The sequence below is a fragment of the Gymnogyps californianus genome, chromosome 4 (genome assembly GCF_018139145.2).
Source record: "Gymnogyps californianus isolate 813 chromosome 4, ASM1813914v2, whole genome shotgun sequence".
NCBI lineage: Eukaryota > Metazoa > Chordata > Aves > Accipitriformes > Cathartidae > Gymnogyps > Gymnogyps californianus.
Window position 1 is genome coordinate 81028828 of NC_059474.1, and position 248596 is coordinate 81277423.

At 39.3% G+C, this 248596-nt stretch overlaps 1 protein-coding gene and 1 long non-coding RNA gene across 3 annotated transcripts; one reads left to right on the forward strand and one right to left on the reverse strand.

Moving 5' to 3' along the window:
• Nucleotides 1–29886: 29886 nt before the first annotated feature.
• On the reverse strand, nucleotides 29887–80614 carry UGT8 (UDP glycosyltransferase 8). Of its 2 annotated transcripts, none has more exons than XM_050895740.1 (6): nucleotides 80486–80614; nucleotides 58214–59037; nucleotides 38190–38332; nucleotides 35571–35647; nucleotides 33850–34069; nucleotides 29887–32194 (listed from the first exon to the last, which is right to left on the reverse strand). In XM_050895740.1, exons 2-6 carry the CDS (start codon nucleotides 59033–59035, stop codon nucleotides 31831–31833), a joined length of 1626 nt encoding a protein of 541 aa, XP_050751697.1. In that variant the 5' UTR covers nucleotides 59036–59037; nucleotides 80486–80614; the 3' UTR covers nucleotides 29887–31830. The 2 variants fall into 2 exon arrangements, with proteins under 2 accessions (XP_050751697.1, XP_050751698.1); XM_050895741.1 differs by lacking the exon at nucleotides 80486–80614 and adding an exon at nucleotides 79443–79468.
• A 4436-nt stretch (nucleotides 80615–85050) lies between these two features.
• On the forward strand, nucleotides 85051–237687 carry LOC127015592 (uncharacterized). The gene is made up of 4 exons (XR_007766355.1): nucleotides 85051–85073; nucleotides 166883–166993; nucleotides 226188–226238; nucleotides 237548–237687. It is a non-coding gene; the product is annotated as an uncharacterized LOC127015592 (long non-coding RNA).
• Nucleotides 237688–248596: the final 10909 nt, after the last annotated feature.

Here is a 248596-nt window from a genome sequence, read left to right on the forward strand (position 1 = left end):
ATAGCAACAATCTGTTCTTGCTTTGAGACTGTGTGGATGTGCTCAGCAAAATCAACTTGAAGGACAGGAAAACTGTGCCCAAACATTTCCTACTGAAAGATTGCTCTCTTAGTAGGAAGGTCAATTCTCTGGGGCGATGCTAGAGAAGATAGCTATCTTTTTTTATGCCCTTTAAAAAAATTCCACAAGTAGGAAGGCCGTAAAATCTTGAAACTTATTTAACGAAAGGCTATTCCTGGATGATACGGCATTAAACTGGTGAACTTCAAGATAGTTAATGAATCTTAATATATATCTTGAGGACTACAAATGTATCTGTGTACTCATTATCTACCCACAAATAAAGCAGCAAAATCTTGCCTTGTTTCACTGGTGGTTTGTGATTAATAAATAAATACGTAACTCGGAGCGCTTACGAGGGTAAAAGCTAGCTCTTATCTCAAAACATTTGCACAGGGAATCACATATCATGAGTTCAATGTGCTCATTTCCTAAAGTGTTGCATCTGAAAATTCCTGATCATTTCAAGCAATCCCAATTAGTAGAATAGAGCATCTCCTCAAGTTTAATACGAACTTACCACAAGCTTGGGCTTGGTTTAATTTGGAGGATCACATCCAGTCGTAACAAACCCCAGCTATTAACACACTCTTTGCATTGGGCTCATCTGTTTAGGTGTTGCCCTTTCCCTTGCAAATACAGAGGAAATGGGCAGCAGACCCTGGGGTCTTCTTTCTTACGTCCACCGCTGAGTGATGCTTCCTGGGCTGCAGCTTTCTTGTCTATAAAATGGATATATGGCTTCAAAGTGCTTGGAAAAAAATTTCTGGAAGAAATTCAGAGAATTATTGTGGATATGAGCTGCAATCCAAAGAAGAGTCTTGGATAATACGCAGCATGGACTCTCCTCTCCCCACACACCTTACAGTGCCAAAGATGGCGACCGTTTCAGGAAAAACTGGGAAAATAGCCACTCTTCACCAGTACTTCCAGCTGCACATGGGCTGGCTGATGCGCACCCGTGGCACTGGGTGGCTGTGCAGCAGGACTGCAGGACTTTGCCCCTCTGCCTGGTGCCATCTATCAGCTGGATTAATTTATCCGCGCCACAATCGCTACCAGTAGTTGTGAATGTGGGCGCTTGGTAGCATTGAACAATACATTCTGTGTTCAAGGAGCCCCATTTCTCAGAGGCACCGAGTTGCCACGGCACCTAATGAAGTTGCCAAAACCTGCAAAATCTTTTCTGTGCTTCGGTTGTAAACAATTTATATCTCTACCTACCGAGCCTGAAAATGCTGGCCTGGGGGGCATGCCAAAGTCACCGACCTGTCAGGAGGATCTGTAGCAAGGGGGATCCGCTTCATCCAGCAAGGAGCCAACCATGGCCTCTCTCTCCCCTCTGCGTGTGCAAGAGACTTTTAGGTGCATGTATCCTAAACGATCAGCACAAAAACACGCCACCAAAAGCTAGGGTTCGCAGGGGCGAGAGGCCGGCTGCCTAGTACAGAGCCAAGGGCAGGGAAGAGATGGGACTCTCCATGCCCACTCCGTACCCCCTGCCAAATTGCTGCTCTGAGAACGTAAGGAGAAAAAAAAAAAAATGGTCATTCAATGTTTAAGGCATAAACAAAAGTTAAATTTAAGCCGTTCTTATCTGCTGACTCACAACAGGCTCCCGTGTGTGCGAGCCTTGATCCCTGGCCTGTCACCGATGCGCTGTAAGAACAGGTGACTGACAGACCGTTTTCCCTGGCAAAAAGAGATTGCACAAGGTCACGCCGGGGCTTCTCCTGGGAGCTTTCCAGCAGCGGTTCAGGAAGTCACTGAACTAGGAAATCTGCTGGTGTTTAGATCATTGCCAGGAGCAGAATACTGATGAGCCGCTCCCGGAGCCTGATGACAGGCTCTTCCCGCTGGCGGCATCCCATCATGTCGCATAAAGCCGCAGAAGTGAGTCCTTCTGGTCTTCCCCTGACCCCTTTCTATCAATTTTGTAGAAGCTACTTTGCACTTACACCGATTAATTTGCAATCGGAATCAGGCCCCGTTTTTGTGGTCGACATTTCCCTCCGCAGGTAGCAAACACTGTTGCGCCGGACAGCCAGAGATTGAGACCTGCTTTCCACAGACACCGCACAAGGTGCAAGGCAGCAGAAAATCTCACCCTTGGAGTTTATCATCTATAAATGCTTAGAATTAAATTCTTGAATATAGATTTTTTTTTTTATTATACCTTAAGCTCAAAGCTGTCATAAAGTATATGACATCGCAATGCCTGGAATACTTATAAGCTGCTAAAGAGAGAACGTGACTTTATTTTTTATGTATTAATTACATGGTGCCAGGTAGGAGGCTTTGCTCTTGTAGGACCACCTGCTAGTCTCATCATAAAATGTCTTGTACGGAGTCAAAAAATGTGATAAACTATCCAGTGACTCCATATAGGTATATAAAGACTGTTTATATAGACAGTGTCAGGATGTGGTGATCCTCATTCTGCTCTCTTTACTCACCTCCGTGACAGACAGTGATTAGCAGTTTATCGGTATGATGATATTGTGATTTTAAATGTACACCATCCTCAGCAATCCCAAAATTATCAGATGCCATTTCCAATATCTGCAATATCTGTGCCACGCTGCCTGCTTTGGTTTGCTGTATTCCTGTCCCTGCAAGCTTCTGTGTTCCAGTGGTGGGGAAAGACAAGGGCACACCAGCAGCACCTCTCCCCAGCCTCTTCCTGAGCAGAGCTGAGCTATTGCTCATGTGGCATCAATGCCAGGATGGCAGGTTGGGGAGAAATCCCTGCTGGGTCCTACCCGTGGTTTTCCTTCGCCCCAGGCTGCTGCAGCGGGGTGAGCCCCCCAGGCTTTGGGGGGCTCAATTCCCCCCCATTGCCCCTTCCTTCCGCAGGGAGAGCAGGTCGACTGAGATCAGTGGAGTGAGGTGGGAAGAAAAGAGGACCCCCATACACAGCCCCCTGAAATCCTGCTAACACTTACCCAAAAATATCCATGAAGATTGCATTTTTTAGTGATATTGTAATGCCTTTTGTCATCAGCGCTGGGGAAGAGGTCGGACAGTGCCATTTCTCTTTACTGCGAGTTGGTTGCTCCTGCATCTCCCGCTGCGAGCCTCGGACAGGCCTTACACACCCGGAGCAGAGGAGTCAGCGGGGCAGACCCCCACCGCAGCCCTGTGTCTTGCCCTGGTAAGAAGTTTGTCCAAAGAAGCATAAATAACAGGGGTTTTCAGCAGTGCTGCTTAAACAGACTGAGTCTCTGAGTCATCTGTACGAAGCTGTCATCAGTACATCACCCTCTCCGCCTCAACTTTTGGCTTTTGCAGGCTTAGCATATATGCATAATCTGCTATTAAAGCACCTCTTTTGTCTTCCAGTAGAGTTAGCCAAAACTAAAATGAGCATTTACAACACTCCTCCTCTTCCTAAAATTGTCCAGTGAGAACTTCATTGGGTTTATTTGCTCTCTGATCAAGCAGAAATTTAAGAGGGGCTCTGAAAACAAAGTCACCTTTGTGGCACTTGTCAACAGAGTTTTATTACTGTTTTGATCCCGATGGCTGTCGAGATAAAAGGAGAAGTTCTTTCAAATCAGACAATGGATGTAATTTAATAAGTGGTCAACAAAATTGCCATGAGCAAAGAACTCTTACTGTTCTTTTTTTTCTTCTTTCCTCTGTGGTCAAATTATTAGTCTCGCATCCCTCGCAACTCCCCGTATCAATTCTCATCAGCAGCAATGGTGCCTGCAGAGCAAACACAAGGGTGCTGGGGAGATGCCACATCTCCCTCGTCCCCTGCTGCGGCCACAGCTGCTGCAAGCTGATTGTCTTCTGTCCACGGGACTCCATCGGCGCTTCCTCTCCTCAACACTTCGTGGGGAGAAAAGTTTTTAACAGGCACGTTTTCTCTTGAGGGTCGCTGGGTCTTCAACCTGAGCAGGTTGACTTCAGTCACACATTTTCAAACTGACCCTTTTTTTCTACGCAGTCAGCCATATAAGTTTTATCCCCATTTTCCAAACCAGGGCACTTGGGTTTTTAAGGACATGCTTAGCTTAAAGCAAGAGAATATGTGACAGTGGAATATTCCTGACCTTAAATTTTGGGCAGATGGTTAAATGTCTACCTGAATCACTAACTCTTATGGAAAATAAAGATTATTTTATGAAATAGAATTGGGTTTTGCCCATTTATTTTCCTTGTAATTCTCTCTCTTCCTCTATATATCTTTGTAATACAAAATTACAATGTCTGGTGTCCTCTGACAAAAATGTCATGACCTGTTTTTTTAGCATCATCTGAAATCTTCCACTCTCAGAAATGAAAAATAAAACCCATTTTAGACTTCTTATTAACAGGAAGAAATGTGCTGACAGTTTAGCAGTACATGTGAATTATAAGAGCGATAGCATGAAGACAAGAACCAAGAGATTTATAGCTGAAACAGAACCGTCCACACAGCCCTGGGGCTCCCTTTTTCGATCCTGATCCAAACACCATCTGCCTTCGCCACTGCTTGGGAGAATGGCTTAGCATCAGCTATATTCATCAATATTCTGCCACCTCATAAAACACTTCCTTAAAAAAGAGGTTTCTGAATTAACTGGGTTTCCTTAGTTTGGGAGATTTCATAACCCTGATTTAAATTATTCAGAGCTTCTTTTTTCCCAGTCTCCACCAACAGATCCAACCACAGGAAAGTACCGTATATATTTAATAGTAATACTTTAGCAGGGGAAAAGTTACGAAGGTCTGAACATAACTAAACTATGTTCCAGCAAATCAATGACTAAAACAAAAACCTAAACTCTTGAGGAGGAGCAAAGGTATCTTCTGACAGACAACAGCCAGCCATTGCTATTTAAAGGTAATAGTAGAAGACCCTCACATCTGTGCAGCATAGCTGCTGGATGTGTAAATATTACAAGAGATGGGTAAACTGTTCCCTGAATAAAACTAGTTACTTTGGCTTGTGGCAAACAGACCTATTATTGTCACTTCCACTGACAAATGCTCTGTTTCTTACCTATTTTGTCATGTCCAGCTTGTCAAACAACCCTTTCCTGAGTCGCAAATCTACCCACTATCCCACGTCATCGGACTGGGGTACTCAGTAACCCAAGTTAAACCAGTACTCCAGCACACACGGGAGAAAAGAAACATTACCCTTTGATCACATTGGCTTTAAAGCCACTTGAAAATCACCGATCAGTAAGTGTCACTGGGGGAGAGGCTGAGCAGTGCCCATTCCCACGTGTTTTGGTTGATGACCAGGATCTACTGCAGCAATTAGTGGTCATTAGCAGGCACACCAGCAACAGGCTTGCAAGGGGCTCAGGGGAGCTCCCCCCAAGCCCAACAGCTGCTGGGAGAGATGAAGGGGGCTTTCAGATGGAAGCTGATGCCAAATCTCCTCTTCCCCCTTCTGCGGGGCCAGGCACCCTCCCCAGCCCCCTCGCACCGTCACCTGCAGCTCTGTTGACTTTGGCATATGCTAATTGCATCCTATTGGGCCCACAGATTCAATGTAATTTGCAGCTAGGCCAATTTTTAAATTATTTTGGGAACTATTATACTTTGTTCTGTAAATGTTTACCCGCTAAATATCAGATCTGTTAGTTTCCCAGCGTATTGCAAGAGAAATCTGCATATGAATAAAAAGGAAATAGATACGGTCTCTGGTATACAGATGCACACAAAATTGCAAAAGCTTTGGATCCAGACATTTGGAAGGCATTATGTCGTTTCTCTGATTTATCTTGTGTTGTTCTAGCTGCAGAAAATAAAACCTTAAATAATTTCATAATTTTTGATGTCCAGCTTTTATGAATTCCAAGGAACATTTGTGGGAACATTTCCCACTCAGCTTCTAATTTGATGGAGGTTATTTGAAACATGTTGAATATTTTTCCCTTTACAGATAAAACAGCCCCTCCAGGAGGACGTGGAAATAAATAGCAAGTGAGGGAGCCAAACTTGAAAACTTCAGTCACCAGGTAAAGATGAAGATATGATTTTTGCATGCTACAATTTCTTCTGTAGAATGAAGACTTCTGCAACAGATATAAGTGCATGAGAAATAGGAAAGCAGTTATTTTATGTAAGGGGTTTTAGTGACTACACTGACAAAATTATTCTTCCAACAGAAAGTGGTCTTATACGGAGGCACATAATTGGTATCAGTGCAGGCTGGGTGATCAGATGAGACGCCCAATCCTTGTTTGAACTCCTCCATTAATTTAAGATACATCTTGAACTTCTTTTCGGGGAGAAGCACGCCATCCTTTGCATCCTTTGCTCCCGTAGCTTTTGTTTTTCATCTTCGTTAGGATGATTCATAGCAAGGGATGAACTGGAACTAAACTGAGGCTATCGGCAGGATAACTGAAGGCTTTACAGAGCCATGAAATCCCAAGGGGAGCAGCACCAGGCGCTCAGACTTACAGGCCAGGAGATTTAACACGCTTTGCGCTTTCGCTACGTTTATAGAGAAAATCCCTGAAGGTACAAAACCCGTGGCCTTGCCAGGTCCCAGTCATCCTGAGGATTGTATGAGCTTCAGCCGGAACAAAGCAGGAGAGTCCCCCGAGCAGACAAAGCACTGCTCTGTTTTAGTCATTAGTAGGGAGGCAATTTCAATCCTATTATCTCAAAAAGATAGGACTTCTCTTGTGTCCATGGGAAAAGAAGTCCCGCTCTAAAGGAGCAAGCCAGACTTGGGACCGTGGTGGGAGGGGAATACAAGTCCATATTCTGAAGGGACATACCAGCCATGCTGTTTTGAAACAAGGGAAATAACAGCTGGAAAATATTATTGCTGCCAGGCTGATGCACCAGGGCTGTCCCCCTCTGCCACGGCAGTATGAGACCCCACGTGCGGGGTCTCAGGGCTGATGGGTTAGACAGGGGAAGGAGCTCCAGCAGTGGGGTGACAGCCGCCTCATGCAGGACACTAATTTTGAGACTCACCAGACAGGACTTGACTGCTTTTTCTTAAGGGCCTGTCAAGGTCAAGAAATACCAAGGAAACGCCTATTCTTTTCTTGAAAGTAGATCCTTGCAAACTGGTGACTAGCCTGGGACCTACCTGCTCCCCCAGCACCATGGAGCAGTGCCTGAGTAACAGCCACGGGGAGGACCTAGGTTGTCTCCTGCAAGAGACGACAGGATTTACTGCTGCCCACGATCCTCTTTTACCCAGTGCTTTCGGACAAGTCAGCGGGGCCACGGCTCTGCCCCGCTGGGGGTTAGGGTCCTTATGGAGGGTTCTCCCCGGGGGGGCTCTGGGCTATGTAGCAAGGCAGAGTGTGGGGTTTATTCCCACGTATTGCCTTTTGCAGCCATCTAGGAGAAATACCGGTTGTTGTTTTGAAGGGGATTATTTGAAATGAGTTAATGCTACAGCAGGTGACCTGCTGTAGCATTGTAAAGGACCACAGGAAATCATCCTAGGTTTAGGCAATGCTTGTGCTTTCTTTCTTTTCACTCTTCTTCTAACTGTTAGGGTACTAAATCTATACGGATGATCATTCCCCCAAAACCTGAAGAAATTATAGCAATGCATTTTCCACAGAATGATGAAATAAACTCCCATGAAATAAACTCACTGCGATTTCAATAGCTCACAACGGTATCAGTTAACCCTGTCAAGGGGCCGCAAAGCTTCTGCAGCATCTGATCGGCTATGGTTCATCCACCATGGGACATCTTCAGACCAAGGGTCCAACAACACTAGAAAACAAGCAGATAGTTTCAAAAGCGGTGGCTCCTCTGGGCCGTGGCAGCCAGAACAACTCTGGGTGAGATACCTAAAGGTACACAGAGACCGCAGGGGTCTTGCAACTCCCAGAGAATTAAAAACATCAAGGGTTTTTAATGCTCACGGCCACCCACCTCGCCCCTGCCACCAGGGCAGGAGCAGCAGGGAGCACGGGGATCTTCCTTCACCATTGCTCGGCCGATTTCCCTCTGTAAAACCACAGGTTTTCCATCGATTACCAGGCGAGGCCGAACTCTCCATAACCCAAATTCAGGCCTCCGGTGGCAAGCGCCTCTCTAGGCCAGAACTGGGTGAATCGGGCTTTTGGCAAATGATTTCTTTATCTTATTTAGGGTTGCAGGGGGTTTTTTTTGTGTGTGATTAATTTGCAAAAGGGTTTTATTCCCTAATTCCCACAAATTACTCGATGACAAGGGGATTTGTTTCCCTAAGCACGTCTGTTGTCTATTGATGGCGAGGTTTCTGCAGACACCCCCGAGCGCTGCTGGCCATCTCAGCTCGCACCGCACGATCGCTCCTCCCTGGCTCTGTCATTTTCTAGACAGTGATTCAAAGATTGACAAGACAAACTAATGTAACTTTGTACTTACAGGGAGATTTTAAATACTGTATAGCTACCGGTGTGATTTATTATAAAGGCCTCTGTCATGAGAACGTGCTTTGGACAATGAATAAACAAGGTTATTCATTCTTTTCACCAGCAAAGTTAAACAATTTGGTCAAAACGTGCGATTTCAAGCATATTTTCTGTAGTGCAAACCTAAGCCTACTCAGTATTACACTTCTTTGGGATTGCATTCAAATGTAAAGATTGATTCTGATTTAATCTTCATGGCACACAGGCAAAGTAAAGGGAAAAAAAGAGTAACCTATGTTAAGCCCTTATTATCACCAGATTTGAATATGTTCTTTATATATTTAGTGAGCAATGAAGGAACATTTTAACAGAAATTTTTGCATCTTGTACACTGGGAACCAACAGCAATTAATTCTGCAACTATTTATACATTTTATTTCGCAATTACTATGTGTTTTGTAATTATTTGTAAACTAATAATTTCTGTAAATATTTATTTGTAGAGATAGTGATTTGACTATCCATTAGGAAAAAAAAATATTACTTTTCTCCATTTGCACAGCCACTCTTAAAAAAGATAATGGTGTCTCTCTTCAGAGCTGGAATTATGGAGGCAGCTGCTTCCCCTTTTTTGTCAGAAGTCTCAGCCCTGGCTCTGGTCAGGCCATGTCCCATATGTTCAATTCAAATGAAACAGCACCCTCCAGTTGGTAAATTCATAGGTTTACCACACTCTTCCCACTTCTCTCAGAAACATGGAAAAAGTGAAAAGCTAACATTTGCTTTTCGGAGTCATTTGTTCTCTTCTGGTAGCTCCAAGACAGACGTCAAGAATTTAGACCATGAGCTGGTGGCGAGCGTCCTTAGCTAGGTTCAGATGGAAGACCCCTGGGTAATGAGCATAACACATTTGTAAGTAAAGGAATATTTGTTTACTCTAAGCTATCGTCAAGGATTCACTCCAGGAGATGCAGTAGCCCTGTGGGTGCTTGGTGTTCACCAAGCTGCTCTGAGCACTTCTGCAGGTATTAGGCAGGCTTTTGCCGTGTGAAGTGATTGTTGCAATTAGGGCAGTCTTGCTTCCATGTCCCCAGTTTATTGCAGAAGAATAATTTGACAGGGTTTCATTATACCACCTGTGGGGCTCTTGACAAGTAAACATACTATAAAGTGAAAACAGTAGGAAGCGTCCTGCAGACTGCATCTCTTGTTCATTTTGCATTTTTCATTTTCCTGGCACGCTGCGTAGTGGTAGCCCTTTGCAATAACTACGACTGTCGTCTTTCTATCACTATTCTGTCAGCTGCCTCTGGGGAATCGAGACGACAAGTACAGCTTTCACTAGCCCGTATTGGCATTGCAAAATCTCCTTCACACAAAGGAATTGGCATCTCCTTCTATCTGACAGCAAATCCCCAGATCTTCCATATGGGTTTATTACCCATATCAGAAGTGTCTCCATTTTGCAGGCAATGATTCAGGGGAGCAGGACATATGCGGTGACACTCCAGAAGATGGTGGCAGGCTGGGGAATGAACTGTGAAGCGCAGGTCAGTGCACTTAGCATGTTTGTCCTTGTTTAAATGTAAATTTTGACTCATGTTTTTGTACCCTTAATTTCTCTGCGAGTAAAGCCACTGACTGAACTCACCAGATGTTGATCCCTGCTGTCAATCAGCTACTCCACAGTATAAATCCCAGCAGTGACCAATGCTACAGGCTTTTGAGAAAAAGAAATTAAGAACTCACATAAATCTTAGTCTTAAGGAAGCTTTCCTCTGCCCTGCCGTGCTTAAGTTTACTCTTCACCACTACATTCAACTCCCTATTTCCATCCTATCTTCCCTCACCATTTGATTCCCAGGTGCCTAACAGGCTCACTGGCACATACACCTTTTATGCTTTCCTCATATTTTCTTCCAAAACATAACTGAAGATGGGATTATTAAGGAAGTACCACTGGAAGAGTTAAAAAAAGTTTGTTAATTTTATGACTGAAAGCAAAAACATGCAGTAAATGCCGTCCAACCGATCCTTTTCCAGCGTCTATCACCAAGAACTGGATTAACACCAACACAACTCTGGTGACCCTCACAAAGGAAAACATGCTGGGCATTTTCTCTTTGCTGAACAGTTTAAATACACTAGGCTAGCTGCAGTGGCAGAGCCTCCTTAAATCAGGGCTTGATCCCACAAGAACAAGCATTTAGACCCTATTCTAGGAAGAAGAAATGCAAATGTGAATTCAGGCATGTAAATATTCCCCATAAAGGCTGTGGGGCTGCTAGTGTGCTGGAGGGCAAGCATGCAGTGGATCAATACTCCCTGCTTGAGGAGGCTGAATAACTTCTGCTTTTAAGTGCACAGAAACCTGCGGTAGAGTTGGGAACACATTTTCTAGACTCTTTTCTAACTGGTCTTGAGCTCCGTCATCCTTAACTGGTGGTGCCAGGAGTAGGAAGGAGGAGATAGCAGAGGAGACGAATGTGCACCTCCCCATGTTTTTATCTATCCTCACCGAAAACATTAGGCAAACTGCCCCAAACAGACTGAGGCCACCAGACACGTGGAGCACACTCGTGTTGCACTGATACTCATGCAGTGGCTGTGGGATGTGCTAAAGCACTGAAAAAAATAGCTGCAATATGTGAAATTCTGGTCATCTTGGGAGACCTGCCAAATTGCACAGGCTCCGGGCTCCAGATTCATCCATTGTGAAGACCTTGTCTACAAGGTAGCTTCTCTGTCAGATAAAAATTTATCTGATGACATTTTATTTTAGAAAGTGCCATCCATCCAGAGTAAATGAACCTTTTCTTTATAATCTATTTGGTCCGCCTCCAAAATGTGGCAGAACGCTTTGTAAATGGGGATGTTACCGAAAACATCTTCCACGTCGAAACTTTTGTATTCCCTCGTGTGCCTCAGCCGCGAACGCCACAGGCTCCCATTTCACGAGCAGCATGAAATCTCTGGTTTACATTTGGATTTAGTTATATGTCAGCTGTCTTTCTAAGTACTTCTTTTGTAGGAGAAGAGTGATTGAAATTACTTCCCTAATTGAGGAGTGCAGTCTATTCTACTTCTTTGTTATAATCAGGAATTTGACAAAATATTTTTCTCAAAGCCTTTGGCCAGTAAAATTATTTAAGCCGTCAAGATTTCAGTCAAGCAGTGTAAGAAAGGCTATTTTCCTAGCTTAGAGTAATGACCAAAAAAGCCTCTATACATCACTGTTTATTATACACCTCATTTACTTCGATATAATGCTAATACTAAACCAAAGTTCAAAGCCTGTGAAAGTCACGTTTTCCTGCACGGGGAAAGCAAGTTTTGCTCATCTGAAGCATCTGAGAAGGTACAATATAACTCTGGCAGGAATAGATAGTGCCTGGGCCGGTTTCTGTCCTCCCACATCTGCTCAGGTGCCCCCCCAGCCATGCCTGTGTCTCCTTCTGAGCACCACCCAAACAGGCGGGGAGCTCTTGCAGAAAGTCTCAAAAAAAAGGGCGCAGAGAAGAAGAAAACAGAGACAAAAGGATAACAAGTGCCACGAGCAGCATTGAACGGTTTCCATTCGAAGAGAAACAAAGCAAGGCAGGAGCCTTTGGCTTAGAGAAAAGCCCCGAGGTAACCTTTCAGCAGCCAAACAAGACTTCCATAGTCTGGAGAAGGTGGCAAGGGAGCAAACACCTGCTAACAACACAGGGACTAGGGGGGAACATGTTTAAAGAGCCATTTCTTCACAAACAATGCAATGGGATCAGTGGAAGTTATATTACTCCAGAAAAAAATACCAATAGGTGCAAGCAGGAACTACACAACTGTTGGGGGGGGGGCATCAGCGGGGGGTAAACGCACTGGGGCACATGTGGCTTGATGCCTAGGAAGATGTTAACGCACAGATTGATGGACACGGCATGAGCAGGACTGTCTGCAATAACTTTGTTTCCTATTCTGTTTCCCAAAGCTTTGGCTACAGACTACTACTGTTAATCAGAAATTTTGCCAGGCCTAGGTTTAGCTTTCTACATATACCAAGAGCACAGAAAACACCACAATTACATTATTTTAATATATGTGACTGACTTCTCCAAACTGTGATCTATCTTTTTCGTCTCTATCCAGCATCATTCTGCCCAGGCCATCCCCTTGCCTTCCCTCGCTTAAAATTGTGGGTCTTGATTTATCTGTTATCCAACCAATAGATCACAAGCGCTGCAGAGCAGGATTATTTTTCTCTTGGTTTTTTTGCAAAAAAATCAGAAAAATGCAATAGGTTGTTTTAACATTAACATAATAAGATAATAATGAAAAGACTTGAAACTTACCTGTGCAGAAGAAAGCTACAGACATGCAGCCCCTTGCAGACAAAAGATGTGCTGACATTATTTGATACTGGGATGAGCAATAGCCTCTAGGAGAGAGGCCAGGAAAGTCCTTCCCTCATCATCAAGGAACTGGAGAAAGAAATGGACCATGAGAGGTCACGTAATCCATCCCTTAGCCCCAAACCAAGTTCATAGGCACCTGTGGCATTGCAGAAAGGTACCAGACCCATCTGTCTTGAATAATCAAAGACAGTTCCCAACACCAGAGCCCTCCCTGCAAGCTCTCGCAATGCCTCACTGGCCTTACATTACATGGCTTTCCTCACTACTAGCCAGAACATTTCTTGCTGCAAATTAAGCCCCCTATTTCTTGTCTGACCCCCAGAGTTCGCCCTGGAGGGTACCCCTGAGACCACCTCCATGGGGAGGGGGTGCCACCAGTGTGCCTGGGCAAGGCAGGGAGGGCACGCGTTGAGGAATGTTTTCTGCCTTGTATTGAAGAGCAGGGTATTTCATATATTTATCCTTCCTGAAGATGAAAAAGATGCAGTATCTTATGTGTCATTTGGATAACATCTGGATTTCTCAAGGGCTTTTCTAAAGCCATACCAGCCATACCGTTTGTTTGTTTGCTTTTTGTCTTTGTCACAGGGGATTTCTTATCTCTTTGGGTGTCTTCATAAATTGAATATGTCCGCAGCAATGGAACTCCAAGAAATGAAAGGCAAAATAACAAGGTTGCAAAACCATGTGCTTAATTTCACAGTCCAGTTCCTCAATATGGAAGACAGAAATGTCTCTCTCCTGCATCCTCCAGCCTCCCAGGCCTATATTGTTAAGCAATTTATACTCATCAGCCGCTTGACACATGTTTTTACGGATTAAACTTTCAGCGCAGAGCCTCTTAAAATGCCAACTGACAATGCCAAATTTATTAAAAGTTTTGAAAAAAACCTGTATCACCAATTATGTGGCCCCATGCAGTTTCACTGCAGGTAACAAACATTTAGTAACCATGGTTTAATAGGCGCAAATAGTACCTGCACCTAAGAAATTTTGAAGTTTGAATTCACTTCACAAGGGCGAGGATTTCACTTGTGTCATTCAGGAATACCTCCACCGAGGTCAGCAGAACAACACTGTGGCAGGAGAATCAGGCCCTGTGTTTTTTCAAACTCTTCTATCCTCTCCCAAATGCAGTGATGGACCTGCACATTCGCAGCTTTTGTCTTTGCACTGCAGCTTTTCTAATAGGCTAAATGTTTTTTTGAGTAGAAGCTAGCCCCTGGAGCTTCAGGCTGTACCTAGGATGTGTTTTCATCTTCTTTGCAATAATTTTTCCTATATATAAGCAGTCAAATAGCATGGTCTGGTAAGGGTAAATATCCCACTGTATTAATGAAGCTTGAAGCAAAAAGCATTGCATTGCTAGAACAAAACCACATATTTACACACAAAATCAGGAGGAAATGCGTCCTGGGGGGAATCATATCTGCCACATGAATCATCTCACAATAAAATGCACTGGTATGGCACAATGGTTTGTATACAGGTTAAATCAAAATAGAAAGTTGGAATTAAAACCCTTCACTTCTGTGATGGTCTGATTCATCTCTACCAATAAAAGACCTGAGGTGCCGCTTAAGCTATAAAACCTGGAGTACCTTCCCCCCCGCTTTGTGGATTTAAATGCATCCGAAATCTCAGAAGAATGGTTAATCATGGAAGATTTTCCCCGTTCTGTCTCAAAAAGAGGATCTCACAGAATCCTGGCTGTTGAGATCCAGGCCTGGAGCGCAGGCTGCTGTCCTGAACCGCCCGAGGAGCACCCCAACTCTACAGCCCTGGCTCCGGTTCTGCCAAGCTTTGCTGCAGCAGCAGCATTCAGGATACAACCTTTAGAGAAGGAGCAAACTCTGACTGTATATTACCAGCTTGATTTGGGTTTACACTAGATGGACTAAACTATCACAGCTGCTTTGTCTCACTGTAAAATAACAGTTCTTTAAGAGGGCATCTCTAAGAAACAAAACATTCCCAGGTACTTTGTAATGGACGAGATCCAGCCAAGCAGATTTCCTCTTGAGCCTTTAAAGTATTAACTCACTTTTTTTTTTCCTTTTTAAACTATTGCAGAATCCTTTTGGGTTGAAGATAAATGTCATAGAAAAGCAATTCAACAATGCCACCGATGCTGTGAACAACCTTCAAAGCCGCCTTGAGGAGGTTAGTGTGTTAATTTATCAGGAACAAAATATTAGTTGCAATATTCAGTGACTTCCACTCTGAATCATTTGCATCTTTCCTCAGTAAGGACAGAGGAAAGGAATACACTAAAGTCTTGAAATGGCAACTGTCCATCAGTACTTAGTACCTGATGATACAATCTACGCTACTTTTGCATTCGACAGCAAGGGAAAATACATTGAGAAAAATGTGCTCATTTCTCACCCAGGAAGGTGAGGAATTCCTCAAGAAAAAAAGGAGGGTGGCAATACAGTTTAAAAACATGCACACCTCCTTTGAGAGTGAGGATGCAGCATAATTAAGGGATAAGACACAATCTTGCCGACCTTAAAATCAACCCTGCCAAAGGAGACTGCACCGCACCTTGCCCTTATTTCTTAAGGCTGACTTCCCCGGTAGATTAGAGAAACTGGTAACCTGGGTTCGTGGTTGCATGCATGGATGTGATTCCCCCACCCAAAATAAATCACTGCCTGCACATCCTGGCTATATTTTTATATCACATTTCTTTGCCATCAGTAACTCCTTTCACAGCTGCATTACATCCAGATCTTCTTTTCTTCAGATTTAAAATTGAAAAAGTTGCATAGCTGCAGTAGATTAGCAAAACCAGGCCCCATCCTCAGCACAATACACAGCCTGCAATTTCATCCTCAAGATTCGGCTGCTCCACTTGAATTGTCCTTTTGTGTTTTATGGCATCAACAGAAACATCTCACTGAATTGCTGCCTTGTATTCAGTTACAGACAGCACTCAGTATTATCCGGCTTTTTGCAAAACGGCATCTCTGAACATATCCCCAGTGCACTCGGAAGAAAAGCCTGGACAGGGCTGGAAGAGGGAGTGATGCTTTCTTTTTATTTTTGCAGAGCCAGAGTCAGTGTTATTTAGTTCCCAAACTTCCACTTCAGCAGCGGTAGCACTCATTCAAAACCACAATCGGGTGCATCGCAGTTCAGTGGTGGCTGTCACAAGGTGCCATGGGCTGATGCAGGCTGATGATTTAGGATGAAGCAGACTGGAAACAGGAGTGATCCTGTTAGTTTATGCTTCAGAAAGATGGTTGTGATTCATCTCTCTGTCCTGGAAGTTCACCCTGAGTATTGATTACTCGGGAGCAAGGCTCTGCCAGGATTTCATAGGAGGGTAAAGGCTTGTTCACTCTTTGGAGACATGGCACCATCCCAGAAACCAGCAAGACCCAAAACCAGCAGCTAGCATTTGCCAGGCAGATTTCTTATAAAAGAGAGTCATTTCATGTCCTGCTAAGGAAAAAATAAATATTATCCTTATGTTTCACCAGCCTTCAACTCCAAAGTCAGGCATAGTAACAGCTATGATTTTTGCTTCTGACAGCAAAGCCCTAATTCTGCCCTCAGAGACTTGCACAACCCAGTTGACATAAATATGTGAAATTAGTGAAAAAGCAAATCTCCTGTACCACAGTGATCCTTCGGTAGAAAGGTAACACGTGGACATAGAGGGGTCCACTTTATTAATTATAGATATCATTCACATTATCCATATTTAATTTTATGTACATTTCACAAGCATATCAACTTTGTAGAAAACATTACTGGCCCAAAGTCTTAGGACAAAGCACTGGTCCTTACACGGACCGCAGGGGCATTTCATCTGCCAGCAGCAGAACTGAAGCAGACACCACAGAGACCCCAAGTTTGGACACACACACCCCCCTAAAACCTGCAGTGCCTTGGTCTGCAGCTGGGGTGGCACCAGCTGGGGGATGCAGGGAAGCAGCCGGGATGGTCGCAAAGAGTCTAGGACATTAGGCAAACAGTAAGGATAGGGATAGGGATAGGGATAGGGATAGGGATAGGGATAGGGATAGGGATAGGGATAGGGATAGGGATAGGGATAGGGATAGGGATAAGGGATAGGGATAGGGATAGGGATAGGGATAGGGATAAGGATAGGGATAAGGATAGGGATAAGGATAGGGATAAGGATAGGGATAAGGATAGGGATAACATACTGCAGAAGGGCTCAAATTCCAACTGAACTATCTAATAATAATAATATATAGTAAAGAATACATAATAACATCTCCTCCAAATGAGGCAGGTCCAGCTCTCTGGGAGATGCTAACAATGTCGTTCTGCTTCAATTTTTTTTTTGTTCTGTTTTCGGGGGATTATTTCTTTGTTGGTGGGGGTTTTATTGGGGTTGGGGTTTTTTTTTTTTGAAGGTAATATCGCCCCGAGAGGCAGAAGAGAAAGCCCTTTTCCTAGGGAGAGCCCCTGCCCGGCTCCCTCCCGCGGCCGCGACGCCAGGTGGCAGCGCAGCCCCGGCCAAGGCCAGCGGCATGGGCGGGGGGGGGGGGGTTAGAAGAAAAGGAGGGGGGGGAAGCAAGATGGAGGGAAAAAAAGCAGCGGGTTTCTAACAGGCTGCCTGCGGGGAAAGCAGCCCTGCTGCGGGAAAAGCCCCCGTGGGATACTGGTGTTTCCAGTCCCTGGCAAAGAGCAGCTCCGGCCGCCGTGCGGAGGGGCTGGCAGGGAAGACACGGATGCGCACACGGACGGAGGCACGGGGACAGGGGTGCATAGGTTTGTTGTTCCTCCTCACCCCCAAAAAACCCAAAACAAAAGCTTATTTCTCACGAGGAACACAAATTTCAAAAAATGCCATAAACTGGAGGTTCAAAGGAAAATACTGGCTTAGGCTGATCAGCATGTTTTGTTTAGGTTTGGGCCTTTTAAAATGTCTTTTTAAAGCAAAATAGCATGCATTTCTGAGGAAAGCTATCCTTTGAAACAGGTAGCAGAGAGGAGCAAAGGTTATACAGGAAATACAGGAGCAGACTGTTTCAGCATTGCAAACTTCTTGCCAACTTATTTCCAAACCCAAAAATGCCTAGAAGTCAAGAAGTGGAAAGGGTTTTTCAATCCACGTATGTGGCAGGAGGTGCAGGCTGCAAGTTTATCAAGCTCCAGGGTGAAATCAAGAAGCATTTTCCTCCTGTAACTCCACTTAAAAGACTGTTCGGGTCCCACACAACAAAATCAGAAAATTACCAACCTAAATAGTCTCCTGGCCAACTTCTACCTGTCTGTTTTTGTCTCAACATCATTCTTTGGCTAAAACAGTCTTCCCAAGTCCTTTTTTTCTGTTATGCTGCTGTATAATCTTAACTCCTCCTAGCCTTTGTCTTTTGGCTAGACTGAAGAAGCTGGGAATTGGCCTCTCCTTTCCTGAAACTGACACCTTCAGTGTCAACAAATTCTCTTTTTCCCTTTCACAAAATGCTCGGTTGCAATTTCCCAATCAGCTCCTGCCTCGGGTTCTCCCATGGCCAGGGATAGCCCAACTTCTCCTGTGGCTTGTCCCGGCCCTGCCCGAGCTGCACAGAGGGACAGGATGGACCCGTGGTCATCACCACCCCCCAGATCAAGGGTTTTGGCGATGCCTAGAGCAAAGAGCAGCATTCAAATGCCATGCGGGCGACATGCAGCAGTTGTGCTAAACAAGGCAACCTCGACCCCAAGTGGCCAGTCAGACATGACTTATTCAGCTTTAAAAGCGACTGTCTTGCAGCCCATCTGGTCTCTGCACAAGACCTTTCTTGAGACCTCAGCAACCTCAACTCCCATAAATACCTTAGATATCGTAACTCCCCAGCCATTGCCCCTGGCCCACACAGCCCCCTCCACCTCTGTTTGCTGAGGATTTCAGGGCTCGTTTCCCAACAGCTCCTTCCGCCTGTAATTCCAGCAAATCCAAAGATTTTATCTTGTGTATCTCTTAACAGCCCTTCTTGGGGAGCTGGATATTCCCCAAGTACTTCCTCGGCTACTGATCTGGTCTTGAGTTTGTTAAGCAGAGAGCCAAGCATACCCTGTAGCAATCTAACCACAAAACCCAAGCAGCACAAAAGGCATACTCAGTATTCAACACCTCATTTCACAACTGAACAGATGAAGGCAGCACCCTTTTACCCCTTTCCCACACATGTAACCTCTCTGTATGTTTTTTTCCGCATTGGCATTTCACAGCATTGGTGCTGGGGAGGTGGAGGTGAACCCCCATTGAGCAGGGACTTTCCTGGGAGGTCGTTTTGTCTCCAGATTTCTTACGGAGCAAGGCCAAGCATGAGGAAGAAAACACAAAGAAAGGCAGCGAGGAGAGGGAGAGGGCAGCAATGCTTCAGTATTTGTAGGAATATTGGTTTTCAGCTCAACTGAATCGAATAGGGTTGACACACACACAAAAAAATTGTAAATAAGTATACTGGTTCGCTTTGTATGATTGGTATCTTGAAATGGATAATAATCTCTCTAACACAACACAAGACATACCTGTTTGTGGTCCTGTATTTGGCAGGGACTGGACACAGTGTTCTTGCAGATCTCCCAGCCTGAGAACTGATCATTCTGTACTGAGAAATTTCTGAACCACGCAGATATGGGAGGCTTGAAGACCTCTCTTGACACCCAGATCTCCAATGGACACTGAAGGTGGACCTAAAACTTTGCCTTCATTTTACGAAGATCATGGCGATTCAGGTAACTCAGCCTAGAATATAGCTGAAACTGATGGTTTACAGAGAGGTAAAGGCTTGGGAAATGAATCTTAAGAGAGTGGCAGAAATAGTATGTTGCTTAAATAAATAAGTACTCTCCTGCAGCCCTTCAGCCTGAACAATGACATTTTCCTTTTAACTTGACCTGAACAGCTGGGCAGTCTCCTGTCATGCTCACACACCACCCACACTCACAGCTTCTTTATTCCCCAACTCCTGTATTGGGATTTAGCCAACATTCCCAACCATCACTACGAGAAAAGGGGTGTCTCCTCCCAGCAGGCATCTGCAGCGTTGCCGTTCCAGCACCCCATCCTCGAGGGCTCTTGCATGGCACAGGGCACCTGCCTTCTCCTGCATCACCCTCGACAAGAGACCTGGCTGCTAACAACACTGGGGGAAAGACAAAGCAATGTGGCAGTATCATTAGCCTATTTCTTTGTAACATAAGGAAATGAATAAGCTGATAATTCCCAGAAATTTCCACTGCACAAAAAGATGACATTTTAATAGAGGTGGGACAGCAAGCTGCTAAGTTGCACGTACATACATAAAAAAAGATGGTACAGCTCTAAAACTCAGTAAATAGCTCAAAAATGGCAGTCAGGAGCATCTGTGGCAATATGTGATCACAGCCGAGAGCAAAAGGGAGTGATGAGGGTGAGAGAGGGGAATACATGAGGGGGATCCATGAGGACCTCCTACACAGAATACCATCACCCAAGATCAACCAGTGTGTGGTGGAAATAGTCCCTTCTGTCCTGGAGCAGAATGGGAAAAATTCTGCACACTGCTGAAGATTGCATCCTGAAATAGCTTGGCCGGAGGAGGGCCACAGGGTGCACTTTTTTGGGAGGACAAAGTTCTGAAAAAGGGTTCAAGGATATAGGGGGAGCGCGAGGCAGACAGAGTAGAAAGACACCCAGTGCCATGGTGGGACAGCCCTAGGCTTGAAGTCCTGTGAGCTTTCACAAACATGCTCCACACCTCATAGCTTGCTCTTCCTCCTTCACCCCTCAAGAATTCTCTCTGGTTTTCTCTCTTACAGCAGCATTGCAAATATATCAAGGTGTGCCCTCAACATGGGAAGCCACGCAGCTGGACATGTGTTGGCTTATGTTACACAACTAGAAGCGTCAAACTTCCCCAATAGTGTAGCCCTTTCCTCCCACACCCAGGCAAGCAGGACTGCCCAGAAGCTGTCCATAAGAACAGATGCGGTGAAATTGTTTGGGTCTGTAGCCAAAGGAGAGAGACCACAAGATCCCTCCACAAGATCCAGCAGTAAGTCTCTGCCTTACTCTTATTCCTGAGAAGACATGCTTGCTAGGGAGCCTCAGCTGCCTCTTGCCACCACCACTCCCCTGTCCCAGCTGCCCCAGCTCTGAAGCCCTTTCAAAATAGCTTCCAAAACAGCAAGTTATACAGGCTACATCCACCCAAATAAGTTTCCTGATGGGCAAAGGTGGAGAGAGTGAACTATGATCGGGATCCAGGTGGATCATTCTCCCCCCAGATTACAACCCTTGGGTCCATTTCCAACATGAGGGGCCTTTGGTCTCCAGGCTGACGAAAGAGCAGTGTTTCTGAGGAGGGGCTGCTGGCCAAGCCCACTGTGGTGGGATGAGACCGTCTCCCTGGAGCTACCTTCCAACAGTGGTCACTGATGCTGCCAGCACAGCAACAGCCCTGGGTTGTCCGTTCTTCCCCTTTTCCCCATAAAACAACAGATGGAAGAAGCCAAAGAGAAGGCTGATCAACAGTTGAGAAAAACAAGCACTCACTTGACCTACTCACTCGCAAAACATTGACATATGGCCATCCTGGCCTGACTGGACACTATGATGAAAGGCAAGCAGGAAAACAGCACCCGCCATGGCTAAATAGCTGCTTCTCACCCCGGAGTCACCCAGAGGTCACCAGCGGGCTGTCAGCTTTGCCAAAATACACCACAAAGGCATCACCCCGACTCCTTACATGTGATCTGAGAAGACACTCATAGGAGGCCAGGAGATCCCAAGGGCTGCCGGCAGGAGCTGCCTGGGCCCTTCCCCATCTGAAGGGCCCCAGCATGTGGTGGAGGAAGAGTCATCTTGGTCTCTCATCTGCACAGAGACTCTCCAAATTTTCTCAGGAGCCTGTAAGCCATGAATGGGATATTTCCTGAGGGTCAGGTAATGATGAAAGAAGCTAGTGGCAAGGAAGTTGATCACAGGTCTGGGAATAACCTGTCCTAAAGGAAGTTGCTTTTATACGATCTGATCAGTGATGACAATTTGTTTATGACTTAAAGTTGTCTTACTCATAATGTTACTTCAACCTTCTTAACTAAAAGCTTTTTTCTTCACACACACAAACTTTCTACAGCAGTCCCATCAGTGGTTGTTGGCTTGAGGTGCTCTTCCCTTTATGTCCACTAAATACATACTTACAAAAATCAAAGAAAAAAATTAAGGAAGCTGATGAGTCTTTCAGGAATCCTAAGTGCCACACACAGGTGTGGATTCATTTGCCTTTTTGGCAAAAGCATAGAGTCATACAGTCCCTGCCCCTCGTTACATGTCATTCCTTACCCATTGCTTTCTTCACTGCTCCATCTGCTTTTCTAAGGCTGCTCTGAAAAAGAAACAAACAGGGAATGACCTGGGTTTGATTTCCGCAGTGTTATTTTTAACCTGGATCTTCTCACTGGTTTTGTTTACGGTGCAGCTCCACAAAAAAGACGTCTCTGCAAAAATGAGGAGGCAGGTAGCTGCAGTTCATGGCAGAATGAGTGGCCAGTGGCAAGGAGTCCTTAAAAAAGAACATAAAAAGCTCTTGGACCTAAGTAACAAGTGATGGGATCCAGGAAAAAAATATTCTTGCCTTTGCTGTACCCTGCAATCAATCACACTATAAATTCCATATGATTTTATCTAAAAAACCACCATAACATTTGTCTTCTTCCAGTAAAGTAATGCAGATTTTTAATTCATGCGTCTTATCCTTATCATGTTTTTTTCAGTGTCACCAAAAGACCCAACACTGCACCCTCTTCCGGACCATCAGACAGAAACTGCAGGGCCAAAAAAAACAGAAAGGAAAAGCAAAATAAACATTTGTTTCCTCAGGATGCTTAGAGCTGAGGCTCACAGCATTGACAGGCTGTCCTGGTTTCGGCTAGGACAGAGTTAATTTTCTTCCTAGTAGCTGGTATAGTGCTGTGTTTTGGATTTAGTAGGAAAAGAATGTTGATAACACACCGATGTTTTTAGTTGTTGCTAAGTAGTGTTTATACTAAGTCAAGGATTTTTCAGCTTCTCGTGCCCAGCCAGCAAGAAGGCTGGAGGGGCACAAGAAGCTGGGAGGGGACACCATCAGGACAGCTGACCCAAACTGGCCAAAGAGCTATTCCATACCATATGACATCATGCCCAGTATATAAACTGGGGGGAGTTAACTGGGAGGGGGGGATCGCGGCTCGGGAACTAACTGGGCATCGGTCAACGAGTGGTGAGCAATTGCATTGTGCACCACTTACTTTGTATAGTTTAATTCTTTTAGTATTGCTATTGTCATATTATTATTATTATTATCATTATCATTGTTTTTCATTCCTTTCTGTCCTATTAAACTGTCTTTATCTCAACTCACGAGTTTTTTTTCCTGATTGTCTCCCCCATCCCAGGGGTGGGGGGGCAGTGAGCAAGCGGCTGCGTGGTGCTTAGCTGTCGGCTGGGGTTAAACCACGACACAGGCGTTATCTGCAATGAAACCAAACGACTAAACTTACAGTCTTAGATCTGAGCTTGGAAACATTCCCTGGGGCAACAGTCCCTCTCCACCAGAAAGCCAACAGAGCCCAGCCAGGACATAAGGGGTACACAGGAGCTACCTAAGCTTTCTATACAAGCAGAATTGGGATGGAGCTATTGGGACAGCTTCTGGCATAGTTATGGTACCACCAGGAGCATTATCCAGGAAAGCAGTACCAGGAGGACCGGTAAATGCCAAGGGGCTTTGCCAAAGTGGCAAATCAACACTTGATATGCACAAAAAACTATACACATAAAACTCTACTGAGAAAGGTTGCTGCACTAACAAGGGAAGATACAGAAAAGTATCGAAAAAGAGGCATAAAGGTTAAGACTAGCAAAGCAGGGCACAACAGAGAAGAACGTCTTATAGGCAAATGCTTTAATTCCTTATCATCCTGGTTTCATTCTATGATTCTTGATTATTGCTGAAGCCTTGTATTAAATCATAGAATAGTTTGGGTTGGAAGGGACCTTTAAAGGTCATCTAGTCCAACCCCCCTGCAATGAGCAGGGACACCTTCCACCAGCTCAGGTTGCTCAGAGCCCCCTCCCACCTGGCCTTGAATGCTTCCAGGGATGGGGCATCTACAACCTCTCTGGGCAACCTGTGCCAGTGTCTCACCACCCTCATTGTAAAAAATTCCTTCCTTATACCTAGTCTGAATCTGCCATCTTTTAGTTTAAAACCATTACCCTTCGTTCCATCACAACAGGCTCTGCTAAAAAGTCTGTCCCCGTCTTTCTTATAGGCCCCCTTTAAGTACTGAAAGGCTGCTATAAGGTCTCCCCAGAGCCTTCTCTTCTCCAGGCTGAATCACTCCAACTCTCCCAGCCTGTCTTCATAGGAGAGGTGCTCTAGCCCTCTGATCATCTTTGTGGCCCTCCTCTGGACCTGTGCCAACAGGTCCATGTCTTTCCTGCACTGAGGGCTGCAGAGCTGGACGCACAGCAACAGCTCAGATTAATTGCATATTATGCAATACAGTATTTTATTTTCATGAATCAGTTTTAAATGTGCTGCTCTTTAATTTTCTTGTGAGTTCCTTTTCATGGGGAAAGGCATGTGGGCAAGTTCAATTTTGCTTTCGTGTACTATTATTTTAGATCCTTTCATTACATCAAGTTTATCGTGTTACAGTTCTGTTGAGGCAGTGGTTATTCCAGCCTCATGCTGGTGCAATACGTATCTTTTTTCTCCCTCTTGGTTTTCCCCAGGCCAAACGATTTCCCTTCCTCTCCTTGTCCATTTCTGGAACTCTTTTGTGCATTTCATCTGTTGAGAGTGGCCAAACCCCAAGGAATCAGAGAAACTTCTCATCAGTTTACTTGCGTTGGTTTATTCCTGAGCACTGGGCTGATACATGCATTCAGGCATGGTTTATTCCTGAGCACTGGGCTGATACAGGCATTAAGGCATCCAAGAGGATGCTGAACATTTTTATACTGACTGATTGCAGCTCATCTCAAACCAGCCACTTACTCAAAGCTTCCTCTCTCCCACTTCACCTTCGTGCCCAAATACTGAGCAGGGTCAGCAGTTCCTACATCACCTTTGCCCCTTCTCGTTTTGAACAACTGATGTAATTCCGCATTTTCATGTAACACCAGCACAGATAAACACATAAAATGCTACTTATCTCTCTCCCAAGTTAATTATTAGACTGCACAGCCCAGTCAGTGCAACGCTGTGTCAGGCAAAGCAGGACAAGGAATTCTTCGCGATTTCGAAAGAAACATTTCATTTTCACCCCCAGCCCTCCAGGGTTTCCAAATCTCAGCTTCACCAATTTGTTTTCCATGGTGAAAGATCTCTATGGAGGAGAAAATGGTCTATACCTATGTATTTAGCTATATTACCTCACAGTCCTTATAAGTAACCTCCCAGTTTTATGAGATGTGGCAGGATTTTATTTTTTCATAACAGAGCAGAAACATAGATAATAAATTAAAATTTTGACCTTTAGTTTGTCCTAGCTGATTCTTAAATATACAGGAATGTAGTAAAATCTTTATTTCTGTGGAACTCAGATAATGAATTATATAAAACTCTGGTAAAATTTGGTTTTGTCATGCAGTAATCAATCACAAGCAAAACAAGATGAATGGACACACACCAGAGCAACTCCCTCTCAATCTCCTGTCTCATCACTATTGGTACAGAGATGTACCAATTGTGAGATGTATTCTAGTCTCAGTCTGGAATAAAAATATCTATATGCAGATTTATTTGGAGATCATTTTAATTTATAATGAATTTTGACAAAATTTTCTCTCCCCATCCAGAAAAGAAAAAGGAAGAAGAAAGGCAACAGGAATCCCATACCTACGACTACAACTGCAGTGTAGCTGGGACATTCGCTCCCGAGGGTTTGCCTGTATAGGTATCTTAGCATTTAAAACTGTTTTAGTAACATTCACAGAAAACTACACAAAGCAGCATAATAAAGGCAATTTAAACTGTCTCTCTGCAAGAGAATCTAAGCTTGCCAAAGTAGATGATCAAGCATCTGCATATGTTAATTGGTGTGAGTACCCTTATGCAAAAGCCTTCTTATAGACCAGCATCCAAAGTTATTTCTTCTCTATCAAGCACTGTATCAGTGAAAGGTCTCCCAATCTACCCTAGCAAAATGCCCTGAAGAAGGCAGAACTTTGAGAAGAGGTTTTTTTAAGTTGTTTCTGCAATATGGTGAGATGGGGTAGTACTGGGAACAAGCACTGAGCGGTTAGTCAACGCTTTGGACTGCTGGATGTTGACCATATCCTGTATAAATGAGATACCCAATGCAAAGTCTGAGGTGAATCATAAAAATTAAGGTGGCAGTTAGGCAGCAGACTCAATAGACAGCAGGACATCTTCAATGAAAGAATCAGACAAATCTTAGCAGCGAGACGAAGACACTACATGAACACTCATTTTACAACGAGTTCACTACAGCATCATAAACCAAGTATTATAGAGAAGAGGGCCCCGAGCACCTAGGTAGACATGTGAAAAACATCTGGTTTAAAGATACCACTGGGTGTGCATTAGACTATTTGACTGCCAAAAATCTTCATGGGTCATCTGCAAAAAGTTACATTCTATATTGTTTCATGCTTTAGTAATCACTCCTCACCAGCCTCAGTTCTTACACCTAGACATACAATTATTTCATTAACATATAATCATACTAACATTAAAAAAGCCAATTAATGCTCCACGCAGTGCAATTACGCTCTGTTTGTAAGTTGATGCTTTTGTCTGTATTTTTCACAGACCAATACTTTCATGACAGCACTTCTAATAATCTCATTGAAGGCTGCTATTTGTGGTTCAAACACCAATTTGACACACTTTAATCAAGAGATCCTTCAATCCAAGTTTCCCCAGTTCATGCTGAATGTACAACGCTGTTCTTTTAAGGAGCAATTCCTGAACTGGCTCACAATGACATCGCAAGGAAGTTTTAGTATTCCTCGTCTCTCCATTTTTCTAACTCCTATATAATACCTCAATAACATAAACCTACTGTATCCTCTCAGCCCCAAGGAACACGTGAAGACAAGAGTAACTTCCAGCAAATACTTTGAGATTTCCCTAACTACCGTTCAAGCTTCCATCCCCTCAACATATGTGAAATACAATCTTTTCTAACCAATTTTTGTTTCATTACAGAGTAACTGAGAAGACCAAGACAGAGATGTATGACATGCTCCAGTTTTTGTTATTTTACAATGAAATAAAATTTAGCATTGGTTGGTTTTTGTTTAAAAGAGCAAAACACACCCACACCCTTAGGTAAATCAGTTTTATACCACTGAAAGGTGTAATTTTTATTAGGATAAATAAGCCTCAACTGGTCTGCGGTATTTGCCAAACAATGGCAGAAGGCTGTCTCCAAAGATGAATCCAGTTTCTTTGAAGACTGTCTTCTCTGTTCAATGCATAATAAACAGTATTGATCAAGCAGGTGAATAAAACCGCAGACTTGGTATCGTGATTCGGTATGCAGTCTGGAGTTACATGTGTATTTTTAAACATGTCTTTTTAACATTCCTTCAACAATCTGGCAGATTTCAATGCTGGCTGAGCACCAACACCAATCACTGCTAGATCCTTCATCTTGAAACACAGGAACATTTGCTCACTATGGCAAAGAGGGCAACTTTCCCATTGTTATCCACAGTGCAGATATGGAATATGTACCAAAATATACCTGGGGCAGGGGGGTTGTTGGTTTCGTTTGGGTTTTTTTTCTGCATTTCCTGAGTAAAATGTTGTAATTACCCAAAGGAAAGGAAGGACTTATGGTCTTCCTGAATATAGCTGCCTCTTTCCTACCAGTGCTGTTGGACCAGAATAAAAAAGAAAAAAAAAAGTATTATTTGGTTTTCTTTACAGCTCTAATAAAACAAGTCACAGAAGGCAAACACGAAATTTCTCTGAAGAAAATTCCTCCTCCTCCCCTCCCAAGATCTTCATCCTAATCCTTCACCCTACTTGTGAACTGTTAAAAAAACTGAACACCATTCTTCAAAACCCAAGTGCAACAGAGTAGCTTTCACCTTTTTCTGTAACACACCTAGACATTTAATATAAAGAGCAGCAACACTACTTCAGATATTCTTCTCTCATATTTACATAATTGAACCTTCTCATTAGAATTGTTGCCTTCTTTCTTGGAAATCAGAGAGTATTACCATTCCAGGGAACCACAAATGAAAGTATTTGATAGTACTACAGCCCACTTTTTGCAAGCATGTGCATTTAATCCCCATACGCAAGAACAACACGGGCAATTTCTTGTATAATACTGGATTTGTTACATCCATCTTTAAACACACATTCACCCCACCCCCCAAAATAGAAACACATCTCAAAGAAAAAAAGTTTGTGATGTCATTGCAGGAAAAATTACAATACCTTTATGTCGAAAGTTATGTCACTTGAAAGAAGAATCACACCTCTCATTTGTCAGCCACTAGCCATCTCTGGTGGTGTACAGCAAGGAAGACAGGAGTCATTTGTCAAGACACCAAAAAACCCTAAAAGTTTATTAAAAGTGCTGATGTCTTCTAAAAAAAGTCACCAAAGCAAACAAAGCACAGCTCAGCTTCAGAAGGAATCAAATGGCCACCTTCTGTTTCTCACTAATACAGATGCACACATGTATTAGATTTCATATACAAATAAATGCACTTATAGGTACCCAGACAAATTAAGGGGGAAAATGTAGCACCCTGGAAATAACAGGGACTAAAATTTTGCTTAAATGTATGCATGCATACACTAGTATTTTAACTGTGTCTCTTCACTACAGGTGTGCAGATCAGACTAACTACAGCAAATACTGCATACTTACCATGCCATAGAATAAAGTCAGAACATAACCAACTTCATGAAAAGTGGTATCTTTCAAGAACATAAAGAGATTAACACAGAATAGTATTAAAAACCTGATTTTGCAAGTGATCTGGGGAGTAAGAAAAAAAAAAAAACACTAGCACATTCATTGATTTCCTTAAACTCTGAGTACTTGATGACCATCTCCAGAACCTATTTCTGTAGGTGATAATTAAACTGTCTTGTTTTTATGGCTGCTTTCTTCTTGAATCATTGAGCTATTCAAAAGGAAATCAGAGCGCAAAATACCAAAACCTACGGTGAGTGCCCAAGTGTCTCAAGCTTCTTTGAAAGTCTTTATGCAAGTGGCACATGTCTTCTATACCTCTTACCATGGCCGTTTGTTGTCTGCTAGTTGTGCCCACAGAGTATTTTATCTCGGTTGCTCCAATTACTTTTCATACACAGATATTTGGGAGAGCAGTGAAGCCCATTCAGAAAGCTGCCTGAGGGCTGCAGGTTACACAGCCACGCTGTGCTGCCTAGGGACTTCGGCACGCCTGCCCCAGGAACAGCTAAGGGACTAATTCTGCACCAGTGTTACTCTCCTCCTGTCAGACACGTTTTGTGGAAATGTTCCCCCCGACACACGCCATTATCCACCCGCTTCGTCTAATACACGTTCCTCTATTACTGCAGGGTGCTGAAATGAAAAATAACTACAATATCAGATCATATTTGAACTTGCAAGAAAGTAACTTTGAACACAACAGGTATTTCTATAGATTAGGGGGATCAGATCCATCCAGAAGTTTGGCAATACAATTAATAATGCAGCAACTGCTTCTTTTTGCAACTGAATTGCGGCATGTCTGTTCTACAGAGACTATACAGAAATCAATTATCTAATATCACTGCGAAAAATCTTTCGGTTCTGCTTTCTAAGAAATGAGTATAACTTAACACGAACGGAAAAAAAAAACACACTTACCAGGAACACTCACATAAACTTTAAAAAATTTAAACTGCCTCAAAGAAATCTGGTTAAGCATTCCATCTTTCAATTGATTCAATGCTCCTACAGGAAACAGATCTACAGTCACAAAATATAATTTTTGATTTCAAACACATATCATGCATCATGGTATATACTGAGAAGAAAGAATTTGCGTATCCTAATAAGCATCCACATTTATATACACTCACACACACTGGGTACTTTAAAATAAACAGCATTCATTTGAACAAAAATATACTTCCAACAACAGAATTTCTCTATTAAATCCATGTTTATTGCTTAAGTTTTATCACAGTGGAGATTAAATTATGCTTAATCATCCGGTCAGTGCTTTTGTACCTTCTTCAATGCCAAAAAAACCATTTAAACCAAGTCATTCATACACTCGAAGTCTTATTACCATCCCACCATTCATCGCCTCTGTGTGCTCCTTTAGTTGCCACAAACTGCAAGATTGTAAAAAGGTATAGCTAATAGGCTTATTTATAATACCATTTTCTTCAAGTATTCAGAAAGCAGTACAAGTAGCTGTACTGTATATTAGAAACATATCTGTACTGTTATTTATTGCTATAGGATAGAGGCTCCTGATGGAATGATAGGGAAATATTGCATCACTGTGTATGAAGATGATCTCAGCATCCTGTAATCATCACAACTCTTCCCATGTTAGTGAACAACACTAGGTAAATGGGTTTCTTTCCTTTCTCTTCCAGGCATGGGATTTCAAACTACAAATAAATAAAGCATACACTCACAACATGTGTAGTGCAAATTCCAAGTAAACAGAATGACATGGAAATAAACTCATAGTTGCCAACTTTGGTTCAGCAGGGCAGTTATGATTTTATGCCCAGCGCCCTGCATCCCCGCCCTCGGTGCACACCACCGCCAGCGTCCCATGTCGGCGACAATGATTGAAAGAGATTGTTGCAGGGAGGGGCCGTAGCAGGGGAAGGGGGAGACGACCACCTCTGCAAAACCTTGCGCTCGGGTGGCCAGGCTTCAGCCCACGCGTCCCGTCAGACCTTGGAAGGAAGGCTGGTCACCCACCCGGAGAGCAGCCTCCCGTCCCGCATCGGAAAATTTGTATTGGCAACTATGTGAAACATGGATTGCGTGGCCCAGACTAATAGAAGGTAATATTTTTCCAGATACAACCACTGAAAGAGAACTCTACAACACCGCGATTTATAAAGAACTTAATAATAATGAGAATTAATAGGAAAGACATTCAACTTTGGGGTGGGGGAGGTGTCTGTTGTTCGTTGGTTTTTTAAACAAACCCCAAATAGCGGTTTGATTCTGCACAGCTCTGGGCCATTACAAAACCTTCTGCATTGAGCGCAGGGCTACATTTTCTTTTTTGTTGTTTCATTTATTTTTCTTAATTATGCAAGTCTACTTCCCACACAGCTGTATTTTAAACTGAAATAAAACTCCCTAATATTTTCATGGCATAAGTTATATATGCAGAGAAAGGCAAATAAAATTTTGTATAAATTAAAAACTAGGACATATTGTAGACTTACTCAAGACCCTTTTCTCCAAAGTACCGGTAGTGAGCAGAAGAGTCATGCAGCGTATCAGTAAAACAAGTACATATTTTTGCCATTTTTCTTCAGTGCTCCCTTTTTTTAATGTCTGTGTTCTCAGCCCACAGCTTGCTATTTCTTGCACAAAGACTGGGAAAATTTTTTTTTTAAACAGCATTCTTACACAACATGTTGAACCTTCAACAAAGGAAACAGAGCTAGCACTAAAGTTCTCTCAGCTAAAAGATGGATATATTAAAATAATAAAAAAATAAAAGGAAAAACCTCTGCAAATAAAAAGAAATCTCTCCTCATTTGGGACACACACATTTAGCTTTTAAAAACTGAAAATTCATAAATACGGTCATTGTATAACTTTAGAGAATTAAGGCTTCTAAAAACTTCAGTGCCAAAATAACCTCTCTGCATCAGTATTAAGAATAAAATATTTTCCATTTTAGGTTGTGCTTGCTTTTTTTTTTTTTTTTAAAGACTTTTCTTAGTTCCGTAGAATTTTGTCACATAATATTACATACTGAAGGGGAGTGTTAGAACTGCTTATTGAGGTTTTAAGTAGTTGTTAGACTAAGTTACAGCGATAAAATTCAATTACTGATCTGATTCATTACTACTTTACATGGGGTCGTTGGCTCATTTCACCTTTTTTTCATGCTTAATGTGGCCATTTCTTCTATACTTGCCATTTGGGATCCCATTCTGGTAATGTCCATTAACAGCGCTATGTTCATCATTTGACCAAAGATGTTTGCTTTGTTTGCGGATAAATTTTGTTATCCTGGCCAAAATATAATAAAGTAAGGCAGCACCCACTAGTACAACAAAGGCAATATCCAGTAAGAAATACTGATAGAAAGAGATGCTGTAAACAGCGGCACGTAGATGTTGGGCTCCGTTGTGACGGAGGATGTAATTAATCCAGTATACAGTCCGGTTAACAGGATGACCAGGTTGGTCTTTGTGAATCTCAGACAGCCTCTGGGCCCGCTGTCGGTAGCTGCGGGGAAGAAAAAGGAAGAAAAAGGAGGAAAGGAAAAATCGCCATCAGTGCTCTGAGCAATGCAAGCCTCCAAACACGTAAATATACTTAAGCCTCTTCAGATCAAACAGCGTATTACCGCAGGACTCTCGCAACCACCAGCATACAGAGGGCTAGACACAGCAGATAATCTGTCTTTAAATCAGTCCTTACAGCTCATTGATGAAGAATGACTAGAAAAGCAGACCCGTGTGTGACTAAAGGCAGAAAACCACCCTCCAGCAAAGCAAGGAAGAGCCAAGCTGACCTGCTGCCAGAGGGGCATCTTATCCAATCCAAAATGAATCCTATCGAGTCAGACACATTTGCCCTCCCCACTGTAAAGCGGCAACATACCCTAACACAGCACTCATTTATGTTATTGTGCAACTGAATTACTAGAGAAACACAGAACAAAAGCAAGAAACTTGCTTTTGATTGTGCAATAGACTATTTCTTCTTGGGTCCAGAGTTCACCCTAAAAAACTTTTTTGTTTTTCTCAACAGGCTGTCCCCAGCAGCTGATCATGTCAAATTCCTTCTCTCACCCCTCACTGCAGCTGCAGGGTCGACAGGTTATTTATGCAGGACTTGCCTTTATACTAAGGATAATTGCACAAGGGGAAGGTGATGCAACTGATGTTATCAAGATCCTCCCCATTGCTGCGGTTCTGCTGCTCGCTCCTGACAGGTTTCTCCTTTCCCAAGTCAAGTGCCACTTAAAGACTTTGCTCCCATGAAAGCAAGAAGCATTGTCGGCACCGTACTCCAAAACTACGGTTAGCCCGATACAATAAACCACCAGCTAACACGTCATTATTTTTAATCTGGAGACGGTCTGAACACCGCAAGTTTAAAACAGAACAGTTCGGAACAAACTCATAAAGTGACTCTCCTCACACTTTAATATCCCTGAGCAAATTCATTTGCTGGAATTATAAAGAGTTATGAAACCTAGTTCATGGGCTTTTACTTATTCCACCTGAGTAACAAAAAAAAAAATCTTACAAAAACCAGACTGGAGTCCTCATTCATAATAATTTGTCAGAATATTGTCATTGCAACAAACGCAGATGACTGTCCTGACCTTAACAGAGGTATTACTGGCCAGAACAGGAAAATGGTATTTATGGGTTTTTTAAATCAAATCATGGGACTTCAGAAGAGAGTCACTCTTTTTGAATACCTCCATGTTTTTAGCTACAATCCAAACATGCCACCCTACAATCGTATAGGTGTATTTCGCTCCAGGCCCCTTAGGCAGCACAACAGACAGACTGCTAAATATGGAGTAATCACAGAGTCAAAGAGAGACGTTGATCTGCAACAAGGAATAAGTCAGGACAGGTCTGTTTCTATAACCTTTCTGCCCTTCACATGGCAACTGTCACAAAAAGCAAATGAGACAATTGAGTTTTGGTATACTGAGCAACGAGCTTAGCACCTACACAGAAACCGGATCAATTGAGTAATCTTGTGAAACAGGACAACAATCCAAAGACTCGCCCCAACCGTACACACCAATAAATCCCAACATGCATTTTGTTTCCCTTGCACAAAGGTTCTGTATATGCATATTTAACCCATAACTATAACTTAAAATAAAAGCAAGAAACAATCGCTCCATTCCATACCTGGGATCATTAATAACTTTTACTAGGGCTTCATACAATTCGCTCTCAGTGACAGTCTTCCAATTCAACAATATTCCCATGCCTTTGGCCTGCACACGAGTCATAGTATCATAATGGTCTCCAAAAAGGGGAATCCCCACCACTGGGACCCCATGGTACATGGTTTCAAAAATGCTGTTCAAACCTCCGTGACTAAGAAAAGCTTTAATGTTAGAGTGACCTGAAAACAGAAGAGGCATGAAGATTAAAAAAATATTTATGTCTCCTTAATGTAAAGTTATTGAAGCAACTGGGTACAACACATTTGTCACCATGTTTCTACGGCTGCAGTTCAGGAAGGCAAAAATGAATGCAACTTGTTCTGAAGTTCTCCTCCTTAAACCCACTCCACTGAAATTTCGCATGCATTAGTGATTTCCTTATACACTAAGAGAGAGGGAACAGCCAATGCACAGAAAATTCTCATGTATACGAGTTGTGTAAAATTATTAACGGAGTAATTAATATACATTGTTTACTCCTAAGTAGCCACAGGTGGTTACTACAACCAGTTTAGTGTACAAGTGAGCCAGGGAGAGAGCATTTTTCCATATTATTCATATGAAATACAAGCTATTTAGTGACAGGACAACTGATGTTACATTCTCTCTAAAGCTTCACATGCCTTACTTCAGGCTAGCAAGATCTGACAATAATGATAACAACCTTATGTAATGGAAAAATGAGACTGCCTCAGAGCAATTTAGTAACCAAAACAAATCTACCTGCTTTAAAAGTCATTTGCCTAATCACTCCATTATGATATACACTCCAGCTGACACGCACACACACTGACACACACGCATGCTTAACACGTTCATCAGCACCCATCGTAGCACTGGAGCTCTTTTGCAAACACACAAACATCCAGGTATCCCAGAGACAGCCATAAATATTCTGTGGCCTCTCAGATCTGCCATGTATTCAGCTACCCTTCAACAAGGAAGGAAGGGAAAAAAATACGAGATGTAGACTCTAACATAGTCTTCACCAAAAGATGGAAGAATATCAAGTTTCATCTCTGCACCTGAGAACCTGGAGTACCTCAGGTCAGTTAAACAGAAATGTTATTATCAGCTTGCAACACATGCCCAAGTTCTGTTAGAGCTTTCTTCAGAGAAAAATAAATAAATGTGTATATATACAGCAGTATGTACAGACTCTAAGACTTGTTTTGATGCAATCTGAACAAATTTTGTATGCTCAGTTTTATGACTCTTCCATGAAGAGACCAGCGAACACCATACCATGCTTTCTCATAACAGAGAAATTAACAGTTACAGTCATCAGTTCCCTAAAGTAGCAGATTCAAGAAAATTCCTACTTATTTATCTTTAATAATTATTTTCTCTCAAACTGCATAGCTTCCATGGTATAGAATACACTTGTCAAAAAATTTTCCCATTTATTAGGCCAAACAGTTTTTGGAGTAACTATGTCCTTCCACCCTATTAACTTAAGGAAAAAAAATGGAGTTAGCACCAGGGAAAGATAATTAACATCAGAAAGGTGTCTGATTTCATCATCTTGAAATTCTGACAAATTCTATATTCTTGTTCTATGACTTCCATCACAGAAATTATTGTAGCTTTATAATGACTGCTAATTCAGTAGAATGTTGTTGGAAGAGCAACCTGAACTCGAGTGAGAATAAGTGATATATGATCAAAATAGATACTCACCAAGGAGGTCATTTTGTGGTAACCATTCTATAAGCTTCGTATTGTTGCCTAAAGTCCTTGGTTTGTTTCCTGAAAACCTAAAACAATAAAATCAAGTGGAAGCTGAGTTAAAGACCTCCAAAAATCGATAAACTCAAACCAGAGAATCAAACCAAGTGATCCATGAGCCCTAAGCTGATTTCCAGTTACACAGGGATACTGTTTACTCGCTATTACAAGAAAACAAAATAGGCTCAACCAAAATGCTGTAAATAGCTAGTAACTTCCAACTTCATGATTTCATCATTCAGTTTCCTCCTCAAAGCATATGTAACTCTTCCCACTGTGACTGGCAGGAGGTTTTATAACCTCTCTATGGTTCTGAGTCCATTGATTTCCTGAAAACTCTGGCCGATACTAGATAAATAACTCCACCAAGAACGTCCCACCAGCAAACAAATAATAATCCCTACCATCAACACGAGGCGTTCTCTTTCAGTTGGCCAGCTTCCTGTAGCTCTTGGTAACTGGCACAGTCTTATTTTAAAAGGAGTTACTAATACTAGGAAGGGAAAGGCTGACAGCTCAGCTCGAGGCAAGAAGCCATTGATGAAAAGTTTGGGATCAGACTGTGAGACAAGTATATTTTTCTTACCTGCTCAACTGCCTGAAACCCAATGGCAACGTCTTGCTCACCTGAGGTTGCTGGAAAAGTTTAGCCCATAAAACATGGGCTCAAAAGTACAAATGGATTTACGTATTAATGTTATATACAGTTTCTATAGAAAGTTAAATATATTCTAAACAGAAAAGAAAGTGGGAAAAAATTACCAGGGAATTCTAGAGGATAGAGCTGTTTTGTGACAGCTCCATCAAAAGACTTAAAAATATTCTGGTTATTAGAGAGCATTAGAACTGTAACTTCATAAAGAATCACCTACATATTCCCAATTAAGCAAGCCATACACCTTTACAACTAGCTTGTACATTCTGTATGTTGAAAAAAGCCTACATTATTTATGCCAAGTTACATAAAAGCAAATAAACTATGTTACTGGTTTTGGCTCTAACTAGTACTCCATAATCAGAAGCATGTAAAGACCTACAAAGATTTCCTTAATTTGGCATCATGATGTAAGACTACCAAGCAGTAGTTTTCTCATTTTCAGAAAGGTCTAGTATAAAAGCCACCTGCATCCAACACAGACCATAGGTCAATGATCTGAAGAACAAAAAAAAAAAAATCAAAGTGAAGTTGGACTCAACTTCATATTTAGGTATTTAATTACGGATCTCAAATTCTCACTGGGGTGACTGAAAGCCACTTGCTCAGCTCTCCCTAAGACCATGTCTTACACCTAGTCCCAGGGACATCTTCCCATTCCACAAATCATGATGGAAAGAAACAGCAGGTTGGTTCCCTTATCCAAAAAGCCATTCAGCAGGCAATAGATTGCAGATAACAAAAACAGAACAAAACAAAAAAGCATTGGTAAGGAAATAGTAGCGAGGCAAATTAAAAATTTTAACAGAAGACTTCAACTGAAATTGTTGCTTTTGCATTAAAAAAGCTATCCAAGAAAAATCCATTAAAATCTATTTATTTACTACAGAAAGTGGATACTTCCTACAGAAAAACATTGCAGGGAAAACATGGTAAAAGGATAAAACAAAAAGAAAAACAATAAGATCAACTGGGACTAGTAATTAATTACAAGCCAAGCAGTGTTGCAGGCTTTGTAAGAAATAGACACATAGTGGCTCTACCCCAAACAAAAACTGATGAGATCTTTACTACAACTACCAAAGGTTCTGTGCCATAGCCTGAAGAATTTCCATTTTCCTGTTCATTGGTGGGGTTCACTATTTCAATTACACACAGCAGTGAAAACAGTCCCTTTGAGATGGCAGGGAGCAGGCCGCTAAATAGACTGCTAATACAACTCTGAAAGTGCAGCAAGGACAGCAGTCATAAATTGTAAGACGCTGATTATTTGGAAACCAATGGCTCACATGAACTCTTCTATATTATATTCCAGAGCAACGCTCCATGTGAAGCAGAGCTGATTAAACAGTTCTTGGATTTTTAAAGTTGAGAGTGCCACTCAAGATGTTTTTAGAGCCGAGAAAGCTTATTACTGATTTTCACTCCTGCAGATTTTTCTTCCTCCAATTTCTCACAGAAAAAGACAAGTGAGAAGAGCAATTATGAAAGTCTATGTTTACAGATAAAAGAGAAGGGGCCCAAAAAAGCAAGAAAAAAGAAGAGAAAGAAGAAAGAAAACCTAGGATTAAATCAGCAGGATGTCATTCTTGCTCCCTAGGGTGGCTTCTTATCAGAAATGATGACAGTATGTCACAAATGTTATAACCTCAGACTCTTTTCACTGTCCCCAATCCTTCTAGGATACAAACTCAGCATAGGAGTATAACCTATGCCTTATTCTGCCACAAAATCATTGTTCCTCCTTACTACCAGGGGACTGCAACATTTCCACGAAGAGCGTCTTTCAAAAGAGTCAGGTCCTCTGTGCCACCCAGACTGTCTCAATTTCAGCTTCTGCAACTCTAGATCAAGATGGCACAATAGGAAATAAGTGTGCTTCAAATCACCCCAAGTACATCTGCCATTGCACTTACCTCCAAATAACTCTCTGAGGCAGTCTTGCCAGAGCATGTGCTAACTTATTTGCTATATCTTCTGACAGGTATTTCACTCCAGCTCCAAATGAGACAAGGACAAAGCCATTTTCGTTAGCACCACTCACCCACGTTTGGAGATCCTGTTAAAGTGAAAAGTTTATACTGAGCACTGCAGAAGCATAGGTAAACCACAGAAACAGATTAAAGAAACACCGCTTAGTAAGAACAGTTGTTAGTCCCTATGTTACTTCACAAGCCAAGTTTCAGAAGTCATAAACATTTTAGAAATCACCGAGTACAATGACTCGATGATTGAGAATCCATGGTACAGGCTATGAACAGCCAAACTCTTCCGGGTTTGTTTTAGCTTCCGTATTAACAACCAGTTTCATAAGACAATTTGTCCTTTCTTAACATACTAGCTGACACACATTCAGAAGTTAACACATTACATTTTAACTCAACAAAATATAAACAGATCTACCTCATAGTATCAGCCTGGAAGTACAGCACAGGAAATACAGGAATGAAGTCTGGGACTTAACTGTGTGATTTTTAGCCTTACAGAAAGTGAGAGTACTTCAAAAGGCTTGTTTTTCTTTCATTTATGTAAAAAGAATAAACACAACTTGAAAGAAGCCAGAGCTTCAAAGAAAACCACCTTTGGTTTCCACTGCTTCATTATTTCAAGGAGCAAGGAACAATATTGCATCTGTATGGCAAGTACAGGGTGGATATCCCTCTTTCTTGGACCTATATACTTTATCTTAGACCTAACTGTGTGCCTCTCCCACAACAAGTTACCAGTATTATATTAAATATACACAAGTGTAACAAAGGCCAAAGCCCTTTACATCCTTAAGCTCATCCTCCTCCTGTAATTACTCTGAAATTGAGTCTGTTGCAACACAATTTTTGCTGACCCTCTTGATTCAAGGCCTGCCTCAACTTAGGCAAGGAAGGCAACAATGCTGAAAGCAGAGGTTTGCAGCACTGCTCTGCTCAGAAGAACTCCAAAAGCAGAACCAACATCAGTCTCCTGGGGGTAACCTGACGGCCACGCCATGAGGTTCAAGTTGGGAGGCAGCAGCTTTTACAGCAGGGCACCCTGCGACCCTTCTTCTGCAGCAGGGTCAGGCCCTCTGCCTTCTGCTGCACAGGGTTTTAGGGCTCTCACCGAGATATGCTCAGCCCACAGGCGGTCACCGGCAGGAGCACCCTATGCACAACCACGGCTCGTCCAGGGTTTCATTGCACTGAACACCTCAGTGCCTTGGGTCCAGCCACAGGTAATTCCTTCACAGCTGATGCTTCAGGCAAGCCACAGTTAAGTTGCAAAGGAGACCGCAACATCCAAACACCAGGAACGACTTGGTGGAAACGGGGTTTGCGTCGCTGATGACAAGGCAAGCCAGCAGACGCCACTGCTGATCACCACCAGGACAGCAGGGCTCTGCAGGGTCAGAGAAAAAACCACCCTAGCATATGAGAGAGCACAGAGCTGCCAGCTAAACAAGTCTCAGACACAAGAACAGTGTCATTTGGCTTCAGGGGAGGGGGGAAATGATGGAAAAAAGGTTAAAGCCTCAGTGTACCCCCTTGCTTTTGAAAACAGATTTAAATTCTGTTTTTTCCAATGCAACTATTAGCAGTGGGAACTAAAAAATTATACCACTGACATACAGATATGTCAGTCTGCCAAAGAATATCTTGTATTTCCCACGATATGGTTTAATTCTGGTCTCACCAAATTTAAGCGTAAGCCTGCTCAACACCAGTAGAGCAATAGGAAATGAGTAAAAAGAAAATTAAGAGCCCTGTTCACAATGCGCCTCTTGTCCTGGTAATAAATAGCAGGCCAGACAGTAATAGAGTAATGCTGTGCTATCGTATCTGAGCACAAAACCACAAAAGCTACCACAAAAACCAGCAGGCATAACAAAGACCTGCACATTACACTGGGGGTTGTACACTAGTCTCTGCTATGCAGTGAAAAAGGGATTTCCATTTGCTCTAGAATCCACACTTTTTCGTTTTTCTTCATCCTTTTGCAGTGCACTTGCTTTTCCTTTTTTTCCCTACATCTGTGTAGGAAGGGAGAAGGGAAAAGAGAAGTGTCTGCGACCTGCCTCGAAGCTGAATCATTTATTATGGGCTGAACTTCTGACATGAAAGTTTCCAAGTGGTTTTGTGATTTATTTAAAGTTCGTCCTTGAATTTTACTTAAGGACCTAAGGCATACTGCAAATGCATATACACAAATTTGCAAATGCACAAATACAGGCTGCGCAGAGAATGGACTGAGAGCAGCCCTGAGGAGAAGGACCTGGGGGTGTTGGTTGACAAGAAGCTCAACATGACTTGGCAATGCGCGCTTGCAGCCCAGAAAGCCAACCCTATCCTGGGCTGCATCAAAAGAAGTGACCAGCAGGTCAAGGGAGGTGATTCTCCCCCTCTACTCCACTCTCCTGAGATCCCACCTGGAGTACTGCGTTCAGCTCTGGGGCCCCCAACATCAGAAGGACAAGGACCTGTTAGAGCAAGTCCAGAGGAGGGCCACAAAGATGATCAGAGGGCTGAAGCACCTCTCCTATGAAGACAGGCTGAGAGAGTTGGGGTTGTTCAGCCTGGAGAAGAGAAGGCTCCGGGGAGACCTTACAGCAGCCTTCCAGTACCTAAAGTGGGGCTACAAGAAAGCTAGAGAGGGACTTTTTACAGGGGCATGTACTGATAGGACAAGGGGTAATGGCTTTAAACTGAAAGAGGGTAGTTTAGATTAGATGTAAGGAAGAAATTCTTCACTGTGAGGGCAGTGAGGCACTGGAACAGGTTGCCCAGAGAGGTTGTGGATGCCTCCTCCCTGGAAGTGTTCAAGGCCAGGTTGGATAGGGCTTTGAGCAACCTGGTCTAGTGGAAGGTGTCCCTGCCCATTGCAGGGGTGCTGGAACTAGATGATCTTCAAGGTCCCTTCCAACCCAAACCATTCTACAATTCTATGATTATAGTCACTTTTACTTAGTGGTTCAACTAGCTACATCTTGAACTATTTCCTATCTGTTCTTTAAAGCTAAATAGAAAATAACCTTTTGTGGTCTCTAGGACAAACCATTCTGAAAAGCAATCAAGTACCATGCCGTAAAAGACAACTCTCTGCCCATTTGTGACATTCGATCAAGTTATATTCTGAGAGCTGAAGTCACCTGTTACAAGGTGGTTTTCTTCTGACAACTGGAAGAAGCCCAACATTCACAGGCGCTGGTCTTCATAGGGCACTCACCCACCCTGATACCTGCTGGAAGGGCAGAAACCTGGAGATTTCTGGAGTGTCTTTTTGATGACAACTCCATGACACAGGTGCTCAAGAAGCCAACAAGAGGAGACACTCTACTGGACCTCAAACATACAAACAAGGAAGACCTTGTCTGGGATGCAAAGGTCAGGGGCAGGCTTGGCTGCAATGACCATGAGATGAAGGAGTTCAGGATACTGAGAAGGCAAGGAAGACAACAGCAGCATCTCCTGGACTTCAAGAGAACTGACTCTGGCCTCTTCAGAGACCTGCTTGGAAGAATCCTGTGGGATACAGCCCTGGAGAGAGGAGAGGTTCAGGAGAGCTGGTTGATATTCAAGCATCACCTCCTCCAAGCTCAAGCATGGTCCATCCTGATAAGCAGGAAGTTAAGCAAAGGTGACAGGAGGATGAACAAAGGACTCCTGGCAAGACTCAGATGTAAAAAGGAAGCATACATGAGGTAGAAACAGGGACAGGTGGCCTGCAGGGAATATACAGGCACTGCCTGGGCTTGCGGGGATGGGGTTTGGAAAGCCAAAGCCCATTTGCAGCTGAATCTGGTAAGGGACATGAAGGGCAGCAAGCTACATGAGCAGCAAAAGGAAGACCAGGGGAACCATGGGCCCACTGCTGAATATGACAAGGGACCCGGTGACAAAAAAATATGGTAAGGCCAAGGTACTTCATGCTTTCTTCGTCTCAGCCTTTACTGGTAAGGCTGGCCTTCAGCAATCCCAGGTCCCTCAGACCAGAGGGAAAGTCTGGAGCAAGGAAGACCCACCCTCAGTGGAAAATCAGGCTTTCAAATTAACTGGACATACACAAGTATATGGGACCTGATAGGATACACCCAGAAGTGCCAGTAGGCAATCAAGAGCTGGCCAATGTCACTGCAAGGCCACTCTTGATCATCTTTGAAAGGTCAGGGCAATTGGAGGAGATTCCTGTGGAATTGGGGGGGGGGGGGGGGGGGGGGCGGGGCAGGGAAGGAGAAGAAAAAGCAAGTGTCACTTGCATTATCATGAAGGAAGATCCAGGGAATGGGCTGCTCAGCCTCACCTTGATCCCTGGAAGGTGATGGAGCAAATAACCCTGGAGGTCATTTCCAAACATATTAAGGACAAGATGAACGGAGCAGTCAGCATGGATTTATGGAGGGGAAGTCAGCTTCATCAACCTGACCACCTCCTACAGTGAGAAAACTGGCTCAGTGAATGAAGTGAGAGCAGTGAATGTTATTTACTTTGACCTGAGTAAGGCTTTCAGCACTGCCTCCTACCTTGCAGACAAGCTGATGAGGTACTGGCTACACAGACAGACAGTGAGGTGGGACTGAAAACTGGCTAAACTGCAGGGCCCAAACGGTTGTGATCAGTGGCACAGAGTGCAGCTGGAGGCATGTTTGCTTTTATATGGACAGAAACAGGATAGCTGGCACTACTGCTCAAATATTTCTCATGCAGCATCAGGAAGTCCTACCTGTGACTACTTACGCTTCGTCAGACACATGGGTTATGCTGCTAGAGGTCTGTTGTAGCTGAGGAACAGCTCCCAAGGCTACTGCTCCTCTGTGCTTAATTAGAAATTCTATGAGACTTCACAACTCTGATGTATTCACATAAGAATTACACATCATTATGTAAACACAGAGGAGGTATAAACTATTTCCTTATAATGGAATTTCTAAAATAGCATTCAGAAATCCCCATGTATAATAACAAATAGCTATTAAGTACTTAGAATTTTATGTAGAAGAAAAAAGAAAGGAACTTTACTATGTACCATGGAATTAGTCACCCTACAAACCGGCTTTTGCCTTTTATTGTTGTGCAATAGCAAAGCAATCTGCTTCATGTTATTATGGCTGATTTCACAGCCAAACCTTTGTAACCCTTCCCTTTGAAGGTAATCCCAATGCTTCAGTGGAACATAACACGTACAAAGGGGTACTTAAAATCTTGACAGGTAACACAAGATCCTGCCATCAGGCTCAAGAGATGGCATTTGTTTGCCATATTAAATGGGATTACACAAAAAAAATTAAAAGTCAACAGAATACAAACTGTTCTATTTTGTATAAACTGAAGCTTATTGTCCAAGTGCTACCTCTCCTGACCCACTTCCTAAGTGTGCCAACACACAAATACACACTCACAAGCTCTCAAACTGGGATCCAAGCAACAAAAGGTTTGCATGGGAAGATCTTAATTAACTTCAGAAATCAGGCATGCTTCCTCTGTGTGCACAGACAGGTTCACACAAGGAAGAGACAAGTGAAATGAGGTTTGCCATGTTCTGAGTTGGTCAGGTGCAAATCAACTCTGATCCAACAGGTACATAACAATTAACACAAGTGCAACAGGCAGGGACTTAGCTCAGACAAAACAACAGCCTACACAGCTACCATGGGCTTCCAGACCAGAGCTGAATGATGTCTGGCCAACCCAAATCAGAAGCAAAGGAACTTGAAATTATCCTCGGGGTTTCTTTTAGGATGCTAAATTAGAAAGAATATGACTTTGATTCCTTACGCAGTCAGGGTCAAAGCTGTCCTGCGCTAACCTCAAGAAGATCCACGAGAGTTTCAACTCAGCTTGTCATATTTTGACATCAACTGAAAGGTTCTCCCCCCCCCCTCAAATTTGTCCTAATTTTACTTAAGCTTTACATCGTGCTGGTAGTAAGAGGAATTGTTTGCCTGCCTTCTGATCTGCAGCCGCTTTCCAATCTGCCTCCCCAGAGGGGTGCTGGAGATCAGTACCATGCATGGGCTGCAGAAAATGAACTACAGACTTGTCAGGGCAATGGTTCTCCTCGCATACATCTGTCTAATTCCTGGTATAACATAGCCTTAATTAAATGGGATCGCTAAGCATTGCTAAAAATGCAAGAGTCAGGTAAAAATCAGGAAATTAAGAACAGGGGACTTACACTGCCTCCTTGTAGAGCTCCCTGAGTTTGTGACCTGGAGGAGTCCATTATTCTCAGGTTCCTTTAACATCTTAGAATTATTTCTCCCGACAGCTTTTTAGTACAGACTTTCTAAACTGAAGATCTAGTGAAACGGAATCCAAGTGAGGGGCATTCACAGGTCTTTGGTTGCAAGATAGATCTGAACATCCTGGTACAATTAGCTGGGCCATGGCACAAAGGCTCAGTATTTTCTTGTACTTTCCCTGTTCTTTATGTGGCATACAACACATAGAAGTGATACAGTAGATAAAAAGCAGGCTATGATCTTGGCACATGCAAGAGACTAAATACATCATCAGCATTGTTAGTATGGCTATGTACATCACTTAATTCGTGCATATACGTTCCTAATGTTTACTTGAGGAAGCGCACCACAGTGACGGTGATGCAGGACGAGCAGTGCAAAATACAAGCTTTGAGCAATTCTCGCAAAACCTGAATCGTGGAAGAGAACACACTGATGTCACAGGACAATTTTGTTTGCCTACAATTTCAGCATATCTAGCCATTATAGCCTCTAGTGACCTTCCTACCTTTCCATTCATTAAGGCCATATTAGCCCTAACACCCCAAGTACCAGTCTCAATGAAACCACCACCCCAACACTGTACGCTACAGTTTCACAGACACCTAGGCTCATCCCCTATGAATTCACTCCTTTCTTTTTCTTAAATCCACTTACACTTTTGAACTCCTGCACAGTGTGTTTTCTCAATCTAATTACACACTGCATGAAAACGCACTGAGTCAGGATGAGTCACCAGAGCTGCCTTCATTAAAAGCGGCGTTCCCTGTTCGGGCAGCATTTTACAGCTCCTTGCTTACAGCAGGAAAGAGACGTCCTTTTGCCCAGTTTAAACAATGGTCAGGTTTGCTGTAAATTCAGTGTGTTCTCTTTAATGCAAGGAAAAGATACTTAATATTTGAAATTACAACTTTTGAGGTCTAAACCTACAGTAAAGGTCTGGGGATGCAGGTTATTACATGACTAGCTGCATTATTGAGCCTTCCTCAAACTCTTCTTCAAACTTCAACTGAACACAGAAGTGAGAAGGAAACACCTTTGACTTTTGCAGTTAATTCAGACTTTACATATACATCATAAAGGCAAGTGTTTCTTTAAATGGTTATCTCTTTCAGTGACTGTAACAGAGCACCTGATCACTCTTTCTCCCCAAATATAAGTATTTTCAGTTTTTGTTGTGTAGAAAGAAAAACTCTTGCCTCAGTTACTTGAAGTCCTAGCATAGCCAGCAGACAACATTGCTTCGCTGAGGCTACCCTGCAAACTTGACGGGCAGCTTAGAAACAGAGACCTGGCTTTCCCCTTCCAAACTAGGAATTAAGCCTCAATCAGTTATAACCCCCCAACCTCGATGAATTTGAAAGCAAAATTTTCAATAGAATATCTGAGAAAACTTACATCAGGCACTCACATAACTTGTAGTTGAAGAAGCATTAAAAATGTAATTACTCTTCTTTGTAAGTTCACACTGAAAACAAGCTGACATTAATGAAGTATTAAGCTAGATACACAGGTGCATACCAGGATTTTCCAGAAAGTTTAAGACACTTCAACATCACTGAAAAGTCTGGGATTGGAGAGGTATTTGCAAAAATGACTTGAGTGAGGGAGGCTGTTTTCTCCAGGCTATCTCAGTCAGTGGAGCAGCTCATCCAAAGGATAAATCTGAGCACCTACAGCTAGACACATCACACCTCTTCTTGCCCACCCCATCTCCTCACCAGGCACAGTATGACCTCAGATGAGGTTAGCCCTTGTGAAAGACAGAAAACCTGTCAAGTCTACTACAGCCCATGTTCAGTTTCTGAAATGAATTGTGAACTACATTTTCTAACTGAATTTTGGTTTTCATCCAATTATAGCCTTATACACATCCCCAACAAAATATCATCTAATACATTAATTACCATTTTCACTTAAGTCATTTTAAAAAATAATCAATGCATGCTATGGTATGAAATACTTAAGGGAGCGCCAATTACAACACTGTGCCAAACTCTGTGAAGCCTCTGCCTGTTTTCATGTTAATTTCTGTGCAAATGCATGTTCTTTGGGCAAAATAGTAGAAGAGTAGGAGACTGAAATGATAAACTTTCTTTTGAAGCTCCCTACCTATTCATTCAAATAGGTAGTGTCACTTACATTGACTGACTGATCCTGGCACACTGAGTCTGAAAGGAGGTACTGATTTATCTTCGACCGTATTCCACATCAGATGCGCTTTCTAAATCCTTTTAATAAGTGATACTTAAACACACTTACAGGTCTCAGAGGTATGGCACTTGCACAGACCAGGCAAAGGCGGTCAGCTCCTACTCCCTTCCTTCCCTGGGCAGGGAGCTTTCACATGGTAGCAGACTGGCCTTGGGGCCATTTCACCTCTCCCAGAAGTTGCATGCTTGCTTTTAAAACACTGCCTTGAGTTTGTCATATACACTGTTCATGGGCTGCCTGAGGAGGCTTCTCCTTTTTCAACGTGGGTAATATTTATTGCAGTCAGAGCTTTGCACAGGAGCAGACACTACGACCTTGCCTTGTTCTCTTTTCTGAGTTTAGTTGGCTATGAGTAATGATTTCTGTGTGATACTGTTACTGAAGAGTGAAGGTTTTTGAGTATGTACTGGTCTTTTACTGAGGTTCTCCCTGTGCTTGCAGAGGGAGAATAAGCACTTATTTAATCTATGCTGTGCTATAGGCACAGGGGGGAGGGGGATAAAAAAATACATCTTTTTACCATTCTCAGACAGGAATGCTATTGTGCCAACCCTACTATGTGAGCTTTGTTCTGTTTGATTTTCTAATTAGCTATTCTTAGCAGGCTTAGATGCTAAATGCACAGCTGTGACTATAGAGTGAGGACCCAGCTGGCAGTAACCAGTGGTGCCTAATACTGGGCTTTGTTTCAGATAAACAAAGTACACAAATACAAACATAACCGGGTTTAATATCCGAAGCTCTCCCTGTTCAGCTGCTCGATTCAAATGTGTAATAGCACAAATGCCTGTTCTTTGAATATGGTTGCAAACCGCCATTCCCCAATGGAGAGCACAGGCATACCATGCAACTTCTACTACAAAATGCTGCTTAGAGTAGACAAAACCAGATCTATTTCAAAATAAATAAATAAGAAGCCACATAAAGTGATCTTTAGAAAGGAGATACTCACTGATAAACAAACAGAAAGGTACACAGACCATTTTTATTAGTGTCCTAACTTTTCTGGCATCTTCTAAATAGTACTTCTCTCATGTGAAATATTTAAATGCTATATTAATACATTTTCAACCTCAATTCAAATTTTACTAAAAAACAACATTTCAGCACAGGCAGTTAAAGGTCATACAGATGCCATTATATGACTGTTACTATCACTGAACAAATGGGGTCCTATCATATAATCTGAAAGTTATAAAATAACATGTCAGTCCACAGCAAACCCAGAGAAACACCATCACTTCAGGTAAAGTATGCTGTTTTTATTTACTTGCCATAAATTTGTAAATCTGTTTACAACCAAAAATAGGGGGGTTTCATTTGTTCTAACAAGCAAAGGACATGGGACACCACAGCAAAACACCCAACTGCACCGAGCAGAGGATGGCTCGCACCTCCCTGGCTCAACACATCCAGCTGCTGTCTGCTGGCTCAGCCAAACATCTCTGCATCAGCTAGCGCGTATCTCACACTCTGAAGGTTATTTTTCTACTAACTAAATTCCTGCCTTTCAAAAGCGATGGTCACAAGGCAAACATGCTCGTCCATTTTATCAGGTTTTTTTCCTTTTTGTGTCAGGCTCAGTCAGTTCAATTAACAGCAGCCACGCTGCTCCCAACCAGGACAAGATCCTTCCCCCATTTCCCCACTACTTCCCTCTGGATTAATTGCAAGTTAGTTGTTCTCTTTCCTTGGGTACAAGGTGCTGTCAGCCACCAGCCGCCTCTCTGTTGCTAACTTGTAACTAAACATATTTTTTCTGGTCTCTCCCCCTCTCCTCTCCATTTATGCTGCTGTCTGAAGTCAAACTGAAACTTCTAAAGATGAAACAGAAAAGGTGGGATATTTGTAAAGTCTCAGTAAGTTTGTATCTTGTCTTCCCTAGATATATTGATGTTGGCTGACCTGCACCATATACTATTAAGATGTCGGTAAATCTCATTCTATTAATGAGATCTACCATACACAAAGTCCATGCAGTTAATATTCACTTTTTTCCTATTTTGTAGTTCATATTAGCATAGAGTAAGATAATTCCAAAAACAATACTTAGACATTAAAAAAGCATATTCAGATTATGACATTAGACTAAATTCCTCTATTTTCTTGCTGGTTAAAGCCATGCTAACACTCTCGGTTGGGAAACAAACTGTAAGATCCGAACTGTTTTCTATTAGGACCCCAAGCACTAAGTGCACTGTCGTCACATTAATTGAACAATGCTGTTGATAAAGTGCTTCTTCAATATTATACACAGATTCAGCCCTGTTGAAACAGACTTTTTCCTTTTATGTTTCTTCCTAATTATTTGGTGTGTATATATACACTGCATATTTGGCTTATCAAAACGCATTGGGGAAAAAATGTCTTTAAAGCCTTATGAAGCTTTTCAATGTCTAAAACATTGCATTTTCTTGTCCCTGACCTCTACTGACTTTTCCCATTTAACATCCAATACCGACAGACTGTTTGAGTCCATTTAACTTTAAAGAGGAATGAAATTCAGACTCAAAAACGCAGGCAAGAAATACAGTACCGCAAGCCTTTGTCTTTTCTCCCTTATCTCAGCCCTCTCTAGAGTTACAGGCATATCCAATGAAGCCTCTGAGAACACAGGCTACCTAAAAACTAGAGGTCAACCAGAAAACTGCCGCGCAAGTACTTCCCTGATGCAACACTCTCCGTCAAAAATCCATTACTCACTGGACCTTTGGCAAGCACCCTGGGAAAGCAACCTTGCCTTTCAAATGAATGGAAGGTAGTCGAAAATAAGAAGCTTGCCCTTCAAGAGAGGTTATTAAAATCACTGCATAGAGTAGCAGGTGCAGCAGAAGTATCCTCAAATCCAGGGTTCAAGTTGAAAACCTTGTCGACATTATCCCAGAGGCAGTATTCTATTAAAAAAATACCAAAAAACCCATTCACTTCCCTTAAGCATGAAGCCCTGTTGTATAACTTGCAAGCATAAACAGAAGAGTTTATGATTATCAAACATAACTGCAAACCAAGGTTTTGCCAGTCCTCCTACAGTTTCAGGAGTTGCATATGTAGGAGAAAAGCTGTACAAGTAACAGTTAAGAAAAGACAATTTTAAGTATGGAGAGTGTTTTTACTTACTCCATCTGTAGAACATTGGGTCAAATTAAATTGCAGCGAATACAGTAAGAAGAAAATTGAAAAGCAGCTGAATTTTAATCCAGACCTCTGTATTACAGATACTGACATATAGCCCCATCCATAAATTCACATTATAAACTAATCTGGGTGGGAAATTTTGTCTTTCATTGTTCCAGTACGACACCTGTGCTCTGTGGATGGTAGGAGATATAATTCTAACCTGCAGCTTTGATTTAATAATGGCAAGTTCTTCTTCATTTCCTCTTCAGATTAAATAGCTTTTCTTTCTCCCTGGAGCTTACCTCCTCCCTTCCCCTCCTTTTTAAGATTAATAAACATATATATACACATGAACACATATATATGTGTGCGTGTATATACACATAGATACACACACATAATGTATTTTTATATAATGTTTATATATTTTAAACAGGCTGTCAGTCATCACCCCTTCTTTAATAAGCTTAAGATCAGCTGGCTTCTGAGCCTGTGTTTAAGTGATAAGATCTCACATCCTTCAATAAGACCTCCCTAATCTCCTCCTCTGCTCCTCCACTTGGTTGGGGTGACCAGAATTGCACTCAAACTCTTAGGAGGGCCCCATCCACATGCGTCCCTCCTCACCTTTGTGCAAAAAGCATGAAGAGACACCAAGCACCACACTGGAACTCGCTGAGCAATTCCCCATTTTCACCTCTTACAGGTCTGGATGCAGGCAGGGCTGGCAGTGCGAGCAGCACAGTACTACACAGGATGAATCCCCGCAGCAGCTGCCATGTATCCCGCCTCCACCCCCCCAGATCAGGGTTATCTAACCCCGGCACAGCACGCTGCCCCACAGCATCCCCCAGGCAGGCTGCACACAGCCTGGGAAAACTCGGGGAGATGCAATGGAGCTACAACCGGCAGCAAAGCAGCAGGTGAAGGTTAATATTCAGTTACAAAGGTATATTGCTGCATTAAAAAAAATTCTACTCAGAAGTTTTAAAAAAACTAAAAACCCAAAACTATTAGGACAACATTGTTAATAACGAAACTTCTGTTCAAGGTGCTGCTGTGACCTACAAGCAGCTCACCATCAGGATTGCTCAGTCAGGATATGAAAGAAGACTTTACACTTCAGGTCATCTGTAAAGTACATCGACTGAACCTGGGCACTGAAAAAATGATTGCACACCAGGTTTCAGCCAAACATGAACTGACTCCCTGAAACTATGATTCCCCTGAAGACAAGCTTTTAATGAGAACGGCATTATTTGGAAGACAGATGCTTTTTTAGGCAGAGACGCTGAAGATACATTACTGATTTTCCCAGCACTCTTCAAAAGGTCAGGTAAGAGGTGCTTGAAGCCACACGATGGAAGACGTTACGTACCACCTGCTCTCAGCCACTAACACCGGGGCAGGGAGCCAGGCGTGGGACTGTCCCTTCTCCTCCCCATCCATCACATTCGGTTCTTCCTCAGAAGACTCCATCCTCTCCTGGAAGCCCCTGCCACAGACACCTTACCACCCCAAACAACAGGTGCTGTCTAACACTAACCCAGCCACACGATATATAAATGCCCAAGCAGATTATTAGCCAAACATGAGTTATCCACCTCACTTAACCTTTAAGCAACTAGGACATCTGAAAAGAAAAGTTGGCTTGACCAAAGATTTTTTTTTTTTAAGTCAATAATATTAATAATTAGGCTTGCTCCTCTTAAATGTCAGCTTTGAACACATCTCAATTTCCCAAATTATACAAACATGGTGTTCAAACTCAAGCACGTTCCAAATACTACAGAAAGAAGTATGCCTTTGGAAATAAGTTCCCATCTTCTGTTTCTCTACATAATGTTAGAAATTATCCTACAGTATGCTAGAGAAGTAGACCATAGAAAAAACACTAGCTCATGATTTGTCCTACACACAAGTCAGCCTTAAAAATTTGCAAGTGACACTCACAGTTAAAGCACTGCACATTACCAAAGTGAGTAAGTCTTGTTCATTTGTGCATTCCAATAGGAAAATGATGAAATAGAATATTTAAGAGCCAGAAAACCTGTTTATAACAGTAGCTTATATTAACCTGTTTGATTATTTGTAAATAAAGAAATATAGTAAAATAACTTCTGTTGCTTTTAACTTTCATAATTTGACCTATGCAACATCCGAGGTCTGAACCTTGCATTTTCCATTCCCAATACACACAATCACCTGAGCTGAAGAAATAACCACTTCATACTACTATCCATGAACCAAGTAAACTTGCTTTTTGATGGACAGCACAGGCTTGCTGAAGAGGTTTGGTGTTCATCAGACCACTGGGTGCCAGCTTACATTTGGCATGTGTACTTGGAGGACCTGCCTTCCTGACCAAGTTTTACTGGAGATACTTAACTGACTTCTGAAATCAGCCCTGCATCCTTTTCCCTGCGTCTTACACTACACAGGCAGATGCTGAGTCACATACCTTCCTGAATTTGAAATGCAGCAGTATAGCAGGAATAGACATGGTTCGTCAACCTAGCCATACTGGAGCATCTGAGACTGGAGACTACGGCAGTTTTATTACTGTGTGTACCTGAAGAGCTCAGGCAACACTTGTGTAGCAAAACATCAACTGGCAGGGACGGGGGGGAGCTTTATGTGGAAATATATTTCAGAGCCAAAATACATGATCATATGGTTCAGCAGAGAATTTACACAGTGCTCCATAATCTCTGTCATCCTTAAAAGACTTTTTGCCTCCCCAGCTGACAATCACATACATTTTAAAACAGCTCTAGAATTGCTTCACATCACCAGAAATGTACTGTCAAAAGTAGCTCCATAAGAACTATTCCCCAGACTTTAAAAAAAAAACCCAAAATGATGGTGCTATGCCACGCGCAAAAATCTACTGCTACAGTCTGCAAGAGCTTATAGACGGTGTCCTTGAATTTCAATGAAGGAGAAGAATGTGATCTAAGGAATAAAACAGATCTTTATTCTTTCACCTAATTTTAAAGATAAATACCAGTATCAGCTAACACACCTAGTAAACACACAACTGTCAGCAAGACTCCGGAAAAAAATTTTAGTGAAGATATTTCGAAGACACCAATTTGTTACATATAGATCTATATAATAAACAAGATTAGATAAGAGATCTACAGGGAGGAATGAGTAAGTTACTGTAATTACTATTTGTTGACAGCTATGGCTGAAAGGACAGCTTCTAATTCTGAAACCTGAACATCCTCCTTTGTAGCATAAATTTATTTTACTCAGGTACAGATGATTTAAAAAAAGAACTGTCATTTGTTTCTCTTCCTATCAACAACAAATGGCATTCAGTCCAAAGTACCACCTCAAGATCTGCACTGAAAAAAGCAGTGTTACACAGAGGTAGTTATGAAACTTTAAAAACTGTGCAGATGCAAAAAAGCAGCAGTTCAACTTACAAACCACAGGGTATGCATCATTTTAATTTGTGATTTTTTTTTTGGTAAACACTGACACAGATTATCTCAAGTACAACTGCATCCAAACTGCAGGATCCAACCTATGTCCAAATGCACCTAACACCATCAACCACTTGATGGAAAGGAGTCCTTTTGAAACACTGTTCAGCTGCTTTTCTTGCAGCAGAGATGCCTGCTCATTTCCAGTGCCCTCTGTCCCCTCCTCACCAGGGACCAGGTACTTCCCGAGGTGGCTGCTTGTAGCACCAGTTGGGTTTCTACCCTGATTCAAGGACATATCTTATCAGGCTGATTAATGCCTAACTACATATCAACCTAGTCACAAGATATAAATGCCATGGAAGAGGTTTCCCCATGTTCTTAAAACATCTGTTACTTTAAAAAAAACAGCTTCATTCAGCTTCACAAGATCCCTCTGGAGAAGTGTAATAAGGAGGCAGAGGAGCCTTTTACTTTCCTAGTGGCCACTGCCAATTATCTGGAAAATACTGCCAGGTAACACCATACACTTAATAGTTTAAGTCAGCAATGACCTTAAAGACTTGCTATTCGGTCTGTCTCTAGCTTTTGATCTTTTAAGGCTAATTCTGCTCGCACTGTCCTCTATGCAATTCAAAATACGCTCTTTTTGGACTTAACTATACAAACCCTGGACTCTTTCCCACATGCATGTAAGATTTTATTCACTTACGGGTAATGGGTCCAGCCACATTAACCATCTCCTTGTCTTTTATAGAGCACGCTATTTATACAAGAGGCACCTTCTGAATCCACGCACTTGAACCAGTGAAAATAGCATGCTAGCTACCACAGAAGACAACTAACTGTGCAGTATCTATTGCCTACGGTGAGCTTTGTGAAGCCCTCCCACCACGATGAAACAGTGACACAAGTTACACTCAGCTTCATCCACCTGCAGCAGGGATCAGAAGAGCACAGAAGGAAACATGCCATCATCGGGAATTTCAGTCACTGACTGACATACTGCCTCTCTGTAAAGGGCAAGACTAACCCTGCTACGCCGAGGAGAAAGCTCCCAGCTGCCTGCTCCGTGCCGCAAGGCACTGCAGGGAGCCAGGCAGAGCGGTGACCTCCAAAGGACCTGCTGCTCTCTTCACTCGCTCTTGGCTCCTGCTCCTCGGCACTGTTGCAGTGATCAGCGTGCCGAGGGACACTGTGCCAAGCACAGACCGACATCGGGGCACTGCCTTAGAGGGAGAGCAAAAAGGAGGACTGGAGCCTGGCGAAGGCTTCCCGAGGTGGCTGGGCAGGCTGCAACCCGAAGACACATTTGCATTTTGCGTACCACAGCTGGGTGCTGCGTGCTGCAGCCGTAATTACTACAGAGCTCGACAGCAGCTAAAAATCATGCCCACCACGCGAGCTAACTGCATGATCAGCTACTGCTGGTTTCTGGCCTGTGCAGGGCAGTAAGGATGTAGCCCGGTAAGGCCAGTTCACTTCACGGCTGACACGTCAGATGCGCAGCTAACATACGGTCCCTGCAGGGACTGCAGCCTGCCCCTACCTCTGAGCGCCATGCCAGCACAGCAGAGGCTCTGCATATACACTGTGCACACTCCAGCAGCTTGACTTCGGCTACACCCATTATGGTCCCCGATCCAAGCATCCCCCCATGAAGAGCATCACTTAAAGCCATCCAAAAGGCCAATGCTGCTACAGACCCTTACATCTCTTATCAGACACCAGCAAGCATTTGGTTTGCAGGTGAAATAAGGCTTCCAGCTTAACATGCTCCAAAATAAATCTTGTTTACCTGCACCAAAAATACTCTACAAAGGGAACCCGCATGCAGTAAGTGGCACTGATTGCAGGATTTATAAAACTATTCCATTGCCCTGAACCAAAATATTCATGTAGATGGGACAGGGACAGAGCAAAGCAAGAGTCAGGTTTGTTTCCCCTCCCACTGGGGCTGTTACATGACATGGATATTCAGCACCCCCTGCTACATGCTACTTTTAAAGCTGTGTTTTTCTATTTTTTCTTTAAAGAAAGTTTAAGAAAAACACAGGTGCAGACTCTGAGCAATGACAAAACAGAGCTACCACATCCCATAGAATTAAACAGCCATCCCATAATAGCATAAAAGGCCTCGACCTTTGTCTCCTCTTTGATTGTTTAATTATTACTCTCTGCCTTTTCTTTAAGATGTTACTTATTAGCAGAGAACTAGAGCTTTTCAGTTATTTGTAGGAATTCTGATTTGGTTAAATACTTCCTTCCTTTTCCACACTCCCACCCCCCAAAAACAACAAACTCTCTCTGCCAACAAGGCAGCAGTGCCACTGCTGAGGTGCTAGGGTATTTTATGTTGAGCAGCTACTTTGGACTTGAAAACACAACATGGATTTTTCTCCTAATACTTCTCTACCAGAAAAAGTGGACTAGGCTACTTCTAAGCAGTTTTGGAGAATGTAAGAGACCTGAATGGCTTGTAATAGTAGCTTAAATTTGCCTGCTAGAGCTGTTATCTCCAGCCACACGTCCCTCTTCTGAGGATCATCTCTGGGCAGGAACATCACTTTCGTTTACAAGACGGCTCCTGAAGCATCACCATTTCCAGCCCAGCACAGAAACGTGAACCAGCTCTGCTTCTGTCTTACCTTAATGCACCAGGCTAAAAACTGCAGAAAATAAATTAGCAAAGGCTCCTGCCTCAGATGCAGCAATAGCTGAAAACAGTCACAGCACTAGCTATCCAATTTTAATCTGCCAGAATAAAGCAACAGTTATGAATTTTATCTAACTGTTCAGTAAAAACAAACTGATTGCCCAATAATTTACCTACAACACACACCACAGTGGATTACGCGTAACACTTTAGGCACAGACAAATTATATGATAAGAGACGAACACACTCACTTTGTCTTTCTCACATTCAATCAAATCCCACACTTGGAACATTGTAAGAATGAATTGCCCGATAAAACTGCAGAGAAGGTAAATAATGTCTCAGTTCACAAATAATTACAGGGGGTTTCCCCCCCCACTGTAATAAATATTTGCCAGCATGTACTCTACCCACAGGTCTATTTTAAGGTCACTGTCAGTCTGATTATATTAAACATTTTACTTACTGTTCCACCTTCTTGCATCATGAGATATTGTAACAGATTAACATCTGTGGCTCCAGAGTAAATTTAGAAAGTACACAAAAGCATATTCTCAAAAGGCTCCAAATATATTTATGTGTGTACAAAGATGTATCTCTGTATCTATACATGCACACCCCTATAGCAAAAACACTGAAAGAAAATTGCTCCTTTCATTTTCTTCCACTTCATTTTATAGCAAAGAAAGTATCTGCTTTTGAGGACAGTTAATTTTTTTACCCTAAAGACTAATCTACAGAGATAAAAAGAGACAATGCTAATGTAATGCATAAATTTATCATCCAACAAAGATATTTTTCTTCTTACAGAAGAAGAAAGTATCAGTTTGGAAAACGAAGAGCTGAAACTCAATCCAGTCAGCGAGGTTTTCCTGGAGAGAATAGGGCTGAACTTTGTTCAGACAGCACAGGGCTACCTTTAGTCTTGTTTCTCAGGATATCTGTGCAGCCTGACACTTTCTAAACAGAAACACATCAATGTACGCACAGGAAGAACCAGTTAGAAGCAGCACTGTTATGGTCACCCCTGATGACACCTTGGAAAACAGACAATAGTGTATGTTGGGATATAACCACTAGCATGTTCAGAGCATGATGCAAGTGCCTGCTCTCATTCAGCTCAGACACATTTAAAGTTGAACAGGGGAGGAAAAAAAGATGAGGGAATTGGCTCAGCACTCCACATCCTGCAGCCGAAATCAGAGAATTGTCTGATGTTTTCCGAGTTGGTGAAAAAAGGCACTGCTAAGTCAAGACACTACCAACAGTGCAAAGAATTAAAAAAAAAACACCACACAAAAAACCACCCAGCCTTCCATGACCAATTTTCAGGCTAAAACAGACGAAAAGTGGGCCTGGCAGTTTTCATGCAAAAAGCAAAGGCTGAACAAAGCATTTTTAGAAGCAAGTTGTTGAGCACTGCAAGTCTACCTACCTATTTATCACTCAGCTAGAAGCGTCCATTAATAATCATCTCCAATTCAAGATCTATTTGTTTGTATTCTATTTGTATACATAAGTAGAAGTGTAAGTGACACTGTTTTCTGTGAAATTTTGTTCTGCCTGTCACTCACCATTGTGTTGCTGAACAGAGGCATTCTCAGATACCAGGTATCAAAGATCACATGGTACACTGAAGTAATCAAACTTAATTATTAATCTGTGCAGCCAGGATTTCCGGAATCAGTCCAGTCACTATCACTATTTCAGTCTGAAGTTCAGTAGCTGATGGCCAGTAAGTGTACAGTAAAAATTCATATCCAGCTACAGTAGCGGTGCCATTTATGTCAACTTACATCATCTCCATTTCTTGGCCTATACACAGTTTCTTCATGCTTATATACACCTAGTTTTAAAGACTTTTTACCTATCAAACCAAGGGAAGCAAACTCTCCATAAAAACACTAATACCATGAAATTAGATAGTATAACCTATCAGCGGGCTGCTTTAAGCATAAGCAGTATTCATCCGTTGTTCTTTCTTCCCATTTTAACCCACACTTGGTTAGAAGCCACAGATGTAGTTTCCAAGATAGCATGCACTGTTTTTTCCTCTACTGTACCATTAAGCACCTTATTCAAAAGCAAAATGCTTCCTGCAACCACAAAAGACTCATTTTGATGAGAGCGTGTCTGATAGTTACCCTCACCACCACCCCAAGCTACTTCCAGTGACTTCAAGGGTACATTTCACCAAGCGACAACAAAAGACACTAGATGCCATTTGAAATTCACTGCTTAAAAACTGCCACTTGTCATATGAGGCCAACCAGATACCACAAATTACTGTAAAGCTCAGCAAACCTTACTTCTGGCAGAGGGCTGGCCGGTTTGGTTAGGATTCCTCCCACATAAACAACATTGGGTAGCGTAGGTCTTGGAAACTCCAGTGCTACATCAGTACAAAGCATCCACAGGCTGGATCCATGAACCAAGTCATACATGGACCGTTCTGGCAGAACCTTGTATTTCTGCATTATCCTTTCATATTTTGGCAGAACCAAAAAACTGACTCCAAATCTTGAAATAAGATAAACAACAGTATTTTTAATCCTCTCAAATAGGTTCATGTGATCTGTGAGCAGCGAGTTAAATTCTGGAACATAAGACAGGGGAGCTGGAGCACCCACTTCTGCTGGATACCAGAGGCCAGTGGAAAAGACGGCATATTTAACCCCTAAAAGATGAGCTATAACAAATCCACACATCTCATTGGGATCTACCAGGAGCAGGTCAAATTTTTCCTGTTTCAGGGTATGCATGAGGTTTCGGTTGCCAACGATCATGTCGCAGTTCTTGGAATAGTGGTCCAGGATATCGAACAGTTCGAGGGCTGTCAGTCTCCCCGAGAAGATACTCCTCATCTTGGACTGGAGAAAATCATCCGAGGTGCTGCTGTTAAAGATCCCTGGGTAGCGCTGAAGTCTATAGTGATTAGATGGAGGAATCTCTCTGCCCTCAGAGAGGAGAAACACTGTCTGGTGACCTTGGTCATGCAAGGCTGAGGCCAGAGTCTTGAAAATATAAAGATGGCTTTCAAACATAATTGGCGGCACAACAACGATTTTGGCAGCCCTCACTATCCCGACAGCACTCCACAGGAGAATGAAAGCTGGAGCGTACGGCTTCATAGCTGAAATGAGAAATAAAAGCATTACATCAACAGAAAACAGGTTTGTATGCTACCTGGGAATTAAAAAACAAGTTATTACATGGCTGTCCCATGAAAGCTAATCACGTCTCCCTATTTCAAAGACATGTCTGCAGTGGTCACAGGAACAAGAGAGCCACTCAGCTCCGAAGTGCATTTAGTAGTGCTCCGTTTCCAGCAAGATCTGCCTTTTCCCCTCCCCTCCCAGCTGGCATTAAGAGTTGACAAGAGACCTCTTGCAACACAGATACAGATATGGCACCTGCATTAAATGGCAGGAAAACCAACTGAGACAATGAGGTTGGTAGGTACCCTCCACAGAGATACCACGCGTACCGCTTCCGAATTATGTATGCCATCCAACAGCTCTAAGATCTTGAAGTCAGCTCTGAAAGCTAGATCCTGCTATGTTTGTGATTATATTTAAAAGCATAACTGTATTATTGTCATTGTAATACATTAAGTGAATAAGAAAGATGCTAAGTTCAAAGACCCAAACGCTAAAAACCTGTATTTATTCACACATGAGACCCAAAGGATGCACTGGTGATTGTCAGTGCATAGGCTATAAGATGACCTTCTTAAAAATACAATTCAGTCTTGCCCCCTCAACTGGACTAATATGTCCATTTTAATTTTGTAGTTTGAGCGCGCCACACTTCACACTACTGTTAACATGGTTATGAGCATTTCCACCGCAAGGTCTTGTCTGATAGTCGCCCACAGCTTTCAAGTTGTCCTCCTTCAAGTTGCAAGTCTCTATTCTGATTTAATGATAACATTTTCTGCTGGTTTATTTTCATATAAGCCAATGGGAATAGAGAAGATTTTTTTTCCCTCCTACAAGGACATGCAAATTCATGCAACTTTTTTTTCAGTATCAACACTGATCAGACACATGGAAGTGGAAAGTCAGAATCTGGCAGGAAGATGCTCCCACCGAATAAGAACCAACTTAACTACTTTGAGCTTTCAAAAAATCACACTTTCTGTATGAGAATAAGTGAAATAACAGGAGTTAGTACTACATACATGAACACTGCAACTTCCACTGAAGCACTTTTAGAAGTAATTGATTCTGAACCTACTTAAATCAGCACTTGATCACGCACTTGAGCATAAACCCTAACCTATGCTGAAAACCCCACTGCTGTCCAAAACACACACAGTTCCTGACAGTAGCAGGCTGCCAGGGAAAGGGAAAACACATTTTTCCCTCGTGTTTTGGTGAGTAAAGCCTATAAAATGCTGTATGCACCAGATGAAAGCAAAGTGCATTAGAAGCACGGAGAGGGCATGTCAGAAAGCTCCTCAGTCACTTTAACCCTCCTAGGACAGAGAAACAAGCACAAGCCAAACCAAACAATCTGCTCTTTTTCTCACGCCAAACAAATCCACATGGAAACCCAAGTCTGTTGTACTGTCCTTTATAAATAAGCACAACAGAAACCAATAACACTGCTACTCAGGTCTTGTTATCTCCTTACAGTGTAGTCTTATAACCCTCCTACAACAGATTGCTCAGGACTTTTTTTAGGGTTTTTTTTTTTTAAACGTTATGTGGGTTACCAGCTCACCAACAAAACATCTCGTATTTGTATTGCTACTATATAATATTGAGCTTTCTGAAAGATGAGCTTTCTGAAAGATGCCCCAATTTTCTCCTACTCCAGCTTCTGCAAGTGGCTTGACTTTGAACCATTTATAATCGTGCACCAAGCCCAAGTAAAGTTGGAAAATCACCACAAGGTACATTAACTATATAAATCAAGTTTCTCATGTGACAAGTTTTCTTACTGGATTTGAAGCCTCCCCCACACTTGTCTTCAGAAAGCATTAGCCACTACCTAGGAGATTACTGACCATCACTTAGAGAACTCTACCAATTTTAAATTAATTATCACCAGCAGTGTGTGCACACATGCACACGTATGCACGAGAAAGTTCATTCGGGCAGACACTTTTTTGTGGGTTCTATTTTTTTCTTTCCCAAGACAAAGCCCACAGCATGAAGATGCACAGCAAAACCTTATGGCACCCATGGGCAAGTAGTGAGGAACTGAAACACGGAGAATTTATTGAGATCTCCACACCACCACCACATTCACAGATGGACATAGCGTTCTGTGAAGTACTCAGAGGTTTCACTGTTTCTAGGCACAAAGCTCAATTTTACAGAGATAACACTTCAGGGGAAGAGGGAGGAAATTACTTGCTGCAAATATTACCAGTAGCATATGAGATCTTCACTATACTACACCAGTCATTGACATCGAGAGAGATCGATGTGGTTTTGTCACTACTTCAATTAGGGTGTTGGAGATGACCCTAACACATCTCTTCCTCAGCAAATAGCAGTAGTTAAATCAAACTAAACAGCAATCCTATTCACTCTCCAATAAAGTTGGAAAAGCATTCTTACTACATGAGAAACAGCTTACCTCCCAGCGTGAAGGCCTGACCTGCTGGAGAGTTTAAGGTATTAAATTGCCTTTTTAGTTAAGGCCTTCGCTTTCACTGGAGACTTTCTAGAAAACCCCAGCACCCCACAGAGCTCAGCTGCCCTCCCAGGAGCTCCCGTTTGAAGGACACACCAGCACCAAGCCCCCCTCACCATCCCACTTTGTTACCATCCATAAAACTCGCAGGTTTCAAGCCACAGCAGAGGGTTGTGCAAGTGTAGAAGTACACAGGCTTGGTGTAGCATTCAATATTGGTACCAACAAATTGTGCTCAGGTATCTGCAACAGAGCCCCACTGGACGATAACACTCATTAGGTAAGTGTGGTTTTAAAAAAAATAATGGTTCATCAATGAAATATCCAAGAAAAATGATTACTCAAACTTGGAAAAAAAAAATCACTATTGATTACATCTCCCCATGCTATAAGCATTCCCACAGTATTAAGTTATTGCTCCTGTTAACAATAGCAGTATTACAAAACCATGAATGGAGGTATAGGATTGGGAAACTCAGAAACAGTTAACATTTCTATCAGCTGTACAAATCAAAGGTACCAGGAGCCTAAGGGCTAGTCATGATCCAACACGTTGCCAGATGCAGGCATGCCAGCTGTACTTTGATCTCCTGACCCAACACGGGGCTAGAGCACAGCACAGGAAGACACAATCCTTAGCCCTAAGGCGTATTTTCCACAGCCGGGGTTACACACATACCACCAAAAGCCATGGGAACTAAAGCTGTACTTCCCTGGGATGATGACAGTACTGCTCCACCACTTCCTATCGCCACCTTCACCAAGGAGCAACATTTTAAATGGGAATTGCATTGGATATTTTACTCTTTATGAAGGTACTATAGAGCACTACCTACCTAACATGAAAATCTGTCAATATAACTACAATCAATTTACAAAATGTTAGTTTTTCTCCTCTTGAGGTATATTAGCATCAAAAGATGACACAACATGCTTCCCCAGGAGTCTGTAGCTTGTGGTATCTTCAGAACTGATTAAAAATAATCAATTCTCAAAAATGCATTATGCAACTCCCCTTTTCAATGCTAGCATCTTCCACAGGGACAGGAAAATACATGTACAGGACCTGCCAAGCCACAGAGATATTAAACACATGATGCTATTAGAGAAATGTGGATTAAGTGACATTTTTACTGGGAAAAATGGCATTGACCTTATACTGAACTTTTGGCAGGAACCTGCAGGATGAAGCCTCATCATTTCATTCCCTCGCGACACAGAAGCGGGGAGCTTGGAAGGTTTGTATTTAGCAGGAACAAGGGCAATATGTAACAGCACTTTGTAAGCCAATTAATCACAAGCATAATTCCCACTGGCAGACTGGGAGGGGCAATGAGGTAGGTGCTCGGTGCTATCAGCTGGGCAACAACACACAACTACACAAGCTCAGCTCCAGGCTCAGTCCCAAATGCCCCTTCACTCTGACCGTCCCCAGCAATGAACTCCTCCAGCACGTCAGGTATTTCCACCAAGACATGGAGAGCTGTGGAGGTTTGCCTGTTTCAATGGGAGTTTCCGATTCAGCTCATCTCCAAAAGCAGTAAGCAGCACCTAGGCAGAGGGGGCTTTACAGGGGTCAGGAAGATTTGTGGTGGTGCTCAGTTGGAAGCCAGCTAATCAAAACCAGAGCACAGGGATTCTTCCCACTAACTTCCAGTCATACTCCAGTGATGAACTCCCACAATAAATTACTTGCCAAAATAATAAAAAGGATCAGCATTCAACACAACTGCTTTCTGTTTCTGAACACCAGGAGCATGAAAGAGAATTGTCAAGCATCCTGACAGAAAAGAGGAAAGAAAACCCCAAGCCAGAGGATGACGCATTTCTCCAAGATAGGTAACAATATAAAACCATTTTCTACCTCTATCTTAAGTCCTTCTGCTTAGGATTTGCCTCCATTAAATAAGATGGTTTTGGTGTCTGAGCGGGTCTATAACATCCTTGTATAATAGAGGGTGGAAAGAAAAATCCAAGTTTTCTAAAATTTAAAAAAAACACCACCAAACAAACACCACCCCATAAAATTATCATCAAATTGAAGCCATTACTACTTTCAGCCAAGAAGCCCTAAAAGCAATGGTATGGAGGAAAAGAGATGCAGAGTGGCTTTATGAGTGAAACCAACTGCCGACTGTAAAGAGTTTGGAGTGCAGTAAGAAAAAGTTTAATATTAAAGAAATACCAAGAGGTTAAACATTAAACCTACTCCAACAGCTTCTCGTAAAGTTAATGACCTACATGTGGGTTTTTTCAAATGAAAGAGAAAGTAGCAGTTTTAAAGTGTGTTACAGAAAACCAAGCACATCCACAGAACTCTGCTGGAGGGATGTTTTCAGCTGACCAAAACAGTTCTAAATCCTGTTTTGTTTTTTTAAAAGAAGTATTTTTCCATTCACTTAGAAAGACCAAGCAGGATCTAGAACAAGAAGTGTGGCTATACAGAAATTGGTGACTTTCAGAGAAAAAAATAAGGGGGAGGATTCTTCCTCCCCATTGTTCACAAAGGCCTGATACTTGAAAACTGGGCAACATGGAAAGAAACTGAATGACATTTACATTTATATAAATTATATGGAAAAAGTCTGTCCTGGTTTCAGCTGGGGTAGAGTTAATTTTCTTCCTAGTAGCTGGTACAGTGCTGTGTTTTAGATTCAATAGTAAAATAATGTTGATAACACACTGATATTTTTAGTTGTTGCTAAGTAGTGTTTATACTAAGTCAAGTATCTTTCAGTTTCTCATGCCCAGCCAGCAAGAAGGCTGGAGGGACACCAGAAGCTGGGAAGGGACACAGCCAGGACAGCTGACCCCAACTGGCCAAAGGAATATCCCATACCATATGACATCATGCCCAGTATATAAACTGGGGGGAGCTGGCCAGGAGGGGCAGATCACTGCTTGGGAACTAGCTGGGCATTGTTTGGCAAGTGGTGAGCAACTGCATTGTGCATCACTTGTTCTGTATATTCTAATTCTTTTAGTATTATTATTGTCATTTTATTATTATCATAATCATTATTTTCCTTCCTTTCTGTCCTATTAAACTATCTCAACCCACAAGGTTGGGGTTTTTTTTTCAATTCTCTCCCCCATCCCACTGGGTGGGGGGAGCGAGCAAGCAGCTGTGGGGTGCCTGATTGCCAGGTGGGGTTAAACCACAACAAAGTCTTAATGTTTAAACTAATATTATAAAACTGAATGCTACAGTTACATTTCAATCTTAAATGTGGTTTTAAAATAATTCCAATTAATAATTTATTTAACAGTCAATTACAGTACTGGAATACATACCAAAGATTAGATTTACTGCCAATCCTTAATAATCTGCTAATGACTCTAAAAAACTTACAGGCATGTTTGGTTTTTCCCCTGCTTTATACACTGGCTGCCTACCTACAATTTCCGAATCTCGCAGAAATAACCATTTTCAAGCCAGCAATACCATTGTCAGTGTTCTCTTCCATTGTAGTGAAATCTAGAAGCAAAAGAGGCTCTCAGGCACCTCCATATGCAGCACAGCCTGAATTCAAACTGCACAAATATTTATCACTACTCAAAAAAAGTAAACTGTTCTTATGCACTTACACATCCTGTAGCATTATAAGAAAAGAGTCCTTTTTATTTACTAGTAACACGTAACACTCCTGACTTCTAAAGCAGCAAATGAGGTTTTACAGAGATTGAGTTCAGTGATGCTATTAGCTTTTTCAAGTTCTTGCCTTCCATTCAGCCTTTCTTTAGATTTGCTAAAGTTTGTTGAGTCTACCTGGGCAGTTTGGTCAAAAGACCGGGACCTCTGCCTAGAAAGGTGCCCTTCATACTCAACAGCAGCGCTGCACTGACAGCAAAGGAGCAATCTTTCTAGCTGCTGGTCACTCTCACCTTACCCAAAGAGGTCAAATTTCTCATTACAATTTAACAGATACCAGTACACATTAAATGGAGCAGGCTTACCAACTAGACTTCCACCTCTGAAAACCCAAGTGTGGATAGTAATCAGCACTGAAATGACTATGCCCAAACAGAAAGCTAATGATGTGTATCACAGGATTATAATTATCAAAAAGGGGGGAAATTTGAGATTCGTATGCATTTCAGCAAACCGTGTGTACTGCAAACTGCCACCAGAGTTCTGGTAACACGCAGATTTATTACTCAGTCTTGCTCACAGTATTGCCCTCTCTTCGCTATCAGTTCATTACACAAAACTCAGTATTTTAGAAGGGAGAATACAAACCCTGCTTTTATAGCTGTAAACTCTCCAACATTTCACATTAGTGATCTGAGCCAATTGGAACAAAAGGCAGAAAAACAGGAAACTTTTTTGGCTCAAAAAAAGGTATATTTTATCAGCAACTAAATTTTTAATAGAAGAAGTTGCAAATCTGATGCAGTTTCCACATAGGGAGAGTGGATCTTGACCAGTTATCAGTTACATACTGCAGCTGCCCACGGCAGGCTCCAGGCCAGGCTGCTACAGAGCCAGTTGCTTTTCTTTCACAGAGTCAGACTTGACATCAGTTATCCCACCTGCTCATATCTCCATCCAAGGTCAAAAACCAGAACCATAAGCAGTGCAGTGTCACCTCAGCAGCGAATCCCACCTTACCATGCCCAACAGCAGCATTTACCACAGGTAAACATAGTGCATTTCTTTTAAGATAGTGTGTATTGTAGCTGTAAGAAGAGACATGTGGTCGAAAGTATAGTAAGAAAAATGCTGAGCTATGTTGTGATTGAAAGATAACTGGTTACTGAGAGCACTACAAACTCCCTCTGAAAAGCACATAAGGAGCTACTGTCTATGGTTTACTACTGCTCTTAATAAAAAGGAAGCGTTAAAGAGGAGAAAGAAATGAGCAGGGATCTCAGATGGTTACCTAATTTATTGAAGCCCCAGTTCTGTCCTGCCTACTCAAAATCCAATTGACATTAACTTATTTTATGTGCAAATCTGTTTGCTTTAGCTGTTATTAAAGACAGTTTTACAGCTAAAGCATGGTATCCAACCTTCACAGGCTTGTAAACATTTCAGTTAAACAAATACAGAACCAAGCCCTACAATGCTAGTTGCAGGACCAAAGGCCCTGTAAGCAAAGCAATTTATCAAGCCTAAGATAGCAAGGAACGACTAACAAAAAGCACTTAACTATAAAGCTGAAAGAGGAAGAAAATATTCCAAGACAAATAAAGGGTCCTCTAACAGTGGTTACAGGATGATTCAGTGATAAAAATACATGCACCCAAATCAAATCTTACCTGTATCAGCCACATGGAAGTAGCTGATATTAAAGACAAAAATATATACATACACACAAGCATGAATGCAGCGCATTGATTCAAAATTGGGGAAGAGTGAACAGAGAAAAGAAGAGGTTGGTCTTTCTGTTTGTGACATCCTCCAAGACATCTCTCGAAACAATACAAATAATTTCTCAAGTCCCTCTCAAAACATTTTCTTTAATATTTAATACCAGTCCACATCAGTATTTTTTTGCCAAGCACAAGAGTAAGGGAATGCTACCTATGTGAGGAAACACACTGACCAAATTGTGCATAACAGCAAGTCTCAGAAGATGATCAAATTATCAGAGACACAGGAAGAGTTTAATTAGTGGCATAACAGACACCAGTAAGAAAGACCATGTTCTTCAAGCTAGAAGTACAACTTGACTCCTGAACTCTTTAAGTTGGCAATTGTGAAATATGTTCTTAACCTATAATACTGCTTGCTGTACTGTACATATTCTGTAGGTAATAGGAAATACTACTCCATAATCCTTTAGGAGCATTAAAGTAAATCAAGCCCACAAGCTGACTTGAGGCAGCAAACTGCAGTTTAAGATTAGGAAGCAGTTGCTATTAAGCAACCCATGTGCTGTAAAACAGACAAAAGCATCAGAAATGTGTGAATGCACAGAGCCTTGGAGCAGCAAACCATTTATTATCTAGGAAGAGACTCTGATAACAGGTATTGCACAACCTTTGGATTTATAGTCTTGAGTTTTTCCTATCACACATCTTGTTACTAATTGCTGAGGTAGTACACGCTATGATTGTTATTTTGTGTTGCAATGTTTTAGATAAGCGGTAAGATTTGGCTTGTAACTACAGGCTCCTATTTCAACCAAATGAATAAATTAAGAAATTAGTGGAAATTATTAGTAAGAAATCACGTGCGCATAAACAAGGGCAGGCTTTTGCATTTACTTTGTACAGTTTCTTGAACAACAACTACATCCTTCTATCCAATGACTGAAGCATTTCAATGAGTACAAGAATGTCACATCTACAGATGAGAGGAAGATTTACAGGCATTACGATGTCACTGTAATCATCTGTCAGAGACTTATTCTGTCAGTTATGCAAACACCAAAGGAGTTAAGAGGAAGTCAAAAGGATATGCAATTTATGAAACCCCTTTTAGTAACAACTTCTTATTTGTGTAACAGGCTTTATCAAACACTGAAGGATTTTACCTAAGCTTTTGTACTCGAGAGTTGTGGAAAAACGTTTTTAAAAATCCTCGCTCAAAATGTAGCAAGGTAGAAGAGAAAAGGTACCTCTTTCAAAATACAGGTTTTACAGTTAGTACACAAAATATTTTCGATAGACATGCTAGCAGATAGATCTTTAAGAAGTTACATGGGAACAGAATTCTTATGCAAGGCATAATGTCCTATTAAGACGAATTTATGGCAAGTGAATGAAGTATAACATTCTTGGTAGCACTTTGCCGCTGGCTTTCGGAGAGAATGGCTTTAAATGAGGCTTCACGGTTATGGAAAACAATCCTGAACTTCTGAAACAATTGATCATATCTAAAAAGGTTAAAGATATACAAAGATTATCTTTATTATTCTATAAATAGATTCTAAACATCTACAAGACTTCTAAGTTATTAACAGTAATACATTCAATCTTTTAAACAAAGTCACTTATAAACCATAGTAAGGCCCACATACTTTGGGATTATAATACTGCAGTATTGACAGCATCAGTCAAGAGATTTACCTGAGAGTAAAGGATTACAGTCTAATTAAATGTTTTCATAACGTGAAGTATGTTACAGCAGGGCAAAGGCATATTCCCCTTCACACAACTTACATTTCTTAACACTCTATGCACTAGAACTGAGCAAACAGTATTCAGTCAAAAATACATAGTTTATTGAATGTCACTATTGTACCAGTACCCATTTTCAAGATTCAGTCCAACTAACTGCATGAAAGTGAGTTTCATAGAGATTTTACACCTTATGAAACACTATTGTTCACAGACCTCACAGACAGGCTAGTTAAAACAATTCAAAATACCTCAAGAATATATTTTAATAACCCAAATGAAAGTAAAAAGAGCAAGAGCAAGTTCTCTTTTGTCCTGGTGTGCACTGGGCAATTCAAACGGGGTATTTATAGATTATAAGGATCTTAAAGTCTTTCACCTTATGTAGTGGGGATTAGCATTTCCAAATAGCAGTCTACCTGTCAATGTTTTGTTAAAACTGAGTGCTACTGCAAATCCTTCTGCAAGGTTTAGCCAGGTCTAGAAGGACTGTATGAAGAAAAAGCCCATCCTTTCTGCTGCTGGCCTAGGTCCAAAGCAGTATAGCAAGACCAGAACAGGCTCCTGGCCCCAGCCCCTCAGCAGCTGCACTGTATCCCCAGAACTGGGAGCAGGGGGGAAGATGGTGCAGAGACACACATCAGTAGGACAGCTCAGGTTGGGCTGCGCTTATTACTCTGGCTCAGGGCCCAAAGTAAAGCTGACCACGGCCGCACGTGGTGTTGCGACTGAGCTGATGTGCCATCCTGGACCTCGGGACAGAAAGGAAGCACAGTGCAGAAACCTGAGAAACAAAAAGTCTGCTCCAAAACCGATGCGCCTTCAACCAAATGCAACCTGACTCAGGGTGCAAGCGACTCGGATTTCTCCGCATTGGCGCTCTATCATGCAGGTCTTTTCCTTGCTGCCCATTGTTACTCCACCCCCAGCACCTTGGAAAGATAATGCTGACTACATATAGCAAAAAAGCCATGTATGTGAGACATATTCCTTGTGGAGAGAGGTGTCTAGTTCATCCAAAACATGAGAATGTTTTCTGACAAATTATACATCTTCCTCAGAGCTACTGTGAATTCACAGAAGACACACTATTTTGGCACCAACACGCCAGTCCCTTGACAGAGAGTCCCCTCAACTTTCCTCCAACTACTGAGATCTGAAAGCACTGTTTCTCAAGCAGCTGCAGCCATTTTGCACCAGAAAGAAAAGCAACCAGAAATAATGTTGTGACATCGAGGGGTGGGGGTATTAACAAAGAGAAGTCAACAGGTTACTCCACATTTCCTAGAGACACCAGTGCTGTTCAAGATGTTATTTACTGGCTCACAAACTGCTGGCCCTGCTCCTGCTGCATGACACTGCACTGCCCAGAAGAGCCCAGTAACAGAGTAACTTCTAGCAACATGTTTCATGCTGCACAGTCAAGAGCTACAGAAGTACAGAAAGAAAAAGAAGAAAACCTTCTACCTGCAGAGAGCAGGGGGCATGAGTGCCACAGCAGCTGACGGAGACAAAGACGCCTCCACTGAGGGGTCGAAGCTGCCCAGGAAGCCTTCTCTTTCACACTGGCATCAAAAGACAGGTTGAAATACTGGCTGAATGAAATATCAAAAAGCAAAAAGGAAAAAAGAAAAAAACCTGACTCTGCCCGATTTTAAACACTTTCATCAGTGACAGATTCTCCTTTGACAAAATGACTCTCTGAAGAAGGGGCTAGAAGAAATTGCAGAGCACAACTTTGTAGTAAGCTCAATTTGTTGGCACAACAAATGCAGCCTATACTTACAGGCTACCATCACACAAGCGTGCATTTTGCCTCACAAATGAGCCTCAGGATCTGACATAACATTAGTTTTAAACTTAAACACATTTTACTGGGATTTTATTTTAACTTTAATAATGGTTTGGGGGGATGCTTTATTTTTCACTACAGTTAGCTTCAGCTTGGTACAAGCTCTCCCTGGTCATGCCATCATGTGACACCTAGAAGCACTGAATGAATTTCTTTGTTCGGTTTCTGACTTCATCCTATAGCAAATAACTACATTTTAACAAGCCACACAAACAGAATCACAAAGGAAACCATAGCAGGTTTGTTTCTGCAATGGGAAATACAACTTTGAATAAAGTTAAAATACTTGATTTAATAAAGTCTTGCTCTTATTCAGCTCAATTAAAATAACTGAATTGCTCAAGACTGTATGCAGCAACAACACACACTCCAACAACATTCAGCTTGTTCAGTCTGTTTATCATTAGATTCTGTTTTGAAATTTACAAGTAGGGGTTTTTTAAAGCAAATTATTGTCTTTTGCTTTCAGATTTGTGTTTTGTAGCATCTGCTCTGAACTACCTCCTGGTAGAATCCAACTGTTAGAATAACAATGAAAGTACTGTATGTAACAGCTTTTCTCTCTATGTAGTTTAATCCTCAGACTCTGATTTTAAGAACAAGACTGCATCACTTAGAGTGAGAGGGGACAGAAATCAACTCAGGAACCTTCCAAAAGTTACAGACTACACTCCATTAAGGGGTAAGAAAAGACTCAGGGGGTTTTGCAGTAGCTGTATAAAGATTTTTAAATACACAGAAACTTCTTGCCAATTTCTAGTATCAGTGGTTCACTAAGACTGGATTATAACTTCAGAAAGGAAAGGGTCTAAAGATGGGGTTTGTGGATTTTCAAAGACAGTCTAAGACTTAAGTACAACCTGTTAATTTACAAATATTAAGGAAAAAAGAGACATAGATCCAAAGGTTGCAGAGGGTCAAGATAAAGATGATTCACAGAGGATGATCTGGGTGTAAAACCAAAACAAATCAACAATAAACCATCCAGATGTGCATCAAGTGCTTCTACTTATGCACGTGTCTCTTCCTACCCACTGAAACTGCACTTTCTGGGAGATGACATGATCCTCCTCCCCTTCCAGAAAGGAACTAAAACTTTTTGAACACTATCACTATGTAATAACAAATATCTGACGGGGGTTTGTAACAGAAACACGTTCTCTTAACTACAGTCCTGCTATCAAGTTATTTCACTAGTAAATAGTTTAATGCAAGATACTGTTTAAAAAGTAGTCTGAGATTAAATTATTTGGAATACTGCAGTATTCTTGAGTGTACTTTCATGAAAATAAAGCTAATTGATAAATAAGCAAAACAATTACCAAAGTATCACAAAGCAGAGTAATTAAACATTCATCACTATGAATGGTTAAAGAAATATGGCAGCTTTAGGTTACACTCTTAAATTTGACACACTGTACACCAGACTCAGATCCATTTTACAATATTCTCAACTTTGAAAGAAAAATATGGATAGTCATCTACTGTCCTAGGGCGAGTTTCCACACAAGTCCTCACAAGATTTACACCAACACACCTCTCAAAGTTCAGTTCCTTTGAACCCAGGGACAGGAAGATAACATTCTCCCAAGGACCAGCAAGGCTTGATCAAGGATCTAATTCTCTAACAGATCTTTCTCGGTATTTACAGTACACTGGTGTACAAGTTTTAGACTACTGTGACAGTCTCCTTCAAGTTCACTCAGGCATAAGAGGCTTAGCGGAAGAGAACCCTAGAAGAAAGCAGAAGAGATTGAGATCTTTTTTGCCAGCAAGGTATGGAGCAGCAGCAAGATTCCCACGGCTCACTTCAGAGTACCAGCACAGCAGGCTTCCTGTATGAAAAACTGACCCACCTCTTAGACCACAAGAGCATCTGCAGCCAGCACTACCTATGGCCTACAAGCTATGAACACCATTTCAGCTGGTGCCCTGAGGACCATCAGGAACAGACACAAGCCTGACCTGGCAACCAGGCAGCCACCTGATAGAAACAACGGTTTTCAAAAAAATGGGAGCGATCAGAGTATGCATTTGTTTCCAGCTTAGCCAATCCACCTTGTCAGATCTTCCCATTTAGCTTCACAGCCAAATTCCTTGCCTATCAGTTTGCCATTACTGGAGGGAACAGTAATTGCAGCTTACAAAGTTCAGACTGGCACTAGAAAAATTTCCTCCTTTGGAAGAGCAGTGTGGCACTGGAAAAGATTACCAGAGAGGATGGGGAATCTCCATCCTTGCAGGTGTTCAGGACTTGGATGAAAAAGAGCCACGGCTGACTTGATCTTATGTTGCCAACAATTCTGTAGCGAGTGGAAATTTGTACAAGACCTTCCAGAGACCCTTCTAGCCAACATTTCTGACCTACTGACTCTCTAGGCACCAGAGCTGGTTAACCCTTTCATTCTGCCAAGGGTAATTCCTGCAGAGGCAGCGCAGCACATACTCTATCCTGAGTACTGCCAATGCCAAACCTCATCTGCAAGCTCTTCACTGGCAGCAACCTTCTAGTCAAGAATGCTCAAGAAAGATACTGCTACCAAGGTCTAAGTCTAACCTCTCAGTGCACTCATGCTATAAAAAAAAAGTACTTTTCAGCACCTGTTCACATTATGATAAATTGGCAGAACCGGCTTCCCAAGCAAACTTACAAAATAAACATTTAACTACTTGCATACAGCATCTACATTCTCTGACAACTATCACATTTAAAAAAGCACTACATATTATTAGTCTGAAACAGATAGAATGTAAACTACTAGCACAGCTCAGTAACAGCTTTTAAGCGAGAAAGGAGAAACCAAATTAAGTGTTCACTTGAAAGAGTATTTCATTATAGAATTCCCAGCAGCATGAAGTGTATGTATTTGGCACAACAACTCCTATGTTTGCATTCTTATTCCTATGTCTATTTCCCATGTTTCTTCTTAGACAAAAATATTTAATCAAACTGTGGTGGGGGCAGGGAGAACATTATTTTCCACGAAACAAAACAGATTCAAATTAGTAACTAAATCCACATTGCCAATCAGTTCAAGGACAGGTGCAGCCAAGAGGAGACATGCACAACTGCATTCAGAAGAGCACATTCCCTCTCCAGGCACCGCACACTGCAGAAAGCACATCCCACTACGCTGCTGGGTTTAACAGCTGCAGTGGGCTCCTCAGCCATACTTCCCGCTTCACCTCAAAAGCGAGCTGTGCATCTACATGCCGTTTAAATTATTCCAACGTTTAAAGCAGTATTCTGGCCAAAATTCCTGTTCCTAACCCAGATTTTATTCAGAGAGACAGGCTTCTTTGATCCCATTCATAGTGTAAGCTAGGAAATACCTGACTTTTCCCTGAATTCGAGAATCTCGTTTTAAACATTGAATTGGGAGGACAACAATGATGTCCTGAAAAGAAAGTTAAGGGCAAGTAAGTAACAACACTTGAGTACTGGCCATGGTTTTTTTGGGTTTTTTGTTTGTTTTGTTTGGGTTTTTTTAACATTAGTACTTTACTTTTCTTGAAAGTTTTTACAATTCTTTTTTAAATACCTTTATTTTATGAATTTGTGTTCTTAGCATTAAATTACAAAGCCTTATTCATTTGACTTAAGTCAAATAACTTCCAACTTGGGGAGGGTGGGAATCAAATTCAGCAATGTAACTTCAGTTCAATCAAAATCTTCACAACTGAGGCCCTGAATTTCAGAATTTAATGTTTGAAGGCTGTGCTACAGCTATACACTCCATCCTCATGTGTAACAAATGTATGAAATAACTTTTTAAAGACTAGTGTTGATGTATGGGTGAAAACAATTTCTCTAATGGAATATAGTGTCTTAATTTAAGGAACTCAAGGTCCTCCACCTTTTATGTTCACACTGCTACCTCCTCTTAAATACAGAGAGACAACTTTCGTATTTTTTTTGTTTGCTTTTTAAAAAGCACAATGTTTCACCAGGACATCAAGGCTCATTTCCAATTCGTTTCAGAATCTGAAGCTGACCCAAGATTTCCCATTAACTCTCACTTCAGTTATTGAGCAGCGAGGGAAAATAGCCTTAAGTCACTTATTTCTCATGAAGCTGAACCATCCATTCATAAGAGGAAAGAACAGCATAATGAAGAAAGCTATACTTGTTCCCTATACAAATAAAATCATGTGCTTGACAACTGTGCTACTTAAGAGAAATTGTCATAACAAATCAGGTCGTAACTATTTTTTGCAACTCTGAACTGTATAATTTAGAAAAGTTACCTACATTGTCTTTCAAACCTCTTAAGTCATAACTGTTACACTTACACTTTGTAAAAATGCAAAGTTTGGTGGTATTTTTTCCATTTACCATCACTTCTTCCCATATAAGAAACACCTTTTTGAACTGGGCTAGTAGCTATGCTTTTCCTACAAAACGATCTACTGATCAAAGAGTTCAAGACTTAGCAAGGATACAATAAGTGTCCCTCAGTCTCAGCTATAGTCAATTAGGTACACTGTTTGTAACAGCTAAACAATTAAGTTATTCCATAAAACCACAAGTAGTGTCATCAACTCTTCCCGTATTTAGGAATTAAGAACGCACAGAAAATTCTATGTTAAAACCAGGAAATTTCAAAAGCTTCCAAAAGAAAGGACTTACTGCTACTCCAACACACTGGCTCCAAGTCAAGAACTGTAGCGCAAGATCTTCCATGTAATTAGCAAAATAAAAAAATAATTCAAAAATAGCATGGTGTGATTATGTAACAGCAAAAAGGAGAGCTTAAAATTCTCCTATTAGACAATAAAATATTACAAAGAAAAATATTTTAACAGACTTGCAATGAAAAATACTGGTGATCAATTCCTAAGAGGTTTTCTTTACAAAGCTACAGACAATTTAAAGACTTCTTCCCTACAGGGAGTATTAACAGGGCCTCACACACTGAGCATTTAGGAGATATACAACCCAAGTGTCATAAAACACTAGAAATATTTTGTCAAAGGGTTCAAGAAACCTTATGTCACAAGTCTTGGAAATTCACTCCAAGCATAGTTGTCTTGGGGCAAAATGGAAAAACCACCACACATTTCAGGACAGAGAATTACATTAAATGGTTCTAGTGTATTTTACTTCCTGGAAAACAGGGAGAAGAGCCCTCTACAATGCCTATTCACATATACTTTGAGCTGTACCAGAATGTCAGTCTTCAGCCCAAAGATGCTTTCTAAAACAACAACCTCCACCAAAGAATAAAAATCCCAACAAAAGACGGTGAATGATTTCAAATGGTTCTAATGTATCAGCATTTCTCAAACACAATCCTATTCTCTTCTTAAATATCACTAATACTGAAACAGAAATAAAAGCACTTCTGTTAAAAGTTAGGATTTGGAGAGAAAAGGTATTTCATTTAGTATCTCTTGAATATGATCTTACAACAAACGTCTCTAACTTTTAATACTGTAGTGCGATTTTTCTAGTAAGTAACTGACAAGGGACCCCATCAAGATGGGTAAACCGAGATGAATTCTTGGTACTATTCTAAAGGAAGCAACCTGACTAAAATAGTGATGTGGAAAGATGCACTTCAAAGAGCCCAAAGTGGAAAACACACAGGAAAGTAGGCATGGGCAATAAAATACTTGGCAGTTAAAGTCAGAAATAATGTAGTTCATGCTCAGGAAGGTCAATTAGAAAATAATCAAGTTAGGATAGGCATTGTTGTTACAGTTATTAGTATAATTAATTGCAGAACATTTTTGAAGTGGTAGGAGGAACGTTCCAGTGAAACATATCCTCTGTACAAGTCTCAACACGTACAGAAAAGGCCTTACACAAAGCTACGCTCAGTAGCATTGTTTTATGGATGATGAGGCTTACCACAGTACCTTCTCACCCAATGTCCGCACATGTAGTAACACACCTACCACATGGAGAAAGCTTTGATAAATTCGATTTTTTGCCATTCCTGGAAATAAAACATATTGCTAAAAATCAACCAAGTCAATCTGTAGCAAATTATATACAGCAGAGAATTATGGCAGGTTTTCTTACTTTTTTCTTTACAAACTAATTAGACCATGTTGTCATGATCCACAGCACCCCTGGTATTCATTTACTACCCCAATACAGTTCCTCCAAGTGAACCAACTAACACAGCTATCACTCCAAAGGGTTGATTTGGATAACAACCACTGAAGTGTTTTAGATATGATAAATACACCATTAAAATTCCGTGAACATGGTAGTTCTGACTACCTTCAATTTCTCTAAACAATAACTAAAATAGCTAAGTTAATCACAGGGTACCAATCTGGAGTTATCATAGAGTCCTGCCTTGATCACAGGCCAAGCCCAAACTGTAGCTGCAATGATTGCCAACGAACTACAACAGCTAGTAGCCATTCACCAAGTTGAAGTTGCCACCAGTGTATAAAACCAATCCACTGCTTAGTTACCACTTCCTTAGCAAGTCAGCTGCTCTCCACTCCACTCACACAGGCAAGGAGAGGACTCTTATAGAGCTCAGGTGACACCACCCCACGCAGAATGAGCATGTGGGGATTGTCTCAGATGCCCTCTCCTCAAGCCCTGGTTAGTCCCATACATTTCTCCATCCAAATCCTGCTTCAGAACAACCCAACTGCTTAGAGCACTCTAAGAATACAAAATGTAAGAGGCATTTACAAAGCACTAACATGATTCTCACCTTAGACTCTGTATACTTAATGGACACATATGATAAAAAGTAAATAATTTTCTTTTCTTGCTTCCTGCAAAGAGCTTCTGTTGATGGCAAATGTTGTGCAAAAATAAAAAATAAAAACACAAGCATTTCAGGCCAAGCACTCATTTCCATGTATTTCAACAAAAATATTTTCACAATAGCATGAAAGCCATCTGAAAGAGTATAAGACTCTAGCACGAACCAGTTAGTAGTTTTGAAGAAACACCCACTGCAGTATCCAGTGTTCAGCCTGGATCAATGACCGAAACAAAAGAACAAAAACAAGGAAATGTGAAGTAAAGGTTAATTGCATACTGTGTTGGTGCTATAAAACTAGCTCAGCTAAAATATGTAAGTGACCTTCTGTGAGAATTGCTTGGAAAAGCAGGCAGGCAGCTCCACACAGGAAATGTAACCAAGGCAATTTTTAGAATAAATGTCTAGAAACAAGTGATATTGTGTGAATTATTCCCTAAACTAAGTCACCTAGTCATCACATGACAAACAAAAATACTACTTTCAAGGTGTTTGCTTGGGGGGGTGGGGGGGACGACATGGGACCTTCAAGGATCTCTACTATTAAAGTTACTGACTGCTGTTCATCCCCAGGCAACTCTGATGAGCATGCAAAATGGGCTGCGTATTTTTTAATGATTTCCTATTGTTCAATAGTCAGTACTAAAACGAGCATGTAAACAAGCCATAAAAGACAAGATACCATTTAATAGCTGTTTAAATACCGCAACTTTATTGACATCTTCCCTTAAAAGTTTATGCTTAACCATTTTCCTTCTTTTTAAACCCACAGGGGAGGCACAGCAGCAATTACGCAACGTTCTTCCTTCAAAGGCAAGGCGGTTTTGATCGAAACTCATTCACGGAAAAGCACAGCACGCTCGAGACGCGTCCCAGGCCAAATACTCACACAGAGGTCCCTCACATTACGTCTTCCAGTTTGCAGCCGGGTAATAAAATATTTACTAGGCATCCACAAGCGAATGCGCCCGCCCGACTTGCATAACTTTGCGACGGCTGTCGGTGACAGCCCCTCACGGCGATGCCAAGGGCCGAGGAACCGCTCCAATTAGTTAACGTAGAAGGGGCAAAGCGAAATGCAAGGCTGAACTAAGCCAAAGCCGGTGTCCGAAACACATCCCCACACACACACCACACCCCCCCCCCCCCGGCTGCCGATCACCAGCTAAGGCGCGCGGCGGCCGCGCCAACGGTCGCCGCGCACGCCCCGCCGCGTGAAGGGCGCGGCCGGCGGCGGGCACCCCCCTGCCGGCACGTACTGTCACCGCTTGCTTCATCCTCCGAACTTCTCCGAAGTGCCTGCCCTCCGCTGAGGAACAGCGCGAGTAAGTGTTCGCCTCAGCGTCGGCAGCGCTGCGGCCCCGTCCGCCTTCTCCCCCCTCCTCCTCCTCACACGGCGCTCAACTTCCTCAAGGCGCAGCGCGGGCACCTGCCGGGCGCGGCCGGGCCTCCAGCGCTGGCGCGGGGCGACCCGGTACCCGCCGGCCCCTCTCACCGATGCGGCACCGGAGGGCGGCCGGCCAGAGAGACCGCCTGACTCCCGCCCGCCCCGAGAGGCCGTGCCACACAGGTGCCGTGCCCGGTGCGCAGAAACCCTCTCCTAGAGAGGGTCGCGTTCCCCGCCGCCCCCAAACCCTTCCTCTCCCCACAGCAGCAGCCCAAGCTCACCTCAGGGTAAGGGCGGGTAGGGAGGCGTCCTTTTTCCGCCCAGAAATGACGCCCCTCAGCACCCCCGCAAGGACACGGCGCCCCCCCCACACACACACACACTCCCCGGTCACACCGTCCCCTTGCTCAGGGACACCGCATCGCCACGGCCCTCCCGTTCCCCTGCGGCTTCTTTCTAGTCAGTCCACGGCTCTTCCCTCCCTCCCGCCCCCCGCCATCGCTCTCCCGCCTCCCGCCCCACCGCACACTCTCCTCCAGACCCTCCGCCGCGGGGTGATGCAAGGCACCCAGGGCTTCCTCTTGCGTTACGGGAGGGAGGGAAGGAGGAAGGAAAGAAAGCAGGAGGAGAGGGGGAACTAAAAAAAAACCGGCAAGGTGAAACGAGAGCCTCCCTTCTCCTCGCCCTCCTCGCCCACCTCCCCGCCGGTGGCGCCCGGGCAGGGACCCTCCGCCCCCCGCCCGCGTCGCCACCTCAGAGGGGGCGCCGGAGCCGCGACCGCCTCGCCCTCCTCCTCGACCCCCTTCCCACTGCCCCCGGCGGGGGATATTGCCGAGCTCCCTCACCGCTCTCCCTTCAGGGCCGTTTCTCCGCGTCGCTGCCTCTGGTAACGAGCCGAAGACCGGAGCGGGCCGTGAGGCGCGGCTCCAAGCTCCCCTTGCCGCTCTTTTCTTTCAGTCGAGCGGGCGCGGGGACTGCGCGGCTCCGTCCGGCCCGGCCTGAGGCCCTGCTCCCGCCGGAGCCCCTCCGCTGCAGCGCCGGGCCCGCCTGTCCACTCCGCCCAGGCTCTGCTGCACCTGCTGCGGGGCTGGGCTGCCCCTGCAGCGCGGGCCGATGAGAGGAGAGGGCACCCTCGCTCCGTCCTCCCTCAACTTCTCATCACTTTCCTCTGCCCCCGCTCCGCTCCGCCGCGCTGCCGCCCCGGCACCTCACCGCCGGCCGGACGCATACACCGGCGCTGCCGTCGACCCCCGCGGAGATGCTGGCACCGGGTCCCTCGGCTAGACGAGGAAAGGCTCCCCTCACCCCTTCCCCCTCGCCGGCGCGGAGAGCTGCCGTCCGGGTCCCCGGGCGCCCTCCCGCCCCATGCACTGCCCCAACTCCCAGGACAGCGGGGAGCTCCCGGCGGGGCAGGTCCCCTGTGCCCGCCTCTGGCGGGTGGGACCGGGGCCGTCCTCCGCCAATCAGTCCGGGCGCGGTGGCGAGGCCGCGGGAGACACCGCCGGGCCCGCCCGCGGTGGCCGTAGGAGGCCCTGCCTCCGCGGGAGCGACCGAGGTGCTTCCTGCCGCCGTCCTGTTTCCTCGGAGCTTCGTGGGCTCCTTTCATGCTCGCCGATAGGCGAGCACGCCGCCGTTCATGCGTTGAAGTTCGCGCTGCGAAGCGTGGAGAATTTACGAGGCACAAGCCGGCACCCCTGTGGGAATCTTAATCTCCGCCTGCCGTAACCGTGAGGGATATCTCGACGGAGCCGTGCCCTAACGTCGGTCCTCCTTTTTCGTTGCCAGCTGGCTTTGGTTAAAATAAAAACCACACAACCGCTCAAAAACTCCTAAGCCTTTCCCCACCACCACCACTCCCCCTTCATTAGAGCTAAGTGCAGTTGCCTACCTGATTCTAGCTACTCGAGTGATACACGGTCCCTTATTTTCTCCTTCTGCAGGAAAGGGCGCTCAGCTCCCTGCTGCTTTCGTTCCTGCTTGGGGAAGGCTGACTAAAAGGGATGTAATGCTCCTGTGTCTCCTGTGCTCCATCATCCTGGGAAACACCTACCAGTAGCCTTTGAAGCCATCACCTGACAAAGTTTAAATACTAACGGTAATTCTCCAATTAGGGGTTTGGTTTTTTTGGGGGGTGGGGTGGAGTTTTTTTCAGTTATTCACTTATTATATAATAAAAGTGTAATTTCACAGCTGAAAGACAACAAAGTTCTTTGAAAGAACAAGATTTGCCCCCCGCCTGCCATATGCTTTTTAAAATCCAAACTTTTCCCCTGCTTGCTTTAAGTTACAAGTTCAAAAATGTTTTATGGACCCACCAAGGTAAATGCTACTTTCATTGAAGTGTTTGTAATGAACTTTAAAGAAGTTTCAGACAGTCTTTCTGATTTGACAGCTCAAGTTACCTCTTTAATAAAAGTAAAGGTTTAAGTTTCATCAGACAAAACAAAGTTAATGAAATGTGAATGGTAAGTTAATGAAATGCATGATAAGAAAACAGAACATAAGCTTTGAATTGACCTCCGTTCTCGTAAAGATGGCTTGCAAAAGAAAATGAAACTTTACTTTCATTCAAATTAATCCAATTTATTTGGGACATAGAACTTCTCATGATATTCATTATACAGCTTTTTAAAAGCTCTTCTGTTTCTCACATATAACACAAATCATTAAAGTTTCTCAAATCTCGTGCCCCATTTGACATCTAGTTAACATTAAATTAGGTGTTAGACTTCAGCGGGTGATCCTCAAATCCTACAAGCTAATAGTGGCCTTTGGCATTGAGGTAAGTATTGAGCTTCTAAAAATGAGGTTCTGAAGTTAAATGTCCCAGAATCAAGCATATAGAACCGCTGTTGTGTTGAAAGTTTTAGTTACTTCCAGGCAAAACAAATTTCAAACTGTAATGCTGATTGAAGACAGTAGGTAATAGTCGAATAAGTTCAGCTCCTCTGCATATCTAAACTACCATCTTATTCCAGTGGTAACTGATTTAGTAAAATCTAAATAGCACAGAACCATTCTTAGGTTAACAGTGGGCTTAAGTCTAGATCTGAACCAAGTGTAAATTTTGTTCCCTGAGATATGTTGGTATCTCTTGCATGTTTATGAGTATTCTTCTTGTTTCTTGGGTAGCAGCTTTAATAAAGCTGTTCTTGCTGTGGAAGTAGGAATGCTGAAAAGTAGCAATTGGTGCAACTACCTGGGGAATTTTATTAAAATTACTTATCAGACCTTGGTAAAAATTAATTTAAGAGTCTTCATGGAATGTTGTACTGAAAATGTATCACAGTGATGGTAGTATTTTGAATTTAATTACTGTATACTATTTAATACTAACTCAGGAGAGAATGTTACTTTTAGGAGCTTTTTTATTCATCCCCACGCTTTCTACCTTTCCTGTCAGCAAGTCAGAGTTGCTAGATTTTATCAGTGTTCTGCCTTAGCAGTTTCCTATCTTCAGCAGACCAGCATAGGTCAGATAAAACATTTTATTGAAAATTAATGTGTTCAGAGTTAATGATTTCCTCATAACATTGTAAATTTATTGTAACGTGATGTAGTGATCTTTCTTTGGTGCAAATATTTCAACTCAAAGTACGTGGTATTGTCCTGTCTTTGCCTGGTATGGTTACATGCTATTGTAAAATTGTTTTTATTTCGAACTCCAGATATGCATATATTTTTGTATTTAACAATTTTGTATTTCTTACAAAGATGATCTTTTTTCATTTGAGGGAAGTACTGAAATATATGGTACCTAATGTAACAATAGCACTTGCTCTCAGAGAGACTGACTTTTGGATTGGAAGAGTATCTTCAAACTTGAACACTCAGTTTACTGTTTTCTAGGCAGCTAATCCTGTGATGAATTTGTTTTCTTTGACTAGTCCAGGAAAAGCAACTTCAAATAGTGACTGTAGTTTAATATCTTTTCAATGGTTTCCTGGTATAGAAGACTCCAGATGTACTAAATGTTGATTGTCTTGCCTTCAATGTAGGTTTTAAGTACAGAGATACAGTGCAGTTTGGGGTGAAACCTTTTAAAGTACCATATCACAATAATTTTCCAAAGTAATTGAAACCAAAATTATTAACTTGTGTGATACAATTATTACTATGTAATACCAAGTTTCATTGCGTCACAATTTAATATATCTTGGAAATACTGGGCACTCCCGGAGACTCAAATTATGGGGTCTTGGCAGATAAAGTAGTATTTTACTCTGGAATATCAATGTCTTGTACATGACAGCTCCAATCTTTTATTGCCTGACTTGTTATTTTGATAAACAACATAGTGATGTTCATATACTTCTTTTATCATTAAACAGATGCGAGTGAACTGTAGATTGTTTTCAGAATAAAAAGTGTGTGTAACGCAAAGTATTTGGGGTTTTTTCTGTGTTTAACTGTTTGTTGTATTTGTCACTTGCTGCATACTTACAGCAACCCAGCTGCGGAAACAGTAAATATAAGGTATTAATTATTAATTAAGCTGTTATTATAAATCTAAAGTATATGAGGTATACAGCCCAATACTGAAACATGGAAGTTTTGTTTTCCAGTAAATTCTAGAATGTAACACAGAAATTCTGTGTTGCAAAAATTTTGGAATCTTGGAATTCCAAATTGTGATAAGGAAATCAGATTCAAATAAAATAATGAAAACTCACAAAATGCTATAAATATGAAGCATTTTTAATTTTCATTAAAGTTTTACAGGGCTAATAGACACTCAGAAGTGTTTTTTAATAACCTTCTATTGTTGTCCAAAGGGATACCTTCATATTATTTCATTTGCTTTTAAGTTGGACACCGATGTCGTCAAAGTTATTTTTACTAACTGAGGAACAAGAAATGAAATGTTTCTCTGAGGGACTTAGAACTTGATTCTGTTGGATGAAGGCAAGAGTGCAGCAGCTGCAGAGCACTGTTTCCTGTTGCATTTTCTTTCCACTAGAGTTTTTATCATACTCATAAGAATATAGAAATATTACACTGTTAATTTCAGATTTACGTTTCTTCAAATCTGGTTAATTGGACTGGACAATGTATGTAAGTTAAATTGAAGATTATGTCCCTTGTGTTTGTCTCCTGATTTGCACTGGTCTGTTGGCAAAAGAGAGAGTAATTTCTCCAGTAGATTTCTGGATCATGATGATTCACATACAGTTCTTTAACTGTTTTTTTCCTAGTGCCTCAATTGTTTTGAGTATACTTGCACATACTTCAAGAGTTTCTACAGAGCAAAGTAGAAGTATAACCTTCCTTGTAACTCATCTTAGTTAGCTAATTTTGCTTGCTAATTGGTATGAGATCATAAGCAGCCGAACTAATTTATTTAGATAAGGTTTTCAGTTCTATTGCCTTACCAATTTGCCAGATGTAACTAATAATGTGAAATGTATATTACCTAATTTAACTGCAGTGTTATCAGATAACCATCTCTTCTAAATCTGCTTGTCGTGTCTTGTGACCTTGTTCACAGATCCCCATAAACACAATAAAGGTATACAGAAGAGTCTGCCTTTGCTGTGGGCAACTGTTGGCCTTATTATCTCACGTAATTGACACTAACACAAAAGTGACATTTATTCTACCTATATTGGTGACTCCCGTAACTGTATATTACCGCTATGAATGGTGGTTCCCAACAGAAAATAACTACTGTGTGATCACGCTGTGTTTTGTGGCTCTTGTAAGCATGAAATGGTAATGTCTAGTTAACTGATGTATATTTGGGTAGCAGCAGAATATGGGGCGTCTCAATCAGTTTTTCTCTTAGAGGAGAAACCTGTGATGCACCTGCAGTTGTTCTCTCAGTGCAGCCTGTGTGTTTACAAAACATAATGTTCTATTTCCTTGAGCAGAAATTTTAAGAAAGGAAGAAGGAATCATTTATAAACAAATGTAAGTGAGATCTCATCTCTTATTATTCCTTATCGGGCAGTACTGTAACTTTCTGAGGAGGTTTTTGTCCTGAGTGTGTTGACCACAGGGTCAGAACACTTTAATGTAGAAAAGTGTTAAAACCATTAATCTCACTTCCCTGTGCCTTGTTATAAAGGACATACTGTGGTTAGAGAAGGTACAGGGAGGAGCGCTTAAAGTGTTTAAGGGGATTGAGCAGCTGCCTTATGAGTAGAGTCTAAAGAAGCTGGAACTCTTTCTGTGTGGAAAGGAAAAAGCTGGGGGAGGATATGGTCAAGATCTGCAAAATCATGAAGGGAGTAGAGATGATAGATACACAGCTGTTACTCACTAGATCCTGTAATCCAAGAACCAGGTGACATTAACTGCAGCAACTATCAAAACTCAAAACAGGTTAAAGAGATGAGAGGAAGCTCTTCTGGAAAAGCAGCTGACCTTAATTTTTTTTTATTACCACAGGAAGTTATAGAGGTAGGCTGTTTCAGCAGGTTCAGAAAGGGAGTAAGCAGCTTCATGGGCAACAAGACTATAAACAATCACTAAAGGTAGGGTTTTACCCTGTAACTGTCCAAATACGATAACTGAACATCCTGGGTGAGTAACAGGGGAATTGATTATAGGAAGTGGCTGCGCTGTCTCTGAAGGGTATTTTCTTTTCCCACTGTGAGAAAGTGAGCAGTGGCCTAGAGGGACTTTGTTCACCAATATGCTATTTCTTGTGTTGAGAACTCTCACCTAGAGAGCATATGAACTCATGAATTGAGTCCTTTTTTGTTAGTTTTGTACTGATTTAAACAGAGTTCTATGTATGAGATTGTAGTTGGAAAAGCTAAAGAAAGATGCTTTTTGGTTTTCTTCGTGTTAGTAAATGGAGGTGAGTGTGTTTTTACAAAATTTGGCTCTGGGAAATTAAGCTGTGTTTATATCTGAGAATTTTAAAGTTTTAAGGTAGTATAGATGTTAGGCTGAAATGTAATAAGCAGGTAAGAAGTGCTAGGTGTGGTGTAGATATTTGTTGATTGAGTAGGGTTTTGTTTATGTTAGCTATTCTGGTGAGTTTTCATTTTTGTTCTACATTTAGCTATGATTCACTGAAGTCAGTTCAAAGCCTGTGCGATTCTCTGTATCATTCTCAGGTTCTAATACTACTCTTCTGACACTGCACGCTCAGTCGCTCTTTGAATTGTGTAATAACCACTTCCTCATTATGCTTTTAAAAAGAAATGTAGAAATAGCAAGATGGATATTTGTGTTCACGTTTTGACAAAATTGCTTGTTTTAAATTCAATTTCAGAAGAAAAGTCATTAAGTATATAAAAAAATCTGCACATGAGAAATCATGCACAATGTTTTATTTATTATTATTGTTTCTCTCTGTAAACTTTTCAGTTATGATGTTTTCTTTAATTCTTTGGGAGTTGAAATTAGAGCTGAAAATTGAAAAGCCATTGGTATCATTCAGATGAAGGTTCAAATGCCAGATGACTGTTAAATCTCTGACCAAGCTGATTTGTTATAAACTCATAAACTACCTGTGTGGATTTAAACTGATTACAAGACTGTATTTTTAGTTGCAATTAAAAATGTTTTATTATTTACAAATGTAACTTGTTACTTTGCAGGTTTCTAAACCATGTGCAAATAATGCCATTTATAGCCATCCTTATCCCTCTTAGAAGAATATAAGGGCTACAATTTTATCTCTCTAAGCTTGAGGAAGACAACATGTAATGGATATTGGCGATTAGTCTTTTATCATTTTAAAGTATTGAAAGGTATTCAAAGTCTACTACCTGATGGGGCTTGCTTAATCCAATTAGTTTGTTAGACATGAAGAAGCAATTACAAAATGCTACTACAATAAAGTCTCCTTTTGGAAGGAAAAAAGAAAGATCTTTTAAATACTTAGCAAAGATTGGAGCTAGTACTAATTTTATACCTAACCAATGCAAGTTGCTTTTTCAGAACCAACTGACGTTCTTCTGGTCCGTATTATCTATGTATTATAACAAGTACTGAGTTCAAAATCTTACTGCAGAGAGAGTCAATCAATCCAACAAGGTGCCTGAATGTACTTTGTTTTTACATTTTGTTGATAAGTGACTTTAGGAGGTACTGATTAGACTTGCAGATACAGTTATAACTTAAAACATACCTGACGGTAAGCTGTGGTTTATGTCATTTTCCTGTATAAGCAGAAAAGGTTAGTAGTGTATGACCATAAGTAAGATAATTAATAGTGCTTGGATACTCTCAGTCAAACAGCAACATGTTTTAGTAAACTTAAAAAAAAAAAAAAGGCAACAAAACAAACAAATGCATTACTCCAGCAGTATTGTATTATATTTGGTTCTTGCAACATTTCACATTAATAAGAGCACAGTCTTACCACACCTACTAAAAAAACCCACCAAACCCAAAAAGCTCTGTGCATCTTGTTTGTTCTCTTTACCTCATCTGAAAGGCAAGAGTAATGAATAGAGCTAACATGTAGAACCTCAATAGGGACTCAAGGAAGTAGTTAATTGAACTGAGAGCTAGCTGGTCATTCGATACTGGGATAATTGACAGGGGTGTGGTATGGTGTGTGTATGTGTGTGTTCAGTTTTCTGTTTTATAAATGGTTATTAAGAGAGTATTCATAGCCTTAATTGTAGAGTGGCAAAAGCTTGACAAAACAAATAGTTATTAATCTCTTTTAAATGGAGTTCCGCATTTCCTCTCTGTCTCATGCTTATTTCCTTCTCCCCCCCGCCTTGTCAGAGGTAAGATAAGATGAATAGGCCATATTGGGCTCAGTTTTGTTATGTCTTTGTAGTCAAAGAAGACACTAAGCAGTAGTCTGAAAAAGTTTGCTAAACAGCATTAGAGTCTGCAGAAAAGAATTTATGTCCTTCCTTCCTTAGATGTCTGAACACATCTTCTGTCTCCTTGGACAGTGCTCTAAATGCATGCTTAGAGGCTCTACTTGGTAAACTAATAATGACTGTAACCTTTTGTACCTTTTCCATTTGTCAAAAAAGTATTCTGTTTTTAAGATGAGCTTGATTAGTCTATGAAAGATACTGTAGGACTGAGTTCCTGCAATAGTAGGATAATAGTCTCAACCCAGGAGGTCCCCTTCAATCCTAAATTGCTGATTAGAGACTTAAAAGACCTGAGAGAGGAAAAAAAAACAGAACAGGACTCTTCAGTGTTCTTTTTAGGACATTTGCAAGGGGTACAGGGCAAAGATCCTGAGTTCAAGCTCCAGTGCCAGGTGACTAATATAAATACACTGTCTTGCTTATATACAAAGCTAGGAGAAGTTGGGGACAGTGATTTCCAGCAGCTGATTTGAAATAAAATAACCCAACAGCATGATTAATCAAAACTGCTAAAGTAATAAAGTGTGGCCACTGATGCAAGTCCACAGAGCATGGGGAGAACATGGTGTTTCAAGTGCCATAAGTATGTCTCAACAACCCTGCAGTACTTTGATAAGTCAGTAACTTCTAGTATTAAATTCCTTGCGGCAGCTGTGGGCCTTCACTAGTAATGCCTGTTAACCTTGTTACAACTCTTGCATTGGGTGTGATGAGAAGCATGCCAAAATCACTCTATGTACCTACCACATACCAAGAAGTTGTTTCCCAATGTTTGGGTAGCCACCAGCACATCCTCATGCCAGATACTCCAAACAAATTCCTCACTTGTATATCTGTGTGTTTCATTCTGCGAACATTATGATAGACTCTTTGAATGTCATACTGAAATCACCACCATCCACCATGTTAAAAATCAGAGGACATCTTTGTGTTTCATTTAGAGAAGTAGTCTTTCCAGAAAGTTATTCCTTTTTGTTCTTCAGTTTCTACAGTAATTGGCATCTTCACAGAATTTCCTTGTCCCTATTTCATTTTTGTGCCTTCCTGTACATCTTACGAACTATTTGCCATCTTCCTTGCTTTTAAGCAGCCCTGATAATAAAAGCATTCTGTCAAGCTCTCTTCTGAATGCTGCAGAAGCCTTTTTTCATCTTGCACCAAATATCAGTCCCTCTTCACATGCCTACATGCTGCAGGCATCATAGTGGGTGTCACTTCTTCCACTCACACCTAAGAAATGCATCCATACTCTGCAATTCCACCATCAAAATCTGTTTTAGAGACCACAGCCATTCGCAACTAAGGCTGTCTCTTGTTTTTATAACTACTTTTGGAATACCTGCTGTGTAATCTTACATTGCCCCTTCTGTACAAGTGGCTTTACAATTTCTTACAAATACAGTGTGTAATTATTCAAATATTAATTCTGTACTGCTTTATCTGTTTTTAAGAGTGTATCTGGTACAATTTCCTAAAATGTTGGGTTTTTCCCTGTTCCTCTTCCACCTATTTTATGCTGTCCCTGGGCTTAAAGCAACCAGAAAGCTTATAGGCCTGGATGTATAGAATGATTCATTTAGGGTAGGGGATCTGCTTTGGAACAGAGAGCAAATTGAAAGTCATTTTCTCTCCAAACTGCTCTCATAAATTTAGTTTTCAGTGTAGCGTTCTTCCCTTATATTTAGGAGGCAAACTAAATACCAGGAGAAGGATGGGAAAGAAACTTCTAAGAAGATCAAGAATCCATTTCTCTCAAAACTAGAGAAAATAATAGTCTTAACAAATTAGCACTCTGACAAGCTATAAAGATAATTGAAAATTTTAATTATATACCTAACATATCTATAGATACTAGAAATCTGTTGGGTTTTTTTTCCCCCCACTGATGGCATACTTACCATTCTTCTTGCAGGCTAAAGGTCTCAAATGAGTAATCATATCTATTTTTGTCCATTTTTTTAAAGAATATCCTATGCACTAACCTTTGAACTTTTCATACATTTAATAGTTTTGATGTAATTCTGAACAGCGTAATGTCAAAAGGCTGTATTAAAATAAGAGTATTAAACAGAACAAGGAAATTATTTTTAAACAAGTAGAATGTATGTATCACTGATGCTGATACTCTGTACAAACTAACTCTAGAAAATCAGTTTTAAACTATTGCAGAAAATAACTACTATTTTGCATTATTGAAATGTTATCCCTCTTTTTCAAATAAGCATTTTATCTGCTTTTATTTTCCAGGTATCTTTTCCTTTCCGCTCGTGGAGGGGAAATTTGTCTGGTATTAATCCTCTCAGTTTATTTTCTTTGCATTGTCTTTCCATTAATACATTCTCAAATGTAGTTGTCTGGATATGGAACTATTTAGCTTGTATCTTGCTGGTATCTATGACCTATGGAGAATTTCATTAATCACTTCTAATAAGCATGACTCTACATCTCCTACGCTGATTAATACTTGAGGTTTTCTTGAAATTGCAGTTGCTTTCCTATAACTTTACATTAAACATTGTTGTAATCACATAGCCACAGCATCTGGCTAGGATTCTTGATTAAGTTACCTTAGTTTTCTTTTTGGTAAACCTGCTAGAGCAATGCAGTGTATATCATCTTTTTTCTTCTAAAGAAGTCACAAGCATACATCTTCTGCTCCTTACTTAGAGAATAAGATGAACTAGATTTATTAATGTGAATGCAGTGAAGGCTTACACTTTAAATCTGAAGTCCTTTAAGATCTAGAACCTAGATCTGAGCTCTATTTTGTTTTGGTTGAAATGAGGAATAAGAGAAGAATTTATTTTCTACCCAACACTGACATCTCTGCTTAGAAACAGTCAATTATTATGTAACCCCATCTGTGCTTATGAACTACCAGGGAAACCAAAATTGGACAGGAATAGTAGCATGGATAGATAAGTGCCGACAGAGATGTGTTGGCCCTAACTGTGATGGAGGGGAGAGCAGACGCACCATTTCTCAGTACAGAAATCTAGCTCCTCTGCAGTCCTGTGTTGATGCTATCATATAATGATACATTTCCTGTGTTTTCCTCCTCATATGAACGCTCTTCTTCTGCAGGACCTTGTCCTTTACTGAACCTTCAGTGATTTAATTGAAGCTATTAAGTGTCTCTCACCATGTACGTTTATATTAAAGCCCTCTTGGGAACTTTGAATAATACATTGCACGTTTTGCTAAGGGAAATTGAATCTTCTTAGTTTCATTCCAAGACTGTGTTAAATATATGCAAGAGGATTAAGATGTTTGGAGCGGTGACCTGTTACACTTTCATTTGTCCCATTATCCTATTAATCTAGTAGGAATGACTGAACACCAGCCAATCAAAAGTGTATGTTTAGGGAAGAAAATCTGTCATTTAATGAATAATCTCTCCTTTTACACTGTAGTTCTACCAGCAATTTTGGGAGGTTGGTTCTTTTATTGGTAAGGCATAGCAAAGCTTGATCACTTTGCAGTTAATGTAATTTTTCCTTTCTCTGTGGTGAGAGTTGTTGGGTGTGTGTGTCGTCCCCCGGTCCCCCGTCCCCCCCCCCGCATGATTATAAACTGAGAGTTTTGGTTTTGTGTGCTGTGAATGAAGAAATGTACCAAAATCCATTACAGAACTGTGTCATGTCTGGATTTGACTATTTGGAAGCCTTAATGAATCTTCCTTGTGCAGAAGAGGGGTCTGCTGCTTAATGTTGCCCCTGTAGGAGTTTTGGAATAAAGTTCTGGAGATTCTGTGTATCCAGAGTAGCTATGGCCAGTAACAGAGATCCTTGAGCATGGGAATCCTAAAATAATTTAGGTTGGAAGGTATGTCTGGAGGTCTAGTCCCACTCCTGCCCAGAGCAGATCATACTAGTTTTCGGTGCTTAGGGCCTGACCACTTGAATTTTGAACACTTCCAAGGATGGAGATTCAACAGCCTATCTGGGCAACCTTTTCCAGTGTTTGACCACCCTCATGGTAATGGGTTTTTTCCAGATATCTAATCAGATTTTCCTGTGTTGACCTTCGTGTCCACTGCCTTTCATACTATCACTGTGCACTTCCAAAAAGAGCCCAGCGCCTTCTTTATACCATCCCATTAGATAGCTGAAGACAGCAAGATCATCTCCCCTCAGCCTTCTCTTGAGAGGCAGGACATGAGAGAAGCTGTTCATCTGCATTCTTTCCATCTTCACCTGAGTGTGGATTTTGGGTGACAGTGTGCAAATATCCCTCCGCACCTACTCAAATCTTGGGCCTATTTTGTAAATCTGGGTGCAGAGGGGTTTATGTGGAACAGAAACGGTGATTCCCAGAAGGACAGTGTTTGGAGACTGAATTTAAATCGTATGGTCTTACCTCAGATCAGATCTTGAAATCTGCAAAGGCTGGAGGGAAGACAGAGGTGGTTCCTCCCTTTGATTTATTTCATATCTGTGAAACAGCTGAGAAGGCACTTGTGAAGGAACTCATTGCAGAGGAGGCAGTTTGAGGGATGGAATAAAAACCAAAAAAGCAGAGACAGGATTAGTGAAAATGAAGGCATCGGTAGTAGCAGGGCATGACCAAAAGTTAAGTACAGATGATGCAAATGCAAAGAGCAAACTGGAATTACTGTGTGGTGGGCAAATGATCACAGAAATCACTGTATACATCTTAACAGGCATAGGCTTTCATGGATCTAAGTCATAGAGGAGCAGGAAACTACTTTTTTTTTTTTAACTCCACAGTCATTTATTTGTGGGCAAGTTAAGAGTAAAAAAGTTAATACAAATATTGCGAGAGAGGAGTCGTGGAAACCCTTGAGTTGCATTTCTCTAGAGCAGTGGGGGAAGATTATTGGTAGAAGCGGGAGGAGTCGTTTGCTTTTCAGCTACTGCTTTGAATAATGAAATATTTATTCCCTGGGAGAAGAAAAGCTGAAACAATAGAGCTGTGTTTATAGAAAAATGGTCATTTGTCCAGACTCTGATTTCTGGTTCATCAATACCTCTTTGTGAGAGGTACTTCCCTGAAATATGCCTTTGTTTCAAATGGAATGCAACCAGGGGCGTATAGTGCAAGGAGTCTCAGTTGGACAGGCTTAAACAAACAATAAGACAGTGCAAAGGCTGAAATTAAAATGTATATATTTTTTCTGTGCCATGTTCTACTGATTACCTGATTAAAGCACAAGGCAAAACGACTTGAAGCTTCCAACCCGATGAGTTGTATGTCTGTACAGTAATGTTGGATGTTTTTTAAAACAAATGTGACATCATTCAAAAGGCAATTGCCAAGCTTTTCATACTGTTTGTTTGTTTGAGGTTCTAAATGATGGAAATAACCAGCAAAGCTGTCTTAATTTGTGTCTGTTCACAAGGACAAACACCAACTTTTTCATCTTTTCCCAGACCACTGAGCCCAGTGATCCAGTGTTATACTTGGAGGGAATATGACAGGTGGTAACTGAGATGGCTTTAGGTCACTTTCAGTGTAATACATCTATGGTCTCAAAATGACATCTGCTTGCCCAGAGGCTGCACTAGTTTATTTTCTTCTCTCCATGCCCCAGTATTGTTTGTTGGAAGCAATTAAGAGCCAGAATATTTTATTAATACATTGTTGTTGGTCATCTCCCTGTTGTGATGACAGTGTGTGTGTTAAGGCTTCCTTTCTCTGTCACAGAACCACAACGTGGCCTAGTCATAGCAGAAATTTAGGATTGGTAGTTTGATGGCGCATGGGATATGCTTCTAGTTTGATTTGTTGTACTTTTTTCTCTCTGTACTGGCACGTTGACCTTGGCTGATATTTTGACTTTTGTTGTTTGATTCTTTTTGCAAGCACCATCTAGTGGTAAAAACTCGCAAGGAGATCTAGGAATAGGGTTCTGTTTCTGCTTTAGTACTTGCGTTCTGTGGTAAATCTGTCTCTCTTGTTTTTCCTTTGCTAAAAATAAGGCTCAAGAGCATTTCCCCAGACTCCTCTCCAGCCTAGTTCACATCTGGAAACTAATTGGCTGCATCCCCCCTCTGTGTTGCTTATTTTTCCCAGAAGCTTAAGTCAAATGGAATGATCACCAAGAAGTGATCTATGATAAGTATAAAAGATTGCTGTATTATAGTCAGATAAACAGGTGGTACTGTACCGATGGAGCCATGTATCTGCTCTAGAGGCAGATTAGCCTGCAGTAGGGCTAGATGGAGGAGAGCTGCTGTTCTGTCAACTGTTTGGATTTTTTGAGCAAAGTGACTTATGTATATTTTTGATACAACGAAGTAGTAAAGAAGATACAAGGATATTGTGATCTCCACAGCAAAAAGACACGTACCAGAAGCGTGGCTTCCAAGGAACAATATGTGCACAGTTGAGAAGCAGGATGTGAAATAAGGACAAGGATGGCAGTCAGGGGAGAGACAGCTTCTGCCACCTATTGTAAAAGCAACAAGTGTCGTAGGATAAAGGGATAGAAATGACCAAGAACCAGAAAGTAAGGAACTACGTGAATGATAAATCATGGAGAATATGAATATGAAGTCAGTGAATTAAAAGCAGCTGAATACAACAGTGCTTATGCATGGAGAGTTCATTGAAGTCAGGACAAGCCATCAAAGAATTTGTGAAATGACCTGCACATGTTCATGACGAGGTTGGGAATAGTTGCTTTATTGTATCTGTATGACAGCCTGGTTTCAACAGTATGAACATTGTTATGTCTGCACAACTAATTGATTTGTTCTGGTCACTGAACAAAACATAAATACATGCAGCCCAATGAAATGAGCAATATTTTATTTTGACTACTTAAATACAAAAAATTAGGGTTTTTCTAACAAAACAGAAGAAATGTTTTTGAACATTCAAACAAAATTTCGTCATCATTGGCAACCACAGTGATGAACAGATGGTGTCACACCTTGCTGTCTTGCCTGGATCAAATACTTCTTCTGACTAATGGGTCGTTGAAAATCTCTCTCTCCCTCCCAGAATAACACTACCTTCCCTTCTCATCGTCACCATATTATAAAGTACCAGAGGTGTCTTTCAATTTCATTAAAAATATTAAGGAAAAAGTTTTCTGAGGATCAGTGAGTATGCAAATACCTAAGTGCTACATCTTAACAGATAAATCATGAAAGACTTGTCCTACAGTATGGTATGACCTGCTTTTTTGAGCATTTGGAGAGGAAAATATGAGCTTGAGCTTCTTTAAATAGGAAGGGGTTTGAAATCCTCTCTTTTTTTTGACCCAGGAAAAGGGCATATCACTATGAAGATTAAAATAAGAGCTTTAACCCTGTTGATTCTAGAAATATTTTCAGCCTAACCTGCATTCAGTCTTGAACCAACTGATACCATGTTTCTGGTATAATCAAGAATCAACAATGAAAGAAAAAAGTTGCTGTGTTCTTATTATTGTGCTGCACACATCTAAAACATAGGGAGCCAAAACACTCCTCAGTTCTATACTCACCTATTGCAGCTATTTGTTGCAACAAAGGTATAACGCAAAGATATTCATTGTTAGCATAAAGACTTCACTGAGTTCTGCCATAATAATGTAAAATTGCATTGCCGTATATCTTCCAGGCACAGATGTCGGAGGGCAAAAGACAGCTGTAGGTACCTCCTTCTGTTTGAGTAAGGTGCAGTGGTGCAGTTACTTGTCTTTAAAATACATAGCAAGAGAAACATTACTAACAGGCTGGTTTCTATCTGCTGTGGGATAAAGATCTCATAAACGTTTTCTGAAGTTATACAAGAGGGTGTATCCTCACAGCATGAAACTTTGAGCTATCACCAGATCTTAATTCTCGGATTAGCCATCAGAAAGAATCACTCCTTTCTTGGCAGAACAGATGGGACAGAGGCAAAAGGTGCTTGAATAAGTCAGGTCAAGTCAGCAAAGCAGATAATGAAACAGTGTCTTTACGATATGTGACGAGTAATGACATGATACTGATAGTGACTCAGAAATTCTTTTGCAACCCATCATGTGCTGTAAGTGTTGATTAGAAATAACCCTCAAAAACTTGACTCCAAATTATAATTGGGTGTGATTTATCACACAAACCTCAAGGCATCTGTGAAACAGCGTGCAAGTGTGATGATTGTGGTAATTGTGTAGTGAACTGCAACTGTGAATTGTAGATAGGAGTTGCTGAAATGCTTTTAAGTTGCACAGTAAATGCATGTGAAATTAAACTTTTGTTACTTGTGACTTCTGATGTATATAAACATATAAAACCTGTAAACCCTCTGGTCTCAGGCTGTAGGTATAAGTGTGAATGAAAATCTGTGCTCAGTTTGCCCTCTGACAGTCAGATAAATTTCCATTCATTCTAGGTGAATAAATGATCTTCCATTAAGAAAGAAACTTTAAAATATTAGTATGTTATCATAAAATACTTTAAAATGAATGAACATTTTTCCAGTGAAAATCTGTTTTACGTTAAACCTTCTGAACATCTCTAAACATTCCCAGCAACTCTTCTCATATATAGACACTTATGTTGTATTCTGATATTGGCTTCAAAACTCTACTATGTAGTTTCACTACAGTTCTGAGCAAACTTTACAACAGTGTTAACAGACAAGAATATATATATTCTTGCAGTTCATTGCGGTATGGCACCTATCCAATCTAACAGGTCTCTGGATAGCCATGTAATGGAAAGGAGAAGGTTTCGTTATGAATCTGGAAATGTGTGGGCACTGTCTAGTACAGAGGATTTGTCACTTCCAGCTATGGACTGACAATAGCATCATAATTGTTTCACAAGAACAGTATTAAAGCTTTTCACTTCTGCTGTAGCTCTGATGGAAAAAAAAATTGACCATAAAGGTCTGAAATTTTGGCAAATTTATATTGTGTATTTATTGTGCATATTGTAGAGAGGAACTGTACAACATGATGCATTTTCTCTTCCAGTGGACTTAGGCAACAAAATTCAGTGAGACTACATTTATGTTAGTTCTCATGTCCTTTCAGCAATGGTCTGCCAAGCACAGTCCTCAGAGGATGGTTCTTGATCATTAACATACAGTTGCCAGGAAGTACAGCTATCCAGGAAATTTACTTTGGCTTAGAAAACAACAAACTCTGTGGTTTTTTTGGTGCTGTAGGTGATGTGATTTACTCTTCAGGAAAACATTCCACTTGACAGAGCCAAGATGTTTTTAAACAGACAACTTATTTTCAAAGACAAACTTTAACAAGCAAGAGGGACCAACTGTTTTGACTATAGAGAGGATAGGATTGATAATAAAGATGACACAGCCATCTTTCTTTGTTTGTGTATGCAATGCATAGCACACCACCATTTGATGGCATTAGCAACATAAATTATGTCTCATTGCATCTGATACCATGACAGTATATGCCATGAAAGGAATCACAGAATGAAAATCTGCGGACTGAAATAGGGAAGATGAAAGCACAGTAAGCAAAACCTGTTGTGGAAATGCGTTATACCCAGAACATTGCTGAGGCAGGAACAGTGCAAGTAACATGTAAGTACATGGACCTTGCCAAAAAATAATACTAATTCCTACTCCAAAATTGCAACGTCCTAGTAGATGAAGCCTTTAGTAAATGGTCACACTATTAGAAAAAATGAATGCTAAAGGTTGGAAGATATAATATGATACTATTTTTAAAACTTGCATCTGAAGGCCGGTGTTATGTAGTATTGTGATGTCAAATAATGTGCTAGAAAAATAATTAATTTGTATATCAGCTATATGAGATGGGAAGCTACAGTTAATGCTCTGACACCCCTGCTGCAGACTAATCCCTTGGGTTTTGGAGGTTATATTTACCTGGTGAAGTTTGAGCTCATTTGGAGCCTGCAGCAATGCAGATTAGCCCTGAAAATCAAGGAACCGTACTGGTATTCTGCTCTTCATACACCACCAAAAAAAACCCAAAATGAACAAACCAGACAACCCCCCCCCCCCCCCCAAAAAAACCAACCAAACAAGAAAACAGAGACAAAAACCTGCTCTGTAAAGCAGAATCATTTGTTCTAGCTACCATTTCATATACTTACAGATTCTGATCAGGTTAAAGACTAAATAAAAGCAAGTCATTTATTTAAGGCCTTGTGTGTCAACAAGGTAGAGGTGGAGTAATGACTGTTGCTCTCTTCAGTTCTGTATGTTTGCAAGTCAGTCAATTTTGTGCTATTTCTTATTTTCCCTGAGTTGATTTTCATTTCTGAGGTAGTCTTTGCAATACCTGACTGATGCTTGTGCCATAGTGTGGTGGCTGACGAATAACCTAATTTCCCAATCATAGTCATATTGATACTTTCTTTTTGTTTGTCCTTTCTTAGATCGTTCTGTGTAATGGCTGTCAGATTAAGTTATTTTATTTTCCATGATGCTGCTAATCTTCCATTAGAAGGGAAGGATGTGACACGTTCCCATGAGTCTGATTCCACTATAATGCAGCTAGGCTAAAAAATGTTGACTGTCCACTGATCTGACTACCTAAGCTGATACCTTTTAGAAGAGCAGGCTTATTGGCAAAGATCTTCCCAAATGTGATTTTAGTGATGGTTTTGTTCAGACTGATATAAAAAAAGCATTTAGTGATATTTCAGAGAGAGTGTTATTATGCAATATATCTATGCATTTTCATTCAAAAATGGATGAACTTTCAGAAATACCTCAGAATTAGCTGCCATATAATGCACTGAAAACACTTATGTGCCAAGCAAGAAAGCAGGGTTTGTGCTGGAAGAAATTACGTGGGAACAAAAATATCTTCTTCTCAGTTGTAAGCTCCTGCAGTAGTTTCAATTTCTGCTTCTGTACCTGAATACCTCATCAGATACACGAGATTTTGCACGTGTAGCATTGTATGCAAATTGTTTAATTTTCTAACTTGCAAAACATTTACATATAGTAGTCTGTAGAGTTATTCTAATGAAGATGGGACATATCGTATGTAGATTAATATTTCTTTTTACATACAGGGCATAACTTGCATGTGGCCCCATTATAAAGCTTCACATTAGGAAAGAAATTTTTGCATGCTCAATCATCTTATTCCGGTATTTTCCAGTCTGTATGAATTAACACAGGTGACCTTTTACTGAGTCGTCTGTGATTGCATGCCTAAAAGTTTGCCTAATAGAAGACTTTATCTCTCCCTATGAGCCTTACCTCTCTCATATCGCTAGCCTATCACAGCAACAGAATTACTATCTTAATTTATTGTGAAAATCTTTGATTGACATAGCTCTTTGGACAGGTACCTGCATATCTTGCTCCAAAGAGCCTATTAGCCATATGAGGCACTGCCTCAGAAGTGCATGGTGATTATTAGGGAGAAGACAAATGTTATTTTAGAAAGTTTACTAGGTTCAACCTAAGGATTTTGGGCAGGATGAGCTGGATAAGTTTTTGGGCAACGCACTTCCCTCCTTGCAGTAATTTCAGGAACAGAACGCTGAAATGGATTTATTGATATAAGATTACACATTACACAGTGTTTTCAGCATGTAATTCTCCAGAGAAGTTGTAGGTCCATGGTCATTATGTCTTTGGCATGAGATGCTTGCATGTGTTTATATACACATGCAAGTATTTTATGATTTTTCACATTGTTTTTCAGAATCACTTTAGTCAGAGTTGTTGGTAATATCTCGGTATAAATGAGGAAAATATCTTAATCTGTTCTTCAAGGCAGATCAGCTGTGAGGGAAACACTGTGAAATGTGTTTACAGAAACCTATTAAGTAGAAGTTTCAAATGCTAAGCATTGTCCATGGGTGTTTTTTTCCATTCCTATGCAATTTCTCTCTTTTTGTTATACTCAAGATATCTCTGTGCCACTTGCTTTTTACTTGGTCTGTTTTTTCTTTACTCTTCTTCCAGTTCTACCTATCTTGCTTTTACTTGATTCCATTTTAACTTGTTCTATTTATGTTTCCTCTCAGTTGCAAATTATAAATATATCATACATGTAAGTATTAATATACATTCATATATTTAAGAAGATAGCCTTAACTGAGAGGTGGATCTGGACCCAAATGTTCAATCTTTCTCTCCCCATCATTCTGAAACATTCTGCTGAAATTAGGATGAGAATTTAAGCATAGAACCATGAAATTGACAGTGACTTTTTGTGAGATACCGAAAGGACTTCAGTGAGGCTTAAATATGGGCTTAACTCTGGCTCTCTGCACAGGGACAAACTTCCTGCTTATAATCTATTGTTTTAAACATTACCTCTTAGACTTGGCAGGGGAAGGAAAGGGTTGTTGATATGTGATACTGTGTAAGGAATCTTACAGTAACAAACTCATGTGATGTGAGCCGTGCTGAGCATTCAGATTTCATGTACAATATTCAAGGACATCAGGCACTGGGTACCACGTAACTTTCTCTGGGTTTTAAATAACCTTCCAAGTCACTAGTCTGCCAGTCATCTGTATAGAGAAACTCACTTTGAATCCCAAGGAAGGTCTGAACAAATATTTCAGTTCTCTTTATTAATGGTACAATAACAAATGCTTGGTAAAGACAATTCTCTTCTTAATCCTCATGCTTGACATGCTTACTCTTAGGCAAAAATCACTGGATAGCGTCATAGCCTGATATTTGCCTTGGCAATCAATGCCATCCTAATCTATTTACAGTGGCTGGGCTTGATTCTCCCCCAGACAGGCCTGCAAATGTCAGTGCACTGATATGCATCTATGCTAGCTAAAGCATCATCAGTTTAAGAGGCATTAGCTTTCACCTGTGTGTGGATTCACAAGTATCCTTTGGAAGCCATTTGTGTGTGTGACAAAGTATTGTGAGGACTTAGAGAGCAGAAGTCATCAAAGATGTGCTATTTATTCTTTGCATGAGTACTTGGGGGGGGAGGAGCTTAATAACCTATACATAATTTCTTTCCATCAAAGAATGGTTTTCTGGGGAGTGGGAGGGGTGTATAGATGATGCACCAAAATGAAAATACAAATGCTACAGACCATTATGGCTCCATCACAGTAATTCAAGTAATCTATAAGAAGTCATAGGAAGTTTTAAAAAAATATAATTTCCTAGTACGTTTTCCCTGGGAAGGATAGTGTCTTTCTTGCCTTCCTTGACACAGGAAGTTGGCTGCTGTCTGTCTTTTGAGATAAATCTCAAACAGATAGTAGTAGTGAACTGGGGACCTCTGATAAAGCAGAGTGTTCCAAAAGCAATATATTAGAAGAGATCACTATCTGAATTTTGGCTCAGAACGTGAGTGCGCTGTCCTCTTATTGTATAGCTTCACAAACTTTGGGTCAGATAAAATTACTCTTGGACTTTATTTCAATGCGTGTACTAGGTCACACTCTATTAAATGAAACTCTATTAAATCTGTGCTATTCCACTGATAGATAAACTAGGGATCTTCCTGCTTATGGAATGTCTGTAAATGCTAAATGAAACTCAGATGTATGCTGAGGCTTATCATGGAATGAGTATGAATCATCATTAAGTCACATATTACCTGTGAATGTATCGCAAAAAAATGCTGTATGTTGAACATAAATATATAATAAAAACATTACAGAACAAAATATTGGGGGAGGGGGCACTTCAAATCCTATTGGAAAATGTGGTATCCTTAACAGCATTTTACATCAAATGGAGCTTCAGCGGTATATATGATGACAAATGCGATAAGATCAGGACAAATCAACCTGTTCTCTCTACCTGTCGTCTTTCATTCTTGTGAACCACAGTTGTTACAGATCCACCTTAATCAGGTAGAGAAGTCAGGTAAAAGGCTGCTTTGCCTTACCACAAGAGCATAAAAGCTGAGTGAATGTGGTTCCATAAATAGAAGTAAAGCAATAGGTAAGCACAACCTTCAAATTATTGGGCTACAAGGAAGTCTATGAACAAAGATTTTAGTTACTGGGATTATTGTAGAATTCAGTCTGCAAATTTTTTTTACTCTGACTTAGGAGAAATCTGAAAATGGTGGTTTGCGAGAATCCTATAGAACTTCTGTGAGGCAAAGTGGTTTGATTCATAAGAAATTGATGTGAGTATAATATGGGTGGGAATCCCTAGCATTACGTATTCCCAGTGTATATCCATTGATGTTGCGTTTTGCTACAAACGTTCTTAAAAAACATTGAACTTGGAAGTTTAATTATTTATTGAGTTAGTACTCACATACTTATTAAAGTCTGGCAAGCTTGAGGCTGCCTGAAGTTTCCACAACAGAAAAGTGATCCTAACAATGAGTAAGTCAAGGTAATTAGAGTAATGTGATAAATCAGGCTAGCTGTAGCAGAGACTGTCTTCCCAGCATGCTGCCATTTGCTTAGTCATTGAAATTTTTTGTAAGAGAAGTATGTGATCCGTATCGGGATTTTTCAAGTGAAACTGAAATCCTGTGTCATAAGTACCTTGTTCACAATGCTGAATTAGCCTTACTGGTTTTATATTGGCTTTTTGGTTCACTTCTCTGCAAAACTGTAGTCTCTGAATTTTAGAAACTGCTCCAGCAATATATTTTTGAAAGTATTTCACATAAGAATTGTACTTACCTACTCCTGCCCGCCCCCCCCCCCCAGTGTTACTGCAATACAGTTATAACTTAGGAAAGTCTTAACGTATTTCTGCTAGAAGCTACATTATCATGCATAATCTGTATTGCTAACTCCACGTACTTTTGTGTACGTTGCCTTTGTGTATGTAAATGGTCAGTGAAATCAACAAATTCATAGTTTAAGTTCAAAAGGCTTCAGGTCAGAACTCAGGAGATACAGTTCACGTTTCTTCCTTTACCAAATTTTTGTGACCTCATTCAGATTACTTGATCTTTTGCTGTCTCAACTTAGTGCCTTTGAAATTAATGTAAACCCACTTATTTCTTCCCTAAACTTTATCCACCCATCTTTGAGGCATAAAAGATAACTACTAATTTTAAATGTTCTCCTTAGCAGGATTGGGAAGGAGTGCCATCAACTTTGCAGTGTCATTCAGAAAAGCTATTGAGGAGAAAAATGCAAAGGGTTCAGTTTAAAAGCAGAGATTGTGTCATCTTCTCCGCACTGAATAGTGATTCTTGTCAGTGTGTGACATCGAGATCCCTAGACAATCAAAGTCTACGTAAACTTTATTGACTTGACCTTTTCAATATCTGCTTTCAACATTAGAAGATAGTTCTAGATATGCAACTACTTCTGACTACTAGATGGCATTTAATTGTTTAAAATATAAGGTGACCAAAACTAAAAATCCAGGGTTTTAGAAGTTCTTTTATTGGGAAGAAACTTGATGTTATAACGTTGTATCTCAGGCTTTCTCTGTTGAACTATACAGTTAAGGAACAATTTGTTCTAACCATATTTAAAATCTGGGTCGGGAATGTGGTCAAAGATCTTTTAAGTTAAGTCAGACAATGATAATCATCTGTGGTATTAGAAAACCCTCTCTGTGCTGGAATGCTTTAAGAAATGTTGACTTTGTTGTTTTACGTATTTCCTGTACACAGCCACTACTAACCTTGTAGCAGCTTTTTCCAATGTGTTAAGCGCTGGTGAGGCCACACCTGGGGTACTGTGTCCAGTTGTGGGCTCCTCAGTACAAGAGAGACATGGGCATATGCAGCGAAGGGCCACAAAGATGATTAAGGAACTGCACCATCTCTCCTGCAAGGAAAGGCTGAGAGAGCTGTGGCTCTTCAGCCTGGAGGAGAGAAGGTTCAGGGGGGATCTTCTCCATGTGTACAAATACCTGCAGGGAGGGTGCAGAGAAGACAGAACCAGGCTTTTTTCTGTGGTGCCCAGTGCCAGGACCAGAGGCAATGGGCACAAACTGAAACACAGGAGGTTCCTTCTGAACAGCAGGAAACACTTTTTTATTGTGAGGGTGACCAAGCAGTGGCACAGGTTGGCCAGACAGGCTGTGAAGTCTACTGTGTCAGTGTCAGATCTGTGAGAGAGCCTGGGACAGCACCAAAGTACCCTGAAAAGGCATCAGAGCATAACTTCCAGAGGTCCCTTCCAACCTCAGCTGTTCTGTGATTCTGTTAATGATTCATGAACTGTGACATTGCAGGACCGAATTAGTTATGCTTGAATGCTTTAAGATCTGACTCTCTGACATAGCTATACTAAATTGATGCATTAGCATAGGGAAGTGTGACTTAGTCATTGTGCATAGTTAAAATAGTACTAGGAACTTCTAGTTAAATTATCTCACCTTTCTGAATCCCTGTGTAAATCAATAGTTTGGCCTCTCAATCTTTAAAGGGCAGAATCCTGAGTTTCTGAGCAGAGGCTGTGACAGTGGGGAAACCTGGGACCGTGTTCAAGCAGTCTGACCCTAGGGGCATGCTCTGGCCACATCCATGTGTACTTCAGGACAGACCCAGAGGGCACACCAGCCCTGTGTAACACTCCACTCCCTGTTGAAAGAAGATCAAGGCACAGGAACAGGGAGGCAGTTCTAGAGGATATAGCTGAACAAGGAGGAGAGCAGAACTGCAAAGTTTGTCAAGAGCAGTGATCAACCTGCTCCACAGTTTAGATGCATCCCAAGACAGACAGGATGTATGGAAAACCTGGTTGTTCATTTTGTTGACTACATAAGAGCTTTAAAGTCCTGTTTGGGAAATCTAGTTCTAATCTAGTTCAAAATCAAGATACACCTTTGTTTCACCTTTTTTATGATTTGTATTTTAATCACTGCAAAGTCTTTTTTTCAAAGTTACTTTGTATATTTACAGAGAAACACTTTTTTGTGATGCTTATCACATGAAGAAATGAAATTCTTTTGATGAAAAGGGCTGATGTCAGGGCAATGCAAGGAACTCCTTAGTTGCTTTTCTCTGTGGAGCTCTGTAAGCTTTCTCTTTCATTAACTTACAGTGAGAATTCTAACTGCTCTTCCTGTTAATATAAATGGTATGCATTGTCTAGGCCTCTAAAGAATAATCATAAGAATCTAATAATCCAATGTGCAATTGAAATCTAAAACCCTGCCCATTTTACACTATTCTATATTTTTCTGTTTTAATGCGATTTTTTTAGATTAGCTGAAAAGCCTTTTGTTGTATCTCTTCCCTGTCTCTGACTTCATTATGTCATTAAACACTGTACACTCCATCTTAGATACCAGGAAGTTACACTTTTCAAGGTTTTACAAACAGCAGACTTATTGTAATGTCACTCATTAACCAGTCATATGAGCTCTTAAAAGCCCACTTTCCATTTACACAGTACTGCTCCTCCCAAGCAGGGCTTTGAGAACCCTTGAATTCACCCTAGCTATGGCTGTATGGGATAAGCATGTGGTGTTTATGCCTGTTCAATGAAAGGTTAAGTAAAGAATACAACTCTAAGTATATTTATGAACATAAATATACTTAGTGACACTTCATAGAATAGTTTGGGTTGGAAGGGATCTTTAAAGCTTTTTTCTATCATTAAAGATGTGGCTATAAGATTGGTAAGTAATAATGCTGTGAATTAACAAAAATCCATTGTATAAATCTTTAATCCCTTGGCATTGTATTAGTTATATACTTCTGCTCTGATTTGTGACAACATCCAAATAGCATACATAACATAATAGGTAACATACTGTTTTTTAATACAAGTGACAAGCATGTACTCCTAGGATGCCCTCAATGTTTCCTTTAAAGTCAGAGTCTATACAGATTTCTTACCTTTCAAGAGAATGTTCTCAATCTTTCTTCTAAAGTCAGGGTTTAGTTAGATTTCTTATTTTTCAAATGCATCTTCTGCAGCTTTGGCTGTATAATTGTTATTTCATTAAAAGGGTCACACAGAATTGCAGTGGGTTTTCTGGGTTGCTTTTGCAATTTTTTTTATAAAATATGTTTTTATATTGATTCTTCCAAATCTGGTTTTTTGGTGATTGCAATAGTACTAAATATGAAAACATTCTGTTAAATATATTTAATCAGTAAAGGAAAGGTGAAATTTCATTCATATGCATAGAAAAAAAAAGGTATTATTGTTATGATTAGGAAGACCCCAGAAAGCACTATTTAGTCAGGCTGTTTGTAGATAATGAAGACTATTGTTTAGTTTTCATTAGTACAGTTGTTTGTATAAAGAGTATTGTGGTACTGCTGCCTCGGGTGCCTGGTTTCATGATTTCATGCTCACATTGCTTCTTATGTAGTAGACTTCTCTGTTACATACAACAAACTTGGGAAGTTCAAAGAACTGATTTTACACATTCATTAAAGCAAGCGCTTCACACTCGCACAGACACCAAACTGATGGTGCTTCTGTCTCCTCTCGGAAAGGAGAGGGTATATAGCAGTATCTTGTTGTGATACTATGGGAGAAAAAGCTTTTTTTTTTTTTTAAAAAACCTTAGAAAAGTATTAATGAGATCTCATTCAGCTGGTCTAATAAAATTGTTCTATGGAACAGCTGTGAACTAGCAGCCCTGGAGAACACTTCCAAATGAATGTGAATACAGACAAGATATTTAGCAGCTTCCTCAAAATTTGTTTAGTTTGAAAGGTACACTTAGAAAGTGAGAGGATGAGCAATCAGAACAGTGAGGTTAAATACTTTGAATTATTACAGATTCTTCTTGTTTCTCAGAGCTCACCAGGGAGACTCCAGTGTAAATGATGGGGGTGGGAGTGGAGCAACCTAAACCACTGGCTGCTTTGGTAGTGATGGCTCGTTAGCTATGCTATGGGGAATTTTGTTTATGAAGAGATTTTATGACAGCAAAACTTGGGTCCTGATGCTCTCAGTCATGTGTGTCCGTCCCCCCCGACCCTTTTTTTTCCTTATTACAACAAATTCCCCTTGCAGGATATTTAGTAGCTGCCTGCCTGGTTTTACTCTAGTGCTGTTCAGCCCACACAAGAACACAACTACGTTTGGTCTAGACACAAATGAAGAGTTGATTCTAGCAGCAAAGGATCAGAGGGAGAGGTGTTAAACAGTCTTTAAAATTTTTATTTCTTTAGGTCTATGCTGTGCGATTTTACAGGTCTGTCTCTGGCCTTGCATTAACTGTTTTTCAGTTAACTCTGTAGTAGGGAGAAGCAGCTAAGAATGTTGACACATTAATATTGTATCTTGTATATCTGTCTATAAAGAGACAGAAAAAAGTCTGTCTTTTGAAATTCTGGACTCGGAGATTCATGGGTGAGCAAGTCCAAATGATCCTCTGTGCTCCAAAGTAACAAAGAGAACTCAAGGGGCTCCCACTGCCCCACTCCTCTTTCCCTTCTCAAGGGCACTGAGTGAAGTTAGTTCCTCATATTCTGCTGAGAAACTTTCCAGAAGCCCATGGCAATGCAGCACCAGAGAACAGTGTATTCCGTCTCTAGCCACCTATTGAACCTCCCTCCCATCGCTCATTTTAACAGGACTGTTATGACTGTCACAAAGTTTTCTAAAAACATATTCCAGTACTGTAGTTTCAAATACTCTGGATGCACTAAAGGAATATACGTGCAGCAAAGATTATTTGTGAAACAGAGTGACTGTTAAAATTGTACAATAATTTTCATGTCGGACGAGTTTAAAACAAACAAAAAAAGAAACAGCTCCTATTTCTCCCCAACAAATTAGATTCTCATGTGAGGTCTTTATGACCAGGTCCCTTTGTAATTAAGGTATTATATATGTTTAGGGCAAAGTTTGATAACTTGCCTATATACCTCTTAAAAGAATAACAGGCTTGGGATAGTAAGTTTGAAGTAAAAGTACCAGTCTGGGAATAGATCTAGATTTGGTGAGAAGTCCTCTAAATCGCTAAAAAAAAAAAAAAATCTTATTTAAAAATCACTAAAATGTGGCTAAGAATAACAGGAGATACTCCAACTTTTCTAATCAGCTCAGACAATTTGAGTAAGGACACTTAGTTTACCAATTTCTTCTGACATCTGATGGTGACCTTGAATATTGGTAAAGCTCCTTTTCACAAAAAATAATTACTTTGCTACTGCTGTGCAATATCCAGTGTGCTGGACCCTGCCTTTGCAAGGCTGAGCACATCTCTGCACATTCAGAATTGCCACTGGAATAATCCCGCCTCCTTCCAAAGCCTCTGCATATCCAATGTCAGAGCCTGTTATTTCCTCTGCTGCCACGCTGGGTAGTGGACCAAGCAGAGGGAGGACATCAGTGTCTTCTGGCTGTTGTGTTTCTTAATGGCTGCTGCCGAGAAGTCTGAAGTAGAGTTTGGTATCTGCCTTAAGCTATAACTAAGATGGATGCTTAACAGTAAAGATAGGTAGGTAAGCAAAGGAGGAAAGAGGTGGTAAAGAAAAGTGATCTCTGTTTAACTCAGCAAGGCTTCTAATGCTCTATCTATAAATGTTACAGCATTTTTAGGAGACTGTTGTTTTTTAACGCAAACCTCTGAAGAGCTCAGTTACCCTGCCCTACCCAGGATTTTCAGCTGTTGGAAGTAAGCAAATAAAACTAGTTTCAAAGATGTAGGCTGAATTTGACTATTCATAAACCGTACTTTCATGGGTGGTGCCACTATACAGCTGCACAGGTCCCTAGGGGATGTTCTCTTATCTCTCACATTTCAGTCTTAAACTGTATTTCAGCTCTGTGTTGCATGGCTTTCCCTGTTCAGGTCTAGTTCCGGGAGTTTTTGAGATACCACTATTTGGAAATCTGCTTTAAAGATTAAAAAATAGATATCGGTAATAAAACATTGATGTTCCATCCACTCACATTGTTAAAAATTTTGGTATTCCCCTAAAGTTAGTGACTCAGAGCTTTGCCGTGCTCCTGCTTCTTTTGCATTCCTCTCTACAAAGTAATTGATAGCCTGACCTGGTTACCTTGCAAATCCTGTCGTGTGTCATGTTAACTTCCTCATAGAGTTATATATACACATGAAAACTTTCTCACAGGATTAAGGATTCTGGGTTTGGCCGGAAGTTGTCTCACTCAGCTATGGTCCTTTGTCTAATACCTGGTAACTAGGTGTGTCATAGCAGGAACAAGCCCTGAAAAGCTGTGAGGTTGTGCAGACACAAAGCCTTCACAGAAGCTGAGAATCCAGTCTGATAGATTTACATCCATATGAACAAAGCCAAAAGTTTGTTTTGGTGGGATTGTTCCTGTAGAAAGGTATTTCTCAGTGAGACTGCACCTTGTGCAGTGGGGCAGTGTAAACTCTCTGGGGTGTTGGTAAAGTGTGGTTGGTTAGAACTGAAATGATGTGCTATAGGGACTAAGCTATCACCAGTATGAGTAAGATATTGTATACAGATGGTGGAATCAGGTACTTTAATCCCCTCTGACTTGCTAAGAAGTAAATTAATGAAATACAGATTGTCTTTCATTTCAGAATAGTTTGGTTGAAAAGCTTAATGTGCTCTTGGCTTGCCCTGTTTTGCTGTTACAGCTGTAATTGCTGAGGATTTTTTTATTACTGTTTGATGTGGTCCTAAAAAGACAAAAAAAAATTGTATTGATCTGAGCAGGATAGTCACATCTAGTAGAATAAGCTGTACTTAAATGTTTGTTTGGTTTTTCTGAATAACATACCTTTCACTTTGTGTCTTGTTCCCATGCAAACAGAACTACTGTTTATGTTGTATAAGCAATTTCTTAGGCTCCTCTTTCTGTTAGATATGAACAAAGTCTGTCAAGGGATGTACACTCTACTGAAGGCCCACAGTGCCCGGGAAGGTGCTAATGGGCTCCTGCGAGTCCCAAGCTGTTGCAAAATACCCTTTCTAGATATTGTGTTTGGTAGAAAAAACATTAAAAAGGAGAAGGCAGAATTACGTTAGTAGTTAAGCAGGAATGAAAGTGAAGTTCTAGCTGTCCTTGTCTGTGGAGAGGCCATCTGATTTGGGTTTTTTTACTGCCTGTGAATATGCTCAGAGTCTGTTTTTTAAAAAGATGGTGACCCTTCCTGGGACCACAAGCTGTTTTTAAAACTCTTAAGTGCTAGAATATTGCTGAATGAAGCTAGGCCTTATCTGTCACTCTGAGTGTTGTTTGTTATCCTTGCCTTTATTGTGTATCAGAGACATACCAAGGCAAGGCTGATTCCAGAGGTACAGTAGTATAGGGGAGGGAGGGCTGAAAAAAACAACTTCATTTCTTATGTGTGAACAAATGTGACTTGTAATCTACTCTTCTGTGTGTATAGAGCAGAAAGCATCATTACAGGACTCAAGGGCATATAAACTGCAGCTTAATGAGTTAATGCATTCACCTGAGCTGCCAGAACTGACTTAGGGCCTGCTACTAGCCCAAGGCAAGCTACGTACATAGGGCCTGCCTATGTGATCTTCTGTAGTATTTCCAGATCCCTGACATTGATGTGATCTTCTGTGGTATTTCCAGGTCCTTGACATTGCAGATCCACTGGAGCAACAGTGATAAGACTCAGAGGTGGTTTTTTACATGTGAGGAAGTAGTGTGAAACACTGCTGCTGCCCTCCTGACCTTGGCAGATCAAAGGCGGCCTCTTCCTAATGGGGAGGGTGGGTTTGTCTGCAGATTTCCTCCCCAAGGGAAGCTAGTTATTTAGCTTAATTACAGTGAAGTTATATTATCAACGAAAAAACAAATTAAAAAATAACCAGAGGGTACAAAGGTATGGGGTTTAGTGATGTAATACTTCAGACAGGTGAGCTATACCAAGGCATTTTTCTTTCTTATGGTGGATTGTATAGCTTTCATTTGTAAACTTGCAGTTTTCCTTGATTGGGGGGGGGGGGGGGCGCAGAGAGAAGAAACAAGGAAGATAATTCTAAAGATGCTTAATCATGGCAAAACTAGAACTGTTTCAACTTTGCTAGTTTTCTGTTGGACACTTTTTTCTATACTAGGTAAGTTTGGGGTGTTTGCATTTCCACTTATGTTAGTGCATAGAAATTAATGAGTAGAGACAATATTCTAACTGAGATACAAGATCACATTTTAATGAGTAACATTGTACACTTGACAACCATTAGCAGAGATGAACCTATCAGTCAAAATCCAAAGTACAACTCATGATTTTGTATATGGCAGCTATGTGTCTCTGATCTGATACTAGACTTGTAATTTTTTATCGATCAATGTACACATTTCTATGTATTCATCCAAAATATGGGTGTTTCTCATTCAAAAAATGATTGTGCAAAAGTGGCATTTTCTTTATTTCTGCAATCACAGTTGTCTAGCACATGCAATTTCAGTGAACCAGAAAGCCTCCAACCAGAATTCAGTTCATGGTGACAGAGTTAAATCAGTTTCATTTACAAAAATTACTAGTGCTGCTAAAATGGTAGGCAGATGTTAGCTGTTGTTTGGACGAGTAGCCTGGTAAAAATCACAGATCTAGTCAATGGTATCAGCAGGAGCATGACCGTTAGGACAACGGCAGCTTTTCTGCCTGTGTTTACTTTAAGGACTTTAGCACGGAACTAACTGATGTAATACTGTACTAGTCATGCCATCCTTGTGCCAAATAGTAGATTTCAGGTTTGACTGCTGAAACTTTTGTTTCGGGAGGAAAGGTTTGATGTGAAGAAGTTTAACAAATTTATAGATCACGCTTTAGTTATGTTTAGTTAGTAGGTCCGGAGTGGTTAAGGATGCTGTTTGGATTTTTGATTGCTCCAAAAAAGAATCAGCAGTTGAATGAGATTTGTAAGAAATTTTGGGAGGATTGCCTGAAGGGGAAGGTTATTGCAGAGGTAAAAGTAGTACAGGCCATCCTCACAACTTGATCATGCTGCTACACAGACTAAAAATGACTATTACGGGGGTGGGGGGAGTAAAGAGGCAGACAGTAAAAGCCAGATTCACAAAGAAATTGAGAATATTGAGAGAGATATCAATAATGTGACTGAGTGCTTAAAAACAGGTATTTATTACAATTTGAGATTGCCTAGGATATTAAAGTCATTCAGGTAGGGCTGGCAGATGGCACAAGACCTAGAAGAGGTGTGTGTGCTTTTCTGCAGTGAAATCTGGAAGTTGGGCAGGAACTCCCAAAAGAGCTTTAGGATGCCTAATTGTATCATAGTTAGTTTCAGAGTTGGATATCCAAATGTTTGGGTGAATTAGGCTTTGGTTCCTGTTGCGCCCTATTCTGGTCAGAATTTTGTTCTTTCAGAGTTTTGTTCCAATTCTGGGATGCATCTACAATATATTACATTATGGTCCTACAAAACCCACCTATATAAATGTCACCATTTCACAATTTGCTTCCATTGGGATGTTTGGGCCCTATCTGAGGTATTGTATTTTATTACTGATTAGTTGGGGGAAATAAGGAGAGAATGGGCTTAGGTGGAATATGTTAAATATCATGGGTGAGAAACCGCTGTCTGATCCCAGATGGGACTATAAAAGATGCTTTATTTTTGCTCCAGTGTGAGCTGGTCAACTTCTGAGCTATTCACCTTAATTTAGGGTCCAGAAAGTTTCCTTAATACTGCATAGTTATTGTAAGAACAGTGTTAGTCAAGTTAATAGAAAATTATAGATACAGCTGCACTCTTGTTCCAAGCACAACTGGTCATGTGTAGGATAGTGAAAAAATGATGGATACTGAATTCTTAAGTCCTAGTTGTTTCCAAATGGTCCACATTAAAAAAAAAAACCAACAAAAAACAACCAACCAAAAAACCTCACAACATTAATTCTGAAAGTTCAGTCATGCATGCACCCTGGAACTGCTGTCACAGCAGGAAGAGCCTAATTTGAAGAGCTTGAGTAGCACGATTGCTCACAGCATTGCAGCAGACTGTAGGTCAGTCCTCTCAAGGTCTCACAGCAGCATTTTGTTTAGTTTTTTTTTCTTCCAGGGAATTATGATGTGTAGGCAAGCTTTTCTGTGTTGTCTATATTAGTAGTATTCAGGAGATTTTAAAAAAAAATATTTTTAAATGCTTGTTGTCTTAAAGTCCTGTCAAAAATAACAAAATGAAATCTTCCAAAACTCAGTAACAGGAATGTGGTGATATTTTGAAAATAATGAAAGAATGCAAGAATTTATTAGAAGTATTCACCTGTTTTTTTTCAGCTAAGTCACTTCTGACTATACAGCACTTCTGTCCAACAATTCTATTTCTGCCTAGATCAAAACTATACTCCCCTTTCTGCACTCAGTGGTACTCGCTAGGCAGCATAACATGTAATATTTGTACATCAGAAATGCTGAAAATAGTGCTGCTAGACTCAAAATAGAGAATGATGGATGAATGAAAGACAGAAAAAAGGAGTTTGCATTAGTTTTTGACAGCTGTAGTTACATTTGTTAATTTACAGTGAAGTTTTACAATGCACAGTCATGTTTGCATACAAATGGAATCCTTCCTTCCTCACTGGGGAGCGTATACCAACACTTCCAGTGCATATAGAGGCTGGCTGTGGGAATGGGGGGAGGTCTTAAGTAATACTGTGAAAAACAATAGATGGGGTCTAAGGCAGAATGTCAGAGTTAAGTAAGGACCTTATCGCTGCTTTTCAGTATGTAAAGGAGACTTACAAAAAAGACGAAGACTTTTTACCAGGGCATGTAGTGACAGGACAAGGGGCAATGGTTTTAAACTGAAAGAAGGTAGGTTTAGATTGGATATAAGGAAGAAACTTTTTTACGATGAAGGTGGTGAGGCAGGTTGTCCAGAGAATTTGTGGATGCCCCATCATTGGAAGTGTTGAAGGTCAGGTTGGACGGGGCTTTGAGCAACCTGGTCTAGTGGAAGATGTCCCTGCCCATGGCAGGGGGGTTGGAGTAATGATCTTTAACGGTCCCTTCCAACCCAAACTATTCTATGATTCTGTGATTCCAAGCATCTCTTAGGCTACTCCAACCAGCCTATGGGCTGCCTTTCTGAAATAGGATTTTCTCTGTTTTAATTATAAATTTTGCCATAGTCCAATATCAGGTGCTTGGGATAGGTCAAAATTGCAGAAATAATTAAATGCAACTACGTCAGTGATTACTGCTGATACAGCTAATTTATGCATTAATCGCAATTATGTAGTATTAAGGATGCGTGAAGTCACAAGGTAACAATTAAATGGAAATTGTTTTTCCTGTAATTAAGTGGGCAGTATTACTTTTTAATAAGTAAAATTTGAACCCTAAAATAGTCGGAAGCATTTCTTCACCACTGTGATTAGGTACCTTAAAGTGTTATTATTTTGGTTCTGGAAGGTGTCTGAAAATGCAAATGACAGCAAATTATGCATAACTACTTAGTCTTAGAAAAGCAAAGGTCTGATTTATGTCTTCATTTCAGTTTTAAACAAAAAAATGTTATTTGAGGAATAAGGTGGCTTAGTTTATGTTTACAAGACTTAGAGGATTGAGGCAGTATGATAAAGTTGTAAGTATACAGAATACTTTATCAATGTAAACTCTTCTAAAATTTCTTAATTATTTTTTAATATGTTTTTGGGTATTAATTTTTTCTGTAGTATGTTTCATAGGCTTGCATCTTATGCTCTCATTGTAGTAATAGCAGATGCAGCTCTTTCTGTCTCTTAAAATTCTTTCACTGAAGAGCTAACAGTGCTATACCCTCCTGTGGAAATATTATATTTCCATACCTCTCAGTCCTTATCAAGAGTGTTCAGCTGGAAGTTTATATAGCCTGTGAAAGTGGAAAAAAGTGGCATCCTCTCAGGTTTTCTTGCTATTAAACAAGTAATGCCCTAACATGCAGATAACCAATGATGTCCTTGTATTATGCGTACATTATCTTTTCAGGCAGTGGAAGAAGCAAGTAATAAAGACGACCCAAAGAACTAGCTGTGCTGTCAGCACTCCACAGAAAACATGCATTAGTGTTGTTAGGCAGTAGCTGCATTTCAAAAGTCCAATCTGTTCCAGCCTAACTGAACTGGAATTGAGGTTGCTGGGAATAGGAGTTAGCTATGTAGTTAAAAATAACACCTTGTCATTTTTACTACTTTTGCGCCTTGAACAGGAAAATGACTATCATTTAGAAGAGGCTATATAAGTAATATTCTATACACAAGTACTTATCTGTCTATATACACATAATATTATAGATAACAATACGTAGTATAGAAAATGGCATGTAGGTTCTAAAAAAACCTAAGGTAATTAAGATGGATAGTTTATATTTCTGTAAGTAAAAGGATAATCCTCTTGGCATCACACATTTAAAAATAAGCAACCATAGATACAAGTACACAACATTTTTTTTTTCTTTAAAGGCATAGTTTAGTAAACAAATACAGCCTCACAGTATTTCATCTGCCACCCTAAACAGATGTATAGGTTTTGGTTGTTTGGTTTTTTAATATAATTAGGACTTGACCATTTGTTTGCTCTAATATTTGGTCAGGGACTGGGTGACTTATGTGATACAGTGATATCAGCTTGTGCAGAGGCCTGGGTTGGGTCTGAACTTGTGTTGAATCTTCTTGTTGCATCAATTTAAGACAGGGTTGGCTTTTATTATCTTGAATTCTTAAATCACTAGAGCTGTAATGCAAGCTCACTTGTATTCTTCTGATTCATATTCAATCCAAGCTAATTCATATTCTTTTACTGATCCTATAGAGGCCATATCAACAATTAAAAATATGGAAGTGTTTTCTAGCAACAAGGTCATTATACTGTATTAATTGAATCCAGCTCAGGTGTGCTCAGCATCACATCAGCCCAGAATTCCTGGCTGTTACCTCTACTAATACTCAGCCTATTGCTGATATAGCTGCTGCTATGTAATGGGGAGTTGAATAGCTCTCAGCTGTATCCATAGTTAAAGATGATTTGCCAATGCTGTTTATAACTGTCGACTCAATAAAAACAGCCAGTGGCCAAACCCCAAGATTTGTTCTTCATGGACCATGGTCAGCAGAACCAGTAGTGAGACTTCAGTAGCTCAGAAGAATAGCTAAGGTCAGTACAAAAGCTGGCCATGTAAACTGATGTACAGAAAGGAGTAGTCATCAGTTCACTCTGTCTTTAGTTGGTGGTTGTGTTCTTTCATTAAAAGTGAGCAGCTTTAACTTCTAATGTGCCTGAAAGGCCCATTTGCTGAATGTGTTTCTTGGTTGTATTGTTACATCTTGAAGAAGTGCATTTGGAAATGATTTGTGTTACTGGCCCAAGGGTCATCTGAAGAGCTTTAATAACTTTCTTCCAAGGAGCTTTAAAGCCATGACAATCACACAATCAATAGGACAACCACATTAGTTTTTAATATATTTCTGTATGTAGTTCTTAGAAAAGGGCTCAATTACATGTTAAAAAAAAAAAAAAAAAGTAACTGCTTGCCTTCATTATGGAGGTATACTAAGTAACACAAGTAACTGACCTGAAAGGAGTCAATACTCACAAACTTCAGATCCTTTTTATAAGGAGAAAAAGACATCCCAAGAAGAGACATGGATAGTGAATGGCCCTGGAAAAGAGGAAGCCTGCGGATAAAAGTGGTAAAGGAAAGCTCCATGCTTTCCCCCATAAAAGTTGATATTTAGGAGTAACAGACAGGTAGATTTTTCTGATATGTAGCTTTTCTGGTAAAATACATGCTGTCTATAATTCTAATCTGATTTGATTGATTTCTAATCAATTATATTTCAGTAGATTGTCTCCTGTTCCCTCCTCATCCATACTGTAACTTTGACCTGCATAGTCCAAAAATAGCTCATTAGCTGAAGAACTCTTATATATAAATATTGTACTTTGTCCCCGTAACTTTGAGAATAATTTTTTAACACAGCATTGGTTATAAATACATTTCAAATAACTTTACCAATACTAAATCAGTTGGGTGTTTTTCCCTGTTGTATTTGTCACAGCCATGTGATTATGAAACAAGAGTTTTAGGAAGCGTGGCAAGTCAGTAGTACTAATTTATTAGTAGTAAAAATGTGTCAAGCACTGAATAATATGAATGAAATAGGAGATGAATTCTATGAGAAGCTGGTCCATCCTGATACTCACCAATGCAGTTGGATTGCTGTCTAATCATTTGACTGACACTTGTAATTCAAGCACTAAGTATAGACTAGGATTTTGATCTCTGCTCCTTAGATGTAGGGAGGAAAAACAGCAACATGAGGTTCTGGTAGAACCGGATGGTATATTTCTTCATTCCTTCCCACTGCCACCCCCCAACTACTCCTCTCCCAAAAAGCAGGGGAAGGACATATCTCTCTTCAAAATCAATGTCAAGCGTGGAGGTAGAGGGTGAGGCTATAGAAATAGGTAGTGCTAGGAAACTGCCTTGGAATATGATGGCTGTCAATAGGGTGGACCTTGTTGTTTCCTTTGTGAATAAATGCTCATTGAAAGTATGTATTTCTCCATGAATAACAGCTGGCATATTGCCATGTAACCTGGTATGTTAAGAGCTGAGCGGTCCTTTCTTTTTCACTACTTTGAGAAAAGCTCCTCCTCCTCCTAACCTATTTGTTATTTTAGAGAAGCTGGTGTATCTCTACCACAGTTCTATTTTGAAACTGGGAAATATTTGTAGTGAAAACTGTTTGCAATGGTCTGAAAAGTTTGTTTCAACAAATAAATCTTTCTGTGGACTCTGGGGAAAAAAGAGAATTAATGATCAACTTCACTTATATTGGGGAATATCATAAAACTCATTAATGACAGAAGGAGCCCCAACACTATTGTGTTTTCTTTCTACTCTATTTTGCTTTTTTCTTATCCAGTGTCCTAAACCATAAATATAATTTGTTTTCTGAAGACTTTTTGGAAATAGCATGTATCACTTGAGGTGTTTGTTGTACTACATTTGACAGTTCTATGGGCATTCAAAGAGATAATGAAATAGAAATCTATTATTGCCTAAAAAATATTTTGAAAGCAGAAAAGGAACACTGTGATGAAAGATATTAGCCACTAGAAAAAAAGGTGTGATTTCTTATTTTTAAACCATTTGACTGACGGGAATTACTGTAGTTTTAATGCCTCCCCACTTTTATTCAATTAGGAGGGGAAAAAAAACCAAACCAGGAAGGATCTGAGCTTTCTTTTAAAGCTCCAAAGCTAAGAGGGGGAAAAACAAATGAGTGTATTCCTATTTAGATTAAATCCACCCCAGTGTCAAGAGCTTCAGCAAGGCAAATGTGCTACATGTAGTCTATTTCAGTATTATTTTTCAGAATGTGATGAGTGTTCAGAGTCCTTTGCCTGGGAGGGTTAATTCCTCCCTTCAGAAGTTCAAGATTTAAAAAGTGTGCTAAGTGAAAGTAGCATAGAACAAAGTGCTTTGATACTGCACTGGATTTTATTTTGTCTGACAACAAAGAAACGCATTCATTGTATATAATGAATTTCTCTCTCAGTTCTGGAAAAGCTCATTGTTTATTCATGAAGGAAGGTCAGTAAGGCCTGGCTAATCCAAGCATCTCTTTTTTTGTAATTTCTTTCCTAAAAGGGATGATTCTTGCCTTATGAAGTAGAAAGATTCATAGGAAAATGTGTGTGGCTTGCAGAAGGGAAAAATCAATGGGAGATGCGAAGTAGGTATGTGTTTACAGGAATTTTAAGTTGGACCAGGTTGTATTTTTTCAATTGCATTTTTTTGTTCTTCATGATCAATGACACCAATATCACTTGCATTTTAATTTTCTTATCTGCGTTGTAACTGGCCTCTGGTTCTACCAAATACTTCAGATGTAAGCCTTTTTGGGTGGGTGGTTCCCCCCCCAGCTAGTAGGGCTGGGTCCAGTGACAAAAACGTGTAATTTGAGTCTTCCAGGGAAGAATTCTGGTATAGGAACTGGCAAAACCCCAGGAAGATGTAAAAACCAGAAAGTCTGGAAACGTGTATTAAAAGTTAAAATGATGATGGGTGAAGAGGAAAAAATTGTACAGCAGGAGAAAATTCATGTGCTTTACCATTTTCAATTGGGAGAGCTGGTTCTTAAACTTTTTCTCTGGAAACATGCCCCTGAGGTTACATAGACATTATCTGCATCGTTTTAATGACTGAGGAACACTGATGCCATCAAGTAGGAAGGAAGAGGTATATGTAGTAGATGCCATGACCTCCAAGCCACTTGGCGCACAGTGCAGTCTACAGTTTCCTGGACTCTGACTCTGTGATGGATGCACGTATTGCCCTTTGATTTGTGCCCAACATAATATATGTAGCAACCAGCCTGTCCTTTTTTTGCCAAGTTGCTTCTTACCTTGTATATTGCCATTGAAAAATTAAAAAGCCTATTAGATAGTTTAAATAATTTAATTAGAAGAAACCAAAGGGCCAGAACTCCCTCTAATCCTACTGAAATGAGAATAAAATGCCAAACTAAAGGAAATTTCAGCTCCCCAACGTTTCATCCTGACAAGGTTCTAGTGCACAATGATAAAATTTTCCATTCTCAATTATTAAAATGCACTTAAGCAGCAATTCACAAGTATTATGGAACACTATTATCTACTTTCAATAATTCGTTTCTGAGAGCATGTTATGAGACTTCAATGTTAAAGGAAATGTTGCCAATAAATGCTGATTTTTTTTATTTTATTTTTTGTGGCAGCACTGAAGCCTTTTTCTTATTGACATTGTTAGTGCAGCTGCCTCTGTTTTGATTTAGAGTTATTGTTCAGTGTAGCTGAGAGAGTGAACTGAGACACTGACAGTGTGGGAGTATGCCTCAGACAGAGATATCAAGTGAGCTATTTGAGCTGGTTATCAATTGTTAATTGTCTACTGATCCTTAAACTAGATACCTAAACTGAAAAGACCACTATCAGCAACAGGTGCAAATTATATGGATCCTGTAGGTGTGCAGGCCCTACAACATAAGTGGGATACTAAATTTTTTATTGCCTATTTGAGCTTTCATATCTAGGCAGTTCTCCTAGTATCTCCTAGTTGGCCTCCAAACCCAATGTTGTTCTAAATTCACTTGTAACTAGAAGATAACACTTGAATTGAAACTGCTTTAACAGCTGCATACTGACCAGTTTTCCATAAATGTATTTATTGTTGGATTTCCTATGTCAAATACACTTCCTCTAGGATAGCCCAGTACAAAAACTTGACTTATTTGGCGCTTACCATGACAGCAGTCTCAATGCTTTTTGATGTCTCTCTTGAACCACCTGCCTATTGTTCTTTAAAATTCTCAGCCTGACAGTTTTGAATATTGTGGTGAGTTTAGAGCTTGTTGCTGGTACATCTCCATTCAGGTACTGCCTACCACTTTTCCGATGTAGTAATTTACTTTCCAGGAGAAGGCTTAGCATCTTCAAACAGCGGAAGGAAACAGAAGAAATAGATCCCATCTGAATTATTGCACTTTCGAAGTAGAAGTGATTGCAAGCCCAAAAGCTGAAAATACTTTGTCTTTGGAGGTTCTGTGACTGTAGTTGTTTACTGTCAAATGCCAAAGCATGAGACTTGCTCAGGCTGACCAGTCATTTGGGATGTCCTTCAGCCCCCAAATCAGCCCTGCTTGCCTTGTCTCTATGGGGGTAGTTATAGAAGTTTTCTTCAGTTGCTGCTGAGTGAAATAGCTGAAAATCTTCAAGAAAACTTGCAAATCAGCCACAATATCATCTCTTAGTTACTGTTGCTTGTAATGATGTGGATTGGGGTAGGGAAGCGCCATAGGCACCTGGAGACTTCTGTCAGATAGGGGCTTTAAGACAGAGCGAAGCTGATCTGGAGGGGGCTTCTCAACAGTAATTCTGTGGCTGTCCCTGCAGTGTGTGTGGAGCAGGAGGAAACATTTACTTTCTGTCCCTTTTTAAAACAGCCAAAACCAACTTCAAATTAATCGTCCCCTCACAAGCATCCATAGCAAAACTGCACAAGTAATAGTGATAATCATTGGGAAACCCATTTAACTAAAGAGGTTGAGATCTTGTAGATCTTCTCCCTAAACTGGAAATTCTAGGTACTATTTCAGCTATGCTATTATTAATGCTTCAAGACAATCCAATGCTACTGTTGTTCATGAAGGTTACCAGTACTGTTGTGGTTGAGGTTGTTATTGTTTGGCGAAGGAGTTACTTGTATTCAGCACAATACAGATACTGTATTTAATGATCAAACTCCTCAGAATGTCACCTGTTTGCTTTCAGTGCTATGGGCTAATGTGCTTGTGTTGGGAGTTTGTAGTGCCAAGTTGGAGTCCTTGATTTATGTCCATGTATGCTTTCCTTGATTATTGTGTATGCCAAAGGAGGGAAGCACTGCTGGAAACATGTTACATGATGTTGTTTGGTGACAAGATATATTGTTCCCCTAAAATGAGCCTGTTTTAATTTTTTATTTAATAAAAAAACCCCAGTATTTGGCCACCTGTACATCAGATTTTTTTCTGGACGGAACTGTGATAGCTTAGGAGAATGGGAGCAAAGAGAACACCCACTCAAAGGGATGGATCAGGCTATGATCTCTAAAGCCACTATGTTAGGGTGGAGTTAACTTCAGTAGTCGGAGTCAGTCTCAGACATCGATGAGTGGGCTACTTCCCACCCTTGGACACTACTCTCTTGCTGCAAAGGGTGGTAGCCATTCTTAAGGTATAGACATCAAATTACATGTCCCCTCTTTTTTTTTCCTGTTCTCACAAATGATCCCGTAATCATTGTCAAAAAACTTTGCACTGCCACCTCGCCTGTCCCACAGTAGTCTGTCATGTATGAGCCAAAATGGGTTGGTATTGATGCTGCTCTTTGCATTACACAGATATGTGAGGACAGAATGTTAAATCTGTGATCCTTCTGGGTGCAGCAGTGCTTTTTGTCAAGTCACAGCACATGCTGCTGTTTCCTGCAACATGGAGACCCAACTGAAAAGCTGCCTTTCCTCATGGTAGATTAAAAGTCTATACAAATAAACAAGGACATACTATTCCCTGAATAACAACTTGATGAATAAAATAGCAATTTGACTGAAACCATGTGGATTTTCTTTTTGCTTGGTTGGGTTTGGTTTTTTCGGTGGTTTTTTGTTGGGGGTTTTTGTGTTGTTTTGGTTTGGGGGTTTGGGCTTTTTTTGAGAAGCCCTGGATGAAACACTTGCAGTGCATCTCCCGCATCCTTTGTGGTCTGCTTTTTCTGAGACTTAGGTATAGAAGTATTCAGTACTCTGGAAGTTACCAGCTGACATCCATTAACTGTAGCTTTGTGTTAATAACACTTTCAGTACTCAGTACTATAATGTACCAAATAATTACTGTTTTCTCTGTCCCACCTAGTATCATAAACTCTTAACTATTTTTCTATTTCAAAGTGTAATTCTATGTTTAACTGAAAGCCAGAACAGTATTCTGTAATATGTAATGTTTTTTTAGTACCTGAGATTGCAAATGCCAGCCTCATCTGTCTTCTATGTTGCCTTTTCCAGTCTTGCATAATGGAACTGCAGCAATTTCACCCATTTGCTTATTATCTTTGATCTAGTATATCCACAAGTCCCCTTTTTGAGACAAACCTCAACAAGATAATTAGGGACTTAATTTCCTTGCATATATGTTGAGATAAGACATTTAGCTAGTAAGGGGTAGTTGCATTTCTGCTTCAGTTTGCATGTTTTGTCTTACTGAATCGTCTGTGTTTTAGCTTGGCTGAAGATGTTCTTGAATCCTTTGAGGATAAACCAAAACTCACCCAAGACTACCTCCTGGCTGTGGTATCATTATTCATATAACAGTGCTGAGGAGAAATCTCAAGAAGAACACAAGCAATAACTTTAATGTCCTGTTCCTGATTACATGTTATTTCATGCATCCACATAAAACTTTCTTCATAGGGTACCCGATAGTGTCTCAGTTTGCTTTACAACCCAGCAAGCATCTTCAGCAATTAGGTGCTTGACATCCCAAACAAGATTTTTCATTGGATGTTTCTGGTTGTGTATATGTTCCTGGTATATCATTCTATAATACCTACGTTTAGTCAATGCATGTCTTTGCAGCCGCTCCTCTTTTTAAATGATGACTGGAGGGCTTTTGCTGCTTTATAGAATTTGTAAAATCAGGTAAGCTCTTCTTGTCTGACTTACAGCCATTTGTATCTTCAGTCAGAAGTGGGACCTTCAATATGAAACTTATTTATCTACTGCAAGGGGGATTCTACTGGGTGTAAGGTTCATTGTTTTCTTGGGCTTCATTGAAAAGTAGCAGTTAATATCTAGGGTGTTTTTTAAGTGTCAACTTTCCAAACTTTTACTCTATACAGTCTGCACTGTTCTTTCTTTTATGTTTTTTTTCTTTAACTGTTAATTAGAATATTGAGTTTCTTCCCTCACCACAATGGGCAAATATTTCTCACCAATTCGGATTTTAAAATAAGTAGACATCTTTCACAAGCCTTAAACTGATGCCCCTGTGATTTAGGATAGTTTGCTAAGAGCCCCTTAAAATGTGGTAGTAGTTTGTTCTTATCAACAAAAGCTGCAGAACTGTTTCTTTTGAAGAGGGATAAGTGCCAATCTGCTAATTGCCTTCCCTTCTCCTTTCATCTTTCTGACCAGTTTTTCTTAACATTGCAGGACTTCTCTGAATTCAGAAATGAAACGAGGTGTCTTCTAATCAGTCTTAATGCTCTGCATAATTCTTTTTCCCCAAAGAAGCCAGTTCATAGCTTAGCTGAGCGAATGTGTTGAAAAACACAATCTCTGTCATCTAAACAATAAATCAGCTGGATGTCAGCTTCCAGTTTTCTTTCAAAGGCAAGATTTAGGAAGTTAAAGCAGACTTCAGCATGTGTGTTTGGGTTGGTATGAGAGATTTTGTAGCTCATTAAATAGTATATCCTGTTCTGGTTGTGCCCTTGGTGGTGAGGATACGGGCCGTTGACGGGTTCCACTGAGACACTGTTGACCTCCTTGTTTTGGCATAGGAGTATGCAATAAGGATGAAGTTGCAAAATTGCTGACAGATGCACTTCCTATCTTTCATCTGATCTGAAGAGGCACTGAATCAACAGAATAAAGGTCTTGGGGCTACCTCACTGCAAACAGCTACGCCCTTCAGAATGATACCTTTGTCCTTCAGTGTTCATTCAAGTGCTTTTGGAAAACGATAGCCTGAGCGTTAAAATAGCACAAAGCAGCCAAGTCGTCCAGAGAAGAGGAAAAATACAGATTTAACATAAAATGATTCAGCATTGTTTTCCTCGTTTATCCTTTTGTCTTTAGTTTCAAACTTCCTTTTTTATTCCTTCTCTGGCTGCATCATGTTTAATTGCTTATGCTCTGTTTTGTGTGTTGTATATAAAATTTAAACCTATGTATGCACAAGTCCCTTCACTACTGCAACTGCAGAAATAAACAATCCAGTTCAGATGTCATCAGTGATTGCAAATAAAAGCGTGACAGCTTACATCTCAGAAGTTACTCCTGTGAAATCCCTGTCTGGTCCAAGTCCATCCATTGAACTTCATCTACAGCTGTTTTCCAGCTGAGTTTGGTTCAAAGCTTTTTCATTCATAACTTACTGCAAATCCGAAATTATAAATGCAGACTTAAATATAGGAAGAAAAAGGCAGAAACTAAGAAAATCTTTCGTGAAGGCACCTTCTTATAGGTGAAAGGCAATTCTTGGATTAGTGTTTTGCAATCTAATGAGAGGTAACAGTGCTACATAGTGTCTCCTCTAGAAACAGGGAATGCAAGTTTGACAGGTAAACATTTGTTTTGCACAATTCCTGAGTGATGGGCAATGCATGTTCCGTATGCAGCAGAGCAAAACTGGGTGCAACTTCCTTTGTAAATAATTATCATCTCTATTTTAATAGGCTATAGTTATCAAGTACAGTAACAGTTTCCACTAAGTGGGTATTGCTGAGTGATAAGTAACAATGACATTCTTGTATGATTATGTAGTCTGTGCATTATATGTATGAAATCAATACAATGTGTCATAAGGAATGCTTCAGCGGTGGCACTTAACAGTTTATCACTTACAATGGGATTTACCAGTTTGACATTTCTTGTAAGTATAAAAAGAAGCGCTATTGAGATTGGAAGTGTGCAGTGGCGAATGCACCTGCTATGCATCAATGAGATGTGTATCTAATACTGCAGATGAACATACTTCTCACGCTGGTCCCTTACACTAAGCATTCCTGTTCTTTAAGTGTTAACAACAGTGCAAGTCATCTCCAAAAAGAGTTGTCTCCTTATAGCTCCTTTCTTGGCTATCCTTTAATGCACTAAAAATTGTGGAATACATAGGATACTGTCATTAAAAGAGACACATATTGATAGTATTTACCTAAACAATTTGAAGTAATTTGACATTTCCCATTCTGCGGGGCAGCCAGCACATCGCTAGTGGAGTTAATACATCCCCTCTGGTGTGAGTACTGTGGCATGGTTTTGAAGAGCAGTGTGGCACTTGGGTAACTTTCTTTTTCCTATGACAGTGTGCATTTCTACTTGCTACTCTTTTTCAAATAGGATTCAGTCTATAGATGAGACTTTAGTCAGTGGAGTTGATGCAAGAATGAGAAGAGTTACTTGCTCTAGGCATCACTCACATGAGTTATGAGTTACCTAAGTGCATATTGCTTTTGTACATCCTTTTTTTTCCCGTGTGTGTGTATGAGAGAGACAGAGGCGGAAAAAATTGTGAACTAAAATTATTATTTTACATCTATAGGGTATGATGTTGCTAATGGGTTCTAAGTTGTAAATGTGGTATGTATGGTTGCCTTGACTGAAGTCCTGTTTCTGTCATAAAATGATCCAGTGGAACAAATGAAATGCTGGTATCTATTGTTGCTGTTCTGCTCTCTTGCGTTAACACTTTTAAATTTCCCAGCCAATAACTACATTTTGCTTTCTTAAATAGTGGACGGTGTTTCAATTTAGGCTGTATCCAAGTTCAAATACTAGGTAATTTGGATTATTTTTTAATTTTTGCAGAACTATGAGATTACACTGAAGTTTATCCCTGCTATTTTGTTACACTGCCTTGAGACATTTCTCTTGTTACATATCCACACATTTCTGCGTATCCCCTAAATAAGTTTTCAGAATTCTAAGCCACTGTCACGGGGACCAGTGTTTTCCTATGTGGCTCTATGGTTTGATTATTTTTCTTTTATTTTTTTTCTCTACAGTGGGACACAATAAGAGTGTGGATCTGGTAATTAGGCTACCAAACTCCTGTGGGTTCCTTGTCTTGCATTTTGTCTAGGTTACTTTCAAACAAATATTTGGCACAGGTGAAGATACATAGCTGATGCTTTTTTCCAGCTGTGAATGCAGACAAAAAGTCTGCACATCTGAAGTTGCAGCAAGTAGGCAAGATGCTGCCATTTTGTAGAGCTTTTGATATCTAGTAATATGAAAAAGAAAAATCAAGATGATGGTAACTTGCTCGTTCTGTTTGCAGACTAATTTTCAAGAAAAGCTGTGCTTTTTGTGATTACTTTAGTGTAAGTTAGTGGCTTGGAAATGGAGTAACTCCAACTGATGATGTAATTTTGGGGTGAAGATTCATTTACCTGTCCTGGCTGGTTCTTTTGTTCTTACTGGGTTAATTTTTCATTAATCTTGTCGACATTTAGTTGAAGATGAAACTGTAAATCAGAGTAGGTTTCCTAGTACTCTTCTGCACTGGATAATGCAATAGACATGTGCATCATGTAACGTATTTGATTTCTGCCATCTTCATAATGCCAATATTGGGGAAAGGTCTTGAAGAGGCAGACCGCAGGAGAATGAACAAAATTCAGCTCAGAGAATGAAAGTGGCTAGAGATGTTAAAGGTCACTGATGGCTATTGATTTGATAAAGCAGGAAAATAAATTTTTAAGCTGTGAGTCTCTAGAACCCGTTTTGAATGTAGTGATGAGAAGGAAGGGGGTTAAGTGGTAAGGAGACAGTCAGAGTCTCTTTCATCCATACAGTCTGGTAGCAGGCAGACTATTTAAACAGAAGAGGGGTAAAATACTTTTAACTCCTTTCTCCATGTAATTGCAAATAGAGCACATAACAGTAACTGGCACACCTCCCAGGGTTTCTTAATAGATGTGGATTTTTGCTGTTACCTTGACAGCTGTGTGAATAACTGACCCTTGCATCTTTCTTGTGTTCCATGATGGCACTGATCACAAAACTAAAATGATGGTAGGGATCCTCTTAACATCTTGACCTGTGCTACTACTGTTAGAGCTCCTTTCATTGACTTGTCATTAGAAGCAGGTTAGGGGCGCCTCCTTTTTGTCTGCTGAACGTTACCTTGGAAATACCTGCATACAGAGAGTTCTCTGTGCCTGGGAATGAACTGGCAGGACTCCAGCGAGAGCAACCAAGTCTGGGAGTAGCTCTCATTGCAGAATGGGAAGAACAGGAGAAGAGGGTTGGCTTTTGTAGGCAGGCAAAATGACTGTTGCCTCCATCACAGGAGGGATGATACCTAGTTGGAATGATGCTGAAGCAGTGGAGAGCATAACTATAAAAAGGCCAGTCAGTTTACTTATAAAGCAATACTGAACTGATTGAAAGAGTATTTGCAGGCACTTCCCTGTGAATTGTAAAGCAAAGTATCTCTGTGAATCTGAGACTCTCTTTGTAATGAGCATTACTTTCTTCACTATAAGATGTTTCATCATTGGTTTCAAAGAATGTTTGTGCTGTGGGTATGGTCTGCTTTCAGACTTGCCAACTAGTTCATAAAATGCAACATGCTTCTGGAGATAAAATGTACAATGATAGAGCTATGGTTCTGTAGAAATATATGGTACATTTTTAAATAATTTAGAAAGAAGTGCTTGAAAGTGGGTATATCCTGATGACATCTGTTTTTTCAAATTGAAATTAAAGCACAATCCTACTCTTTGGGGAAAATAAAAAAAACAAACAGTGACAGGATACATCAGGTATTGTTAAAAATGCATGAGCCAGAGGAATACAAGAAATTATCCTGTGAAACAGCATCAGGCAAAACTGGGAGTCTCACGGCGGTGGCCTTTTAGGGGATGAGGAGTGTGCAATTATTGTAAAGGACCAATGGAAAATGAAGTGTGAGTCAGGGTATTTTGGAAATCTTGATTAATTTCATGAATTTGATCTGAAATCAAACATTAATGGCATCTCTGACTACTGGCACTGCTGTCATGATACTCACTGCAAACCTGTTGCAAATACTGGGTCTACTCTATACCATGCCATTCTGTACTACCACTGGGAAGTGCTCTCCGGTGCCTAGTAGTTTATTTCCAAAAAACTTTAGTAACTTGCAATTCTTCCATACTTCTTTAATGCATCTGTTAGATTTATATTCTTAGGTATGTTCACCAAAGTGTTGCCAACTTCTATCTGTAACTTCAGCACAGAGGAATGCACTTTTGGGTGCTGCTTTCAGTAGAACAGGAAATGTGAGTCTTGAATGAGGAGAGGCACAACCTTCCAACTTCATGTCAGGTTGTTCTGCCTTCAGTTTGGGCTTGTGCCAGGAAGGTTGCTTAAGCACTTAGGTGAATGCTGTAACTTAAGACAAGCTCCTTTTCAGTTCAATATCAGTCAAATGTTAAATGTTTTCACTGTTTTTGCCTTCTGTGTGCTTTGCTGTTGAAAATGATCTGTTGTGTTTTCTGTTCACTTCTAGTTTATACTGTTCAGTACAGACTTGGTTTCAAAAAAATGAGTCTTTATTTCATAAAACTGATTTTCCTTCTTCTTTTAAGCTATGTTTAAGTAAACTCTGTGTAATCCTTTATTAAAGATGGTGCAGTTGTTCTCTGTAGCAAGAAAAAAATGCTAAGTGTATGAAAAATCTAGATCTTTTTGTCCTGCATAGTGTAATCATAAATATACATAGATCATAAGTATTAATTACAGAAAAAAGTGATAGTGCCATCTATTGTTATAACTGTTTGGTGCTTTGCATCCTAAAATCTTATCTTGTAGCACATTACTGTATTTCCTCTTTTCAACAACTTGATCTGAAATTTTCCATGTATTTTTGCCTGCCTGTGGCTGATATTATGACACGTAGGCCGTTTGAAAGAGATCAGGAAGAATACACTACTTTGCCAGTGTTAAAGAACAAAATGCTAAGGATCAGTAAAGCTTTACTACCTCTATTCCAAAAAGCGGGAATTTGGCATTTGATAGAGGAATAGTTTATTGAGAAAAATATATATGTATATTTCAGAAACATGACAGATCTTTACATGCTTAATAGAGACTTGTTAGATTTTGGAAGCTAAATTCTGCTAAGATTGTGTGCTGTATATACCACAGCCCAGGATTGCAATCTTTTAAGAAACTCTTTCCTGCAATTTAATCTCCTAATAGGTAGAAGTGATTGTGGCACTGATTGTTTCTGGAACTGAGAACCCCAGGAATCGGTTTCTGCCTGTAAATGAAGGCTGTACGGTAGTGTATGCATACAAGGGAGCAAAATTAACTTCAGTGCTCTATAATTCACCTTCGACTTTGCAATGTTAACATTCCTTTAACTACTTTCTGGCAGTAATGCATGTCTATTCTCAGGTATGTACCTGTTCTACTCCTTTCCTTGGTATACTAAGGAAGGTGATTGCAAGAAAATGAGGGAGTTAATGAAAAATAGGAGGAAGTCAACAAGTAGAAGAAAAACTTGAAGGGGCTGAGATCTTTCCCTGTTGTTATTAGTGTCATTCACTTTCTTATTGATACTTTGGCACAATTAATATCAGGAACCTAGTGCCAAAAGCGCTCTCTTCCAAATGCAGAAACCAAAAGGAAATTGAGTGGGCACATCAGAGATTTGTCATCATTTCTGAAGTAAAATTATCTTTTGTGAGGTTTTGCTAAGGAAAATTTTCTTTATAGAGTGTATCCCATCATAATGGGTGACACTTAGTGATTGTTCTTCTCCCTGTCGTGCCTACTGCTTCTAGTACTGTTCCCTACAGGCTTGTGTGCTCTGTGACGTTCCAAATCCCAACTAATCAAATAACAAGTAAAATTATTAAATATACAAAGTTTAAGATAATCTCTAAAGGCAATTAACTAGCTTAGCTTTTATAGGTAGGGATTTGAATGGTGACTTTCTGTTCCAAAGTTTGTACACAGAACAGAAGCTCAGAACAGGTTCATCTGTCTTAGTTATGAGCATCCTCCAAACACTTGCTGTGAAAGTGCAGGAATCATACCCCAATGTGGTTTCTCCAGACAGAACAAAAGATAAACTAGGACGAATAATCCATTCATAATGTTAGAGATTCCTAGTATAAATGAAGTGCTGTATTTGAACTGCAGCTGAATTTTGCCACTGAAATGGTATGTGGATAGATTTTTCTCTTCTGTGTTTGGAATCTGCAGATTGACATAATCTGTAAGATATGTTTAACTACAAACATAGTTTGATGTTGTACGAGATTCTGTAGCTTGTGCTATATGGGAGGTCATACTGTACCTTTCTCTCCTGACCCATGAATAAGGGGTAGGGGGTGGCAAGGAATAAAAATTAGAGTAAGAATTATGTCCAATAAACTCTGAGATGCTAAGAATTAATAAGGAGCATTAGGGAGTTGGCCACATTCACAACTTAGGCATACACTTTGCATGGAAAACCAGAGTTTACAGGTATGTTTATCTGGTAAGATATTACAGTATAGGAACTGTATCACCTCTTGATTTGCTTTGATTCCCTTTGAATTAAATACAACTTTATTAAAAACAAACAGAAAACAGACAAAAAAATGGTTCAGTGATTTAGGCAAATATAAGTGATGCTACAAGCCATTCAAGATAAAATAAGAATGAAACTGTATCCTGTGCTGATTTGAACTGGGTGATTGCACAGGGTAAAGAGTGTCTTTGCTAGCTCAGACTACTTTCTTGCAGTGTCACAAGGAAAGAGTGAATGCAGAAACCTTTGTGTTCCTCAATCAGCCACATAACTAGGTAAGACCTGTGTTAGAGTAGAACCGTGTTGCAGAGCCAGACTGAGCTTTTTTTGTGTGTACTAAATATTGGAAATCTTTGTACTTCCTTCCTCTCTTATTTAAGTATTGAATACACTTGTAGTACTGAAAGATTGCTCTAATCCCTAAACATGTCCTGTTTTGTAACTCTGAGACAACAAATACCACTTGCATCAACCTGACCGTCAAAAGCATTTGACACACAGATTTTATTCAGATTCTACATGGTTACCTAGTGTTTATTACATAATTAAATTGTGACTCATATTGTTAGCTTTATACAGTTGTCACCTGAAAACATGCAAACACAATTCTTTTTTTAGCTACCAAAATAATTGGAATTGTTCCTCTCAGTGGTATGTGGCGCTCTTTTGTATCCCCGTATTACTATCCTACATTGTATTCTGTTACACTATTGTATCCAGTTGAACTTGATGGAATACACAAGAAGCGGTCACAGATTTGCATAATGTATCAGCAAGAGAGATCTCTGAAACGTAAGCACTACTGCAGAGTTACTGATTAAAGTCAGACGCAGTCGAGCACTAGCACAGTCCACTCTTTGTGAGAGGAAAGGGTGTTGTGGATAGTATGGAGCCTTAACTGCTAACTTATCCTTAATAATGCAAAACAATTAAAATTTGCTGATTTTAATGATCTAATCAGCAGTTTCCAGTGACCAAAATAGATAATGTTCTCTGAGAGTGGGAATGTTTGAGAGAATACTGTAATACATAGGTGGAAGGAAATCAACTAATGGAGTGTCAAAGGGACAGTTCAAGACTTTTGGGAAAATGGTATGTTAGAGAAGCAAGGAAAACCATACCACACCAGCTTGATCCTGTGTTCTGTTTCCTATCACTGAACAAGGAGAAAAAGTAAGGATGGATGCCATTAGACAGAGAATCATAAAACTGCAAGACCAGAGAACGGGAGTCACAGAAGAGATGGCAGCCAGTTGTCCATGGGACTGCAGCAAAGGAAAAGAGTTATCCTGGGAAAATGGGAGAGGCAGAGCTAGGGTTGCGCAATGCATTAGAGCTGAAATAATCATTGGTTAGGATAGGCCTACTTGATTTCAGCTGAACAGTGCCTCAAGGAAGAAGATAGGGCACAGAATACATGCACAGCTGAGCTTGCCTGAAACTCAGTTTGAGCTATCTGTGAGGGCCATCATTGGGGGTATGTGATGATGGGGGAAAATGAATCAGTGCTTTTCATTTGCAGACAGGCAAATCATAATTCTTCACCCAAGCTGACATGCTTGATGTTGTATGTTTGAGAACCTTGCAGTTAAGGATATGATAACTGGATGTTTTTACAAGCCACAGCTTCATTTAATATTAGGTGAACACAGCTCCCAATTGAGCCATGAGCTTATTGAGCTGTGGCATATCATTTATCATGTAGTGCCATAGTCAGATACTTCAGGTGCTGCTGTCTTTGCCAGATATTCAGCTAATGTCTGAATTCTCTAATCTCGCTAGGAAAAGTAAAACACTGTGGTTGCTGTAGCACATCAGTGTTTAGACTTGATTGTAATCAAACACTCTGTTACAGTCTTGCCGTTGCTACCCTCATTGATGTCACGGTGACATAATTTGCTAAGGAGTTAGATAGTTCTTCATCATGCGCCTCCATACAGACCTATGCCTATTATGTGGGGTGTGAAATCACATCCCAGTATTGAGGTCTGTATGTATTCCCCAACCTGGAATGGGGATGAGACTTGAATATATCCTTTCCCGCTCCCCTGCGATGATCTAAGTTCTGTGTACTCTGTTGTACCTTGAGGACAACTGGGAGATCAGAGCTATAGCATGTGTCATTGATACCACATCAGCCTTGCTGCCTAGACTGCTATAGAGATTTAGTGCTATGAAGGCATCGCTTTTGTCTTACAGCCAAACCATTGTATGCTCCACTTCTGTTCTTACGGTCTATGTTCTTTCTGTCCCACTTCTATCCCGTATGCATCCTGTCCTTATACTCCACATCCCTGCAGATAGGAAAGAGATGGCAGAATCATGTATGTGTGGCAAAAACACTGGACTGGGTTTAGGACTGAAGGAGAACAAAACACTCCTGTAGCAGAAAGCAAGGAAAGGAAGAGGTTTGTGACTTCTAGGGTCTAGCTCTCCTCCTCATCCCAGGCTAAGCAATAAGTCTGAGACAAACCTTTATTCTCAAGGCCACTGAGAATGCCATCTCCATGGGCTTGCTGAGTTGAAAGATCCACATATCAAAAAAAGGTCATTTCTGTCTTGTGATGATAAAGTTTGAGATGACTTAACGAATTAATTCAGGATTCTAAAAAATAAATGACAATTTGAGAACCTTGCTAAGGTTTTTGGGGTGATTTCTTAGCTACCACGTACACTGAAAAGATGATGAAAAGCCCCCGAATACAGGAACACGTTGTATTGAAAATGAGTTGGATGTATGCCCCTTAGGCCTTGTGTGTCATTTGCTTATTTATTGTTTATTTGTTGGGGGACACCAGTTAGGCCCTAACCAGCACTGATTAAAAAAAGAATAATCTTTGGTTTGTTAACTACTTGGACTATTTTGCAGAAATACAAGCCACAGGTTGTATGGCTGGACTAGGGCGTATTCATACGACATTTATAGGGAGGGTGTACTTCATGATGAGCTTATTCATCACTCAGCTTGAAGTCCTCCTTACTTTTCCAGGACAGCATGTCTTGTTTTCTGAGGTTTTACAAAATAGAAAGTACAGTGCCAGAATTTATGATTATGAAACTCTAAATTGTTTGTCAAAGCAAACGTGGAGGTGACAATGTTGAAAAGGGATAAACGCTTAGAAATCAGTTGGCAAGGCTGCAGCTAAATCATCTTCATATGCTTACCCCAAACAAAATGTAGGACAGTTTTCAATATCCTATAATTGTATTCTCAGTCTGAACCCTTCAGAGCTGTCTTAGGTCATGAACAAGGTGTTGTGTTCAGCAAACAAATTTGTTGCAAATTCTTTTCCTCCCAGCTCATTAACTACTGTCAACAATTGCGACAAGTGTGGTGATTCACAGCCACCTAAGTGATTAGCCAAAAATAGTGGGAGCAGGGGAGTTGTACAAAAAAGGTATGATAAACTGGATGGCCTATGTGGATCAGATACTGTCATTCACAACAGTCATCAGGTCTGCTGTGCTAAGAGGTTTCCTAGGCTTGTGACAAAAGGTTGCCGAAATCTGTCTCCCTTGCTCTTACTTTAGGGGGGGTTCATCTGCTTGGATCACTGAGCAGCTGTAGTACCAAGGAGATCCTTCATGCTCAATGCAGATAGCACCTTTTTTTTTTTTGTTTTACTGAGTGTTTATCAGTAAGGTAGCCTATGCATAAGCACAAACTTCTCAAGAGTATGCAAATCCTATTGGGATGTAAATTAAGTGCTTGTGAGGAAGAATTGATTTTCTTTCTGTTTGTGTGTTATCTATTTCCATGCGTATTAGAGAAGGCTTATTGTGGCTTCATAATCTCATTTCACAATGAAGTAATATTCCTGAGAAAAGGACAAAACTCTTTGGCATTCACATTGCACCACTGTCCTCTTTCTGTAGAAACTATTTCCTTGAGCACAAACTAGTGCTTGCACTTAATGTGACATGACATGAATTTCCCATGCTGGGTATATGTTATAAACAGCTCCAAGGTGCCTTGGCACGTTCAGTTATACAGAGCCTGCCGGGCTGCCACAGAATCAAAACAGTCAAGTGTGGTTCTAATTTTGAAAGTTGGTTAGTGGTCTCAATACTATCATTATCAAATCAAATACCTTTGGGGAAAGGTCTTGAAATCATTTTTGCCCTGAGTGGGTTTATATTCCCTCAGAAAATGATAGCCTCTGAATTTAGGCTCCCATAACCTATTTGAGGCTGTAACCAGCCCACTGTGGATGTAGAGGAACTACCCTCATTGTTGTCTTTGCTTCCACACAGTGTATGATTCTATCCCTAGGAAAAAGAAATCAGTCCTGAATATTTGGGGGACTCAGGCCAGGATCTCAAATAACTTCAGGCTGACTGCATTTGCATTTCCACACACACGCGTGCGCATATGCATGCACACACACACACAGAGGCTTCTACTTAGATGCTTGTCATTCTTCTGCAGTTTATTGCAGTAGGCTGTAGATGATGCTGACTCTCAGAAGCCTAAAGAATGTCTTAGCATCACACATTCCGTCCCAGACAGTCAGAGTGGGCTTTTATAGGAATGTATGCAGACCTCCCCTGCTGCTTTATCTTCCAAAGAATACACAATGTCTGTACTGGAGATAACTCACATAATTAGGTACAGTCTGTCTTTTATAAAGGGAGTGATTATATTTTCAAAACTTGGTAGTTTCTTTTGAGACCATGAACATACATGCTGTTTGATATTTTGACACACTTAGAATATTGATCCATAACAAGTGTTTGTGACAGTATTCTTTAATGCAGTTTAAAATGCCTTTTAGTAGCTGTAGTTGCCAGAAACAGCTGCCCACTGCAGCAAGTAGGCCGAAGGCATTTGTTTTAACTCTAAAATAAAAAAAGGGGGAAAGAAAGAAAAAGTATTGACTGTAGTTGTAGGAGTATAGCTCTATGCTATTCAGTAATAACTGTTTATGAAAGATTTCTTTTGTTTACTAAAACAAATGTTACATATCATGGAGTTTGAGCTAATTGTTTAGTTCTACCGTACAAAAAATGAGTAGGTGTCCTGGAAAACAACTCTATGCCAATGTCCAGACTGGAGCAAGTGAACTCAAAAAAATGTGTGTAGGACACATGGTCATCTGAGGATTTGTTTTTATTTTTCTTAGTCCTTCTATGTTGCTCTGTTGTCTGTATCGTGATAAATTGTTCTTCTGTCAGCATGATGAAATATTCTGAACAGCTGATTTAATCATGCATTTATTAGATTCCATTTGCTTCTTGAAGACTGGAGAACTAAGAAATTGTGGTGATAAGGACAGCAAGAGAGCTGAAATGGATAAATAGAGGGGAAAGGGAGGCAAAGGGGAAGAGATAGGTATTCCAGCCTGTTCCCCTGGAAAAACCTTACCTCAGCGGTCTGTACGTATCCAATCCTGTAACAAGTTGAAAGGTCCATTAGGACATCTGCCTATTTGCATACTTTCCTGTGGTGAGGTAGAGCAGTTTGTTTCTGCAGCTGCATAGTTACTATATTGCTGGAAATAACCTTTGCGGTCACCCTAGCTGTCATTGTCTCATCTGTCTTCTTTCTTTTATTAACCCACTTATCAAACTTATGTCCCTTGACTGAGATTGCCTGTGCCTTAAAAAAAAAAAATATATATGAAGGAGGGGTAGAAAAAAGTAGAGAAAATACTCGGTGGTGTTCCTCAGCATGCTGTTTAGGGACCCTGAATAGTGACACAAGGACCCAGCAGTGTCATATACTAAATTGTGGCTTTTGTTGTACTAATCACATTCTGATACTCCACTGCATTTTCAAACAAGGGCCAAGGCTTAACTAGCGGTGATTTGTTCTGGGTTCAAACACAGCTCCATTGTTAAATTAATTTTGATGGGGTAAATACAATATGGAAATCACGTATTTGTTCTGATCTTTAGTGTTTTGTATTGCCTTGCTAGCCAGTCAGTAAGATTATCCCCTGGTTTTGCTGCTTCATGACAGAAACAATGTAACTTCTAATAGCAAACCCCATATTAAAATACATCTTAAGGAAATAAATACAAGTGTGCTGACACTAGAGCAAACAGCGGGTTGTAGTAAAACACGGTGGTTATGCTAAGCAGTTTGTAATTCAGCACGCTATCTTTCCAAGTTGGGAAGTCAATTTTACTGCAAATACTTTTGAAAATGCCAAATAACTTTAGATTTAGGTAGGGAGTGTCTGAATCACAACTCAACTATAAGCCAGGATGGACATCCAAGTAAGAATTAAAATGATCATGTAACAGTATCGGTGCTCTCAATCTTTCATTTTTTCACTGGCTGCTGCCTGCAGGGTAGTGCTAGTGGTTCTTGGAAGAGATCAGGGCGTATCCGCCTTGGCCTACTGGGCCACTGTCTGGCAAACCCCTATGCTCTGGTTCCCAGGTCATCCAGATCAGACGCTTGCCTGAGAATACTGTTTCTTCCATCATCTTACATGTCTGGAGAGTTTGTTTTGCACGGAGGTCACACCACAGAATACGTAATGAGGTCAGATTATAAAACAAAGTTGGGATGCTGTCAGGGTGTGCATCCAGTATCCGGAATCTGCAAGCACTCCCAAATTCCCTAATCTAGATGATGTCATACAAAAGGAATGACATCCCTCAAATATGTCACAACTCACCAAAACAAATTACCATATGTTTAATGCAGCGTATGTTATTGACTAAGAGATCTTCCAATGAAGATTTAACCTGGATGTGTTTTCCTTTTGGAAGAAAGCTGCTGGAAGTGCCAGAAACTTGTACGTGCTTTGTGGGTGTGCTCAGGTGTACAGCAGACTGCGATGCAGACCAACAAGTAATGGGTGGGGTATCGGAAAGAAGATTGTTGACATTTGCAGATGTCAGCAGAAGGCAATGTGTCATGTGAGAGAGAAGAGGGACAAATCTCTGTCCACCCAAGAATAAAGATTGATTTATGTATGTGTGGGAGAATGGTAAGAGGAGCTAATATGGTGACGTGATCAATGTGAGTGTTACAAAATGTGTGATAAGCCATCCCACAAGCACGATTATGTAGGAGGGAAAATTTTGACCTGTAGCTGTACCCCAGGGAACAGTCATTCACTATTCCTGAACCTACCACTGGTGAAGGCAGATTAGATCCTAAACTGCTAATGAAAAATCATGAAAATGTAGGGAAGCTATTTTTGTGTACTGTTTTCCTTTTCATCTGTTTGTTCGCTGATTTTTAGATCTCTTTTCTTGTATTTCCAGAAGGAAGAAGAATGTACGACTATCATATTAATCTCTAGTAACATTGTTGAATATATGCCAGTTTATACAGTATTTAAGTACAGGTTTGAACAGAAACCTCAAACATTTACAAGTTAGCTTTCTTAAGTATGATCTACCTCTCTACCTTACATATAAAAGAGCACGTGTGTGTTGTCTCAAATGCATATGCATTCTTCAGAAATGGCTTTAAGATCCATAAGAGCTTCAGAAATGGCTTTTGCAGTTATAACTAAAATTGTGTTCATTTCGCAGCTTTACTGCTTTCTCCCCACATTGCTTTCCCAGTGAAGAAACAAATATAAAAATCTTTCTTTTTCTGTTCCTTCAATATGTAAATGTGCGATTTCCCAGATTACCTGGGGCGGTGGGTGTAACTATATAATTCTAGACATGCGATGAGTTCCGTACCCCGTGGACTAAATGGAATATTCATATTCTTGCAAATCCTAGGATTTTCCTTACTATAACTTTTGTGCACGCTTTTGAATCATATAAGGTGTAGTTCTGTCTGCTTATCAAAACTGTTGAAAAGCTTTCCTTTTTTAGGAAAGGGCATGCAAAATGCAAACTAGTTAAACATCATGCGATTTATGTCCTGCTGGTGGATAGTGTGTCTGTGCTCCCATACATGTATTTGTCATAATCAGCATTTTCATAGTCCTGTAGTTGGGATGTGAATTTAGAATGTAAAGAAACAAATCACATTGTTTCTGTAATTTTGTTTTAAGAGGGGGCCTGTTCATGTAAAAAGTACAGTAGATTTGAGAAGTCTCAGAACAGAAGTTAGGAAAGAACTCAACTTGTACAAAAGTGGTAAAAATTTGAAAAATTATTTCCTCATTTCTAAGAAATGCTAAGTGTCCTACATTACTTCATGAAGACGAGCAGACTCAATATCATCCAAGATGAGGTTGCTATCGTTACGGTAGATGACAGCATTGAACTTCTTAAAGTTTCTCTTAACTAAGCAGCTCTCTATCTAAAAGTCAATGCCCAACTATTTATCTGCTTCCTGCCCCTATTTAGGCTGAATCTTGGAAAATATTCTGCACATTGGTAATCTGTAATCCTTATCCATGGGTTCTCATGTCAGTGAAGACTGGGAGCTTGTCTTTCATTGTTCTGAATTAATGGTTTGTGAAGAAAAACTTCTGTTATATGTTGCATAGCATAATGCTCAAAATAATTTATTGTCAAAAACTACTACTCTTTTCCATTTCTGGAGGAAAACAATGTAGCTATTTTTATTAGAAAAAAAGGATAAGGTCAGTACTGTAGATTTCAGAGCACTGTAGCTATAGTTGTATCTTGGTAAATGTTAGGTATTGATATTTGTTTTGTGGTAAGTCGAATCTGATATCAGTAACAGCATCCTTCATTGACTTAAACATTTATGGCGGAGGTACTCCTGCTGATGAGCAGTTTAACTACTTGAAGTTTCAGTGATCGAAGTTGCTGTGTTTGTTGTGCAGTGTGTTGTAGCTGAATCCTGCAGCACCCTTTTCCACATCTCCCTTCCATTTCATCCTACCCTAGTGATACATATCTCACTATAAAAAAAAACCACACCAAAAAACCAAAAACCTTAAACTAATAGTATGTCATTTGCTTTAGTAGCAGAAGTAGGAAATTAGTGTATAAAGAACTTTTAAAAGAGTTTCTTTTATCTAACATTCTTACAAGTACAAATTATTGACTCAAAACAGTTGAGGGCAAACTCAGATGTATTCGCCACACAGACTTCAGTCACATAGGTGGTCTGGGGTAAGGATTGTAGATTGTAAGAAAATATTGAAAGAAATGTTGAATGCTAGGAAAAGCATCTCAGACTGTAGGGATGCCGAGCTATTGAAATAAAGTGCTTTCGGAATCTATAGGAAAGCCATAGAATCCCCTTTTTAGAAGTTTCAGAAATAATTAGACAATGCTTATTCCAAGAGTGCATTAGAATACTTGATCCTGCTTCTAAGGAAGGGGGTAGGCTTGATTACTTGGACTTACTTCTATCATTCTCTTGAATCTGTAAGATGCAACAGCTGCTTTGTAAAGTTGAACATTAAAGGAAGTGTTGGTTAGACTCCTCGTCTTGAATTCTAGCTTGAATTTACTTGTGGCTAGTTTACACCCTCTTGCTATTGCTTTAACAATGCTCTGAAGTTTAAGTAGTGTTTCTCTGGTGTTTACTGTAATGGACATCAGGAGAAACACATTGTATCTTCATATTGCTCATCTGCTTTATCGGTACAATTTTAGTTTATCTCATTCATTAATGAAAACATGAAGTGAGACAGTTCATAGGAGAATATCAATAGTGACCCCATTGCCGTTTCTGCGTTCAACATCTCCTGTTATCATCTCTCCTTTAGCCAGTTACTGCTCACCCAATATTTTTTGCTGTAATCTTTCTCTAGCTTAATTATTTGTAATAGAGCATTACATCAAAGCCTGAGTTAAGCTAAATTAGATTTACTGTGTTTCCTTGACTTCCTTTGGTGTTATCACTGAAATATTCTGCTTTATAGATTCTACATTTACTATGTTCTAATTGTATCGTGCTACCATTGCACTGATAGTGTTAAAAGTCTTTACTAGAGCTTTTTTGCAATTTGATGATCGAATTCTTTCAAACTATTCATTCCAAAATACTGGAGGGAATCAAGAAAACTGATTTTTTTTTTTTAACACCCCCCCCATTCCTGTTGATTTCCTTTGCTTTATTTTATTTCCTAGGAAATTTCTTCCATATTTACATCTTTTTACCTTTGTACCTAGCAGTAGTATGTTAACATCTCTAAGACTAAAAATGCTTTACAAATATTAATGAATACATGCACTGCATTTCTGAGAGGCCATGAATATTATGTCAATCTTTACAGACCAGTGTGACCACCATATACAGTAAGCGTTGCTTATGACGGCTTCGATACAAGTGTTTACTTTGCTTCATACTACTATCTTTATGGCAGCTGACAGGTTCACAAAAAGAAATAGTGTCTGGTTTTCATCCGAAAATAAACAGCAAGCAGATTTTTATTTAATGTGCCAACACAGGGGGAAAACATGCAGTTGTGCTGAGGGTACAGTCTGCAGTGCCTATGTGGCCATATTGGAGAAGGATCTGAATCTTTTACATTGATTTAAGGGGACATTGCCATGCATTAGAATAGCTCCCAAGTTTGATGTACTGGAGAATATTTAAATCATATCTTTCTCCTTTGATTTTCAATTTGAGAAGTTAACTAACCAATCTAGCAACAAGAAATGTAAGAAAAATGTAAATAGTTTTGTCAAATTATTGCAAAAATAATGTGTTATATGTGGTTATAGAGCTAGCCAGATTTCATGTAAAAGATCAAGAATGAACCCTATTGTCAGTTGTGATGCACAAAGGAGAAACAATTTGATTTTTTTTCTTTTTAAATCATGACGATGTGCATTTAGAGACAGGCATGGGCTATATGTTGTCCAATTGTAAAAGGTAATGTAGAAAACAGTTTACAAACTTGACTGTATTTTTAGAGTGCAAGAGGAGGAAGAAATTTAATGCCTACATAAAGCTATATAAGTTTTAATTACAATGCATACGTGTTATAAAATATGCATCAACTTCTCCATATTTTTCTATAATGGCTGTGATGGGGGGTGTCTAAAGGGTTTTGTGTTTTAATAGCCATTCTACATTACTTGTTGACTTCAACTGATCCATAAAATTAGATTCAAAATGAAACTTGTCTGTGACACTTTTTGCATCGTATTTTCCCATTAATCAAAGTATCAATTTGTAAATGGGGATGACAAAAGGAGATTCAGCGTATCCTAACTTGTGCCAATATGAGAAATACAATTGGTGCTCAAAGTCTAGGCCTATGCATTCATTTCAAAATAGCATGATGGAGTAAGTGTGTTTATGGATGTTTCTATTCTATTTTCCATTTTGTGGAAGACACGATGGTGTTTGGGAAAAAAAGTAGTATCTTTACAAGATTTTAAAATTAAAGTTCAAAGAAATCCTGGTACATTCTGGTATCAAAGCTTAATTGAATTTTCTTTCTTTTAACTCATCAAATAGCAAAAATAAAACATTTGTTCACTCTAATGCAAAGGCTTCCTTGCATTTCATTGAGAGAAGAGCTGTCTCTCTCACTCCCCTCCACTACCCTTGTGTTAGGCAGGGTTGAGGCACCCAGAATTTTGGCTGTGTTTCTGTCTCCAGCATGCCAGGGAGTAGTGTAAGCCAGCGTTTCAGATCACTTTGTTGTTTTTTTGAAAAGTATTAAAATCCATACATAAAATACCAGCAGAAGTGAGAACCATATTGGACCTCTTAATAGTTTCATCAGGTTCTTGTCCTGCTCCTTGACCACATTATAAAAATAAGTCTTATTAAAACTTGTAATAAAAGTTCATTCTGGTCTTCATATGTAATTAATGGAAAAACACTTCAAATTATCCTGCGTCAACTATTATTTCTACAGCGCTCTTGTACAATTGCATTACTCAGGCTACTCATGTAGAAGATATGGATTTAGCTGCCCTACCCTGCTTTAAATTTTCAGTTCTGATAGGATTGCTCCTTTTATGTCTCCTTGTGAATAGCCAAGTACGTACAGAGAATTCTCGCTGAGTAGGCTAGCATGGTACAAAGTATACATTTTGGACTTTACAAAGTCACAAATGTCAACATCGCAAATACTCTACACCCCCATGCTACATAGAAGAAAGCTTATTTGTGAGAATAACTGATTCTATTTTACAATCTATTTCTTGGAATGTATTAGATATTTTGTAATTCAGAAATAATGGAGCAAGTCAAAGTATTTGAGGGTAACAGAAGTCTTCTAGTAGAGTAAACTTTTGCTCTGCTAAATAGTAAGGATAATTAACTTCAAAGGAATATAGAATGAGGTTCTGGCTCCTTTGTACACTGATTAGGTAAGGTAGGTGTATCCTTAAAATTAATTTTGAGTGACAGTGAAGCTCTCTTTCGAGAGCACATGAGAAAAATTGATTAGAATTCTTTGTCACAGTTGCTTTTAGATAGCTTGCTGCATATGTTGGATAGTTGTTAGAACAGGTTTCACAGTATTTATTTAGAATAAATAACTCTCAATGACCTCTCGTTGCAGAATACTGCAACATATAACAGCATGGACCAGCTTCTGAAAAGAGATATATCAAAATCCTCTGCATTTCAAAATGAACTTTTAATGTAATTCCGGTCATGTGAGGTAGCAAGAGATGGAAAGAGAGGTTTTTTGCTTTCAAATCAGCTTAGAGTTTGCTTTGCGCCCATTTCTGAGGCGGGCTTTTCAAATGTGCAGTGTTTTGGTTAGATAAACCGATAAGCACACACAAACTAATTGACAACTAAGAAGTCCTTTCAGTATCAATACATGTCTAAAAGAGACAGCCAGTCCAGCACTCTAGGTATATTTTCACATGGTGCTTTCTGCACTTCATCTTCCTTTGCACCTGCCCTCATCTGACAGCCACACTGCAAGTGATGACTTGAGCAGTTTGAGAAACCTTGAAGACTGAACATGGCCTTCACAGACTGCAGTGTTTGCAGGGGCTAATGTTTCAACCTATCAATGCTGTTGTTAACACTGAATGGTCAGAACAAGTTTTCACAGGCCTCAGTCAACACTTTATATATTTGCATTATATGTGTATCTGTCCTATTTGTATATTCATAATTTCATATGAATATACATCGGTGCTCTTGTCAATACAACAGCTTCAGAAAAAGCCAAGTCAGCTAATTTTCCTGATCGATCTGAAGTCAACCTGATGGAAAAAAGGCAAAGAAATCCTGAATGAATGACAAGAAAATGATCCTGACCTTTGTTTGTGGAACTGTTTTGTTGTTGTTTTGTTGTTGGGTTTTTTTTCTTTAGGTGGTATATATGAATAGGGAGGGAAGAACTGCCAATAAAGCTAAACTGGACTAATACTTTTTCAGAAGGATCATGGTGAAGATGCAATGCAGAATTGAGTCCTTAACATTGAAATTTTCATTAAGAGATTTGGTACCAAACCTGTACTTCATACAATACTGAACTCTCTTATAGTAATCATTCTTATGACTAGAATCTTCCAGTGTAACAGTTGAGGTTGATTTAGTAATTAAATAGAAAAGGGAACAAGGTTTGGATATAGTTTCCATTTTTCAAATAATCTTTTATCACGTTTTCAGTCCTGCGTTAAATATTTTATGTATCCCTTGAAAGTAAAAAGTCATAAGAATCTGATAGTTATCTGCTTAGCATAAAGAACTTTCTTTTTTAACATCATGTGACATCTGGTAAACATTTCATTACCATGTCTTTTAAATGGAGGTTACGTTTTGTAGGTTAATTAGAAGCCTAGGTTATCAGAACTGAGACCCTAGCATGCAGGCTCTTGTACATGGAGAGACATGGTCTCTGCCTACAAGTACCTCCCATCTAATTAGAAATGATGTATGAGCATGACACATTATAGGTGGGAAGGATGAGATTGAGGATAAGAGTAATTGACGGTATGATCAAGTTAGGTTACCCTTGTGCACAGAGCAAAAGGCTATAATTATCATAGCTATTAGCAAACGCAGGCCCAAGGAATGTCTACCCCACCACCCAAAAAGCAGGGCCATATGGAAAGTATGCCAGCTGACTAAGGCAGAATTTATTGCTTTTCCAAGATTCCTGTTTCTCAAGTTGATGGCAGGGAAGAGATTCCATACCATTACTCGAGGGTAGAAATGTTATATGGCTGAACAGTAACTCTAATGGCTTGTCAGAACTCGCACTCGAAGATCTGCAGTGGGACTTCTGCTATGCAGCTATGAATGAAGCAAATCTATCAAAGAGGAAGAGTACTCTAGAGATTATGAGATTAGAACTTCAAACTCCAGAGAATCAGAGTGAAAAATGTTACTTTAAATTATTATTGCACTTTCACAGGCATGTCCATGTATGTTAAGCCTTGCTTTCCCATGTTTAATTTTTTCTCCCTATCTTGTTGTATATATGAGCAGATTTAAGTTAATGGAGCTGTGCATCTCCTTTAAAATCATTATTCAGTTCCACTTATTTCTACTTAATTAGTGATGGTGAAGAACAGAATGTTTACAACAAGTTCAAGAAAGTTAAACCAGCTGCTTAACAGGAAGGATGCTGCAGCATGCCCATGATATTTTTCTAGATGCTTGTGCTTCGATGGAAAATGTCCTACCAAAGTTGGTGGTTTTCTATCAATTCCTATGCTGTGAATACCTATGGTATCAGAACTGGTGATTATAGAGACAGCATAGACCTTCAGGGATGTTAAGATGAGGTTTGGTCAATACATCCCAAACATGCACAAGAAGAACAAGTGACTCTATCTGAAACTAAGAAAGGAAAGGAAATCATAAGTAATCTTAGAGAGCAATTAGACTCTGTTTAGATAGCACTACAATGAATATGAAAGGAGAACATTCTATGAAATACAAAAGGCAAAAAAGGGATTTCATTTGTTTGTCATCTGCTGATGACTAAATGACTGCAGTCATCAGATCATAACCCATGGAGGCTGTTATCTTCGTAGCATTTCCCATATCCTGCTTTACAGTCTTTATTGGGAGAAAAAATTTCTGTACTGCACTCTTTCCTTCTGTCTTTGCTGTATGTACGCTTGAGTACTCCTGTTGAAATTCATTCAGAGAAACTTCCATTTTTTAAGTGATTTCCGTGCCCCCCCCCATCAACAGATGTAACATAGCGTCACAGTCTTTATTCAGTGGTTTCCACAGACACCCTTGCTTCTCAAATAGCGTGTCATACTTTGAGGCTGATACAAGCAGGGGCTGCTTTGTGCTGTCATTGCCAAAAATGAAGTTGCGAGGCAGGACCAGGAAGCACCTTCCACTGTTGAAATGGAGTTCAATAAACTGTCTTCTGTATTAGCGATAACTGCTAGTTTGGGACGTATCTGTGGTGACCTGTGGTAGTCATTGCCACCATATTCTTACGATTGGTCACTTATTAAATGCAAGTGTGAGTAATTGTTCGGGTGAATGCAGAAAGAGAGATAGTATCTTATGGGTATAGAGGCATGAAGTTGCAGGTCTTCTGATGCTGCTCATCAGTATAAATCCTTACAGAACCTTAAAGTTAAGGCAACTACAACTCGTGGGGGACCTCTAGAGAGCAAAAGTAGTATGTTGTGATTCCTCTAGAGAGAGGAAGCGAGTCATGTCTTATTGTCCTGTATTTGTACAGTAGATAGAAGTGAGTCAGGATGCACAGTACTATCATAAGAAATCCATAGGTGTCAAAGGTTTTTTGTATTTACATAATAGTTGAGCCTCCTTGTGTAAACCTGATTTTTACAATTCATGCATTCATGCAAATTTTTAAATTGTTTTCAAATTATTAAAGTGTCTGAGCACATAAATAACCTTTTTCCTTAATGTTGTATTGTGATTGTCCAAGAGTTTGGGTGCTAGACGACCTGCACTGGGGCTTGAAATTCATCTTCATGTATGGCTAAAATTTACAATCTCATAAGTAAATGCCTGAGGATTTCAGTGAAATTACAACTTACATTAACCATTATCATCTAAGTGTAGTTGGCATTTAATAACCTATCAGTCTTCATTGTTGTTGCAGCCTTGGGGTTTAGGAAGGATGCATCTTTGCAGAATGCCCAGGAATACTATCTACTGCATTGTATACGTGACCAAGAATATTTATATTTAAGTTCCTTCTTGGTCTTTAACATGCCTATTTCAACTTCTTCATTGTTTTTTTATATGGTAAAGTGAATGATATGCTCAACCTTACAATTTGTATGTTCTTATAAAGATAAGATTAATAACATTAATGATTGTAAGTGATCAAAATGCTGTAGAAATGAACTTTGCAAACAGTCACGGTTTACACTTGACTTTCTTTGTCTGAACTTCTTCAAAGTCCTAAGTAACACCAGTAGTCTTACAATAAGTTGTCTGAACAACTAACAAATAGTGTAACAGAGCTCTGAAACTGACTGTGTACAACTAACTCCAGATGTGGAAGTGGCTTGTGGTTTTTTTTCTTTTCCTCCTCTTGCACATTTAAAACTGGAAGTAAAACATTTGGGAAAAGATGAGCGGGAACAAATGTATGGGCACTGGTTATATATGATGAGTGATTATGATGTAGTTTTCTTTTGAAAAACAAGCAGACTGATCTTCACATGTCATCTTCATGATCATTAGCTTCACAGTGTGTGAAATTAGAACTTTCCTGGAACGTTGAAGCTCGTAGACCGTGTGATTAGAAGTTGTCCTGGTTTCGGCTGGGGTAGAGTTAGTTTTCTTCCTAGTAGCTGGTACAGTGCTGTGTTTTGGATTTAGCAGGAAAATAATGTTGACAACACACTGATGTTTTTAGTTGTTGCTAAGTAGTGTTTATACTAAGTCAAGGATTTTTCAGTTTCTTGTGCCCAGCCAGCAAGAAGGCTGGAGGGGCACAAGAAGCTGGGAGGGGACACTGCCAGGACAGCTGACCCCAACTGGCCAAAGGGATATTCCATCCATATGACATCATGCCCAGTATATAAACTGGGGGGAGTTGTCCAGGAGGGGCGGATCGCTGCTCAGGAACTAACTGGGCATTGGTTGGTGAGTGGTGAGCAATTGCATTGTGCATCACTTGTTCTGTATATTCTAATTCTTTTAGTATTATTATTGTCATTTTATTATTATCATCATTATCTTACTTCCTTTCTGTCCTATTAAACTGTCTTTATCTCAACCCATAAGGGTGGGGTTTCTTTTTCAATTCTCTCCCCCATCGCACTGGGTGGGGGGGAGTGAGTGAGCGGCTGCGTGGCGCTTAGTTGCTGGCTGGGGTTAAACCACGACAGTAGTGAAGTGTTTTGTTCTGTTGTCAGCTATAAATTGAAGCCAGTGGTCAGCAGTGAGCCTTTGGCCTGCCATGCAAGGTCATATAGGATGGTCCAAGCCTGTGGTTCACTGACCTCATGACTCAGAGAGGAATCACATCATCTAAACAAGATAGCCAATAGGCTGCTTGATTCCTCAGCAGGGAGAAAACAACGCCTGTTAAAAGTTTAAAGAGCTTTATTCATCTGGGCGGTGTTCGTTCAAGCAAGCCCCATTGTGTCACTGCAGCTGCTGTGGCACAGAAACGGCGCTCTGCAAAGGTGAGCTCCTCCAGCAGGTATGCCAGGCCAGGCTGCCCTGCGCTCCCAGCTGACACCCTCTGGTGGCTGCAGAGCTCTCTGGTGGATAGAGTCAATATTCTGCATTTTTTCTTGCTTTTTGATATTGTTCTGCCCATTTTATTCCTCTTCTGTCATTCTTAACGAGGAGTCAGAAATATACTTTCTGTTGAACTGATTCCAGGTATGGAGAGTATTTAACAGAGTTCCTCACTTACAGTATTCTGTTTACTCAGACATCTGCAATATCTGTGTCCATATGTTCCCATATTTTGTTTGTGGTAGTTTTATTCAGAGAGATGAGTGCTTGCTTGTTGTGGTTTAATAAAAATTGTTTGTGCTAATACTTTGACTTACAGATAAACAGATCAAATATTAAAATGCTTAAACTCGTAAGGACTTTACGAAAGGCTTTAACGCTGTAGGTTAACTTGTCTTGAATTGCTCAAATAGGTTAACTTTTCTTGAATCACCTATTACTGAGACATCCAAGAACCATCACTTGCTTTCCTATGTAATTATGGCCTTCAAATCTAGAAGAAAATTCACCAAAAGTCCTTATTATGAAAAATCTATTATTTTCCCTAATAACAGCTGACTGAAATGTCAGGTAAGCACCTGTGTACTGAGAACAAGTGTCAAAAGTCTATATTAACAGTTCCTTGGATATACTGAAATTAGTGCTACTGGACAGATACAGATTTGGCAATGAAAGATAAATTTTCCCCAAGTAGGCAAGGATTTCAGAGTTTATTCACATTCTGCTGTAGTTCCTCTTAAGGCTAAATTAGACCATGTGGATTTTTTTGCTACAGGAGTTAGGTATCTTTCAGCACTCGTTCTAGATGATGAGGAGCCAGTGTGAGTGTCTCAGTATGACATTGCAGTCGGGCACATCTGTGAAAAGTGGACCGTAGTTTAGAGGGTGTATGAATAAGGGGGTAGTGATCCCTTCTGGCTCTGAACTCCACTGAAGGCTATGAAACTGAAGAGAACAGGACCACAAAGCCGTATTTTAATTTCTTTGTCATCACTGTAAATCCAGAATTAGTCCGTTTACTTGACTTCAGTCAAATTAATGCAAATATTGAGAGTGCACATGATTAAAAAGGCCTGCTAGAAACAAGTTAAGAAATTAAAGGAAAACTATGCTTTGTTCACTTGTACCAAGATTATAAGTTGCTTAGAAAAAGTTGGCTTTCCCATAAAAAGTAAATCCTTTGAAAAACATTTTCATAAAGAACTGTTGATTTTATTGACACTTTCTAAGATATTTTGTGAAGAACCTTTATGCCTTTTTACACCTATTTAAAACATTACTCAAATTACATATTGGAAAGGCTGCAGGCATTTTCATATCTGTGTTAACATTTTGAAAATGTATATGCAGCTATACATAGTTCATTCAAAGAGAAGAGCTGAATTAAATCTTCAAAGGAAAACTTCTCCTGTTTCAAGAATTGTTTCTAATTTGAATGTTTTATATTCAGCCTATCCTATTATTTAAGTACTTCAATAGCTCTTCCACCTGAAGATGTCAGTATTTTACAGTTGTTGAACTAAACCCTAGTGAAATAGATGGTATGTAAATGATTAAAGCCCTGAAAATTTTTCTTGTCAAAATAAATGCCTAATACTCTTTCATTTTAATATACTCTTGAGAGAAATCCACTACTGTTTAAATGATTCCTCTTTGATTGCACTTCCTATATTCTTTTTCTAATTTTCTTATTTAATTTGCTGTAGAACAACATCTTTGTGGTAAGCTTTTAAAAAGCAGATATGAGGATTATTTAGCACCTGTTAAATATCTTCGATAATCTGAAATTTATATAAAAGATAAAGAACGTAGAGGGCAGAGAAGCAAATCTGGAAGGCTGCTATCAAATATTTTATGAAAGCTGTCAGGTTCTATAAGATAATCAGCTACCAAGTAGCTTGTCCCTTTGCTAAGACATCTCATGGTAAAATTGAGCAGGCATATTGATGTAGAAGCCGGAGAGCAAAGACAATCTAGATTTCTTCATTTAAGCTCTATTTCAAAGGAAATTTATTTCCACCCATTAATCTAAATCTTTACATAATTTGTACCCTGCATCACATAAAATTTCCGTTCTTGGACTGCCGGTCTTTTAAAACACGAAGAAATCTGTATAAGTTGGCATTGTACATAGATATCATGGCTACTCAGATTCACAGAAAAGAAAAAGGTAGAATAATCACAGTCAAGTCCTCAGTCAGTCCTGCTAAACTAAAGGAGAGGGTTTGGTTCGTTGATTTGGTGTGCAGGCTCTCTGTTTTGCAAACAGTGCTGTTTCTAAAGAGATTGTGTCAATACGTGGAGCAGCTAGTTGTTACCAAGCATGTAATCTATTTTTCATGTCCACTTAGCTGCAATGTTCTCAGAAGGAGATCAAACAATGAAGTGAGCGTTGTTATTTTCATTTCATCAGTGTGAAAACTGAAAATTAAAGGTGAAGTCACTGGTGTAGGACTTGGTATGAGAGCTCCGATTCCACACCGTCCCCCTTCAAAATTCAACAGTGCGCTTTTATTATCATGAAGATAAGAAATTAGCAGATTTTTTTTTCCTTACTGACACTGACTTTTCAGCTAGGCAAGTATAGCTGATCCAAGTGTACCAGCAGTGTCCAGTAGGTGACGCTCCAGCAACATGGATATAGTCAAATCATACTTAAGTTCGTTTATGTTACTGTACTATAGAATTGTAGTGCTTTTCAAATTGAAAATGAAATTTTAATTGATAAAATATAGTTTTATATTTTACTACTTATTCACCAAACTGCAGTTTGTTCATGCAAAACTATTTTCTATTAAATATATCAATTCCTGTTATGATAAACATTACAAGAATACTCTTATCACTACTCACTTTGCTAGCTGGGGGTTTAAAGAAAATGCTAAACTTTGTGGAAGACTTTCAGCATATTTACGTTAGAAGATAATTATATTTGTTCACCAAAATAAACTCTCATAGCAATTTTTTAAATGACAGAGGTTCATCAAATAGTTGAATCAATCATGGAAAAAATCCTAAATGAGAAATGTAAGATGGAGAACCAACAAGGATCTTTCTGAGTTACAAAGTTAATGCCATCTCATAGTGTGCAACATAGCTACATGATCCTGTCTATACAGTTTGTCAAGATTCATACCTAAGCTGGCTGGCTGCTTTGTCCCCCAAACTCCTATGAATCTTTGTGAAAGCTTAATACAGAATTTCATGTGTTGAATAATTTCAAATTTTCTAATTTCCACCCTAAATGTAATAATGATCAGTTTATAACTATTTCTTCTTGTATCTGCGTGGTTTCACACACTCTGCACATAGTGAATTGTTCACAGAAAGTGGTCTTGTCTCTCTTCAGCTTCATTTTGGAAATCAACACCAACTGCAGCCCCTTTAGAGTTCCCTTTCTTTTAGTTTCCCATTACAGGAAAAAGGCATGGCTGGTTCGTGGTTTGCTGCTGGAAGTGTTTGCAGAACCAGAGTTCATTTATCACTGGCCCCAGAATAGCTCTGTCGGGTACAAGAAATAAATTAAGGGTTGCAGCTGTATAACAGGAATAAAAATTGCAGGACTGAAAGTGAGAGAAAATAAAGACATCTGCTAATCAAATGCAAGCTGGTTCCAAAATCTATCTGTGATATAAAAAGATAGCATCCCGTTCCTCAAGTACCTTACATATGCAGAGGTTTTGATCCCTATGATTTAACTGGAGTTTTCCAAGGTCATACCAGATATGTTGTGCTTACTTCCAAATACATAGTTGCTTTAAATCTTGTACATGCCATAGCCAAAAGCTCATCCATGTCAGGAGTAAGACCTGTTTGGTTTTCTACTTGATGTTTTACTGCCAGATCTCATAAATGCATGTGATAGGACTATGAGAGTAAGGAGACTTAGCTGCTGTTTTGATAAGCAGAAGAAATGCACTTTATAAATCTTCACTGTTCTGGTCTCAGAGACCAGACTCTACTGGTACTTCAACATTTGTGCAATTACTCCAGATTTACACCAATAAAATAGTGAACAAGTTTGTCCAGAATGTATGTGTGCTGTTGTTGGAGTTCATGGAATAAAAACAATATACAAGCTTGCTAATATATATGTGCCTTGATGTAAACTCTGATTCAAGCACATTAAAAGAAATATGATTTTTTTTCCCCATTCGGTTCAAAGGCTATTGGAATAAGCTTTTTATTCAGCATCTTTTTTTCTTCTTCAATATACATTAAGTAACTGTAATGAGACACAGTGAATAAGATTAACATCCTTTAAGTGAGGAAAATTCAGAACAAGTGCCAATGAAGTTGAGTCATGTAAAGCTTATGAGTTGGCTAAATGTTTTATTGCATTATTCTCTTCTCTTTGGTCAGTGTTCATATCCCTGATTACCCACTTTTGAGTGCTCCCTGTTTGTTATTTTTCCAGACAATGGTTTGGGAGAAGAAAACATGTTTAGGAAAGGAAAGAAAGACCTGGGTGGCAATTAAAATACCTGGCAGCTGCTTCCTGGTTTTAGATGGTGGTTTTGGTTACTTTACCTGTTCTTGATAATTAGGTCCACATGACCTTCTGCGTATAGAGTTGACTGGAAAACCTGAATGCCTGGTATTGAACTGTTACAGTTTGAAAGAGAAGATGATCCTGAATCAAGATTAAAAGCCAAAAAGTACAGCATTTTTGTAGCACTCAAATCCCTCACAGTATTTTGTTTCATTTTATGAAATCCTTGGGAATCTTAGTAGTTAATCAGGCTGTACAGATTCAGCCTTGTAGGGCTAGGTAGTGTTGTGGTATGAGTTGTTTCTTAAACTAAGCTTGCAAAATATAAAGTCAGATGTTAATGTACTCTTATGTAGAAGATAGCAGCAGCTTTAATGAAGATCACTGGGAGTCGTTGCTTTTTTGGATTATTTTTTCTTTTAAGCTTTATTATCCAGGCAGGAAAGCTTAGCTTTTGTGTGCCCAACATTAAAAAAAAACAAAAAAAACAAAAAAAACCAAACAAACCCTCATGATGTGCTTTGTAAGAGTAGAGGTTTACCTCGTTGTAGCTGACTGAACTTCCCTTTCTTAGCGTAGCCAAACCCAGTTTGCACAAGCTATCTGGCAGCTTTCACCCCAGATCTCCATCCATAGTCAGTGGCATAATTGTACTCTGCAAGCCCTTGAGCTTTCTAAATGTTTCCCTCTGCTGTGTTTGCCACCTAGCAATATGTTTTTGCTCACTGTAGTTGCATTGTGTTTTAGAAAAAAATATTCTGACATATTAATTGTGTGGAGTGTAGTTTCACCCCCTCACTTTGTTAGATTACTGTAAGTGACAGCCAGAATAACAGTGGAAAGCAAAAGATTTAGCAAGATAGCTCACTTCTGAATTCACTTCACATCAGGGAGGAATGTTCCATCTATTCCTAAAAGAAAGAGAGCCTTTATAGGCTATCTGTGGCTTCTCAGCCTGAAAAAGTGACGGCTTTAAAGTCTAGGCAAATATCACAGGGGCTTACTACATAAATAATGTGCCTTTGTCTTTATCTCAGGTATGGAAAGCTCAAAATTGTAATCAGAGAAGACTATGCGGCCATTATTTATGGCTATATTTTATCTAGCACCCAAAAACATGTCAGGTCTTTCTCAGAGTAAGAAAGAGGTCTGTAGCCATATAGATTAAATATTATTATTCATATATGTGTGCCAGAATCTTATGTAAGCATAACAGTATCTCTAAAGAAAAATCATGAATATTAATTTTTTTTGTATCGGGATTCAGTGTTTGGGATGCAGAGAGATCTGTTGGCACAATAAAAACTCATACATGTCATTGCATTGTATGACACTACTAATATATTTCACTGCTATGGAATGGCCTTAATTTACCAGCCCCTTTGATCCTAACACACAGGATCTGCTTCTGAAAATTATTATTTCTCACACAATGAATTTGTTTTCTCTCTGCTCCCCAGCTGGCCTGGATGCAGTTCCATCCCCTTTGTTTTTCTGGCTTGGGAGTTGCTTTTTAAATGCCAATGGCACATACTACAGCCTTTGATCTTCCCCTGACTCCCTTCCCCTGCTACCTCAATGCCTACTAAAGAAGCAATATGTCTGTAGACAGCATCACTTGTATAGTCAAACATGTCTTGCAAAAGTCAGAGTGCCACTAGGAAAGCTCATCAAGAATTTCTGTCTTGTCAAAGCCGAGGGATGAGGTTAGTCTCAGTCAGCAAAGATTCTGTGAAAATGCATCTTCCTGGAACATCCCCAAGCCTTAATGAGAGAAAGGATTCATTCTCAAACAAGTCAAGATGCTGTCAAGTTCAAGAAAAGTCAAATTCATCTCTTACTTTTTGCTTCTCAACTCCTACTTTCAGCCTCTCCTTCACTGCTGGTCACAAATTCTAACATGCCTCATATGAAGTTCTACATTCCTACTTAAAACCCACAAATACTGATTTTGCATAAGGAACAAACCTGTGTAAAATAGGTTCTGCTTAATCATAGGCTGTGGTGGAAAAGGCAGGTAGTTAATCTGGCAAGCTTTCTTTGCACCAAGCCCCAAGACAGGACAGGAGACAGAATTAGCCAAACTTCTCAGTGGAGGGGAAAAAAGATGATTATTTGCTAGAACAAAAATGCAACCAATTAACAGCATGCTGTCCTGGGAACCTGGTTACATTGCTTTCTCAGTACTCAGTGTATTAAAAAAATTAAGAAAATGTTTTTTATGATAGAAATTGTTCAAAATTGGCCTGAAATACTGATTTTTAATTTTTCATGTTCAGAGTAACCCTCTTGGCAAAGCATTCTTCATGCAATAGAAATCAGTATGGAGTAGGTCATATGTAAAAGTATATACAGGGATGTACAAGTCATCTCCGAGACACATTTGGTTTATGAACAGAAGTAAATTGAAAACACTGATTGGAACATCTGGACACAATGCCTTTAAATGACTCTTTGCAGGAAGACACAAGCAAGAATTGCATACATTATGTTTTTAGGCCTGTTTGCAGACAGGAATAAGATTGCCAAGAGCTAAAGACTCATGAATGTTCCTGTTGCTATTTCCAGTGCTGAGGTTAAACAGCAGCTAGCAGAATTGAACACCTTATTGTCAGTCAAAGCTAAGTTAGTCTATTCAGCAGTCTACTGAAATGGTCTTTCTCTTTTTTTCCTTCACAGAGTTTGCCAGCAACCATTTTTATTTTTTTAATAGAAACTTTCTTCCTATACAGCAGAGCCATTTGAAATTCTCTTTCAGATGGTATGTGTTATTTCTTCCTTGTGATGTGTGAAATTGAGGAGGTCTTTTGAAGTAGTCAGTATGAAGAGAAGTAACACAATAGTCAGAGGCTTAAACACAGAAAGATCTGTTTATTGGACAAAGGACGTATGCAGTCAGGTCTCCAACATGAGGACTCACCTCTTCTATTATTAAAGTATATCTAACTTCTGTAGAAGTAAGCCTGTCGAATTCAAACACTGTTGCTTGCCCAGCAATTTGATATATCTGGCTGAGGTGGAAAAAGTTCTTCACAGTCATAATAAAATAATTTCTCTAATGAGAAATGTATGACATAATGGCTGAGACAAATCTGATAGTTTTAAATACTATTTTATGAAAGGACTAGAGTTTAAAGTATGTGCATGGGATTTTGGAATGGTTTTATTCTTTTCTGCAATGGCTTCAAACTCAATACAATGGGCTCTTTTGATGACCATATGCTAGTCACTAATGTGAAGTGAACGTGATCCAAATCAGTTCATATACATAAAAGCCATGGAGAAATGCTGTCTTATAATAATAAAAGATGAGAAACTCTTGTCTCTGCCTGCAAGATCTGTTCCAACAGGCATGTAGTGACCACTGAAAGACAAGATGGTGGAGGCTGTGGAGGTGAGATGAATTTTCATTACTGCATTGGCAGCAATTGGCATTTTCATTGGCACAACGGTTTGTATGCTTACTTGAAACGTGAAAGACTTGCCTTTAAAACTCTGCTGTGCCTAAATTGTAACAGAGTTTTGTATTCAAATATGCTTGAAGTATTGTAAGGAAGCCTCTTATCAAACAATAACATTTTGTACAAATAAGTGGGCAGGAAAGGAAGGAAAACCAGGACTCTGCAGTCATATATGAAAGAGCTTGACTTAAGTCCTTGACTCAGTGTATATTCTATTTTATGTAACATTATATAGCTTCACCAGCTTTTTCCAATATGGTCTGTTTGCCTGAGGTGTGTATGTGTGTATATATCAACTCACCTTCCAATCAAGCAGATCCTTCTGAGAATATTCAGTGATTTGAAACAGGAGGGAGAGGTTTGAAGACTGCTGAAAAAGCAGTGACACTGAAGAAGTGCCTAATTCCATGGGAGACTTAGGGACAAAATGTCTGTGTGAAGACAGGCATTACTTGCTATCACTGAATTAACTACTTAATCACCTTTGAAGGGTAGGACTTAGCTTCACCTCTTCTTGGCATTTCTTCTTCACTCCATTCTCAGCTGACTGGCCTATTCCTTAGGCATCCACAGAGAGTCTGGGAGTTAAATGAGAGTATGAAGAAGTTAGGTATTGCAGAATTCACTCATACAACTCTTAAGTTCCTGTGTGACTGAAATGAACTGTCTCGAGCAGTTCAGGTAGCGCTAAGGCTGGGAGTATAATACGAGTAGCTGGATAACCAAATCCTCCTGCCTCTTAATTATTCTGTGTAGTCTTACTCTTAATTTGTACAGGTCAGGCAGTTGTTAAAAAAAAATCAGATTATAATCTTGGGTTTGTTATTTTTTGTTTGGTTTTTTACACTTTTGCAGCATATAGAAAAAATTCCCTTTGAAGAGCTATTTTTCTAGTTCCTGACCAATATTCAACCCAGTCTTCTGAAAAATCACATTTGAAAGTTGAAATTGTTTGAAAAATAACATCTCTGCTTAATAATTTCCACAGTTCCTTTTTTTCCAGAAAAGAAAGTATCTATATGAAGAAGGTTATATTTATAAGTGACTGGGAAAAAGGTATTTGTCTATTAAAACTGTATGCATGACTGAAAATGGTAGTAATTTTCAGTCTGGGAAAGACAAGGCTTTCTGTATTTGTGATTTCTCTCGGTATTCAAGGTCACCCATGTATAATACTGATGCTAGCACTTCTGGCATCTGACTACTTACTGTGTGTGTAGTTTGGTCCTGAGGGATGTCTTAATTATGTGCACCTTTGCTAGTCTTTAAAGCAGTCTAGTGAAGCCAGTTAATCATTTTGTGAACAAAAAAAAAAAAAATTCAGAAATTCCAAATTGCAAAGTTAATTGAAATCAACTAAGAAATTAGGGTCTAGCAGTTGCCACTAGGACCATAGACCTTGCCTGGTTTTAGGTGGTCTTTTCTTTCCTCACAGACTCTTTACAAGTTCCCTTTTCCACAGCATCACATTCATGATTATTTTGTTCACCCTGTCAAAACTGCATCCTTGACTCATCTTTAAAAAAATGCCCTTTCTATACGAATTTCTATGAAAGGGCTGAAGTTCCTCATGTTCTTTGTGTCACTGCCTCTCCAATCTTTACTTTATCCTGGATGTTTATTGAGGACTGGGAATTACTAGTGATTTTGTAGATGGTAAGGAGGAACTGCTTATTTCTCTTCAGTTTAAAAAAAATACAACTACAGAAACCCTGCAAATGACTCAGAATCATGAGCTATGTGGCAACTCAATATAGAAACATAGGTTATAGGGAGTAATTAGACTTCCATTTTTTCTTTTTATTCAGTCACATTATTGTTATCATATCTTGAGCTGTCAGTACTTAACCTCATCTTCTGCCGCCAAGGGATTTTGATCCTAAATGGACCTCTGTAGAAATAAGGGTGTGGAAAAAAAGTAACTATTGAAATTAGTGAAAGGTCATTTCCCAAGTATGTGGGTTTCCATTTTTTTTTATTTCTTCAGTGTAGACGTGCCACTTGTAAATACATCACTTCTCTTTCACTTTCTTAAAGAAATCTACTCAGAATACTTCAGTAAACAGAAAATTTAAAAGTACAGCTTGGGATGCTTGATGTGAGAAGAAATGGCATGAAATTGTTGTGAAAAAACACTGCATGTTTAATGTTGACATTGATGCCTGTATTATATCTTTCAAGAACACTTATGTCTGCCTGAACATCTCAACCTTAACAAATTTATTTGCTCTAGTGTTAATAAGTAGGAGAAGATATACCCCAAACACTCCTTTATCTTAAGGATGGAGGAAAAGGAGTGAGAAACCATAAGAGAAAATATTTCAGGTGAAGTCTTCTGGCAGATAATTCTAGGTGGGTGCATACCAGTTTTTCTTCTGTTTGCCAGCAGAGAAAAAATTCTCATTATGAACCTTTTACCTGGAGCTACAGTAAAATGTATGGTCATCATTTAAGTGATTATTTCCCATTGCTTGCTGATAGACTTAAGCTTCTATACCGAGTTCAAGGTGTCCTATTCCCATCAGTCTAACACACATAGAATACCATTCAATAGAATGTGCACAGGATATTTAATTTGATGTGGTTTTGAAAGAATTAGTTACAACTTTCACTTGCTGTTATGCAAACAGTAATTAATTTCAAATTAGTAGGCCAGAAAACTGGAATGTGTGGAGAGATGGGTGTTTTGTTTCGATTTGTCTCTACCTCCATGCATGTGTCACGTACCACTCCACCATATATGTAGAGAGCAGATATAAATTGGCAAATCTGTTATTTCAAGTTGAATTCCCATCTACAATAGCAGTGAATCAGCTCTATTTTCCACTGTAATGGCTTCTGAGGGTTAACAAAAAACGCCATGAAAATCACCGGAATTTGAGATTGTTAGGTGAAGCCCAAAGATGATGATGATATCACATGATATATGTGATCCATAAAGGCCAATTCTGCCAGTATACCTTGCCCAAATGTGCATCTTGTATGCATTGCAGAATAGGAGATTTACAATATATATTTGAAAGTTATTTTCAAAGTTCTTGTTTGTGTCTTTTGAAAAATTTCTGTTTGCTTCTGTATTCTTCAGCTATTCTTCTTTGTCTCATTCTGGTAGCACTGCAAGTCTTCATTTTGCATTTCATCACTGCAGAGAAAGGAGGGCAGCTGGTATATCTAACCAGAAAAAAAGAAAAAGGAAAAAAAAAAACCCAGAGAAGACTTAAGCATACTAGCTGTCTTTTGAACCTCTTACATATTAGGGGTCTGATTAAAAAAAAAAAATCCACTGAAGCTAATAGGACTGACTCTACTAATCTTATTGGGTTTTGAACTAGACTTCAGTATCTGCTCTTATATTAGCTAGCAGAAAAAAAAAAAGGAAGCTGTATTTTTTAATGTGCTGCCAGCAGATGTCTCACGCATTTTCTTACAAAAGCAGGATTAATGATTTAACTCACTTTGATCACACAGTTCCAAGAAAGTGAAAGTTGATGAGATGTTTTTCATTATGTTATGGACAAATCTTCGGTAGCTCCAGCATCAACTATTTTGAGTCCTTTTCTGAGAGACAGGTTTACATAGTAATCAAACCAGAACAAAATTTCAGGGGTTCTTTCGGTGTTTTCATGCTCGATATGAAACTTAATGTACCTAAAAAGTCTAACTGCTCACATTAAAATTAATTTATATTTCAGGCTTTCTCATTTTGTATTTATTCTTATGCCCTTCACACTGCTCATGTAAAGGGACTCTAAAATGGCCTGGAAATTACGATTTATCACAAATGTAAAGAGTTTGGCAGAGTACCGTTGATGCAAATGAGGTTGGCTGTGTTCTTCCATAATAACTGCTTGCATTAATTATTCCTTCTGTTAGCAAAGGAACACTCTGAATTACACTGTTTTTTACGCTGTTTGGCTTTATACAGAAATGGCTACTAAAAGCCTCAGAGATCCTGTTCTGCTGTGCTACATCAGCCATTTTCACAGGCTTGGTGCTTATGCTGTATGCCTGAAGTCTGTGCAGACTGCAATCTATTTAGTTCGTTTAGCGATGGAGCCAGAGAATGATTAATAAAAATATATGTACTCCCTGAAAAATTCTTATTAGCCTGGTTAGTCTGATTTCAGAGATGTGGAAGTGTTATATCTGTTCTCACTTGAGGTATGAGAGTGATTATACAAAATTGAGAGGTACTTCCATTTTCTATAGAAACAAGAGAGACCTGTCTGCAGAAAGAGAAAAGCTGTTAAGGTGCTTTTGTGCTATAGTAGTTGCAGGAGAGTGGCAGAGTTGTTATTCTGCATTTAGACCCAATGAGCTCCTATATACCTGGGGGGAAAAAAAAAGCTGCATAACATAACCCAGCTGTCCTTATTCTTTGAGAATGCTGGTGCCACAATAATAATGATTACTCTGAATATATTACCTTTGCTTGTTATTCTGTAAAAAGGGGGAAAATAAATGGGAGAATGCATCCCCAATAGTCTGAGGTGCAGCTTTTTAGATAGGCAGATAGATGTTTTTCAAGTCATTTTGTGACTGACTAATCATTTTAGTCGTCTTATTTTGTACATCCCAAATTAAGTCCAATGTTTCTAAAAAGGGAAAAGCAAAGGCCTGGATCGGGGACAAAAAAAACCAAATGAGGAGGAGGAGGGAAATAAAAGCATGTGCAACAAATAAAACATAAGAATGCACCTCTTGTTTTGCTTGTATACTATGTATCCTTCTATCTGTCTTCTTGTATATTTATTTACACTGTAAATTCTGTATTATGAGCTTGATAAGTAATAACAATTTGACCTGAAGTAGGCATGTAGAAGGTTAATGCAGTATAGGCCATCATTCTCCACTAAGCACGCTTGCCCTTGTAAAGCAAGAACAATCTAAAAAGATCACAAAAGCCAACAGGAGTAGAAAGGAAAAAGGTAATGATTCAGATGGTGGGTCCTATATTCCTCAAGGGCAACAGAGCGCAGCATAAACTAAATATGTAGTTCAATCATCACCTCTCAAAGACCACAACAGAAATCCTGGGTTCTTGTCTCATCCTTGTCTTATAAGGCTATTTTTACATATGCCACCAATATAATAAATCAGTTGGGGATTAAGTTTTTAGGACCTGGGACTTTGACATTGAGCTTTAAAAATCTTAGCCTTTGGTAAATATCTGTTTCTGGATGGAAGTGTGCTGAGCTGCCTTAAAATGCAAACATTTGTGAATGTAACACCATCGACAGTTTGGAAAATAATTGTTCTTGGTTTTATGAGGCAGCTGGATTGAAAGATTATATGAAGACAGAGGAATGATATGCAATTTAGAGCCTTTCCTTTATTCTACAGCAATATTTTATTCAAATGGGAACAGTAGCTTCAAAACTCATTCAAGTCTATCTTACAAATCCTACAGCGGTCTCTTTCACCACTTTTGTAATTTTACATCATTGTTTAATGAGTAGGTTATATATAATTTATGTGTGTTGCACTTCCCATATTATTTCAGCATGCCTATCTACAATACATCAACATTGATGAATTCCTATCAACTGAAGAAATTCCCTTAAAAATACAAATATTTTCAGTTGAAAGACTAAAAAAAAAAAACCACCCACAAAAAAAAAACCCAAACCCCTCCCTAAAAGCTGTAAGTTTGAGTGTCTCCAGTTAAAATAGCTCATAGAAGAAAATACTAAATACTTCATATTCAGCTTTTTCACAACATCAGTCCTTTGTAAGATAGCAGCATGTAGTTGCGTCTCCTATATAAATGTGAGCAGTGCAAGACTGTAGTTATTTCCCCAATGACAGATGCTGTCACAGGCTGAGGTATGGACTCACTGGTGTCAGTTAAACCAAAGAAAAGGAAGTATAGAGTGCATAAGAACTGACCTAATATGGCCCCTTGAATTTTATTCTGCCTTCATAAGGATTATGGACTTAACTTGCATTTTGTGGTTTGGCCTCTAAGCCGTTCCTAATGTGCTACAAGAGCTGCTCTCCCCATCCCCACCCTGTCCTTCACGGTATGAGAACTATGCTTGTGGAGCAGACACAGAACATTTTGTGTCCGGCATGATTTCTAATAAATTACCTCTAGGAGAAGTAATTTGTCATAAACATAGCCTCAGGTTGACATGCATAAAGTCAAATATTTTGCCTCTTATTTTCACTACTGCTTTGCTGCCCTAGCTGCACCGCTTTTCGTCCCTGAAAGCGGAGCCAGGCTTCCAGGCATGCACTGTTGCTTACAACTCTGCTTGCAGTCACACGTTTTATTTGGGCTTCAGTGAGGCCTAAATATTTGGTCTCGAGTAACTTGAATCACTTACAAAGGAAATAACCTTGAACCACTGAAATTTATTGGAATGCTTACTAACTTTTGAAAAATGTGCTGAAATCTCCCAATTTAAGAGAGGGATTATTATGGCAACAAGCAGGATATAGTGGCAGAACAATCCAAAGGCATGAATGTTTCAGTCTTGTCTGCAGGACCTCCGTGTCCCTGAGGAAGTGTTTGACACTTCTTGGCTGACTGGAACATTTTTAGAAGTAATCAGGAAGCCAGATTTATGGACAGTATTTGATCACATTGATATTCATGCAGCCTGTATGGCTTAGCACGCCGCTTTTTTCTTGAGCGTGTGGTTGTGTTGCTCAGAGACTTGCCGCTCTCAGAAAACCCAGGCTTCCCTGAGAAGGGAGTGTAGCACCAGCGTGCTTCTCCCTGTTTTCAGATCCAGACTGGAGTGAACTGAGGCTACTTCATCTGCCTTAAGCTATTGTTTGGCTCAGCCTTTTCACCAGTGCACTGAAAAAAAAAAAGGTAATGGCCATCTAGTTGTAAAAACAGATAATTTAAGGTTAGACCTGGCCTTGTGAAAGGCCATTTCAAAAGAATGCCCCTGTAAACCAAACAAGCTGTGAATGACTTATATGCTGTCTTCCAGCTATTCCCCAAGAAACAGTGCACCAATACAGTATTTTGCTGGTGAATGTAAGCCAATTCTGCCTGCACTCTGAGCCCGATACAGTCATGTATGGCGTGCGTCACGACTGGAAGTGTTGTCCCTGCTTACACAACCTCCCTGCCCAGGCAACTCAGCCTGGCTTAGTTCGGTGCCAGCAGCAGGCACACAGCTCCTGGCTGGGTCTGAAGTCAGGCAGAACAAAATCAGGCAGGCTCACAATAGACCTAGTTAGCTGTATGCAGTCTACATTGTAAATCAAAAGAAATTCAACAGTTCTGTCAAACAGGATTGCACTTCTGCTAATGATACTTTATTATGTTCTGAAAAAGAGATGAGGGTCTGATAGGGTCTAATTAGGGGGAAAGGAAATATAGTGTCTACATGCCTTCTTCACTGTGCCTTCTGCACAGATGTTTTCTAGGGTGGTTTCCAGGTAACAATTCAAATCATAATATAACTGTTAGATACTGATTACATCATATATTCTTTTATTATCCGTTGTTTATATAGCAGCAAGGGCTTACACTATGCTATACTATACAAATATGATTATAAAATATATGATGGGAAGAGATGAAGTCATATCCCTTACAAAAGAGAAACAAGCTTAAAATTTGTCTTTAAAATGCGTATAGACTTTGTCTTTACCTCTCACGTCTTTCTAGAGGCAGAATTTTATTGTAGAAATGCAGTTCTTATTGAAGAATGTGTATAAGGCCGATTCAATAATGTAAACTTCCATAACGTTACAAATTCTTGCACTTTCAACTCCAGTTCAACATCCCCTACCTCCCTTTATTTGAAAATCCATCATGGAAATTATTTTACTGAGTGAAATGGAAAGGAAAGAATCTGAATAAAGTATTATTCATAATAAAAATGTACTAAAGTTTTATTACGAGATCTTTAAAGGCACAAATACTGTTAGGTTGATAAGACCATTAATTTAGCATGGAATCATAAGCATCTATTAGGCTTCTGTTTCTTCTGTAGGCTTTCCATTATCTGAGGACATTTTAAATTATAAATTGTAATGTAAAAGAACCCAACACTTCAATTGTGGTATTAAAAGACACTTTCCCTTCTCGGTCTTCTCAGACTCTTTTGTTGCTTAGATGACAATCTCCATAGAATTTCTCACTTAAAAAATCCCATCAAAATATAGTAATTAAAAAAGAAGATTTTTAATGGGGACTTCCTCCAATATAAAAGCAGAAAATCATATCTTTGTTCTCATCAGGAACAACAGTTTTAAGTTAATTTTTTTAAAAATCAAATTTGATATGTTATTGACTTGTGAGACTTATAAAGTCATGTATTTTTCTTAAAAGCAAAATGAAGAATCCATTTACAACTCAGAAGAAAAAGGTGAGAGAGAAAATGTTAGTGCAAGAAAATAGTTGAAATACTCCTTCATAGTTCTTAGTGATTTAAGTATTGCATAAATATTTAAATATTACATGTAATAGATATTGAAGCTCAGAAATTTAAGGTGGCATTTTAAGCTGACAAAATTTGCAAAACCAACAAAGCAGGGAAGTGTTTTGAACCAAAGCATTTTAGCCAGCTTTGCTCTCCAGTAGTATTACGTGTATATAATAGTAAGAGCATTCAAAAGTCCATCAACATGTAATGTCCTTGTTAAGCCCCAAAGTTTAAATATAGGAAAAATGACAGTTCGAGATTCACATCTTAGACCCACTGAAATCCAGGGCGATTCTGTCATCAGTTTCAGTACAGATAGTAATTGTGTTCAGAAATGTAGGTGATTCACGTTGACCACAACAGGCTAGTCACACATGACGTTTCAAAGGGTCAAATCTGCTTCCTGGGTGTGTGATATTCTGCTTTTACTATCATCCAACATATACTAACCATTTCCTATCTGAAAAAAATGCCTGTCACAGAAACCTTACAGCCTAACAGGTAGGATAAATGATGGTTCACTGGGCATGTGATTTGACAGTCAAAGGATTAGATGATTGTTCAGCCACGACTTTGGAATTTATTGTCTTTTCCAGCTGTTGTTTGGCAAAGAATGTTGTACTGTTTGTGTTCCTGTAGATCCAAAGGTGGGAATCCACGCTACAACCCCCAAAATGGGAACCTTACTATAGTTTGAATGACTACAAAATTGCTTCATGTTTCTTTCAAGTCATGGCAGCATTTTATTTAAAAAATTAATCCACAAATTAAATTATTTTAAGTATCGGGAAGAAGCTATTCTGGAAATTTGGGGCTGGATGTACTAAAACTACTTTTTAGAAAAGCAGAATGATATTACAAGCTATATTATGGGAGGGATTATGAAAAAAATGATTTCATTTTTTTTTTTATTAGGTGATCTTAAATCTAGACAAATCGCATCCAAGAGTTTTGAAGCAATTGGCTGCAGATCTGTCTGTGCTGTTAACATTTGTTTGAATAGGTCTTGGAACACTTAGAATGTTTCAGAGCAATCTTTAAATAAGAAAATGAGCTAACACAGGTATTTTAAGGCTGTCAGTCCTATGTAAATAATAGAATTATTGATATTGACTTGCATAAAAAAGAAAATAATAATGAGTGGAGGAACCTGAGGAAGTAGTTCGTACAAAACTAACTTGGTATCTTTATGTGTAACTAAAAGATTGTTGATAAAAGATGATAATGGTAAAGTAACATGCTTCGAAACCGGATATAAGTTTTATTAAAAAAATAGTGCAATATAAAATCAATATGAATTCTATTTCAAATAACTACGAAGTTTGACATTTGAGTGAAGAATGTTAATCAAAAGTATATGGTGCTAGTTTCTCTGGATTTAGTGATTGTCCCTGTAATTGTATTGGAGGTATTTGCATGCTTATAGAACACCAGAACAGAAAAATAGACTTTATCTTGTAGTGCAATTTTGCATGTGTACGTAAAAAGTCTGAAACAAAACCTTTCTTTAATGAGGCAAGAAGAATTTAAAAACAAACCAAACAAAATCTTCAAATGAAACATGTTTTGGGAAAAATCAAGGTATTGTACTTAAAGATAGTGTATAAAGAAGGAGAAAAGAACTGATTTTTTTCCATTTTTATCTATTTATACAATTTATCTTTCAGCTCTAGATACAGTAAATCTGTACATAATGGGGAGTGGGGAAGCTGGAGATGTGGTTGTCTTTTTCAGTTGCCTTTAGTTAGTAATTCTCCTGATTAAATCCTGCACTTTGAGTCCTTTGTTTCAGTCTGCATAGGAGATGTAACTACTAAACTATTTTCTGTCTATTTGTAATTCTCCTGTATTTCCCTTGTGTGTCATGACTAAAACTAACATCATTTTGAATGCATTAGTGTGTCTGTAGGGCACTTTAGAACTGCCTTCTCATGTTTTAAAATACCTATATCGCTATGAAAATTAGCATGACCGTATTCTGCTTTATTCCTATAATTAGTCAAACTCCAGATATTAGCTAACATTTATTGACTAAATCCAATTTTTACCTCTAGTAACTATATTTTCCTCAAGTCTGAAACAGCAACCTTGAAATCTGTGCCGAATATTAAGCAAAGAATGTATTTTTTGTTTGTTTTGATATAACAAGTCACATAAAGCAGTAGATCTTTTCTGTCTAATTATTAGCAGCATTTTCTTACATTTGAAATGATGGTAAATGGTAGGATCAATAAAATTGAGAGTCTGGAAAATTTTGTTCATTTTAAATTGTCCAAGGCAACAAAAATATAAGCCTGTTTTTAAAACCATTTAGAAAAGTTAAAGGCAACTGAATTATTACAAAGACCTAATTGTTTTGCCTAAAAGTAGGTGAAGTTATGACTGGTAAATTAAAAACCACCTAAAATGGTTAAAACTTTAAACGTTACAAATTAAGCCTTATTTACAGATTAAATACCTTTTTTTTTTTTGAGTCATTTTATAAATGTTAGGGGAAAAATGATTTTATTGAAAAATGGAATGAGAAAGTTTTATCACCAGTGATAGTAATGGTAAATTTATGGGGGCTTTGGGAGAACCAGAGTGTAGGCTCTTTCTTCCTTGTAACCACAAGTTGGATTGACTGAATCGCTACTTAATTTAATCTAACAGGAAGCTGAAGGGTTGGCATGTTTGGCGGTTGCCTTAGCTGCTTTATCCCTACAGAAATACTTTTATTTTCTTATTTTCACCATCTCCTCAGATATAAGGACCAGTGTTTTCAAAGTGGTTTTTGATTGTTAGTTTCTCCTCCACAAAGGTGTGCAGGACCGCAGAAGCCCCTGTCTTAACTAGAAGCTTAGGTTGCTTGAGATTTCTGAAAATGATGTCTTGTCTCCTCTTCAGCTGGCCAGGCTTATGGTGCTGGAGAAGAAAAAACTAGAACTCCTTCCCATAAAAACCGATTTTTAATGTCTCTTTGATAACTACTAATGGGTATAATATTAATTTATAGGATATTAAAATATTTCAAAATTTAATATCCAGACTAACAAAGCTGAAAAATGTTTCTGCTGCACATGATCATAATTAGCTTTTCAAAGTGTAACAGTTAGACAGAAATGGCTTCACTGACTCTTATCAATAAATGCTAAAACATATGTATTTTTATAATTCAAGGGCTATTAATTGAAGAATTAATTGAAGCCTGAAAAAACAAGAATAAAAATGAATCTTCAGGAAGTTTCAGAATGAAAATGAAGTCCAGGCTTCAGGGACATCCTAGTTCAGGTATGTGGACAGCATGTGATTGGAAATACCTCTGTCAGGTGTCATCTTGCCGGTAAATAAAATTAGCAGTGAGGAGGTATCTGCCAAGCAGTTCATACCCCAGGCAGTAGACAATGCTGCCATTTATCTCACCCTTTAAGACTAGAGTCGTCCTTTTATATTTTTTATTAGTCTCACATTTCAAACTATGACAAGTTTAAAAACTGAAGCAAATATATTCAAAGCTTTTTGTGTAACAATTGAGGCCCACTAAATGGAATTAGCATGGGGAGCGTTGGCACTTAAGCCAAATAAAACTATTTGATCCCTGCTGATTTATGAGCTTGTCATCAACTAATACAGAAAACTGCAGCAATTGTAAATCATAGGGTGCTATGTGTAAATTGAATTTCACAACTAACTTAAGAATTGCCCCCATATCAAAATGTAAAAGAGAGAGAAAAGAAAGGGAAATGTGAAAAGGTAATAACGATAATATATTTAGGATATGGTACTGCTATGGTACAGGATAAAATACTGCTGCTTTTCAGAAGTCATTAATGAAAATGGAGAAATTTTCGATAGTACCCATATCACCAACACAGCTGTTGTAGCTAATGGAATGTTTTCTACATGCTTGTATAGATAGCTAAGGAAAAAGTCCACTCAATTCTTGAGCACACTGCAGGTTTCCAAAATCACTGTGCCAGCAGTGGTCACGTTCCTGCCACACACAGGAGAAGGTTGTGTTTTAAGCGTCTCACTCTTCATGCCTGTCTACGTTCCTAGCAATCTTCATCTCTCATAATCTTGAAACATGACCTTTTCTGGCTATCATCCTTTAAGTTGTAGCCACAAAGGTATAAAAGCTATGCTTTCCAGGTGTAAAGCCATAAAAGGGAATTTAATGTCCATGTACTGTTGTCAATTTCTTTACGCCAGGTTTGCCAACTACTTTCTCAAATGGTCTTCATTATAAAATGCACAAACTTTGGTTTAGCCCCAAAATTAAGGTTATTTTTCCCTGAAATTGGATACAGTGCAAAAAATGGGGGGAGCAGGAAAGAAGGGAAGGATATCATAGGAAGAAAGTTAGAAACAAAAATGCCTGCTGATCCTCCCTGGACAGATGGTATTCTCAGAAGAATCCATTATTTGCAGAGTTTTCTAGAATCTTTCAGAAGACTAAATTCACATAAAATATTATTTCTTTAAAAACTGATTTGAAAGGATTGACTTGTTCTCTCTTTTTTTTTTTTTTTGGGTTGGAGTATGCTGCCAGCATGCTTGCTGTCTTTTCTCCAGTGAATGGTTTTGCCAGTGTATAACTTTTTATACCATTGTTTTGCAAGTGAAATATTTTTCAGCATTGCCTCTTAAGCTCTTCAGATTTTTGGTAGCCATGGGATAAAGTGGGACAAATTCAACTGTGCTGGACTTAGAAGCAAATGTGCAGCTTTCAATTAATTGTTCAATCTTCAGTTCTTTGGGTCAGCTCTTCTGCCTAATCTCTTTGAGGCTTTTAATGCTACCATTTCCTGGAGAATGACAGGAATTCATATGGGATTTATTGGCATCAGCCAGCTGCTGCTGTCTGATGCTAATGCTGTGATCTGTCAATTGCAGGTGAAGTAATTTAACAAATTGTGTCATGCTTTGGGTGGATTATTTAGGGGCTATCCATAAATCTAAAAATCAAATCTTATGATTTCTTAATTGTTTGGTTATTGGATCTTTTAGTAAGAGTATGTGATGCCTTTTTGAGAAGAGGCATAGTTCACTAAACAGACCTGTTTTTATTTTCTTCGGCTAAAGAGGTATTAGTTCACACTAAGTATGGCCAGATGTACTGGTCACTGCCAAGAGTGTTCTGACGTTACATTCAGGAGTTTTCACAAATATCCTGCTAAAAATGTAAGCTATAATCTTGGATGTATTTTTCCATATCAAACAATACAAAACATCTGTGTGAGAAATTCTGTGCTGTTATTGACAGAGCTAAATTTGTGCTGCATGAACTGAACTAAACATTCATACTTTAAAGTGGTTTCTGATAATTTGTGAAGTGCTGCAGGACTTTTTGTGCTTAAGATGTAACATTCCACATTGAGAGGGACGATATGTTTCAGCTAAACAATAAAAATTGTCACAAGAACTATATGCATATATATACGCACGCAGTGTTAACGGTTTTTAATAACGATGTGGTAAAACACTAAATTCGATGTTTTCAAGTAACTGTTCTGAGCACTAAGATCTTTTCAAAAATTAGTTGTATAGTGTTTGAACTTTTCTGAGCCACACGGGGAGTAGTACTGAGCAATGTTTAGTATCATGGTCCCATGTACAATTTATGTTGTCAAACAGTAGTTTTTAATTTTGAATCATTTGTCTGCTTAACAGAAAACTCACAGGAACTCTACAGAAGGATCTGACTGACTCAGCTTGGGGTCACTTGTTCTGAAAGAAAAAAATCCAGTGTTTCTTAGAGTGTTTGGTCACTCCTACACTGGATGTATAATCAGGTCTACACAGAAACATCACAGAAGCTTTTTACATTCAAATTATAAGTAGCACTTTCTAATAAAGGGAAAGGTTTTTACTAAAAGCTAGTGATATGCAGCTTTTTCAAGGCAAACAAAAATCATCAGCCATTTATTGAGTCATAGAAAACGATCCTTAATTGATTATTATTGCCAAACTGACAATAAAGAGAAAGCTGGACGAATCCATTATAGAGAAAATTTCCTATTAAATTCTCAGTCCAAATCCATTCAGAATTTGTAATATTTCAACCCATGTCTGAAATTCACATTCTGATCTCACCAACAGAAATTTTGTTTTATCTCCATCTGAAGAGTGGATATGGAGTTGCAATAAAGAATAGCCTAGAACTCTCTGGGCGTGTCTAGCTCCTGAACAAAATCCTTTCATTGAATCATCTTCTTGATTCCTTTTACTGAATCAAGATTAGAATTGTTAGAATCTCAAGTCAGTTTCTTTTTGTCGTATTTAAAACTATGTAGCAGTGTGCACGTGGAGTCTTATCCTAACAGGAGATCCATCTCACGCAGATTATGCATGTGGACAGAAAGTCAGAATTTTAAAATTGCATTTCTAAAAGGAAAAGTATGCGGAATGTGTCTTTTCTGCACAGTGCTGACATTTAGTTTTTAAAATGAAGATTTTGAAGATGTCCTGGTTTCGGCTGGGATAGAGTTAACTTTCTTCCTAGTAGCTGGTACAGTGCTGTGTTTTGGATTTAGTGTGAGAATAATGTTGATAACACGCTGATGTTTTAGTTGTTGCTAAGTAGCGCTTATCCTAAGTCTCTGCAGAAGACCACAAAAATATAGCCTAGGTTTACAGGAAGTTGGAGCAGATAACTGATCCAGGTCTCCCAGATCCCAAACTCATAGCATAATTCTTATAACAACCTTACTTAACAATAATTTTATAGAGAGTTTAAAGATTTATATCTCATTTGATTTTGGGTAGATAAGAGTGGTACTTACTGCACTTGGAACTTTTGCTTAGTACCACTTAAGAAATTGCCATTAACCCATGCTATTAAAAAGTGTGATCCAGCAGGGAACACTTTGATCCTGATATCTTTTTCTTTTAAATATTATTTATTCGTAATTGATGGCTTTTAAACATTACAACAATCCATAAAAAAGTCTTTCATATTTTTAATATACTTAATACAAATATAAGCTATTGCAGTTGTATCTTGAGACATCTGATCTCGTGCACAGAGCTTTTAAGGACAATTTGTTTGGCTTAATGAGATCTCTACTGAGGAATAAGCTGAGGAGGTCCTAATGTACCATTTTACTAAATGGTCTTTTTTATAATACTACAAGAGGAAACAAATCAGATTTCTATTTCCTTTGGCAAGCTTTAAGCATCTACCCTTTCATCATTCTTATTTCTTGATCTCTTTCTAGCTCTCTCCCCCTATTGCGCAACAAAAACCTTTCATGTCCCAGAGCTGTACCATATCAGACACCATATAATTCATACTACTAGCAAACTAATTCAGTGGGCAAACTGTACTGCACTGCCATGTAAAAGTAAAGAGAGTATCCATTTTTTTGTACAGCATTGCCAAAAAGATTCTAAAAAGGCAGAATTACAAATTGTGATAGACATCTCAACATTCATTTTTAGTTTACATGGCTCCCTTCGGTTATCTTAGTGATATGCATTAGATGCACACATTTCTCCTCCTTTTTAAACTTTTTCCATACCCATTTCTACAGAAAAGAAAATCCTCATATTGATAATGAAACCTATCGCTGGACTGACAATAAAAATCAAAGCTTTACAGAGAAAAAGGACACGCATGCACTGTATTGACATATATGTCAAGACTATACATTTATCTTCATACCTCCTGGGCAACGCTATAGCTTCTAAATTCATTGGTTAGCTAAAAATGCTCTATGTGGTTGTTCTAATCCTGCTTGCATTGGCCTAGAGATGGAGAAAGGCCCAGTCATTTGAGGAAAGGTTTCAATATAGGTATTGTTATTTCAACCTTAAGTATATACATATGAATAAAAGCTGAATCATACAGCATTTGTCGGAGGTATTTCTTTTTTATTCTAGGCATAGCTTACAGGTAGAGGGATAAAAACCCTTAAAACAAACAGTATTAATAATCTGTATTAAAATAGATCCTTCCCTACTTTTCATCCTTAATTATCAGCAATTTCCAACTAGTTCAGTGTTCTTCTCATTGACAGTAAATCTCCCTGTTGCCTAGAAAAAAACAAACTGAGCAGATATATCTTATTCTGTATCCTGAAACTGGTCAAACTTTGACAAATTGCAACAGCGAGGGGGGGGGGGAAATCTAAATCAAAGGCCCTTCCTCTGACAGTATCTAGCCATTCACCAATGCCAAGAACACAGCTCAGGGGAGTGACCACAGCAAAATTATCTGCATATCATTTATTACTAATAAGACATAATAGGACAAGCATTTTCAAAAGATAAGCTACTGTCAGGCATGTTTGCAGTGTTATAGGCCAGAAACGCCTGAGACTTCCCTCAAGGTAAGAACTCTCTCCCTGCTGATCACAAACCGCTTTGGCATTCCAGCCTTTCGAGGTAACTGTGTTTTCTACTAGTTAGGTCTTCCAAAACCTTTCCAGAGATCCTCATAGTCTAATCTGGCAATGACATAACTTATCTAGCATAAAGTGTTCCTTCCTATTGTTTTAAGTACTTGGAATTCTTTTTGAGAGGTGTATGTGTGTGCTTCTTTCTTTGTCTGTGACAGTTCAACTGGATGAAAGCAGCAGGGCATGCAACCATCTCAGCCGGAGCTATGATTACTATAAGTAATTGTATTAACCTTGCATTCTGCTCCAGATCTATGTGCTCTCCAGCAATGTAATTCTGGGGAACTGTATAATTCCCAGTCTGGAAGTGGTTTATGTCTGGCTGGTTTGTAGCTCAGAAAGACTGAACTCAGATCCACCTGCAGTAGAGTTCGTAAGCAGACACTTAGCTTCTCTGTGTATCTTGTTCTCCATATGTTGCTATTAAGGATAATTATACTTTCCCACTGCTGTATTTTACAGGTAAGCACGTTAGTTGTGAGGTACAGGGGAAGGGGAACCATAAACGTTCATTTATTAATTTCCTAAAACAAGTCCAAGGAGATTATGCAAAATATATATGCATTTCTAAAAGCCTAGGGTTTTTTAATTAATTCATCTGATCTGTTAACAAACTAGAACTAATTTATTATTTATTAAATTTTTGGAACATCTCTGTTTAGTGATTTTTATAAACATAAAGGATACAAAATACTGTGTCCATTCAAGGATACCAATTTGAAAAATCAGGGGTTTTCAAAATGCTCCTGTGTTCTTTTAAGTGCAGTAGTATTTAAGCTAGGTACCTACAAGGTGGCAGAAGAGCAGGTGCATGTTGCAGGGAAATTTTTAAACTCTAGACCTAATCTCACTGATGTCAGTGGCAATATTGCTGCTGACTTCAGTGGGGATAGGCATTCATTCTAAAAGCATCTATAGTATGCCAACTTCATGCAAGTGAATAGTTCTATTGAACTCAAAACCAGTTTTATATTTAGCCTATAACAAATACTTGGATTCGGCTTACAAGAGCTGGCCTTTAGCTCATACACGCCTTAGTATCAGGGGCCATGACTTTTGTGTTTTATGCAGCAGCAAGCACTCTGCTTGATGCTGAAGTTTCCACTAACAAGTGGAAACACTTCAAAACGTAGTCAGGGTGAAAACAGCATTTGCATTTCTGCTAAACTTGAACTTCAATCTTTTCTGTTGATTGATTTGTATTGTTATAGACTACTTAAGTTTGTCAATCCTGTTTTTACAATAAGTAATACACTAAAAGAATATTTTACTAGGCTATGCAGTGATTTTTCTTTAAAGAAAATGCTGCTAATTCTCTCTTCTTTGCTGTCAGTCACCTAGAAGTTAGTAGCAGCTTTGAGTATCAAAACACATTCTGAGAAATTTAACTGCTCTTTCTCTACTACTCTTTCTCCTATCCTGTCTCTTCCAACAGAAAGTCCCAACTCCAAACACATAAAAATTAAAGGATTTCTTAGAGGTCCTGCTTCCCCTTTGTTTATGAGGTTATAGACAAAATCTCATGTAAATTTGTAGTTCTGGACAGAGAATGAAGCAGTATGGAAGAAGAAAATACATTTGTCATAGTATGGTTTGCTGATGCATGTTTTGATCTGTTTCTCTTGACTTTCAGTTTTTTCTTTACTCTCACAAATGTCAGTTCCATTAATCTCTCCTTAACAAGTGAACTGAGAGAAGGCTTTCTCAGCCATGGCCTGCCTATTTAAAACAGTCTGATTAGGTCAGCAAGAACTCATCTATGATTTACACTAGGCAACTGGCTATACTGAGAGCTGAAAGTACTGTTTGGTGAGAAATACACTCAAAAGTACATAAAGGGATGTCATTTTCGGTGCTGCAGATCTCATCTTGTTGTCAAGTATCACAGAAAATACTTGACACATTCACCCATTAGTTTTAACAAGCCATCAGAATCAGTCTGGAGTAAGCCCTGTGTTCCTACTGTAATTTGTGACTAATTATGTACCGTAATTCATTCCAGGTTACCAAGATTTGAAAGGTCAGTCTGGTTCAGTATTTGCTGCAGAGACATAATACCACTCAGAAAATACACAAGAGTTATGCTAGCAAATACCATTCCTAAAGCTAGGATGTCATCAGTGCCACTGTTGGATAAATAAGGCTTGCTTAGCAATCTTTGAAAACATTTTCGAGACACCTGTCCAGAATAGGTCGAGATACTTTTCCATTTCTTTGTGGAATTCTGTATGTTCAGATGGATTTATGGCTATTTTTAAATGCATGTATTATGTTTCAAATGAGATAAAATTTGTAAGATCTTCTTGTTGTATAACTAGGGTTGCTTTAAAAAAAAAAAAGACTCGTAGTCTTCACTCACCTGAGCATTTACTTTCATTGTTGCTTATATGTAGACATAGAAGCTTCACAGGTTTGGAAGCAAAAAGGAGCTACCTCTATGAAATCAAGGTTCAAAATTTTGCTGCCCAGTGTGTTATGCATGAAAGCAGAAACTTGCCTGAAAATAGTTTAATCAAGGTGGATAAAATCTGTCTTTGAAAGCATCACCCTAGATAATTTTCCAGCTTAGCTGTATATATAATAGTTGCCATCTAAAAAAATTATTATTTATCAACCATAGTGTACAGCAGTATTTGAGAGAAGAAAAATTTTCCAGCACATTCTTTGGAAAGAGAAGCACACATCTCTGAAGCAATCGCTTTATTTGTCTTGTTAGTTTTAACACACTCTTCTATTTTTTTCATTTGCCTCAAATCTGTATCTCGATCTCTTGGGGTGTTCTGAAGATCCTTTTCTCCTTCATCTGTATTTAAGTCCAGCTGCACTATTTGACACGTTTATTTCTAGATAAAATAATCACATTGGTGGTATCTTTCAATAGTATCTTTCTGGAAAAAAAAAATTGCGTGTGAGTGAACTTGCCCTGTGTGAGACTGCATTGCTGATGTAATCCCACAACCATTGCCTGGTAATTTGTAGGTGAAAATACCAGCAAGCCTTAGAATGAGCTAGAAGCATGACATCATCATACATACAGTATCCCTTTTCTTTTTAACTGAAGCTGAAACATACATAATTGACTGTCTGTAGTGTACAGAAGATGTTTTCATGTCGGCATAACGTTTTTATACTGATTTGCATGTGCATTGTAATGTATTCTGATTGAATACATTCTGGATAAGTTTTAAAAGATAAAACATTAGAAAACTTCACAAATAATCAGAACGATAAAAGCAGAACTGAAAGGAACAAAAAGTTCCTGAGACATTTTAAATGTTTTTCTCAAAAGTTAATATCTGTAAAATGCTGTCAGTCTAAATGCAGAAGTTTTTTATTCCAGTCTGTAAGAAAGGATAAGTGTAATACTGGTGGAATTAATCCTTTGATACTATCACAGACACAACCACTAATTCTGTTCATTTTGGTGTGCTAAAGTTAGGTCTTTGAGAAATACTCATTTTCAGCTGTAATGCAAGATTTTACAGCTCTGATGTATATTTTTCAGTAAACTCTGTCTTTAGCCTAGTCTTCTGTCTGAAAGAAATGCTACTGCATGCAGTTGCTGCTTGCGTGGTTTTGTATCCAAGAGACCAAGACACTGCAAGGTTCCAAAATGATACGATGACCACAGTGAATATTCCAACACTTACTTTAAATATGAGCAGTTTTGAAATCTGAGGGCTTAATGCCAATGGCATAAATCATTTGTTGATATAAATTGATAAAACTCCATCCAAACTGAATGAGTCATGTTCACTCACACCAAAAATAATTTGATCCAATGTAAATTCTACTTGTGCTAAAAATCTAAATTTTAACTTCCAAATTATAATGACCTTTGAGAGAATTACATCCTTCTTATTCCCAGCTGGAGTTTATGGTATTTCTGATAAATTACTTTTCTCAAACATATATGAGTGGTGATGTGTTTTTGCTTAGGCTAATATTTCATAAACTGTCAAAGTGACCACAGACCCTGTAGGAGGTTATAAGAATAAGTAAACCAAGCTGTTACTTGTAATATTGTCCCAAACTTTATTACACTTTATGGTGCTTAGGTCCTGAACGCTTGCCATTGGTTTTCAGATGTGAAATCATGACTTAGTCATTAACCTAGTGTTTGCACGTGGCTGTTGTTATTATATGCAAAAGACACTGAAATAATGTGAAGGATCTGTTAAAATGGCAGAGCAAGGAAATCTACAGGAGGACTTCATGCCCATGCATCAGAAATTAATTGCAAGATGAGAACCAGTGTTACAGAATCTCTATGAACTGACATAGGGGCACAACTGTTTGATTTGGGGATGGCGTTGCAACAATTATCTTGCATGTATGTGCTTAATTTATTTAGAACTGCAACATCATTGGCTTTTCAATATGCACTTTGAGGAAAATGGGTGCAGCATTGGGTTCTTCCCAACACCTCTTAACTAGTAAACTGGATTGGCCAACAGAACACTACAAGTAATGTAATAATGTATTTAATTAATTTGGGTGCTGTTGACAGAGCTAGCATTTTTCCATTATTGCTCCACCTTGCTTGAGGTTGTGGAATATATTTTAATTGATTTGTTTCATTTCAAGGCTTCATCAAAAACTTTTTGGGTATGTTACCACTGGCTCAATGTTAATTAGAAAACATTATTAGCACTTTTGTTTGCTGATTTTATTGGAAGAGTGGCTTATATCCTTTCCACTAGTAAGAAAACTTTTGAAGACTCTTTAAAATAGAATACATGGTCTTGTCTGAGAATACATGTTGCGTGTATGACAGAGAACTCAAAAGTAAACAGAAATCACTAATATATGTAGGACTAAGCCTGCCTTTATGTTAAAAAATACACAGAAGCTGAACAAAGCAAAGGGTGTACCTCTGACCAGTCAATATTCACAAAGGGTTCTGAATTAGCAAATGTTAATCTGTTTATGCATGGTCTTTCAATATGGCTAAATGCCTGCCTCCAGATCTTCACCTTTACTGTACTGAGAACTTCACATAGACAATAATGTGTGTGGAAATAGCACCACTATCTCTGGTGATGCCACAGGGCCTGCTTGCCTCTGGCACGTATAGGCTTAGTTTTGAACCGGCCAAGAATTTTCTAGATATCTTTTGATATCAAGTGTAAATTTGTTGAAACTAAAACTAAGGGAAAGGGAGTGGAAAGAAAAAGGAACAAAGTTTCTGTAATCAGAAGATTTTGAATTTGTCAGAACAAAGTGTTTGCAATCTCCAGTATGAAAGATAATGTGGAGTGGTTTTTTTTTCATTTGACTGAGCTCTTGTTTTGAAATGTTAGGTAATTTTAACAAAAACAGTGGTATGTTTACAATGGTTGAGTTCGAACTGAAAATTTTCAGATTGCTCAAAAAGTGTATGAGAGTTTAGCTTGCAACAGTTCTTGAGATTTTCAACTTTCTGTACACACTAAAAGTGGAAAAAACAGTATATCTCCAAATGTTCAGAGACAATTATTTTTCTTCCTACTCTAATGCAGTATCTAAATGCCAGGAAGCATCTGCATGAGTCTGATCTCTCCATCAGATCTTGTTTATTACAATAAGATAAGCAATGGAGTTGAGCTCTCTAACCTTTCCAAAAATGAAGCAACATATTTTTTTAAAATCAGTTGGCTGCCTGTGTATGTACCCATTACTACATTGGAAATGAAAGGAGGCAAACAACAGAAGTGTAAGACGTGAAAGCATTTGATATTCTGTCAACAAAGTGTAACATACAAGAAGTAACTGAAAGTTTGCTATACAAACAAACAACAAGTGAGAAATAGCATTATGTTGATTTAGAATATAGGAAAATTAGTCTGGAGGCTTGAATTTTATTTGTGGCTGAACTGTTGAATTATATGGAGTTGGATGATTTATTTGGATTTCAATTTTGTTTCTGTTTCTTCTCTCACCATTAGCCGTGTATATTTAGATTGTCACTGAGGCAAAATTATTTCTGAATATGTGTTTTCCTGCAGAGTGACTAGTACAAGTGAGTCTTGAGCTCAGTGTAGGATTGCTAGGGACCCTGTCATACAATAGTAAGTAATCCCCTGATTTTATATATCAGCTGCTGTATGCTGACGCATGTGAGCGTGACCCAGCAGCCGTTCTCAACTGCACCGTGATCTGCTCCCAAAGGCAGACAAAATAACAGTTCTAGTTCCATCTGCACATCCATTACCCGGGGTTGTCACTGGCAAATGATTATCAGCGCACGCTTTCAAGAGTATTCATTCATTTTCAGTTGATCAAATGGCTGTTTTGACCCTAGCATGCAAAGGTGCATTACTCTTAGTATACTTACGTGGATTACTGTTTATTAACAATTAGGGGACTATCAGGGTCAAATTGTGACACATTGGATGGCCATTTATTAACATGCTCAGTCCAGTAATTTTTACAATCCTGACCTCAATGTGACCGTTCTTTTTTGCTGTCAGTAAGTAAAATGGAAGTATTATTTAATTCCTAGAGAAGACAGAGGTGAAATTAATATCTGTGGGGTTGCCTCCACAAAATGCTGTTGTAGCAAGCAGATGACAAAGCCCTATATTTGCGAAGAAAAAACGTGGGCTGCAAACAACTGCATAGCTAGAGTTTTATGGATTTGCTATTATCACTTTTGGGGTATGGAGCAGGCCAGAGACTCAGTTCTGTGAGGATTCCCAGGAGCTGGCAGAAAGGGTTCATTCTTGACTTTGTTCCTAGCCTTATTCTCTGCCCATCAAAATGTCTCTCTAAATCCTAAGAGAAAGATGGGGTGGGAAGTAACAGGTTTTGTTACAGACCTGCATGTCTGTATTGCACTAACCCGCTGCAGTTCTATCACCTCCTCCTCGCTTTCTGCCAATTTGCAGGGAGAGGTATGTATAATAACACTGTCCTGTGCCTCTTTAGGTGCTGAAAGATTTAGGAAGTGCAATTAATAAGCCATTCAGTGGTGAGTGTTATAGATTACAAACTTCACACATGCACTCAGCTTGCAAAAATGCAGTAAAAAAAGAGGTCCTAACAAGGAGTGTTTATACCTGTGAAAGGCGATGGCTCTGCGTGGACCACATTTGTTCCTACTTTCCAGTCAAAGGAGATTTACCTCTTGAAGTCTTCCTGAGATTTTGCAAGTCTTTCAACATTTGTCATCTCGTTTCTTATCACACTGTTCCTCTTTCCCTCTTACTCTCATGCCTCTTACTGTTGTATTCTTTCCATTATCCTTTTTCCTATGTTATTTAAGTTGTTCTTCATCTGCTCAAATTTCTTCACTTTTACTTTGCAGTTCCTTGGGCACCACTGTTACTTCAGTTCATACATAAGCTTGCTAGGTGAGTTTGGACAAAAATCTAGATCAAAGTAGCCCAGCTTACAGCACATTTCAGGTGTCATTGTAAATCAGTCATCTGAATATTTCATGACTAGGTTGAGTTCCAGCCCAAGTACTTGATTTGCAGTTGCGGTTGCCTTTCTCAAAGAACTGGAAGATCTACTCATGTACTAAGTCAAAGTTCTGGCTTTTTTTTTTTCCCCCCACAAGTAAAGCATGCTCCTGTTTGATGAGCTAGTACAAAGCATATTTAGGAAGGACTTAAGTGCAAACACTACCATGACTTAGAAGAACACAACAAAATTTGAGCAAAATCTAAAATGTAAATCTAACTGAAAAGATGCTGTAAAATAATACGGAAGTGTGGATCTACTTATATATATTGCACATATTCAAATAAGTATAGAAACTATTCTGCTGAGAAAGGAAATCTTTTGGAGCACTTAAAAGTAAATATTTATTTTCTGCTTCCTGTTTTAAGTGTGCACTATAGGTATGAAATTACCTTGGAAATAAAGCTGTTGTTTCATCATTACTGCTTGAATAAAAGGAAGATCATGGGAGACAAAACTGAAACAAAAGAGTTTCATTTGGCTGCACAGAACAAAACCATCTATTTTCAATGTGGATTATATATGCCATATTGTATACTTGAGACTAGACGCAGATTACAGATTAGCTAATATGCATACTGTAGGCTGCACATGCATATAGCATAATGTAAATATGACATGCTATTTATCAGATATTTATGCAAGAGTATTTTTGGCTTATATGAATTTGGATAAACTTCTAAACATTGACATGTTTACATTGTATCTGACCAAAAGTGTTGGAAGGGAAGAACTTTCTGTTACACCACAGAAAAAGGACAAACAACTAGAATTAAGATTTCCATTTCTGTCTCTCAGATTTAATTGCTTTCTGAAGTTTCACCTTTGATTCTCAAATATTCCACCCTGTCTCTTCCTGAAAGTGATTGTATTTTTATTTTGCCTGGAAAGTCTTGAGTGAAGGCAATTCAGCTGTTCCTGAATCTGATGAAACTGAGGGGTAAAAAAACCCTCTATACCAAAGTAAAATATATATGTATATAATTTATATGCATTTATGTTTATAGAGAGAGTGACTTCTTTTTAAACACTTTTACAGCCAAAACCGCTGGGAGTTGAAACTTGAAATATGGCTTGGAAATTGCTCTCACCAAGAAGAAAGGCTTTTGAGTTCTCTAGAGAAAATTGGTTTTCATTGGACTGAGTTATGAGCATTTCACATTGAATATTGAGAATGCACTGGGTTTTGCAGGAGCTTTTCAAATGGGCTCATATATTGAGCAGATAAGAATGGCTTGTGCTAACAGTTGGTGCAAACAGCTCCTTAAAGGATCTCTTTACTCAATAAAAATTTCATTGCTCCAACAAGCTCTGGCACTAAGGTACATGTAGATGAATGGAGAGCATTTAATCTAGTTGTGGTCAAGCTTTAAATTGACAGCAACCAGCTTACCCATTCTTAAACATGAATTTTCCCTCCATTATATTTAGAGTATATTTAGTAGAAAATGTTAACTAACAGGTTTTTCAGCTCAATTTACTACTTTAATCCAGCTAAATCCTTAAAAAACCCATGAGATGTTGTAGGTACATGGGCAATGCCCTTGATCTCTCTGGTTTCCATCTCTATAGGAACACCTTAGGTTTTATGGCCTCTGGTCGTCTTTGCTGGAGGTTAGAAGCCTGTTACGGAGCTAAAAGAGAAGTTTTTGCCTGTTCTGTAGGAATGGTTGCCTCTGACTGCAGGAGACTGGCATATGACTACGCAACCATCCCTAGAGAACAGGCAAAAACCTCTTCTCTGACTCATGTTACAGACTTGAGGACTCCTTTCTAGTGCTCTGTCCCTAAAAACTTTGCTTCACAAACATAGCGGTTGTCTTTCAAAGAGAAAAACATCTAACTCTTCAGAATTTGAATGAGGAGAGAAAGGAGAGATTTGAAGGTAAGTACACACACAAGGACAGACCAGAAACTGCTACTCCTGAGGGTGTAGGGAAAAAAAAAGAACCTTCTCTGCTTCCTCTCCCCAGACAAATATGAATCAGAGCTTTTTCTAGACTGAAACCTTTTTTTTGCTTCCCACCACAGAAACTAATCTTTAATTATTTTATAAATGACAAGAAAAATTTATACTGACAGCTGTCAGTTCTTTCCTGAACTACAGACATCACAAATTTCTTTTTTCTCCACTACATTGGTATAGCTATTTTCATACTATTTTGTCAATGCTTCAGCTTTAAATCCAGTATAAACATGCACCAGGATACAGTGAATACAACCCGGCTAGAATCAATTTTGCTCTGCACATTTTTCTTTTCCTTGTTTAGACTTTGATTTAAAAACATTAAGTGAAATCCTGATTGTAATGAAGTCATGGGTAAAATTCTCTAATGACATCAAGGGAATTAGTTATAGCTACCATATTAGCATTGTAAGACAAGATTATTCAGGAACCAGTAATGAAACAAGATAAATTAAACTTAAGTTATAGTAATAGGTTACTATTTGGTATAAATAATTGAAAAGTGATTATTACCTGCTATGGTCTCTTGACTTAAAGAGGAAAAACAATGATGTGTTAGAAGTATGAAAGGAAAAAATTCTGACCACAAGAGTGATAAATGTTTTGATTATCTTTTTTCCCTGAATTCGAAGGGCCCAAGTAGATGGAAAGAGATGATGTGTGGTTTTTGGACAACTAGGTATTCTGTTATTCTAGAAGGTTTACAGGAACAACAAACTTTAACAAGTACCACCTTGAATTTGACAAATCTTTCATGAAAGTCATTATTATCTGCCAATTTCTATAGCAGTTAAATACACCCACCTTCAAGCACCTTCTGTTCTATGTAAACTTACTCTGTCTGATGAAGGCAGAATAACTTCAATCAAAGTAGATCTTCAGATATTTTTCAAAAGCAGAATGCAACTCAAAGAAAATAAAAACTAATATATTCTGATTTTTAACTGCTAAATACTTTTCTGCTTAAATTAATAAATAGAGAAGTTAGGATAAACAATATAAAGCATCCATTTAAGCTGTGCTGAGAATAATAGCATTGAGAGAACAAAGGAGCCAGTAAAGTGTCTGCTAGAGCATATAGAGGATGTTTGCTAAATAAAAGTGACTAGACTACTAGAGTGCTTTGAATTATAAAAAAACATTATGAAATAGCAAAATTCATTACCTATGTCAACCAAAGTTCAATTCCTCTAAAGCAATAAAACTCTATCAGAAAAAAGGAGGACATTATTTAAGTAGGAGAACTCACCTTTGTCAGTGTCATAATGCTACTCCAATTATGACATGTAAAACTGTCTTTTCCACATAACTATATTTGTGGGGGTTTATATCTTTTCATGTGTTTAAAACTTAGGCATCTGTGATAAGCTGGTATGTCTAAACCCTTCGGCAGGAGTAGTCCAGTATTTTTACCCAAGGTTGTGCTTGCTTTATCTATCACACTGAGGATGTACCTAAAGCATACCATGGCTATCTTCAGCCCTGGAGGCTCAGGTTTCCTTCCCATGGAAACTAAATTGTGTGTAGACTGGCAATAGAAGGAAACTGCACGCTCAGCCTTGCTTCAGCATGGCATTGGGATGCAGACCACGTGTGTGTCTGGACCTAGGGGTTGGAGAGTTCTCCTAAGTCTCAGTTTTTAGACCAAGATGCTTCACTTTCATATTTCATTAAACAATCTTGTTCAGTTGTTTGTTTGTTTAAAAAATGGCCTTCAATTTAAATACCTGGAAGCAAAATATTTTAGATGACTCTGTTGGTTAATAAAAAATGAACTTTTCAGTCTTTTGCTGAACTGAAGAGAAGCCCTGTATTCACTTGTGTCTTTCCTTCCTGCAGCCAGATACTGACGCTTACTGGACTCAGGGGATTTTAGTCCAATAGTACAATGTCTTCAAATCCTAAAGTTCAAACACAGAACCTAGCTCCTTAAAATACAAATTTATTCATTTTCTAGTGGAGACTAGAATTGTGAAGATCAGCTACTGTTCCATGCATTTCTCTGCATTCCTATTTTGTTTATTTAGTGTGATTTGGTCATTTTGTAGTAACTTGTGTAAATACAACTCCTGGTGTAGCTCCCTTCAACAGCAGCAAGGAATGGTGTGACAATTAATGCCAAGCTTGCAGTCAGACTTGCTTTTGAAATTTTTATATCAACTGTATTACTCTCATGTTGTTTCAAATGCTGCAAAAATAGACTTGAAAGACCGCTGAAATATGCAGATGCTTTTTAGCAAGCAGAAGAGTTCAACTGATCTTGCAAATTTTACTAAGCTCAAGCACTTTATTTCAGTTCTAACCTGAACTTCTTTCTGCTTTTCTGAACAGAAATGAAGCATACTGAGTTGCACAGGATGTCTGTGCATTGAAAGATCATTCTTAAAGATACAGTGCCCCTAGTCAGTCCCAAATTCATTTCTCCAACCCCAGACTCTAAAATTCTCTGTGAATTTTGGTCAGGAGGTGCTTTCCTTTTGTCCTTCTCACAGGTCTCTGTAGTATAGCATAGTCGTATAAATCAGAGGTGAAATCATTCTAGCTGCATTAAATACAGACCAAACATTTAGATGTTGGCCTGAAACAGACATAAAAAAGCAGCACTCCATCCGTTTTCAGGATAAATCTATCATGATGATCAAAATAGATAATCACAGCAGAACTGAGCAGGCTTCATGGAGGAACAACAGTTGGTAGTATGCCAAGAAATTACTTCGCAATAGCAGCAGGAGTTGGCACACTGATAGCATTGTGTTTCTGCCATTCTCAAGAGTTCGTAAAATGTGGAATTCGAGGTCCTATCAGATTAAACAGCTTCAGAGAAGTCCTAGGGAATTCTGTACCAGATAAATCATTCTGTGATAACATCTGTATGGAGGTTTGCGACCTCTACAGAAAAAGAGCATGGTCTAATAAATGCTACAGGATTATGGAATCTTTCTAATTTATATATAATTTTATTGATTTCATCCCTGCTGCCATTCAAAAAGAATAGCTCTGCATATATTACTGTTAGGAGAACTAGAAATTAGGGAATACTATCTGGGCGCCATATTTCTCTTGAATTACATCCAAGCAGCTTCCCTGATTTGCACCTTCCATTCCTTATTTCCTCATGAATAGTTCAGTATCAGTCTCTTCAGAGTGTTGAGGAGTTTTCTTTTTTTTGCACTTCTCCACCCTCACAGATAGTCTTGTTCTTTAGCACAACGTGTTTATCAAAAAATGAAGCTGCTGCCTTGATACCAGAAACATTTGGTGAATAAACTGCAAACAGAAAAAATTGTACTATTAAAAATTTTTTGCTGCCTGATTTGTGTCTGAAAATTACCAGGAAAGTGTCGTGTTTTGACTGCTGAGTTTTATTTGGAGTGAAATAGCAATAAAACCACAGGCCAAAAATCAGGGTTGCATTTTCCACAGGTATCAGCTGAACAAAAAGATGATGCTGATGCTATAAGCAACGCAGAGTGCAGGGGGGAAATTGTGGAGGAATTGCAATGTCCCCTTTTCGATAAATGTGAGTTCCTGGCCAGTCATGGTCCCTGACAAAGCAAACAGTTTCATGGTTGTTACTTACACAAAAGTTGGAGAACCATAAGACTCTCAGTCCGCGTTGTTATCCTGTAGCTACATTTTTTTCTCTCGGTCTTCAGCAAATTGCTACAGTTCCTTGTGAGACTGACTCATTTTCCCCCACCAGTTCATAACTATATGTGCCAAAGGATTTGCAGGTGAACAAATGAGCTTTCTGAAGAAGGCTGCCTTATAAGTAGTTTTCTGGTTTCCCACTTTATCATCTGAAGCGTCTGGCATTACAGTATTTCACTTGTTTAGAAACCATTTATCACCAAAGTGCTCATAATAATGATGTTTATTGTGCTTTCTTTTGCACCAGCATAGCAAAAAACACTCCGAAAAAAAGATGAATTATATTTTAAAAAAATGGTAGAGAGGGAGAATTTTGGTAGTGCATCCAAACCTACACCAACGGCTTTTGGGCCAGGCGGCTGTTGTGCTCTTTCAGAACTCCCCCCTGTACAGATACGAGCCGAAGACAGGTTGTGACTTGTGAAATTTGGTTCCTCTTGCATATTCCTCTATGTTGTGAGAACAAAGACACTGAAACAGAAACTGGCATGCTGAGACTAGAAGACTAGAGTGGAAAATCGTTCAGAACAGACCTGTGTTGCTGGAACACCAGGTGTGTTTGTGCGCTCTGCAGAGGCTTTTGAGCAGGAGAGCTTCTGCCAAAGGCCTAAATCAAAAGAAAGGAGAAGTATAGATCTCTGTTGCATAATGTTTCAGGTCCGCTGTATTCAGCCACCCATCTTACAGGAATTAGCAGGCACTTGCAAATTCGTTTATGAACTGCAGCGTAAATAAATTACATTTGTCCTTCATCTTCCTTCTATGATCCAAGAACAAATCTGTGGGTATTTTTTTGCCTTTCTTTACTAAGAAAGGTTTTTATTCTGTTTGTTTTCTTATTTTGTTACTGCTATGTCATCTTTAATGTTGTTGGGTTTTTTTGCTGGAGTTATTAAAGAAAGAAAATGACACAATCATCCTCATCTTTTTATACTGCCTTTCTTGTTTATTTGGCCTCCCGTAAATCCAAAATTTATGTGTACTCTACGCTGCTTATACCAAAGTCATGTAGGACACTCACTGTAAAATCTACGATGGCTCTTATATATGATCTCAGTAACGATCCTGTTTCAGCTACCCTGTTGCTTCTTGTTATGTTCATTGATACATTCTAGATATTCTTCCCTAGGTTTCTGTCATTGTGATAAAACAGAGCTTGTATTTGAGGGTCAGTTTGTGTCTGTATATTTTATAACTGTGTCTACTGCTTTCAGCTAAAAAGACTCACTATCTTGTCCCCCTTTTTAAGGCCTAAAAAGCATTCTCGATACAAATGGCTCTGCGCATAGAACCACATTTTTGGTCTGTAGCAGAGAGCATTCTGGGTGGCAAAAAGAGAAACGTTGACTGGTAGAATTCTTTCCATCTAAATCTTTCTTTTATTCATGGTTTGCCCTTCTTGTTGTTCTGCAGTCATTATTTGTGTTACAGTCTAGACTAGCTGTAACGTATCTCAGTGGAAGTAATCCTTTTTAAAGTCCAATAACAAACTTCACAAATTAGCTTTGAGACTACTCCTCTATGCATTGCTGGGATCTGCAAACACTCTCTTACAAATAACAAAGAAGAACCTTCCTGCTATATTTTCTCTACTTTTCATGTCCTTTGGGTATCTGCCCAGCTCTTCAGTGCATACCTTAAAATAAAAGTACCAAAACCCACAAGACACTATACTGCAGCATCTTTGGCTCTCTGCACCAACCATTAGAGGCATAAAGAACTGTGAGGACTGAATGATGCTTCTGGACATATGTTTCTGTCAAAAAGAGAGTTTATGGTGTTTCAAGATGCGCTTCAAGTTTCATGGAAGGCCTACTGATAGCCTGCCCTTATTGTATTGCCTTGGTTATGCCACCAATTTGGCTACGCTTTGGACACCTTGTCCCTTTGTAAGTTCTGCAGCACATAGACAGTTCTGACTAAATTTGTCTCCTAAAAGGCCTCTGACAAACAGGCAAAAGTTTTTTTTGCTATAAGGTAGAAACTAGGATTTGAAACCAGTTGCTTGGTTATTTTGAGTAATTCTCTATTTGCGGTATCTTAATTTAAGGTACCAACAAGTCTGAGTTTCTGTCATTGTGTTAAACATTTTCCTTGGAGGCCCTTAGTAAACTGCAGATTTTCTTTCTGATCCTTTGCCTTAATTCACTGTTTTACGGCACTAAAAGCTAATCTGTGCTTATCTGTCCCTCCGAACTGTTGTGTGAGAATAATTTTGACAGTGTTGGAAGTTCTCTTCCTACAGTATGAATCTTCCTGAACCCACTTTGTCTTGATATGTTCTCCAGGGTAATAAAAAGACATGTACACTTCAAATCTTCTACTCTTTCTAAGGTTCCTTTAGTATCAGCCTGGTTCAAATCTTCCCCCCTTCCAATCTGCCGTACTATTCTCTCACACAATCTTTGTTTTACATAAATGCACAGAAATTATTTTAGAACATTAGCCTTTAGTGTTCTCTTTCTACTTCTGGTGTTGAGATGTGAATATATGAATGGGTTACAAGGTTTTGGGGATCATTTTGTGACCTGTGATGTTAAGTTGTTTGTGGAGTAGATGTTCACCAAGACCTTCTGGATTAACCATCTAATCATCTCATGAGGATGGAAAAATCTTCCTCTCCTATATAGGGTATTCTAACTTCATTGAATGACCATAGAAGTCAACTCATGTGGTATCTATTATTCTTATTAACTTCAGAAACTATTAGTTCTTCATTAGCTGGGTGGGTTTAATTCATACCTCTATCCTGCCACTTCATTTATTAAGTCTTCCATCATCTGAACAGCACACCTTGTTCCCCAGCAAACATCATAGCCATCATACAAGCAGTCCAGGCCCAACAGTGGTCTTCTCTTAAGTGGCATCATTAATATTTCTTAGTTGTATATACACTACTCAGAAAGATGCCACCTTAACCAATGGTAAAACACAAAACAAACTTCATCGCATAAAAATGCTCTGAAAGCTAGTTGCTAGGCAGGCCTGTACTGTTTTTTTTTTCCTGTATACTATGAAACTTCAAAACTACCACGGTTATAGTCGTCGTCATTTAACCATTGAGTCTCATATGACATGCTACCTCAGCTAGCATTAGTATAAGTGTGGAGTGTGAGCAGAAAATGGAGGGTTTAGATAGAGTTACAGATTTTAAGGGCAGAAGAGATCACTTTGATATTCTAAACTGATGTCTTGCTTAACTCAGCGTAGAATTTTGCCCAGCGATTCCTGCCGTAAGTAATGCTTTCTGCTGGGTGAGGGAGCTAGCAGTTTTCAACAGTTTGGTTTTAAATACTTATGGTAACATTTTATGTCTAGCACCTAATTTCCATTTTCTCTTATTTCTCTTTCTTTTGTGTATGTAAGAGAAAGAAGCGTATTTCTTCAGGTGTAGGTAAATGTAGGAAGTAGATGTTCTAAAAGTAGAAAAGCATTAGATATTGCTTCACTTATTTAACACCAATTGCACAACAGCAGGGAATTACGCTGCAGGGTGATAGAGATCTGTGCAAACCAAGGATACTCACAGAGCCTACTTTACCGAAAAACTATGAGAATAATTTGTCTTCATGAAGGAAATGAAATCAAGTTTTAGTTTCTTTGTCTTGCAAAGTGGTATTTCACTGATTTTTTTTTTTGTTGCTAACAGGGTAAAATGAATTATGATAAAGTAATCATATAGCCACTATCCAGGGCCTTGCATATTAATAGAATGAACTAAATTCGGGAGTAACTTTTGAAGTTGTAGTAAATTGTCCTGTGCCTATACCTAAATGACCAGACTGACCGCTAGATAGCAATGCATGTTTTGGCTGCATCCCAACTTGGAGTATTTCTTAGTGTCCTAAAGAACATGACGTATGTTGTAAAAATTAGGCGTGTATTAATATCCTCAGATCAATGTGCCATCCCTGTAGGTGCATTATGCATTCAGTTCTGTTAAGTTTTTCTGGCGCTAAAACTAATCTACACTCCCTCAAAGCAAATAGGCAAAAAAGGACTTTGAAATGTAGATACTTAGAAACAGTTTAGCTAGGTAAAAATTACTTGTGGGAGCAATTGAGTAGGTTGTAAAATTCTTCCATTAATGGTAAAAAAATTTTTGAAGGAACAAAAATTTAGAAAAAGAACCATGACTTTTTTCTAAACGGTGATGAACCTAATAATTGCTCCTGCAAAATGTTAGTTAGAATTTGCCTACAAATGAACAGAAATAATTGTATACAAAACGTTAAACTGGCAATGTAGGGGCACAGTCAGTTATGGTAAGTATGCATTGCATAGCATGAATTCATCTAGACCGGTGCCCGGGGCAACTATTTCTGAGAAGTGCCATTGCAGTTTATGCAATACATTAAGTGACTCATACCCAGGTACGTGGCTTCTAAAGCAAAATATTCAAAAGGCCTGATCTGACACATATTCAAATCAATGAGAAGCTTTCCATATGAAGGATATAAAATCACACCTGATTTATATTAAATGCTTATTTGACGTGTTTTCTCATTTTACCGGAAACCCCTTTCTAGGCGATGACACGACAGGAAAGCAGGTTCTGTAGAACATTCATTAAAGATGAAGGCATCATGCAGAGACTCAACATTAAGCAAATGCATTCAGACAGAATTCTGAATAAATCAGTATGGTGAGCAAAAGGGAAAGAAAAGTTTCATGTACAGAACTCCTGTACTGAGATATCAGCTGCTAGACATCCTTAATCTTTACACAAACCCTTATTCATGGTTAGGAGAAAATGATTTTGAGGTTTAATATACTATTACTGCTAACACGTGTCATTAAAACATATGCATAGTCTAGTTCAGTCAAATAAAGGTTTTGCCCTGTGCTGCTTCTGTTCATTGTCTCTGTGCATCCTCAATATTGCAAGGATTATGTATAAAAGTAGCTGAGGGATTGAACCGATATTGAATTCTATCACATGGTAGCACTATTATTAGAAATGAAAGCCAGTATATGCTGCAAGACTGGGCCAAGAAATAAGGCATGAGGCATTCTTACAGTCTATCTTGTTTCTCCTCCATTATAGTTGCAGAACATGGACCGTAAAACACTTAAGGAACTGGCAACATAAATTTTGGAACTGTGCTAAGACAGAGTTTCTTTTAGTGGAAGATTTAAAAAATGTTGAAGTCTGGCTACATTAGAGAGCGGAACAAAATGCTAGCATTTCAGAATCCTTCATGAAGAAAAAATGCTTAGTATTTTAAACATAAACATTTTTTGTTCTTATAGTGACATACATTTCAACTTTTTTTCTGCTTTCTACTGAAACAAAAAGAAGATGAAATGCATGTGTTTTCACAAAGTTTTGACTTCAGTAGATCTGCATATTCAAATAAAACTTGCTTCCAGTGCTGTTTTTCCAACAAGCTGTATGAATTGAACTTTCCTTTTCAGATGGTTTAACCCAGCCCTATGATGTGATGTATTTTTCCTTTATATATATCTAAATATGAATGAACTTTTATATATCACAACATTTTCCTATTATAGACTCAGGGTCCCGGTTTCCTATGAGGAGGTCAAAGTCAGTTTTCACTTGTGGAGGCCTGGCAAGCTTGCATAGCTGGGTTTTCCACAGAGAGGTCAAAATTCCTCTGATGAAGGGTCTCATCCCCAGAGGGAGGTTGGCCATCCACCAGCGTGTAAGACCTAAGAGCCACAAAGAAATTGCAGTGGTCTTGGACCACATGCATAGAAGTATGACACCTGCATCTACGTTTCCTTATGGAATTCCGGCCAGTTCTGGTCAGTCTTTGTGCGAATTCCACCCCAAGGCACCTAGAAGCAGAGGGGATGATTTGGCTCTCAGCCTTTCCTTTTTCTGATTCTTGCACAGAGCAATGTGTATCTTTGGCTCTTGTCTCCATTCCCCTTAGACCAGGAATCAGCCAGCTGGAAGCACAAGTAGAAACTATAATATAACTTAACTAGCAGGATTTTTATGTTGTTATTACACAGCTGTCCAAATTCCATGTAAGAGTTATTTAGAAGAATTCTTTCTCTCAGGTTATAATGCAGATTTTCAAGCAGGTTCATAATCTCACATCTTTATTTAAGAGTAGATTTATTTTGAAATTATATTTAATTCTTTATACTTAAGAAGGATTTGGGTTGATTGTTGCATGCCTGTAAATGGGAAGTGAATTTGGGTCATTATGTGGCATGTGATGCTTTATTTGGTAGATATTTGCACAAAAATTCTAAGTCCTGTAAAAAGAATGCTTCGTACCACTGCAAAATGTTAATTGTCCTTTACAATGATGCAACAATTTTTTTTCTCTGTAAGGAAAGGTACTTATCCAAGGAATATTAATTCAGGGAAATAGTGGAATACTTTCTGACAATTATATGTTTTCCCTGTTATTTAGTCCTATGGCTTTAATCTCCAGGATTTCTTCCTGTTATTGTTAGCTAAGATGTCAGGTAGCACACTAAACAAGTAATGTAAGGAAGGAAAGAGAATGTTAAAAAAACCCAACAACCAGACCAAACCAACCAACCAAAAAATTTCTCCGAGTCAACTACATGAAGAATAGGAAATGCCTTACTGAGCAATTAATAGGTTTTGGATTATTACTCTGATGCTTCTCCTCTTTCTTTCTTACCCTCGTTTAATTTCTCGTGGTTCAAGGCTAGAACAGTAGCTCAAATGTGTGCAAAAGTGCACTTTACAAGTTAAATACTTAAAACTGGAAATCATAGCACCTGTATAAAGTTGTCTATTTTAGAATTTAGAAAACTAAGGCATTTAGAAATCTTATGTGTGGAGAACCTGGAGATCAAAGGAATATGAGGAAAACAATGTGATGGGGAAGTGGTTTAATTTTAGAATCATAGGATCACATGATAATTCAGATTGGAAGAGATATCTGGAGGTCATGTAGTCCAATCTCCTGCTCAAAGCAGTGTCACCTATGTGGTCAGACTAGGCTGCTCAGGGCTTCATTCAGTCAGGCCTTGAAAACCTCGAAGGATAGAGACTGCACAGCCTCTCTGGGCAACCTGTTCCAGTACTCGACTGTCCTCAGGGTGAAAATATTTTTCCTTATATTCAGTCTGAACCTCTCTGATTTCAATTTATGCCCATTGTCCTTCACCCTTCCACAATGCATTCTGTGAAGAGTCTGGCTCTGTCTTCTTGATGACCTCTTCATATGTAGTGGCAGGCTGCTATTAGGTCTCTATAAAGCTATCTCTTCTCCAGGCTGAACAAGTCCCATTCCCTCAACCTTTTCTCACAGGACAAGTGCTTCAGCCCCCAACCATTTTGATGGCCCTTTGCTGAATTCTCTGCAGCTACCAGGGTTCATTTTATTATTACTAGTTCTTATATTTTATTTTACTTTAGTTATTAAACTGTTCTTATCTCAACCCACGAGTTTTACTTTTTTTCCCGATTCTCCTCCCCATCCCACTGGGAGCGGGGAGGAGTGAGCTAGCGGCTGCGTGGTGCTTAGTTGCTAGCTAGGGTTAAACCACGACAGCCCACAAGCTCTTAACCAGACTGTTACCCATCCCACAGAAGAGCTCCATACATTCAAGCTGCTCCTCCACACAGAGGGCCTGTCCATCCCAAGGAGATTGTACACCTCCATCACAGCGCTCCGGTCATGCGAGTTGCCCCACCGCATCTCCATTACCCAACAATGTCAGGTTTGGGCCACATACAGAGCTCAGCTTCCTGCTGCTTGTTTCCCAGGCTGCGTGTATTTTGTGTACATAACAGTCTTCGTCCTTTCACTGCCTCATGATTCCTGAGGTCCCTCTTGTACCCGTCTTATATCTTCTGTTCTTATACCTCTCACATATAATTCATTTCAGTTCTGAAAGTCACTGCTAATTGACATCAAAATTGTTAGCTTCAGACTTCTTTAGAGTGAGGTGTGAAATATCACAGACTAGTCTGGGGAATGAACGTTTGTATGATTCCAGTTTTGTATTGGTGTGTTATAACAAAAAAAGTTTATGGTTTTGCATTTGATCAAATTATTGATTAAAAATTCCCTAGCTACTGTCCCACTCGGAAGACACACAAAAAAGAACAAGAGGTCAGACTCTAGTCACAGCTTGTGTGTATAAAGCATAACATGTCTACTTTACCTTTTAAAGTTCTGTCTAAAAAATACTGAGGAAAATTATGGAGTTAGGCCAAAAACAGAAGAGAAGAAAATTCATACCAGAACAGATTGGTTAATTGTATTTAAAGCAAACTGTCAGCTGGGGTTGTTGCTAAATAAGTCAGAGAAAGTCCTAGACAAATGAATTGTATTTAGAGTTTCAGGTATATAGTTATCTTTAAACAGGAAAGTTAAAAGTAGGCATGTGAATTTCTAAAAGGCTAAGAATATGCCAAAACATTACCCACCAGTTATGCCTCTCAGTATTCTTTTTCCCAGAAGACAAAAAAAAAAAGTGGTTGTTGGAAAACATTCAAAGTTGAATCCTTTTACTTTTAACAAAATACGACGCTGCCTCTTAATGCCAATTGAAGTTGTCTGGTATGTGCGCCACATACTGAGCCCACAGCAGATCACAGCATTATTAGCAGAAGGGAGCACGACGAGGTTTCTGAAAGGCAAAGCTGGGGCTGGGTTCACCCTGCACACCTTAGCAGTACCACAGCAGTATCAACTGTCGCAGCAGTTGTTGCCTCAGGTATTTCAGGCTTTCTCTCTGGAACACCATGTCCTGTGATGCGAAGGGAATTGCTACCCTTTCTCCTGTGTACCAAAATATGAGCCTCCTTTGCTTTGTCCTCCTTTCAGTTGCTAAGAAAGTCATCTGTTCTAAGCTAAGGTTATGGTATCTGGTTTGTAAAATGTCTAGAAACTTCTTGGCATGCCAAAGCATTTTGAAAGAACATCTTACCCCTTCTACAGGGCCTCAGCGCAGCTCTGCATTAATGATGGCTTGCCAGTTTGAACTTCAACCCTTCCTCTGAATTATTTGACATGGCCACTGTTAGAGAAAATGAAAGAGATAATTGCTATTTGTGGGGGGTTTATTTCAATTTTTTGCATTTAGTGCAACCTAGACATAGGTCTTTTTTTTCATTATGATAATTTATAACAGCGCATTTCAAGAAGGGGGAGGTCACAAAACAGAGAAAAGGCCAAAACCACCACAGAAGGACATATGACCTGCCAATACGGGACAGACGAGCGTAGCTGGGGTTACTGTGAGGGTGTCTCCACTTTGCAGTGGAAAATACACATTAAGTACTCACAGAGACCTTCTTAATAGGAGCTGGCTAAGTTGGTTACTCTCCAAAAGCTGAACCCAGTATATATATGAGTATCAGAGCTGGTTTTCTTGTCTCAATACTGCTAAATATTGCAGGATAGGTTTCACCTTGGTGACTGCTTTGAAAACAAACAAAAAAATACCCCCTATTAAGAATAGGCAGACTGACACAAATGTTTAGTGTTGTGACATGTGGGAGCCACTAAAATTAGCGGCACCACTTGGGGAAAGTAGACCTCTAGAGCAATCTTTTTAAACTAAAAAGAAAACATAATATGTATTTTTAGCAGTAAGAGAAGCACTTTTTGCAAGGTCTGCTCTTCCCCACTTTGCTGCTCTATGTGTGTGTTTTTGTGACGTTTTTATACTTTGGTGTTTGCCAGGAGTAGAAACATTAGCTAGATTCTCTGCTAGTATAAATAATTTAGTGCTATGAACTGCTGTCTTTTACACCCACTGAGAATATGGTCCATTTTTTGAAGATATATATGGACATATTAAAGTGACTAATCTTTGAAAAATGTTCTGTTCAACCATTGCCCACCCTTCCGCTTCTCAGCTGCAGATTTGCACTTCTGAGCCTTGTTTTCAGTTTATTTTGGAATAGTAAATATTGAGCTATGATTTAATTGTTGGGTTTTTTTAAAATTCATATCCCTTTTGCTATCCGGTTCCCAGCTGCAAATTCCCAACGTTATATTCAGCGTTTTCACCATATGTTTAAAATAAAGAGTCGTCCTTTCCCACCCCTTTGGAGAACAGATCACTCCAACTCAACCAATAAGAATGTGGGGAAGGACTTGCTAAATATCTAAAGGCACGGAGGGGGGAAAAGGCAGCATTCACAAAGATTCCCCTGTTTCTTCTCTCAAGCAGTGCTTCCTCCTCGCAGCTGAGCATGGTAGGAAGTTATTCCCATAGGGCTGTGCTTTCAACAGAGTCAAAATTTACATTATGCTAGCCCTTTTCCTTCCCACATGTGCACACATAAAGGAGATTATTTTATCTCTTGAATCTTGCAATATAGACATTAGCAACTTGTCTGAACAAATACAAAGAGGACATTTCTTGGCATGCAATGCTTTTCCATGTTAAAAAAGTGAAAAATGACTGCATTTACTTACACTTTCCCTCTCCCTCTCAGCATAGGGACACTACTCAAAGAACTGGAAACCAAAAATCACGTTTTCAGAGGTACTGAGAAACCTCAGGCGTGGCTGATGTCATTGGGAGATGTGGTTAATGGCTGCCTTTTAAATGAAGACTCCCATATCTAGGATGGCTCAACTACTGGCTCTGCTAACACCTTCATATATCAGAGCTCCATCAGCTATATGTTTTGTACTCCTGAGAGCCATCAGATGGAAGGAATGCAGGAGTCATGGATGACAGCAGCCCCCGGCAGCCAAACTTTTCTCTTGCAGAATGGTACACCCTTGTCCAGGATGGTCAGCCAGATCACAAGCTATCCATGGGCCATGTAACTTCTGCAGTCCCTTTGGTTTACTTACTGTCGTGGTTTAACCCCAGCCAGCAGCTAAGCACCACACAGCCACTCGCTCACTCCTCCCCGCTCCCAGTGGGATGGGGAGGAGAATCGGGAAAAAGAGTAAAACTCGTGGGTTGAGATAAGAATGGTTTAATAACTAAAGTAAAACATAATACTAACAGTAATAATGAAATATAATAATAATAATTGTAATGAAAAGGAATGTAACGAAAGAAGAAGAGGGGAAAAAAAAACCCAAAACCCCAGTGATGCACAATGCAATTGCTCACCACCCGCTGACCGATGCCCGAGCAGCGATCCGCCCCTCCTGGCCAACTCCCCCCTGTTTATATACTGGGCATGACGTTCCATGGTATGGAATATCCCTTTGGCTAGTTCGGGTCAGCTGCCCAGGCCATGCTCCCTCCCAGCTTCTTGTGCACCTACTTGCTGGCAGAGCATGGGAAACTGAAAATCCTTACCTTAAGTGCTACTTAGCAACAACTAAAACATCAGCGTGTTATCAACATTCTTCTCACTAAATCCAAAACATAGCACTGTACCAGCTACTAAGAAGAAAATTAACTCTATCCCAGCTGAAACCAGGACACTTACTGCCATTGCTAGGAATTTAGATTATGCAGGCAGCTCAATGCCTCGCACGGGAACTGCATTTTAGACTACTCCCTTAGCAAAAAAAGCCCCACACTGGCCACTGGCATATGCAGCGAACCTATGGTGTGCTCCAGAGTGCTAGTTTTCCACGCCAAAATCACAACATCTTTTCAGCCCACAAGCATTGCAACAGACACTTCAGGCCTTTAGGCACTGTATGGTAGAGCTAGTCATAAGGGAATCGAGAGTGAGAGAAGATCAGCCTCTTTATCTTCAAGTGTGTGCTTTACCATTGTCAGAATTGCTGATCTATTGCTTTTGCTGCCATCCTTACATTCACATCTCTATTTCTGTATGAGTTCCAGTTAAAGTTATTCTGAAGGACATAGATTATATCTCAGAAATGATTCTGCAGCAGCTATGGTTGCAGAGTGATTTTTACCATGTATGGAAAATCTCAGTGTCAGCAAGTAGCGGCCCTCCTTCAGTATTCCACCTGGCCTTTTCAATGCATGAGTTTAGAGTTCATAACATAGAATATACCAGTTAATGAACTCAAATAATATTTAAGGCCCACAGACAGCTGTCCTAGAAGACTGGACACCCCCTACATCAGCAGTGGTAGAAACAATGAGCTTAATGCTTTTGCAGCCCTTGATTAAATGAAACAAAATTATTTCTTATTGCACCTTTAAAAAGATATATCCTGCTTTTCTTTCAGGATATATCTGTTGTCTACTGACAAACTCCAGATGTAGCAGATCTGGTCCTGTATAAAACAAAGATGCCCCTGCTGAATTGCTGTCAAGAGCCACCTGCAGTACTTGCTGTCTTGACGTTTCTTGGACTCTTGGCAAACTTTGTCTGTCTCTTTCCCAGTTGCACCTGGGGCAATGGAAAAGAATTCCTCAGGTCCGTGCCGGAGTCCATAACTCTGGAGAAGAACCAACCATTACCCAGGGTTACAGACTAGTGACATGTAGTACGAATGGCTGTCACAATTGTGATCCACAGAGATGTTTCATTTAAAATCTGATTGTTGGAAAAGGCTCTCTTGGAAAGGGCCACACACCTTTGAAACTCACTTCCCGTTGTTGGGTGACAGCTGGCTGGGTTTGTTAACCCTCCATCAAATTTTTATTCCTAGTCTACAGGCTGTGAAGAGGAGAAATTATCTGAGATTCTGAGAATGCTTTTAAAAGTACAGATGTTTCAGATATAGTCAGGGCAATACGATAAGTGACTCACTGGCAGCGTCTGTGTGAAGCACATTGTCAAGAGCTTGTCAAAGGTATCTAGAGGGGGAACAGGCTTTATTTGCAGTTATAAAGAAATAATGCACTTATCAGCAGGGCACCAGTATATTTACTTCACAGCAAGTAGTCTCTGGAAAAAGCTAGCCTTTGCATGCTATAAAGTAGAAAAGAGCTATAGCTTATTCATAACATAGTCATATTCTTCTGCAGAGCTAAAAGATACATTATTGAAATAGAAATAATATTTCCTTGGTTTTGTGAAATGAGGACTTAAAAATTATTTCAACGATTAAAAATATTTAAGTCAGTCCTTTTATAGCAGGAACAATTCTTCTAAGTCTTTGTAGTTTTATCAATGTGTAAATTGGACCAAGAATAACAAATTAGTATCTCATAAAATAGTAATTAATAAGAAAAAGAGGGCAGATGTGGATTGTTGTGAGCAAAAATACCTTTTATATCTCTCTAGCCTTCCTCTGCAGTCTCAAATTATGAAAGAGCAAATTCAGCCTCAGTGTAAAATCAGTGATTTTCGTAAGGCTGAATTAGGATTTGAAGTGAGGAGAATGGAAGTGATCCATTAGTCTTTCTCAGCTAAAAGAAACTGATAAATGATGTTTGTATCAAAAGTATGGAAATAGTTTTCTGGGTTTTAAATGTATTTACTTAGCAACTGTAATTACTAAAACTCTTCTTCCAAAATACTGACATTAACTCCTTTGGGTGACTGTATATATGTGAAAGAAAGCCTATCATCTGAATCATTTACCTTGGCCCTCTCAGACAATTACTGAGCTAGTTGGGTAACAGAAAACAGACTGTCAAATAAGACTCACACAAATGTTACAGATTGTAAATTCAAAGCCTCTGTTGAATTGTTAGGGTAACTCATAGCTGTGGGTGGAATTTGACACTAAGCGTGCATGGTGAAGCCCCATAAACCCCATCTGAGCTCGGTGGAGTCAGAGTAGCATAACCAGGAACAGAACTTGATCCGGACTGATGTTTATCTAGGGAACAGTATGTTATTCTTCATCTCCTGTTAAACAGGAGACATCAATTTTGGTCTACAGTTTAGTAAAGCAGTGAAAAATCAGTATCAGCTGAGAATCTGGCCCAAAGTCTGCTGAAGAGATCTAAGGGTATCACAGACAGCTGTGATACTACAGTTGTAATGTGTAGTTAGGTGGAAAGGTATAATTGCATCTTTACAGTCACATATAAAGTTGTCCAAGTCAGTCAATTCCTCTGGAAGAGTTAACTGCCCAGATACGGTTCTGGTAAGAATACAGATATTCTTACCTATATAATCCATGATCTATCTGTGGGGTGTTTTTTTGAAAGTAATACAGAAGCAAAATGTGGTAAAAATAACATAACATTACCTTCTGCTTTTCCATAAGTCCTACAAAAAATATATATAAGTAAATCATTACCCGTTGAAGGTTGTCTGAAATATGACACCTTCCCTTTGATTTTCATGTCTTTGTAAAAGAAATGTAGGAGCTTGAGAGCTTGGTCACTGTCATACCAAAACCCTGGGCAGCAATTATGTCCCTCATTATTAGGCATGCAATTGCCAAAAATAACATTAAATAAAGAGCTGGTTGGCAGGAACAAGATCTGCTTTCTCTTAGTACAGCTTTTTTTTCTTCCTTGAAGCTCTAGAAAGGGGAACCAACTTCACTTTTCTTGAAATAAGTGACAGTTCCCTATTCATTTCATCGTGCTTAAGATTATACTGTGTCTTGATAAGATCTGATGAAGCTTCATTCTTTTCATCTCCATGCGATGGGTGTGTTGTCTCAGCGAGTATAATCTTGTAAAGGGTAGGGCCTTGCTTCATAAGTAACGTGGCGAAATAACTGAGGGTATCGCAGAGGAAAGCACAATTCAACGCGCAAAAGAATGTCAAAAGAGACCATTAATCCTCCTCAAGGTAATAGTTATGTGTTATTAAAGGTCAGTGGGATGATGACCCCTGAGTACCACAGAGGTCTTTTTGTACACTGTGAAGTGTTCAGTCTTCTTTATAGACCTGTTCCCTTAACCTATGGAATAAAAGTATTCTTCACATTTCAGTGGAAGCAGAATAGAATTTATATCAGGAAAAAGAGAGTAAACAGTAAATTCTGAGTCACCAGAGGGTAGTTTGGTGAGTATGAGGGTACATGTTAACCTCATGCAATACTTAGTTTGCAAACTTAAAATTCTACTAAACGTACTCAAGCTTTCTGCCAGTGTCATTTACTTATTTTTTATTGAAACAATCAGAGAATAATTCACTTTCCTCATCTGCCAAAAACCCAGCTAAAGCAATACATTCCAGCATGCACAGTTAGTAAAAAGATTTGGGTTATTTGAAAGCAGGACAAGGGAGTTTCAAAGTGAAGGAGAAGTCCCAAGAAAACAGCAGCCTTCTGACTCCTGCCTTGGACTCCATCCATCAACAGTGTCAAAATGGATAAAAATAGTGCATCTTTCCATTAAAGTTCTGTACGGCGGAGATAAACCAAGGTAACAGTAACTGTGTCATGGTTTAAAGCAGTTCTGACCACTGGAGGGCTCCTGTATTTTTCTGGCTGGTTGGAGGCTGGACTGTGCTTTTTGCCCCTGATACTGGTTCAGAGGATAGCCCTCAAACAGAGCTGTCAGTAATGGTGAAGCTATCTCCTTTTGTGTAGAACAAGCAGCAAAGAAAATAGAGTACTTCAGCTCAATCATGTTAACACTTCCTCTACCTTCAATCAAAAATTAGCTTTTAAAAACATGAAGATTCCTGTTCTCCTCCTTTCTTCAACTCTAATGTCATTATACTGAACCTCTGCAGCCTGCAGTGGAAAGATGTTTAGAACATGGAAATACCTGGCTACCCTGGGGAAGGGGATCAAAGGGAACGCCAGTGACCCATTCTAGCTCCGGTCCTTCTCTTTACTGAGAACTTAAACATCACCAGCACCTCTGCTCTCACATAGCTCTGAGGATTGCTCAGCCTGCCATGCAGCCAGCTTGTGGAAAGCCTTCTGGTTTATGCAACCTTTGTTGTCATATAAACAGAGCCAGCCCTGAATGCATTTTTCCATTCATTACCAACAAAGATTAGAATTGATTCCTTGGCTCTGTAATGAATAACTGTGTATGAAGGTATTAGCACAGTGACATATAAATTAAATACAACATTTTGGAAATGGGATATGAAGTAAAATGCTTGGAGCAGAGGATTTTCAAGAACTTTTGGCTGCGCTCCCCTTTCCAAGTTAGGGCACTTAACATAATGAGTCCTTGTATGTGATACTGGCAGGAGCAGATCTGCACAGACAGAGCAAAAGAACAGAGCTGTGTGGCAGGAATTCTTGGGGCTGCTTCTCCAGTGCCTCACACAATGCCTGGGAAACTGTAGTGGTACTAGTATTTCTTTAAAAGTCCTTTCATGCCACGTCTTTTAAGGAAAAGGGTCAAGAACTGAACTGCAGTCTCTGAGCAAAGACATGGCAGGTATGCAGCTAACAAGCTACTAGTTAGGCGACTGGATATAATTAAAAAGAAAAGCACCCGCAGGATTATTATGAGAGTCTCAGAACAGCTTTAGTGATGGAAACTATTGAATATTGAAATAATATGCATTTCCTAAATCTGATTGAGGCAGTCTTCTATTATTATAAATTTGCATTACTAGCCCCTAGGAGCTCTAGCTATAGACCGGGATCAGTTATGTTACACAGTGTAGAGACTTCAAAGAGAAAGATATTTACAAAGAATTTTACTGTCCAGTTAGGAGATAATTAAATATGAAGTTGAGTATGAAGAACCAGTAAGAAAATACTGACTGCTCTGAGAAACAATTTGACACAGATGCATTAGAAACTCCATTACCACAGGCTATCGAAATAAACCTGCACAGGTTTTCCGCTTACTGCTGTTTACTTGCTTTTTCTTAGTCCTTAGTGAATCTGATAATTCTGAGATCTCAGCATTGACTAGATGTTTGTGCATAATTGGGGTTTTCATTTCAACTCTTTATCTTACTGTGGATTCTTTTGCTAACATTTTACTAAGGGCTTGTCATGTGAAATTTATCAGCAGTTTCCCAAAAGGCTAAGTGAAGTATGCAATGCGTTCTGCAATTTATGTCCTTTCTTGAATGTAATCAGGAAGATTATTTTAACAGCATCTTCCTCTGCTGAAGCTGTGCTGGTTAGAGGATGACTGTACATGCTCTTCTCTATTCTCTCATCCCTCAGGATGTTATTATTTTTAATGTTATAAATATCAGGATAATGACTCAATGGTCTATTAGGTTTTCTTAAACGTTCTAAAGCACAGCGTGGTCGGAAGCTTCTTTGAACTTAGCACTTCACTGATTTTTAAAAATATACCAAAGCCGACATTCACTCTTAAATGCATCAGAGAAGCACCATAGATTTAGTTGATGAAAATCACAAGATCTAAGCTTACACAGAGATCTCAGTCTTTCTCCCTGTGGACAGCAAAATGACAGGCTCACAGAACCGCTCCTGATAGAGGAAACAGGCAAACATCTTCATTGCTTCTCTGTCTGAGTTCATTTTCCAGAATAGGCACAGATTTCTCACTCCTCATATGTTTATTTCATCTGTTTTTGAGATTACCCAATTTCTGAATTGAGAGGATCTTTGTGTAGAAACACAAAAGGACTTGTTCCTGCAAGGAGAGTATTTTAGGGCAGGTGTATAAAAGGACTTGTGCACCTGAGATCTGGCCAGTTCCCACTTAGGGCATCAAGTCCTAAAATACACTAAAATACTTCTGCTTTTCTGCTATAGGGCTTTAAAAGCACCCGAATCTTTAACTGATATTTTGTATATTAACATTGCATTTCAAAACAAGTCTGTAAACGGCTCCGTCTTGAGAGCAAATTATCTGAGCTTCTATGTGATCTGTATGTTTTGTCTGAATGGTTCAATCCAGTAGATGCAGGCTGCATGACTGTCACCATACTTTATATTAGATTGCCTACTTAACATTAGGTACGCATAGGAAAGACTGACATCCAAATCTGTCCCCTACCAAGTGAAATCCTGAACTGTCATTCTATAGTCTCAAAATGGAACTTTAACAGGAACCTACTGATGAGTTCTTAGCCTAGTTGAGATATGTGATAAAGGGTTTATCATAAAATTCAAGTGATCTTTCCAGCATCTGAATAAAAGCTCTGACAACTGTGTTAAAAGATAAAACCAGTCACTTCTACCTTTCAAAGAAAGGGCTAGATCCTTTACCATTTTTGAGAGAAAAAGCCAAAACTTGCCACAGCAAGTTTTCACAGTTTCAGCTGTGAAACTCAAATGGAAGGAGAAGTCAGCCTACCATAAGACACCTACGTTTTTTACAAGGTAAAAGCCCTTTAGTTACTACCTTTGGTGTCTTGCTAGCTGATATGGTGGCAGCCTTTGGCAGCCCTTACCTCTGCTCACTGAATAGAAGGAAATACAAGTACTTAGTTAAGGACTCTCAACTCTGTTCTGAGCTTGCCTAAAATTCAGGTGTTGCAGCAATGGGACTTGAATTACCTAAACCCCTAACATTCCTTATTGTATTTTGAAACACTTTATCAAAACAGACCAAAAAGTAGATGATTACAGGTGGATCTCCTATCTGAGACTATGCTTTTAGTTTTCTGAAACCCCTGAAAAACCTTTCTTCCTTCTAAGCTCTCTTAGGACAGAAAAAAAAATTTACAAGTTTCTTTCACAAACGTTGGCATCATTGTAATAAAGGTGGTATTTTATCTGTGTGTTTTTTAAAGAAGCAAGAAACCAAATTGGATTTGGAAGGAAAGAACTTGTTCAGAAAGACAATGGAAAACCAATACTTCTAGCTCCTTATGAAGAGATATTCTGTAGTGGGGGCTGTTAAAGGTTTCTCCTTAAAAACTTACTCCAGGAAAGAAGGAACAGCCTGAGATAGAATGACCCAGACAAATAAGCGTATGTGGTATTTCAGTGAAAGGGAATGACCCCTGCATAAGAAGTGGTAAATGTGAAAGGATTTACATGCTAAAGATATTTTGAGAATCCCAGGGATATGTTTAGTGAGGACTGCAGCAGTAATAGCAGAGTCTGGGCGAGGAGCGGTTAAAACTAAGTGCTCCCATAAGCTCATTTTGTAACTCTGAAAAATCACTTACCTCTTCTTGGTTTTTTTCTCTTGTCAGTGATCTGTGCATGGGGGAAAATGCAAAAGCATTATGAGTCTTCATTCACAAATATTAGTAAAGCACTTTCCATTCCCTGAATTGAAGATGTTATAATTATAAAAGATCAAGATTAGAGGACTTTCTCTTTTTCAGTGCGCAGTATTGTACCGTTAAAAGAATAAAGATTCAACGTATTTAAGATGTGGCAAAAATTATGCTGTGTACAAACGTTTCAAAATTTGGTCCTTATACGATCTAAGTTTTGAGAGCTAGTGCTAATCAACAGTTTTCGATTTGGGCCTGAGACTTGCATGGTGAAAAGAGGGAACAGGAAGCACCTCAGAATTGAGGTGCAGAGCTAAATGCCAAGAACATTTGGAAGAGATGAATGTTGTGTTATTAATCATATACAGGCTAGAAAGAAATGGTAATAGCTGTGGGTGAATCAGCAGTGGGTGGTGCCTTGGATTTTGAAAAGTGGTGTCACCTGTTAGGCTTGCAGCCACTATGTTTCAGTAAGATTTTTTTTGGTTTCCATAAACACCCCGCAATGTTGAAACTCCACTTTTTGTTGCTGATGGATATAGTGAAATTTAATCTGAACTGTGTGACTTTACCCATTTGGCAGAGGAACCACTTTAACTATAGAGGAAGTGTCAGTAGGAAATTGTGAAGTATTTATTTGAGTCTGTACTATAAGAGTGTTTCCTGAACGACAGCTGTAGGGATAGGCCCAGGGTTTGCACTGGTGAGAGGGAAATGGAGTTCTCCTGTTGGAAATAAATTAATTGAATGTCTATGAAACAGGAGAATTCCTCCTGTTATATGATTCCCATTCCAGTTTTCCTCTTTCTGTGGGTCATTTATTATTGCTGCCATGCTTTATTGAAAAAGGAATTTTACACAGGGAAAAGTTTAAATAAAAGCAAAAAACTCAAGTAGGAGAGTGCAATGTTACGATATTTATACCGAATATGAAGTGAATGGACTATAGTAAGAATAAATCATAAAAGAAAATTATATAATTCCTGAGAGAACTGCTCTAAACAGTAAAAAGTTAAACATGTAGCTCTATGGTATAAAGGAATGTACCATGAAATCAGAGAATCACAAGGCTGGAAGCAACTTCAAGAGATCATTTAGTCCATTCCCTTTCCCCCGCAAGGATGTACCAAATGTATTTGTCATTCCTGATACAGCTGTCTAGCTCTTTCTTAGTCTTCCAGTGGAGATACCCCAAAACCTCCTGAACCAATCTTGCCATTGCAGGGCTTTTTATAACATGAAGATTTTCATAAATCTTCCTTGATCCAATTCAATCCTTTTTTTCCTTGTCTTATCCAACATATACGTGAAGAAAGAGAACCACTCTTCCTTTTTACAGCACTTACTTGTATTAGGAGTACAGGAATGCGCTAACATTTGCATAATCCTAATACAGCATTTGTTCTTTCCTTGTGGGACATGTCTTCCAGACCTGTTACAATTTCTGCTGATTTCCTCTGACCTTTTTCCAATTGTTCCAAGTTTTTACTGAAGTGCAGAATCCAAGCTGATCATAGTGCTCTAGTGGAGGTCTAATCAGTGTTAAATTCAAAGATTTTTTTATATATCTCATGAATACTATGATACTCTTTTTAAGTTCAAGCATAACTTGTGTTCTCTTCGTGATCCCAGAACTTTTTCGTTTCTCCATCCTACATTTTTAGGCTAAAAATTTCTAAATAAATAAAGTGTCTTGCACCGATCCCTACTGAATCACAGAGAAGAGGAGGGTAGGCCCTTTCACTTGTATTCTAATTCTGCCCTCTCAACATACTTCAGTCACCCCAGTTTGACGTTATCTTCATAACCATATGCTCTGTCCCGTCATACAAGTCATCATTGGAAGTACTGAATAGCACCAGTAAGGTCCAAGAGCCAGTGTTGGTTCTCTTGGACCTTACTTGATGCAAACTGCCCTTCTGATAGTGAACCACTGATAACAGTTCTATGGAAAATTTTCTAACAGCCTCTCCATCCACCCTGTATTAGCTCTCTAGTTCAGGCTCTTTTTATTTCTTCATAAGAATACCATTTCAAAAAATGTTGAAAGCTTTTCCAAATTTTTCTCTTTCTACAGGCCTTGTTACTTTGCTCTACAAGTAAATTGAATTGGCTTGGCATGATTTCTCCCTAACAAATTCATGCTGGCTTTTATTCATCTCTTTCTTTTGGCCACAGTCCCTGGTTATCCACTCTGAGATTTGGGGTTCTTTTTCCTAATAAAGTATGCCATTCATTTTTATTTGAAAGTTCTGTTTGTTTCTCCTCTTATTTATGCCTGTCTTAAATAGCATTGCTTTTTATTTGCATCAGTGTAGAGGAAAAAGAAAATGTAGACCTCTGTATGTACTCTGACAAAAGTGTTGGGTGGCCTTCCAAAGCTTTTAAATGTAAAAGAAAGAGCAATAGAATTAAGAATAGAGTCTGATATGATGTAGATTTTAAGGCTTTTTAAAGGAGAAAATACATCGTCTGTCCAGTGGGACACCACAGAATTAAAAATAAGAGAAGACTGGAATCTCATGTACAAGTTAGAGCCTTGTGGTCCACATAAATGGCACATCAATCCTGAATAGCAGTTTCCCTCACCCTACCAATTTCTGAAGGGCAACCACCACATCCACATACAAATCCGAGATGGTACAGTTGAGATCTAGCAACCCTTTAATAGAATGTTCTTATTTGCTAGCAGAACCAGCTAAATACTCTTTTTTTTCCTCCTTACTCTACATTGGCCTAACTTTTATCGCTTTTTGTTCTGTGGTCCTTGTGTTTTGTTTCCTTTTGCCTGGCAGAACTGTTGTGGCATCATGATTCCCTTGAGCGTGACTTTGTTGTTGCAGACATGCCATTGTTGTCTGATCTGTTGAGGCTTTAGAACAATGTGGGTTTTTTCTTCATGGAAATGATACAATGAGGTGTGTGTCATCGAATCTCTAAAATCTGTGCTGTTTGATGTGTTATGCTCATAAAAAGGAGATTTGAAGAAGATATTCTTCAAATACACCAGTTGATTTATAAGGGTAACAGGCATATTATAAGTGCATTGCTCCCTGAACTAGAAAGGAGAAACACAAAATCAAATGGCTTTTCAGTGAGATGTTGTGCCTGCAATGTGAGATTAGTTTTGGAAGTATAAAGATTCGGAGTTTGCTTATTTTATGGCCTCTGTAATCACATAGGAAACTGCTACTTGTTTATGCGCTGATTCCTATTGCCAGGTAGGCAGTTTCTTCTCAATTCTAAATGAAAGAACATCTTGTTCTTTCTGTTCCAGTGTCACAGTACCCACATGCTCATTTGCATTCCTAGATATTCATTATAATTTACAAAACAAAAAAGATTTCTGTTTTGCATAACTAGTTTTCATAAATACAAATAAAAAGAGCCAAAGCTGTCAAAATTCATCCTTTTGGCAACCTCCCACAGTTGTGCCAAAGGAAAAAAGTAAGGATTGAAGACCCGTCAAGGAGATAATAATAATGAGAAATCAGAACTTTTTGAAATATCTAACATATTGATGGTTATGAGGAACCAGATACAAGATACATAAGTTTATATATTCTGAATAATTTCTCAGTGATTTCAATCAAAAAAAGAGAAGGCAAAGAGTTGTAGCATAAATGTAATGATGATATGGACCATGAATCTGTATTAGTGAGCAATTTGAGAAAATTTCAGGGTATTGTTCCTACATATGCACAGTCTTCAGAAATCATTATCTACTTTGCCTTACCCCTGATCTACGCTGCTGCCTTTGGCCAATTATTCAAACTCTCCATAACCAGACTGCTAGCCTAGCTAGAGTTTGTAGCACAGGAGTGAAATGTTTGCTATTTTGTGGCCTACTCAATCTAACCACAGATAAAGTCACCCCAAGGAAGCCATATGCTGTTCATGATGGAAATTACAGCCACTACCATGGCGATGTTTGTTTCTACTCTCACCTGTTTGCAATGGCCTATAATTTTACAGCCAGAGACTTTCCTACTACGGTTTGTTTATCCAAGAAAGCACATACACAGTAACCAAGGGCGTGGATTTACTGCATGTAATTACCTTGTATTAAAATCTTACGTGCATATTTTCGTTGCACTGTGACATGAAGTGAACAGTGCTCCACAGAATCATTCTTAGTGCATGTTAATGCCATATACACGCAATGCCGGCGTTGTGAATGCATGCCACAGCTTGCTACCTGCTGTACTAATTTCCTGTGGAGATTAGAGGTTAGTCTTCCCCAGGAGCGACATTTAGGTGAGAGTTTTTGCTCACAAAAGCTGATCAGTAATTTTCAGGGAGCGAGAACAAAGGGCACTACAGATCTTCCATTGTTTTACCGAGTAAGTTTGGAGATCGGTTTGAACAGATAGTCAGTTCAAATGAGCAAAGGCAAAATGTAAACATTCAGTTATAGAAATAGTTTTATTCACAGAAGTGGTCTGTCCAAAACGGATTTTTGACTTACAAGCCTTTTCTTTTCCTCTTAACATTTTTAATTAACTGTCTTGCTCCGTTAATGGCATTTAGGCCTAAGAACCCTGCACTGTACCTGGTAACCCAGACTCCAAAAACAAACAAACTATCTCCACTAAGGTGCCTATTTTCAAAAATCACCTCATACAGACCTCCCAGGAGCTGGCAGTAAGAGGTGTCTGTGCCAGTCACTCAGCACAGTTGCTTTTCTGTAGGCCGCTTCACTTTTCATTTTGGGGATTATAGAAAATAACCTTCTCCTTTCCCCATCTTTATCTTATTGCATGCCAGGATTTACCACACATGTGTAGAGGTCGAGGTCCAGCATTTCCGGGAAGCGCTGGATTGACTGCCTGTGTGCATACTGCTCATGCTTTGGCCATCTCCCCACTGTGTGACGGAGGCAGCGGGCTGTGAGGAGTCCTGAGGGACCCCTCCAAAGGGAGTGGTTGGGAGTGGTCTGCTGACAGCTCAGGAGTCATCTGGCCTGCATCCCGACCTGTGAGTACTCACAAGTGATCCCCTGGGACTGAATGTCACCAGGCATGGGCACAAGCCAAACTGCTTACCCTGGGAGATTGTCAGACTCAGCTCTCCTTCCATAACGCTCAGGCCCTGCCCTGGAGTCAGGCCTCCACTCTTGATTCTGTCTCTCTGCTTTGGCTGACTTGGTTCAAGTCAGTTCCTATGCTTTTTCCTACATAAACACGTGCAAACAGGCTTTAAAACTCAGGCCATACTGTAACCTGGCTGGCTGTGAACAAATGTATGGCTACATTTGTGCAATGTGATGCTCGAGCTAATGTTCTCTGCCTATCACTCGTGCACGTCTGTTTGTATAGACGTGGCCTTAGTTCTCCCTCCAAAAAGTGGAGACAGTGATATGAACCATTTTTTGTTAGGGTTAACAAATATACTAATGAACAGCAAGATATATTATCTAGACATTACAATTATCATCATTATATGTTGGCCTTTTAAGAATGGCAGAATATACCAGACAGTGACCACTAACTGTCGCTTGATAGTGACAGGAAATTAGGGAGAGGGAGATCCAATAGTCCTGAACTACTAAACAAAAAGCCTTATCTGGCCAATGCCTGCTTTCAGTAGTTCAGGATTTCTGCCACTTCACGTGTGAAAATGTATGCACTCAGCATGAACCGAATACAATTTTCCACATGGATCACTAAGATCTTTATATGTACTTCCCTGATCTCTTAGTACTTACCCAAGCAGTGACAACGTTTCCTTACATGTCGAGAGGAGTGGAAGATATGTGCCTCTTTGTTCTCTAGCTACTTTCCATCTCTGATCTCTTGCTAAGCCTGTCATTTTGTAATATGTAACCTAGACACTGATACTGGGCAGCACACATAAAACATGTATGTTGAACTGTATCAGTTATAATATGCCTATTTATCTGGAATCTACCTCCTTTGTGATCTGCGGAGGTATCCTGAAATAATACAGAGCCTAAAATAAATCTTGTACAGAAGAGCAGAGTAGCTAACCAGTGATTTTTCCCCCGAAGTGAATCTTTCTTTCCTTCCTAAGTAACTGCATCATATGAAGGGCTACCTCTATTCAGTCCAGAGATTGCTGTATTTCAAGGATGAGTGAGGTAATCTCTTTATATAATCTGTAAATTATTTGGTCATGTTCTGCCAAACCCGATCTGGCAGAAGGTAGGACTTTTCTATCTTCATGTTTTATGAACCTCTGCCCAAGCTGCTGAGGATACTTTGGTGTAACATAAATATTTACAATACTATCAAGAATATTCCCTTTCTTTTCCCCTCCGTCTGTCTCAACCCTGCAAACACACTGTATTGCATAGAGTGGCTGGCAACAGTTATGCATATTGTTTCCTCCATTCACTCAAGCTTTGCTTTCAGTGCTGACTTTTAATGAGGAAGGTTCTCCTAGTAGGTATCTTGTCTGTTATAATTACTAAACACAAATACTGGATAAAACCCCTAAGCTGGAAAGATAACTTTTTAAAATTATTTATTATTTAGTCTGTTGTTCTTCCTAGCACACATACTAATATTTTTCACAGTTGGATAACATAAGAAGTGGAAGCAATTTGACCTGACAGTTCTCAAATGAAACGCTCTTCTAACATACCCAGTGGCCCTAAGCTCGCTCTCTCCTTGTAAAACAGTCCAGTTATCTCCCAGATAATGAGGTCTCACCCAATGGCGCCAGTATTACACTGTAAGTGGCTTTATAGCGCAGAATTCTATAAAAGAAATCCAGCTGGGTAACAGAACTTGGTACCTTTATAGGCACTGAATCATTTTATCCCTTAGGGGTTATTTTCTTCATTGGCTTTTATGTTTTTGGCAGCCTTTAAATCTGTTGATGCAGTCTTCTGTCTTACAGAAATGCTAATGAAACTTGGTTCCAATAAACAAATACAATGACAAGAAAGAGCTTCCAACTTAACTACTCAAGCAATGTAATTGTTTGTTTAAGTGCAAGATGCAAAGTGTGGGTTACAGAGAAGAGACAGTCACCAGGCAAAGTGACATTCTCAGCAATGATTTGGAAGAAAACATTGAGTCATTGCTGATAAAATAGGCCAATGACATAAAGACTCGTGGAATGGCAAATAGTGATAGGGACAGGACAGTCATACGGTGCAATCCGGAACTTTGGGAAGCTGGATCTACATATGTAACATATGATTAAATGCAGCCAGATACAAAGCTGCTCATCTAGCAACAAAAACATCAGTCATTGTAATTTCTACAGAATGAGGGATTATCCTAAATTTTTTTTAAAAGTAGTAAGTAGAAGTTTGGAAGTAATTTTACCTCATAGCTATCACCACATTTTTTATTTACATTTTGTTTCAATTTGGTTGTACATAATACTCTGTGAGGAGGTACATGTGTCCTGCTCTGTGTTTGTGAGTTCCTAATACACCTCAGACACAATATACTTAAAATGGTTATGTTCACATTTTTTTGCTGGAAGACCTCAGTCTATAAGCTTTGGTCCTTACAGTAGACTGGTGTTTAAATAAAATCTACTTTTTACAGGTTTCATACATAGGAACACAATATGCAAATTGTTTCTGCATATTGTTTATGCAGGGACACAGGGAACACAGTAAATAAATTGCAAGTTGTTTAAGATCTGCTGTTGAATCATTTATAGGACTTCAGTTAAAGATTTTTAATGATTTATTGTTGTATGTCAGGCAGTAATCAGTGGGTGGTATTGGACCCAGTCCTAATTAATTAGCAGATAACAATAAGCCACGAATGTATGCTTAGAGTTAACTCAGTAAAAAAGAAATATTCTTTGTCTGGTATTCAGTGGTTTAGAGTTTAGTAATGAGATTGTAAATTTGAAATCAATTTTCTGTAAGTTATTATCTTAATCAGATGAAGTCACTAAAGAACAAAAGTGTTTCCGGTCGTTTTCAGAAATGAGCTAAATAGCCCATAATATAAAATGTCTGATTCTATGTGGCATTCATACTCTCAAAAAGGCCAAATACAACAGCTTCATATAGCAGGTAGCATATTTTAGTGGTACTGCCATTAAAAAAAAAGGAGGAGCATAAGGATTGGGCCTCTCTGAGAGTTTGCTGTGTGGCCTGGACCTAAGCTGTGCTCTAGGTTCTCCATCTCTAAAAATGGAACAACACTGCCTATATTTTTAAGATTCTCCATAAAAGATAAGAAGTTTAGAAAATATATACATACAATCTGAATGATGTCCAGATTTATATTTCTTCTTCCTCAACGTCAGGTAATCTTTTTATCCTAATGATATGGTGTGGTATGGTGATATTTCATGTGCTGTGATACATGATGTGATCCTGACAGCTTACATTGTCAAAGCCTCATCTTCCCTGTGTAGAGGATTTGAAGCTAGAGAGTTGAGAATGCTGATCAGTACTAGGTGAATTCACTTTACATTGACTTTCTTGCTCTGCCTCTGGAATTAGGAGTGCAGGAATGTGCTAACTCTCCACAATGGTCACAGACTTGGCACAGTTCAGCAAAGACATGAAAAGGCTAGGGAAGTGAACCCAAAAGCCCCACAGCATTTCAACCAAATGTGGGCAGCCACAACGATTAGCTTCCTGCCAGTGGTTTGCCAATTTCCTTAATTCTGATGTGGGGAGACCAACTTCCCCAGCAGTCTTAACCAAGGTGTCTCCTTCTGCTTGCCAGTCCACTGTGTACATAGTCCAGCATCATGATCAGGACCATTTTCATCTAGCTGAAAATTATATACATAAGTCTTCCCATTCAGGAGATGAGGTGAAACACATATGTCTGTGCTGAACTCTGTAAATTGATTCTGAGAGGAACTATTGAGTATTGCTGGTTGGAGCTAAAGTTTTAGTTTATAATTCTTTTTCCCTGTACAATTTTGTTATAGAACACTTCCAATGACTTACTGTCTCCCAGTGTGTGGGTTTTTTTCCACAGTAAACACATATTTGAATCTGTGAGAAGCTAGCTCTGCTCTCCACGGATCCCTTCCATCCTTAACTATTCTAATTCTGATTCAGCTTCCACAAGCTGCATATTTTCATTTAAAAAAAAAAGGCAAATATTCAGCTGGTTCTAGCAGACATGTAGACATGTTAGATTTCTTCATTGTGTTCTTACCTGCATTTCTGATGTAGAAATTCTCAGAACTGGCTCATTCCTAGGATGTCTTTCTCTGTACCATTTACCCTGCAGGACCACCTATTTGAGGCTATATTGGGCTCAGATGGAAGAGTATTTGAGACCGTTTTTTGTCACAGAAAATTTCTCCTGATATCACATATTCTGTCATCTGAAGTTAAAGAAAGGATTATAATCTAAGGCCATTCTCTTTTAAAGTCACTGGCCTTACAAGATCTCACAAAACTTTTTAATCTCCCTTATGATTTTTTTCCTGCACTGTATTTGCCCTGTACTTCTTCATTTTTCTGTCCCTGCCACCATTCAACACACAAATGGTAGTTTTTCTTCCTGCTTCCTCACAGTGCATTCTGATGTATATAAGATGCCACTTCTTCTTGCCACTGGTAATAAAGAAAAGGTTGGTTAATGTCAGTGCTATAGTGATGTTTTTGACTGAATGCTGTCTCAGAAAGGAAAGTAAAAACTTTCTAGTGAAATGTCCCTTCTACAGAAATACCCAAGCTGGATTATGTCTCAAATATCTGTCTTTTAAAAACAATTCAGCTGCTTGACTCATGAACGGGAAAACAGCTAGGGCTGTAAGAAACATGATTTCATCAAAGTTCCATCTTTGGATGGAACAAAATATCTCAGCAAAACACATCATATTTAAAAATATGAGCAAGAATATACTGTAAAGAATAGGGCAAATCCTTTGAGAAAGATTTCATAAATATTCATTACAATAAAAACAGAAATTTGTCTTGCATTGTTCATTGCTTCTAGCAATGCCTGTCTCAAAATTCTTAACTTTTAGTTAAAATAAATGTCTGACTGTCAGACATTCATGGGCAACAGGTAGGCATAAACAGTTTATTTTTGTTTGATGAAATATTTAAGAATGAGTACATAACAGGCATGATTTGAAAGAAAAAAAGATGCTTTTTTTGAAAAATAGATTTTTAATCTATTAATATCTTTGATTTTCAAAATCTCTCAAAAAGTTGCAGAAGAGTCTCTCAGTCTGACTAACAGAACCAGAAACAATATTATTTGGCATAAATGATTCAAGCAAATGCCATCTTTTGCTAATCTTCTGACATATTTCTACCTAGGACTATACTGTGCTCATGAATATATAGTTGGTAAAACAAATCTGGATATGCGGCCCTGATATTTTTGTGCTTGAACTTACTTGCTTGTCAGAGCAGGAGAAATATGAAGCTTGTTGTATTTTCTAATGCAAACAATGCCATTATGAGATTGTAGCAAAATGCTTCTACCTCATGAATTCAGTATTTGAGCCAAAATCACCTTCCTATGCTCCTGCTGTTGATTTTGAATCAAACATATTATTTACTCTCTTGAAAATTTCCCAGTGGTTAGGCCCAATTGCTCAAAATCCAAGCAAATCCAATTTGCTATGACAAAGTCAAAAACTTAATAACTTGCGAAAAGTGTGGTTTGTTTTTTCTTGACTGTCTTGCCACTGTGAACATTCCAGAAATATTCCTGCCATTAAGTTGTGGTGCTCTCTCTCCCTGTTTTTAAACTATTACTCAAAGCACATCCCATTCTTGCCACTGCAAGAATCTAAATGCCTGTGGATTTACTGTGTGGTAAAAATGCACTATGTTAATTAAATGTTAAGTGTTTCTTTTCAAATATAAAAATAATTAAACTTTTTGCATTTGACATAGCAGCAAGCCATTCTGTTAAAACAGAAATTAGACACCAGCTTCAATTTTACCCTTGACAGTCTTGCCACATATTTTGCCCTACAGACCTGACAATATGTCTTGTGCTCAAATTACTCAATAAAAACCTGGGACAATTTCTTTTTTGGTGCACCAGAACCAGAATATGATTACAAAGTCAACAAATTGCTGTAAAAATCTGTCTGCAAAAACAGGATGCCTTGTGGTTTATATTAAATATTTCAAAAGCTGGCTTCTTCCAAACATGCCACATCAAAGCTTTACTCACAAGCCATCTAGGTACTTCATTTTGGCTCGGACCACTATATGCTGGGTAACAATCCCTGGGCCCCTGGGAAATGAGAGCAGCCTAGATTCTTGAGGGAAGGAGCATTTCAAAACAACTGTTCAAATATGAGCTAAACCAACATGTGATGTCTCCGCTGAAGAAACAGTCTTTGCTTTTCGGTACTGGTATTGCAATATATTTACTGAAGTCAATAGTTATTTTGACTAGTGAAGTATCTGGTCTATATCTGGTCTATTAGACTTTCCAAAAATTTCAGAGTAATCTAATTACCATTGGAAGTATTAAAGAATGTGCACTCGGTAAAAATATAACACCAACCATAACACGCCATTTTGTGTAAATCAGGCAAAAGGCAAAAATAAAAACTGTAAATAAGAGAATGTGGAAAGAGGTAGATTAAACATCATTGTTTATTCTTACCCCCAGTTCCTCCCACTGAATTTATGTTTCCTGGCCAAGAGTGAATATCTAACATTCGTTTCCTATCCAGAATAACTGCATATCCTGCTACTGAAATAAAACAAAATTCCTTTGAATAGGTACAAATGTTCTGAACCTCCTACAGTAGAGAAGGATACCAGTAAAGAGGTGTAGGACTAGGTAGTTATCTCTCACAAAACAGGCAGCTATTATAGCTACGTTGGACACTGGAGCCAGAGATGTTTTATTAAACTGTATGTAAGTCAATTCACTTTTTTATGGGTGGTTTCCATGGCTGTATGTGGATCAGAGTCTTCTGTGTTTCTGAGGCAGATGTTCTTCTGATTTCAGCTGTGCTTAATGCTTTCTTAAAATGGCTCTTCGGGAAATAGGAGAGGTCCTAAGGCTCTTGGTCTGGATTCTCAGAGGCATGTAGGCATTTCGGCATTTCTCTGAATGATTTCAACTAAGGCAGAAATTCCGTAGGTGGATGGTGAGCTCATCTCACTGTTCTTTTCTGCTGAAAGGGAAATTGCCCCTCAGGCCCTACCCTCACCACTGTACACCCTTCCTCTCTACCTTGCGCTGTCACGTTCATCCCATCTGACCAGCAGAGAACTAGCCTAGGAAAAGGTGGGACCGTGCACCAGTGTGAAAGCCACCATTTGTGGTGGCAGAAGTTCAGCCTGCCTCAGCCATTTCACAGACCTTCCATAAATCGCTTGAAGTAGAACACCTAAACTCTTCAAGCAATTTGGCTTCATATCAGTAGCAAAAACTCGCCTCTTTTCTTTCCTCTTTTCTTCTTTTTTAAACGGAGGAACAGCTTGGCTGAGCTTTCTGTTTGCTTCACAACTGTCCAAGCTTTGCCCTCAGCTTTTTACCACCCAGACAAATGGCAAATCCCAAAGAAGTTACACCCATTTTGTTTTCTTCCTCTGTTTTTGTCTTTTAATAAAAACTCTGCTGGATGCACAGTGGCAAAGCTCAGGTCTGAATAGAAAAGCCTCCACCCAGTTGATGCCGCGAGGGAAGAGTGATTTTAGATTTACTTGCAGGTTCACTGTAATTTTCAAAAGATTACACGGGGCTGACAATCTGCTTCAACTCACAGCCAATAAATACTGGCAGCATTTTACGTAGTGTTTCACTGGAGAATCAACTGCAGGGGAAGAGAGCTACCTAACTGACATTACTGTCAGTTGGATTTTGGTACCCAGGCTTTTTTTAGGAACTTGCATCTCAGAATGAGACGCTCTTTTACTGAGCAATTTGTTGTTGCATTTAATAAGGATCACATTGCCAATACTTGTTCCTGTTATTTTTATTAGTTCATTAACCCAGTCATTTAATTACCAGGGTATTCTGGAATCTTTCAGGACAATTAAAAGCTTCCCTAATAATTTGCAAGACACCGTTTTTTTCCTTTTGTTTGAAAGGATGTGCTCCTGCCGCTGAGGGGGTGCATATGGCTGATGACCTGATGGAAATGGGTGACCTGCACAGACTGTACAGAAATGGACTGGAGGCCTGAAAGGAGAAGGCAGGGCTGGGAGAAGGGAGGCACAAAACAGAGCGCGAGGAGGCTGGAATACAGAGAAAATGGTGTTTGATGAGAAGCATCTTGATGGACTTGGAAAAGAAGCAGCAAAAGTTTAGGCCAGATATGAAAGTACTGCATATCTGAATAAATGTAAATAGAGAATGCGCCCCAGATGGGCTCAAGGAGATGGATGTGGCTTGTGATACTTGCAGATCCAAAAGTTGTAGTTCACAAGTGCAAGTGTAGTTCCTAACATAGATTTCTTACTAGAGGTTTCCCATTAGGGTAAAAATTTTTTTCAGTTGTGATGAGTGTGCAAAGAACCATAAGGCTCTTGAACTCCGGTTGCATTCTCAGTCAGATTTGGTGACTGGAAGACTGAGCATAGAGGAGTCAAAAATATCACGCTCTAGAACCCCAAGAGCTTTTTGACACTTGCAAAGTGTGGGCCACTTTCAGGACTGCTTTGAAAGGTTCACTCAGCTCTCTACCTTAACTTTCCATTGTTTTTTACATGCTTACGGTGCGTACAAGCTGTTTCTTGCTCTAACCGCTGTTGTGAGATGATTCTGTTTGCCCTGTGATATAATTCCATGTAAGTTATCCCAAGCAATCTGTGCTTTTGAGGCATTTCAGTAGCTGCCATCCCTGGAGACTAAAAAGCTATCTTTATTCATAGAACAAAATCAGTGTAATAACCAGCATAGTCCTTCATATTTACTTGCTTTACTATAGTCCTGATTCACAGGGAGTACCTACTATTGCTCCCAGTTTCATTCCTTATATAACCTCTATGCTTAGAATGACAACAAGCAAAACACTTATACTTTGTCATGCACCCTCCAGGAATTACATTTACATCTATCAATGTAAAAACATTTCAAGTTCATTTAAATGCATTTTATTAAAAGACTTGCTTTCAGAAGTGAAAAAAATCTACTGCGCACAGAAATTACGCTTCACAATAAAACTCACATTTAGTATATACACTATCTAGAACAAGCTGTGAATTAAAAATGGCTAGTATTAGGAAGTAATGTGAAAACCAGAAATATTATGAGTTACATTTTTTATCAACATGCATTTTAAAAGATATGTCATTTTTGTATCTTAGTGGTGGTACAAGTGGAACAGCATTTTCTCCTACTGTAAACATGAACATACTTATTGCTTATGAAGTCTTAAACATACTAATCTGTTTCCCATAATGTTTTGTATGCACATCTTACGTATGTGGATGGACTTTATATAATATATACACCTATAGTTCTAATAATAAACAGATTGTGATGTTCCTGGGGGTGAGGCCCTATTTAATAACAAAGCAGACCATATATAATCCTCTTGCACTTCACCTCTTCCCTTAATAATATATTTAAGAACCTTCTTTTGAGTTAAGCAGTCAGTGAAGCACTAAACCTAAAACCAGAAATTATATCTAAAATGCAGCTTCTTAGCAACTGAAAACAAGGACGAGAACATTGAGTCATTTATTTTTCAGTATAAGATCATCTCAGCAAATTGATTACTTTTGTGACTATTTTAAAAGGTTACTAAAGCACACTTTGAAGTAGGAGAGATACTGAAACTTGAAAAAGCATATATCTCATACATTTTTTTCAGGAAGACAACCACCTGCTATAACTTTATAGGACATTTCTGAAGGATTTCTGTGCCACTGGAAATAAAAGTTAAAAAACCCCAAACTCCAAAGTAAATAATGGCCTGGAGAATCCCCTTTAAAAGGATGTTTTATAAATGATTTAAGGTGAAGTGAGATCTGTAGGCTTGGTGGTTTTCCCAGAAAATTATGTATTTTGTACGCTGCTTTATTTTTTCACTCAGCTTGGCATTTTTTCAAGAGTATTTCTGTATGCAGGTGCTAATCCAGCCTATAGCAATAACATAGAACAGAAAACTGAGTTCATTATGCTGTTCTTAAAAATTAAGGAAATTGTACATATATCCGAAAGCAGTATGAGATGTTTAGTCTTTAGAAAAATAAGCATTACTATGATTAATGAACATCAGTCCTTGCAGAGGATATATAAGACTGATTTTCTCAGAAACCTCAAATAAAAAGCAAGATCAGATCATTTTGATTACTAGCATTATTAACATAGGTTCCTATATTTGACTGCATCTTCATGCTGTGTTAAACTATAGCTACTTTTGTGATTGTTAAATCACAGGAAGGGGACTAAGGAAATAGAAATGACAAGAAATAAACCTATGCTGAAAATCCTTCTGGATTCTGCTTAACTCGAAGGTGACCCTGACTCTTCCATAAAAAGAAGGAAATTGCTTTAGGCTCATATTCTAACTTGCACTGGAGGAATCTCTAAAGGCTTAGAGTTTTCACTTTAACTGGATAAACAGACAGATATTCACATGCAGTGAACTATCTTTTGCACCTGCCAAAATGTACTGGAAATCCTGTGACAACAGGTTTTTTGGCAAAAGTCAATATTTTGCTTGCAGACATGGCCAGACCTAAAAAGTGCAGAGGTGCAGAAAAATAAAAAAAGGAGAGGAAAAAGCCAATACAGGTTCTGAATCTGAGAAAAATTTGCTTGTTGCTTTTTGTGATTGTTTAGACTGGTTTATACTTCACCTTCTACCAGTTTGAGTATTTTTTTATTTGTAATAAAGTATGGCAGTCTCCCGCAACTTGTATGTTTGCTCATATTGTCATTCCCAAGCGGCCTACTCCTCCACACTTAGCTCCAAACAAGCAGAAAAGGTATGATATGAAATGGACCTCTAGCCTGATACCGAAAAAGAATAGAGAGGCTTTCAACAATGATAATTTAAATCTAGTTCCTTGGAAAAATTCAGGAGTACAAATGTGCAGAATGTCAAACAGTTGCTGTACGTTCAGGGTTTGGGGAGAAATGAGGGAAAGTTTCCTCACCAGGAGGGTTTGTAAGAGTGTCACTCATATGAGGGCAAAACCAAGTGCACCTCCATTGACTTCAGCGAAGTTATACAGACTTACAGCAGCGTGATTTACCTGAGCTTTGATTTTCAAGTTTGTCCAACCCATTTTATTTCATTTCAGGATATTTCACCTCTTGCCCTGGCCCTTCCCCTCAACAACCTGTTTGTTTCTGGGCAGCTATGCACAGAAGCCTTCTTTAAAGTACCGTATTTGCAAAACAAAAAATTAGAATACATTTATAAGAACTGTCCTATGTAATCTTAGAAATGCATGTTTTAAGCCATTTGGTTTTGTTCTTAAATTATTTTGTAGTTACCAAAGAGATTAGGGAATGGAACAAGAAGAGTTCTGGTCTTTGAAGCAAAGGTGTGCCTAGGTAGCTTTTTAGAAAATTTCAGTTTAGCTGTGTGACTGATACACTTGTAGAATGTGCTGTGCTTGCAGTGAATGTGTCATATAATCTCATCAACGTAACACAAGCCATGGCTTATACGGTTACTACTTTAAAGAATTAACTATGAGATAAGTCATACAGTGCTTGCGGTAACTTTCTGTTGTTGTTGTTATTGTTTTAAGAGTAAAAACATTTGTGAACACTCTTGTATATACAGTTCCAGAGCCTGAATTACTACAGTATTTGTCTGGGTTTATTCTGGCACCAGTTTAAATGTTCTGATCTACAGCATTTGTTTATTTGCTTAACTCTTGTCCTAAATTTCCAAAAGAAACCCTCAATTTCCATTCAGTCACTCAGTTGCTGTTCTGAAAATCAACATCGTGGTGGATTTGGGGATTATGGTAACAATGAAAATCTCTATGTTTGCATGGATTTCTTTCTATTCTTATTGTCACTCCAAGTCACTGTGACAAGTAAATCTCACAGACTGAGACTCTGAGTATCCAAAATCAGCCAGAATTTTGCAGTGGAACATCCTAGACTCTCTGCTGGAGTGAATTCCCTAAAAGGAGACAAAGATCATTTTACAGTCCAAAACCAAAAAGATTTATTAAAAATAAAAATAGAAGTGATTTAAATAGATCTTGAATATAAACTCAATAGAAACAAGAACAGTTTATACACAAGTCTCTCCCTGCCCACCATGCCTTACTAGACAGGTCCTAGCTTGTAGACTTGATTTCAGTGGACTCAGAAACTTTCTGGCTGACAACACTATTGAGTCCCTCAGGAGCTTTTCTATCACTTCTTTGCTTCCAGTTGTGTCTCATTTACCTTGTGGCTTCTTGAACCTTTTCCTCCCAAGCATGCTCAGGTAGCCCACCTGAATAAAGAGCAGTTTCTCACTCACAGAAGAAACTACCTCACCCAGTCATTTCCTTAACATAAGACAACTGTGAACATAAAGAAACAGTTTAGAAAAACAGTTGTGGGTTGGTGTCCTGGTTTTGGCTGGGATAGAGTTATTTTTCTTCTTAGTAGCTGGTACAGCGCTGTGTTTTGGATTTAGTGTGAGAATAATGTTGATAACACGCTGATGTTTTAGTTGTTGCTAAGTAGTGCTTATCTTAAGGACTTTTCAGTTTCCCATGCTCTGCCAGCAAGTAGGTGCACAAGAAGCTGGGAGGGAGCACAGCCAGGACAGCTGACCCGAACTAGCCAAAGGGATATTCCATACCATGGAACGTCATGCCCAGTATATAAACGGGGGGGAGTTGGCCGGGAGGGGTGGATCGCTGCTCGGGCATCGGTCAGCGGGTGGTGAGCAATTGCATTGTGCATCACTGAGGGTTTTTTTCTTTTTTTTTCCCTCTTTTTTTTTTGTTATATTCCTTTTCATTACAATTATTATTATTATTATATTTTATTATTATTATTGTTAATATTATATTTTACTTTAGTTATTAAACCATTCTTATCTCAACCCATGAGTTTTACTTTTTTTCCTGATTCTCCTCCCCATCCCACTGGGAGGTGGGGGGGAGTGAGGGAGCAGCTGCATGGTGCTTAGCTGCTGGCTGGGGTTAAACCACGACAGTCAGTTGCTGGTTTGTTTTTTTTTTTTAAAAAGAACCACTCCAAAATGTTTGTCACACTGTGTTTCATAAGGAAATTAAGGTTTTGTAAGCACAGAGTAAAAAATGAAAGCTCAGAATTAATACCCAATTTTTCTACAATATTGCAGAAATACCCCTGCGGAAGTGTTGCAGTGTTCTTATTTTTGCAAGCAATTGCAGGGAAGCCTAGAGATGTTTGCTGAAATCCTAAGAGTAATGATCATGTTACAGAATTTCCAGGGAATTGATTTCTGGTTGATATCATACACCATCTTGCTCAAAAGATGATTGAAAGAGGACATTTCCTCTTTCTCTGGCATGACCATCACCTATTGCTACTTTTCTTTAAGGTAGCTTGACTGATTTTGAGTTAAATTTCCTTCACAGTTCATGTCCGAAGAAGCTCTGCCTCAGGGAAAAGCAAAATTCTTTCCTGCTATTTCCCATGATGCTGGCAAACATCTATTTTATGTGCTATTCTATATCCTGTTTTATAATCTAATCTTATTTGTCACTCAAAAGTTTTTTCTTCAAGATGCATCGAAAGAGCTACTGATCATTTTTATCTTTTCTTTACTACAATTTTACTTGAAACCATTCCTAATTTCTCCAGCAAGAGAGGAAAATATGATGGTATGGTTCTCATCACTGAAGTCAAGGTTGTGTCAGCCTTTCCATTATATAAACCCTTATTTTGAAGAGTTTCAAATTCAGCTATAAAAATTCAGTCTAAGCTGAAAACTGGCAAAATAAGTCTTTGCATGGGATGTGTTTCTTTGAAAAATATAAAAAACTGCATTTGATTGCCTTTGTGTCTCTTAAGTCCCTGAAAGACCTGTCAAGCTACACTTAGAATGCTCTTTAGATGCTTGCAAGACCAATATTCAGAGATGCTGAGTGTTTTCAGCTTTCAGTTTGCTGCAATTGCTCAAATTTAGATTTTCAGTATTTTTCTAAAATATTTGTTCTTATGATTTTTATTTTTACTGTGTTGATCCTCCAACAATTTAAAAAATGCTTTCTTTTCTTTTGGTACCATATTTACATTAAAAATGTACATTAATTTCTTGTTAACTTCTATTCCTAAGCTATTTTTAAATAAAATAGTTCAAGATTCTTTGTGTTGAATCATAACTAGTGCAGTTCTAGCTTTGACAGTTAATTTATACAGAGAAGTGGGACAGGGATAATTTAACTGACTCCTTTGTTTTTACGGTCAAGAGCTCTTATTGCAACCTAGTCCACTGCCAAATTCTACCCAGGAATTCCTTGACTAGAATCAGTAAAATGTGAAGGACAGAAGGGATATGCCTCAATGTGCTTGACCAGTGGTTGTTCTGGGAGATCAAAAATGAGTTTAAGTCAGATGTTGAGGGCGGTCTTCTCTGTTCTCAGACAGAAAAATAACATTGGTGATTAATGTGGAAGGAAATAGAAGAAAGGGGAAGGTGTACTTCCCGGCAAAATGTGATCATTGATAATCCTTGTTTAGAGTTACAGGGAAAAAAATATATATTCTTCTGTATTGGACTTCTGCCTTGGTTAGGTGATGTCAAATTTGAAACAGTTCTTCAAACATGACCTTTATTATTTTACTCTTTTTTTTTATACCTGACGTTGGTATATCCATGTTAAGCGGAGAGGTATTTTACACAGATAAACACTGAATCACTTGTAGACAAAGGAAACAAACCGTGACATTAACTCTGCAGAATGGGCAAAATGCCAAAGGAGCATAGGTCGCAATTCAATAAGCATTTACGCATATGCTTAAGTTTATCCCTTTCCACCAAAGGACTTACATGGGCTTAACTTTAAGTATGTGGTTACATCCCATTGAAATCACATGATTAAGTGCTTTGGTGAATATAAATTACTCAAAACTATAGTGGGACAACTAATAGAGTATTTTGCAAGACAAGAAAATGTATATTAATTGTAGATTACAGGTATGTACTTACTGTCCCCATAGAATTCCTTTATACTGTAACTGGTTTTTAATGACAAAATCTTACATTCTTCATGTACCCATCGATCTTAGATCTTTCCTCATCTGCTTTGCTGTTTCAAAGCTGGACGTTTTGGTTGGTTGGTTGGTTGGTTTTTAAAGAAAACTTTTCCTGAAATCACAGAATTACCAGGTCGTTTTGAGAATGCACCCATTTTTATTTGAGAACTCAGTTGTGGACTTTGGCTCTGAACTTTGGATACTGAATTCCAGAACTTTTGACCTGACAAAATAGCCAAAATAATTGGACTTAGATTCTTCACAGGCAACAACCAACATTAACCTCTCTCTGTGTCAGTATAGCCATAGAGCTTTCATGTTATTATAAATATCAGCTGTTAAGTGATAAAGCCTCACTTCTTAATTGAAAACTATTATTTTTTCTTCAGCACAATGCTTCTGCTGTTTTTAGTCTTGAAGTTTTATCTTTCTTTCTTTTGCTAATCCGCATCTTCTCCCTGGCAATATCTCTGTGTTCTACTGTACTTCAAACAGTTTGGCAACTAAATGAGTGTTTGAAGTTGATTTAATTACATTAGCATGAGATGCCAATTAGATATTTGTAGAAAGATTTTGCTGAATGTTATTTCTTGAATAGCTGAACGAGGCACGCTGGCCCACAGTTATTCAATTCCAGCCAGACTAACAATAATGTAAACTGAATCTCTTTCTGCATGTAGTCACTCCACACAAAGAATAAACAGTGGATGTACTTTAATTCAAATGGTCTCTTGTTTTAATCATTAAAAAAGATAAATTCCCAAGAAATGTCCTCATTTAGTTGTATTTTGCCTTCATTTTTATATGAAGCCTTGGCAGATTGACCGATTTTAGAGATGAAAATTGGATAACTTAGAGCAAAGGACTGGAAGCCAGCTTCCTAAAATTCTTTTCCAGCTAGGCTATTCACTCAGAAACAATATATCAAAAACTATGTTTATTCAAGTTAGACAGAGATAATGAGCAAGCACAGCTCTCATGAAGGCCAAGATGATAGATTTCCTAGTTTATTTCTAGTTTTTATGCAAAGAGTTTCAAGAATGGGATTGAAAGTTAGGTCTAACATCCATTCAGGCTGTCGAATGATAATGCTCTGATTCCAATAATGGCTTTTCTCCTAGTAATTCCCACTAAATCCCACTCTACAACCCTAAGGGCTACAGTGTTCAGCAGTTCTAAAATATTCAACTTTTATTTAGGAGGCTGGTTATGAATTTCAAAGCCTATCTGTGGGTGCATATTTATGAAATTTTTCACCCCAAGCAATCATCATGACACTGTTATTGAAGTAAGTCAGGGCAGCCTCTCTATAGTTTCAATATATTGATATAGTTCAAGTTTAAATATTGATATGGCTCTAAAGGTGCTTGGAGTCATATTAAAATTAATGAATTAGAAAGCATTTTGGTAACTAGCATGAAACCTATGGAAGTAGAAGACTTTTATGTACTGTATTAGGTACTGTTGCTACTGTTATTCTTTGGTCATGGAAAGTTTGTCTTTGGAATTTTGCACTGAAAGAATAGAGAGATTTGCACAAAGGGACAAAACAGAGCAAGATACGGTTATATAAATAGCAATGGCTTTTGTGGGTCCTTTGCTCTATTGCAGCTATAGTGGTTGAAGTAAGAGTTTCTCATCTATGATCTTTTGGCAATATCCTGCAAAGAGCCATACTATTGTATTGCACAGTCTGTTACTATGGAAACAAAAATATTTTTAGTAGTGCCTTTCAGCTGAAAATCTCAGTATTTCTAACGAACACTGGCTGAGCCTCACAGCACCTATGGGGCAGGTCAGTGCTCCACAAGTGGGAGTGGTAAGATAGCGAGAACTAAATGACTTCTCTAAATTCATGGATAACACTCCCCTTGGAGTGGAGTCCCTATCTCTTGGCTTCATCCCTTGCTGTAACTGCCCTTGTGAAGCACCTTTTCCCCATGAATGTGAGCTAAAGTGCAATTCAGTAGAAGGTTTCATGAGCTAAAAAGATAAGCTGGATTTAAGTAATAATGCCTTTTATTGCTAATCACTTGATTTTTTTTTTTAATTAAGAGTAATAATAACTAAGTTAAATGTTTGGGGGGTTTTGTCTGCATTGACTATTCACTTCTGTTTACAGAAATGTGAAAACAGAGGATGTCTTCTAATGAGAGAAAAGAAATCATTTAAGGTATGTTATTAGTAGACTGGTCTACTATCCTTTTACCCTTTTCGTAATCAGAATAACTTCATCTTTGTTGATAGTGTCTTTTTGCTTGCCAATTCTAGTTCTAATCCAATCTATGTAATTAGTGCTTGCACAAAAACCTGTTTCTTATGGTTCTTCGTTCCCTATACGCGATGCCTGGTATTTTTGGTACAGCTAGGATGCATCATAAGACATATGCCAGTACAATCACTGTTAATATGCAATTTCACCACCAGTTGCTGTAGATCATATCGACCAATCTATCTTCTTCTTTGAGAATAGCCTATCCAAAGCAAGGCTTACATGATATACAGCTGAGAAACCTGTGTTGATGCTATCTTTTTTTATTGTTGGGGAGTACATTTAATTTTTAAACCGAATTCCTGCAATACTACCTTAATGCTTCTTTCCAAAAAGAGCTGCCTGAATTTTCTCAAAACTAGGAATAACTGTACTATAGAAGTCATTTTATACTCTTACAAAAATGACTCCTGAAAACACCCCCAAAACTCCAACTATGCTGGCAGCTTAAGGGGTGAAATGAATCCAAAACATAGCAAAAAGCAGTTACAAAACAGCGTTTTGGCTAGGATCCAAGAAATCTGTTAGCTATTCTGCAGTGATATGGCTATCCTCCCAGCGCTGACTTAAAAAAGAAAATTGAGAAGATACTAAGGACTGGGAAAGTGATAATTTTATCTGGAATGTTGTGGCCAAATTCTGAGGACAGCATGTAAATGTCTGCAGAGGGAGAAAAAAGACCTCACTTCAAAATTACCTCATCCAGAAGAAATCCAACTGCCATATGTTCGTTTGGCCTGCATTTGATACCATAAAGATTCTAAGATACATGCAAGGAGGAGAGGGGGGTGGTTTCTCTTTTTTAAAGGAAGAAACATATAATGAAGTAGCTGTAAATCTGCATCTTGATTTGTTTACGCTAATTTTTAATCTGCTCCAGAGTCTTGCTGAGATGTAAAACACAACAATTTTAACTGGAAAAATGGACATATCCTATAGCAACAGTTTACTGTTCTCCCTCTGCCAACCAGAGACCATCTTATATGTAGCAAGCAAAGACCAAGGCACATTTGGCCTTCTATAAACCTGGAAAGCAGAGGCAAAACAAATTAATGATCCCACAATATTGGGAGATTTGGTAATAGTTTTTCCACTGATTTTGTGATCACCCTTAATGAGTTATAGGAATATAATTTGTGATGTAATTTTTTTTTCCTTTGAGTTTAAATCCAGCTACTATGAAAACAATGATAAGTGGAATGCAAATTCAGTTCCAAAATATTTCTCTAACATGGGAGAGGCCTGTGTTCCCATACCCTTTTTAAAATGAAGTGGCTTATTCAGAAGCAGCGCTGCTGAGGGGCTTCCACCCAAAGCACTTCAACACTTAATTAAATTATGGTAGTATCTGAGAAAAGAGGTGCAGCAATTTCAGTGGCTGACAGCTGAATTTACACACATTGATTTCTATTAGCTGAGGCCCTGGTTTCACGATGCCCAGAGTTTGGCGGCAATTGGACTTCATGGCACTGCGCCCTCGGCGCCGTAGCTCACTACTCCTAACTTGTGCCAACACAATCTAATTTGTCTGCAGGCTCTTTTTGTGATATAGATGGGCTGGTGTGACTTAAAACCTGTATTTTCTTTCCTCAAAAACTTCTCTAAGACAATTGACAGTGCAGCCTTTCAGACTGTCTCAGGAAAGGTGCCCTGGAACCTGAAATCAAAAACAAGTGCCAGGAGTAAAGCTGGGAATTGTCGCCAAACCCTTTGTAACATGAAAATGCAGCCTGGGGCTACATATGCTGCCTTGCTCTGTAAATGGGATTGTGCTCGAAGCTGCTTGCCAGTTCATCAGGGGAGTTTTTATACCGTGTTCTATCATTGAACTTAGCTGTCATTGTTCCTTTAAAAAAAAAAAAACAACCCACAATAAAAACACCATTCTCTATTTTATCTTAGGATGTGCCAAGGCTTGTCTTAGTGTAGTAACTCAATATTTTCTTTGAATTTACTACTTCATTTCCATTGCTCCTTGTTGGTAGATACTCAAATGATGACAAAACATTGTTTTTTCCCCAAAGATTTTAGGTTGGGGCAGCAGGGTTGTAAGTGGAGATGAAATAATTCAAGGTTTTCAACTTCATGTGATCAAAGGTAACTCACAAACATAATCCACAAATGTGTCCAGTTTAGACTTCTGGGCAGGTGATGTTGGCCAATATCATCTAATACCGTAACTCCTGCACTTAAGCTAGTTTGGACCCCAGCAAAATTTAGAGCAGTATCAGATCCCAGCAGAATTCCTCTTGACTGAAACAGCCTTCACAGGATGTTCCAATAGCCAGGGGTTGCGGGCTTATTAAACTGCAGTGAGCTACTGTCCTATGATACGAAAGGCAGTAAGGAGAGACAGTAGTTCTGTTGTACCACGTTTATGCCATCCTAGTGGGGGGAGCTTCAGAGTCTGTTAATAAATCATATTTTCATATTTGACCTTTTTTGAAGCAGAACGGGGCAGTAAGAGGACAAATTATCTCTTCATGTCCACAGTGATCATTTTAAAAAGGGACTACACAAGTGTTTGGGAAGTTACTAAAAGGTTCTTCCTATAAAGTGAAAGAAATGTCAGTGTATTTGCTACATAGACTGCAAAGGACTGGTGGAAAAAAGGACATACGCACCTCTGTTGTGGTAGTCTTGGCACAGGTTGTCATGATAATGCTGTAAAGTAAATCCAGTAGGTTAGGCCTAATAGCGTTTCTTATAGTATGGCAGCTGAAATCCTTTCTTTTCAAATGCACCTGGAAGAAGAGATGTATTTATTCTAACACGATCCAGGAGTTATGGGGCTGGAACAAGACATGGGCTACGTGGATTGCATTCCCTTCTCTTGCATGAGTGGTCAAGCCGCTGTGTAATTTAAAGGCAAACGACAAAAGGAAAGTGAGCACCGGAGGAGAGAAGGGTCTCTTGCCCTCACCACAAAGCCAATCATTTTCTCCAGATCCTTTCTGCATGCCTGAGTCTGTCTGCTTTGCAAAGAAATCATAGGCATCTCAGTGACCTGAACTTAAATAAGGTCTGGGAGCTGCAAAGCTAGGTACTTGAGCTTAAAGCTTATCATTTTTTTTCTTATCCTTCCCCTCTCCATGTTAATGTCTATGTATTCTCATTTGGGGAAGTTGTTGATCTTCATTTTTTTTTAACGGTTGTGGTATTTCATTGAAAAAAATGAATTCATAATATATGGAGTTTTCTGTATCTTGTTTTGAAAATTGTTTTGGAATAGGAAAGATGCAATGAAAACTTTATTCATTAATTTTAAAAGTAATAGCTTTTTTTTTTAATAGGATTTCTACATTCATTCTTTTTCTCCTCAGAGAGTAAAAATATTCAAAATTCTTGTCATTTGTTGTATTTGTTGCATAAAAGATTCCTCTAAAACACTGTAAGCCTTTGGATAAGCAATGAGATCTGCCCTTTGGATTCTCGCTGTCAATTCTCTTCTCAGTCCTAGTAAAAAATACCACCATGTTTCCTTAGCAATTGCAAATCGCATTAATTGAAGATCATGTTAAGCAGTGTAGTAATACAGTATCTGCATATGTGTTCTCACCCCTGTGCTGTCTCACCCACATTTACCAGACGGTCTGGAATGAAAGAAATCCAGGGAGGAACTCCTTAAATGCTGCTTTGCAAAGTGAGTAAGACCCTTCACATATTCAGCCTAATAAGGTTTCGCATAACAGAATACATGTGGCATTCATCGCTGTACTTTGCGAGTGTCATATACTTAATAGTTTCTCTTCCTCCAAAATTTTCATCTGTTCATTTATCAACAGGTAGAGGCCCAAGCTTCCTCATTGTTCGTGGGGAAATTAAATATGCTGATATTAAATGACTACTGTAAAGAGAAAAATTATCAAAGACTCAGTTCTTGTGGTTTTCTGCTCACAAGGTTAATCACCAGAAAAACAGAAGACCCTTTTTTACTCGGCCTTACTTTCAGGGAAACATGAAACTAAGAATAGGTACCCCAGTAAGCAAGGAGCTCTCAGGAGCAAGGGGAGATTTGTGATTTATCTCCTACAGAGAAATATGGGTTGCTAATATTACATAGAAGCAGAGAGGTTTTTGACAGCTTGGTGATGGAGTTGTTACGTATGAGGGCCTGTGCACAGTGAAGTAAGTAAGAAGGAAATTTGAAGTCTATGGGAAGAAATTATGTCAGGAGGGCTAACCCCACAAACTACATGGGAGTTGTTGCAGTTGAAAGGAGAATTTGCTGTTTCTGGATGGTGCCCAATGAACCTTCCAGTTTCTCTCTCTGCTTGTTTCTGGAGATCTCATCGTTCCTGTTCTAACTGAGACTCCCTTTCCAGCAGTTACCTCGGTCTCCTTCCTTACGCGTGCTTTGAAACTTTAATTTGAGCCCAGTTGTAGTTTTAAATGTACAGAATGCAACTGGCAGAACTACCTAGTATTTTTTCTTTTTTTTCTCTCTCCCACTGACCCCCCCAACCAAGATGTGATCACTAGTAAGTTTGTTAAAAGGACAGGGCAATTGGGTCCTAAGTGCCCGCGGCCTCTTCTCCCAAATGGAAGAGAGGGTTCAGAAAACACTGCTCGGAGGGTGCCTTGCAGATTCAGAATGATGCCGTGACTCTATGGTTGTTCCAGAGTACTACGGCAACTCTAATAAAAAAAGAAATGATCCTTCTTCGAAAAATCTCCTCTAGGTCAGTGATCCCCATACTGTAGCCCACCCATGACAAATTGCAAGTTTGTAAGGCTCATTGTAACCCGCTGGGTCTCACACAGCGTATTAAATATACATTAAAAGTGTGACACAGTGGAGGTAATGCTTGACGTCTATGAATTCAGTCTATTCCACTTTCTTTTGCTTACCCTTGAAAATGGAAAGCAATTACTTGTTTCTAGCAGAATCCCCAAACAGTTTTTAACAAATGGCAGTACCAGCCAGTACCACTAATTTTTCTCTAGAGGCCCGGAAAACTCTGCAGTTCTATATTCATTTACTAATTCATTTGGCAAACTAAAAAGCTCTTATTGTTTCCAGAAATTGAACTGTATCAACTCAAAACCTCCTTTCCTTTATAACTGATCTGCTTTTTCTCCTTATGTAGTCATTAAGCCTGTTTTTTTATCTTTGCCCTAATACTTTCTTAGCATCTGAACATTCTCATGGCTCTTTTCTCTCATTAGGCATGTATTTTCCATAAATTTTGTCTGGTTCCCAAGTTATTCTTTTAGTCCATGAATATAACTTCTCACTAGAGAAACTGTGCCATTTTTTTTCTTGCTTTTGGTTTGCACACCTGTTCGCCTTGTATCATATTTGAGCATCAGAATGTGTGCCAAATTTGTTTTTTCTTCTTACATGATGCTACTAATTACTTCCAATCATTATTTCATTCTTAAAATATTTTAAAACTAGGAAATACCTAAGATTTCTTCCACATGTTTGGGGTTTTTTTAACAGTATCTGTGTGAACAAAATTATTCACATGGTGACACTTACTAGCTTCTACTGTTGTAATATCTAATGGCTCACCATCGTACAAGAAATCTGTACCAGAGCTCAGAAGCGAATCCCTAAACCCCAGCCCAGTTTTTCAGACACATCCTTTCTTTCAGTAGCATGGGCTGGAGAAACTGTAAAAGGAGAAAAGAAAGGGGAAGAAACACGACTGCTTTACAAAGTAAACCACTCCCTTTGCACTTTTTTTACATTCCTTTCTTTCTCACCTTTGCCAAATATGGTCTCCAAGCCCATGATTGTGTTTGGAAAAGCAGAAAGAGATCATGCTGAAATGATTTGGGTCTGCCAGAAAAGAAAATTAAGAATAAGGCCAATGATTATCCAGTATTTACTTCTGCCTGTGTTATACAACTTTGATCCATAAAGAAGCAGAGGAAAGTGTGACCTGATCTGTTTTAATTAGGCAGTACTAGTTGGATTTTTTCTCTTATTACTTGCTTTCCTTTTTATTAAACCTTTTTCTGAGAGATCTTTATTGCTTAGTGAGGGCGTTGTGGCTGGTATTAATTTTTTTGATTCAAATATAGATTCTGCAATTTGTTTTTACCTCATATTCTTCTGTATTGTAAAATGTCAAAGGACCCGACCCGTTTCTAACCCCTTGCCAATTAGGTGGTAACCCTAAAGAGGCATGATTTCCACTTCTGCCAAAAATGGCGTGCATGTTTTACTTGCCTCACACGAGTAGTGGGACTGTTTATGATAGAAATTTTGAGCATGTATGTAAGCATTTGCAGGATCAGGGTCACAGTCAGTGTATGGTAAAGGAGATCATGCAGAACACAGATTCCATTTCATTATACCCCCAGGTACTCTTAGGAGCCAGCAGGGAGAAGGTGTTTCCAAATGCCTTGAGGCAGCACTCGTATATTGTGAAAATCCTTATTATGCTGACAGACTTACCCTAGGGTTACATATGTACTGAATTACATGAACTTGCTACGTTTCTGCAAATCAGAAATGTGTTTTCTGATTGCATCAGTGTTTCTGTTTCCCTCTTTGGAGATGGTACACTGAAGAGGTTGCATTTGTGTATTGTATTCCGTATAAGCTGTAATGCGTTTCTTCCATGCCTGTAAGAATTTCTACAGAATTGCATGTATAGCATTTACAACCTATGTTAATGATGACTATAAAGTTGTTTGTCTTCATGGAATTAGACATATCCATAACACATTTGCCAGCTTAAATATGCTGAGGCAATAAAGCAAATTCTGCTCACTTTATTCACCGCAGTAATTCCCAAATAATTAGTTTGTCATACTAGGTAATAGATCTGTGATGTGTCTCAATCATAAACCACATAATGCATGGTATGGACATAAAACACTGCTGCTGCTTGAGAAATGCAAAACCAGAAATCAAATTGCTTAAGTTCAGTAAGGAGCCAGCTTCAAACTTACCTGTTTTCATATCCTCTTGTGGAGCTTTTCTTCCACTTCTAGTGTAAGGAAAATCTAGTTCTCTTAAAACTTCCACTGGGTATGCTAGAACAACCCCCTCTAGTGCATCCCCACCATTTGACATTGCACAGTTCAGTCAAAAAATGTATTAGCAAAATCACGCCTCTTTTGTGTATAATTGTACTTATCATACAGGTTTTGTCACTCTAGAGAGAGCATCAAAAAGTACCTGACTGTTGTTAGCTGTGGTGTTCTGCAAGCAGATTTCTCTTAGACCTTGCTTAAGTGGATTTCCTAGTTTTTCACTTCAAATTGCTTATTTGTTACTAATAAACAGTTATGTATGTGCATGCTTGTTTTATTTTCCCCTCTTTACAAAGAGGAATTTTAATGCTTAAAAGCAGGAATATGGGTGGGTTTTTTTCCCCCAATTTTATCTTTTGGCTGACGTTCTTCCATCCTGGCATAAAAAACTTCGCAGGGTGTAGTTCAGCCTGTAAAGTGTTGTACATAGTGCTCACAGTGTTTAGTGAATGTTACATGCGTAGGAAATTTACTGTTGGAAAATAAATCATCCTGAATTGATTCCAAAAGCATTCAGCAAGCGTGTGTGTGTGTGTGTGTGTGTTTGTGCCTGGTTTTTGCCTATGTGAATTTAGTTTTCGTATCCAGAAACTGGTGCTCAATTACCATAGAAACAGCAATATTCATACATATACTAAAATCAGTTCAGTACATGATATTACAGCAATTTGCATCAGTGTTCAGTTACATTTTCTTCCTGAAGAATTTCTAAAACAAATAAATATGTCCTTAAGCAAATCTCTACGATCAGTGCAATAACAAAAAAGGAGACAGATTGCTTGAAGCACAATGTGTCATGCAGTAATTTCCGAAGGGCTAATCATATTAACAGAGAAAATGCTGGTGCCAGTTTTACTTTAACTAGTTAAGTTTTATTGAGTGCTACTGTCCCTAGCTGCTGTCCTTAACTTTGTATGATTACAAAACCATCTACAGTTTGAAACTGGTTTTATAGTTCACCCTTCCTATAGGCGAACAGCTGGCAAAAAAATCATTAAATAACAACACTGAAAATGCAAAATGTGGAAAAAAGATCATAAATATAAAACATATTTGATTTTCTTAAATCTGTGGTAATGACCTCACTGGGTTCTCCAAAATGCAAAATAATCTGGATCTGTGAGGCTGCCCTGAGTGTTACGAAAGTCAGTGGAATAACCTCCGTCTCAGTAATCCCACTGGGAAAGTCATCTTTCTAGTTGATACTGTTCTAGAGCCAATGACAATTTGGGTTGGGGGGGCTGTCCCCAAAACTAGGCATTCTCACTGCTTTTCCTGTGCATTGGGACAGAACTATTCATAAGGTGTAATTGGCTGTGACCCAGATAAACAATGTCTGAGAAAACATTTTGGAATCTCAGTTTTATGCTATTGTCAGACAAAACCTTTGAAAGTCCCTTCCAACCCAAAACCTTTGTCAAAGCAAGCACTCCATGTCCCTAGTGCACAGCTTTCTGTATCATAGCTTTTTTGGATTTGCATTTCTTAATTGTGTTAGGCAAATTACAGGGTTCCAGGAGCCTAATTGGTGACTAACAGCTATTTACAAGGTATAGAAATGACTCAAAGAGAATTTGTGGCAGAAAATGTTTGGGGTCCTGTCACTTCTAATTAAAAAAGAATACCTATAATTGTTTTCTTGCTAAACTAGTCCAACTTGCCAAGTCAGCATAACCTATTTGAATGATGTTAACTGACTACATAGGAGAAAAAGCAGAGACAGGCTCTCTAGGGCAAACAATTACAAGTAAGTTACACTAGGGTATCTTGGCAGTTTTCAGATGTCGGTATGCATCTAAACAGTCTTGGAGCAATCTAAATCAAATAAAGGTCATTTTAACTTTGACTACAAGTGACCTCATGGGGAGTTTAATCCATTTTAACATTCCCAGCTGCAGCGAACTCAGATTGAATTTTCTTGTGTATCCCTAAGCAGACAGCTCTCTGTGTGTGATACATTGGAATTCTGTGGTTCAACAGTCTGTGGCAACCAACAGGTGAAGAGAAAGTCCTGTAGTTTGGAAATCATAGGAGTTACACATGCAAACCTTCAGCAACTATATGTTAAGTGATATAGGAGTCTCCACTGACAGTATATTACTTGTTAGTATGAGTTAGATCCAACCTTGCACACTTAAATCTTTTTACCCCCAAAATTTTACCCAAGGGACTCTTTTTCTGAGTATTATGCTGTACATTGGAAACAGTGGACTTGGATCAAGGCTCCAGATCAAAGTCTGATCAGCACAATACCTTCCACTTGAGAGTTAATATGTCCACAGTATTAGTCATAAAATATGGAAAGTAACCAAGTTTCCTGTTTCATGCCACCAAGCATATCCAAGTTACTGTACCCGTGGAATTAGGGTTTGCAACCATGGAATATTTGTTTGGTGTATTTGAAATGAGCCGTCTAAGAACAGAGCTGAGGATTTGATATTTATTGTTAATAATTGTGAGAGGTCTGCTCTAACCAAGAGATTCGTCTGGTTTACTGTAAACCAAGAAATTGAAATGAATGTCTTCATCAGTACGGTTAGAACTAGACAAGAGAGAAACAGGAGTTGGTTGCAAGCAAGGCCATTCTGGAAGAGACCTCCTAGGGTTTTGGCTCCAGGTTTCTGACATAACAGGCAATTGCATTTTCAAGTCACATTTATACGGTTGCCAAGTCAATCTTTAATCAGTGGCAGTCTGTATATTAAGCAAACACAGGCCTCTCTGCTTTTCAGTAAGCAACTTGTGTGGTTTGCCTATATACAGACCATGATTTTTACAGATGAGTTTGAGCATCCAAATAATAATTTTAAGAACAAATTTTAATCTATGCATTCTGCTAGTAAAACCAAAATACATTCTGGGGCAAGTATGCATTCAATTAATCAATGTTTATGGTTTACCTTGTTTAGCTTAGTCACAGGTCACCTAGCGAATTACACAGCATTTCTTCTACTTCTTCCTTGATAGTTCTAAAATCTAGGTGTCTATTTTTATCATTAATGCTGGCTATCATATTTGGACTTTGCCTCTGATAAGTATTTCTATTAACAAAACTCCACAGAGAGGAATGCAAACAGATGAAATACAGCTAAATGCTGAGCTACTGGCTTTTAGAATTTTATCACCATCTGAAAATTTACTTATGGACTCAAACCTGAGTGTGAGAGAAGAAAGAAACATGACTTGAGATTATTCATGGTAAAAATTGGGGGAGGGGGGTGTTCTTGCTTTTTTCCTTAAAAAATAAAAAGTTGAAAATACAATGCATTAAAAACTCAAAATTCAGAAGATATATAGGATCCAAAAGGTATTAAACAAAAATATTTTTTAAAATCGTATGCAAATTAGGTGCCTGACCCATGATCTGAAGGCATAGAGCTTTGGCAATATTATAAATGTCCATGAATACATTTATAATTGTTTACCTTAGAGACAATATTAGAAGGAATTTTCCATAGTGATAGAAAGAGAGCTTGTATCTTGCTATCTCTTTTCCCAAAACCAAAAGAGAGATACAGCTTTAATGGACTTACAAGTATACATTTCCACATGTCAGAAAAAAGGCTTAGACATTCCTTCTTGATTCTTGTATTTCACACAGTTCTATTGCACAAAATACAGTTTATGTTTTTAATTTATGCCAATTATAGTAGTGGAAGTTTAGACCATACATGCTGTTACTGTGTCCAAAATTCTGAGGTTTTATGGTAGCAGGAGTTATTGGTCATACAGTGTGGATGAAAGAACCTGTGGAATAAAGAGCATCAAAAATCAACAGAAACAACTCTTTTTTTAATCCATATGTTATATATATGTATACAAAAGTGTGTGTATATATACACACATACATATACATACACACAAACATTGACCTACTAGCAGCTGCAAATTATTGAAGATTTAAGAACAGACTTTGCCAAATACATAGTTAAAGTCCATTCCCAGGGAAGAAACATAACTTGTAGATCAAATAACTCAAGACTTTTGTAGGTTGATACCAAAACTGCTGACACTCACTTGAGGAGATGACAGTTTCTCAGGGCTTTTTCCTCTTCTTTTTCCTCTGTTGCATGTGGTGATAGTTTCTGTTTCACAGCATTTACAAGGCCTATCACTGGGGAACGGAGAAAACAAAAGTAGTAAAATTCCCTCTAAGCTGTAGCAATTGTTCCAACAACTGCAGAATCATGACGCTACAGTGGCTTGTGTCATTCCAGGGGCTTCATCCATAGCTCACCAGAGAGAGAACCATTTCCACAGACTTCAATGGATTTCACTTCAGGCTTTTTCTGGACTGGACTAATCAACCATTCCTTAGTCAAAATATGTTCCTTGTATCTGTAGGCACTGTGCAATAGCGTGTCTTTAGTTGCACACTGCAAAATAAATGATTTTTTCCGAGACTGCTTTTGGGAAGCTACCTGAAGTTGTCGGTATGCCTACATATGCTCACACAAGGATATGTGCACAAAATTTCAACTCATCTGCAGCCTGTGGCACAAACTCAGACATTTATTGTGAACTCTAAGGAAATTGCAAAGAAATAGGAGGTGCCTGTTCTATCTTGTGAGCACTTCTAAAAGAAAAGGAAATGGTTGCTCTATAGAAACACATACGGACTTTTAACAATGTATGCTTTGAACGCTCTGCCCATTACTTTTGCTGCACAGGGATAGGTATTTGCTTCCCTACGTAACATGCAACACCGCAAAACTCATTAGGTAGCATAAAAGTATTACTGTTCAGTGTATAAAGAGATTTGTCCCTGGTGGAGCTAAGCTTAATGATACTGTCAGTAGTACAGAGCTGGCAATGAAGTATCTGCATGGGTAATTCATCCCAAATGGGAAAGCCAGGAGACATGAGGTTTTCATTTCAATTACTCCCTATCTGTGGTGGAGGAAATGCTAACCCACCTGGGAGACCAACTTGATTTTATTGCAGGACTGTGTCTGTCTAAAGTCCTCTCACAGGAACTGGCCAGTGTATAAATGAGTCTTGTACAATGCTGCTTGCTTGGAAAGAGGATGAAGGAATGAGCAATTAATGAGAATAGATAAGAACTGATCTGTGCTGAAGTTAGAGGGCAAGATAACAGATCATGTTGATGAAGCTCAAGTTTGTTTTTATAGTAAAGGAAAGCTTTCTTTCAGTGATCTTCCTGAAATAGGATTTAAGTTTCCTCTTTCCCCACAGTGTTTGGTTACTTGTGGAGATGTTTCAAAAGGCTTGCGTGTAATTGAAAAGACAGCCTGATGCGAGTCATTAAACATGCTTGACAGGAATTTGGAGAGGGGGGTGGCGCTGTTTTGAAGAGAGAAGCAGCGCGGCTTCATCCATGAGCCTGGGACGATGCTGGGGTTGTAGTTAATTAATCCAAGCAGCGATATGTGTGATATTACCAAAGCAGAACACTATAAAGGGTTCTCAGAAAATTCCTAATTTATTACACTTTCAGTTTGGGAAAGCAGGGGATGGTATGTTTTCATAAATGCTGGCAATCATCCAGGCCCAGCTGAAATCCTGTTTAACGTATGGAGCTATTGCTAACTTTCAGAATGCTCATGAATTCCCAGAGGAAGTGATAGAAACCCCCTACCTGCAAAATTTAAGCTCATTGTTATTACTTACACTGTAATAGTGCCTTGAGGCTCTAATTTGCATGACATGCTCTTATACAGCATTTCGGCTGGAACTTATTGCCCTCTGTAGAATCCAAGAGGTCACATTTTATGCTTTTTAATTACTAATTGAACTTAATCGGCAATTTTTGATTGTCCTAGCGTTCAGAACACGCTGCTGCCTACAGATTTTACATTTCTGCGTGATACAGTGTTACACTGAATTTCATTCTGGCCAACTTTTGCAGTATAACTTGATGAATGCATTCTTTTTCTTCGTTACCTTTTGGTTCCTAAGCAACACTTATTTTCTGCCAAATTAGTTATCCCTTTACCTGATGCTCTATGACACAAAATATACAGTAGTTCTGCTGAATACCGTAAGTGATTTTAGTGTTGCAAGGGTTTTTTTTTTTAAAAGGTTTCCAGGCTTGGATCTGAATCAATGTAAAAATGGTTAAATGTCACTCATATGTGTAGCGACTGTATTAATTTTGGAGAATTGGTGATTTCATCCTAGATCCTAGGAAAAAAGTGCCTGCATCAAAAAAGGCACATGGAACCATTATTCATAACAAGCAATAGACTTAGCAACACAAGGCAAGGTAAGAGCTTAATAAAACAGTAACTCCTGTCCACTGAGGAGTCCCTTTCCAGCGGGCTATAAATTGGGGGCTCACAAGGCTATATGTGCACAGCAACTTTAATGAAGTTTATATGTAGCATATGTATCTCCAGTTATATCGTCTATCTGTGCCCTACATGGTCAGTGTATAGTTATAAGACAGGTAGGTAGCAGTGTTTCAGCCTCATGGAAGAATTGGCCAAAAAAGCCAAACAAACACTGCACGTACACCAGTTCAAATGCTGCAAGTGGTAACCTGGTCAGGCAAGTGTGCCAGGAAGAAGTTACAAAGAGACAGTTGTAGGTTTGGTGCAGACTGGATCTTGAAGGCATTCCCTCCAGTTCAGGTCTGAAACACGCTGCTTCAACGGTTTTACAGAAAAGGCTTCTGGTGGCCTTGCCGCTATCTCAGCTACAGCATTTCTGTGGATAGATGAAGAAGTCATTTCTACTAAAGAGCTTTCTAAGGAGCAATAGAGCCTAATTCATAAAAATGGGAATAATAAACCGAGGAAATTCGCAGCACAAAACAACATACATTTTCATATTCATAATAAATAACATTTCTTTTGAAATATACTGTGTTCACACATGCTTAGATAATTTACCAAACTTTCATGAAGTACTATTTTATTTAAATATCAGAAAGAGATTTATAGCACTCTTCTCCTTAAAAGGCTGGGGAGTCAGGGGGGTCCTCTTCTATCATGTTCTGTCTCTTAATGTGTGTCCCACTAGATACAGCTTTGCCATATACTAGAGCTCAGCCGTCTCTGTTAATGACTACTGTCTTTTTACATACCCGTGATCACTTAGTGCACGTTACCTTTCTTACGGCATTTTTCTTGGTATAAAACTGCATTCTGCAACCACTGTAAAGTAAGCAGTGAATATTTCATGACATATATATTTGCAAATCTTGAATCTCCCCAATCATACATAGTTATTTTGTTTGACTGTATGGTTAGTTTTTAAGGATCCATGCTTCCTCAATCGCACTGAAATAATTTTCTGACAGCATATGTTTCAGTTCAGGCACAATTTTTTAAATTTTTCACCAAATAAAATGTCAACACTGGACAATTTGTCCTGCACTGGGTCTTTTGTGTGATACAGCACTATTATATTAAATCAAATCTTTATTAGAAATGCTCTTTGGGGGGCCGTAGGGCATAACAAGGATAATTATGAAGGGATAGTGGGAGTGGTAAAGGCGTAGGAGAAATAAAACTTAAACATGTTCACCTTTAGCTCTAAGTCTACTTGTCCAGTAGGGGATCTGCAACAGATGTCCAAGAGTTTTCTATTTATAAATTTGTTTATAAGCTTTACTTGAATATTAGAATTCAGCAGAGCAATCCTGTCATACTGCATCATGTATGAAACTTTAAAAGCTACACCTGTGAAATACTGTTTCCACTGCCATCGCCCTGCTCTAGTTGCACTAAAACATTGCAGCTACTGATTTGTCACATTCTGGCCATCATTTGCCTTCCCAGGCTGCAGCAACACAAACCAAATTGCATTCCTTCTATTTAGCAAACATACTAGGAACCTTTATCATTCCATTTGTGCATGCCCCCCCTGGAACTTTTTTGACTGGTTGGTCATTTTTAATTAAATGTGAAAGCGGGAAAGAATGTTGTCAGTTCTGTCGATTAATATTGGCAGCCAGGTAGAGGAAGGAAGGAAAGTGGGTAGAGCAGTTCCTGCCGCAGCAGCGGGTGGGACAAGCAATACTTGCACGCTGGGGTGTCAGTCAGCATGCACGCAATTCCAGGCTCACCACCATAAATGCTATCTCCTGTTCAGTGGGTCTATCAAAGACTGTAGAGATGAAGCTGGAGAAGGAGAGTGCTCTAAGAAACAAATGACACAAGGTTATATTAGCACTGTGCAAATAAAATGATTCGGTTAGTTCAACATGCAGCAGTTTGCCTAGTATAGAACAGCAACAGAAGAAAACACATTGCACTTAGAATGTCAGAAATTGCAGCGAATATAGGCTTATGACAATTCGTGGCCATTCCTCACAGAAAAGGGGAAATTTCCAGTGGCTCTGAAGCCAATATCTTCTTTAACAAGAGTTCCAACAGTTGCATAGCCTGAAAATTTTGTAGATTCCTAAGAGGCTAGCAACCCCTAAAACATTTTGGGGCAGGACAAAACTATAAATATCAAAGTAGATGTGGGTTGTGCCAGAATATTTGTCGCCATTTTTAAATGTATCTGAAAGGATGAAACCATTATTGGCTATATTTCCAAAAGAACTAAGGAGGATGACTGACAGAAGTGTAACATTAGACTAAGGAAACGAAGAATGAAGACTGTGATAGACATATCTGTGAAAAATCTTTCCCATTGCCCTCCAGGTGAGTACAGGACAGTAACTATAGGAAGCACTTACAAGTATATGCAAACATATTTGTATGTGCTTGTTATAATGATGTTGTAACCTCCCTTTCGGTCAGGCACAGCTGGCTGAACTATGGGACCTTCTGAAAATTTATTTAGATTTGTTTTATTTGCCAATCATTATAAGGTATAATTAAAACTTATTACCGAAGTAATCTCTGACATTACAATGTGTAAAGTTCTATGTGCATGACCTGAAGCTTGTATTTGGTATAGCAGTGAGTCATCCAAATGCCATTTCTAGTATTTAACAACTATTTAAAACATCCTGAGCCTTACAAGCACTTCATTAGCATTCTTCCTTCTGAAGACCATGCACCATTCCAAGTTAAAAGCATCCCTCCCCCTTAAAGCTCGCATTAGAAAGGGACAGCTTTGTTGCAGCTGTGCACCCGTAACCTTGAAATCAAATACTTCGCGAGGCCAAAAGCAATACTTAGAATTATATTTTGCTACAGTTGTACCCTTTTGACCAATCTGTATTTTCAGCTTTACTGTTGTCTGGAAAAAAAATACTGTTTTGTGAATGACAGGCAGTTGGTAAGACACTTGCAGCAGGCTGTGGTATTATCCCTCATAAACTAGAAAAGTTTTTTTCTTTACAAAGAGAAAGATTTCTCTTCCACTGTAAAACTTTAGTTATTCTGAAAAGATCCATTCTGTTTAAATTTTCTAGATTTATGTTGCATTATAAGGTCATGCCTTGCCCCAGTTCTCTTGCTCTGGCCTTTTTAACTGCACTAATATTAAGACAAGTTTTAAACAAGACAGGTGACCTTGTGTGTAAAAACCCACGATCTAGGAACAAATGAGACTGTTCCTTCTGTAGTATTTGTGGCAAGGAAACCATGTTGGAGGTTATAGCTGCTCTCTGAAAAAGAGATTTTAACAATAGCATGCCAAAGCTTCAAAGCAGTAACATGCCGACGGCTACAGCAGCCTCTAAATGTGCACTGTAACCCATTCAGATTATTTGGCTCTTCAGAAACTCAGTAAAGCCAGAAAAATGTCCACACCCCTTACTCGCTAACATCCAGATCGTAGCATTAAAAAAAAAAATATCAAAGGAGATTTTGTGTCTACATTTGTATCTGAGGTTAAGGGCGGCCTTAACTGAGAACTAGCACTGTTGCAGCAGAAACCCACCAACAGTGCTTGTATTAGTGGTAAGCCAAAGAGTCTCTCTGTCCAAGGACACTTCCTGTGGACTTACGCGTGTTGATGACAGTATCGGAGATGTGGGTCCATGGCCAAGCACAGGCACGGCTCTGACAGACCACCAAATGGGGTCTCTAAAGCTTGCTCGCTTTTCAGTCCTGAGAGGTGCCTGGGATGGTGTTCAGAAACACGTGTAAGGGAGCTGCTCCATTCCCCATGCAAAATAAATTATTTTGTCCTCATCCTTGGGGCAGTAAAATTCTATTTTGCCATTACAACTGAGAAGGCCTAGCTGTGAATAGATGGTGTAAATGCAGCAAATGCAGCTCCTTTGTGTCGTAATTGGTAAGTAATTCTAACTACCATGTAGTGGCATAGCCACTTCACGTTGAGAGGGATCGTATCGTCTCTAATGTCATTGAGAACTGCGTGACCCTTTGTTCAGTAAGGACCTTCCCTGGCATCTGCTACTAAAATGTCCCCTTTTCCTCAGGAAGCACGCTAGGCAGCATATCATCCAGTTGCTGTTTCCAGAAGCAGTTGTTTCAGTAGGACTATACAAATTTAAAGACTTGGTTCTGTTTCATTTGGGATCATGAACTTTACGTAACTGGGAAATGGGAGGGTCCTGCAGGAAGGCAACCACCAGCTCTAAAGTTGTGTTGTTTCAGTCATTACAGGGGCTGACGTGAGAGGTATATCTAAGGTCAAGTCTTAAGTTTCCAGAGTGACTTTATCGGCATCAGTTGAGTGACTGCACATTTATATCACTGCAGGCAGCTGAGATCAGAATCTGGACCTTTGCCTATGAAATACGGCAGGGAATTGAGGAAAATCTGTGTTAAATATAGAATAAATTAACAGCAAAGCTCTGGTTATGTCATCATAAACCAGGGAGTTAAGCCATGGGTGGAATCTGATAATTCGCAAGTAGCACATCTGTAAATTAATTACCATGGTCCACCAATGAAGGCAAAGGGAATGATGGAAGTCCCATGACTCACCAGGTTTTTATTCATGTTTCTAATACGCTGTTTCCAGTGATGAGTGCCTGGCAAAAGCACAGCATCCACCTGGGGAGCAGAATGCAGTGAAGTCCTGCTTTTTCCCTTCCCCATTAGGAAGGTACGCTGAGGACAGGGGTGTGCAAAAACTAACCGGGGTAAAAGGCAGTTACATTTCCTGCTCTTGGAAACATGAAGAATATTGACTGTGTGTGTAGGCCAAAGCCTGCTTTGCTCTTGCTATAGTTGTAGCTATTACGCTAAAAATAACAGTTCAAAAAGCTGTTCTTCAAGCAGACAAAGTTTTCTGGCCTCAGGCGTAACCAGGAAGAGCACTGGAATGCACGTCCTGAATTGCAACCTTTCTTGTTACCGACAGCTTTGACTCAAAGGTGAGAAGAAACATGTAGTGTCCAACTCATAAGAACTACCTTTCTGTTGGTAGTCTGATGGAACTGTTAGAAGAACAGTTATAATGTTATTATAGGAGTGTTAGCACTTGAATCTATTTTTTCCTACAAACTGTCTTCCCAAGCCCTCATTTACCATTATTATTCCTGCTTCTCTTGAACTCAGAGCGAGATTCCCTCTCAGGATGTGTACTGGCACAAGGAATGAGAGATTGCATCTTCCAGCCTTGACATGCTGCTCACACTGGAGCTGTATGCCAGTCTCCTCCTGTGCCGCAGGAGTGTCTCATTTCTGAAGCAGCTGGCAGAAAGCGCTAGTTAGGGCAGAGAAAGAAAATATGACGTGTTATCATCCTTTTTGGAAAACATTTTTATCTGCATCCTCCAAGGTGTGTCTCATTTTAAAACAGCTTTTTTTTTTTTCCCCCAAAAAACCCTTTAGATTCCCTGTTCCTTGAACCTGACCCAGTCCAGCAGCAAGCAGCTTGGTAGCGTGGAGGGAATAGGAGCGGAGCTGTGACTCAGAGATGTCCCTCTGAGTCACACCTCCCGCAGCCATTCCTCAGAACCCGGGCTTGGGACAGAAAATCCTTCAACCAGACTAATTCTGTGCTGTCCGTGCTAGTACTGACTTTTTGCTCTCTGTCGTGATTGGCTTTGAAGGAACAGTCTCCTTTAATTTTTCAGCTGCACTTAACTTTATAAAGCTGCTATCTTCTTGGGCTTATATTCGTGTGTCAAATATGTATGTCTCAGAAACAGAAAGGTTAGATGTCAGCCTGATCTGAAACAACTAGAAAAGGGCATGTTTAACAGCCCCTACCTTGACTGAAGATAACTGCAGATGAGCCTTCAACTAAAGTCATCCTCTCTGCACATGTTTAATTAAGTTAATTTTATGGTCTCAATACACACAGAGACTGCGTAACAAGTACTAAAAATATATAATTTCCTAATGGTATAATAAATTCCATTTTAACTACTGTATATTTGAATTAATGTATTCACTGCACTCAAGTTTAAATACCTGTGAAGGTTCTGTATTTTTTTTCCCTAAGGGAAAAACACTTCCTCCCGCTTTCACAACCCTTCTGTTCCTTTCACTGAGCATCCTGAATGGGCTGTATAAACCATGCTTGCAACTCCTGAGTGTCTACAAATATTTTCTTAAGTGGAATATTAATAGCCCGTTATCTTCCAAGGCCTCTTTACTTGAAGGTCAGCAGAGTGTTTTGCTGACATAAGCCTACTTTTGTTTTTACAAAAGTGGGGAAAAAAAAAAAGGAAGTTTTGTCAGGCCCATAAAGAAAGAAGGCCAAGTTTATAGATGTCTGACAGAGATTGGCCTCGAATGTTTTCCTTTGCAGTTGGGTGGTGACTAACGGGGTTTGGTATGGCTAACGGGGCACTGCCATAAGGCAGCACTGGAAAATCGAGGGCTGTGTTCTCCTGCTGTCTGCTAATAGCTGCGCTCTTTAGGGAGGTAAATTCTGTTGCATCTGCCTAATGATCTACGTTTTTTTTTCTACTATTCAAACAATCTTAATTCCAAACTCTTTTAGATGATTCTGTAGATGATTCACTGGCGTTGGTCACCTACGTGGGAATGATCCCCTTTAGCCAGCCTCCTGCCAAGCTGCATATTTTGGATGTGTTGGAAATATTTTGATTATATAAGCAAAATCATATATGGCTAGTTACAGCTAACTATATGTGGATATCATAATGTATGGATTATATAAGTGTACTGTGATAGCTGATGTTTGATATTTTTAAAACAAACAAAAGAATTAATGAAAAATATATTTAACTACTAGAAAATATGTATACATTTGATCAGCTATTTAGTGTGACGCTCTAATGTTTGTCTGGGTCCATGGTGCTATTACAGCTTATATTAAAAGGACATCATATTTTGTTTGCCATTTTGCAGTAGATGGGTTAAAAGCAAAATAGCATTACTAATCCAATTTGCGTTTTACCATTTCTAGTTTTAGGTTTCTATATACATTCTTTTGGTCTTGTAAACATGGGGGAAAAGCAGGAGTAAAAATTTTGAATAGAGAATTCTTTTAGAGGGAATGACATTTCAGTATATGAAAATTTAAGGGTTTCTTCAGTTTAAGGTTTTGGAGGGTTTGGGGGTTTTTTTTTTGGAAAAGAGCTTGAGTTAACGTGCTGTAAAGTTCCTCTGATTTCAGAAGATGTTCTACCTCAGGAGTTAAACTTTCTAAGTTTTACAATGCAGATGTAATTTTTTCAATATCACTTTCCAGTGTGGACAAGCCCTTAGGCAGCACATTAAAATCACTAAATCTACTTTTACTTCCATGTTCTCCCTGCTGCAGCATTGTAAACTGCTTAGTTTATTCTGAATAGCTCTTTTTCAGTGGAAATTTTAGAGTGGGGGCATTTCTGTTCACATTAGGTTGCACAAAATCAGTTAGATTCAACCCAAATTAAAGTCGCCTCAAGACAGCATTACTTTATTTTTTTCCTCTCAAGAACAAGGACACCAAGTGTTGTTACGAACTGAATTACATTTGTGCAGACATCTAGGCAGGCAAAATCCAGACACTTGGCGTTAGACAATGTTACTGAAGGCGATTAAAGCGTGTAAGCCCACATTCGACATCTAATGTGCACACTATGGTTATCAGTTAAGAAGCCGCTTCTCGTGTCTGCTCTATCCATTTAGTGCATGGAAGCTTCTTCGAAGTGTCCATTGGAAGGTGTACCTGGGAGAAAAATATTAATTCTGGGAACCATTAAATTGACTGTCATGCCGCCCCTTCTGTTCTGATACGATAATGCTGATGTTAGGAACTTTTCATTAGAGAAGCTACTCCAGCTGATTTGATTTTTCAGGCAGTGCACAAGTGAATACCACGCTGTGCAAGAGGCAAGTTGTGCTCCACGAGGAAGGAAGCCTCCCTCGCTCCTTCCCCATCCAAAAATATTCCTGTGTTCTACAGAAGGCCCTTCGAGGCGGTATTACTCAGAGCCATGGGGAGCAGAGCGAACTTTTAAGAGTATACTGAACTTTCAGTACTAGAATCCATCAGCTCTTAAGAAACGGGAGACAGAAGCGTTCCTGCGGGAGGGATACCAGCCAGCCTGCCTGTGAGCAGGGACCAGCCGGAGCTTCTGAGGGCTGCCGGCGCAGAGGTGCGGTAGCTGCAGGATTTGGTCCAAGTGGCTGTTTAAGAGTTAATGCTTTATAAAATCTAGTTTGAGTAAAAATTGTTCCTGTCATGATGACTCATGTTAGACAGGTCAAACCTGCACATTTACTTCAGTTTAGTCTAATCATGCATGAATGTAAGTTTCTGCTTGCTTCAGTGTCTTTCAGGACTGGGGTGAAGTTGTATTTTGCAACTGCAGCACATTCATACTTTAACCCAAATTTTAAAAAATGATAGTACTTTGAAAAGGCACATTCCTCGCATTTGCCACAGCCTTACCAGAATTGGAGGGTTTGGGATTTAGGACTGGTTTGAGGCTGAAAACAAATCCGGTACATTCATACCTTCCAGATGTTTGTGGCGATTTCAGAAACGCTTAAAACAATCAATATTTCGGGGGGGCAAAACGACCACCTAGCTTTGGGAAGGAGACGTGGGACTCGCCGGCGGAAAGGGCTGCCCTTCGCAGCGGGGGGAGATAACAGCAGGCGCTGCTCCGGGGCGGGGGGCTTCCCTTCCGAAATGCGGGGAGCAGCGAGGGGAGCAGCAGCATCCGAGCGGGGGCTGCTGCCCGGGCGGGGGGCGAGCGGCTGGCGGGGCCGGGGAGGGGGGACGGGGGACGGGCGAGGAAGAAGAGGAGGTGCGGAGAGAGGAGGAGAGGCCGGGAGAGGAGGGGAGGGAAGGGAAGAAAGAAGTTGCCGAGGGGGCTGGCCGGGGGAAGGCGCGGGCAGGGCGCAGGCAGGAGATGGGTTTGCAGAGGGGGCGGGCGGGGGGGAGCAGCGCTCCGGCTGCCTCCCGGGGCCGGGGTCCCCTTGTCCCCCCCCCCCGCGGCGGGGCCGCCCGCCCGT

Bases quoted from the DNA above. Each gene is read 5' to 3' on its own strand.
- UGT8 (XM_050895740.1), bottom strand. From the start codon at position 59,035: ATGAAGCCGTACGCTCCAGCTTTCATTCTCCTGTGGAGTGCTGTCGGG. The intron at 34,070-35,570 runs GTGAGTATCTAT...TTCTGTTTTCAG, and splicing joins ACCACAAAATGACCTCCTTG to GTCACTCTAACATTAAAGCT. The intron at 32,195-33,849 runs GTATGGAATGGA...TCTTCCCCGCAG, and splicing joins AAAGTTATTAATGATCCCAG to CTACCGACAGCGGGCCCAGA.